The 284,174-nt window shown below is 41.5% G+C and overlaps 4 protein-coding genes and 1 long non-coding RNA gene across 7 annotated transcripts; 2 read left to right on the top strand and 3 right to left on the bottom strand.

The window, feature by feature from the left end:
• Nucleotides 1–31,524: 31,524 nt before the first annotated feature.
• On the bottom strand, nt 31,525–59,284 carry rgp1 (GP1 homolog, RAB6A GEF complex partner 1). Its single transcript, XM_072572201.1, has 8 exons — nt 59,026–59,284; nt 50,269–50,405; nt 48,989–49,072; nt 40,002–40,151; nt 39,046–39,192; nt 34,993–35,120; nt 33,725–33,902; nt 31,525–33,197 (listed from the first exon to the last, which is right to left on the bottom strand). Exons 1-8 carry the CDS (start codon nt 59,139–59,141, stop codon nt 32,974–32,976), a joined length of 1,164 nt encoding a protein of 387 aa, XP_072428302.1. The 5' UTR covers nt 59,142–59,284; the 3' UTR covers nt 31,525–32,973.
• Nucleotides 59,285–74,196: 14,912 nt separating this feature from the next.
• Nucleotides 74,197–127,151, bottom strand: LOC140479614 (uncharacterized). The gene is made up of 8 exons (XM_072573476.1): nt 127,071–127,151; nt 126,778–126,921; nt 100,955–101,084; nt 100,477–100,550; nt 100,183–100,429; nt 80,438–80,552; nt 78,434–78,540; nt 74,197–74,802 (listed from the first exon to the last, which is right to left on the bottom strand). The coding sequence occupies exons 1-8, from the start codon at nt 127,149–127,151 to the stop codon at nt 74,654–74,656; spliced, it is 1,047 nt and encodes a 348-aa protein (XP_072429577.1). The 3' UTR covers nt 74,197–74,653.
• Nucleotides 127,152–128,226: 1,075 nt separating this feature from the next.
• Nucleotides 128,227–141,868, bottom strand: LOC140482513 (uncharacterized). Its single transcript, XR_011961733.1, has 3 exons — nt 141,793–141,868; nt 130,735–130,796; nt 128,227–128,536 (listed from the first exon to the last, which is right to left on the bottom strand). It is a non-coding gene; the product is annotated as an uncharacterized lncRNA (long non-coding RNA).
• A 406-nt stretch (nt 141,869–142,274) lies between these two features.
• gba2 (glucosidase, beta (bile acid) 2) lies at nt 142,275–210,447 on the top strand. Its single transcript, XM_072572188.1, has 17 exons — nt 142,275–142,533; nt 145,994–146,085; nt 146,414–146,529; nt 149,917–150,135; nt 153,678–153,917; nt 159,837–159,939; nt 171,949–172,102; nt 174,817–174,942; nt 176,985–177,169; nt 178,145–178,249; nt 181,373–181,480; nt 185,938–186,089; nt 193,781–193,887; nt 194,592–194,734; nt 197,761–197,876; nt 201,806–201,997; nt 209,226–210,447. Exons 1-17 carry the CDS (start codon nt 142,325–142,327, stop codon nt 209,406–209,408), a joined length of 2,550 nt encoding a protein of 849 aa, XP_072428289.1. The 5' UTR covers nt 142,275–142,324; the 3' UTR covers nt 209,409–210,447.
• Nucleotides 210,448–232,895: 22,448 nt separating this feature from the next.
• On the top strand, nt 232,896–281,766 carry taf1c (TATA-box binding protein associated factor, RNA polymerase I subunit C). 3 transcript variants are annotated; one of them, XM_072572176.1, is made up of 14 exons: nt 232,896–233,067; nt 234,926–235,022; nt 243,680–243,789; nt 244,253–244,348; nt 244,796–244,866; nt 245,498–245,745; nt 254,015–254,143; nt 254,977–255,094; nt 258,227–258,298; nt 269,685–269,820; nt 273,603–273,663; nt 277,084–277,242; nt 279,804–279,941; nt 280,240–281,766. In XM_072572176.1, exons 1-14 carry the CDS (start codon nt 232,930–232,932, stop codon nt 281,523–281,525), a joined length of 2,859 nt encoding a protein of 952 aa, XP_072428277.1. In that variant the 5' UTR covers nt 232,896–232,929; the 3' UTR covers nt 281,526–281,766. The 3 variants fall into 3 exon arrangements, with proteins under 3 accessions (XP_072428277.1, XP_072428268.1, XP_072428283.1); XM_072572167.1 differs by having other exon boundaries at nt 273,603–273,731; nt 277,065–277,242; XM_072572182.1 differs by lacking the exon at nt 232,896–233,067 and having other exon boundaries at nt 234,929–235,022; nt 244,294–244,348; nt 273,603–273,731; nt 277,065–277,242.
• The last annotated feature ends 2,408 nt before the right edge of the window (nt 281,767–284,174 follow it).

The raw sequence follows: 284,174 nt of genomic DNA, 5'->3' as shown, positions 1-284,174 counted from the left end.
TTAAACACCTTGGGATGCACTACCAATTTAAAAATATTACAGAAATGCAGTTTAAATTATTTACCCACGGTCATCATTATAGAGAAATAAAATGAGTAGTTAGATGCTGCAGTCTGCACACTCACAGTAAGGCACGGAAATTAGAATATTACCACCTGAATTGTCCTGCTCCTTTACAGGTTTTGATATACTGGTAATTTGCCAAAAGATGCAGCAATAAAATACACATGAGGTAAAACTGTGGTACTTATCCATTACAAATCCAATACATACTCACAAAAAAGTAGAGTTTGTCCATTTAAGAATAAGTGAATGTTTAGCAGTGTGTTTTATCTTACTAGGAGAAAGTGAGGACTGCAGATGCTGGAGATCAGAGTTAAAAAGTGTAGTGCTAGAAAAGCACAGCCGGTCAGGCAGCATCTGAGGGGCATCACATTCCCGACGAAGAGCTTATGCCTGAAATGTCGACTCTCCTGCTCCTCAGATGATGCCTGACCAGCTGTGCTTTTCTAGCACTACACTTTCTGTCTCGGTTTTATATTACTGCCTGTCTCTGGCCCTGAAACTAACTGTTACAACATTGCGAGTAGCTGAAACAATCCTGCATCTTCTAATAGGGAAGTGCATTATGGCTGTAATGAATACTGGGACTCATTCTAAAAGTGAGTATGGCCCTGGGAAAGACTGAAGAATGGCTGACCATTTGAGAGAGCAGACACCAAAGTTTCTGAGTTGAAAGAGTGCAAAGAAGGAGAGGTTTCCTGTCCCTCAGCCTGTGTGTGTACTCAGAAGGCAATGGCAAGAGCTAGCATAGGAATCTAATGCTAGGGTGTATCTCCAAAAATGTGGACGCAATGCAGGCGATAAATCGATTATCTCACATAAGTGGCCAGAATTAGTGAATGATCAGACTCAAATGCCATTTCCTCCCTGCTGCAACATTTCCTTCAGGGTCTTCTCAATTTGCAACAACCACAACACTCACCCATCAACAATCTGTATCAATTAGGACACAACCCTACTTCAGCTTTTCCCCCTTCATTTAGTACTGTTGGAAACCTCAAACCCACAGCTCACAGGCAGCTCACATTTTTATTGACATAATTTTCTCTTTGTTTCCAGCAAAGTTATTCTTTGGGTTTAGAGGTTGTGTACTGAAATGGTTTGGGACTAGTTGGCACACAAAAAACAAAGTGTAGTAAGAAATGGGTCTTTTTCGGAGTGACAAGTCAGGTATTGCAGGGAACAGAGCTTGGATACAAGCTATTCACAATAATAATGGTTTAGATGAGGAAACAACATGTCGTATCTCCAAGTTTGCAAATGACACAGAGCTGGGTGGGAGGATATACTCTGAGGAAAATACAGGGAAGGTTCAGTGTGATTTGGACAAGTTAAGCAAATGGGTAAACACATGGCAGATGTGGATAAATGGATAAATGTGGATAAATGTGAGGTAGCATTAATAAGAATACAGATTATCACAATAGACTGGGAAAGGGGGAGGTACTAAACATAGGTGTCCTTGTACTGAAAGGAAGCGTGCAGGCACAGAGGGCAAATGGTACATTGGCTTTCATAGCAAGAGAATTTGAGTACTGGGGCTCACATAAATTAGCTATCTTGCTGCCATTGTACACAGTACTGGTAAGACCACACCTAATGAATTGTGTGCAGCTTTTGTCTCCTTATCTGAGGGAGGATGTTCTGGCTATAGAATGCAAACTAGATTTACAGACTGATTCCTGGGATGACGGAAATGACATATGGGGAAAGACTGGATTAGTTAGGGCTTTATTCACTAGAGATTAGAAGAATGAGGGGAGATCGTATAGAAACCTAGGGGATTCTAACAGGATTAAATAGAGTAGGTATGGGAAGGATGTTTTCGATGACTGTGGAGTCCAGAACCAGAGAACAGAGTCCCAGGATAAGAGGGAGGCCTTTAGGGACAGAGATGTGGCAGAATGTCTTCACTCAAAGACTGCCTGTGGAATTCACTGCCATAGGAAATTGTTGAGGCCAAAACATTGAAGACTTTAAAAAAAATGTGGATGTAGTTCTTTGAATTAAATAGATTAAAAGGATTTGGGGGAAAAGTGGGAACAGTATACTGAGTTTGATGATCAACTATGAGCAAGTTGAATGGCAAAGGAGCCTTGAAGGGCCGAGTGACCTACTCCTGCTTCTATATTCTATTTTTCACTGTTTCTTCTTGGAAGATTGAGGACAACAACTTGTCCTTGTTGTTATGGTATTTAGATGTCTTGTCCAGTTGAGTTTCTGCTCAATGGCAACCCCCAGATTGTTGATGGTGAGGGACTCAGTGTGATAATGTCTTTGAATGTCAAAAATTAGATTAGGCTGGATTGTCTCTTGTTGGAGATGGTCTTTGTCTGGTATTCACATGAATTGACATTTCTCAGTGCAAGCCTGTAAGTTGTTCCAGTCTTTCTGCATATGGACGTGACAACTCCAGTATCTAGGGAGTTATGAGTGCTAAACAGTATGCAACTATTTGAAAACATCCCTATGTGACATTAACTCTATCCTCTTCCTATCCCATCTGCCAAAATGCATGTCTGTCTTGCATTCCATCTGCCACCTCTTTATTCATTCTATTAGGCTATTTATGTGCTGTTACAGGTGATTAAATTTTCCTCACTGTTTAGCATTCCTTCAACTTTTTATCATCAACAAATGTTGAAATTTTATCCTATCTTACAAATTTCACAACATTCACAAAAAGTAAAGAAGAATGTCCCTAGAATTGAACTTTGCAGAACAACACTGTCTACCATTCTGCTGTCCATAAAAAAATCTACCGTGACTTGTTGCTGTCTGTCATTAAGCTGCTATCCCTTTATCCAATTGCATTCTCCTATTCCATGTTGGTTATTTTTATTAATGAGTCGTTTATATGCAACTTCGTCAAATGCTTTCTTAAAACATGTATACATAACATCCACTAGACTCCCTTCATCAATATTCCCTGTTACTTCATTGGAAAATTCAATTAAACTAGTGACTATTCTTGAAAGTATGTTTTTAATGATTTGGAAGGTGAGCAAAAAACATTGTGTTACTAATGGGCTGGATCACATAACTCTGGATTAGTGGTGCTGGAAGAGCACAGCAGTTCAGGCAGCATCCAAGGAGCTTCGAAATCGACGTTTAGGGCAAAAGCCCTTCATCAGGAAAGCCCTTCCTGATGAAGGGCTTTTGCCCAAAACGTCGATTTCGAAGCTCCTTGGATGCTGCCTGAACTGCTGTGCTCTTCCAGCACCACTAATCCAGAATCTGGTTTCCAGCATCTGCAGTCATTGTTTTTACCTCATTAGATCACATAACTGTATGATTTGAATGTTGTTTAATATTTAATATTGCATCATAGTAAACTTACTTACTCTGTTTTTCTTCCCTTAATTATCTTATGTTCTTCTGAAATTCAGAAACAAAATTTAAGTTATGCACTCATAATGAATGAATACTGCTGGGAATTTCTCAACTAAGATCCAAAAAAGAATGTAACAATAATTTTCTGTAATGGTTTGGCTTCACAAAGTTGTTTACACAGTTTTCATCAGTTACAATTTATGCCATTTGTTGGTCATTCACTGAATTTTTAAAAATGTATTTAATGGTTTGTTTATATTGAATGAAAAGTTAATTAGAATTGATTTCCATTCAGGGTAAATTACTCAGTTGACCTTAGTAATCACTGTGATGTTTGGTACGATCCATCGACTTGCCAACTCTCCCTTCTCTGTGGCCGCAACTTGATGAAGACACAGAAGCGCTCCATTAAATCAGATGTGCCATTCAATAACAAGCTAGATTCACACTCAGCTCATCCAATGACTTAAAATCTTGAAACAAGACATATTTTGAATAAAAAAAAGAAATGTTATATATAAACATTCTACATGAAATATGTATGCAATAAATTGTTAATTTTATTTAAATTATTTTTATTAGGCTGGAATAAGAACTTCATAATGATGTGTTTATTGTATCTGAGCGTTATAACTCCATGGAATATGACTGTAACATAAAACCATTGCGTAAGTCTTTAGGATATTGTACTTTTAAAATTAATGTTACTCAAAGAACTGGTGTTGCTGCTGGGTGAACTGCAGAAGCAGATTTGACAAATGTCCCCATTTTCCAAATTAACTTCTGTTCCTCAACTAAATTAACCATGGTATCACGAATGACTATCAATCCAGATATACTCTTACTCTGCATTCCATTTTTAAAAATCATTCAATCGTTCATTTCTTTAGAATGCAGCTCATAAATTATTACAAGTTACAAGATTGAGTATAGTCTGGGAGTATTTGTGAGTTTTGAGGGATTATTGTCTTCATCCCTTAAGGAGGTATCTTGTGAAAAGGTTTGCTCACTTGCTGTAGAATTCACCCAGTTGTCATTAAAAAGAAATTGGTGAATTGTATAGCTTGCAGAAGGGTGCTTATTCAATTCCCAGATATAGAATGCAAAAATCCACACCTCAAATCTGATCTGATATCAAGGGATCACCATGACAACATTGTCAAGAATCAATTAGTTGCTGCTGAAACTTCATTTCTTCAAATAATGCAAGCTTCACTTTAATGGCAAATGGGCATATGCTCAAGCTGTAATAGTAACAGTTCACAAATGTGAGTCTTCTGGGAATCCCACAGTTAACAACCAAGCTTCAATAATGTAACGTTATCTGTAGCATGTTTTAAAATAAACGCAGAATGACTGGCGGAAAACAAAAACTGAGAAGCTGAAGCATTTACTATAATCTCTATGGTTTAACAGCTGCAACCTTTGCTGCTCCTCTTGTAATAATTAATGGAAATGAACCAATCACTGATGAATAAGGTCAAATGGGAGGAAGTTCAAATGGAAAGAAGGTGTGAGCACCTCATAGAGCTCCTCAGCCGGCATTCCTACATTTCACAGATCCTTTGGATCAAATTGAGCAATTGCCTGAAAAATAAATTCTGTCTCTTCCTCCTGCAGCCTGAAGTATCTAGGATCAGGAAAAAGGTTCCACACATCCTCAGGTGTGCCAACATAGTCAACATCTGGATCCAAAAATGATCAAAATTCATGAAGGAATTATCAAAAGATAAGACTCATCTCAACCAAAGAAAGAATCCTATTAAACACGAATCCTATTAAACAGGATCCTATTAAACATGAATTAGGCAGCCATAAAGGTGAGCTCCTTCAGAAATCATGGGGCAGTTTTAGAACTAAATGAGGGACAGCCAGTTCTATGTTTGGGCAGCTGGGCAAAGAGCAGCTTTATGATCTGTGTGTGCTGTTAATGGACCTAACTAAAACTTTAGATAATGTGAATCATCCTGGTCTGTAATACTACTGTCCAAGCAAACATGTCCAAACAAGTTTGCCACCAATCAGTGTCTATAGCATGATGACATGTTTGGATGTATTTTTACCAGCAGCAAGATGTCGGATTTCTTTGCAGTAACTAGTGACATAAAGCAAGGATGTACCATGCCTCCCCATCTCCGCAGTGCTTAAGGAAGCCACTGCAGAAATCAGTATTAGGTTTCATTCAGGAAAGCTCTCCAGACTGTGTGCCTCCAGCAAAGTCACAGACAGTAATCAGAGAGATTCTGAATTCAACTGCCCATAAAAAGGAAGCTGTCCAAACTTAAACAAATCCTCCAAAACCTTGGCCTTCAAATCAGTGCCTCCAAAACCGCGGTTGTGTTTCAGTTGGCACAAGGTAAACACAAACGTTGGTGGTACCAGTCTCAAAGTTATAGAAAACATTATCATCTGCTCACAGGAATGCAAGTAATGAAGATATCAGTGTTGATTGTATTTCAAAGCTGCATGGCATTAAACTAAAGGTTAAAATCAAACTCTAACAGGCCACTGTCCCTAAGACCCTGTTGTATGCTGAATGATCCTGGGCTTGCTATAGACACCACATCAAAGTTCTGCAATACACTTCTACTGAAGAGATACTGTTGGAACAAAGTCAAAAATAATGAAGTCCTTCATTACATTCCATCAACAGCATGGAGAACAGCTGCCAGAAAATGTAACTTCAATGGCCAGTCCTCTCCCTCAAGGATAACTACAGAAATGCAAACAGTTCTTCAACAGGCTATTCTCTCAGGGTAAATTACATCAAGGTGATCAGTACAAACAATATAGGAATACCCTCAAAAGCTGCTTCACAAACACGAGCATTGTAGACTCCCTCTCTTCGGGAAACAGTCAACTGCTCATGTGGACAGAAGTGTTAAAATTTGGTTCAGCATATTTCAAGGATTATCCACACTACATTCACAACATGCTACATACCCAGAGGACAGCCAGAGGTGGAACAGCTGCTGAAGTTCCTTTGTAAGCTTTGAAGATGTCTATGTTCATCTTGCATTTGACTGTTTAGCCATCACCGACCTACAGAAGACAGTGAAGTTACTTATAGCTTGAACAAACTCTAAATAAGTAATTACAACTAGAGAAAAAGTGCTAGGGAAACTAATAGGGCAAAGCATCGACAAGTCCCCTGGACCTGATGAGGTGCATTCTAGAATGCTAAAAGGAGTAGCTAAAAAGACAATGGATGCATTGTTAATACTTTCCCAGGAATCCTTACAGATTCTGGAAAAGTCCCAGGAGATTGGAAAACTGCCAATATGACACGATTACTTAAAAGACAAAAAATGAATACCTATAGGCCAGTTAGCTTAATGCCATTATTTGGAAAATTTTATACAAATGATATTATAGCAGAGCATTTAGAAATATATAATAAAGTTGAGTAAGGTCAGCATGGCTTCATGAAGGGCATATCACCCTGACAAATTCACTAGAAATCTATGAGGAGGTAACAAGGAGGATAGATAAAGGGGAAGCAGTGTATGTAATAAATTTGGATTTTAAGAAGGTGTATGATAAGGTGCATATATTAGGCAATTTAATAGAATAAGAGCCCATTGGTGGCATATTAGCATGTATACAGGATTAGCCATGTCATAAAAGACAGAGAGCTGGGATAAGGGTATTATTATCAGGATGGCAACCTGTAACTAGTGAAGTGCTGCAGGGATCAGTGCTTGGGCAGCAATTGTTTACAATATATATATGACATGGATCGGAAGCATGATGTTCTATAGCCAAATTTGTGGAGGGCGCAAAGATAGACGGGAAGGCAATTGGTAAGGACAACACAATGAGTCTGCAGTGGGATATAGACAGGTTAAGTGAATGAGCAAAAGCTTGGAAGATAGAATATGATCTGGGAAAATATTAGGCTTATGCACTCTGGCAGGAAGAATAGATGGACTGAATGTTATTTAAGTAGAGAAAATGTGCAGAAAGTTACAGAGTCGATGGCTGTGAGAGTCCTTGTCCATGAATCATAAAAACTTAGCATCCAGGGGCGGCACTGTGGCTCAGTGGTTAGCACTGCTGCTTCACAGCACCAGAGTCCCAGGTTCGATTCCAGCCTCGGATGACTGTGTGGAGTTTGCATATTCTCCCCGTGTCTGCGTGGGTTTCTTCCGGGTGCTCCAGTTTCCTCTCACAGTCCAAATATGTGCAGGTCAGGTGAATTGGCCATGCTAAATTGTCCATATTGTTAGGTGCATTAGTCAGAGGGAATGGGGCTGGGTGGGTTACTCTTCGGAGGGTCGGTGTGGACTTGTTGGGCCGAAAGGCCTGTTTCCACACTGTAGGGAATCTAATCTAGTCTAAAAGTTCAGAGGTAATAGAGAAGGCAGGTGGAATGTTGGCCTTTATTTCAATTAGAATAGTGTGGGACCGGGTAGCTCTATCAGAAACTGGTACAGATGCATTGGGTTGAATGGCTTCCTTCTGCACTGTACAGTTCTATGATCCTATGATTGTATCAGTAAAATAACAGGGACAGTTTGTTAAAACTATGTAAGGCCTTAGTCAGACCACAGCTGGAATACTGTGAACTGTTTTGGCCCCCTTATATAGGGAATGGTGTACTGACATTGGAGGCAGTCCAGAGAAGGTTCACTAGGCTGATGCCAGTTATGGAGGGACTGTCTTTTGAGGAGAGGTTGAGTAGGTCAGACCTGTCCTCATTGGAATTTATAAGAATGAGATAACCTTATTGAAACATACAAGATTCTTAGGAGACTTGGCAGGGCAAATGCAGAGAGATGTCTCCCCTTGTGGGAAAGTTTAGAACCAGAGGGCATAGTCTCAGAATAAAGGGTCGCACATTTAACACAGACAAAGAGGAATTTCTTCTCTCAGAATGTAGTGAATCTATGGAATTCTTTAACACAAGAGGACGATCGAAACTATGTTGTTAATTATATTCAAGACTGAGAGACAGATTTTGCTGAAAAGAAAACAAATAAGAGATGGGGTGGGGGTGGGATGGAGTGGCTAAGTGGAAAATGAGGCACTGTTCTTCAGCTTGTGTTGAGCTTCACTGGCGAACTGCAGCAGGCCTAGGCCAACAATGTTGGTATGGGGGCAAGAAAGTCTACTGAAATGGCAAGCGACTGGAAGATCAGGGTCATTATTATGGACGGTGCATTAATGTTCTACAAACAGGTCACCGCGTCAGCATTTGACAATGAATAAACAGCCTAGACTGAAAGAAGTGCAAATAAACCACTGTTTCAACAAGAAGGTGTGTTTGGGATACTGAACAATGAGGAGGGATGAGGTAAAAGGGTGAGCATTCAAATGTATGGCAAGTGAATGGGGTTGAAGGAGTGATGGAGAGGTGGACCAGAGTGTGGTATAGGGAATGGCCACTGTGGAAAGGCTGACAGTGGAGGGGAGGGCAAGATAGGTTTGGTGGTATCCTGCTGGAAATGGAGAATGGGGTGGAAATTGAAGATGTGGGCAACCCCAATGTTGTACTGGGAGTGAGGGGAAGGGGTGAAAACAAATGTGTAGGAAATGAATTGGATATAGCTGATGACCCTGTCAACCAAGGTAGATGGGTAGTGGGATGGGCTGGGATACTGGGTTGAGGAAAAAGGAGAATGTATCAGAGACACCCCATCATTGGAACACATACAATTGATCAAAGTTTGGGAGAAGATTTGTAGCTCGGGTGCTCGTTGTTGTGGTTCTGTTCGCCGAGCTGGGAATTTATGTTGCAGACGTTTCATCCCCTGTCTAGGTGACATCCTCAGTGCTTGGGAGCCTCCTGTGAAGCGCTTCTGTGATCTTTCATCCGGCATTTATACTGGTTTGTATCTGCTGCTTCTGGTTGTCAGTTCCAGCTGTCCGCTGCAGTGGCCGGTATATTGATCCAGGTCGATGTGCTTGTTGATTGAATCTGTGGATGAGTGCCATGCCTCTAGGAATTCCCTGGCTGTTCTCTGTTTGGCTTGTCCTATAATAGTGGTGTTGTCCCAGTCGAACTTATGTTGCTTGTTATCTGAGTGTCACTTAGAGGCATGGCACTCATCCACAGATTCAATCAATAAGCACATCGACCTGGACCCAATATACCGACCACTGCAGCGGACAGCTGGAACTGACAACTGGAAGCGGCAGATACAAATCACTATAAATGCCGGAGGAAACATCACAGAAGTGCTTCACAGGAGGCTCCCAAGCACTGAGGATGTCACCGACGGGGACAAAACGTCTGCAACACAAATTCCCAGCTCGGCGAACAGAACCACAATACATACAATTGAGTCAGAGAAACAGGGAAAGCAAATGCAGTCCTTGAAGGCAGTGTGAGGAAGTGTACTCAAGGTAACTGATGTGTTTGTAGTAGATATTGGTGGTTAGCCTATATCTAGATATGGAAACAAAGAAGTCAAAAAAGGTGAAGGAAGAGCCAGAGATAAACAATATATTAGCAAGGTTTGAGAAGATTTGTAGCTCAGGTTGAGCTAAAGGTTTGCTTGCTGAGCTGGAAGGTTCATTTCCAGACATTTCGTCACCCTGCTAGGTAACATCTTCAGTGGGCCACCAGACGAAGCATTGCTGATGATTCCTGCTTTCTATTTATATGTTTGGGTCTCTTTGGGTTGGTGATGTCATTTCCTGTAGTGATAGAAACATTATATAGATGACAGAAGGATAAAAATTGGTTGGGAAAACTGATCATTTTTTCCAGTCCTGGATGAGAGCAAGGAGCAGAAGAGATTATGTCATCAATGTACTGGAGAAAAAGTTGTGGATGGTTTCCTAAGTAGGCCTGCAGTAAGGAATCTATTGCACCTTAAACTTGGTAAAATGTTTCAAGGTATTTCACAACTACCATAAAACAAGTATGACACCAAGTGACATAAGAGATATCTGATCAGATGGCTTGGTCAAAGTGTAACTTAAAAGTAATAAGAAGAAAGTGAGGAGGAGAGACAGACAGAAATGAAGAGCTTAGAACCTAGGCAACTGGTGATGTTGCGAATAGTAGAACATAGAACATAGAAGAATACAGCGCAGTACAGGCCCTTCGGCCCTCGATGTTGCGCCGATCCAAGCCCACCTAACCTACACTAACCCACTATCCTCCATATACCTATCCAATGCCCGCTTAAATACCCATAAAGAGGGAGAGTCCACTACTGCTACTGGCAGGGCATTCCATGAACTTACGACTCGCTGAGTGAAGAACCTACCCCGAACATCAGTCCTATATCTAACCCCCCTTAATTTAAAGCTATGCCCCCTTGTAATAGCTGACTCCATACGTGGAAAAAGGTTCTCACTGTCAACCTTATCTAACCCCCTAATCATCTTGTACACCTCTATCAAATCACCCCTAAACCTTCTTTTCTCCAATGAAAACAACCCCAAGTGCCTCAGCCTTTCCTCATAGGATTTTCCTACCATACCAGGCAACATCCTGGTAAACTTCCTCTGCACCCGTTCCAGTGCCTCCACATCCTTCCTATAGTATGGCGACCAAAACTGCACACAATATTCCAGATGCGGCCGCACCAGAGTCTTATACAACTGCAGCATGACCTCAGGACTCCGGAACTCAATTCCTCTACCAATAAAAGCCAGTACGCCATATGCCTTCTTCACTGCACTATTTACCTGGGTGGCAACTTTCAGAGATCTGTGTACATGGACACCAAGATCCCTCTGCTCTTCCACACTACCAAGTAGTCTACCATTAGCCCAGTAATCCATCTTTTTATTACTCTTACCAAAGTGAATCACTTCACACTTAGCTACATTGAACTCCATTTGCCACCTTTCTGCCCAGCTCTGCAGCTTCTCTATATCCCGCTGTAACCTGCCATATCCTTCCTCACTGTCTACAACTCCTCCGACTTTCGTATCATCCGCAAACTTGCTCACCCAACCTTCTAACCCTTCCTCCAGGTCATTTATAAAAATGACAAACAGCAATGGTCCCAAAACAGATCCTTGCGGAACACCGCTAGTGACGGCACTCCAAGATGAACCTTTGCCATCAACTACTACCCTCTGTCTTCTTCCAGAGAGCCAATTCCTAATCCAAACCTCCAACTCACCCTCAATGCCATATCTCTGTATTTTCTGCAGTAGCCTACCATGGGGGACCTTATCAAACGCCTTACTAAAATCCATATATACCACATCTACCGCTTTCCCCTCATCTACCTCCTTAGTCACCTTCTCAAAGAATTCAATAAGGTTTGTGAGGCACGACCTGCCCTTCACAAAACCATGCTGACTATCCTTGATCACATCATTCTTATCCAGATGTGCATAAATCCTATCCTTTACAATTCTCTCTAAGACTTTGCCCACAACAGAAGTGAGACTCACTGGCCTATAGTTACTAGGATTATCCCTACTCCCCTTCTTGAACAAGGGAACCACGTTTGCTAGCCTCCAGTCCTCTGGCACTACTCCTGTCGACAAAGAGGACACAAAAATCAAGGCCAATGGCTCTGCAATCTCCTCCCTTGCTTCCCAGAGAATCCTAGGATAAATGCCATCAGGCCCAGGGGACTTATCTATTTTCACCCTTGCCAGAATTTCCAACACCTCTTCTCTACATATCTCAAAGCTATCCATTCTACTTATTCGTGCCTCAGTCTTCATATCGACAACAATGTCCTGTTCCTGAGTGAATACTGACGAAAAGTATTCATTCAGCGCCTCCCCAATCTCTTCAGCCTCCACACGCAACTTCCCATTACTATCCTTGATTGGACCTATTCCTTCCCTAGTCATTCTTTTATTCCTAACATACCTATAGAAAGCCTTAGGGTTTTCCCTAATCCTACCAACTAAGGACCTTTCATGTCCCCTCCTTGCTGCTCTTAGCTCTCTCTTCAGGTCCTTCCGGGCTACCTTATAACTCTCAATCGCCCCTATTGAACCTTCACGCCTCATCTTTACAAAGGCCGCCCTCTTCCATTTAACAAGGGATTCCAACTCCTTATTAAACCACGGCTCCCTCACACGACCCTTTCCTCCCTGCCTGATAGGTACGTACTTATCAAGGACACTCAATAGTTGCTCCTTGAACAAGTTCCACATATCAATTACGCTCTTGCCTTGGAATCTACTTTTCCAATCCACACATCCTAAGTCATGCCTCAACGCATCATAATTTCCCTGCCCCCAGCTATAACTCTTGCCCTGTAGTACACACTTATCCCTCTCCATCACTAGAGTAAAAATCACCGAATTGTGGTCACTGTCCCCAAAGTGCTCACCTACCTCTAGTTCTAATACCTGGCCTGGTTCGTTACCCAGAACCAAATCCAGTATGGCCTCACCTCTTGTTGGCTTATCTACATATTGTGTCAGGAAACTCTCCTGCACACATTGCACAAACACTGACCCATCTAACGAACTTGAGCTATAGCTTTCCCAATCAATATCAGGAAAGTTAAAGTCTCCCATAACAATCACCCTATTACTGTCACTCTTCTCCTGAATCATCTTCGCAATCCTTTCTTCAATGATTCTAGGACTATTAGGAGGCCTGTAAAAGACTCCTAACAGGGTGACCTCACCTCTCCTATTCCTAACCTCAACCCAAACTACCTCAGATGGCAAATCTTCGTCCATCTTCCTTTCCACCGCTGTAATACTATCTTTGACAAGCAAAGCCACCCCCCCCCCCTCTTTTGCCCCCACCTCTGACCCTACTAAAACATTTAAACCCTGGAACCTGCAACAGCCAATCCTGTCCCTGATCTAGCCATGTCTCCGTAATAGCCACAACATCGAAGTCCCAGGTACCAACCCACGCTGCGAGTTCACCTACCTTATTTCGTATACTTCTGGCATTAAAGTATACACACTTCAAGCCACTCTTCTGTTTACAGGCACCCTCCTTTAAGATTGATGCCATATTCCTAACCTCCCTATACTCCAGGTCCTGCACCCTAAAGCTACAGTCTGGGTTCCCATGCCCCTGCAGAGTTAGTTTAAACCCCCCCCAAGTGCACTAGCAAACCTCCCCCCAAGGATACTGGTGCCCCTCAGGTTCAGGTGCAGACCATCCTGTTTATAGAGGTCCCACCTTCCCCAGAAAGAACCCCAGTTATCCAAGTACCGAAATCCCTCCCTCCTGCACCATCCCTGTAGCCACGCATTTAACTCTTCTCTCTCCCTATTCCTCGACTCTCTATCACGTGGCACGGGTAACAAACCAGAGACAACAACTCTGTTCGTTCTAACTCTGAGCTTCCAACCTAGCTCCCTAAAAGCCTGTCTAACATCCTCAGCACTCCTCCTACCTATGTCATTGGTGCCAATATGGACCACGACTTCAGGCTGCTCCCCCTCCCCCTTAAGGACCCGGAAAACACGATCAGAGACATCACGTACCCTTGCACCTGGGAGGCAACATACCAAACGTGAGTCTCTCTATTGAGTGTTGGGGATTCTCAAGTAGCTAAAATTAGATGAGTCCAGATGTCTCAGGAGATTGTGAATCTAGGGGAAACTACTGAGATTGAGAAGGAAAAGAGTATGGAGGGATGTGAAAACAAGGATGAGAATTTCAGAAACAAGATGTCCCTTGACACGGAGCCAGTGGAGTCAGCAAACACAGTGGTGATAAGTAAAAGGACTTGGTGCAACTAAGAACAGTTTTAATGATTTAGGGTTTGCAGAAGGTAGAATATGGCAGACCATCCAGACTGGATTTGGATAAGTCTCAAGATTAACAGGGCACCAATGAGAGTTTCAGCAGCAAATGAAGAAGGATGCATGAATTCAGAAGTGGAAATGGATGATCTTTGTGATGGGAAGAAGAGGAACATATCAACAGGAGTAGGCTATTCAGCCCCTCGAGCCTGCTTACCATTCTAAAGCATGGCTGACCATCTACCTCAACACTATATTCCCGTCTAGTCCCCACTTCCTTGATGTAATTAGTAACTAGAAAGCTATCAATTTCTGTCATTAAGTTACTTAATGACTGAGCTTCCACAGCTCTCTGGGGTAGAGAATTCCAAAGATTCTTAACTTGTGTTTGAAGGTCCTATCATCTCAGTCCTTTATGGTTTGCCTTTTATTTGGGATCTGTGTCTCCTGGTTCTACACCCCACAGCCAGGGGTGTAGTTCTGTAGTTAATACTTCCGTCCCATTGAGAATTGTCTGTATTTCTATACGACTCCCTCCCATTCTTCTAAATTTGAGAATACAGACTCAATTTTTTCAATCTCTTTCGCCATGACATCCCAGGAGTTAATCTAGCAAAGTTTTATTGCACTTGCTGTAGGTCAATATCATTTTTTCTTTCATTCACAGGATGAGGGTGTTGCTAGCTGAGCCAGCAGTTATTGCCCATCCCTGGTCTGGAGTCACATATAGACCAGACCAGGTAAAGATAGTAGTTTCCTTCTCTAAATGATGGGGTTTTTTCCTAATAATCAACTCTTAATTCCAGAATTATTATTGAATTCACAATCCATTGTGGCAAGTTTTGAATCTGGGCCCCCAGATTAACAATCCAGTGATAGTACCACTTGGCCATTACTATCCCTTCTTTCAGCAAGATGACCAGAACTGCCCACCAGGTGCAGTCTCACCAATATTCTCTACAAATGAAGCAAGACTTCGTAGCTCCTGTACTTAAATCATCTTGTGATAAAGGCCAACATACCATTTGCTTTTTGAACTGTTTGCTGCACCTGCATGCTTGCTTTTGGTGATTTAGAGTCGTAGAGTCATAGATTTATGAGCAAGGACCTCTTGTTCCTTTCTAATCTCTCACCATTTTAGAAATACTTTACATTTTCATTCCTCCTTCCGAAATGGATAACCTCACACTTATCCACATATATAACAGCTACCATACACTTGTCCACTCAGGTAGTCTATCTACATCTCTTTTAAATCTCTTTGGATTCTCTTCAAAACTGCAAATTTTGTACTGTCTACAAGCTTGGAAATATTACAGTTAGCCCCATACCCAAATCGTTGATATATGTGTGGACAGCTGGCCCAAACCCTAATTTTTATGGTATCCCCTATTCACAGCCTGCCCCAACCTGGGATTGACCATTTATTCCTATTCTCAGCTTTCCACCTGTTAATCAATCCTCAATCCATGTTAGTTATATTTACAGCACTCCCATGAGATTTAATGTTTTTTTTAACTAATCTCTTATATTTAACTTGACCAAAAGCCTTCTGAAAATCCAAATACATCACATACACTGATCCCACTTGGCGACTCTACGAGTAACACCCTCTAAAAATACTCTCAGCTTTATCAAGGGTAATTTCTCTGTCATAATTCCATGCTGACCATTTCCAACCAGGCAATGAATTTCGAAATATACAGTACTTACTTCCTTTATAATAGATTCTGGCTCTTTTCCTACCATTGACATCAGGCTAACAGGCCTATAGTTCTTTGTTTTCTCTCTGTCTTCTTTCTTAAACAATGCAGTTAACACTTCAACTATGTAATTTGCAATGATGCCTGCAGAATGAATAACAAGTTGGAAGGTAATCGCCAATGCATCCATTATCTCTATTGCCATCTCTTTCAAGCACTCTAGAGTGAAGATCGTTGACACCTGGGTATTTGTCAACACATAGTCCCATTACTTAGTCCCACCAATCCTTGCTACCCTTTGCTTGTTCTTAGCTCCACCCAAACACATTTTACATTCTTTTCTTCTGATCGACTGCGCCTTTCCCTTACTATCAGCACTATTCTTTTTCCTTCTTGACTATCTCTCAATGTCAAACACACTTTAATGTTCAGTTCACATTCATGGTCACCTGCAGCTATATCTGCATAATGGCAAATAAAACATGCTTTTTCAGTTCCGATGGCACCATCAATTCATCTGTCTTGTTATGAATACTACATGCATTCAGATAGAGTGCTTTAAAGTCTGCCTTTTAAACACCTTTCTGTAACTTGATCCTGGTTGATTCTAGATTTATTTCTGCTGCTTTTGCTTTCATTTCCAAATCTCATTAATTTGACTGGAGAGGCACCAATATCCTGGCAGGGAGGTTTGCTAGTGCCACTCAGGAGGGTTTAAATTAGTTTGGCAGGAAAGCGGGAACCAGAGCAACTAAAATGACTGAGGAGAAGTCAGAGACCAAGGCCAGTAAAACTGAGAGGGAGAACAGCCCATGGAGACGTTACTGAACATGGTGGAACTGGTGGTCTGAGACGTATTTGTTTTAATTGATGGCGTCTGACAGTTAAGGCAGATGAGCTTAGAGCTTGGATTAGTACATGTAACTGTGATGTTGCAGCTGTTACAGAGACTTGGTTGAGAACAACATGAAACTGGTAGCTTAACATTCTGGCATTTTGATGTTTCAGGTGAGATACAAGGAGATGTAAAAGCCTGATAAGGGAGAATATCACAGCTGTACTATGGAAGATACCTTGGAAGGTTCATCCAGTGAGACCCATATGGATGGGGCTCAGGAATAGGAAGAGCTTATACTTTGATGGGCTTGTACTACAGGCCTACTAATAACTAACGGTTGATAGAGGAACAGATGTCTGGACAGATTACAGAAAATGTGAGAATAACAGGGTTGTTGCGTTGGCTGATTTTCTGCTATTTTGCCAGGGACTCACCTGATGCCAGGGCCTTGGATGGTGGACTTTATTAGGTGAGTCCAGGATAACGTTTTGAAAGAAAATGTAAATAGTCCAACTAGGGAAGGGGCCATACTAAAACTAATATTAGGGAATGAGAATGACTAGGTGATCGAAGTTTCAGATGGGAGACCATTTCAGGAATAGTGATCATAATTCAGTAAGTTTTATGTTACTTGTGGGTAAGGATAAGAGTGTTTCTCAGGCGAAAGTACTAAACTGGGGTAAGGAAATAACCACAGGACTACACAGGAACTGGGGACTGTAGATTGGAATCAGCTGTTCCAGGATAAATCTACATGTAGCATGTGGGAATCTTTTAAAGAGCAGTTGTTTGAAGTTCGGGACCAGCATGCTCCTGTGAAAACGAATGATAAGAATGGCAAGATTTGTGAATGTCAGATGACAAGAGAAGTTTAGTGAAACAGAAAAAGGAGGCATATGTAAGGTTTAAGAAATGGAAGACAGACAGAGCCCTCAAAGAATACAAAATTAGCAGGAAAGGACTCAAAACAAAGAATTAAGTGCTAAAGGGGACCACGAAATGACTTTGGCAAACACGATTAAGGAAAATCTCAAGGCATTTATAAGGGACAAGAGGATAGCGAGGGAAGGCAGGTCCACTCATGGACAAAGGAGGGAATTTACACGTGGAGCCGGAGAAAGTCGGTGAGGTTGCTAATGAATACTTTGCATCAGTATTCACAAAGGAGAAGGACATGGTGGATGGAGAGTTTCAGGACGGGTCTGTTGATATTCTGGGACATGGCAATGTAAAAAAGGAGGAAGTATTGAGTGTTTTGAAAAGCATTAAGGTAGTCAAGTCCCTGGGACCTGATGCAATCTATCCCAGAATGCTGAGGGACATGGGGGAGGAAATTGCTGGGGCCATGTATAAAATCTTTGTCTCATCTTTAGTCACAGAGAGATCACAGAGAACTGGTGATTAGCCAATGTTATTCCTTTGGTTAAGAAGAGCAACAGGGATAACCTGGGAAATTACAGGCCAGTGAGACTTATGTCAGTGACAGGGAAATTAGTAGAGAAGATTCTTAGGGATAGGATTTACTCATGTTTTTAAAGATATGGACTTATTAGTGATAGTCAGCATGGTGTGCAGGAGAGTTTCTGTCTTCCAAATTTGATTGCAGTTTGTGAGGAAGTGACAAAGATGATTGATGAAGGCAAGACTGATATTGTCTATTTGGACTTTAGCAAGGCCTTTGACAAGGTCCCTCATGGCTGATACAGAAGGTGAAGTCTTGAGATCCATGGTGAGCTGGTAAGATGGATGCAAAATTGTTTTAGTCATAAAAAACTGAAAGTAGCGATAGAACAGTACTTTTCTGACTGGAGATCTGTCACATGTGGTGTTCCAGGGGATCAGTGCTGGGACCCCTGTTGTTTGTAGTATATGTAAGTGATTTGGAGGAGAATGTAGATGGATTGGTTGGTATGTTTGTGGACAACCAAAGATTGGGTGACCTGTGGATAGTGAGAAAGTTTGCTTGAGAATACAAGTTATAGATAGGCTGGAGACTTGGGTGGAGAAATGGCAGATGGAGTTTAACCTGGAAAAATACGAGGTGATGAATTTTGGAAGGTCTAATGCAGGAGGGAGCATATGGCAGAACCCTTAATAGCATAAACATGCAGAGAGATATAAACATATGGGTCCACACTTCCCTGAAAATAACAATACAAGTGGATAAGGTGATCAAAAAGTGATAAAGCATGTTTCCCTTTATTGCTTCATGGAGTATAAAAATTAGTATGTTGTAGCTATATTGAACTTTAGTTAGGCCATATTTGGAATATTATGTATACTACCAGATGAATGCGGATGTTTTGGAAAAGGTGCACAAGCCATTTACCACGATGTTGCCTGGTTTGGAGGGTGTTAGCTATGAGGAGAGATTGAACAAACTTGGTTTGTTTTCATGTGAACATTGAAGGATGAGGGATAACCTGATAGAAGTTTACAAAATGATGAGAGGCACAGATAGAATGTATAGTTGGAGTCTTTTTCCCAAAGTAGAAATATCAATTACTAGGAGGTGTAGGCTTCAGGTAAAAGGGGGCAAGTTTAAAAGAGATGTGAGAGGGAGTTTTTTTACAAGATGGGTGATGACATGCAGTGCCAGAGGAGATGGTGGAGGCAGATGCAATAGCAATGTTTAAGAGGCAGTTTGACAGGAATGGGGAATAGAGAGACTCAGACTACATAGAGGTAAAAGGATTTTACTTCAGAAAGGCATCATGTGTTGGTGCAGCCTTGGTGGGCCTAAGAACCTTAGTGGGTGGCACGGTGGCACAGTGGTTAGCACTGCTGCCTCACAGCGCCAGAGACCCGCGTTCAATTCCCGCCTCAGGCGACTGACTGTGTGGAGTTTGCACATTCTCCCCGTGTCTGCGTGGGTTTTCTCCGGGTGCTCCGGTTTCCTCCCACAGTCCAAAGATGTGCAAGTCAGGTGAATTGGCCATGCTAAGTTGCTCGTAGGGTTAGGAAAGGGGTAAATGTAGGGGTATGGGTGGGTTGCGCTTCGGCGGGTCGGTGTGGACTTTTTGGGCCAAAGGGCCTGTTTCCACACTGTAATGTAATGTAATCTAATCTAATCTAAACCTGATCCTGTGCTGTAAAGCTCTTTGTCAAGCGTGTGTTGCTGGGAAAGCACAGCAGGGCAGGCAGCGTCCGAAGAGCAGGAAAATTGACATTTCGGACATAAGCCCTTAATCAGAAAGAGTTCCTGATGAAGGGCTTATGCCCAAAACGTCGATTCTCCTGCTCCTTGGATGCTGCTCCAGCAACACACTCTCGACTCTGATCTCCAGTATCTGCAGTCCTCACTTTCTCCCTGTAATGCTTTTTGTTTTTTCTTCCTAATTTCCATAACCATACTGTGAGGTGTGAACCTGACCTCAGAATCAAATTTATGACAATGTTTGGTCACCAGTCCAAGCACTGTGACACTAGTCTTACCAATATTCAATTGGAGCAGAAAGTCATTAGGTCTCGTAGCATCTCTAAAGCGAAAGTAGTATTAACATTTCAAAATCCAGAGATCCTTCTTCAGAACTTCAGTTCTGAATGCGACTAGACCTGCTGAGTTTCTCCAGCAATTTCTGTTTTCATTTGTTTCAGATCTCCAGTATCTACAGTTCTATGTTTTATTTAATTGGAGGAACTTCTTCACCTACAGTATTGGATAATGGGTAAGTATTCTGATAAATTATAAATAGTGGAGGAGTTGAAAATGTTGGTGATGAAATAGAATTGTTGTCATGGTGCATGTGCTTTCAGATTATGCCACTGAGAAGCAGCATGTCCATAAAAACAGGACGGGGCCATGAATACATCCTTGGGGAACAGAACACTGATTGGACAGTTTGAACATGGAATTATGGGAAAGATGAACAGAGATTTTGCAGGCAACAAGATGGCCAATGACAGTGGAGAGGAAAGGGAGGTTAGGGATGTGCTGGTAATTTGCAAAAACAGTAGGGTCAAGATTGGATTATAGAGGAGAGGGGTGATAATGGCACATTTAAATAACAGGATCTATCTGAAGAGATTACAAGGCCAAGAAGGGGGATTTGATTTGATTTATTGTGATCACATGTACCGAAGTACAGTGAAAAGCTTTGTTTTGCGAGCAGTACAGGCAGTTCATAGCAAACAAGGTCTTACAGATCATAGTACCCGAAACAAAGAGAGGAATATAAAGTTACAGTTGCACAGGAGATGCACAAAACAAGATTATCATTAGCAAGATCAATATCATTTGAGTCCATTCATCAGCCTAATAACGATAGGGAAGAAGCTGTTCTTGAACCCATTAGTACGTGTGTTCAAGTTTCTGTATATTCTGCCTGACTGAAAAGGCTGTGGGAAAGCATTAACAGGGTGGGAGGGGCCTTTGATGACGTGGGCAGCCTTTCTATAGCAATGAGAAGTGTAAATAGAGTCGATGGATGGGAGGTTGGCTTCTGAGATGGCCTGGGCTATGCACACAACTTTCTGTAGTTTCTTGGGCAGAGCAGTTGCCATACCCGGCCATTATACACCTGGATAGTATGTTTTATCTGATATATCTGTAAGAGATGATGAGGATACTTATGGATATATTGAATTTCTTATGCTGCCTGAGGAAGAAGAGGCATTTTTATGCCTTCTTGACCATTGCATTGACATGTGAAGTCCAGTACAGATTGTTGGTTATCCTCACTCGTAAGAACTTGCCACTCTCATCCCTCTCCACCTCAGCACCGTTGATGTAGATGAGAGTGTGGCTCTTTCTTTCTTCCTGAAGTCAATGCTGACAGACTTGTTGTCTTTTTGATACCTGCATAAATGCACCTCACATTCCTTTGATGGAAATTTTTTTAAAATTCCATTATGGGATGTGGACATTGTTGGCTGGCCAGCATTTATTGCCCCATCCCTAGTTGCCCTTGAGAAAGTGGTTTTGAACTGCCTGTTGAATGCTACAGTCCATGCACTGTAGGGGATCCACAATGTCCTTAGTGAGGGGCTACCAGGATTTTGACCTGTGACAGTAAAGGAACAGCAATATATTTCCAAGTCAGGATGGTGAGTGGCTTGGTGGGGAAATTGCAAGTGGCAGTGTTCCAATGTACCTGCTATTCTTGTCCTTGTCGATGGTTGTGGGTTGGAAGATGCTATCTGAGAAGCCTTGGTGAATTTCTGCAGCGAATCTTGCAGATAGTTCCTAATGCTACTGCAAAGGCGAGAGTGAATGTTTCAGGATAAGTTGCTAATCAATGGGTCTCCTTTATTCTGGATAATATCTAGCTTCTTGAATGATGTTGGAACTGCAGGAAAGTGTGGACTATTCCATCACATTCCTGATTTGTGCTTTGTAAATGCTGGACCGGCTTTAAGGAGACAGCAAGCGAGTTACTCATTGTAGCATTCCGAGACTCTGAGCCAATCTTGTAGCTATTGTGTTTATATGGCTAGTCCAGTTCAATTTCTAGTCATTAGTAACCCTAAGGATGCTTATACTGGGGTATTTAGTGGTGGTAAGACTATTATGTGTCAAGAGGTGGAAGAGGTGGTGGTTAGACTATCTCTTATTGATGATGGCCATAGCCTGGTATTTATTATTTGCCATTTTTCAGCCCAAGCCTGGATATTGTTCAGATCTTCTTACATTTCAAAATGGACTACTTCAGTATTTGACGTGTCCGGATGTGTGGTGAACATTGTGCAAACATCGGCAAACTTTCCTACTTCTAATCTTTGATAAAGGGAAAAGCCATCGAAGAAGCAGCTGAAATATGTTGGGCCTAGGGCATTACACTGAGGAACTCCTGCAGGGATGTTCTGGAGCTGAGACGACTGACCTCTAATAGCTACAACCATCTTCCTATGTACCAGGTATGACTCCAACCAGCGGAGAGTTTTCTACTCCAATTCCTATTGACTCTATTTTGCTAGGGCTCCTTGATACGACTTTCAGTTTAATGTAGCCTTGATGTCAGGGTAGTCATTCTCATCTCAGCTCTGGATTTCCAAATTTGAACCAAGGCTGTAATGACGTCAGGAGCTGAATGGTCCTGGTGGAAGCCAAACTGCTGTTTGGTAGCACTGTTGATGACACCTTCCATCACCTTACTGATGATTGAACATAGACTAATGGGACGATACTTTCCTGGGTTGGATTTGTCCTGCTTTTTATGTGCAGGACATACCTGGACAATGTTGTTGCTTTACTGAAACAGTTTCGCTATGGATGCAGCAAGTTCTGGAGAACAAGTCTTTAGTAATATTGCTGGAACATTATCAGGGCCCATCAGCTTTGCTGTACCCAGTGCCTCAAACTGTTTCTTGATAATACATAGAACAAAGAACAAAGAACATGACAGCGCAGTACAGGCCCTTTGGCCCTCGATGTTGCACTGACCTGTGGAACCATTCTGAAGCCTATCAATCCCACACTACTCTATTTTCATCCATATGTTTACCCAATGACCACTTAAATGCCTTTAATGTTGGCGAGTCTACTACTGTTGCAGGCAGTGCATTCCACACCCCTACTCTTCTTTGAGTAAAGAAACTACCTTTGACATCTGTCCTATATCTATCACTCCTCAGTTTAAAACTATGTCCCCTTATACTAGTCACCATCATCTGAGGAAAAAGGCTCACACTGTCCACCCTATCAAACCCTCTGATTATCTTATACTTCTCAAATAAGTCACCTCTGAACCTTCTTCTCTTTAACGAAAACAGCCTCAAGTCCCTCAGCCTTTCCTCGTAAGATCTTGCCTCCATACCAGGCAACATCCTAGTAAGTCTCCTCTGCACCCTTTCCAAAGCTTCCACATCCTTCTTATAATGCAGTGACAACTGTAAGCAATCCTTCAAGTGCGGTCACACCAGAGTTTTGTACAGCTGCAACATGACTTTGTGGTTCCGAAACTTAATCCCTCTACCAACAAAAGTTAAGATACCATATACCTTCTTAACAATCCTTTCAACTTTCAGGGGTCTATGTACATGGACACCTAGATCTCTCTGCTCATCTACACTACCAAGAATCTTACCATTAGTCCAGTATTCTTTATTCCTGTTGCCCCTTCCAAATTGAATCACCTCACACTTTTCCACATTAAACTTCATTTGCCATCTCTCAGCCCAGCTCTGCAGCTTATCTATGTCCCTCTGTAACCTACATCATCCTTCAGCACTATCCACAACTCCGCCGACCTTAGTGTCGTCCGCAAATTTACTAACCCATCCTTCTACGCCCTCATCCAGGTCATTTATAAAAATGACAAACAGCAGTGGACCCAAAACAGATCTTTGCAATATACCATTAGTAACTGAACTCCAGGATGAACATTTCCCATCAACCACCACCCTCTGTCTTCTTTCAGCTAGCAATTTTCTGATTCAAACCACAAAATCACCCTCAATCCCATGCCTCCATGTTTTCTGCAATAGTGTACTGTGGGGAACCTTATCAAATGTCTTACTGAAATCCATATACACCACATCACTGCTTTACCCTCATCCACCTGTTTGGTCACCATCTCAAAGAACTCAATAAGGTTGTGAGGCATAACCTACCCTTCACAAAACCATGCTATCCCTAATCAATATATTCCTTTCTGGATGATTATAAATCCTATCTCTTAGAATCTTTTCCAACACTTTACCCACTATTGAAGTAAGGCTCACTGGTCTATAATTATCAGGGTTAACTCTACTCCCCTTCTTGAACAAGGGGACATTTGCTATCCTCCGGTCTTCTGGCAGTATTCCTGTAGACAATGACAATAGAAAGATCAAAGCCAAAGGTCTCTGTAATCTCCCCCCTGGCTTCCCAGAGAATCCTAGGATAAATCCCATCCTGCCCAGGGAACTTACCTATTTTCACACTTCGCAGAATTGCTAACACCACCTCCTTGTGAACCTTAATCCCGTCTAGTCTAGTAGTCGTATCTCAGTATTCTTCTTGATGACATTGTCTTTTGCCAGTATGAACACTGATGAAAAATATTCATTTAGCGCTTCTCCTAACTCCTCTGACTCCACACACAACTCCCCACTACTGTCCTTGTTTGGCCCTAACCTTACTCTTGTCATTCTTTTAGTCCTGATGTACCTATAGAAAGCTTTAGGGTTTTCCTTGATCCTATCTGCCAATGACTTCTCACGACCCCTCTTAGCTCTTCTTAGTTCCCTCTTTAGGTCTTATCTGGCTAGCTTCTAACTCTCAAGTGCCCTGAGCCTTCATACATCTCATCCTAACATAAGCCTCCTTCTTTCCCTTGCCAAGAGATTCAACTCCCTTAGTAAACCACAGCTCCCTCACTCGAACACTACCTCCATGTCTGACAGGTACATACGTATCAAGGACACACAGTAGGTGTTCCTTGAATAAACTCCACATTTCAATTGTGCCCATCCCCTGCAATTCCCTTCCCCATTCTATGCATCCTAAGTCTGGCCTAATCGCATCATAATTGCCTGTCCCCTAGTTATAATTCTTGCCCTGCGGTATATATCCATCCCTTTCCATCACTGAAGTAAACATAACCGAATTGTGGTCACTATCGCCAAAGTGCTCACCTACCTCCAAATCTAACACCTGATGAGTTAATTACTCAGTACCGAATCCAATGTGGCCTTGCCCCTTGTTGACCTTCTCCATACTTTGTCAAGAACCCATCCTTCACACATTGGTCAAAAACTGACCCATCTAAAATACTCGAATTATAGTATTTCCAGCCAATATTTGGAAAGTTAAAGACCCCATAACAACTACCCTGTTATTTTCGTTCCTGTCCAGAATTATCTTTGCTGTCCTTTCCTCTACCTCTCTGGAATTATTCGGAGGCCTTGAGAAAATTCCCAACTGGATGACCTCTCCTTTCCTGTTTCTAACCTCAGCCCATACTGCCTCAGTAGATGAGTCCTCAAATATCCTTTCTACCACCGTAATACTATCCTTGACTAACAATGCCACATCTCCCCCTCTTTTACCATCTTCTCTGTTCTTACTGAAACATCTAAATTGTGGAACCTGCAACAACCATTCATGTCCCTGCTCTATCCATGTCACTGAAATGGCCACAACATCAAAGTCCCAGGAACAAACCATGCTGCAAGTTCACCCACCTTATTCTGGATGCACCTGGTGTTGAAGTAGGGACACTTCGTGCAACCTTGAAACCTTATTTCTGACCTCACTACACTCAACCTCCTGGACACTGGAACTACAGTTTAGGTTCCCATCCCCCTGCTGAATTAGTTTAAACTCTCCTGAAGAACAATAACAAACCCCCATCCCCAGGATATTGGTACCCCTCTGGTTCAGGTGTAGACCATCCTGTTTGTTGCAGTCCCATCTACTCCAGAATGAGTCCCAATTATCCAGGTATCTGAAACCCTCCCTCCTGCACCATCCCTGTAGCCATATGTTCAATGCCTCTTTCCCTATTACTTGCCTTGCTAGCTTGTGGCATGGGCAACAAACCAGAGATAACAATTGTGTTTGTTCTAGCTCCAAGCTTCCAACCTAGCTCCCTGCATTTCTGCCTGAAATCCCCATCCCTTTTCCTACCTATGTCATTAGTGCCTATGTGGACCATGACTTGGGGCTGCTCCCCCTCGTGGATCACGAACCTGGCACCTGGGAGGCAACACATCAACTATGAGCCTCTATCGTTCCCAATGATTACTGCTCTGCTCCTCTTCCCCCTTCCTTTCTGAGCAACAGGGGCAGACTCTGTGCCAGAGATCTGTACCCCATAGTTTACTCCTAGTAAGTCATACCCCACAACAGTATCCAAAACTATACATTTGTTATTGAGGCGAATGGCCACAGGGGATCACTGCGCTCTCTGCTGATTCCCTTTCCGTCCCCTGATTGTAATCCATCTGCCTTTTTCTTGAATCTGAGGAGTGACTACCTCCCTATAATTCCTCTCAATAATCTCCTCTGCCTCACGAACGATTTGACGTTCATCCAGTTCCAGCTCCAGTTCCAATTCCCTAAAGGTGAGTGAATTGAATTTTTATTCACTCATTGGATGTGGGCATCACTGGCTGAACAGCATTTTTTGCTCATCTCTAGTTAGCCTTGCAAAACTAGTGGTGAGCTGCCTTTTTGAATTCTTGCAGTCCATGTGCTGTAGGTAGACCCACAATGCTGTTAGGGAGAGAATTCCAGGGAAATAACAGCATACTCGCTTCTGTGAAGCTGGGGACTCTGGAGAAAGCTGAGAAGAATATCTGGACAATCTGACAATAAGCTTAGCCACCTGAATTTTACATGAAGCTCTTGTTCTATTTATAACCATCTCACTTGGAATTGTTTTGTTATTAATGGGAGCATACTGTTCAACTTCAATGATAAGTTGTATGACAATAACAAAAACAGACTGTGAATGCTGGAAAGCTATCACAATGATATTAGCCTCAAGTCAGTCTGCATTTTTCCACCCTTGCTCCCCAAATTTTGAGTGCAAATTTGTGGATAGCGTCTCAAAATATGTTCACTTTTGTTTCTCCACTCTGTCTCAGAATGCTGGAGAATGTCTTGTTCAATCGAGTTGGGTAATTGTTGATTTTTATCTTGGTAGGCAATATGTCAGGTTTTTATGCTTTGAATGTGAATAATTCTAGTGTTGCACCCAAGGAGAAAGTAAGGACTGCACATGCTGGAGTGTGAGTGTGATGCTAGAAAAGCACAGCCGGTCAGACAGCATCCGAGGAGCAGGAGAATCAACATTTCGGGCATAAGCCTTTCATCAGGAATTCTAACCCTAACCTGGTTCACACCAGGGAGTGATTTGTATTATAGTCAGCCCTGTGCTAAATGTATTTGTTGAGAATACTGTTGAAGAGAGTCACACCTGGTGATTACTAGATCCCTTTGGTGTCAATGCCCAGATCTTAGATGTCTCCAACACACACTGGCAGCTTTTTTTTAAAAACGGTTTGACAAAGCTCACGAAAGCAGCAAAGCTTGAGGCATCTCTGTCCATTCTTATTTAATCATTCCAGTGTAATGTTTGAGGCAATAGGGTCACACCTCACAATCTGCATCAACTCTAAAATCCCCCAACTGGGTCTTACTTGGAAGGGTTTTGCTAGCAGTATCAAGCTTTTCACACAACTGATCTTTGTCATCACTAGTGAAGCACAGCTCTGGAATACAGATACTCAAGAGGTTAACTGGCCCTGTTTGAGTTGACAGGAAAATGGAAAGAACATATTTCTGAGGGGTTCTATCAACTAAACCTACTTACCCTGCCAGATAAACTTATAATGATTTTATTTGTGATCCATTCTAGGTGCGTTTGGTGTTTTGTCAGGACATCTTGTCAATGTTCAGCCTGACAAGTAGCATGTCAATTATAATCATCCTGCTCACATTATTGATCAGCTGAAAAATCTGAGTCTTTGAGTGCATTTAAGATAGAGATAGATAGGTTTTTGACTAGTAAGGGGGTCAAGGGTTGCAGGGAGAAAGCAGGAGAACAGGTTTGAACAATACATCACCAATGATCAAATGGTGCAGCAGACTCGATGGGATAAATTCTGCTCCTATGTCATACGGTAGATCATATGTTTGTCAATCTATTGCACATGCCCTTGACATTCAAGCTTGCCACTTGAAAAGTGGACATCTTCCATCTCACTTTTTTTTCTGGTGCAATGGATCCCATGCATTTGTTCAGTGAAGATTCTGATCGCCAGGAAGCATTTGTTGAAGATGAACCTTGCTATTCAGAAGCTGCCTGATTTGAGGTAGGTAATGACCGATGTTGAATCTTCATACCGAAGATGGCATCCATATAACATTAAAAAATTGGACAGCCAAATGTTCTGAGGAAAAGCTCAAGTTATAGAGCATATTCTGTTTAAAAAGTAAGATTAATAAAACCCTGGAAATAAATGGGAAGTAGGAAGTAGATGGAAAATAAGTAACAGCTAAACTTCAGAGTAAAAACCTCGGTCTTGTTTATACCAATATTCTGTAGACTTGGCTTTTCCAGCATACTCTTCACTGGCCTCCTAAGCTATTAAAATCCTAGTTGGAAGAAAATGTGAGATTCTAGGAGATAGCTTCAATTCTCAATCCAAGCTAACAGATAGGGATCAAGAAGTCAATTTCAGATTAAGAGGCTGTAATTAATGGAGTGCTACATTTATCAGGGGGCTCAGACCTGTTATTTTTACAGGATGCAAGTTTTACCATATTTTAGGAGTGGGTAATATTTCATGAGAAACATTTCTTGAACTTATTCTTGGGATATGGGCATTGCCTGCTGGGCCAGATTTGTTGCCCAATCTTCCTTAATAAGATGGTAGAAAGCTGCCTTTTTGAACTGCTGCAAACCATTTGGTGCAGGTAAACACCTAATGATGTTAAGGAGGGAGTTCCATGATTTTGACCAAGTGACACTGAAGGAACTGCAATATATTTCCATGTCAGGATGGTGAGTAGTTTCGAAGGGAGCTTTTAGGTAGCGTTCCCATGTATCTGCTGTGCTTCTGGATGGTAGTGGTCATGGGTTAGAAGGGGCACTCTAAGGAGAATTGGTGACTTTACAAATGGGCAATCTCCATTAGCAAAATGAAATCTTCTATGCTTTATATATTGAAATATAGTCTTATTGTCTAAAAAGACTAGAAATTGTCAGGAGTTAAATAAGCAAACGCAAGTATTCTAAATTGGAAAATAAAATTATGTCAAAAAAAAATAATGTACAAGGTCATTTCAAGTAAGAATCAACTTTTCCTTATAGCAACACCCTGACAAATCAATCCACCTGTCTGATTTAAGTTTTATCAACCAAAATTGACAGTTAACATTTCCTGTTACATCGCTATGCCAACCATGGATCAGCAGATAACACCCTCCTCCTGCTCTATAAACATTATTCCTTTCCAAGTTTGATTTCATGTATGTTAGTCTTGATGGTTGCAAGGTGAAAAGCTTCAACCTTGTGACTTTTTAAAAAAATGTTTAGGAACAAATTGTGTTTCAAATAATGTTCACTCACAAAGAAAGTGTTCATGTCACAATATAACCAAGCACGCATTTCAAAAGTGTTTTATCTTTGTTCATCCTGTTATTTTACATCTGTTGAAAGCTTGTGTCGTTGACCAATGAGGCCAAAAAAGATTAATAAGAATTGGAGTATATGTTTTCAATTGATTCAAGATAGTCAGTGTTTGAGAAGAACTGCTTTGAATGAAGAACTTGTGTTTATATAAGCATTTTTCACGTATACAATGTATCTTAAAATCCTTCACTGCTGATAGGCTATTTTTAATTTCAGTTAGTTGTACGGTCCAATGCAAGATCAGTTCACACTCTGCAAAGCCTTATCAATAGTAAATAAGGTAAATAGCTTTGTTATTATCTTAGTGCTAAGTACAGAAGAATGTTATAAATACTTGTAGATCATACAGCCCATGACAGCAGAACTGATCTATAGGAAGGATGCGATTGCACAAAAGAGGGTGCACTAATAGGGGATTCACTAGGACATGGCCTGAGCTGGAGCAATTTGGCTATAAAGAGAGACTGGACAGATTGGGATTGTTTTGCTTTGAGCAGGAAAGACTGGAGTCGGGGGGGGGGAGGGATGGGAGAATCTGACTGTAATGCAAAAAGTTATGACAGGCATATATAGGGAAAAACTTGCGCTTAGCAGAGGGATTGATAAGCAAAAGGCACAATTTTAATGTAAGGGACAGGAAGTTTAGAGGGGATTTGAGGAAAATATCAGGGGTGTGGGAATCTGGAACTCTCTGCCTAAAAGAGTGGTAGAAATAGGAATTTTTAGGATATTTAAGAAGAATTTAAATGAGCATTTGAAATACCATAGCACACAAGGCTACAGGCCAAGTGCTGGAAAATGCAATGAGAATTGATAAATAAGATGTGTGATGACCAGAATGCACACAATGGGCCAGAGGACCTTTTTCATGCTGTGGAAACTCCATGACTCAATTATCCTGCTCTGCTACTTAACTTGATCATGGCAGATCTCATGCCTTAATTCTGCTTTTACACTTAGTCCCTTTATCCCCTGAAAAATCCAAAAACATAAGAATATGAAACTCCTATCTCATCTTTGGAAAGTGCTATGCAATATTTTGCATTCATCTGAATAGACTGGATCTCTGTAAACCTACTCTGATAGTGTAACAATCCTTCAGAACTGTATAGAAATCATTGTTCAAGTCCTATAAAATGTAAGGGCTCCTGAGAGAATAGAGAAGTGATTTATGAGAATGGTTTTGGTTACAAGACTAGGTTTAAAATGCTGCAGACTATTCTCCTTGGAGAAAAGGAGGGACAATTTGATAGACAAACTCAGGATAGGCTTTGATAAAAGGTAGACAATGAAAAACTATTCCCATTGGCTGCAAGTAGCAGAAAAAGGGACACAGATTTAAGGTCTGAGGCAAGACATGTGGGCCAATATGCGGAGCCACCATTTTTGTATACTGAATGGTAATGATATGAAATTCAATGGAATATAGATGGTGGAAGCAGAAGCAATGACTGCAAAATGAAATTGGATGAGCACTTGTTGGAAATGACTGGATTGCTCTCCACAGAGCTAGCATAAACTTGATGGACTGAATGGCTTTTTTTAAAATGCTAGAAATTTCCATTTAAAAACTATATCAATGATTTAAATGAGGGGTTGGATTCCTAAAACTAGGTTTAAAAAAAAAAGAAGATACTGTGAAAGAATATATACAGTTTCAATGAATGTGCAGGGTGGTGTCAAATGAGTTAAATATGGGGAAATGGGAAACTATCCATTAACCATCAAAAGAATAGTAAAACAGAATATTCTTTCAAAAAAGTAAAAGATTAGCAAATGCAAATGGTTTTTAAATGTACAATTAAACATTGTCAAAATGAGTATGTCTTAAATTTTGAAAGATGTCAAAGCATTTGATTTACCTAAGATACAAACCAAAAATGTGGTATTTCTTTATTAGGTAACATCTGGAATACAGCAAATATTGTAGCTTTCACCATTATGATTAATGCACTTTTTCTATTTTAAAATACAATCCAAATAATCATCTGCAGCAAACTGCTTCAGTTGCCACAGTAGTTTTAATGAAATAAACAGACTACATCCCACATGGAAAGCCCAGTGTCTAGTATGTTGTCCATGCTGAGATTTTCTAACTAAGCTTCTATTTCTGCATGTTGCTAAAGAGCACTTGGCCCAGGGTAGGACAAAAAGTAAATAACTTTTAAATAAGGCCAGGTGCCTGAATGATTCAGCTATAGAGCTATGTACAAGAAAGAGTAAATAATGACCTCAACAAATGTCAAGATACAAATCTGATAACTATTAAAAGTAGTTGGTTAAATACAGGTAGCAAGATTTAAAACCTTATATTTAAAACAAAAACTTGTTAGCCTTCGGGAGATATCAGGATCTAAAGATTAACAATGCATTCCAAAATGAATGGGAATTTTCTAATCCTAATTAAGATGAAAGCTACATTATATTCCAAACACACATAGGTTTTAAAAAGTGAATTTGTTTCATTCATATAAAACAAGACACATTAAAGCAAATATTTTCTGCGAAGTTTCTCAGAATTTATCAGTTAGCTTCTCCTGGAAATTATTTGTGAAAGAAGCTGAGAAATATATAATTTGATATTTTCTTTAAAAAATAAAAGAAAAATGATCAAGATCTAGTAACAAGAGGCTTGTCAGCAGCGGCAAGGGTTTTAACTGCCAGTGTTCAACATTTCGCCCGGTGCCAACTCCAGATTCAACAACGGCTTATGCTGAGTATTTTTGCAATAGTACGTAAATATACGTATAGTACGTAAATAGTACGTAAATGTGCTTCATGGGTTTCAAACAAATTACATTAAAATCCACAACTAATCAGAAAATCCACAACAATGATTTTTCTTGCTGGCCCTTAGAGTTTACCCATTGTAGTTCAAAAACCATAAAATCACTCTGTACTTACAAAATACTTGAGAAAGAATCTTCAGATCAAGCAGTTTTCAATTCAAGTACTTCTTTGAAATTGTCAGTTTTTTAAAAAAAGAAAATATGAAAGTGCACTTGTTTTTCTCCACTGACTTCTTTCAATGTAGTTAATAGAACAAATTTGTGTCACTGGAAATCCTGCTCTTGAAATACTAGTTCCATAAAATAATACTGCTCGCTTCTGAACAATGTTCTGATGTCTCACTTTGTGATATATTCCAGTAACCCCTCATTAGCAGTACAAAAATTGATGTTACCAGTAGCAATGACAATATTATTTCTTGATTTTTTTCCATTTGTTATTGTTGTATCATTACTGCTATTAAAATTTAAACTTAAATTCAGTGGTTGAACATTTTTCAAAGAACATTCCATAACTGAAGTGAAATTAACTTGGTTCAAATAGTGATGGAGTTAGAAGATGCAAACTGTGAGACATAGGATGCAAGTACAGGATTGGTTGGAAGCACTTTAATGGGCAGATCCCAGCTGAATGTATCCACATCTATCTTCCCTGCCCCAGTCCAAGTAATTATTTCTGATTGGTTCTCAAGTACGGTAGGTGGTTCCACTGGGTCGCGAGCTGTGACAAACTCAAAATGCAAGCGCCACTTTAAGGATACTGAAATTAAAAAGTATGCATTAATCACTATATTAAAAAAAACATTGTTTACAATCTTAAAATCATTGTATAAAAAAACTTAAATATTAAGATTACTTGTTGTGGCGTATAGATTTGAATAATCCCCAGCAATTTGCATTTCAAGGCAGTGGGAACCAAATTTATTAGATCATCTAATCAGTGTATGAAGGGAGAAAATAGGCAATGTGAGCAAGTACTCTGATTAGGGCTTACTTGCAATGCTCCTGATGAACATTACCATTTGATTTATTTCCAGAACAGAAATGTGGACTTTTGAAAAAAATCTCACACAGTGCGAGTGTTGCTGGCTAGACAAGCATTTGTTGCCCACATAAGTGCCTTTGAGGTGGTAGTGGTAAGGTGCCTTCTTGAGTTGCAGTAGTCCCCATATAATTTAAGTGCACCCACAGTGCTGTTCTGGTTTCCATAAATACACAAGACAGGTTATCTCATGGCATTATCAGTCCAAATGAGTGCCACAACCACAAAAACAAAGAAATGCTTACCTACAGTGGTGATAAAGCTGGGTGTGGCACTGAGTGGAATAGGTAAACTGAAGTGAGTCTTAGCAGTATGCAAACATGACTCCTGGTGTCGAGCATGTGTGCTAAGGGAAACAGGCTGCCCTGGTTTTCTCTGGTATTCTTCCTGTACATGTTCTTCAGTTTGTAAAGATACTGAAAACTGCAAATAAGGACAGATGCAGAGTCAAATGACTGAGTCCAAAATAAATACAGATAACTTTATAAATTTTAATTTCCATAAATAGTAAATGTTCTACACTGAAACCTCATAACTGGCATCTCATGCTTTTGCACTGGTGGATTCTAAACCCTGTAGTCACATCTATCTGCAAGCTGTTACTATTTAATATTGAAAGGTAAAAGAAGGGATGAATAAAGTGTAAAAAAAAAGCATCATCCCGTAGAAGCATCATTAAAAATTACTGAAAGACATGTCTGTGCCTTGATTGCTCTCTTTGATCTGATAGTTTCAGTTTTTTCCCATGCAAAATAGTTCATCTGTGGAGGATGATAAATACATTTGGATTAACTTCTGTTCATATTCATAAGAAGCATCAGATTTATGCACTGATCCAGCAGTATCACTCCAATTAGAGAATTATAAAAAAATATCCTGAAGGTACAAATGTTTCATGAGGTACTGTGTCAGGGATATTGATAATCCATCAGTACCTTGCTCAAGTGACTGAACAATTGCTGACTAGGTTCAGTTATGGAGGCATAGGCGAGAGTGAGGACTGCAGATGCTGGAGATTAAGAGTCAAGATTAGAACGGTGCTGGAAATGCACAGCAGGTCAGGCAGCATCCGAATTACAAGAAAATCGATGTTTTGGGCAGGAGTCCTTCATCAGGAAAGTTACGGAGACATGTCAATGGATCTCAGTTTTGGCTAACATTATGGATAAATTGCAAAAAGAAACTTTGGACTGTATTGAAAAGCCATGTGGAATAGCCAATCCAAATCATTTTCTCTTCTCTCCACATTGTTTATCTTAGGGGTGCTAAAGCTCATTTTAATCATTAAATCTTGCACCAACTGTATCAGATAATTTAACTCATCTCAGGACTTAATTTGTTTTCCCTCAGTTTGCCAGCAACTAGCTCATATATATTATATATACATACACTTGAATTTGCATTAGCTGTTTTAATTTCACACTTAAAACAATATCAAAATACTTTTAAAACAATGGACCACAAATTTACAGTTGTTAAAATCCCAAGATTAGCAAGTATAAAATACACTGACCTGCAAACATGGAATATCTCCTTCAGAGAAATCAAATGTGCCCACTACATCTTCTCCAATTTTATAGATGGTTTTGAAGATGCAAAACTTCCCAACCTTCCCTCGCATATTAGTAATGTTATACAAATCTGAATAGAATACACAAAGCAATATTAATAAAAAATTTTATTTAAGTAGAAGCACAATATTACCATGGTAATAATAAATTTGAACTCTGAAGTTTGATCATTTAACAGGCAAAAAGCAAAGACTCATTACCTTCTTTTTTAAAATTCTTTAGAATGCAATAAATATTTAGAGTATTTTTAAAAATACCTATAATTTTAAAAATGTCTACCTATAATTTGATCAGTTAAAATTCTAACTCCACACACAGAGACAAACAGATAAAAAATATGAGTGTTATGGGCAGAGGAAAATTTTGGGTGGGCAGATCAAATGGTTCCTGTCAACAGGATGTGTTGGTTTTTGACTTGCTACTCCTCAAATCTTCCTTCTCCTTGCTTGCAGGAGGCACAGAGAGATAGGTTCACATTTATACAGATCTCAGACTTATTGGTTAAGATGCATAGCTTACAGTAACTGATGGGGAAAAGTAAATTGGCTTTCGTCACCATAAGGTGTTTCATTATGGCAGAATAAATTTTAGCTACTTCCTTTTCAGAGGTCCAATGGCTCACGCTAAATATTCACACCCAAAAACTGTTGAGCTACTTGGGAGCCAATCACATAGTTGTTGACAGGCAGAAGGCTTTTTCCATCAACAACAGGTCACCATTTCCCAAATCCACCAACTACTTGATGCTGGCCAAATCCCCATTCACACATGCCCCTTGGCTTTAGCTTGTCTGCAATTAGACTTTCCCCACTATTCTTCAACAAACAGCAGTATAAACAGCACTTATAGTAAGTGCAGTCATCCGTTCCACAATCCTGGTTTTTAAAAGATCCCTTTTCCCTTTACAACTATAATCAACTTAATCAAAGTTTCTCAAACAAATATAAATGCTGGAAATACTCAACGGTATCATCTGTGTAGAGAGCAGAGTTTATGTTTCAAATTGAGATTGTCTTTCTTAACAATGATTTATTGGTTATTACTGATTGTTCACTCGTTTCTCCATCAATCTAGCAAAATTACTTTTGTTGTTATATGGTGCAGTTGTTTACTGTGAGGGAGATATTGGCTACGGAAGAAAACAAAAAGATATGGTTAAAGTGCTAAAGCAGTTTAAGCGAGTAATCCTATGTTCTGGCATAATATGTTATTTCACTGAAGCAGGATCAGAATTACAAGCAAATTAAACATACTTGACTTCACCCTCACCAATAAGCCTTACCCGGTCTATGACAGTATTAGTAAAAATGGCCGTCAAAGTCCTGTCTTCACTATAAAGAATACCCTCGTGGCACCATGCTAAATGGGATAGATTTCCATCAGATCTAGCAACTCTAGTCTAGGCTTTCACGATGTGCTGTGGGTCATCAGCAGCAACCAAATTGTACCCCAACACAATCTGCAACCTCATGATTCGGGCTTGTCCATACTGATTAGGTGATGTGCTAAGAGACCAACACCAGTTCAAAGACGAGTGCAGAAGGTCACAGCAGGAGCAGCACCAAGCATTCATAAAAATGAGGTGTCAGCCTTGTGAAGCCACAGAACAGAACTCCTTACTTACCAAACAACAAAAGCAGCTAGTGATAGCTCGAGTCAAGGGATTCCACAATCAACATATCAGAACTAAGCTCTGAAGTTCTCCCACATCTAGTCATGAATGGTGTTAAACAATTAAACAATTCACTGCGGAAGGATGATAATCCTTCTGGGACTCTTTCAGATGTCTCTAGCATCACTTATCAGTCTTCAGCCAATTCGATTCACTCTACGTGATATCAAGAAATAGTTGGAGGCACTGGATACCGCAAAGGCTATGGACCTTCACAACATTTTGGCAATAGTACCAATGACTTGTGCTCCAGATCTTGTGCTCCTCAATAGCCAAGCTGTTCCAGTACAGTTACAACACTATCATCTAACCGACGATGTTGAAAATTGCACAGCATTAAAAAGCAGGACAAATCCAACCAGCCGATTACTGCCCCATTAGTGTCTTCTCGAGTATCACTAAAGTGATCAATAATGCTATCAAGCAGCACTGGCTTAGCAATAATGTTCAGCGACACTCAATTTACATTTTGCCAGGGTCACTTAGTTCCTGACCTCATTACAGACTTGGAGAAAAGAGGTAAATTCTAGGAGCACGATGAGAGTGACTTCTTGACATCAAAGCCACATTTGATAGTGTGAGGCTTCAAGCAGCCCTAATAAAACTGGAGTCAATGCAAACTGAGGGAATTTCTCCACTGGTTGGCGTCATCCCTGGTAAAAAGGAAGATGCTTGTGGTGGTTGAGGTCAGTTTCCTCAGCTCAAGGAATCTCTGCTGGAGTTCCTCACGGGAGTGCACTTTGTTTAACCACCTTCAGCTGCTTCAACAAATTATCTTTCCTCCAACATGGGGATTTAGATTAGATTAGATTCCCTACAGTGTGGAAACAGGCCCTTTGGCCCAACTAGTCCACACCGACCCTCCAACGAGTAACCCACCCAGACCCATTTCCCTCTGACTAATGCACATAGCACTATGGGCAATTTTGCTTGGCCAATTTACCTGACCTGCACACCTTTGGACTGTGGGATGAAACCAGAGCACCGGAGGAAATGCACACAGACATGGGGAGAATGTACGAACTCCACACAGACAGACAGTCGTCCAAGGCTGGAATTGACCAGGGACCCTGGTGCTGTGAGGCAGCAGTGTTAACTACTGAGCCACCGTGGGATGTTTGCTGACAACTGCAAAACATTTAGCACAATCTGGAATACTCAGATACAGAAGCAGCCCATGGCCAGACAAGGATAATATCCAGGCTTGGGCTGACAAGTGACATTCATGCCATACAACCACCAAGCAATGGCCATCTCCAACAAAAGAAAGTCTAACCATTATGCCTAGACATTCAACGGTAGCACCATCACCAAACCCTCACTAGCAACATCCTGAGGGATACTGCTGACCAAAGACTGAACAGAACTTGTCATAGATGTACTGTGGGTACAAGAGCAGGTCAGAGTCTAAGAATACTGCAGCATGTACCTCACCTCCTGACTCCTCAAAGCTTGCCCACCATCTACACGCACAGCTCAGCAGTATAACAGAATACTACCTGCTTGCCTGCAGAGTACAACTCCAACAACACTCAAGGAAGTTTATATCATTTATGACAAAACATCCCACTTGATTGGTATCACATGCACAAACATTCACTCCCTCCCCCGCTGACTCTCAGTAGCAAAAGTGTGCATCATCTACAAGATGCATTACAGGAGTTCACCAAAGTTCCTTCGACAATACCTTCCAAACCCACAAGCACTTTCAGCTAGAAGGACAAGGGCAACAGGATAATCCGAACACCACCCAACTGCAAGTTTCCCTCCAAATCACACACCATTCTAACCTAGAAATATATATAGTCATTCCTTCAGTGTCATTGGGTCAAATTCTAGAATTTCCTGCCTAATGGCATTGTGGTCTACCTACAGCAAATGAGCTGTAGCATTTCAAGAAGCCAGCTCACCACCAATTTTTCAAGAGCTACGAGGGATGGGTCAAAAATGCTGATCCAGCCAGTAATGCCCACTTCTTCTGAATAAATTTTTAAAAATCCTTTGATGCTGCATCCACATTGTGGAGTCACAAAATAATAGGGAAAGTATTGCTCAAGAAAGAATCCATTTAAAGTGGAATTGTTCAGGACAAAACTTTAATTTGAGAAGTTTAGCAGAACAAAATTACCTGAATAAGTTGCTTTCTTAACACAAAAATACCTATTATTTTAAACTATTGCAATCATCTTCTCCTTCCTTACCTTGGTGACACCATTCATCCCACTGGAGAGAAATTCAATAATTTCATTAATAGGTTGGAGAAGGTCAACATTTGAATGGTATTATACCCGGAAGAAACAGAAGCTCCAACGCCGATACTCACGCAGACTACGGCGAGATGTGCTGGTCATCAGCATTTCTGTTGCCAGGTCTACTAATCGAGTGTCTTTTTTAATGTTTTCATCTTCATCCAAAAATGGATTTGTGGGAGCAACAGCTTCATCTGGAGGAAACTGGTAATCTTCCAACCCTGATTCAGTAAAAATTACAATTCATTACAAAATAAATTCATGAATAGAAACTAGTTTTTTTCCAAATGCTCACATCCATATTGCTGCTAAATTTTCACTACCACTTCCTTGTGGAAACTGGACAGCACCAATCAAATCAGTCATCTGATTTGCACAATGTCAATAGGATTAAAAATCAGGGAACATCTAAAATGGTCCAATACCAGCCAATTTCTGCTCAATTTCGGAAATTAATACGGAGTTTTTTTTTAGAAATATAGCTTCTTTTAGATTGGTAGCTAGATTCTACAATTCTTCCATGCTTAAAATTACTAGATCCTAATGAAGCTTGAGTACACCAAATACTGGAACTCAATTTTCCTCGAAGTTCAATCTTCAGCACTGATTTCCACTTCAAGAAAAATTTTACTTCTTTGCTGTAAAGTTAATTTTTCTCTAATTTCCATTAACAAGCTAATATGTAAGCTCATAATTTCTTATCCAAAATGTACATTATCTATAAGTATGTTCAGATTATGGATGGTCATTTTTAATCGATCTAACTGGTTCAACATGTAACACCGTGACGAAAAAAAGAGTGGGGAAAATCTTGTGTCATCAGATGCCTATTCTTATAGAAGCTAGGACTAGATTCATCAACAATGCCATCGAGTAACTTAACACCAATTTAAAAGGAAAATAATTAAAAAGTCTCTTGTCCCAAATACAGCATTTTAACTTTCAATTACAGATATTACACTGACTGTGGAGTTAAACATCATTACATTTGCAGTTCCTAAAAGTTAAGCTACCGTTACCACAGACTTACCATAAACAACAAAAACACGAAAAGGAACCCGCAGGAGTTTGATTGCAGAATTGACCCTTTGACAGCCTACTGTCAATTTATAAACATACTTCACTGACTGACCACGGAATGAAGGTGGACCATCAAGTGGTACAGGTTCACAGTAAGAATCTGAAAGTTTCCAGCAAAATGAAATCATATATCAGTTCAGAAAAATCACATTGTAAAATGGAATATAAACACTGCTAATGTTAACTATTTCAAGCACTTCTATGAATTTTTGTATCTAAATTTTGATTAGCCAACAGAGTTTGGGAGAGGAAGTGGTAGTGTCACTGGACTAGCAATCCAGAACCTCAGGCTAATGTTCGGGTTCCAATCCTCACCATGGTAGATGGTGAAATCTGAATTTTAAAAAAAACTAGAATAAAAGTCTAGCCTAATGGTAATCACACAACCACGATCAACTGTCATAAAAACTAATCTGGTTCACTAATGCTTATACAGGAAAGAAAACTGCTGTTCTCCTCTGGTCTAGCGTCACTGACATTAGACCCACAGTTATGTAACTGACCATTAACAATTCTTTGAGGAATTAGAATTGAACAATAAATGCTGGTCTAGACCTTATCTCATGAAGGAATTATTAAAAATGACATATTATGTGAAATTCTTTTTAATCAGATGCTACAGACATCCATTTTAACTCTGATTTTGCAGTTGTGGAATTTGCTGTGCATTATGCTTTCACATGTCTGCTGTGTTTCTGTGGGCCTTTACACTGTGATTTGCAGTTGTCAAACAGCCAAAAGAAATATGATGCCCTCGCTCTAACAAGGAATCAATACCTACGTGAACAGTGGATATAACTACACTTCTGTTGAAGAGTCGTCGCTGGGCCATGCAGAATCTAAACCAGGATGCCTAAATTAGAATATTTAATTCAATTTAAAATGGATTTACAGAAACTAAAACAGAAGTAATGAAAAAATAGAATTGATTTGCAAGAGACTGAAAAAAAGTTTACTATTTTTAAAGAGATCTCCAGTAATTAATACTTAAGGAATGAGACTACACACCTGTAAGAGCAAGGCCCCGATCTTTAAAAATGGTCATCTCCAGCAATGGATTTGTTTGGGAGATGAGCAGATAACCAGGATGAGTTGAGGTGGTTTCTGGTTGATTAAAACATTAAAATATCCCTCCTGTTTTTACTCCATGACTGTCCATATCATACCCATGCCAACACATGCTATTTAATGTCCTTTATTCATCGTCACATTCCCTGCAATCTCCATGCCAACCAATGCTACTACAATCCTCTCTGGGCCGCTCATAGTCCTGTGCCAACCTATGCACTTAATCCACCCCATGACCCACAGTGTCAACTGCCCATGTACACAGCCTCCAAAGCCCTTAATATCCCCAATTTCAATTAAGCACAACTACCAATCCCCATTGTCCCTTGTAATTCCTATGTCACATTATACCACTTGCTAATGGCACCTTATAACAACAATTGTACAATCAGCACTTCATGGCCTCCAAGTAATATACGAACATAAAGGATATGCCTATACTTTAAACCTGTCCTGGCGATCAAATGTGTCAGTGCCTTGTATCCATTTTATCACCATAAACCTATCTGCCACTGTTAATCCGAAATCTCTACCTTAAACATATGCAAAGACTGAGCTTCCACAACCTTTTGTGGCAGAGACTTTAAAAGGTTCCCAAAATCTCTCCTCATCTCAGAACTAAATGACATCACCCCTTAGTTTAAAAAGGTGTCCCCCATTCTAGACTCCACAACCTAACCTAGATTGTATCTACCCTAATCTCCTTTTAAGTATTTTGTAAGTTTCAATTAAATCATTGTTCATTCTACAAAATTCTAGAGAATACATGCCCACTTTGCCCAATCTCTCATCATGGGACAGTTCTGCCACCCTGGGAACAAGTCTAGTGAATCTTCATTGTGCTTACTCTACGACAATAATATTTTTCATAAGATAAGGAGAACAGAACCTCACACAGTACTCCAGGTGTAGAATAAACAAGCTCCTAAATAATTGTAGCAGGATTTCACTACTTCTGAGCTCAAATTATCATGCAACAAAGGCTAACATTCCATTAGTCTGCTGTGTGTGCATGTTAGCCTTTGGTGATTTATCAACAGGGACACCCCTAAGGCTCTTTGCATACATATACTTTCCAACTTATTGTTTAAGAAATATGCTGCACATCTATTGTCCTACCAAATTGCATAACCTCACATTTATCACCTATATTTCAGCTGTCATGTTCTTAGTTATTCACTAAGTCTTCCTGAATCTTCTTGAAGCTTCATGTCATCTTCCTCACAACAAATATTCCCACTTGAATTCTACTCAGTTGGCTGAATGTAACTCTGTTTTTCTCTCTCCCCAGATGCCGTTAGACCTGCTGAGTTTCTCGAGCATTCTGTGTTTATTACACTTCCTACTTAGCTTTGCATCATCCACAAATTTGGAATTATTATCTTTGGTCTTGATCTTTGCAGTTTACACTAGCCGAAGTCAGAATGACCCATTTATTTCTATTCCATTTTCTGTCAATTAGCTAACAATCCATGCCAGTACATTACCTCCTATCCCATTGTTATGGACAACTAGGCCAGACCTCTCAAAACATTTCTTAGGCATGTAGCCCAGACCATAACTTTGCTATTTCTTTAGCTAGGTGTATAGTGGATATTCCCGGTGTAAATTAGTTGGGTCATCTGCTAGGTTTTAAACAAACAAGATTTATTTACAAAATTACAGGATGAAACACAAAGAACCGAAACCAGAATGCCGCCTAACTTATCATAGCCAAACCCGGCTTAATTATGCTGTTCTTTAAATATGTACAACAGTCCCAATTAACAAACCCCTTAAAAACAGAGTAAAAATAAAACAGAGGCTTACACGTCAAAGTTGGAAGGGCAGAAGAGGAAAGAGAAGTTCCAGTCTTGACTGTGACTGACTCCAGCAGCCTTTCCTCTCACACACAACTGCTAAACTGCCCCAAAATCCTCAGTTGCCAAGACTGGCCACTTCCCTTTCAATATACAAGCTATTTCTAAAACATGAAAGCCTTTGGCCTGAGGTGTCATCCCTTTAGGGGTAAACAACAAGGGCCCAAATAAACTATTCATCTCTGCATCAACTCAGCCGTTTCAGAGCCTGGATTGTTTTACAACCCCTCTGAAAAAAAATCAAGGGCATAGTAACCTTGTAACAGAACCAGAATTGTGACACCTCCCCCTTAAAAAAAATTAACCATCAATATCCAACGATGGCCTCATTTTTAAAACCCCTGAAAAAATTTAGTTAGTACCCTGAAGCCCACATTTACATTATACTGACTATACACATGCAAACATGTAAAACTATATTCAGATTCAGACTATGGTACTCCCACCACTGAATGGGAGTATGTCATTTGAGTCTTGAAAATTCATCGGCAATCACATTTTCTCGTCCTGCCACATGCACAATTGTCAAATTGAATGGCTGCAATAACAAGTTCCACCTAAGCAGTCTGGCATTTTTGTCCTTGGATTTCTCCACAAATTTCAATGGGTTATGATCAGCATTTACAATTGCCTCAGATGCGTTGCCGGTAATATAAACACTGAAATATTGTAGTGTCAACACCAAGCTCAAAGTCTCTTTCTCAACTGTCGAACATTTCTGATGAACATTCAACTTCCTGGGGAAATACCAGATAGGTCTTTCTATCTTCTTGTCATCTTCCTGCAGGGGCGCAGCACTGACACCCACATCGCTGTCATTGATAGCCACCTCGAAAGTGAGTTACAGTGACTGGAGCTTTGTGTAATCAGCTGTGGCTAATACCAGGGCAGTGGTTAACACAGTCTTCAGGCTGTCAAACGCCTTATGACAGTCTGCTGTCCATTGAAACTTCTTGCCTTTCTTTAGTGAGGCAGTGAGTGGAGCTGCCACACTGCTAAAATTCAGCATAAACTTTCGATAAAATCCACTCAATCCCAAGAACTCAATGCAGCTCTTTTTGTTGAGGGTGTGGGAAATTCCCCAATTACTTTCAGTTTTGCATCCTGTGGGGCCACCTGTCCACGTTGAATAACACAGCACAGAAAGGTGACTTGAGCTTTAGCAAATTCACATTTACCATCAAGCTTGCCTTCTGTAGTCAATCAAACAAGTCCGATAGATATTTTAAATGTTCCTTCCATGAGTGATTAAAAATCACCAGGTCATCAATGTACACAAAACAGTTGGGTAATCTGGCAATGACCTTATTAGTTAGTCTCTTAAATGTGACTGAAGCATTTTTCATACCAAATGGCAAGACATTAAACTGATACAGACCATTTGGCGTTATGAAAGCTGAAATTACCTTTGCTTTTTCTGACAGAAGTACCTGCCAGTAGCCTCTGATTAAGTCCAACTTAGAAATGCAAGTTGCTTGTTCCACCTTTTCAAGTCTTCCAATGCATCAGTCTTTGTAACTGCATTGACTATGCGATGGTCCACACATAACCATTGGGTACCATCTTTGGCAGCATTACTATGGGTGAACTCCAGTCACGGTAACTCACTTCGATTATACCATCTTGGAGCATGCAATCTATCTCCTGCCGAACCTGTGTTAATTTTAGAGGGTTATGCCGACAAGGATGTCACTTAATTAGAACAGCATCTCCTATACCTATACCATGCACAATTCAGTTAGTACTTCTTGGTTTATTTCTGCATATCGCCCCATGTGATAGTAATAACTCTTTCAGATCATTTTGATTTCTCTCAGAAAGGCAACCCAATAATCTATCCCAATTTTTGACAATTTAATTTGAGGAATGAACAATTCAGATTCCTCTGAATGTGGTTCTTCCTTCTGTGCTGTAATCATTAACATCATCTCTTCTTGCTTTCCTTCCCTGTCAAAATATCTTTTGAGCATATTCACATGATACACTCTTGAGATTTTTTCCTACCTGGAGTCCTTATCAAGTAGTTCACCTCATTCAATTTCCTTTTGATTTAATAAGGTCCACTAAACCTTGCTTTTGAAGGTTCACCTATTACTGGAAGTAACACTAATCCCTTACCCTCAATAGCAAAACTGCGAATTTTTGATTTCTTATCCACTTCCTGTTTTATTACATGCTGCGATACTTTTAAATGCTGTTGAGCCAACCAATTCTCCAGCTCTATTTAATAGTTCTCTAAAATTTGACACACAGTCCAAATGTTTGGTCTCTGATTTCTGACTTACTCATTTCTCCTTAATCAATTTTAATGGTCCTCTCACTTCATGCCCAAAAACTAATTCAAATGGACTGAATTTGGTGTCTCTGATCGCAAAAAGCACAAACGGAACTCCCTTATCCCAATCATCTGGATAATGCTGACCATAAGCCCTCAACATGGTCGTTAGTGTTTGATGCCATGTTTCCAGCACTCCCTGCAATTCTGGATGATACTTCAGCTTCCTTATCTGTGCCCTTTGATCTCTCCTGCTTCAGCTTGTGACTCTGTGACCTCCTAATACACAATCAGGGAAGATTCCCGGAATAACATCCTGCATTGCTTCAGTTGCCTGCTTCTCCATTGACTATTCAACTGGAGTAGGCAGCCTGCCTACTGGTTAATCAGCTATATCATCCGCATGGACAATTATATTCCTGGAGCGGAGATTTGTTCAGTACTCCTACCACAAATTCTCCAATCTTTTCTGGACACTTTAGCCTCACTTTACATAATTGAATACTTTTTGTCTCACCATGCATTCCTGCTACCAGTACCTTTTCTGGCAATAGTCCTTCAGGAGTACATAGCTCCTCATCCCTCAGCATCACAGATTGAGAGGATCCTGTGTCCCTTAACCTCTTCACTTCCTGTAACCTCTTCACTTGCTACTCCTGGCCTACGTGAATAAAGTTTACCTTTGCAGGTACATTTAAGCAGATCTGGCACTTCCTCCTTAATCAACCTCTGATCAGCTTGTACACTCTGATGCAGCTTTCTGTTATCCTGCTTTCCCATGTCTGGCTTTCCTGTGCTTTTCCTAGCCCAACAACACTGATTTCATGGGGCCTACTTTATTGCAGTGAAAACATCGGAGCTTTTTAACTTCTTTGTCCCCCTCAAAGATTTCCTTTTTACCCTGTGGTAAGTTCTCTTTATGATCTTCACTGAGATCTACCACACTCTTTCTATGTGAGGATTTCTTTTCCCCAACTTCTATCCCTCGTGGATTGAAATTGATTCTGGAGGTCAAGCCGTGGTTTATGGACCAACTCATAATTATCATCCACTTCAGCTGCTAACCATGCCATTTTAATTCTCTGCTTTTCCATACTAAACTTGCTTTCAGCCTGCATCTCCAACATTTTATGCTGACTTCCATTTTTAAGTGTCAATGTCTGAAGTTCAAACTGTCTCTATTTTTCTTTCTCTTCTGCTTTTAATTGTAACTCAAATGGTTTCATTTCTGCTGCCCTTTCCTTCTCTGTCAACTCTAACTCAAGCTGCTTCATTTGCAAATGAATTCTTGCCATCTCTACAGATCCTGATGGTGTTTCCAGCAAATTTAAATGCTGAGCCACTGCTGAAATCATCACATTTTTTCTCACATTAGGAGGCAAACTCAACCTCAACTCGTCTATTAATTCCCATAGCTTGGTCTTATTCACTTTTTGTAAAACCCTCAAAGTCACAAATTCCATCTCCAGAAACTCCCTGGTGACTGAAAGAGCCATTGCTATTTGAGCTAATGTTTAAACCAACCAGATCAACACATCGAAATAAAAGACACTAACACCCACCACTTGCTGATTAAATCCCACAAAGAGCCTCCAATATGATATGGACTAGGCCGGACCCCTCAAAACATTTTTTTAAGCAGGTAGCCCAGACCGTAACTTTGCTATTTCTTTAGCTAGGTGTATAGCAGATATTCCCGGTGTAAATTAGTTGGGTCATCTGCCAGGTTTTAAACAAACAAGATTTATTTACAAAATTACGGAATGAAACACAAAGAACCGAAAACAGAATACCGCCTAACTTATCCTACCCAAACCCGGCTTAATTATACTGTTCCGAAAAATACATGCAACAGTCCCAATAAACAAAACCCTTAAAAACAGAGTAAAAGTGAAACAGAGGCTTACAGGTCAAAGTTAGAAGGGCCGAAGGAAAGAGAGAAGTTCCAGTCTCAACTGTGACTGATTCCAGCAGCCTTTCTTCACACACACAACTGCTAAGCTGCCCAAAAAGCCTCAGCTGCCAGGACTAGCCACTCCCCTTTCAGTTTACAAGCTACTTCTAAAACATGAAAGCCTTTGGCCTGAGGTGTCATCAGTTTGAACTTCAGAAGAATGAGGGGGGAGGTTATAGAAACAAAGTTATGAAGGGAATCGATACAATAGAAGTAGATATGATGTTTCCACTAGTAGGTGAAACTAGGTCAAGAGGGCATGACCTCAAGATTAGAGGAATCTGGTTTAGAACTGAACTAAGCAGGAACATTTTTTACCCAAAGGGTTGTTAATCTATGGAATTCCTTGCCCAGGGAAGTAATTGACGCTACTTCAGTAATCACTTTTAAAGCTAAAAGTTTCTTTTCTGAAAAATAAAGGAATTAAGGGATATGGTGAAAAAGGATAAGTGGAGCTGAGTCCAGTGAAAAGACTAGTCATGATCTTATTGACTGTCAGAGCAGGTTCAAAGGGCCGGTCGGCCTACTCCTGCTCAGAGTTCTTATGTTTAGGGATAAAATAACAAGAGCAGAGTAAATTTTTTTTTAACAGAACCTGCATCGTGACACCATGCATTTATTGTTTTTTTCCTCACCAGCCTCCTGTGGGGCACAATTTGAAGGCATTCTCAAATTCCAAGAAAATTATGTCCATCTGCACTCCTTTTTGAATTGTTAGTATCACTTTCAAAAACCCCTCAAGCTTGTCAGAGGATTTCCCATTTGCAAGTCCATGCTGACTAGGTACAGCAGAAAAATCATTATCGACCTATTTATCCCTTCTTTATAACAGGTTCCAACATTTTTCCTATTACCAATATAAGGCTAAAAGGTCTGTAGTTCCCTATTTTCTCTCTCACTCCCTTCTTAAATAGTGGAATGATATCTATATGTTTCAATCTGCAGGAACAATTCCAGAACCTGTAGAATTTTGGAATAAAATCACCAATGCATCGGCTGTATTGATATCTACCACCTTCAATACCCTCAAACCACCGATTCTAGGCATTTATCAACTTTCAGCCCTGTTAATATTTCCAGCATAGTCTTCTTACTGACGTTAATTTCCTGCAACTCCTCACTCTTCTTAGCCATTTGGCTCGCTGGTTTTGGGAGATTTTCGGTATCTTTCGCAGCAAAAACAGACACAAAGTAATTATTTAGCTTCTCTGCCATTCCTCTATTTCCCATCATAAATTCTCCTGACTCTACCTGTAGTGGACTCATTTGTTTTAACCAAAAGTTTTTTTTTTACATACAGTAAAAACAGTATTTGCAGTCCATTTTTGTTTTTTACTAGAATATATTCATATTATATTGTCTCCTTATCAGTTTCTTAGCCTCCTTTGTTGTATTCTATAAAGTTCCCAATCCTCAGAATTACTGCTATTTCTGACAACTTTATAGGCCTTTTAACCTAATACAATCCTGAACTCAGCTTTATTTCCATGTCTTCCAGGTAAAGTAAACTCAGTACCAATACATCTTCCCGATTCCTCACTCTTTGGCTTCTCCATACTCACTCAGTGTTTATCACAAGTACATCCCAGGAGGTATGCTGGCAGAAAATAAAGTTATCTGTCTAATGATCACAACTCCGCTGAAAACAATACATTGAAATTTTGTCAACTAGTTAACCCCTTATGCAAACAAACTGTTCAAAGGATTGGATACTTTTGTAAAATGGTAATTATTTATTTAAGAGCTTATCTAGATCATATTACCAATATACAAGCACTTACAGGACTTTGATTCACCAGGATCAAGTTGCAAGTCACAGAAGAGTATCTTGGGTGGAGTAGCTAGAATACATTTCCCTCGCTCACCTGAAAACAAATGAATAGTTGGAATAATTGTGCCAAATATTTAAATTGATTACTAAAACAGAAGAAAGCAAATTCTTTGCTGACGAGACTACAATTCTTTAAAATGTGGCACTGAAAAAGCACAGCTGATCAGACAGCTTCCAGGGAGCAGCAGAGTTGACATTTTGTGCATAAGCTCTTCTCTAGGAATGTGGGCGGGCCCCAAGGGGTCTGAGAGGAGGGGGTGGGGCTTGTGAGGGAAGGTAGCGAGGAATGCAATAGGTAGATGAAGGTAGGAGATGATGGTAATAGGTGTGAGTGGAGGGTGGAGCGGATAGGTGGGAAGGAAGATGGACAAGTAGGACAGCTCAAGAGGGTGGTGCTGAGTTGGATCTGTGATCTGAGGTGAATGAGGAAACTGGAGAAATCAACATTGATTCCATGCGGCTGGAGAGTCCTAAGACGGAAGATGAGGTGTTCTTCCTCCAGTGTCGGAGGCTGGGGAAGAAATCATAGATAACAGGAGCTCAGAAAGGAATAACTTTTAAGGAGAGAATAGGCTAGAAACTACCAGTAGATACAGTAAAGTTCATAGTAGGGAGAATCTTAGAAATAGGAGAAAGTGAGGACTGCAGATGCTGGAGATTAGAGCTGATTTAGCTGTGGTAGCGAGTCTGTTTTTCAGCCACGTCCTCAAACAGACTCGCTACCATAGCCAAATCAGCTCTGATCTCCAGCATCTGCAGTCCTCACTTTCTCCTAGTTGATTTTAACCTACAGCAAATCCTCTTACAAGGATGCCTTCCTTGAAGAAGCTCTCTTCCTCCCTCTACAAGGATCTCAGTGAGTCCCTCTCTCACTGCACCCCCCAGGTCAGCTCCTCTGCCCTGAAGCTCTTCAGCCACATCCTCAATCAGAATCTTAGAAATAGCTTTGCATGGGGAAAAGGGAGTGATATGACAGAAGCAGCTCAATCTTAGTCTGAGGAATTTGGTCAGCATGGGCTATTTGGATCGAAGGGTCTGTTTCCATGTTGTATGATGCCATGACTCTAATGGTGAGCTCTTCAACATAAACTTTCAAATATGGAAAATTGCAAGATGGTAAACATGTCATAATACATTGCCACATTTTAAAATATTTGAAATCTGAAAAACAGAAAAAACTTAGATTTTCTTGTATCAAGAACAAAAGGAAGCTCAGAAAAATAATCCTACCTCTGTTTGGAACAAACACTGTTTCATTCTCTGCCTGCACATCATGCTTTGTATCTTCAGAGGGAGGCAATGCAACACGACTTTCACTGGTATGAAACTGGCAATGTATCTGAGCACTTGCCCATGCCAACATCTCACTGATAAAGAAAAGAAAAAAAACCTGAGGCTCAAGTTGTAAAATACTTTAGGGGGCTCTAGTTGACAAGTTGTAAAGTTCAATTAAACTTTAAGGATAATCAGAAGAATCAAAAGGCACTGACTGCTTAGAAAATAATGCTTTAGCACTACTTTGGTATATTTTACAAACTGCTTTCCAAATCCTGGTCAGTTTAATATTAGTTCAGCAGGCAAATAGTTATAAGTTTCCAAAATTAGCTCTAATACTTCTGAGTTTGAAGAATAGAGAGCTAATATTACGTTTCATAACCTAGGGATCAAGGTCATACCATTCCTGAAACCTTGAAAAAAAAGACATGAATCACGAGCAAGAATCACTGAACTTTGTACATGATTCAATTCCAATATAAATCAGACTTTCCTTTGTCTAGGCTGAGTATATTATAGATCTTATACAGATTTCACAATTAGTATTAGGTACTCCTGTGTTTAAGTATAACACGATTTCTAAGTGATACTGTAATAGCCAATAAATACACTCAACTGATGAGAGGAAATCTATCTAAGAAATGCTGTGTGATTTCTGCTTTATGTTACAAACAGCAGCAGGTATTCCAAGCTGCATCTTTGAGACAATAATGATAAGAATGTATCACAGCAACTTCACAATTAGAGGCTAACCAAAAGAAAGTTACATGTTCAATTAGTTCCAACAATGGGTAGTTAGGTAACACAGGCTCATGCCCAATGGAAATTATGTTGACAAAAATTATAAACTCAAATGATCCCCACCAACTTCTCTACATTTTCAGAAGGTATATGGTAGAGCGGGATCGGTCTTTTAGAGCATAAAGCATACATCATTACAGCGCATTACAGGCCCTTCGGCCCTCTTTGATTAAATTTTTAAAATATAAAATCATAAGTATTAAGTTAGCCTGGAGCAGTGTCCTTTTAGAGCAACAAGACTTTGCTATTTTCTGGGTCTGTAGATTGTGAAGGAGCAAAGCTGGCCTTTAGTAGAGTGATGTGCTCTTCCTGTCAGATGTGGGAGTTTAGGGAGAGTTTCCATGTTACTGATGATTATGTCTGCAGGAAGTGTCTTTGGTTGCGAATCCTATCATTTCACATGGATCAGGTGGAGCGGTATTAGAGACAATAAGGAATTTACAGGAGCAAGGGGTGTGATGGATGGCAGTTATAGGAAGGGAGAAAAGCCACAGATACGGTCATGTAGCTGGGTTAACTCCAGGAAAGGTAGGAGGGGTAAGCCAATAGTGCCGGAGTCTCCTGTGGCTATCCACATCTCAAGCAAGTATGCTGTTTTTGAAAAGGTAGAGTGTGATGGACTCTCAGGGGAATGTAGCACAAACAGTTCCTAGCACCGAGAATGGCTCTAATGTAATGAAGGGTACATCGGCTTCTAAACAATCAATTATGTTAGGGGACTGTCTAGTCAGAGACACAGACAGACGTTTCAGTGGCCAGCAGCAAAAAAATCAGATTGGTGTGTTGCCTCACTGATGCCAGGATCAAGGATATCTTGGAGAGGGTGCAGAATACTCTCAAAGGAGAGGGGAACTGCAAATGTTCGTTGTAAACATTGGAACTCACGATACAGGAAGGGAAAAGGATGGGATTCTTTGGGTAGAATATAGAAAGTTAGGCAGGAATTTAAAAAGGAGGTGCCCGAGGGTAGTAATACCTGAATTACTCCCAGTGCTATGAGCTAGTGAGGGTAGGAATAAAGAGGATAGAGCAGATAATGCATGGTTGAGGAGCTAGTGCAGGGGGAGGAGGGTTCACATTTTTGGACATCTCTTCTGGGGTAGAAGTGACTTGATTGGAAAGTTAAATCTGCTGGGCTTAAATGCCTATGTAACTGGATCTGGGACTGACCTCAGTCAGTCCTAATTTGGAACAGCATCTCCAACACCATCACGCTGAGCACAGGGGTTCCCCAGCGCTGTGTGCTCAGTCCACTCTGTTCATCCTGCTGGCACAAAACTGAGCAGCCATGCACGGGCTGAATCACATCATCAAGTTTGCTGATGATACGACTGTAGTGGGTCTCATCAGCAGGAATGACTAGTCAGCATACAGAGGAGGTGCAGCAGCTAACGGACTGGTACAGAGCCAACAACCTGTCTCTGAACATGGACAAGACAAAACAGATGGTTGTTGACTTCAGGATAGCACGGAGCGAATACTCTCCACTACACATCGATGGCTCCCCCGTGGAGAGAATGAAGAGCACCAAATTTCTTGGCATACACCTGGCAGAGAATATCACCTGGACCCTCAACACTAACTCTATAGCCAAAAAAGCCCAGCAGCTTCTCTAACTTTCTGCTCAGGCTAAGGAAAGCCCACCTCCCATGCCCCCATCCTTACCACATTCTACAGAGAGCTCACAGAGTACACTGAGTTGCTGCATCACTGCCTGGTTCAGGAATTGCACCATCTCGGATCACAAGACCCTACAATGGATAGTGAGGACAGCGGAGATCATCGGGGTCTCTCTTCCCTCCATTAAAGACATTTACTCCACACGCTGCATCCAAAAGGCTAAAAGCACTGTGGAAGACCCCACATACCCCTCACTCAAACTCTTCTCCTTCCTGTCATTTGGCAGAGGATACAGGAGCATTTGGTTTCTCACGGCCAGACTGTGCAACAGTTTCTTCTCCAAACCATCAGACTCCTTAACACAGTATAATTGGACTCCTTCCCATCTGAAATTTTTTTGTATTGCTGCTAGAAAAATGTCTATTATTCATCAATCTTCTGTTAAACTGTAACTTAAGCATTTTGCACTTCTTCTGCACTTTATGCTGTATACGATTGTGTAGCTTGTGCTGTCACGTAGCACCCTCGGTACCTCAGGAACACTGTCTCGTAAAAACTGTATCAGTTGCATATGGTAGAAATGACAAATAAAAGCTACTCTATTCTACAAGGAGGATGGATTGCACCTGAATTGGAAGGGGACTAGTATACTGGTAGGGAGACTTTAAACTAGTAAGGTGGGAGAGTAGGACCCAGGAAAATAGTGAGGAAAGAGATCAACCTGAGACTGGTACAGTTGGGTAAAGGAGTCAAACAGTCAGGACAGGCAGGAACAAAGCAGAGGATAAGGTAGGACTGATAGATTAAACCGCATTTATTTCAATGCAAGAGGCCTAACAGGGAAGGCAGAGGAACTCAGGACATGGTTAGGAACATGGGATTGGAATATTTTAGCAATTACAGAAATGTGGCTCAGGAATGGACAGGACTGGCAGCGTAATGTTCCAGAATACATATGCTACAGGAAGGATAGAAAGAGGGGTGAGAGAGGAGGGCAAGTAGCATCTCTGATAGGGCTGTACTTGGGGAGGATATTCTTGGGAATACATCCATGGAAATTACTTGGGTGGAATTAAGAAATAGAAAAGGGATGATCACCTTATTGGGATTGTATTGGGGTCAGATTTTCACAGGTGTTAAAACACGGGGTAAGACCCTCTGCTAATTTTTAAACCCGACACAGAAGCTCACCTTGCGCCATAATCTGTTAAATTTTGACAGGCAAAGAACTATCCCCAGAGGTCACTATTTAAAGTAAAAATTAACAATTTTATTCTTTAAGTCCAAAAGAGAACATTAAACAACTATTTACAACTCCTTTTTCTGAAACCTATCTTTTACTTCCCACTCTACAATACTGGTTTGATAAATTCCCTCAAATTTACGGCAAAAATCAATTTCAAACCCAGGTATAACCTTCGGATGTTGAACTTTCTCTGTAAATTTCCCCTAGATCGACGTTGGTGTCCTGCTGCACAAATTTCTTGTAGACAGTTATCTTTCAGAGAACTGTTCTGGTAGCAGTCTGTTTGTTGGTGCCTTGGCAGTTCTCCTCCTAACTGTTCAAAATATCAGGCTTTATACCCAAAAACATCAGATCATCTCATTGGTTTGATGTCATCAAAACAGTAAATTCAAATTCAATTGGATTTTGGTATCTTATGGCATAATTTAAACTGATTGGCCAAATTCCAATTTGTTGTGTACCATGGCAACTCAGTTGCACTATCGGTTTCACAGTCAAATGTTACATTTTAAATCCTTATAGCACACTCTGTGGCTCTTTAAGGCCATGCCAGCTGCCAGTCTCTCTTAAAGGTACAGTACACACCTATAACTTCGTAACACAGGTAACGGGACGGCTGGAAAATGGGGAGCCTTCAAAAATGAGATAATGAGAGTCCAGACATAGTATCTTCCTGTTAGGGTGAAAGGCAAGGCTGGTAGACGGAGGGGATGCTGGATGACTCGAGAAATTGAGGTTTTGCTTAAGAAGTAGCAGTTAGCTTATGTCAGGTATAGACAGCAGAAATCGAGTCAATCCTTAGAAAAGCATAAAGGAGTATGAGGGAAATTGGGAGGGCAAAAAGGGGACATGAAATAGCTTTGGAAAATAGGGTTAAGGAGAATCCAAAGGATTTTTACAAATACATTAAGGACAAAAAGGTAACTAGGGAGAGAATAGGGCCCCTCAAAGATCAGCAAGACAGCCTGTGTGTGGAACCACAAGAGATGGGGGAGATACTAAACGAGTATTTCGCATTAGTGTTTACGGTGCAGAAGGACATGGAAGATATAGATGGTGACATCTTGAAAAATGTCCATATTACAGAGGAGGTGGTGCTGGATGTCTTAAAGTGCATAAAAATCCTCAGGACCTGTTCCGGTGTACCGTAGAACTCTATGGGAAGCTAGGGAAATGATTGCTGGGCTCCTTGCTGAAATATTTATATCATCGTTAGTCACAGGTGTGGTGCTGGAAGTTGGCTAATGTTGTACCACTATTTAAGAAAGGAGGTAAGGAAAAGCCATGGAATTATAGACCAGTGAGCCTGACATCAGTGGTAGGCAAGTTGTTGGGGGAATCCTGAGGTACAGGATTTACATGCATTTGGAAAGACAGGACTAATTAGGGATAGTCAATATGGCTTTGTGCATGGGAAATCATGTCTCACAAACTTGATAGAGTTTTTCTGAAGAAGTAACAAAGAAGATTGATGAGGGCAGAGCAGTGGATGTGATCTATATAGACTTCAGAAAGGCGTTCGACAAGGTTCCGAATGGGTGACCGGTTAGCAAGGTTAGATCTCATGGAATACAGGGAGAATTAGCCATTTGGAAACAGAACTCGCTTGAAGGTAGAAGACAAAGGATGGTGGCGTAGGGTTGCTTTTCAGACTGGAGACCTGTGACCAGTGGTATGCCACAAGGATCAATGCTGGGTCCATTGCTTTTGTTCATTTATGTAAGTGATTTTGATGTGAATACAGGAGCTATAATTAGTAAATTTGCAAACGACACCAAAATTGGAGGTATACTGGACAGCAAAGAAGGTTATCTCAGACTACAACAGATGTTGACCAGATGGGCCAATGGGCTGAGGAGTGACAGATGGCATTTAATTTAGATAAATGTGAGTGCTGCATTTTGGAAAGGCAAATTACAGCAGGACTCATACACTTAATGGTATGGTCCTGGGGATTGTTGCAGAAAAAGAGACGTTGGAGTGCATGTGCATAGCTTCTTGAAAATGAAGTTACAGATATATAGGATAGTGAAGGAAGAGTTTGGTATGCTTTCCTTTAACGGGCAGAGCATTGAGTATAGAAGTTGTGAGGTCATGTTGCTGCTGTACAGAACATTGGTTAGGTCTCTTTTTGGAATATTGTGTGCAATTGTGGTCTCCCTCCTATCGGAGGGATGTTATGAAACTTGAAAGGGATCATAAGAGATTTACAAGGATGTTACCAGGGTTGGAGGATTTTAGCTGCAGGAAGAGGCTGAATAGATTGGGGCTGTTTTCCCTGGAGCATTGGAGGCTGAGGGGTGATCTTATAGAGGTTTATAAAAGAGGTTTATAAAATCATGACGGGCATGGATAGGGTAAATAGACAAGGTTTTTTGCCCTGGGCTGGGGGTGTCCAGAACTAGAGGGCATAGTTTTAGGGTTAGGGGAAAAATTAAAAGGGACCTATGAGACAACATTTTCATGTCGAGGGTGGTGCATGTATGGAATGAGCTGCCAGAGGAAGTGGTGGAAGCTGGTATCATTACAACACTTAAAAGGCATCTGGATGGGTATATGAATAGGAAGGTGATAAACAGTGAGGAGAGTAGTAGCAGGCACCAGATGAACATAGAATGATGGGCAACATGGACAGGCATAAGGCAGATATAATTTAAAATGCAGACACGTTTTAGAAGAGACAAATATAGATACAGAATTCTGGAGCAGGAACCGTCAGGTCCTTGAGCAGGTTGACATAAGAATTGAAGAAGTATTGGAGTGTTTTTAAAAGTGCTCAAATCCCCGGATCTGGATGTTGTGGCAAATGAAGGAGGAAATTTGGAGGTTCTGACCCAAACTTTTAATCCCTCACTGGCCACAGGGGAGGTGCCAGAGCACTAGAGGAGAACTAATATGGTTCCACTTTTCAAGAAGGCAATTGGGATAAAACAGGGAATTATAGACCAGTGAATCTCATAACAGTGGTAGGGAAACTATTGGAGAAAATTCTGAAGGTGAGAATTAATCTTAACTTGATCATGGATAACCAGTGACAATCAGAGATAATGCCTAACAAAGTTGATTGAATTTTTCAGAAGATGTGACCAAGGGTGTAGAAAAGAGTAATGTAGCTTATGTAAATTTCAGCAAAACCTCTCAATGTCCCACATAAAAGACAGATAAAGCGCATGGTATCCAGGGTAACATGGACTGATTGATCCTAAATTGGCTTAGTGATAGTAGATGGAGATTGGTGAGAGAAGACAGACACAACTTAGTGTTGGCATAATTTTTGGGTCACCTCCAGCAAGGGGAAAAGTTGAGAAGGAGATTGTTCAAGCTAATCACACCGTGTAGAACCGAACCTATGCTGTTGACATCACTCTGCATCACAAACCAGCCATCCAGACAACGGAGCTTACCAAACCCAAATAAAAGATTATTTTCTGCATGCATGGTGTTTCACAATTCAGTTTATCTTCATAAAACATTGGTCTGTTTATTTTCTCTCTAGTTATGTCTTACACATAAATACTTTATAGATCAATCTGGCACCACGTACAAATCAGTAACCTTGACCAGTGGCTTCATCAGCTGACAAGAAAACATGACAAACTTGTCGTTAAACTTTTTTTCAAAATTATTTCATAAGACAATGGACATTTGTTACTCATCCCTAACTGATCCTTGAGAACCTGCCTTTTTGAAGGATGCATTCCATCTCATATGGGAATGTCAATATAGTTCTCAAGTCAGAATGGTATGTGGTTCGCAGGGGAACTTGCAGGTGATGATGCTACCATGCATTTGCTGCCCTTCTCCTTCCAAGTAGCACAGGTTATAGGTTTGGAAAACACTATTGAGCCTTATGAGATCATGCAGTGCATGGTGTGTATCATATATACAGCTACCAGAAAGCATTGGGGATTGAGGAAATGAATGCTTAAGCAGGTGGATGGGTGCCAGTAAAGTGGCTGTTTTCTCCTGAAATGATTATTTGCCAGGAAACTTTGCTAGGGGCTGCTTCAATCAAATAATGCCTTTATGTCAACAGCAGTGACTCCCCGCTCCCTCATGTTCAGCTCTTTTGACCATATTAGAACCAAGACTGTAATAAAGTCAGGAGCCAAGTGGCCCTGGAGAAACACAAACCGTGTCAGTTACTGTTGTTCAAGTGCCAATTGACATCAGTGTGGACTCTTTCCATTACTTTGATGATTGAGAGGAGGTTAATGAGGCAGCAATTAGCTAGGTTTGATTTACTTTACCTTTTTGTGGCTAACTAATCATTTTTTTCCACATGTAGGATAGATGGCAGCATTGTAGCTGTACTGGAACAGTTTGGCTTGGGATACAGCTAGTTCTGGAAGACATGCCTTCAGCAGTATTGACAAAATGGTGATACGGTCCATAGACTTCAGCTATTTCCCAATATTATGAAGAGCGAAAGAAATTGGCTGAAAACTGGCTTTTGGGGTGCCGGGAACCTCAGGAGACACGAACACGTTAAAACTTGTCAAGGCATTTCAAGGAATATGGAGCAAGGTTTGAAATTGAGCCATGCAAAGTGATCAGGCAAATGCCTGGATAAAAGAAAAGATTTTAAGCGTTGGGGACCAAACGAAATCAGAAACAAAATCAGAAACTGCTGCAAAGACTCGGTAAGTCTTGCTACATCTGTGGAGAGAGAGCAGTTAACGTTTTGGGTTCAAGTACCCTTCTTCAGAACAATATGTTAACTCTGACCTCTCTCTGCATGAGTTGCCAGACTTGCTGAATTTTTCCTTTAAAGTAAGGTTTCAAGGTACGTGTTTAAGGAGATAGAGGCAGAAACATTTAGGGAGGAAATTCTAGTGATGCTTACAACATTACTATCGACTGGTACACGGTGATATTACCACGGTGACCAACAGCCCGGGCCACCTGGTTACCAGGGTGACCAACAGCCCGGGCCACCTGGTTACCAGGGTGACCAACAGCCCGGGCCACCTGGTTACCAGGGTGACGGGCTGGTTGCCTGGTGACGGCCAGGTGGAGGTAATGGCGCTCGCGCTGATCTTTACCTGCTGGCCGAGGTGGAGCGGGCGGTCATGGGATTGGTGAAAGTTATAACGCACTCCATTACTTCGCCGGTCAGAAACACCGGGCCCCGCAGGAGTTTTGCCACCACCTCAATCATCTTGAGATCTTCGCAATTAATTCTTTAAAATTAATTTCCGCAGCACAATCCATTTAACCTCCATCAAAATAAATCATACTGTGTAAACATCCGCTGGAGAAGCGACAACGGAAAGTCATTGACGTTGCACACGCGCATTGGCTGGATTCTGTAGAGTTGCGACAACTGGTAAAACCTGGGGTGGAGTTTCGGGGAGGCTGGAATGGGTAGACCCTGGAGTGGAGTTTCAGGGAGGCTGGAATGGGTAAACCCTGGAGTGGAGTTTCGGGGAGGCTGGAATGGGTAAACCATGGAGTGGAGTTTCAGGGAGGCTGGAATGGGTAAACCCTGGAGTGGAGTTTCGGGGAGGCTGGAATGGGTAAACCCTGGAGTGGAGTTTCAGGGAGGCTGGAATGGGTAAACCCTAGAGTGGAGTTTCGGGGAGGCTGGAATGGGTAAACCCTAGAGTGGAGTTTCGGGGAGGCTGGAATGGGTAAACCCTGGAGTGGAGTTTCGGGGAGGCTGGAATGGGTAAACCCTGGAGTGGAATTTCGGGGAGGCTGGAATGGGTAATCCCTGGAGTGGTGTTTCGGGGAGGCTGGAATGGGTAATCCCTGGAGTGGAGTTTTGGGGCAAAAAAACCACAGATGCTGAAATCCAAGTAAACTTGCAGGAGGCTGGAAGAACACAGCAAGCCAGGCAACATCAGGAGGCGCAGAAGTTGACATTTCAGGTGTAACCCTTCATGTTGGCACTCTGATTACAAAGGCACAACAACGTCTCTTCTTCCTCAGGCAGCTGATGAAATTTGGCATGACAGCGAATACCCTTGCCAATTTTTATAGGTGCGCTATCAAGAGCATTCTGTCTGGATGTATCACTACCTGGTACGGCAACTGTAACATTCAAGATCGGAGACAGTTACAGAGAATGGTGAACTTGGCTCAGACAATCACAAAGGCCAACTTCCCATCTATAGAATCCATCTACCAGGCCCACTGTCAAGGAAAGGCCACCAGCATTCTCAAAGATCTATTCTTCCTGGCAATGTTTTTCTACAACCTCTACCATCAGGGAGAAGGTACAGAAGCCTGAACACACTCACCAGCTGGTTTCAAAACAGTTGCTACCCTACTGTTGTTAGAATACTGAATGAACTCACAAACTCTTAACATTTGCCTGTACCTGTGTTTTTGTTTTTGCTGCTGTTTACCTATTATATACTATCTATGCTACTTAGCTATGTGATCTGCTTGTAATGCTCGCAAGACAAAGCTTTTCACTGTCCTTCGGTACACGTGACAATAAATTCAATTCAATGCAACCCTTCTTCAGGACTGGGAATGGTTGGGGGGGCAGGGTGCTTCAGATAAAGGAGGTGGGGGATGGGTGGTGAAATGGGGATAGATGAAGATGTGGTCTTCTCTACATCGGGGAGACCAAACATAAACTTAGGGAATGGTTCGCATTGTAGCCGGCTCCACAAGGGAACGACCTGACTTCCCAGTCACTGCCGATTTCAATTCCCCTTACCAGTCCCTTTCTGACATGATCATCCTTGGCCTCCTCCATTGCCACAAAAAACCACAGTTCCTATTGGAGGAACAACACCTTGACTTCTACGTGGGCACCCTACAGCCTGGAGGACTCAACGTTGAGTTCTCCAATTTCAAATAACCAACCTTCCCATCTCCCAACTCCCTTCCCAACACTTCCCCTCCTTCCTGCCACCAACCATATTCATTCTTCCCATTGACCAAACAGGTTATACCCTCTACCTTTCTTTACCTATCTCTACTTCACCACCCTGCTCCACCTCCCCCTTTATCTGCAGCTCCCCCACACTCACCCCAAGTCCTGAAAGAAGGGTTACACCCAAAATGTTGGCTTCTGTACCTCCTGATGCTGCCTGGTTTACTGTGGAGCTCCAGGGAGCTGGAATGGGTAACATCAGGAGTGGAGTGTCAGGGAGAGAAAAAAAAAACAGCAGATGCTGGAATCCAAGGTAGACAAGAAGGAGACTGGAAGAACAGAGGACTTGGAGGTGGAAGGTGAAAACAAGGGCAGCCATTAAGTCATACAGCATGGAATCAAATCCTTCGGTCCAACCAGTCAACGCTGACTATGTTCCCAAACTAAACTAATCCCATTTGCATGCACTTGGTCTATATCCCTCCAAACCTTTCCAAATGTCTTTTAAACATTGTAACTGTACTGCATCCACCAGTTTCTCAGGTAGTTCATTCCACACACTGCTCTCTGTTTAGTAAAAGCCTGCCAACCCTTGCTCAAACTGAGGCTGCTTAAGTCAGGCAGGTAGACTTTAAGGTTGAGGGAGAAATCAGTCGGTCACCCTTTTAGGGCAGGAATGTTTGAGAGAAGGTATTTGTTTGCTTCCCTCAAGGGTCCCACTTCCACATGAAGTGTTCAACCCCAGCACTCCCCCCAACCCCACCCCAGCCAGCTGAGGCATCAATATTCTTCCATGAAGAGACAGTTCAATGTACTCTGGGTGAGGACCTTGATGTCCATCACACAAAGAATATCTCAGCAGTACCACTACTGACTGAGCTGGTTGAATTCTAAGGGACAACCAGGTATGTGGCAAGTAGTGAGAGAACAAACTTGAGGGAAAAATCTACGTCATTTCATACTCACCAATCTGCCTGTTACAGAATCATCCATCCATGGTCATATGAGAAGGAATAATCATCACACATCTTCATATCAAGATACCCTCCAGCATTTTGTGTGGTGTACTGTGTTAAAGAGACAGATTTCAAATAGATCCACCAATTCAAAATTAGGTGCCCATGAGGTGCCTTGAGCTATCACAATCTACAGCTTCATGGCATAGCAAATCTTCAGCTCGATGTTACGACATGGGGTAAACTCTCCTGCTTAATTTAAAACTAACCGCAAAGAAAAGATTTATCCTTTGCAGTAATCTGTAAAGATTCGATGGCCAAGAATGATTTAAAGTAAAAATTAACAATTTTATTTCCTAAAGTAAAACAGAAAATAATTAGCTAACAACTATGTAAAGGTCCTTACTCTAACCTACCTTTTACCTTCCCTTCTATAATACTAGTCTGATAAAACTCACAATTAAGATTTACAAAACAACACTCATTACAAAACCAGGCAGCTGTAGGTTCTTATCTTCCGATCTTCCTGTGTCTTCTGTTCTCCTTGTTAGGAATTTCTGCGTCCCAGGTTACTGATCGAAAGGTACTTTTAAGAGAGATATTTTTTCCAAGCAGTCTGTTATATACTAGGACTTGGCAGTTCTCATCTCAACTGTTCAATTTTCCCCAGAGCATCAGATTGTGTCATTGGCTTTTAAGATTGTCAATATAATCAATTCAAACTTGATTGGAAATTAGTATTTTTTTCGGGGCTAATTTAAATTAATTGGCCAACTTCGAATTTTTGTCTCCAGGCAATGAACTAATTGAGTTGTTCGAAACAGTATTACATAGATTGTTGCCTTATTGAGAACACTTGGTGCTTTGTCCGGTAGTTCTGCTGCTTTTAACTCTCTTAAAGGTACACCCACATCTTCATAACATCTACTATTACCATTAAATGACAAATCAACTTCTATACTGAATAAATTTGACAGGCTCCTCTCCATGCAAACACCCCATTAGGACCTAAATCTTAAATTCTGTCCTAGGACACAAAACCTGAAGATATTTTCTGGCTGTAATTCTGACCGGTTTTGTGACTAGTGCTGCTGGATCTGTTGTCCTTCAGCTCTCTGAAGTAGACAGGCAGGAGGTGGAGAAGTCAATATTTCGGGTGTAACCTTTCTTCAGGACTGGGGGTGGGTATAGGGGGAGCTACAGACAAAGGGGGTGACGGGGGCAGGATGGTGAAGTGGGGATAGATGAAGACAAGTAGAAGCTCTGACCTTGTTGGTCAACAGGAGGAATGAATTCGGTTGGTGGCAGGGAGGAGTGGAAGGGAGGGGGAAGGGGTGGGAAGGGAGGTTACTTGAAAATTAGAGAACTCAATATTGAGTCTTCCGGGCTGTAGGCTGCCAAAGTGGCAGATGAGGTGTTGTTCCTTCAATTTGCAGTGTAGTTCATTGTGGCAATGGAGGAGACCAAGGATGGTCATATTGGAAAGGGAGTGGTAAGGGGAATCAAAATGGGCGGATATTCCACCTCAGTGAGGGGAGCTGAGGCGAAGGGAAGGGAGGGGAGAGGACGGGATGAATCCTGTCTCCAATCAGTTAGCATCCTTTGGAGCTGTTGGCTGTCGGGCTACAATGGTCAATGGAGATGCATTTCCAACAGACTCTGAGCGTGTATTGTTAGGCTGAAAGCACCTAATGAGTTCTTGAAGATCTGATCACAATAAATACAAGAGGACATGTGCTTTTAAACACATATCAAATTTATTAGTTTAATTGGCTTAATGTATATCCAAATAGCTATCTATTAGTTTCAAATACTTTATACATATGCAAACAAATGCGTCTTACTGTCTTCTGCACAATGGGAACAGGTACTTGGAGCACTATTTCATGGCAATGGTCACAGAGTCATAGAGATGACAGAAGGCAGAGAGTTGGGATAAAAGGTTCTTTTTTGGAACGGCAGCCGGTGACAAGCGGTGTCCCGTGGGGTTTAGTGTTGGGGCCGCAGCTGTTCGCATTATATATTAATGATCTGGATGAAGGGACTGGGGGCATTCTAGCAAAGTTTGCCGATGATACAAAGTTAGGTGGACAGGCAGGTAGTACTGAGAAAGTGGGGAGGCTGCAGAAGGATCTAGACAGTTTGGAAGAGTGGTCCAGGAAATGGCTGATGGAATTGAATGTGAGCAAATACGAGGTCTTGCACTTTGGAAAAAAGAATACAAGCATGGACTACTTTCTAAACGGTGAGAAAATTCGTAAAGCCAAAGTACAGAGGGATCTGGGAGTGCTAGTCAAGGATTCTCTAAAGGTAAACATGCAGGTTGAGTCCGTGACTAAGAAAGCGAATGCAATGTTGTCAATTATCTCAAGAGGGTTGGAATATAAAAGCACTGTTGTGCTACTGAGACTTTATAAAGCTCTGGTTAGGCTCCATTTGGAGTACTGTGTCCAGTTTTGGTCCCCACACCTCAGGAAGGACATACTGGCACTGGACCGTGTCCAGCAGAGATTCACACGGATGATCCCTGGAATGGTAGGTCTAACATATGAGGAACGGCTGAGGATCCTGGGATTGTATTCATTGGAGTTTAGAAGATTAAGGGGAGATCTAATAGAAACTACTAAGATAATACATGGCTTGGAGAGGGTGGACGCTAGGAAATTGTTTCCGTTAGGCGAGGAGACTAGGACCCGTGGACACAGCCTTAGAATTAGAGGGGGTAAATTCAGAACAGAAATGCGGAGACATTTCTTCAGCCAGAGAGTGGTGGGCCTGTGGAATTCATTGCCGCAGAGTGCAGTGGAGGCCGGGACGCTAAATGTCTTCAAGGCAGAAATTGATAAATTCTTGATGTCACAAGGAATTAAGGGCTATGGGGAGAATGCGGGTAAGTGGAGTTGAAATGCCCATCAGCCATGATTGAATGGGGGAGTGGACTCGATGGGCCGAATGGCCTTACTTCCGCTCCTAGGTCTTATGGTCTTATGGTCTTATAGATGTACAGCACGGAAATAGACCCTTCAGTCCAACTTGTTCATACCAAACAGATATCCAAACTTAATCTAGTCCCATTTGCCAGCACTTGGCCCATATCCCTCCAAACCCTACTTATTTATATACTGATCCACATGCCTTTTAAGTGCTGTAATTGTACCTCCAACACTTCCTCTGGTGGCTCATTCCATATGCGACCATCCTCTGTGTGAAAATGTTGCTCATTAGGTACCTTTTATATCTTTCCCCTCTCACCCTAAACTTATGCCCTCTAGTTCTGGATTCCCCCACCCCAGGGAATAGACCTTGCCAACTTGTCCAAGCCATGCCCTCATGATTTTATAAACCTCTATAAGGTCACCCCTCAGCCTCCGGCGGTCCAGGGAAAACAGCCCCAGCCTATTCAGCCTCTCCCTATAGCTTATATCCTCCAACCCTGACAGCATCGTTGGAAACCTTTTCCGAATCCTTTCAAGTTTCACAACATCCTTCCGATAGGAAAGAGACCAGAATTGCACGCAATATTCCAAAAGTGGCCTAACCAATGTCCTGTATGGCCATAACGTAACCTCTCAACTCCTGTACTCAATGCCCTGACCAATAATGGAAAACATACCAAACACTGCCTTCACAATCTACTTTCAAGGAATTATGAACCTTCAGTCCAAAGTCTCTTTGTTTGGCAACTCAGGATCTTACCATTAAGTATATAATTTCTGCACTGATTTGCTTTTCCAAAATGCAGCAGCTCACATTTATCTAAATTAAAATCCATCTGCCACTCCTCAGCCCATTGGCCTATCTGATCAAGATCCCATTGTACGCCGAGGTAATCTTCTTTGCTGTCCACTACATCTGCAAACTTATGAACCATACCTCCTGTATTCACATCCAAATCATTTATATAAATGACGAAAAGTAGTGGACCCTGCACACCACTGGTCACAGGTCTCCAGTCTGAAAAGCAAACCTCCATCACCACCCTCTATCTTTACCTTCGAACCAGTTTTTTATCCAAATGGCTAGTTCTTCCTGTATTACATGAGATCTAACCTTGCTAACTAGTGTCCCATGAGGAACCTTGTTGAATGCCCTACTGAAGTCCATATAGACCATATCAACTTCTCTGCCCCCATCAATCCTCTTTGTTACTTCTTCAAAAAATTTAAGTTCATGAGACATGATTTCCCATGCACAAAGCCACGTTTACTATCCTGAATTACTCCTTGCCTTTCCAAATACATATAATTTCTGTCCCTCAGAATTCCCTCCAACACTGAAGTCAGGCTCACCGGTCTATAGTTCCTTGGCTTTTCCTTACCACCTTTCTTAAATATTGGCACCACATTAGCCAAACTCCGGCATCTCACCTGTGACTATCAATGATACAAATATTAGATTAGATTACTTACAGTGTGGAAACAGGCCCTTCGGCCCAACAAGTCCACACCGCCCCGCCGAAGCGTAACCCACCCATACCCCTACATCTACATTTACCCCTTACCTAACACTATGGGCAATTTAGCATGGCCAATTCACCTGACCTGCACATCTTTGTGACTGTGGGAGGAAACCGGAGCACCCGGAGGAAACCCACGCAGACACGGGGAGAACGTGCAAACTCCACACAGTCAGTCGCCTGAGGCGGGAATTGAACCCGGGTCTCAGGCGCTGTGAGGCAGCAGTGCTAACCACTGTGCCACCGTGCCGCCCAGCAAGGGGCCCAGCAATCGCTTCCCTAGCTTCCCACAGAGTTCCAGGGTACACCTGTTCAAGTCTTCGGGATTTATCCACTTTTATGCATTTCAAGACATCCAGCACCTCCTCCTCTGTAATATGGACACTTTTCCAGATGTCACCATCTATTTCCCTACATTCTATATCTTCCATGTCCTTCTCCACAGTAAACACTGATGCATAATACTCAATTAGTATCTTCCCCATCTCCTGTGGCTCCACTCATAGGCTGCCTTGCTGATCTTTGAGGGACCCTATTTGCTTCCTTGTTACCCTTTAGTCCTTAAGTGTTTATAAAATCCCTTTGGATTCTCCTTAACCTATTTACCAAAGCCATCTCAAGTCCCATTTTTACCCTCCTGATTTCCCTATACTCCTACTGCCTTGTGCGGATACACTGCTGTGTCAGGTAGCAGTGTAGGTTTCTTTCTCTCTCTCCCTCACTGACCATGTGGTTGCTGCCTTTTTCCTGCTTTTATAAGTGCTGTTGTTTTGATCTTTTATCCCTAAAGTTCCAAAACAATGCAACAGCATATAAAACAGTAATTGCCGCTCCTGGAATTTGAGGAAATTACCTCCAACTCCTTAAATACCTCAAAAAAAGGAACAGCTCTTATAGCCACAATTTTTTTCCCATCCTCCATCTTGCATTACCCAGAATCCTTCTCACGAACCTCAGCCTAATGTTTAAAATCCAGTGAAAACTTTTCAACTTAACTGCCTATTAAAAGAAAGTAAGACCCACATTTGAGTCTTCAAATCTTTCCAGAGTAAAATATTTGGAAAGGATAACTTTCTATGTGTAGCCACTATGATAATGTTGGAAAGATGGCAATCAACTTGCACACAGTAAGGTTTCACAAACATCAATGTGATAATGACTCAAATCTATTTTTGAGGGATAAATATTGACCAGGATAACTTACCTGCTCTCCTTTGGTAAAGTCCAATAAGATATTTTACATCTCAACTCAATCTTTCTTTCATTCTCTTAACGTCCCTGAGTTTTGTTTTCTCTCTTTGCCTAATTTTATTCATTCTCTGTTTCCTTCCCAGTTGTTTCTGTTTCTTTCTTTCTTTCAATCTTAAATCTAATTAGTTAACTCGATAGACTTTTTGCTCGTATCATTTATCACTGTCCCAGATTCCCCATTGACTTTGCCAAACAGTTACCAACTTGTTGTTAGTGTTACATCAATTTATGTTATAAAATCTCGAGTGGATAGTTGAAGAAAAAGAAAATTCCAGTAAAGGGGCATGTCGAGAGATGCCCCACACTGGCAAATTCTAGACCAAGTTGATACAAAAGCAACAGTGAACCAAACATTTGTGCATTATCACATGCAATTATAGTGGTGTCGGTTAGCCTAGTTGGCTGGCTTGTGATGTTAATAGTACAGGTTTAATTCCTGCTCTGGCTCAGGTTATCATGAAGTTCTGTCTTCTCAACCTCATACCCTACCTCAGGTTAACTTCATTACCTGTTATCTCTCTCTCTAACAAGACATTGGGTCTGTGACAATTTTACCTTTATCTCAATCAACTGTACTTGTGATAATTAGGTTATAATTAGCGCTAATAGATTGTGAAAAGGTTTGTGGGCAGTAAACTCAATGCTTTTAATAAGATTCTTTGAAAAATGGGATTATCTCTGTTAATTCTTCAGTGTCAATAACACAATTTAACTCTGATAGTGGTCAAATTGGCAGCAGGGAGAGCATAAAAGCTGAAAATGATCATACAAATGAACTATTATATCTAGTTACATCACACTATAAATTTGCTATAAATTCTGTGTGTTAGGATTGAGCCCTCCACTACCACCTGATGAAGGAGCGACGCTCTGAAAGCTAGTGTGCTTCCAATTAAACCTGTTGGACTATAACCTGGTTTTGTGTGATTTTTAACTTTGTACACCCCAGTCCAATACCGGCATCTCCAAATCATGACTATTATATCTAAGCATTGATTCAATCTCTAAATAGAATTATAAAGTACTTTCATGATTTATTCCATCTGAACTTCTATGAGGTTATTGCTAGGTAGTCAATTTCACCGTCAATTTGCTAACATTTAATCAATAAATCTATTACTGAAAGTTTTATGAATTTAACAGTAGCGAGCTCATGATGCCACCTGTTTAAATTGAAAGTGACCTACAATTAACTGCTGCATTGGTGGATATATAATAGTGGATCAATTGTTCAACACTTGGGAATTTAGAAATAATTCGTCAGTTTTCAAGAATTTATGCATAATATTTACTGGTTTATCTCAACATGTTGATTAAATTAGCTAATTCTGTGCTAATTTCATTTGACAGTCATCTGCTGTTCTCAAGAACATTTTATCCAACCATTGAGAATAGGATCTGCAAACATCAGCTCAACATCAAAAGACAAATGGTAGTAATAATGTTCACCATTTATTTGTTTAAGGACAATAAGGTCTGTGACACACACCAGTTCACTGGTGGTCATTTTATTTATTTTAAAGATACATTTGAGTAGATTATAGGTCAGACAGACTATCACATGCTGTTAACAGATACAGTCAGATATTAAGCATTGTCAATTATTTGTATCAAGCTATAAGTAGAATAGGCACATATCCATAATATAATTTAAATTAACCAACTGCAATAGTACCTCAGTTAAAATTAGGTGATTCAATCATTTAATGCTTCTATTTATTATAAAAATGTTTGCAAATAGCTTAATGAGGACCAAACCAAAATATCTTCACATATTTTTGGATACTGTCCACAATAAGGCAGGTTGGAATTTAAAATTAACACATATAGTCAGTAACAATTTCAAATTTTGTTGTGTACAACCAACTCTTTACTCAGCAAATGAAAGGACAGTTGTGATCTTCACAAATACACCAAAATCTTGAAATAAAATAACAACGGAGGAAGTCAATCTTGAATCATTGTGTCTGTGATAGTTCTCTGAAAGAGTTAATTGATTATTCCTACTTTACTGCTATTTCCCCATTGCCCGGAAATGTGTACTTCTCGAGTACCTATCTAATTCCTTTATAAAAATAATGAATCAACCTGCTTTTGCCAATCAATAAAAACTGAAAGAACTGCAGTTGCTGTAAATCAGACACAAAAATAGAAGTTGCCCAAATAGCTCACCAGGCCTGGTAGCATCCGTGAAGAGAAATCGAAGTTAGTATTTGGGTCCAGTGACCCTTCATCAGAACTGATGGTCGCTAGGAAAATGTCAGTGTGTATGCAAAGATAGGGTGAGGGAGGGGGGTTAAGGAGTAAACGATAAGCAGGGTTAGAGCCTAAAACAAGAGAAGAACAGTCGACAAACAAAGGAGTCGATAATGATCTGGCTGTAATGAGGTAGATAGTGGCTAACAATAGGTAGCATGTAATAGCAGACTATGTTCTGGTGTGTGTGGTAGGGGATTAGGACATGGGGGAGTTCAGGCCCTAAAATTATTGAACTCGATATTGAATCCGGAGGACTGCAAGTTCCCAAAGTGGAAAATGAGGTGCTGTTCTTTCAGCTTGTTCCCTGACCAACATCTCTGTCTCGGGCTTGCTGCAGTGCTCCAGTGAAGCTTAGTGTAAGCTGGAAGAGCAACGGCTCACTTTCCACTTGGAGGACCCTACAGCCATCTAGCCAACTGGAAGACCTGGGTGTATATGTGCACAGACCATTAAAAGTAATGGGCCAGATGAAGACAACTGTTAATAAAGTATTTCATTTGATTTTGATTTGATTTATTATTGTCATGTACTGAGATATAGTAAAAAGCATTGTTTTGCATACTACCCGGACAAATCATACCTTACATGAGTACATCAGGGTAATAGTACAAAGTGCAGAATATAGTGTTACGGCTACAGAGAAGGTGCAGAGAAAGATCAACTCCAATATATGAGAGATCTGTTCATAACAGTGGGGAAGAAGCTGTTCTTAAATCTGTTGGTAAGTATTTTCAAACCTTTGAATCTGCTGCCAGATGGAAGAGGGTGGAAGAGAGTAGAACTGGGATGGGAGATATCTTTGATTATATTGGCTGCTTTCCCAAAGCTGCAGGAAATGTAGACAGAATCTATGTGATGAAGGCTGGTTTTCATGATGGACTGGGCTGTGTTCACAACTCGCTGTAATTTCTTGCAGCCTTGGGCACAGTAGTTGCCATACTAAGCTGTGATGCATCTGGATAGGATGCTTTCTAAATTGGCAAAACTTATTGTTGACATGCCAAATTTCTTTAGCCTTCTGAGGAAGTAATGGCATTGGTGTGCTTTCTTGACTGTGGTGTCAATGTGGATGGACTAGGATAGATTGCTGGTGATATTTACTTCAAGGAAATTGAAGCTCTCGATCTCCTCCACCTCAGCACCATTGATAGAGGCACGAGTGTGTCCTCCACTCTGCTTCCTGAAGTCAATAACCAGCCCTTTCATTTTGCTGACATTGAGGGAGAATGGTCTTTACACCATTCAACTAAGCTGTATATCTCTTTCCTGTAATTTGTCTTGTTGCTGTATTCACAGTAGATATTTGATAGGTTTGATGCCTGTATGGACAAGTAGCCTTGGTTCATAATAGAAGAGTGGGCACTAGGCAGCAGAGGACTGATAACATTTATGAACTATACCTGCCCATCAACTCCCTTATATGTCAGCAATTTCAGATGAAGAAGAGAAGGTGAAAAGCTGCCTGAAAGAATACAATATTTGTAATTGCTGGAATATGGGAGTCCATCCACCAGAGTAGGAAGATGCAGCAGTATAGAAATCTTCCGGGAATGTGGTAATTTCAAGCTGGTTTCCAGTGCAAGTAATAACACCACAGGTACTGTAGTCCAGATCAAATCCATGGTACTGTGGACAAATGATAGAACTACAGAAGCAGCAAAGTGGAAAAGTGCTTTTTTTTTATTCTTTAAGGGGATGTGGTCTTCACTGGCTGGGCCAGCATTATTGCCCATTCCTAGTTGCCCTTGAGAAAATGGTGATGAGCTGCCTTCTTGAACTGCTGCAGTCCATTTGGTTTAGGTACACTCACGATGCAACTAGGGAGGGAGTGCCAGGATTTTGACCTGACGACAGGTCAGGGATAGTGATATATTTTCAAGTCAAGATTGTCTTGGACAGGAACTTGCCAGTAGTAGGGTTCCCAGGTGCTGATGCCCATGTCCTTCAAGCTGGTAATGATCATGAGTTTCGAACATGCTGTCAAAGGAGCCATGGTGAATTTCCCTGGTACCTTGTATATGGTACACGTTGCTCCTCCTGTGTATCAGTTGTGATGGGGGTTTTGTGGATGTGGTGTCAATTTCAAGCATCTGCTTTGTTTTGGATGGTGTCGAGATTCTGGAGTGTTATTGAAGCTGCACCCTGACTTGTGCATTGCAGAGGATGAGCAGGTGAGTCAGATGGTGAGTTATTTGCATAGTCCTCTTTCACATTGAGGATATCCTCCATCATGTAATATGTTATTATTACAATGCTGCACAGATTAGATTTCAAAAAGATCTAGCAACTTTCCACTTTGCTGCTCCTGGAGTCCTGTCATTTTCCCACAGTGCTGTGGATTTGATTTAGACTACAGTACCTGAAGTGTTATTACCTGCACTGGAAACCAGTTTGAAAGTACTACATTCCTGGAAATTTTCTATACTGCTGCACCTATCCACCCTGCTGGATGGACTCCCAATTACCATTGTTTTGGTCTCTAGCTGCAAAGTATTTAACCACAATCTGCAACCTCATGGCTCACCATATCCCCAACTTTACCATTATCATCAAGCCAGGGTGTCAATCCTAGTTCAATGAAAAATGTGGGAGGGCATTCCAAGAGTGGTGTCATACCTACATAAAAATGAAGTATCATTTTATTCTCTAGAATGGGAGGATAAAATGATGACCAAAGTCTTCACCAACACAGAAGGTTTTATGATTAAGATTTTGAAAATATTTGAAAATAGCACAAGGCCTAGATTTGCTAATGTTAGACTTTATTATCTCTCACTAGAGCATATAGCATCTCTACATGACAATTCTAGGAAATTGGGTAATGAGTGCGGAAGGTGCATATAGTCACTGGTCGACTGGGGAAGGCAGAGTAGTCCTTTTGGAGTAATGAAATAATGGTAAACCTCACTGCTTTGATTTTCTCAGATTTTTCCATGTGACTCGGTCTGCTTTTGGTCAAGGAGAATTATGTTGAAGCTGTACAGGACATTGGTGAGGCCTCTTCTGGTGTATTGTGTCCAGTTCTGGTCACCCTATTATAGGAAGAATATTATTAAGCTGGAGATGACATTTACCAGAGATTTACCATCAGCCCTTCTTCTTTCCTGAAGAAGGGCTCATGCCCAAAACGTCGATTCTCCTGCTCCTTGGATGCTGCCTGACCTGCTGCGCTTTTCCAGCAACACATTTTCAGCTTTTACCAGAATGTTGCCAGGAATGGAGGGGTTTGAGTTATGGGGAGAGGCTGGATATGCTGGAACATTTTCACTGGAGCAAAGGAGGTTGAGGGGTGATATTATAGAGGTTTATAAAGTTACAAGTATGAGCATCATAGAGCTGTACAGCTTGGAAACAGCTGTCCCACCCAGCCATGCCAACCAGATATCCTAACCTAATCTAGTCCCATTTGCCAACATTTCATAGAGTCATAGAGATGTACAGCACGGAAACACACCCTTCGGTCCAACTTGTTCATGCCGACCAGATATCCCAACCCAATCTAGTCCCACCTGCCAGCACCCGGCCCATATCCCTCCAAACCCTTCCTATTCATATATCCATCTAGATGCCTTTTAAATGTTGCAATTGTACTAGCCTCCACCACTTCCTCTGGCAGCTCATTCCATACATGTACCACCCTCTGAGTGAAAAAGTTGCCCCTTAAGTCTCTTTTATATCTTTCCCCTCTCACCCTAAACCTATGCCCTCTAGTTCTAGGTTCCCCCATCCTAGGGAAAATACCTTGTCTATTTATTCTATCCATGCCACTCATGATTTTATAAACTTCTTTGAGGTCACCCCTCAGTCTCCGATTCTCCAGGGAAAACAGCCCCAGCCTGTTCAGCCTCTCCCTACAGCTCAGATCCTCCAACTCTGGCAACATCTTTGTAAACCTTTTCTGAACCCTTTCAAGTTTCACAACATCCTTCCTATAGGAGGGAGAACAGAATTGAACACAGTATTCCAATAGCGATGAATGGCAGGTGTCATTTCCAGAGGGTGGAAGATTTCAAGATTAAGGGATATACTTTTAAGATGAGAGGAGAAAGATATAAAAAGACATGGGGACATTTTTTTTTACAGAGAGAGTGGCTCATGTGTGGAATAAACCACAGGCAGGTAATACTAATTTAATTTAAGATTATGGTTGGCATGGCTGGTTGGACAAAAGGGTCCGTTTCCGTGCTCAATGACTATCTAAATAATTATAGATGTTAACAATGCCAGCTTTTTATAATAACAGTTAGACAAATGATTCCATTGACTTATATGGGAAGTGAGTGGTTGATTTCTGCTTCTACAAAATCCAATGTCCATCTCAATAGAAGCATTATACTCAGAGCAACAAAACATCAAGACCAATCATAAACTGACATAAATAAATTTATTAATATATTATAGAATAGCATCATACTTACAGCAGGAATATTTACATTAAATAACACTTTAAAAACCCATTGTTGATAGATAGGTTCCAACACAATAATTTCTTGAACAGTAAAACAAGAAAGAAATGATATCATAGCACCATTTTGTTGACCATGGCTACTCTGAACAATTCCCTATGTGCAATACTGCATGAATATATTATTGCAACACTCCCTTATTGCCCAGCCTTCTAGCTGATGCAAGAAAATAAAAGCATGATAACCATTTCACACCAATCAACCCACCTACTATGATCGGACTTATGTGCCTCACAAAAAAGGTGCACTAAAAAAAACTTACCACAGGCAGAGCCACTACCCTCTCATATATTCCTATTTAATAATAAAAGAATTGTAGTGTATTGGGAGATAGTGATAGCATTCCACTGGAAGATAAACCACAATAGATTCTGCACATTAACTCAGTCATTGGCAAGAATAATATCCCTGTATTTCCCAAGACAGTACCAAACACATTCATGTGTTTCCAGTTTATGAATATACATTGTTAGGTAACAGTCCAAATAATACCATGTTGAAGAATATCACTGGCAGCAGCAGGTATCCCAATGTTAGCAGCTGAGAGCCATCTGAGAGTAATTGGTAATATTTGTGATCTTCCTTTAAGTCTCTTCTAATATCTGATGTAGAAAGGAAAGGAAATGAAATGTTAAGCACACAGAACTCAATCTTCAAGCCTGAACATCAAATTGAAGAAATCCTGATGTGTAACATTCTGGCTTGTCTTACTTCAGTGCACCTTTGCACTTACATATTGAAGCCTTAGGTGAAAGGACTTCTAACCTGCAAATGTTATGCATTACTCTTGACAATTTATGGTTGCTTTCTGTCAACACTTCACCTGAGAGTCCAACAGAGGGTAAAGGCTTGGTTGTTTGATCAAAGGTCTGGATTATATTTTTAATTAATTTGTAATTAGGGGAGAATAAGGCCACCTACACGACCTACAAAATGTACACTGATTTTCTAGGGTTCTTATTATTCTTTAAAAAAAACCTTCTGATCCTATTTTCCAGGCAATGATGATGAATGTTAATTAAACTACCTTCTCCGACCAACATATGAATCAGTAACAAAGGTAGGCCACCTGGCCTCTCAAGCCTGCTCTACCTTCAGTAAGATCATGGCTGATCTAATTATTCCACATTCCTGCCTTTCACTGATAACCTCTCATCTCTTGCTTATCAAGCATCTTCCTACTTCTGCCTTAAAAACAGTGATGGACTCTGCTTACACCACTTTGAGGATGGGAGTTTCAAAGACTCATGATCTCCTGAGAGAATGTTCCCTGCCTTAAACGCGTCACCTTTTGTGGTGTTACCTGGTATGGTGATGTAACGTCTGAAAATGAACCTTCCAGCTCAGCGAGCAAACCTACATCCAGAACCTCAACCTGAGCTACAAATCTTCTCAAAACTCGCTGTGGCTTCTTATTTTTAAACAGTGACCCTGATTCTAAATTCTTCCACAAAAGGAAATATTCCCTCCACACCTATCCTATTAAGAACTCTCATGAGCTCATATGTTTCAATGAAGTCACCTTACTCTTTTGAGCTCCCATAAATACAAGCCTAATCTGTCCAAGCAGTCCTCATTAGGCAACTTGCCCATTGTGCAACCATCAATTACTCCAAATTGTCTCAGATCCATTCTGTCTTTATCCAAATCCATGAACTTTACTGTGAATTGTAATTTAACTGAATTGTAATCTTGACAGAAACAAAACATTGGTCAAATGTTTCCTCCTCAGTTTCAGAGATGCTGAAAACAATGTAGAACATTCACTTATACAGGAAGTAGCATATACCAAAAGGTATAATTTCCTCTTCAACAAAGGCCATGCTTTTAAAATCAGATTGAGTTATGTTCTTAAAATATGAACAAAAGATGTCAGAAATCTAAAGTTAAAAATAGAAAAATGTAAAGTACCTCAAAATGAAGTCTTCATATTAATGAAATATTACATTCTTTGTCTTTAATAAGAATTTGAAATTGCTTTCTTATTCTGCAGGTATAGAACTAACAAGAACACTTGTTTACTTCACCTTGTTCTTTTGAGATGTAGGCATCACTGATAAAGCCAATCTTTGCTGCCCCTCTCTAATTGCCTTTGATCTGAGTAGCTTGCTAAGGTACTTTAAAAGGACAGTTAGGACCCAACCATATTGTTGTGGGTCTGGAGTCATATGTAGGTTAGACCAGGTAAGGATGGCAGATTTCATATGAACAAGCAGCAGGAATATGCCATTCAGTGCCTCAAACTCTTTCTGTCATCAATAAAGTCATGACTGACCTGATTGTAACCTCAAATACACATTCTCATTTACCTTGATAAACTTTCACCCCTTACTTAACAAGAATCTACATGCCTCTGACTTAAAATATTCAAGGACCACTTTGTGAGGAAAAGAGTTCTGAAGACACATGACCCTACATACAAGCAGTGGTAGAAGTTTGGAGCACTCTGCAACAAATGGTGACAGATTGTCATAAATTGTAAATTGCCTTCAACAGATTCTTATTATCCCAAGTTATTATCAACATATGAATTAGGAGCAGGAGTAGATCACTCAGTCCCTTGAGTCTCCTCCTCTATTCAGTAAGATCATGCTGATCTGATTATTCCACATACTCTCAATAACTTTTCACTTCCTCCACTATTAAGCAATCAAAGGCAAGGATAAGTATATGGGGTTAGGTTATATATCAGCCATGATCTAATTGAAGAACAGCTGAGAGAACCTGAGAGGACAGGTCTACTCCTGTCCTTATGTTCCTACCCCAAAAATAAATTTCATGTCAGCTGTCAAACACAAAAACAGCACTGGGTTTATATTATGGGGGTCACAGCTTGAAATTGGTTTCCAGCACATTCTGTGCTTCTGTGGGACACGGGTACACAGAATCCATAAGGTAAGTCAAGGATTATAAATCAGCAATGACATTAACTTTTGTCTGATCAAGTAAGTGATAGCAGTGAGCAGTGTATTCTGTATTACCTACCTTTTGGATGCATTCGATCTTTCCACCTTAGATCTACTTTAATATTCCATGTCTTTATGTTTTCCAGCAGTGATTTTCTGAGCTGATACTTGGTGAGATTCCACACCATTGATACTTATGTGAAAGTTTCGGCCTTTGTTCTTTGTTCTAAATCCTTACTAGTGGAAGAATCATTCGGTCTCCATCATATGAAGCCCTTTCATTATGTTAAACAGTTCAATCGGTGAACATTTTAATCCTCCTTTCAACTCTTGTGCATAAAACCTGTTTACATGATTACTTGTTATGGGAAATTTCCATCATCTAAGGCATCTCCCTGATGAAAATTCAATGAACTTCCTCCAAGATCAATAATTTAAGGGTGCTTAAAGGTAATAACTCCTCTAGAATCAAACTGGAAGCTATGCTTTCTATTATTAACAGCTCTTTCACTTGTTCACTAGTGCCAAGCGACTTTGTAATTATATTAACCACCATATATACTCAAGTAATAGTCAATCTCATGTAAACGTAGACCCCCTATGTTTAGCCAAATAACCTGGAATTTTCCATATATCTCGTGTAATGTCACATTCCGCTCCAGCTTTCCAGTCTGCTGGTTGTTGTGCTCTGCTCCCGATCTTCCAGTCCGCTAGCTGTCGTGTTCCACTCCGGGTTTTCAAAATTACCAAAATTCATCTATTTTTCCCTTTATTCATTTAGACAATTGGACTTCTGCTAATGATATGGTATGAATTTTGACAGGCATGAATTTCAGCCCATCAAAAAGAGTATTCATGTAATAGTGGATGCCATAAATTTAAAAAGTAGTCAAAAAATGTCACTATTACTCAAGTATATATGGCATTTATTTTTATGCATGTGAGAAAAGGCTCAAAATTGCTGATCCAGGAAATTCCTTTCTAATAGCACTGTAGGTGTTCCTACACCCCAAGGACAATATGAAGATGGTTCACTACCATCTTCTCCTATTGAAGAGTCTATGCTCGAAACATCAATTCTCCTACTCCTCGGATGCTGCCTGACCTGCTGTGCTTTTCCAGCGCTGCATGTTTTGACCTCACCATCTTCTCAAGAACAACTAAAGATGGGTAACAAATATTGGTTTGCGAAGCAATGCCCACATCTCATAAATGACTAATAAAAAAAAATCAGGAAAATGATGCTTGTTTATTATTGCCATTACAACAGGATTTTATACTGCAATTTCTACAAGGCCCCTGTTACAAGACATTACATATTTCTTACCACAGTTATCTTGTGATCCTTGAATGCAGTGCAAGATTCCAAAGCTACATCTACACCAAGTACAGTTTTTGGGCACCCATGCTCCTTCAGGAATACTGCCACAATTCCTGTCAGAGATAAAAATGGAAACCATTCAGGAAACTATAACCACATACACATAATTATTAGATACAAGGTAAAGGCTACTTCTCAAGAAATAAAACTTTAACTTGCTACCACATCACCACCCCCAACTCCCAGAAGCCTGATACATCCTGAACTGTGAAGTGATTCACACTTGGTATGAACTTGGATAGTCCTCACCCATATTGCATTATTAATATATGAATCTAATCAGCAATTGTCAGCAAAAATCCTAGAAAATCTAATCCTGGAACTCCCATTCTAACAGCACGATAAGTGTTTGTACACACAAGGATTTAGTGGTTCATGAAGGTAGCTCACCACCAATCTCTCAACAGCAATTAGAGATGGAGAAAGTGAGGACTGCAGATGCTGGAAATCAGAGTCAAAAGGTGTGGCATTGGAAAAGCTCAGGCAGCATCCAAGGAGCAGAAAAGTCAATGTTTTGGGCATTTCATCAGCAATTGGAGATGGGCAACAAATATTGTGCAGGGTTTTCCTTAGGTAAAGACAAATAGTAGCAAATTAAATGTTGATCAGATAATTCAGCTCAAACCTGGACTTTGAAGTCTGTTCCCTTTATTCACTGAGCCAAAATCAAATTGATAGAATCTCATATGATCTCATTAAATTTATTGAGATTAACCTTTAATGGTATAATCAATATGTTTTACAAGAGATTTTTTAAAAATGTATTAATAATAGCAAATGTTATGTTGCATTTACATGGAGAATGAATGGAATAACATCAGATAGCGAGGATCCCAGGACTAAGGGTCCCTAACTTAGTATAAAACCAGGCATCCTTCAAATTTGAATGGTTCAGTATAATTTTGAAATGCTTTCTCCTGGAATATGTAACATGTGTGGTTGTTAATCATTTAAGATTTACCCAACTGACCAAACTTCAGACTTTACATTGACAATAAATATTGACAAGTTGGTCCATTGTGGAAGAAACTCTAACTATGTCTGATACTCTGTGTGAGGTACCAGTGTGTGTTTTGCTCCTGAACTTGCGGGGTCATCCAAATAGACACATTCCAATGTTACTCACATATCATACAAACTTGAGGGGGTGGAAGGGAGTAGTCACTGAATAAGCAGCATGGATCAGAACTGTATTTTTTCCATTCATTTAACTTTTTAAAATTTATTGACGTATTTTATTTCATAAACTGGAGCTCTGCAACCAATTGTAGTGCTTCTTAATCATTACACCAGCAGAAATCAGCTAAGTCTGGATATTGAGGGAGTGCAGCGTATTCTGGCTATTGAGGGAGTGTAGCGTAGGTTCACGAGGTCAATTCCTGGAAAGGCAGGACTACCTTACGCTGAAAGACTGGAGTGACTGGGCTTGTATACCGTTGAGTTTAGAAGACTGAGAGGGGTTCTGATTGAGACATATAAGATTATTAAAGGATTGGACACTCTGGAAGCAGGAAACATGTTTCAGCTGATTGGTGAGTGCCAAACCAGAGGACACAGCTTAAAAATACGGGGTAGACCATTTAAGACAGAGATGAGGAGAAACTTCTTCACCCAGAGAGTGGTGGCTGTGTGGAATGCTCTGCCCCAGAGGGCAGTGGAGGCCCAGTCTCTGGATTCATTTAAGAAAGAGTTGGATAGAGCTCTCAAGGATAGTGGAATCAAGGGTTATGGAGATAAGCCAGGAACAGGATACTAATTGAGGATGATCAGCCATGATCATATTGAATGGTGGTGCAGGCTCGAAGGACAGGATGGCCTACACCTGCACCTATTGTCTATTGTCTAAATCAGTACAGTCTGGGATCTGCCACGTTCCTGGTCCGTGTAATTCACTCAAACTTCATCTATGAGCAATTGGGATAAATGCGGTTCTTAAAATCTGAATCTTACCTAATACGTTCATCATATTCACAGTTTCTCCCCAGGAAGTGTTTTGGGCAAACGCAGAAACTCCCCAGTACACACGTACCTCCATTCTGACAACAATTCCTGTTCAATTTGCTACCTGGGGAAAGAAAAATATATCATAAAATAAAATTTTATGAAATGTTGAGTCCTATATCTCAATATTTGAAACTGATATCTTAGTGTTTGATAAAAATCACAACAGACATAAGATTTCTATTAGAAATTTTAGTGACAGTTGTGTATTTATGTGCATTCTAATCTATACATATTTCTGCAAACACTTATAGAGCTAAGTTTGAACCCAATAGCTGTATTGCTACATGCAATATAGAACTGGGTCATACAGGTTATAGATGTTATCACATTGACCATTTGCTTTCTTCAGATGACAGGATGTTATCATGAATCCATCGGACTGTCAGTGCTTTCAGTTCAGTCAAGTGACTACTTTTAGAAGCAAAATAAATCAGCATAAAAACTGTGCCATGATTAGTATTGGTGAATTAGACAATTTATTTTAGGCAAACCCAAGCTATCTACGGTCAAGCCTCTTGAAAATATGGGTCTACATGTCTGCTGCTATAAACCCCAACAACTGACCTTACCTGGCATGGCTACAATTTGGATTAGGGAGATGGCAAAAAGAGATGAGGTGGGGGTGACTGTCCCTGGCAGGGCAGCATTTGATCAAATGCGGCATCAAGGAGCCCATTAAACTGGTGTCAATGGTAATCAGGTGAAAGGTCTCCACTAGCTGGAGACATGCCTGACGTAAAAGAAGATGGTTGTGGTTGTTGGGAGAAAGTTGTGTCAGTTTCAGAACATCTCTGCAGAAGTTCCTCAGGATAATGTCCTAGATGCAACCATTTTCAGCTGCTTCATCAATGACTTTCATTCCATCATGGAGTCAGAAGTAAGAATGTTTGCTGAAATTGTACAATGTTCAGTACCATTCACAAATCCTCAAAACTGAAGCAGACTGTGTCCATATACAGCTAAACTTGTACAATATCTAAGCTTGGGCTGAGATGTGACAAGGAATGTTTATGCCCCATAAATTCCAGGAAATGATTATCTTTAACAGGAGAGAACCTAATCATCAACTCTTGACATTCAATGGCATTACCATCACTGAAGCCCCCATTATATAAATTGTAAGGATTTCTATTGACTAGAAACTGACCTGAACAGCCATATAAATAGTATGGCTACACAAATATGACAGAGGCTGGGAATTCTGTGACAGGTTACCCTCCTCCTGTCTCCTGAGTGCTTGTCAACCATACCGCGACATGTACAGCTCCAACAACACGCAAGTAGTTGACAACACTCAGAACAAAACAGCTCTCTTGATTGACATCCTTTCCAACATCTTTTACATCAGTCCCTTCCCCACTGATGCACACTGGCAGCAGTATATACCATCTATTTCAGCCTTGAATATTCTTAACACAGCACTGACAGTCCTCTGCGGTAAAGAAATCCACAAATCCACAGAATCCACCTTCTGAGAGAGAAATTCCTTCATTTCTTTGTTACTCTGAGAGTATGCCCTCTGGTCCTGGACTCCTGGCATGTGGACCAAAATGTAAAATTGAAATTGGGTAAATGAATATCTTTTTAAAATTAATGTAAGTGTGTTTTGAATATTTACTGTTGATGAACTAGACAACAATTTAGTTCAAGCAAATCCAAACTGTGGCCTAAGGAACATGCAGTCTACAGCCCTAGTGATTTACTCTACAAAGCAGAAGTAACTTAGTCCTATATATACTATTTTTTTCTTAGTTGCTGTTCTAATATTATGGACCTGAAGATTTTATAAAAAATGTTTTAGTGCTATCCCTGGGTCAATGGTAGCACACTTGCCTCTCAGTTAAACTGTTGTGGAACTATGGTCCATCCAGATGCCTGAAAGCTTAATCCAAATATCTCAGTGCACTACTGAAGGAGATGACAAAAAATGTCACCTTTCATGTGAAATGTTAAGTTGAAGTTCTATCCACACTTTCTGGTGGGTATAAAAGACCCCAAAGGCATTATTTGAAGAAAAGCAAGAAAATTCTCCCTGCTACACTGGTTGAAATCCATTCTTGAACAACATCACGAAGCATTTTGGAGTTCCCCCTTGGACATTGGTAAAATAGACAGAGCTTTTTGGATTCAATGTCAAGTTCAACCAAGGAATCCTCTTGCAATCTTGTTAATATATACCTGACCTTAAAATTATCATTAATCTTTATAAACAATCACAGCATAGTAAAATGCCAACCCACACAAATACATTTCTTCTCTTTATCTTAAGAGTTTATAACACATCATTAATCTGAACATTAACACATTTCTGTCTGTACACAGGATAAAGAGATGGTTCAGCACTTTCTGATTTTAGTACAGTTGGATTGAAAAGTTGGAATTATGATCAGTCTGGTCAGTGGTTCCTTTGAACTAATAGTTTGATGGTTAAGATGTCATCAGGAGTACTGTAGTTAAGTATAACTCAGTTACAGCTAAAACTATCAAAATGGTCTATTCAGGCAATAATTCAGTTATATCTAGATTACACATATATTTTAGATGCAAATGAAGACCAGGCCACAATCTGACCATTCATGTTTGTCGCAGCTTGCTATATGCTAAAATGGCCTGCATTTCCCCTACATTACAACAATGATTACACTTCAGACCTACTTCATTGGCTGGACAATGTTTTGGAATGTCTTTAGGCCATGAATGGTGCCATACAAATGAAAAATGTTTCTTCCATCATGGGTGAAAAATTTCTGAATCAGGTCTGCAACTGGATTCATCCTGAGACATGAGTGTTGAAATTAATCTTTATAAGTGCTCAACAAAATTCTACAGCCAGGTGAGGCATGCAAACTAAAAGCATGGATACACCAGATGCAACAAATTTTCAAAAAGTAGATTAAATTGAATTTGTGGGCAGCACGGTGGCACCGTGGTTAGCACTGCTGCCTCACAGCGCCAGAGACCCAGGTTCAATTCCCGCCTCAGGCAACTGACTGTGTGGAGTTTGCACATTCTCCCCGTGTCTGCGTGGGTTTCCTCCGGGTGCTCCGGTTTCCTCCCACAGTCCAAAAATGTGCAGGTTAGGTGAATTGGCCACGCTAAATTGTCCGTAGTGTTAGATGTAGGGGAATGGGTATGGTGGGTGCGCTTCGGCGGGTCGGTGTGGACTTGTTGGGCCGAAGGGCCTGTTTCCACACTGTAAGTAATCTAATCTAATCTGAAGCAGATTGGGGAGAATGTCCATGCAGTCAGTGTCATTGTGAAGCAGTCTGGGAAGAGTATCAGAGTCATAAAGGTGTGCAGCACAGAAAAGGACACTTCAGTCCAACTCTCCATGCCAGATATCCTAAATTAATCTAGTCCTATTGGAAGCATTTGGTCCATATCCATCCAAACCCTTCCTACTCACATACCCATTCAGATGCCTTTTCAACATTGTAATTATACCTGCCTCCACCACTTTCTCTGGTAATTCATTCAATACACTCACTACTCTCTGCTTGAAAAAGTTGCCCCTTAAGTCATTTTTAAATCTTTCTCCTCTCATCTTAAACCTATGCCCTCTAGTTTTGGACTCCTCGACCCTGGGAAAAGACCTTGACTATTCATCCTATCCATGCCCCTCATGATTTTATAAACTTCTAAAAGGTCACCCCTCATTCTCCGACACTCGAGAGAAAATAGCCCCAGCATATTCAGCCTCTCCCTATAGTTAAAGCCCTCCAAAACTGGCAACACGCTTGTAATTTTTTTCTGAACCCTTACAAGCTTAACAACATCTTGCCTATAGCAAGGGGACCAGAAATGAACGCAGTATTCCAAAAGTGGCCTCATCAATGTCCTTTACCGCTGCAACATGACCTCCCAACTCCTGTATTCAATGCATTGACCAATAAAGGCAAGCAAATCAAATGCCTTCTTCACTACCCTGTCTACCTACGACTCCACTTTCAATGAACTGTGAACCTGCATCCCAAGGTCTCTTTATTTGGCAACACTCCCCAGGACCTTATCATTAAGTGTATAATTCCTGCCCTGATTTGCCTTTCCAAAAAGCAGCCCTTCACATATATCTAGATTCCTTGCAGTCAGTGTCACTGTGAAGCAGTCAGGGATGGGTGTCCTTGCAGTGGGTGTGTGTTGTATAGAGCCTTTTGCTGAGTCCAATGGAAGGATACGAGTCCAAGAGGGATGGTTATCCCAGGCAGCAGAGACCTGCAGGTTGGAGCCTCCCTGTACACGAACAATGTCGTCATTTTCTGCTCAGATCTGATGTCAGTGCGCAGACTCATGAATATCTATTACCAGGTTGAACTGGTCCCAGGAGCCAAGGTAAATCAAGGCAAGAGCAAGGCCATGTTCTATAGGAACTGAGCCGACCGATCTTTTATCCCCTTCACCATCAGGACAGATTATCTATGATGAGCATTTGATTCAGAGGGGTCAGGAACATGTGCAAAATCTTGGAGAAGCACAAGGTGAAGCAGGAACTGGTCTTTTGGGAACAGCACTCCCTCTCCATTGTGGATAAAAACCTGGTCATCAGGTGTGAGGCACTCTGTTGTTGCACAGGTCTGGCCCATTCCCTGAAAATTGCGCTGTCACAGTCACCTGAGTCATCTTCCAGTTCATCTGAAGGCCTAAGATGGACCATGTTTGCAGGGACCCCATGTACAAAATTCTACACAAGTGGGTGTAGGAATGAAAGATGCTCTTTGGTCTGCCCAAAACTTGTTGGTCTTCCAGAACAAGGAGTTCACCTTAACCACTGTTGCAGACTGGCACATTCTAAGGTCCTGAAGGATGCACTAAAGCTTGGGCAGCTTATGCAAAGGCACACACAGCAAGGAAAGACCACTGACTGAGGTCTTCTTCTGAACTTAAATGGGGTTCCGTTCAGTTATTGCAACCTCCTGGTGCCTCAAATCCATGTAAAGTAGGATGCTGGAAGAACACAGCAAGCCAGGCAACATCACGAGGTGGAGAAGTCGGCGTTTCCGGTGTAACCCTTCTTTAGAACCGGGAGCAGGTGTGCGGGAAGCTGCAGATAAAGGGGGTGGCAGGGCCAGGCAGGGCCAGGGGGGTGAAGTGGGGATAGGTGAGGACAGTGTTACGGACTAGGCCAAATCACTCAAAACATTCATAAGCAGGCAGCCCAGACCGTAACTTTGCTATTTGTTTTGATAAATGTACAGTGAAAATTACCCAGAGTAAGTTAGCTAGGTTGACTGCCAGGTTTTAAAACAGACAAAACTTTATTCACAAAATTATTGAATGAAACACAGAACAGAATACCCCTAGAACTCAGTCTAATCAAACTAGACTTCATTATGCTGTTCTGAAAATACACAACAGTCCCAATAAACAAACCCCTTAAACACAGAGTAAAACTGAAGCAGAGATTTACAGGTTGAAGTTAGAAAGAACTAACTAACAACAAGAATTCAGTTTCCAGGACTGACCATTCCCCTTTCATTATATAGGTGACATCTGCATGAAAGCTGTGACTTAAAGTCTCATCTGTTTATGTATAACCATTAAGGTCTCCCAATACCCTTTTCATCTCTGTACCAACCCAGCTGATTCAGAGTCCAGACTGTTTTATAACCCCTCTAAAAAAATCAAGGACACAGTATCTTTGGAGAACTCAGTGTGGAGCCCTCCAGGCTATAGACTGCCCAGGCAGAAGATATGGCATTATTCCTCCAATTTCTGGTGTGGTTTGTAGTGGCAATGGAGGAGGCCAAGGATGGTCATGTTGGAAAGGGAGTGGTTAGGGAAATTGAAATGTGCATTGACTGGGAGGTCCAGTTGGTCACTGCAGGCCCAGCTGCGATGCTCAGTGAACCGTTCCATAAGCTTGCATTCAGTGTACCTGATGTAGGGAAAACCACATTGGGAGCACCTGATGCAGTAAACTATTTTAGAAGCGAGGGAAGTGTCTCACCTGGAAGGACTGTTTGGGGCCCTGGTTGGAGGTGAGGGGAGTGGCGTGCTGGCAGGTTTTGCATCTTTTGCAGGGGAAGGTACCTGGAGGTTTTGGGTGGGGGGGGCATGTTTGGTGGGGAGAGTGGCACAAACCAAGGATTGTCGAAGACAGTGGTCCTTGTGGAAGGCAGAGAGTGGTGGGGAAGGGAAGAGGTTCTTGGTGGTGGGGTCTAGTTGGAGTTGGCGGAAGTGTTTAAGGATGATGCGTTGGATGCAGAGACTGATGGGGTGGTAGGTGAGGAAAAGGGGGACTCTGTCGTTACTGTGTTGCAGGGAGGTTTTAGAGCAGTGGAACGGGGAATGGAGGTCGTGTGGAGGAGGGCTGTCTGGATGACAGAGGGAGGATGGAAATGCAGCCTTGTATGTGAAAGAGATCCCTTTGGTTTGTTTGGAGAGAGTCAAACTCCAATGTTTATTTGTTTCCTTGATAGTGCACTGTACAGAACTGAACTGCGTTTGTGACTATATATTCATAAAAAAATCCATATTTATATATAAAGGTATATTTTTGAAATAAAAACATCTGGGAAAAGTGTCCTCACAATCAGCATCACTGTGAAGCAGCACTTGGAAGAGTACGTGTCAAGGTTACCACGCCTTTGAGTTCTTTTCCCCCCAGAGAGGGGGTAATTGGCCAGGCTCCAACTCGGTTGAGTTTGAAAGGTTTGTTGGGACCCTTTTTGTTTACCCCAACAGAAATGCATCCGGCCTAAGGCTTGTATGTCTTAAAAAAAACTGGTATAATCAAAGGGCAGTGGCCATCTAGCTGTGGAGCTCACCTTTGTTTAGATGAGAGTTCAGCAGCAGTGTGTGTGAGAAGAAAGGCTGCTAGGGCAAGTCCAGCCGGGTACTCTTTCTCTCTCGAACTTCAAGCCTGTAAGCCTTAGTTTGCTTCATTTTTGCTCTTTGTGCAAAGTGATGTGTTTACTGGGACTGTTGCAAGTATTTTTGGAACACCGTGATTAAGTTGGGATAGTCTTTCAGGGCTTTGGATAGGATAAGTTATCCGGTATTCCATTTTCTGTTCCTTGTGTTTCATTCCATAATTTTGTAAATAAATTGGTTGTTTAAAACTTGGCAGTTGAACCAGCTAATTCACTTCAGGAATATCCACTATACACTTACCTAAAACAATAGTAAAGTTACGGTCTGGGTTACCTGCTTACAAATGTTTTGAGAGGTTGGGCTTGGTCCATATAAGATTGGGGGCTCTTTGTGGGATTTAAACAGCAAGTGGTAGATATTAAAGTCTTTTATTTTGGGTGTTGGTTTGGTTGGTTTAAACAGCACTTGGTTATCAATGGCTCTTTCAGTCACCAAGGCGGTTCTGGAGGTGGAAGAAGTGACCTTGTGGGTTTTACAAAAGGATAAGACCAAGCTGTGGGAATTAGTAGACAAGCTAGAGTTGAAGTTACCTCCTAATGTGAGGAAAGGTATGTTTATTGCAGTAGCTCAGCATTTAAATTTGCTGGAAACCCCATCAGGATCTGTGGAAATAGCTAAACTTCAATTGCAAATGAAGAAGCTTCAGTTAGAATCAGAAATGAAACTCTTTGAGTTACAATTAAAATTGGAAGAGAAAGAAAATGAGAAAAGGGCTTTAGCAGAAGGGAAAAAAAAAAGAGTTTGAACTTCAGAAAATGACACTTAGAAAGGAAAGTCAGCTTAAAAGGATGGAGATGAAAGCTGAAGTAAAGCTTAGTGAGGAAGAGCAGAGAGTTGAAACAGCGAGGTTAGTAGCTGAAATGGCTGATGATTATGAGCTGGTCCATAAAGCATGGTTTGGCTTCCAGAATCAATTTCAGTCCATGAGGGATTGAAATTGGGGCAAAGAGAAATTGTCACATGGAAAGGGAGAGGAAGATCTCAGTAAAGATCAGAAGGATAACTTACCACAGGGTAAAAAGGAAACGCTTGAAAGGGATAGAGAAGGTAAAAAGCTCCAGTGTTCTCATTGCAATAAAGTAGGCCACATGAAATCACAGTGTTGGTGCACTAGGAAAAGCCAGATGTAGGAAAATAGGACAAGTCTGGGAGTTTTGTTGGAATAGTGAAAGAAAGCACAGTGGAAGCTAGAAAGTTGCATCAGCATGTACAAGCAGATCGGAGGTTGGTTGAAGAGGAAACGATGGAGCTGCTTAAAAAATATACCTGCAAAGGTAAAATTTATTCACATAAGCCAGCAGTAGCAGGTAAAGAGGTTACAATATGAAGAGACACAGAATCCTCTCAGTCTGTGATGCTGAAGGATGAGTAGATATGTACTCCTGAAGAACTATTGCCAGAAAAGGTACTGGTAGCAGGAATTCATGGTGAGACAAAAAGTGCTCAGTTATGTAAAGTGAGGCTAGAGTGTCCAGAAAAAGAGTGGAGAATTTGTGGTAGGAGTACTGGACAAACTCTCAGCACCAGAATACAATTTGTCCTTTCAAATGATATAGCTGATTCACCGATAGATGTGCTTCCTACTGTGGTTGAAAGGCCAATGGCAACTCAGATAACTGAAGCAATGCTGGATTTTTATTCAGGAATCTTCCCTGATTGTGTAGTAACTAGGTCACAGGGTCACCAGTTGAAAGAGGAGAGATCAAAGGGCATTGGTAAGGAAGCTGAAGTGACATTAGCAGAGACTGTGTTCGATCAGATAATTGAGACACAACAGGAAATGGAGATCATCACATATTCAAGCAGATGAGAAATGGGCAGAAATTCATCAAATCGTATTGCCAGTGGTGTATAGAAAGGACGTGTTGCAAGTGGCACATGAGCTGCCACTTCGAAGTCATTTAGGAGGGAGGAAAACACAAGATAAAATATAAAGACATTTTTACTGCCCTGGACTGCACATGCATGCAGTTGAATTTTGCCAGACATGTCATACACATCAGATAATTGTAAAACCACAGGTGGTAATAAAACCTGCAGCTTTAATAACTATCCCAATATTTGAGGGTCTTTTTACAAGAGTCTTAAGTTATTGCATAGGTCCCCTACCTAAACAAAAACTGTGAATCAGTATTTGTTAACAATAATGGATGTATCAACTAGATTTCCAGTAGCTGTCCAATTACACAATATCACAGCTAAAAGGATTGACGAGGGGTTACTCAGATTTTTTACTAGATACAGACTGCCAATAGAGATACAGTCAGATCAAGGGTCAAACTTCATATCGAAACTATTCAAAGAAGTTACGGACAGCTTAGGCATAAAATAATTCAAATCTACTGCGTACCATCCAGAATCGCAGAAAGGTGGCATCAAACACTAAAGACCATGTTGAGGGCTTATAGTCAGGATTATCTGGATGATTGAGATAAGGGAATTCTGTTTGTACTTTTTGCTATCAGAGGTACACAAAATGAATCGACCAAATTCAGTCCATTTGAATTAGTTTTTGGGCATGAAGTGAGAGGATCATTAAAATTGATTAAGGAGAAGTTAGTAAGTCATAATTCAGAGACCATGCATTTGGATGGTGTGTCAAATTTTAGAGAATGATTAAATAGAGCCGGAGAGTTGGCTAGGCAGCATTTTTAAAATATCATGGCATGCAATGAAACAGGAAGTAGACAAGAAATTAAAAATTTGCAATTTTGCTGTCTGAAATATCAGATATCAGTAATAGTGTTTTACTTCCAGTAATAGGTGAACCCTTAAAAAGCAAGGTTTGGTGGACCTTATCAAATCTAAAGGAAATGGAGTGAAGTGAACTACTTGATGGGGACTCCAGACAGGAAGAAATCTCACAGTGTGTCATGTGAGTATGCTCAAGAGATATTTTGACAGGGAAGGAAAGCAGGAGGAGAAGGTGTTAATGATTACAACACAGAGGGAAGAACCAAATTCAGAGGATTCTGAATTGGACATTCCTCAAATTAAATGAGGAAGTTGTCAAAAATGGGGATTATTGAATTACTTTCTTGACAAAAATCAAAATGACCTGAAAGAGTTATTCCTATCACATGGGGAGATATGCAGAAATAAACTAGGATGTACTAACTTAATTGTGCACGATGTAGATTTAAGACATGCTGTTTTGATTAAGCAACATCCTTATAGGCATAACCCTCTAAAGTTGACACAGGTTCAGAAGGAGATTGAATGCATGCTCCAAGATGATATAATTGAAGTGGCTTAAAGTGGCTGGAGCTCACCTAGTGTAATGGTGCCAAAGCCAGATGGTACCCAACAGTTATGTGTGGACTATCACAAAATCATTGCAGTTACAAAGACTGATGCATATCTGATTCCATGATTGGAAGACTGCGTTGAAAAGGTGGGACAAGCAACTTAAATTTCTAAATTGGATTTGCTCAGATTGGATTGTCAGAAAGAGCAAAGGCAATTTCTGCTTTCATAACACCAAATGGTCTGTATCAGTTTAATGTCTCATCATTTGGTATGAAAAACAGTCCAGCCACATTTCAGAGACTAACTAATAAGGTCATTGCCAGTTGACCCAATTGTGTTGACTACATCGATGACCTGGTGATTTTTAGTCACTCATTGAAAGAACATTTGCAACATTTATTTGACTTATTCAATTGACTTCGGAAGGCAGGCTTGGTGATGAACCTAGCTAAAAGTGAATTTGTCAAAAGTCCAAGTCACCTTCCTGGGCCATGTTATTAGACACTGACAAATGGCCCCACGGATACGAAAACAAAAGTAATTGGGGAATTTCCCACACCCTCGACAAAAACAGCAATACTATGGTTTCTGGGATTGAGTGGATTTTATTGAAAGGTTGTGCTGAATTTTAGCAGTGTGGCAGCTCCTTTCAATGAATTACTAAAGAAAGGCAAGAAGTTTCAATGGACAGCAGACTGTCAGAGGGCGTTGGACAGCCTGAAGACTGTGTTAACCACTGCCCTGGTATTAGCCACATCTGATTACACAAAGCCTTTCAAGGTGGCTATTGAGGTCAGTGATGTGGTTGTCGGTGCTGTGCTCCTGCAGGAAGATAACAAGAAGATAGAAAGACCTATTGGGTATCTCTGAACGAAGTTGAAAGTTCATCAGCAGACATATTCAATAGTGGAGAAAGGGACTTTGAGCTTGGTATTGGCACTACAACATTTCAGTGTTTATATTACCAGCAACACATATGAAACAATCGTATACACTGATCATAACCCATTGAAATCTATGGAGAAATGGAAGGACAAAAATGCCAGACTGTTTAGATGGAGCCTGTTGTTACAGCCATTTGATTTGAAAATTGTGCAGGTGGCAGGTCGAGAAAACGTGATTGTCGATGCATTAGCAAGATTCAAATGAGAGATGAAGGCGTTCAGTGGTGGGAGTACCACAGACTAAATCCAAATGTAGTTATGCGTGTTTGTATGTTTACAGTCAATGAGAGTGTTTTAGGGTATTAACCACTATTTTTGGGGGTTTTGAAAAATGAAGTTATCTTTGAATATTGATTGTTTTTTTTTAAAGGGGGGAGGTGTCACAATGCTGTTTCTTTTAACAAGGTTAAAATGCCTTTGAGCTCTTTGTGCAGAGAGTGGGTAATTGGCCAGGCTCCCACTAGGCTGGATTTGAAAAGTATATTCGGGCCCTTTTTGTTTGTCCCTAACAGATTATGACTCAAGCCTAAAGTCTTAAAAAATGGTATAATCCAAGGGGAATGGCCAGCTAGCTGTGTTGCTAGACTTCGTTTAGATTAGAGTTTTTGATTCAGTTCAGCAGCAGTGTGTGTGAAGGTAAATTGTTGGGGCAAGTCTCGAAGTGGGAATTGAGAGCAAATGCAGACGCTGCCTGGAGCCACCAGAATGCCAACACAATGCACTCACAACCTAGTTGATTAGTTTAAGGCAGGTGGGGGAGAGAATACACATAAGTAGCATATACTGCCCGCTGAAAGTGTCTGGGTCCAGCCAACAACTTTGATAGAAATGTAAATAGCTTGATGCAGACTCAATACAAAGTGCTAATAAGGTAAAAACAATACTGCAGATGCTGAAAATCAAATACTGGATTAGTGGTGCTGGAAGAGCACAGCAGTTCAGGCAGCATCCAATAGCCAGGGCTGCAGTAACCGTCCTTCACAGAAAGAGTCATTAGCGCCAATTATCACACTAATGGACTTCCGCGCAGATGCTGAAACTGACAATGTCTGCACTGAAACTGACAATGACCACACTGAAGTTAACAAAGGCTGTGCTGGAACTGACAATGACTGCACCAAAGCTATCAATGATTCTATAATGTTTACAATAAACAAACTACATTACAGAGACAATAACCTCATCACTAACCTATTATATTACAAACATATAAAAATATCTTGACATGTGCTCCAGGTTGAGAGAGGACTCGCAGCTGACCACTGTACTGTTAGTGTCTTTCTCTCCCCGGAGCTCTGGTATTTCCTTGTACAATACACTCTTCTCGTTGAACCCTGGCTGATTCTGAGCCTGGTGATTTTTCCCATAACAAACAATTGGTGCTGTGAGCAGGGTTCCTTTCACTGGTGCCCTGGTCGAAGGCCACGATCGGGGAGCTGGGGTAAGAATCAATTTGTACCTGCATACGGGAAGAGTCAGACCGGGCCAGTTTAAAATTGTAATGTCTAACTTGCTACAGTATTGTGTTTAAGAAATGTAAGTACATGCCTGTGGAGAATGAGTGTTAACTGTGTCAACTGTTGTAAGAACCTGCCACTTGTGATGAAACAGCCAGAGGGCAAGGTCGTGCCTGTCTCAAAAACCCTGCCCTAAACTGGTTGTTAAGAGGGGTAGCCCCCCCATGTGAAGGTTGGGATTTGAAGGAAGAATTGAGGCGCCAAGGGCACGAGGAGTTGTGAAGCACAAGTGGCAAAGTCAGGTAACATTGGACTCTGTAGGGACGAACAACACAGAGTCCAGTTAGAGTTTTAGTTAAAAGTCAGGTGCCATTTGTACTTGTAATTTCCAATGTGGTGAGGAAGAGGAGCTGATCACTCTAATCAAGAGCCAAACCTCAATGGAGTGCATGTTACCAAAGTGTGAAGTGTGGACACTGTGAGTAACCGTGTTACCCTGTCAGTCCATAGTAGAAAATCAGAGCTTGAATAGTGGCGGTTGCCGGGAGGGCAAAGAGTCCCACCGATAGAGAGCACACTGGGCTAGAGGTAGGTTTCTGGGCCTATCGGGAGGGGTTGGGTCAGTAGAGGTGGCCGGGCAGGTAGAGGAGTCCCACCGGTAGAGAGCACACCCTATTGAGCCAGCGTTCCCAGCTGACCAGTAGGCACCGACTAGTAGTGGTGGCTGGGAGGGTAAAGAAGTCCCACCGCTAGAAAGTACACCTTGCTAGGAGGCTGCTATGGCCATACAGATGATGCTTGGACAGTATTATTGGCCAGGGGTAGAGATGTCCCCACTGGTTAGGAACACTTTACTGTTGGTGGTATCCAGGGGTACACAATCTGCTAAATGGCGGATCAAAGTTTTAAGGGGGGACACTGCAGGTTCCCTTATTGGGAAATACAAGGCAGACAGACAAGGGTTGACAGAGCAAAGAAGAAAATTGGTTGGGATCCATCCCAGATAGTAGCATAACAGAGAGAGTGGATGGGTAAACAAACGGAATAAAACCAAACAGATAGGGGTAATGTTACTGCATCAATTAGCAGGCCCAATTGAACAAGTAAGTGCCTCCACGAGTAGGTGGAGAAAGGGCCAGGAACAAGTTAAAGAGCTGGAGGACAGAATACAAGAGTTGGAGCAGGATCCAAGAAGGGTGCACAAAAATTCAGACATGGATTCGCTTCCTCCTTACGAGACCATCCAGCAGGGACCAACTGCTCCATCTGTCGGACGAACCATGCACAAGTGTAACTTAGCGCCAGTTACTAGAGGAGGAGCAGACTTACCATCCAAACCAAATTATAAACCCTTCACCCCAGGGGAGAGGCAGCAAATTATGGCATCTCTGGGCAAATTACAGCCCTGGAGCACAAACACCAGGTTCTGGGAAAGCTAGACAGTGTATGGGTAGGGCACCAACTACACCTGAGAGACATACACCAGCTGGTCTGGGCAGCTGGCCCAGCGGACAAATGGTGATAGGTAGCTGGCTGACCCGATCCCACAGCAGCCTGAGACTTGAGGGGAGGGCAGTGGACACATGCCATTGCCCTTACAACCGAGATCGATGCCCAGCAGGCCCCCTTCACTGACTTTAAAGAGGGTGCTGGGAAATGCTCCCATGAACTGGAGCAAGATCACGACCACTAAGCAAATTAAAGGGGAAGGAGCCTTTGAGTATGGGGAACGATTATTTAGGGTCTATCAGGAATGCTTAGGCGAGCGAACCCAGATCAGGGGGACCAGGCATTCATCCAAGCTTTTAGGGATGGGCTCTCTAGCGCCCACCAAGCCATCCTGAAAATGGGAGTAATAATGTCCCAGGATTATGATGATCTCGTTGAGTGAGCTAGCAGGGTGCAGGAGGCAGAAGCTCCAGCAATAAGGCAAGACCTGACAAAGCAGCCGACTGGAACGGAGGGGAGAGTAGAATGAAACAATCCTGCCACAACTGTGGCTGGCAGGAAGGCTTTGCTAGAGAGAATGTAGGGCCCCATGAGCAGGGAATACAGCAGGGAACAATGTAAAATACTGCAGCTACTGCAACAGAATAGGACACATTGAAGCACTCCCAAACACCACCCGGAACACCACGGGAGTCCTGAGGTCAGCAGAGCTGACAACCAGCTGTCCACACTCGGGAGGGTAAGGGAGAGAGGCGAATTTACATACCCGCAGTAATCGGAGGGAGAAAATGTGAAACTCGAGTAGACACAGGAATGGCCGTAACTATCACAAACTTACCCTTACCCCACACAAATAAAATGATTCACTTTACTGGGATAGCAGAATTGACTGGCATGAGGGGTCATAGTTTTAAGATATTAGGAGGAAGGTATAGAGGGGACATCAGAGGAAGGTTCTTTAAACAGAGAGTTGTGAATGCATGGAATGTGTTGCCAGCAGTGGTGGTGGAAGCAGAGTCATTAGGGGCATTTAAGTGACTGCTGGACATACACATGGATAGCAATGAATTGAGGGGTGCAGAGGTTGTTATTTTATTTTTCATTAGGATTAATGCTTGGCACAACATCATGGGCCAAAAGGCCTGTTCTGTGCTGTATTTTTCTATGTTCTATGTTCTATAAGGTCACCACCAAATTGAACCCATTTGTGGCAGACCCCTCCACCATCTTAAATGGCTTGGCTCTCCCAAACACAAGACCTTTACTGTTTTAGACATAGCCAATGGGTCCTGGTCTATCCTCTTACATCCTGAGTCCCAGAATAAATTCACTTTTATAGTAAGGGACAGGCAGTACATGTGGACTCGCCTGCCACAGGGTTCCACAACAGCCCCACTATTTTTCGCAGGGTGATGAGTGACATTCTGAAGAGAATAGATTTACCAGAGGGTAGCACTGTCCTCCTATATGTAGATGATATCCTAACTGTCAGAGTATGGGTCAGGATACCAGGAAATTTTACGTCTAGTATTACAGGAATTGGCAACCACAGGATTAAAAGTTAGCCCCACAAAGGCACAGATTGGCAAAACACAAGTCTTATACCGGGGACACCTTATATCCCAGGGACTCAAAGAAATGCCCAACAACCATAAGAAGGCAATCCAACAGATGGCATGAGCTGCCACTGTCAGGGGGTCAGAAAAGTCATGGGGCTATTCAACTACAGTCGGAGCTCTATTCCAGAGTTCGCAAAATTGGCTGAACCAATCAAGAGATTAACTAAAGGAGGCAAGCTCTCCTTGGAATCTGTAACCTGGGGGCCAGAATAGGAGGAGGCATACAGTCAACTTAAAACTCGACTCATATCAGGTAAGGCTGACAGATCCCAGCAAGGATTTTCACATCCGCTGTAATAATGAGGGAAGGTTTTACTCCGCAGTGGTCACCCAGCAGGGGAAGGCCCGTAGGATACTACTCAACTACAGAAGGGCCAGTAGTCAACGGGTTGGCAGGTGCATAGCAGCCTTAGACTGTGCTGCTTGGGCCGTTAGGGTTAGCGAGCCCATAGTAATGACAGGGAATGTCATCCTCCACATTAAACACACCCTAGTAGAGATGCTAAACACAGGGAAAGTGAGGGCTGTCTCCAATATGAGAAGGGCAAAGTGGGAGGCAGTTCTTTTACCCCCAAGTCAGTCCGTGGTAATAATTAGGGATACAGGAGAAAACCCAGCTGAGGGAATTCTAAACACAGGGGAACCGCACAGCTGTGGGGATATGGATGGGGATGAGGATAGGGGGCGAGTAAAAGGTACCGCCCTAGACACAGCCCAGGAAACCATCTTTGTGGACAGGTCACAAAAATATGTAGCAGGGTCGCCCTGAACAGGATGGGCTGTGGTGAATGATAAGTTAAAAACTTATCTGGAAGGATTGGTGGAAGTCAGTCTGCACAGGTAGTAGAACTGGTAGCACTCACCAAAGCACTGGAACTAGTAAAAGGAAAAACGTGAATATATAAACAGACAGTCAATATGCCTTCAGTGTAGTCCATGACTACATGGTGGCATGAGGCAGAAAAGGGTTCACCACTGCAGGGGGATCCCCAATTAAACACCAATTAAGAATTCAGACACTATTGCATGCCAGTGAACAGCCAAGAGAGGCTGCAGTAATAAAAAGAAAAGCCCATCAAAGGGAGCCAGCAAAAGAGAGCCAAAGTTAGCTAAAGTTCAAAGGAAATCAGGTAGCAGACCGAGCAGCTTAGAAAGCCTTAGAACAAGAAGTCATTGACGAAGCTGCAATAGCCACCATTGAATTAGCAAAACACGCTAACCAAATTCAGCAGCGACTGGAGGACACTGTACAGGAAGAGAGAGAGAAATGGGAACTGCAGAGGGCATTCAAAGGGGAGAATGGTGTCTGGGGGTGAGCAGACAAGGTGATAGCATCAGTGTGTATACAGAACACATTGCTGGAACTGCATCACGGGCTCTCCCATACAGATAGAGAGGCCGTGATAGCAAACCTAAGGAGAGAGTGTTGGTGGAAGGGAATGGAAAGAACGTGACCAAGTACTGCCACAGATGCATGGTTTGTGCACAACGTAACCCAGGGAGACCCATAAAAGTTAGGATGGGACACCAGCCCAGACCTAGGGGACCCTGGGAACATCTTCAGGTGAATTTTACAAGGCCACTACCACCATTCCGTGGGAAAACGTACTGCCTGGTCACCATAGACCAATTCACCTGGGGGGTAGAGGTATTACCAACCAAATGCTGAACTGCGACCACTGGAGCCTGAATATTAGAGGATTAGGGGTACCCCTCCAGATCAGCTACGACCAAGGGACGCATTTTACAGGCAAAGTCACAAAGACTGTCTGCCAATTACTCGGCATTAGACAAAAATTTCACATCCCCTATCACCCCCAGAGCTCAGGGATGGTAGAGAGAGAATGAATAGAATGCTCAAAAATACTTTAGCTAAGGCTACACAAACCTCAGACAGAATAGGGGCTGAAGTGCTACTAGCCATACGAATGAAATTAAGAGCCACCACGAATCACAAACCGGGCTAACACCATATGAATTAATGACCGCGCAAGCAATGCAATTAGCAGAGACAATAATCACAGGTGGCACCGATGTGGTCCATGAAAAGACAAAATTCAGCAGTATGTAACAGAATTAAGCGCCCAAGTGAAAGGGATGTGGAAATCTGTAATTGACAAACAAGACAAAAAGGACAAGGCAGGGGAACTCGAAATCTTCCCCGAGGTCCCAGAGTTGGGGTGATTTGGTGGTTAGCACTGCTGCCTCACAGCACCAGGGTTGCAGGTTTGATTCCAGCCTTGGGTGACTGCCTGTGTGGAGTCTGCACATTCTCCCTGTATCTGCGTGGGTTTCCTCCGGGTGCTCCGGTTTCCTCCCACAGTCCAAAGATGTGCAGGTTAGGTGAATTGGCCATGCTAAATTGCCAGTAGTGTTAGGTGCGTGGGTAATATGTAGGGGAATGGTCTGGGTGGGTTGCTCTTTGAAGGGTCGATGTGGACTTGTTGGGCAGAAGGGCCGTTCCCACACTGTAGGGAATCTAATCTAATCTAATCTAAACTAAACTAGGATTTCTGAAGCCTTTCCTGGCCTCCGCTCTTCCTACCACAGTGCATTATCTCATACTTTCCCACATTGTATTCTATCTGCCACTTCTTTGTCTACTCTCCTTGGGATTCTCTTAGGTTAAAATGCAGGTATAGTTGGCAGTTAGGAAAGCAAATGTGATGGTAGCATTTATTTCAAGAGAGCTAGAATAAAAGAACAGGGATTGACATGGCATGGTGGCTCAGTGGTTAGCACTGCTACCTCACAATGCCAGGGACCCGGGCAGGTTCCAGCCTCGGGCAACTCTCTGTGTGGAGTTTGCACATTCCACCCCCTGTGTCTGTGTGGGTTTCCACTGGGCACACTGGTTTCCTCTCACAGTGCAAAGACATGCAGGTTAGGTGAATAATTGGCCATGGTAAATTGCCAATAGTATTCAAGGATGCAGAGGTTAGGTGTGTTAGCCTCGGGAAATGCAGGGTTACAGGGATAGAGTAGGGGGATGGGTGTGGGTGGGATGTTCTTTGGAGGAATGGTGTCGACTTATTGGGTCAAATGGCCTGTTTCCAACTGTGGGATTTTATTTTATAAAATTGTACTGCTGAGGCTGTATAAGTGTCTGATCAGACCCCATTTGGAATATTGTGAGCAATTTTGAGCCCTTTTATAAGGGCTTGGGGGAGATTCTACAGGAATGATCTCAGGGATGAAAGACTTGTCATACGAAGAGCAGTTGAGATCTCTGGGTCTGTATTCGATGGAGTTTAGAAGGAGAAGGGGAGGATTTGATTGAAATATTGTTACATTGCCCTATAGTTTCCAAGGATGTACAGGGCAGGTGGGTTAGGCATTGGATATATAGGGTTACCGGGACAGGGTCGATGTCCGGGGCGGGGGGTGGGTACGGATGGAGTTGCTCTTCAGAGGATCAGTATGGACTGGATGGGCCTAATGGCTACTTTCCGCACTTTCAGGATTATATGATCACAGAGCAGAGCATACTCGATAGGCCGAATGGTCTAATTCTCCTTCTATCTGTTATGGTCTTGATTAGTTTCAATATCCCTGTGCTTCCCTGAGCTTGAAAGTCAAAATCACACACAATCTTAATTCTTCTAATAGGCTCAAACTAAATTTATATATTTTATCCTGTTCGCGAACTTAGCGATTCAAATAAAATAAACCTGATTTACCCAGAACAGAACAGGACGTGATGGAAATTGAACTGCCAGTTATGATTCAGAGTCGATGGTTTCTCCTGAACTTCCCTCACAGCGGGTTGCCGCTGTTTAGATAGCAATAAACCCCAATGAGGGCCGTGTGTGTACTCAGTAAAGACTGATTTGTTTGGATAAGGATTAAAAAACTAAAGAGAGATTATTGAAGATTGAATTCATTGCGGGAGAGAGACTGAAACCAAACTCGGGTCAAGTTTACAATTTTAGTCTCTGTATTGCCTCCAATGGTTCATTTTGTTCCGTTCATTATAAACCATTCTAATGCAGATAATAGGAAGTGGGAGGCATCTAAACATTAGGCGTGTTAGTAGCTAACAACTTCAAGATGCCAGTAGAGAAATTCAGAATGGCCTGGTGTGTGCAATGGCTCTTACTCACTATCGGTGAGTCCAACGAAAGGTATCATCCCTTCCCCACGCCGCGCCTTCCGGTCTGCAGCCTGTTTGGTGAATTGATTGAAATGCTTTAAGGCGAATCCATGCCTCTTCTCCACAGCTTTCTGAGCCACTGACTCTGAGGCATCTTCACAATTTTGACCTTCACAGCCTGAAACTGACCAAACAACATCCAAAGGATGTTCCTGAACGTCAGCAACAACAAAATAGCAATCCACGGCTCTTGATAACTGTTTGAACAGAGTTCGAGCCACGGAGTATCATTTTCGCTACTCACCACCACCACCACCTGCAGTCCTGACCGCCTGCAAAGTGAACAGCACGGCAGTGAGGAATCTGAATCTACATACACTAAAACAAAACAGAAAAAACCACATTAATTCCTAACATTTCCATTCAGCAACTTTGCAGATCGCATCCCGTCCAAATACTTTCAGCAAATTTACCGTGGAGTCTTCCCAAAAGGCATTATTCCCAGATATTCTTAATTCTTCCCTACTTTTTGGAACTAAAAAAAACGCTTCAATTTCGCCAGCTCAGGTTCACAGAGAAATCGGGGGGAGCTGATGATTTCCTAACTCGGCTCCTTCTGACCATTCTCCAACTGGAACCCAAACGCTGGGCAATTAACACTTCGGGAGTTCTCACCTCCTGCCGCTCGCCGCTTCCAATAAACCAATACTGTCCTCAATGCCCGCCTCCTCGTTCAGACCAGGATTTCCAGCATTTGATTTGAGACTTTTCACCACGTATACATTTCATTTCCTTTTTTAATTTCAATGTTCCGAACAAACGTAAACTGTAACCGTCATATAAAAGCAGAATACTGCGGACACTGCAGATCTGAAAGTGCAGAAGAAACTCAGCAGATCCAGCAGAATCTGTCTAGAGAAAGAAACAGAGTTAATATTTAGGATCAAACGAGTTTTCTTTGGGGACCACTCTACATTGTGTAAAGAAACAGCCCCTGTATGAACTTTCCAGCTCCTACTACAGGGATTGGACCTATCACTCTGGGCAACTGAACTAACCAACTTCACATGACAAAATTAATTTTGGATTACAAATCAACTCTAATTTCCGTCAGTCCTAATATATCTCTGGGGACACTAATTTCTTCACATTAAAACACCAAATAATGATAGTGAATACAATGGGGTTTCTTAATGAGTGAAGTATGGCAAAAAACATACTGTTACTGTTTCCCAGTGATATCAAATCATTAACTCTTCCCAGTGATTATCTTTCCCTCACTCAACACAGTTGGGGAGAGAATGTGTTCTGGCAGGAGGTTTGCATTCCATTGAATACTATCTCTCTTGTTAGTTTATCTAAGTGCATGAGGTGAATGCCATTTCAACTCTCAGCCATATTAAGCTTATTAAGTATCTAGTATGACATGTTTCATCCTAATTTTCCTGTCAATTTAGGTGAGTGGGCAAGAATATGTTAGGTAGAATGTACTATCTGGAATGTGAAGTTATTCACCTTATTAGGAAAAATAGAAAAGCTGAACATATTTTAATAGACGAGAGACTGAGAAACATTCGCATTAAGAGTGACAGGATGGCTCAGTGGTTAGCACTACTGCTCAGGGACCTGGGTTAGATTCCACCCTCAGGTGACTGTGTGGAGTTTGCACATTCTCTTTGTGTTTGTGTGCTTTGCTCCAGTTTCCTCTCACAGTCCAAATATATACAGGTTAGGTGCATTGACAATGCTAAACTGCCCATAGTGTCCAGAGATGTGCAGGCTAGTTGGCTAGATATGGGAAATGAAGGGTTACAGGGTTACATGGTGGCACAGTGGTGAGCACTGCTGCCTCACAGCGTCAGAGACCGGGTTCAATTCCCGCCTCAGGCGACTGACTATGTGGAGTTTGCACATTCTCCCTGTGTCTGTGTGGGTTTTCCCCTGGGTGCTCTGGTTTCCTCCCACAGTCCAAAAATGCGCAGATTAGGTGAATTGGCCATGCTAAATTGCCCGTAGAGTTAGGTGTAGAGGAATGGGAATGGGTCTGGGTGGGTTGCGCTTCGGCGGGTCAGTGTGGACTTGTCGGACCGAAGGGCCTGTTTCCACACTGTAAGTAATATAATCTGTAATTGCCAGGGGGGAGGGTCTGGGTGGGATGCTCTTTGGAGGACTGGTATAGGCTGAATGGCCTCCTTCCATATTGTAGGGATCCTATAATGATTCTGAGTGAAGGAGATACTGGGTATCCTTGTATATCATTTGATAAAGGTCAACATGGAGGAACAGTAAGCAATTAAAAAAAAAGCATGCAAACAAAAACAGAAATTGCTGGAGAAATTCAGTAGGCCTATGGAGAGAAAGTGAGGACTGCAGATGCTGGAGATCAGAGCTGAAAATGTGTTGCCGGTCAGGCAGCATCCAAGGAGCAGGAGAATCGACGTTTTGGGCATGAGCCCTTCTTCAGGAATGAGGAAAGTGTGCCAAGCAGGCTAAGATAAAAGGTGGGGAGGAGGGACTTGGGGGAGGGGTGTTGGAAATGCGATAGTTAGGGTGAGGGTGATAGGCCGGAGTGGGGGTGGGGGCTGAGAGGTCAGGAAGAAGATTGCAGGTTAGGAAGGTGATGCTGAGTTCAAGGGTTGGGACTGAGACAAGGGGGGGGGAGGGGAAATGAGGAAACTGGAGAAATCTGAGTTCATCCCTTGTGGTTGGAGGGTTCCTAGGCGGAAGATGAGGCGCTCTTCCTCCAGCCGTCGTGTTGCTATGATCTGGCGATGGAGGAGTCCAAGGACCTGCATGTCCTTGGTGGAGTGGGAGGGGGAGTTGAAGTGTTGAGCCACAGGGTGGTTGGGTTGGTTGGTCCGGGTGTCCCAGAGGTGTTCTCTGAAACGTTCTGCAAGTAGGCGGCCTGCGTCCCCAATATAGAGGAGGCCACATCGGGTGCAGCGGATGCAGTAAATGATGTGTGTGGAGGTGCAGGTGAATTTGTGGCGGATTTGGAAGGATCCCTTGCGGCCTTGGAGGGAAGTAAGGGGGAAGGTGTGGGCGCAAGTTTTGCATTTCGTGCGGTTGCAGGGGAAGGTGCCGGGAGTGGAGGTTGGGTTGGTGGGGGGTGTGGACCTGACGAGGGAGTCACGGAGGGAGTGGTCTTTTTGGAACGCTGATAGGAGAGAGGATGGAAATATATCCCTGGTGGTGGGGTCCATTTGGAGGTGGCGGAAATGATGACGGATGATACGATGTACATGGAGGTTGGTGGGGTGGTAGGTGAGGACCAGTGGGGTTCTGTTCTGGTGGCGATTGGAGGGGCAGGGCTCAAGGGCGGAGGAGCAGGAAGTGGAGGAGATGCGGTGGAGAGCATCGTCGACCACGTCTGGGGGGAAATTGCGGTCTTTGAAGAAGGAGGCCATCTGGGTTGTTCGGTATTGGAACTAGTCCTCCTGGGAGGTAAAAACAATGACTGCAGATGCTGGAAACCAGATTCTGGATTAGTGGTGCTGGAAGAGCACAGCAGTTCAGGCAGCATCCAAGGAGCTTTGAAATCGATGTTCCGGGCAAAAGCCCTTCATCAGGAATAAAGGCAGTGAGCCTGAAGCGTGGAGAGATAAGCTAGAGGAGGGTGGGGGTGGGGAGAAAGTAGCATAGAGTACAATGGGTGAGTGGGGGAGGGGATGAAGGTGGTAGGTCAGGGAGGAGAGGGTGGAGTGGATAGATGGAAAAGGAGATAGGCAGGTAGGACAAGTCCGGACAAGTCATGGGGACAGTGCTGAGCTGGAAGTTTAGAACTAGGGTGAGGTGGGGGAAGGGGAAATGAGGAAACTGTTGAAGTCCACATTGATGCCCTGGGGTTGAAGTGTTCCAAAGGCGGAAGATGAGGCGTTCTTCCTCCAGGCGTCTTGTGGTGAGGGAGCGGCGGTGAAGGAGGCCCAGGACCTCCATGTCCTCGGCAGAGTGGGAGGGGTAGTTGAAATGTTGGGCCACGGGGCGGTTTGGTTGATTGGTGCAGGTGTCCTGGATATGTTCCCTAAAGCGCTCTGCTAGGAGGTGCACAGTCTCCCCAATGTTGAGGAGACCGCATCGGGAGCAACAGATACAATAAATGATATTAGTGGATGTGCAAGTAAAACTTTGATGGATGTGGAAGGCTCCTTTAGGGCCTTGGATAGAGGTGAGGGAGGAGGTGTGGGCGCAGGTTTTGCAGTTCCTGCAGTGACAGGGGAAAGTGCCAGGATGGGAGGGTGGGTTGTAGGGGGGCGTGGACCTAACCAGGTAGTCACGGAGGGAACGGTCTTTGCGGAAGGCGGAAAGTGGTGGGGAGGGAAATATATCCCTGGTGGTGGGGTCTGTTTGGAGGTGGCGGAAATGTCGGCGGATGATTTGGTTTATGCGAAGGTTGGTAGGGTGGAAGGTGAGCACCAGGGGCGTTCTGTCCTTGTTACAGTTGGAGGGGTGGGGTCTGAGGGCGGAGGTGCGGCATGTGGACGAGATGCGTTGGAGGGCATCTTTAACCACGTGGGAAGGGAAATTGCGGTCTCTAAAGAAGGAGGCCATCTGGTGTGTTCTGTGGTGGAACTGGTCCTCCTGGGAGCAGATCCGGCGGAGGCGTTCTCAAGAAGGAGGACATCTGGTGTGTTCTGTGGTGGAATTCCCACAGCTACCTGGATTACACCTCTTCCCACCCTACCTCTTGCAAAAATGTCATCCCGTATTCCCAATTCCTCCACCTCCGCCGGATCTGCTCCCAGGAGAACCGAACAACCCAGATGGCCTCCTTCTTCAAAGACTGCAATTTCCCCCCAGACGTGGTCGACAATGCTCTCCACCGCATCTCCTCCACTTCCCGCTCCTCTGCCCTTGAGCCCTGCCCCTCCAATCGCCACCAGGACAGAACCCCACTGGTCCTTACCTACCACCCCACCAACCTCCATATACATCGTATCATCCGTTGTCATTTCCGCCACCTCCAAACGGACCCTACCACCAGGGATATATCTCCCTCCCCTCCCCTATCAGCATTCTGAAAAGACCACTCACTCCGTGACTCCCTTGTCAGGTCCACACCCCCCACCAACCCAACCTCCACTCCTGGCACCTTCCCCTGCAACCGCACGAAATGCAAAACCTGCGCCCACACCTCCCCCCTTACTTCCCTCCAAGGCCCCAAGGGATCCTTCCAAATCCGCCACAAATTCACCTGCACCTCCACACACATCATTTACTGCATCCGCTGAACCCGATGTGGCCTCCTCTACATTGGGGAGGCAGGCCGCCTACTTGCGGAACATTTCAGAGAACACCTCTGGGACACCTGGACCAACCAACCCAACCACCCCGTGGCTCAACACTTCAACTCCCCCTCCCACTCCACTATGGACATACAGGTCCTTGGACTCCTCCATCACCAGACCATAGCAACACGACGGCTGGAGGAAGAGCACCTCATCTTCCGCCTAGGAACCCTCCAACCACAAGGGATGAACTCAGATTTCTCCAGTTTCCTCATTTCCCTTCCCCCCCCCCCTTGTCTCAGTCCCAACCCTCGAACTCAGCATCACCTTCCTAACCTGCAATCTTCTTCCTGACCTCTCCGTACCCACCCCCACTCTGGCCTATTACCCTCAGCTTATCACCCTCACCTTAACCTCCTTCCACCTACTGTATTTCCAACGCCCTTCCCCCAAGTCCCTCCTCCCCACCTTTTACCTTAGCCTGCTTGGCACACTTTCCTCATTTCTGAAGAAGGGCTCATGCCTGAAACGTCGATTCACCTGCTCCTTGGATGCTGCCTGACCTGCTGCGCTATGGAGAGAAAGCAGAGTTAACGTTCTGAGTTCTACAGAAGTGTCATTGGACCCAATAAGTTCATTCTACCTTCCCTCCACAGATGCTGCCGGCCCTGCTAAATTTCTCTAGCAATTTGTTTTGTTTCAGATTTGCAGCATCTATAGTTCTTTGTTATATTATATAAGAAAGCAAGTGGTAAGTTAGCCTTTATTACATGGCTGCATTTGTGGCCAACACTACTACTCAGCGGACTACCATATGTGCAAAATCAGAATATTGCTTTTAAACTCTGATCCAGCAGTAATGTGCCATACATTATAACCAGAATCACAGAATCCTTATAGTGTGGAAACAGGCCTTTCGACCCTCTGAATAGTAACCCACTCAGAGCCATTCCCCTATATTTACCCCTGACTAATGTACCCAACCTACACACAGTCTGAACACAATGGGCAATCCAGCTTGGCCAATTCACCTAACCTGCACATCTTTGGACTGTGGGAGGAAACCAAAACACCTGGACAAAACCCATGCAGATCCCGGGACAATGTGCATTATCGCTGAAGGTGAGCATCTCGCCAAGACCTTCCCTATGCCTCCACTTCTCACCTTTAAATAACCACCAAACCTTAAACAGGTTCGCAGCAAATTGCCCAGCCTTAAGGTCAACATTGACCACAACACCATACAATCCTGTCATGGCTACCACTGCAAGGTGAGTCAAAATGTGGGGACACCACTTACCATGTACGCAGCAGGTACTCATGTGACACGGCCAACATTGTCTATCTCATGCGCTACAGGCAAGGATGCCCTGAGGCATGGTACATTGGCGTGACCGAGCAGATGCTACAACAATGGATGAATGGACACCATGCACCAATTGCCAGACTGGGGTGCTCCCCCCCAGTCAGGGAACACTTCAGTGATCGGGGACATTTGGCCTCAGACCTTCGAGTGACCATCCTCCAAGATGGACTTCTGGATACGTAACAACGCAGAGTGGCCGAGCAGAGGCTAATAGCCACGTTTGGTACTGGGATCTTGGGTCCATGTCACACTACAGGTGAGCCCACTACACTATACATGCTCACACATAAGCACACACATACACTTACATATGCACACAGACCCTGTCTCATACATGTTCTCTCAGACACACACAAACACATCCCACACTCTCACCCACGTGCACACCTTCTCACAGGTATATACTCTGTCACATTCACGCACACATACAGACTCTCTCACTCTTTACCACACACATAGACACACTCTTTAATTCTTCTCACATGTACGCACGCACCCATTTAAGTCTATGGGGTGAATTTGCAGTTGCAGAATTGTATTTTCAGATACATTTTATTTTGTTCAAAAAGCACACAATCTGTAGGCAGATAATCCATGCGATATTTTATAAATTCCTACTTTAGAAATAGAACCAGTTTGACTCTAACCTCACACCTTTAATGCATTGTCTGAGCTGAGATGTTAAGATTTTTATAAAAAAAGGTGTCTTTGGGAATGTAACTTAAAAGAAGTTCTGGGATTTACATATTAATGAATCAAAACCTGCAACCTATTCGAAGTGATTAAAGACTTAACAGCAATCTAGGTTTGTTCAATACATCACATTAGCTGTATGACACCTTGAACTTTTACTATAAATTCTGTGTCCTATGATCCTGTCCCACATGCTATCTGAAGAAGGAGCAGCACTCAGAAAGCTAGTACTTCCAAATAAACCTGTTGGACTATTATCTGCTGTTGTGTGATTTGGGGGATGTACTTGTATCTGGAAATTTGTGTTGCAGACGTTTCGTCCCTTGTCTAGGTGACATCCTCAGTGCTTGGGAGCCTCCTGTGAAGCGCTTCTGTGATCTTTCCTCCGGCACAGAAGCGCTTCACAGGAGGCTCCCATGCACTGAGGATGTCACTTAGACAGGGGACGAAACGTCTGCAACACAAATTCCCAGCTCGGCGAATAGAACAACAACCATGAGCACCCAAGCTACAAATCTTCTCACAAACTATGTATTGGGAAAGGCAAGGACTGATTAGGGATAGTCAACATGGCTTTCTGTGTGGGAAATCATGTCTCACAAACTTGATTGAGTGTTTTGAAGAAGTAACAAAGAGGATTGATGAGGGCAGAGTGGTAGATGTGATCTATATGGAATTCAGTAAGGCATTCAACAAGGTTCCTCATGAGAGACTGGTGAGCAAGGTTAGATCTCATGGAATACAGGGAGAACTCGCCATGTGGACACGGAACTGGCCCAAAGATAGAACACAGAGGGTGGTGGTGGAGGGTTGTTTTTCAGACTGGAGACCTGTGACCAATTGAATGCCACAAGGATTAGTGCTGGGTCCACTACTTTTCATCATTTATATAAATGATTTGGATGTGAGCATAATAGGTATAGTTAGTAAGTTTGCAGATGACACCAAAATTGGAGGTGTAGTGGACAGCAAAAAAGGCTACCTCAGATTACAATGGGATCTTGATCAGATGGGGCAATGGACTGAGGAGTGGCAGATGGAGTTTAATTTAGATAAATGTGGGGTGCTGCATTTTGGGAAAGCAAATCTTAGTAGGACTTATGGTAAGGTCCTTGGGAGTGTTGCTGAACAAAGAGACCTTGGAGTGCAGATTCATAGCTCCTTGAAAGTGGAGTCACAGATAGATAGGATAGTGAAGAAGGCGTATGGTATGCTTTCCTTTATTGGTTAGAGTATTGAGTACAGGAGTTGGGAGGTCAGGTTGCGGCTATACAGGACATTGGTTAGGCCACTGTTGGAATATTGCATACAATTCTGGTCTCCTTCCTATCGGAAGGATGTTGTGAAACTTGAAAGGGTTCAGGAAATGTTTACAAGGATGTTGCCAAGGTTGGAGGATCTGAACTGCAGGGAGAGGTTGAATAGGCCAGGGCTGTTTTCCCTGCAGTGTCGGAGGGTGAGGGGTGACCTATTATAGGTTTATAAAATCATGAGGGGCATGGATAGGATAAATAGACAAAGTCTTTTTCCTAGGGTGGGTGAGTCCAGAGCTGGAGGGCATAGGTTGAGGGTGAGAGGGGAAAGGTATAAAAGAGACCTAAGGGGCAACTTTTTCACTCAGGGGGTGGTACGTATATAGAATGAGCTGCCAGAAGAACTGGTGGAGGCTGGTAAATTGCAACATTTAAAAGGCATCTGGATGGGTATATGAATAAGAAGGGTTTAGAGGGATATGGGACAGGTGCTGGCAGTTGGGACAAGGGTTGGGATATCTGGTCGGCATGGACAGGTTGGCTACCGAAGGGTTTGTTTCCATGCTGTACATCTCTATGACTCTATGAACTTTGTTTACCCCAGTCCAACACAAGCACCTCCACATCATGTCAACTATTACTGACTCGCTGAATATATCCTAACTTGACCAACTTCACTCATATTCTTCAGGTAAATAATGTTGCTATGGGAATCTCCAAGGATCTCATCAATGCCTCTGTTTTCAAGGTAGTCCCTCAAGTAGAGGAAAGGAGGAAATGAGAAAATGTGTGAAAAAGTGAGAATAAGATCATTTCTTATTCTCGTTCTTTCAAAACAAAATATTCCAAAATTCATTCCTGTAAATTGATATTCATGTTCATGTTGATATTCTTAATGTGAAGGGTGAACATATTCATTCTGGGAGAAAAGACAAGAGAATGTCCTCCATTTCAGGAATGGGTGTGAACAGCTTTGTTTGGACTGGACAAATACTCTCTTCTTTCAGTCCTCTGTTTGTCCAATATCCACTTGAAAGTACTGTCTCTGTGGGCTCACATCTGTGCACTTTGTCCTTTCGCAAGTAACACTGAGCAAACTCTAACCGTCATTTGTTTCTATTCTGTTGTAACCAAACAGTTGCTCTTATAGGCTCTTTGATCCCTTTTCCTAACACTAACACAGCAGTTTGATTTTTCCATCTTTACCTTGAAAGCCAGTCTGCTGTCTAATGTATGTGTCGATTGTAGGACTGTGGAGATACGTTAAATAACACAATTAGGGGCACTTCAGGTTTTATTTCTAGCATGCGCCAAATTAACTGATTCCAGCTGTGCCACCAATAACTACTTTTAGGAGGGGGAAAAGATCAGTCATTCCTGATTGTCATTGAGAGAGACTCTTGTCAGCAATGCTCCTATATGAATGTTGGGAAAGGTTAGGATCAGGCTCTGCTGTTTTGCCTTTTGAAGTTTATTCACTGGAAGTGCTCAGGTTTATGCTTATATTTGAAAAATCACCAGTGAAGTGATTAATGTCCTTAGAACAGCAGCAAGTCAGCATTTTCAGCAGGGGGAGGAAAAAGGTGAGCAAAGTGACAAATGAAAAAAAAACAATTTTAAAAATGGTTGTCAATGCTCGTGTAGAGTAATTCCTGATCAATAATTTCAGCAATTTTGACCTATAAGCAGTTAGCTTGTTTTCCTTGCTCCCAGAGAGATTTCTCCAATTCATGAACTAGGGATTACCATTCTGTAAACTAGATAATCAAGTTGAATGACTGAATATGTTTATTTAATGAAGGCTGAGCTTGTTTAGTTAAGGATTAAAAATGACATGAAGAGATTAAAAAGTAACAACTTGGCTGATTGACAAAAACTGAAGCCAAAACTAAAAACAAAGGTGAAGGGTTCTGAAGAAGCTAATGTTCTGGGGCCATGGGTTTGAATTCCACTGTGGTGAATGGTAAAATTTGAATTCAGTTAACACAGTCTGGAATTAAAACATAGTCTAATAGTGACTCATTTACTACTGCTGATTGTCACTTAAAAGCCATCTGGTTCACTAATGCTCATTAGCAAAGATAATCTGCTATCCTTTCCTGGTCTGATCTACATATAAATCCAGATCTATACCAAAGCAGTTTACTCTTGACTACCATATGGACAAATAGGCGTGTGCAATAAGTGCTGGCCTAGCCAGGAAGACCGTCATCCCACAAATAAATTAAAATAAACATGGAACACTGTATAGATAAGTGAAAAACGGAGACTTTGTAATAGGAGAAATTTATTCCCTTGACATGTTGGTTTGTTTTTGCTGCTTCATATAGTTTCTATTTCCTTTTAATTTTTTTCCCTTAAGGACATTACCAGTCCTTTACAGATGAGATAGAAGATGTGAAATCTGGTAATTTGACAGCAGACAAATTGGGAGGGAAGCCTGATGTGTTCCCACTGCCATGAGATATTATCTCAGCAATAATGACAGTGGCTCAACCATTTATTATCCAGAGGAAGATGGTCAATTACTCTAATCCATTGACCTTTTAATGGTCATTTTGCCAGATCACTGGGATTTTACACACATTAAAAGAGCTCCTGCCTACATGGAGAAATGTCCACCTACACAGTGGTGGCCTCCCAGCAGCTTCCCATGTGCAGACATTCCTTTCTGGATGCTTCATTATCCAAAATTATCCAATGGCTGCCCTGGGGGCTCCAGCATCACCACAGGAAGGAACATCTCTCTGATCAACAGAACTGCCTGTCTGACATCAGCACTATCCTTTGTGGGTGCTTCAACATGGAGATCCTTCTTTCTTACAAGAATCTCCCAGAACTAGACATCCAAGTGGCTAGGGAGAATAGGACATTGAAGGAAATTGCACTCGGCAAATTAATGGGGCTGAGAGTTGATAACGTCCCAGGACCAGACAGTGTACATCCTAAAGTGTTGAAAGAGGTTTTTGTAGAGATAGTCAATGCATTGGTGATGATCTTCCAAATTTTTATAGATTTTGGAATGACTTCTGGAAGGTAGTATATGTCACTGCACTATTTGAGAAGGGAGAGAGAAAGGAAAAGCAGGGAACTACAGACCTGTCAGCATTGCATTGATGGTAGATAAATGCCAGCATCTATTATAAAGGATGTAAAAAGTGGATTGCTAAAGATATAATTGGGCATAGCATGGATTTGCAAGTAAGAAATTGTTTTTGATGAACTTGTTGGACATTTTTGAAGATGTTATAAACAAAATTGATAAAGAGAAGTTCATGGACATAGCATAATCAGATTTTTAGGCAGCCTTTGATAAGGTACCCCACGGGAGGCTGGTTAGAAGGATTAAAGCACATGGGATACAAGATAGTGTACTAGTATGGATTAATAATTGGTTAACAGACAGAAAACAGGGTGCAAGGATAAAGGGATCATTTGCGCATTGGCAGACTGTGTGTATTGGGGTACCTGATCAGTACCTGAGCCTCAGCTGTTTACAATATAGAAAAATAATTTGGATGTGGGGACCAAATATTTCTTATTTTTCAGATGATAAAGAGCTAAGCAGGAATATATTAAGAGGTTGATGTAAAGCAACTTCAGGAAGATTTGGACAGGCTTCGAGAATGGGAAAGAATAAGGAAGATAGAATACAACATGGAAAAATGTAAGGTTTTGTTAGGAGAATGGATGTACTGATTCAATATCGCATGTGATTCAAGTCTACCCATTCCAATAGAGGGATCATCCCATGAGCTGACAAGGCTGCATGAACAAATACCTTCTGGTATTAAAGAGATGAAGAAGATGAGTGCAGACAGTCTGATTGCCCAAGGGGGATTTGATTAATTGATTTTTTTCAGAAGATCACAATAACATTACAAACAAAACCTCCCACAGGTTCCTCAATTCTTTAAGCTCTTTATCCCAAAGCTAGAAACATCTTTTGTTTTATTTAAAAGAACACAAGACCTCTTTTAACAAGGATGAGGATGACCCATGTTGTGTGTTGCCTGACTTAAAAAGCACTTTGTATCTCAAACATGATTGAAAGGCAAATTTCCTGCTGTTTTTAATAATTAGAATAAGACCAGCCACAAGATTGTGAAGTTCTTCTGAGGTACTCGAGCATAGAAGTGAAAGTGAGGTTTTTCAAAGGATGAGGGTAATCCCCTCAGAAGTGTGTACAAGTGATTAAAAAGTCAGAGTGAGAAAAAAATAATGGTTAACAAAAGGATTTCCCAAAGCTTTACAGCTCATGCTTAAACTGTTGGGAGACTTACTGATTGAATCTCTAATTTACCAGAAAGATTTCAAACAATTTACAGCCAAACCATGTCAGCAAGGATTCAGAGAGAGAGAGTGGTCATCTAAGAGGGCCATTAATGTATATCTATATTTATATTTCATTATGCTTCATTAAAGATAAACACATTTTAGAAAATGATCTGTTAGCTAATAACAACTTAATGTTACATCTTTTTACTTCAGCTGCGAAGAGTTCCTGATTCTAAACAACAAAGTGAACTTTTCTGTTGGGGTGTGGAAGGGCCAGAGTGAGAAATCACTTGTCCTGTTTCTAGACTCCTTAAGCTTCACATAACTACACCCACCCCCACCCCACCACTCCCACCACCAACAGTCCCACTAAATCAGAAAATTAGTTTAAGACAGGGTAAACAGGATTCTGGCATTAACTGAGATGCTGGTAAGTGAGTGTATGAAGCACTATGAGACTTGGTGTGTAATAGTTTGGTAGGGGAGTGATAATGACAACAGAGCACCTGTTAGAGAGGACACTCCAAACGCCCATCCTCATGAGTGTGGGAGAGTTCAATGTCAGCCTTATTCACCTGGGGGTCTCATTGAAAGCACAGGCATGTGATGGAAGTGGATTTCCCATTGTTTAAACTTGCAGTGAGACATTCTGAGAACAGTGTCCCAAGTTTCCACATAGTTTTCCATAAGGCCAGGTTGAGAAATTTTCTCTTCCCACGCAACTCCACAGAGGAAATCCAAGGTGAATTGGAACAAATTGCAATGTATTTCTTTCATGACAATCCAGTGATTCCTGCTGTCCCTTTCCTGTGCATACACAGACAAGGGAGTGCAGAAAGCCCTCGTCTGACAGCTAATAATGAATTAGGAGACAGTGAGGTCTGCAGATGCTGGAGATCAGAGTTGAGAGTGTGTTGCAGGAAAAGCACAGCAGGTCAAGCAGCATCTGAGGAGGAGGAAAATTGACGTTTTGGGCCGGAGCCCTTCCTCCATGAAGCATGAAGGGGTCTGGCCCAAAAAGTTGATTTTCTTGTTCATCGGATGCTGCCTGACCTGCTGTGCTTTTCCAGCAACACACTCTCAAAGCTAATAATGAATACCTGACATAATGTGATAGTGGACAGGGACAGGAAGCCGGAATATTTAGTTGGGAAACTTTGAGGAAGGATGTGTCAGTGTGCGGCTTTTTGAAAGGCATGGTTTGTAACTTCCTGAATTAGACATTAGTTAAAGCAGTCAATTTCTCTGGCCAGTAATAATAACTTAACACAGAGGTAGGCACTGAAACTTGTTTCAAGATTAGAGTGGTGCTAGAAAAGCACAGCAAGTCAGACAGCATCCGAGAAGCGGGAAAATCAACAGTTCGGGCAAAAGCCCTTCATCAGGAAGGGCTTGTTTAGCTCACATTCCAGATCTGAAGACAGTGTATTCCATCAAATGCTCCACCTTTATAACATCAAAACATACTACTGATGTTCATTCAACAGAACTCTCTTGCTCACAAGACAGAGGCAAGAAAAGAGGGACTGAGAATCTTGTGAGTATTCCTCAACCAACCACTGCTGTTGTTCTGGTGCTATATGTTCAAACCAAGGCTCTGAGGGAACAGGCACTGGTGTTTTGCATCTTTACAACCCACTTTCCCAGGGACTGAATGATGGCTGGACATTATTGCTATCACTTTCTGTAAATTTAGTTTTCCTGCTGACAACATTTTCAAAACTGATTTACCGTATGACCTTATAGAGTCATACAGCATAAAACAGATCCTTCAGCCCAACTCGTCCAGCTGACCAGGTTCCCTACTAGTCCCATTTACCTAAATGTAGCCCTTCTAAATCCTTCCTATCCATGTACCTGTTCAAATGTCTTTTAGATGTCATAACTATATCTGCATGTACCATCTTCTCTGGCAGTTCATTCCACATACGGACTGACCTCTGAGTGAAAAAGTTATCCCTCAGGTCCTCACCTTAAATCCTCTAGTTTTGAACTCCACCACCCTGGGGAAAAGGTCTTGGCTATTCACCTTATCCATGTCCCTCATGACTTTTTAAAAGTCTATAAGGCCACCCCTCAGCCTCCTATGTTCCAGAGAAAAAAGTCCCGGCCTATCCAGCCTTTTCTTATAACTCAACCCCTCCAGTCTTGATAACATCCTTGTAAATACTTTTTGCACTCTTTCCAGTTTTACAATATCCCTCCTAAAGTCGGACAGCCAGAATAATATGCCATACTCCAAATGTGGCGTTATCAATGTCTTGTACAGCTATAACATGACGTCCCAGCTCCTGTACTCAATGCTCTGACTGATGAATGCAAGTGTGCCTTCTTCACCACCCTATCTATCTGTGATGCCACTTTCAAGAAACTATGTACTTACACCCCTCGATGTATCTGTTCAACAATTTTCCCCAAGGCCCTACCATTAATTGTGTAAATCCTGGTTTGTCTTACCAAAATGCAACACCTCACATTAATCTAAATTAAATTCAATATGCCATTGCTTTGCCCACTGGCCCAGGCGATCAAGATCCCATTGTACTCTTAGATAACCTTCTTCACTTTTCGCTATACCACTAATTTTGGTGTCATCCACAAACTTATTAACCAAAGCTTCTATATTCTCATCCAAATCATTTATATGAATGACAAATCACAGCGGACCGACCCAGCACTGATCCTTGTGGTATACTGCTGGTCACAGGCCTCCAATCTAAACCGCCACCTTCTGTCTCCTACGTCAAGCCAATTTTGTATCCACTTGACTAGCTCTCCCTATATCCCATGTGAATTAACCTTACTAAGCAGTCTACCATGTGGAACCTTGCCAAAGCCCTGCTAAAGTCCATACAGACAATGTTTACTGCTCTGTCTTCATCTACCTTCTTGGTCACCTCTTCAAAAAACTCAAATCAAGTTTGTAACACATGATTTCCTATGCAAAAAGCCATACTGACTATCCCTAATCAGTCCTTGCCTTTTCAAATGCAAGTAGATCCTGTCTGTCAGAATGTTTCAGATTTATTACAGTAATGTACCGTAGCTGGAGTTCAGGAATTGTCTTTTGCGCTTTCTTACTCCTTTATACACTCGTCCACATCCCACAACATGTCCCCTCTCACCATCTTAGCACAACCCTAGCTTCACATGAAGTTCAATAGGCTATTTGACAATTGAGAACCAAAAGGACTGCTGATGCAGACAGAATCCCTGTGAAATATTGAAACATTATGGCATGAATACATGTCTTTCTCTCACTCATCTGGAAGAGGGAGTACCTGTCAGTGGATCTCCAAGACACCGCAATTGTATCCACCTTCATGAAAGAAGACAAGACTGATCGTGGGAATTACAGAAGGGTTTCACTGTGGTCTCCCAGGGAGGAACATTGCAAGAATTCGCCTCCATTTCCTTCTCTCAGTGGGTGAAGTGGTCATTTTGGAGATGATGTGGATTCTGTCCTTCAAGAGACACATTGGACAAGATCTCTACAATAGGACAAAACCATGATAAATGCAAAGAGCAGCAGCCTCTAAACCTGCTTTTCTTTGAGCTCACAAAACTCTTCGACTCTGTTAGAAGGAAAGACTATGGAGCACCCTCCTCGAATCTGCTGCACGATACATGATAGCTATCATCCTCACCAATGGGCCAGTACAAGTGTAAGCTGGGGTTAATCAAGGATGGTCAAATACCAACACTCTTCTCCATCTTCCTTACTGTAACATTTTACGTCAGATCCATGAACTCGCCTCTGGAGTGGAGCTTCTCTACAGTATCAGCAAGAAATTATAAAACCTACATTATCTTTGATGAAAACAAAGATCACCTCAAGCTATGCAATCATCGAACTGCTAAACACAGATGACACATGCATGTGCACACGCTCAGAGGCTGAGTTCCAGACCACTGTTGATACATTTATAGAGACATATGAGAGAAGGAATCTTAGGCTCCTTCACATCTGCAATGATCCTCTACTAGCCTGCTTCCATAGAATCCTTGCAGTGCACGCTTCCATCATGTAATACAGTCCCCCAACTATCAAGACAAATAACGAACCACTCAACGGTTTGGATCATTTCTCAAGCCTTGGGCCAGCCTTTGGCAGTAGCAGCAAAAAGATGATATCTGCTCTCCCTCATGCTTTGGAAACATTCAATGTACAGCATTGAATAAACATTACCAGCAATGCCTGTTGAAAATCCTCACAATTCAGTGGCAGGATATTACTAGTTCATTCTGAGGCCAACTTCCCCAGTATCCTGGTTATAGTCAATCAGCGGCACTAGATTGTAATATCATCCACCGCCCTGTCACTAATGTCTCAAAACAAGCTCCCTACTGAGTTTTATCATGGTAAGTGGTTACCAGGGGGGCAGAGAAAATGCTTCAAGGATGTCCTCAAAATCTCCTGAAAACAATGTAATATCCCCACTGAGTCATGGGAATCTCTGGGCCAGGAGCATTCCAACTGGACAAGATACATCTGCGAAGGTGCCCACCACCTTGAGCTTCCCTGACCGGCCCAGGTGGAGGTGAGGCATAAACAGCAGAAGGAGTGTTCGAGACTCTGAGCATCCCACCCACCTGCTTTGCCGAAAACCACAACTTGGTCCTGATAGACTGCCAAAGGAGAGATTTCACATATACTTTGAAATGCATAAATGTCTTGAATCAATATGTGCCAAATAAGGAAAATGCTAGATCACTAACATTAGGTTCTGTGCTAACTATGTAATAGGACTGAAAATATTTGGGACAGTGATTAAATATTTACCGTCTGTTGGAGCTGCCCCTACATTTTTTAGAGACACAAAATGGCCATGATTTTTAAAAAAGACTGTTTCAGCATTTAGACACAAGATGGTTGATCAACTGTTGTTTACAAACTGATTAAAATAGAATTAAAAAGCCTGCTTCACCATTTCAGTGTAACAACAGTACATTTGAGAAAGGGTTTTTTTGAGGCGAAAAAATGTCACGCTAGAAAAAGCACAGCAGGTGAAGCAGCATCTGAGGAGCAGGAGAGTCAACGTTTCAAGCATAACACTTCATCAGGACTGAGGAGGGGGAAGCAGGCTGAGAAATAAATCTGGGGGGTGGGAGGGGGGAAATGTAGGTGTGATGGTGATAGGTGGATGCAGGTTGGAGGTGATGGTGATAGGTCAGTGGGAAAGGTGGAGCGAAAGGTGGGAAGGAAGATGGACAGATCAAGAGGGTGGTGTTGAGTTGGAGGATTGGATCTGGGATGATGGGTGGGGAGATTTGGAAACTGGTGAGTTCAATGTTGAGGCCGTGTGGTTGTAGGCTCTAAGGTGGAAGGTGAGGTGTTCCTCCTTCAGTTTAAGGGTGCCTTGTTTAGGCAGTGGAGGAGGCCCAGAATGGACATGTCATGGGGGCAGTGGGAGGGGGAGTTGAAATGGTTGGCCACTGGTTTGGTTGATGCGTACAGACCAGAGGTGTTCCCTGAACCAGTTCCTGAGTTTGCGCTAGGTCTCTCTGATGTAGAGGAGACCACATCGATAGCAACAGATGCAGTAAATGAATGCTAAGAGTAGAAATAATTATAAAACTTTATAAATAGAATTAATATTCTGATGAACTTTATGCATAGGAAAAGTGATATAATTTGATAAAGATAGCAAATGGAATACAATAAATAATAGAATTCAAGCACTACATAGAGATAAGCAACTCAAGAACATGTGCAAAGGAGAATAGCCAGTAACTCTGGAATGCGAATTAATAAATTAGACAGAAAGATACCAAGGCTGAGAGATTAAAATGATTGTTAGACATCATGAAAACCAAGGGAAGCCAGGGCTATCCTTAGGAGTGTCCATCATTGATCAGGTGTTTCACAGGATTGGTTGTCTAGAGAAAGGGAGAGGGACAGTAACCATGTTGTATGTGAGAATTGTAACACAAAGTATACAAAAATAATGTTTTTCAACGTAGAAACAAAATGCGTTATTGATCTCTCTGTCAATCTGAGCTGTAGATTACGGGAACGTTTGTGTTCTCACATTGAGGCTAGAGGCTAGATTTGGGGAACATCTCTGGCCCTCTCCCTGCATGAACTGGTTGTTTTATTGAATAAAACTCTGCCACATGCCTGAATCCTGTCTACCTCCTGAGTCTTTGACTCCAGTTGGGGGTTACGCTCCTGCACTATCATTGTGAAAAAGTGATCAATACATTCTTACCTTTTTTTGGGGAGTGAGAAGAATATGAGAATTTTTCGTAATTTTGTGCCAAAAAAATCGCACACAAATGACACAATGTTGAGTTTCAAAGTGTGATTAATCATTCTACATGCTTGCTTGAATACTTTCTTTTTTAGTTTTCTCCAAATTGCCCTGAGATTTTCACCCTTTACCACTATTGAACAGAAGGCTTTCTGAAAACTAAATTATTTATTGGATTCATTCCTTCACCACACACATAGGTTTTAAATGTTTCATCAAATTAGAGAATATACATTAAAATAATGGCTTTTAAGATGTTGCCATTTGGTGCAGACCTGAGGAACATTAATTGTTTGTCTGATTTGATAATACACATTCCAGAAAGAATATTTCCCAATATTGAATTTGATGGGCATCAAAAAATACATCAAAAATGTCTGTAAAGAGTTCCCCGGTGGACAATACCAAGTGAAATACTAAGCTACTTGAACCAAAGAACCACAGTTCTCTCAAAGATATCAGAATCTTGGACACCATAGAGCAGGAACTTGGAGTACTGCAGATGTCTGTGCAAATATAACATCCACGTCCCTCTAAGACCAGTAAGAAAGATGGTCCAATAGAAAAATCCTTTTCCAAATGAACAAGCCTAGCATCAAGGTACTATTCACACAAAAGCAGCTCTGCTGGGCAGGTTGTGTCATTCTAATGGCTGACACTAGTCTTCTGAAGCAAATGTTTTATTTGTAACTAGTCATAGCAGGAGACTCCCCGGAAGACAGCAGGAATACTTCAAGGATGCCCTCTGAGCATCCCTGAAGAGATGAAACATCCTCACTGATCCAAGAGATCTCCTGGCTTGTCAGCAATCAAAATGAAGGGTGGCACAGTAGCTCACAGTGCCATGGACCTGGATTTGATTCCACCCTTGGGCGAATGTCTGTGTGGAGTTTGCACATTCTCCCGGTGTCTGCATGAGTTTCCTCCAGGTGCTTTGGTTTCCTCCCAGAATCCAAAGATGTGCAGATTGGACAATTTAGCATGGCTAATCCACCCAAAGTGTCCAAGGATATGAAGGTTAGGTTGGTTAACCATGGTAAAAGTCCCATGCTGGGTTATGGGGATGGGTGGGTCTGTGTTGGATGCTCTTTGGAGGGTTGGTGCAGGCTCAGTTGGCTGAATAGTCTTTAGAAGTGGCATGGTGGCTCAGTGATTAGCAGTGCTGACTCCCAGGGCCAGGGACCAAGGTTCAATTCCAGCCTTGGGTGACAATGTGGAGTTTGCTCATTATCCACATGTCTGTGTGGGTTTCCGTTGGTTGCTCCAGTTTTCTCCCACTGTCCAAAGATGTACAGGTTAGGTAGATTGGTTGTGCTAAATCATCAATATTGACCAGGGATATGTAAACTAGGTAGATTAGCCGGGGAAATGCAGGATTACAGGGATAGGGTGGGGGTGGGTCTGGATGGGATGTTCTTCGGAGTTTCAGTGTGACTTGATGGGCCGACTAGCCTGCGTATACATAGTAGGGATTCTATGATTTTAAGATGATTAATTTAGGGAGGCACTGAACACATTGAGAGACTTCATTCAGCTAATTGAGACTTCATTGGGAATATGAAGATAAAAAGTGAAGGAATTTGAAACTGCGCAGAAACCTCCAGCAACCTCCATGGTGGCACAGTGGTTAGGACTGCTGCCTCACTGTGCCAGGGACCCAGGTCTGATTCCAACATGGGGCAAATCTCTTTATGGAGTTTGCACATTTTTGCCTGGGTTTCCTCTGGGTGTTCTGGTTTTCTCCCACAGTCCAAAGATGTTTGGGTTAGGTAGATTGGCCATGCTAAATCACCCATAGTGCCCAGTGATACGCAGGATGGGTAAATTAGCCATGGGAAAATGCAGGGTTACAAGGATAGGATTGGGGTGGGTAGGGTGAGTCTGGGTGGGACGCTCTTCGGAGGGTAAATGTGGTCTCAATGGGCCAAATTGCCTCTTTCCACACTGTAGGGATCCTTTGATTCAACTTTTGCACCCCACCTCCAAGCACCACCTGTCTTGTATGTTGTAGTCTGAAGATTGCCAATTGCATTTATTCTGACCCATCAATCAGAATGGAAGCAAGTGACCCCTCATGCTGAAGTACTGATAAAGAAGAAGGAACTCTAAACTTAAATACAATAATTAGACTCAGTATTCCTGAGATGGGACAGGGAATAATCAACCATGAATCCTGACTGTTTGCAGTAACCCTCTCTAGAAACTCCATGTGTAGGTATTGGTGAGATCAAGATTGGACTATTTGTGATCCCTCCACAGTTTAGCTGCTAATATTTACTGTATAGTCACACATGCAAAATATGTTGTCAGGGCTCCACTGTACCTCGACAAGGTTGACAACTTTAGGAGAAGAAACAATTCACAAAAACATGTGAAAAAATGATGCAGACTTGCTTGGTACAATACATTCCCTTAAGTAATTAGAATTTATGCATAAACAATTAGCTGTCACTAAAGGATAATTAGCTCAACAACCTCACATGAAGAACCAACATTCTTAAAACTAGTGAGATAACATTAAAATCAACTCCATCTGTTCTTAAATTGGTCTGAGTGTAAACGTTGGGGGTGGTGCTGGAGAATAGGAGGTCGAGGGAAATCTTTGCTTTTATCTGAACAAAACAGCTGGAAACTAGATAGAGCTGGAGCCACTAATATTTGCACCTAAAACAAAATCAACCCCACTCTCCTCTGGGCTGTGTTTCTTTTGGATTAAACATTACTTAATTTTTTTCTGCGTCTTTCACATTATTATTGATCACATTAATGTTTTCCTGCTTCTGTGACATTTTAAATTGATCCAGCACTGAAAATCCCGCAACAGTAAGCACAATATCTTGAAACTGATAAATTCCTCACAGTAATAAAACACAGGTCTTGTCTCTAACTTCCCTGTTAGGAGTCTCCACGTCTGGCTCTTTGGCTAGATTCTGTTTGTACTATCTGCATACGTCACCTTTTTCACATTCATACACAAATGACATGCTATAAATATGATATGCAGTATGTTAAACCTGAATAAAACACTGTTTGGCCTCAACTTGAATGCTGCATCCAAATCCAGGTAATGCATTTTGGAAGATTGTGAACACTTTGGAGTGGGTCAGAAAAAATTCCCACAATTAGTTTCAAATTTGAGGAACTTCAATCACATACTTAGATCGGAGAAGTTGGAACATTTCTCCTTGGAGAAGAGAAAGTTGAGAGGGGATTGAGAGAGAATTAAATTATTAAAAATAATGAGGGGCTTAGCCAGAGTAGGTAAGGAAAAACTGTTCACATTGGTGGTAGATTTGAGACCCAGAAGTATACTTGTAACATCGTTAGCAAAAGAAGCAATGACCATAAGATATAAGAGCTGAATTAGGCCATTCAGCCCATCAGGTCGCTCTGCCATTTGATCAAGGCTGATGTGCTTCTCAAGCTCATTCCCTTGCCTTCACCCTGTAACAACCCTTGATCTCCTTACTCATCAAATGACACAGTGAGAAAAAACATTTCCACATAGTATGTGGTTAGGACGTGGATAGGCACTGCCTGAAACTGTGGTGGGTATAGATTCAATTGAAGTTTTCAAGAGAGAATTGGGTCATTATCTGAAAATGAGCAATTTTCAGGGCTTCAGAAAAAAAGGAGAGAAGGAGCACTAGGTCATTTGCTCCTTCAGAGGCTAGCTAAGAAACGATAGATCAAATGGTCTTCTCTGTGCTGTAACCATTTTACGATTCAGTATTTTATGAGAATTTGTTCTTCTTCTAATCCCATTGGAAGATCCTTCATGAAGATATTTGTATTTTTACTGTAAAGTCTTTGTTGTAAACTGTTAATGGGTTAGAACATTTTTATACACAAGTCCTATTTTGGTGTCATCTGCAAACTTACTAACCATACCTTCTATATTCACATCCATTTACATAAATTATGAAAAGCAGTGAACCCGGCACTGATCCTTGTGACACACCACTGGTTACAGGCCTCCAGTCCAAAATCAACCCTTCACCACCACCTCATGTCTCTTATCCTTAAACAATTTTGTATCCAATTGGCTAGCTCTTTCTTGGATCTCATGGGATCTAACCAGTCTATCGTGCAGAATCGTATCAAAAGCTTTGCTGAGGTTATTATAGAGTCAAGAGTGTGGTGCTGGAAAAGCACAGCAGGTCAGTCAGCATCCAAAGAGCAGGAGAATCGATGTTTTGGGCATAAGTCCTTCATTAGGGCTTATTTTCAAAACATTGATTTTCCTGCAACTTGGATGCAGCCTGACCTGCTGTGCTTTTCCAGAACCACACTCTCGACTCTGATCTCTAGCATTTGCAGTCCCTACTTTCTCCTCCCTGAAGTCCGTATAGACAATGTCTACTGCTCTGCTTTCATCGATCTTCTTTGTTACCTCATTAAACAAAACTCAATCAACTTAGTGAGACACGATTTCCCATGTACAAAGCCATTCTGATTATCCCTAATCAGTCCTTGCCTTTCCAAATACAACTAAATTCTGTTTCTCAGAATCCCCTCCAACAACTTATTCACTACTGACTTAAGGCTCGCTGGTCTATAGTTCCCTGGCTTTTCCTTACAGCCTTTCTTAAATAATGGAACCACATTAGCCAACCTCCAGCACTGCACATGTGGCTATCGATAAGACAAATATCTCAACAATGGACCCAGCAATCTCTTCCTTAGCTTTCCAAAATAGTTCTGGAAAATACCTGATCAGGCCCGGGGATTTATCTATCTTTATGCATTTCAAGACCTCCAGCACCTAGAGATACCAACGCAAGATATTTATTTTATATCTCACTCATCTCCTGTGGTTCCACACATAGATAGCCACATTGATCTTTAAGGGACCCAAGTTTCTCTCTAATTATTCTTTTGCTCTTAATGTATTTGAAGAATCTCTTTGGGTTCTCCTTAACTCTGTTTGCCAAAGCTATCCTATATCTCCTTTTTGGCCTTCTAATTTCCCTTTTAAATATATTCCTAATGCCATTTTCTCAGGATTCACTTGATCCCAGCTGTCTATACCTGATATATGATTAGATTACTTACAGTGTGGAAACAGGCCCTTCAGCCCAACAAGTCCACACTGACCCTCCGAAGAGAAACCCACCCAGACCCATTCCCCTACATTTACCCCTTCACCTAACACTAACGGGAAATTTAGCATGGCCAATTCACCTAACCTGCACATTTTTAGACTGTGGGAGGAAACCGGAGCACCCAGAGGAAACCCATGCAGACACTGGGAGAATGTGCAAACTCCACACAAACAGTTGCCCGAGGCGGGATTTGAACTCTGGCCTCTGGCGCTGTGAGGCAGCAGTGCTAACCACTGTGCCACCGTACCTCTTTCTTTTTCTTGGCCAGAGCCTCAATTTCTCTATTGTCCAGCATTCCCTACATCTACCAGCCTTGGGCCTTACTTCAATTTAGAATTTAACTTTTTGACCAGTTCTATCCTTTCCCATAACTATTTTAAAACTAATAGCATTATGATCACTTGACCCAAAGTGCTCTGTACTCACATCTGTCACTTGCCCTATCTTATTTTCTAACAGGAGGCCACATTTTACTCCTTCTCCATGTATTGAATAAGAAAGTTTTCTTGTACACACTTAACACATTTCTCCCCAGCCAAGCCCTTATCATTACGATAGCCCAGTCTACTTGGAAAGTTAAAATCACCTCCCATTACAATCCTATTTTTCTTATAGATATCGGAGGTCTCCTTAAATATTTACTTCACAATTTCCTGCTTACCTTTTTTTATTCATGGGATTTGGGCATCACTGGCTAGGCCAGCATTTATTGTCCATCCCTAATTGCCCAGGGAGCAGTTAGGAGTCAACCACATTGCTGTGGATCTGGAGTCACATGTAGGCCAGTCCATGTAAGGACAGCAGTTTCCTCCCCTTAGGGACATTAGTGAACCAGGTGGGTGTTTCCAACAATCGATAGATTCATGGTCATCATCGTTAGACTCTTAATTCTAATTCTTTTCATTGAATTCAAGTTCTGACATCAACCGTGGCAAGATTTGAACCCAGTTCCTAAGAATGCTGGGTCATTGGATTAACAGTTCACTGGTAATATCACTAGACCATCACCTGTCCAATAATGCAATCCCAACAAAGTTCCACCCATATTTCTAAGTTCCACCCATATAATTTGACAGTCTCCCAGGAATATTCTTTCTAATTATAGCTGTAATGTTGTCCCTAACCAAAACCAGCACTCTTGCCTCCTTTTCTATCCCTCCTATAGCATCCATATCTCGGAACATTAAACTGCCAGTCCTGAACATCCCTGAGTCACATTTCTGTGATAGCCATGATAACTGCTTGAAGGAAATGCAGTGTTTGCCCAGTGACGGCAAACGGCATGGTGGCTGAGTGGCTAGCACTGCTGCCTCACAGCACCAGGGACCCTGGTTTGATTCCAGCCTTTGGTGACTGTCTGTGTGGAGTTTGCACATTCTCCCCATGTCTGTGTGGGTTTCCTCCGGGTGCCTCTCACAATCCAAAAAATGTGCAGGTTAGGTGGATTGGCCATGTTAAATTGCCCGTAGTGCTCAGGAATATGTGGGCTAGGTGCATTAGTCAGGGGTAAATGTAGGGGAGTAGGTTTGGGTGGGATACTCTTTGGAGGGTCTGTGTGGACTTGTTAGGCCAAAGGGGCTGTTTCCATACTGTAAGGATTCTAAATTGCTGGCACATGCTTCAGAGGTAACATTTACATAGCATGATACCATACAATGATATGTCCATCCCCTTGAATGCTCCCCAATGTGACACATTATTCATCTCCCTTGCTATGCTATTCTAAACCGCAAAGGTTAGCAATTCAGAACTGAGCACTGAAGACCCCACACATGAAGAAAGCAAAGTGAGCCATATAGAGGCTGGCAGTCTGTACGTTTGTGCTAAACTGTGAATTAATGAGTACAGTGAAAAGTTCACAAGTCGCCACCTATGGTGCCATCTAAGGTACAAAGGTGCCAAGATTCAGAATCTTAGGTACAAAGCAGAAAAATAAGGAAAACCAAAGTTAAACATCACAGTGCTTTACCAAATAAAGATTAGAACAAACAAATACAGTTAACAGTTCAACACCACAGTCCATAAGCACCTAGCCATGCTGGACTCACAATCCTCACGAGGGCTCGATCACCACCAGTTGCCCCATGCTGCCTGCTCCCGCTCCGGGCTCCCCATGCTGCCTGCTCCCGCTCTGACCTCTGGCGTCCCCACACTGCCTGCTCCTGCTCCAGCCTCAGATCTCCCCACGCTGCCTGCTCCCGCTCCAGCCTCCCCACACTGCCTGCTCCTGCTCCAGCCTCAGATCTCCCCAAGCTGCCTGCTCCCGCTCCAGCCTCCCCAGGCTGCCTGCTCCTGCTCCAGCCTCTGGCTGCCCCAGGGTGCCTACTCCTGCTGTTGCTACCAGCCTTTTCCAAGTTGCCTGTCCCCACACTCCTGCTGGAGGCCCACTCTAGTACCACTCAGGGTCTCCAGCCGTTTCCACGGTCCAGACCTCAAAGAATCCATGACGCCGCTGATTGCCAGAGCTCTGCTCAGACACACCATGTGACTGACTGCCTAAAGCCCCAACCGCTGCCGTTGTTGCTGCTTCGACCATGACTGAGCTCTCTCCAGAAGGCAAGTAGAGAAAAGAAAACTGGAAAAATTAAAACCAAAGAAAGAAAAAAGTGAGAAAAAAAGAGTTTGTGCTAAGAAAGTAATGTAAGGACTGCAGAGGCTGGCAGCCCCTAAGGAAGCGCAAAATGAATGAGCTCAAGGAAGTAAGTTTAGAACCACAAGATGTACCTTATGTGTGATCCTCTGCAAAGTATTAAAGTATTGAGGCTGGTGGTTTGGCTGATGTCGACTTGCATGAATGAAAGCCATAGAGAACACAAAGACATGTTTGTGAAGAAGCCGTTATATGTTGGCCAACAGTAATTTGTGGTGTCCAGTTTCTCAGGGAAGGAGAAGACAATTGGAGATGGCTTATCGATAAGAGGAGCTGGAGCTTCAATGTGATGCAAATCCATGGAAATAACATAACCATCACACAAGGAGAGACCTGAAGTCACTATTTAAGATTTGATGGAAAAATTTGCAAAACTTTTGTCAATGGCAAGTTTCAGATATTTTCATTCTCTGTATTTCTCTCCCTTTCTCACTTTGCTCACACATCAACAGATAATTCTGCCCACTGTATATGTAGGAACTTGTAGTGCACAAAATGGCTGTTACATTTTCGCAATGTTGATTAAGGAATAAGCATTGGCCATTCTGCAGGGGATAACAGCTCTACTCTTCTTCGAGATAGTGTTCAGGAATTTTTGACATTCAGTTGACAGACTATATAGGGCCTTGATTAAACTGATCCAAATGTCACCGGCTCCAACCATGCAACACTCCCTCTGCACTGGAGCATAAACTCTTTTTTTTAACACATCACCCTTTGAAAATTCACAAAGTTGTGAATCAGAGACAAGCGAACTCTGGTGGACATACTAAAACAGCAAAATTAATGATACACCGTTTCCAGTAGGCTCTCTGCCAAGTTGTACATCATCCTGACTTAAACGTTTCAGTGTCACGGGAACAGGATCTGTGAATTGCATACATAAACCGTTCTGGAAGCACCATCACTGTAAAAGATTACAATAGTTCAAGAAGTCTCACTATTTCTTCAGAGCAATAGGGATGCGTACTTTTGTAGAATTAGCTGCCCTCTGAAGTGGCCTAGCAAGCCAATCAAGACAACTAAGGAATGGGCAATAAATCATGTTCTTGCCAGGGATGCTCACACCCGAAGAACAAATGACCAAATGCTGCTTTGCCAAAATTGGCTGCATCATGAATTTTTATTTTCATATTCAGTAATTTTTAATCTACTGTACAATCCACTGAATAGTTCTGTAATCTCACCAAGATCATAGCTTGGCACTTCTCTTTTTTGTAAGTATGGGATGACAATACTTTCTATTTCTCATTCTTAAGTTTGTTTCTTCTCCTTTCTTCTTTCTTTCCAATGCTCTGTTACTGCTTCCACTTTATAAGTTGTGCATATGGTGTCAGCACATTTATTAGGTTAATAGATTTGTTGTTCTACATTCCAATTCCAACAGCTGTAAGTGTCAACGTACGTTTTTACTCTCATGTTGGTTTAATTCAATATGAGGACTTTTGGTCTTAGTCATATTTATACATCGAACTTGCAAGCTGAGAAATAATGCAGTTATTCTTTCAAGTTCAAGCCTCTGTTCCACATGTGTGGGTCACTGGGGGGTGAAATAGAAGGTGCAAAGTTATTTGTGTGAACGTTTCCAATGATTTTACAGCTCCTTGGGGAGCTACTTCTCACACCTACTGAAGCAACTTCAGAAAAATACAAATGCCAAATGTGTGTGCTTTATCACAGTTTTATAACATTTTCCTGTCAATAAAACAGCAACCCTAAAAAACAACTTTCTAGAATGGTCCAGTCGGTGTGTTGTACAGCTTTCATTGGTTATTTAAAATATTTTGGAACAAGTATCTACTGGATTCTTGTGAAATGTTTGCAAATCCTTTGTTTATTTTGCAGTGTTTGGATTTTCTGGCTCCCCACTGGCAGAATTAATTCCAAAAGCAGTTTTCTTGTTTACTTCCCACTGCTTTACTGACTGTTGCAATCAAAATAAAATCACAATGTAAGCCCCTTCTTGAAACAGTGAAAATCCCATTGCTGTTATACACAGCATGTGTTGGTAATTTATTTCATTATTCCTTTTGTAAAGTAGCTAGCACTTTCAACCAACTATATTGAGTATATTTGATCCAAAGCTTTCGTAAGTGTTTTTTGTTAAATTCTGAAATCAGGGTGAAAGCTTACTGAATTTAGAATTTCTTAAATTTAGAATATACAGCAAATACTGTAGCTCACGAGGGCTTAACATGTTCATAGGGAATGTTTAACTGGGAAAAAGTTCTCTGCATTGTAACAATTCTGGGATTCTGAGTTAAAATATTATATGAATGGTTAAAGGTTTGCTATCCTACAATATTAATAAAAGATGACTAGTAATTTAATAAAGGTTGACATAACTCCAAAAATGCTGGCAACTCAAACACAGAATTGATTTTAAACCCAAGGCAGTGATATCCAGTCGTTAAATGGGTTTTGTATGTTAAGCTGCATGATAGATCAGCATTGCTTCACTTGGAGGAGAGGGTTGTTGGGGGAGGTGATATAAATGTGATTACATGAAAGCCTAGAGAGTTAATTTAAAAAAACTGACAGCAGGGAGTTTATCTAGATTTATCTAGGAAATACCTCACAGGATTATTTTACAATTTCAGTTTTATTCAATGTATTTTCTAATACTTTAGCATCTACTGCAATCATGAAGATTATTTGAGAAAAAATTGGGAGTTCGATTATCATCTTTTGTGTGTGTGATGCTGGAAAAGCACAGCAAGTCAGGCAGCATCCGAGGAGCAGCAGAATTGACGTTTCGGGCGTAAGGCCTTCATCAGGAATGAGACTTGCGGGCTGGGGGCTGACAGATAAATGGAGATGGGTAAGGCTGGGAGAAAGGTAGCTGGGAGTGTGATAGATAGATGAAGGTGGGGGGGGGGGAGGGTGATAGGTCAGAGAGGAGGGTGAAATGGATAGTGGGAAGAAAGATGACAGGTCAAGAGGGCAGTGCTGAGTTGGAGGCTTGGGACTGGGATAAGGTGGAGGGAGAGGAAATGAGGAAACTGATGAATTGATCCTGTGTTGGAGGGTCCCAAGGCAGAAGATGAGGTGTTCTTGGTGGCGTGGGAGGGGGAGTTAAAGTGTTCAGCCATGGGGTGGTGGGTTTTCTTGGTGTGTGTGTTCCAGAGATGTTCTCTGAAACGATCTGCAAGTTGGCGTCTGTCTCCCTGATGTAGAGGAGATCACATTGGGTGCAATGGATACAGTCAATGACGTGTGTGGAAGTACAGGCAAATTTGTGTTGGCCTTGGACAGAGGTGAGGGCGGAGACGTACGCTCAGGTTTTGCACTTCTTACATTGGCAGGGGAAGGTGCCGGGAGTTGGGTGTGGGCTGGTGGGGGACGTGGATCTGACAAGGGAGTTGCGGAGGGAATGGTCTCTCCAAAATGCAGATAGGAATGGGGAGGGATATATATCCATAGTGGTGGGGTCTGTGAATAATTAACTTTCTCTTAGTTATTATTGTTTTCATATCTTAAAACATGTTTCCCCCAGGAACAGCAGATATTCCATTATTTTGAGAGACAGGATTACTTGAGGCTGGAGATACCAATTCCAAATTAAGTCTCACTTTCCCCTCAAAGAATATATGTGCCTACAACATTACATTTTCTGACTGGTTTGGGAACCTACTGTTTGAAATACATTGAAATTTTACTGTAAAGTGCCTAATCTGAAACAAGGCCATGCTCAATGATTGGTAGGTTTTAATCGTATGAAAAGAAGAAAAGACTTACATTTATGTAGCACCTTTCATGTTCTCAGGACATCACAAGGCACCAATAAAGTGTCGTAATGGCTATGATGACAAAAATAAAAATGAAATTAGGGCTTTTATCAGCCAACAAACAATCAGACAACACTTCCCCATAAGCTACTTCACTTGTCATTCTCCCACATACAAAACCAATATAACCCAAAATGGCCCATTACCTTCTCCAGCACCTCCAGCAAAACTCTACAAGGCTGTAACTTCAACTAGTTCAGTTTAATCAGGCATTCACTCACTCCTCCCCTTTCAATTTGGCATTTTTCTCTCACTCTATATTAGTAACCTTGTTCGAACCAGTAATTTTCTCTTTCCAGTTGGAGCAGGTCCAGACTTCATTCTGATGCTACTTTTGATCAAGTACCCGCTGACATTTACTCAGCTCAATTAAGAAGAATAATCATTTGTTCAAACTATCATTCCTCAAGCCAACGCCTGAGGAAACGAGCCCAGCACAGACTTATGGCTGCAGAAGGAAGGGAAAAAGAACAAAACTTGAAATAAAGCAGAAAATGGTCAGTGTTCCTGTATGGCTTTTATCTGGGTCTTGAAACAAGCTGAGGCCACACTTTAACAGTTACACTGATGCTACAAAACAATACCATCCGAGCTTAAAACACAGCCCCCTGTGAAGTATTTAGAAGAAGGGAAAGAAACAAGAATTAGAGGAGCACATAGATTACATGGTTGGATCAGATTGCAAATATTAGGAAGGGCAGGGATGGGGGTTGTTGATGGTAATTTGAAAATAAAGATGAGTGTATTAAAATTAAGACATTTCTTGACTGTGAGTGAACGTAGCTCAGCGAGCATAGTGCTTTCAGGGGAATGGAACACACACACAGATACACACTCTCTCTCTCTCTCTCTCTCTCTGTCTCACTCACTCTCTCCCCCTTACGTGCACACACACACACACACACATATAAATCTATGGGGTGAAATTGCATTTGCAGAATTGTATTTGCAGATACATTCTATTTTGTTCAAAAAGCACACAATCTGTAGGCAGTCAATATTTTTTATAATCCATGCAATATTTTATAATTTCCTACTTTGCAGCGTGAGGAGGTTGTACCTCTGCTTTCCTGTCACTATCATAGATGTTAGCTATCAATTATTCTGCTGAACAATTCTGTCATATATCTTCAAATAAATAGGACTAACATATTGTTTACAAGTACTTGTTTGAGGATGGTAAGTTTGTGTCAGGCAAATACAGAAACACATCAAAAAGGACTAAATGGTGATAAGAAAGCATTGCATCTGCGTACGCAGCTGATTGGTGGCAAAGTATATGTGTACAATCAGTTCTGGTCAGCTTTGTTGCACAAACAGCCTCCATTAATCTATGCTCCATAATCACACTAATTGGAAAGGGAACAAATCACTTGTTGGTAATTTTAATCTTTAAAAAAGTGAGGAGTTTGAACAGGTGGTGAGGGATTGGGTGAGGGTTAAGTGAGAAAAATCTGTTTCCCAATTCAAACTTGCCTTCAGCTTTAGCTGAGGCCAGGTGGTGTGTGTATGGGGGTGACCAATCTGTTTTAAGGAAGATGTTTGCAACATTAAACATAATAATGACACTGCAAGTCTTAACGTCAGCTGAAGTTTCACCTTTAACTCTGGTCAGGAATTTGGGGTGGGAAGGCCCATGCTTGATTTTCCTGCCCTAATGCCAACTCAGATGTTTATGTGTCCACTTCATAGCCTCTTCATGCAATCACCAAAATAAACACCATTGCTGCAGGTGGGAACAGTGGCAGCCTTCCCAACTGGTACAATGTAACAGCTAGTTTGCTGGTTATAGAGAGTAGGCATTGATTTGCCCTGATTTGAGGATGATACAGGGAGGGGGCAGTCAGACAGGAGGCCTCTGAAAGTTACCTCTGAACCTCCTGACCTCTCTGTGCTCCATGCGATCTCCCTTCAAAAGTCACCTATTGCCTGCAGTTGGCTGTAGTTGTGCTACGAAGTCTTGCTGTCTGAGACAACATGGTTATATATAGTGGTTGCTAGTGTCTGATTGATTGTCACCTTTGGATGGATGGAAGATTGCTGTCACAGGATGTGATGTGCTGCAAAGCCCACTGACTGACAACGAAACAGCCTGATAGGTATAGGATCTGGTGGAATTTCTAGTTTGTGGCAGTGTGGAGGGACAAGGATGGTGGTGTCCTGTGTGATAAGTGCCCAGCAAAACTCTTCAAAAAAAAATTGGGATCCCAGCTTTAAGGGTATGCAGGTCTTGGTACATTAAGGTGCGCTGTCTCTCACTTTCTATCAAACTGTTAGACCTTGCATCGAGTTTGAATAGGTTTCCATTGAGTTTCTTTCTCCAAATTAAGATGATGATATAGGTTTGCTTCCAGGGAAACTTTGCATGAGGTAATATGACTTTCTCCAAACTATTCCATTTTACTCGAATTGAAGGCAGCAGTGTAAAACATAATATCGCCTGTAAGAAAAAATGCTTGTCTAAACAGCTACTAAGATTAGATACCCTACTTCCAACCAATCACCATTAGACCTCTAATCCCATCGTGATCCATTTGACCTCCTCAGCCTCCAAACCACCCCTCCCTCCACAGATCAGTAGCTTACCTATTAACAGTCCCCTTCCCCAAGTGAGCACTTTATATCCTGATAACACCCCCTTCCCCCAACTAATCCATTCATATAATGATAACAGCCCTTTCCTCTAATTGAGCCAGCCTATATCCTGATAACGGCCCCTTCCCCCAACTGAGCCCTTTCTCGGTGAAACAGTACATGACCCTGTGGTTTTCTGCAACCAGTATTGTGCTCTGTCTTTTCCCTGCATGCGCTTGTCATTCTCCCTTACTAGTGTTTCCCCACTTTTCTTAGATAACTTTTGGGGGAAATACTGTATGACTGATTTGCGTCTCTGCAATAGGCATTGCAAATCCTCGGTGAGGAGAGCTGCACACCACAACATTTGATTCTTTGCCGTGCAAGCAATCAAACTCTAGTTGGTGAATGAGTTAGCTGATGAAATGGAGGTTGGTTAGTTCATTTGGCTGAACGGCTGAGTTTGTAATGCAGAGTAACATCCACAGTGTGCATTCATTTCCTGCACTGGCTGAGGTTACCATGAAGGACTCTGCTTCTCAACCTCTCCACTTGTCTCGGGTTAAACCAGTCATCTGTCTCTAATCAAGAGAACATCCCTGCAGTCCAGAAGGACTATGGCAACCTTAACTTTGTAGACGATTTGTTACCAGATGTTATAAACTTTGTTTTAACATCATGAAGGAAAATGTGTTGCTGTGGTTACTGTAAGGGAGCTTGAGTTGGCCAGACTATGTTAAAATCCAATTGTTCACTACTGGAAAAGGAAAAGCAGAGAGTGGAAAGAGATAAGTGTGAAAACTGAAATTAAATTAATTCATCAAATTAAACACAGACTAAAAATTGGAACAGGGACTTTTCCCAGCTTGTGTCATTCAATTCACATGATCCTTCCTTATTTTCTTCATGGGATGTAGATATTGTTGGCAGGACCTGCATTTGTTGCCTATCCCTACTAGCTAACCAGTGGTTAGCATTGCTGCATTATAGCGCTAAGGACCTGAGTTCGATTCCTGCCTCGGGTGACTGACTGTGTGGTGTTTGTACATTCTCCCCATGTCTGCCTGGGTTTCCTCCCACAGTCCAAACATGTACAGGTTAGGTAGATTGGCCATGCTAAATTTTCCTATAGTGTCCAGGCATATACAGATTAGTTGGATTAGCTATGGGAATAGTGGGGTTATGGGGATAGGGTGGAGGGCTGGTTCTGGGTGGGATGCGCTTTCCAGGGTCAGTGCACATTCAATGGTCTGAATGGCTCTGTCTGAAAGGTAGGGATTCTATGATTCTATTGTTGCCCTTGAACTAAGTGGCTTGTTTGGCTATTTCAGTGGGCAGTTAAGAGTCAACCATACTGGGAACAAACCTACTGGGAACAAACCTGAGGAAATGACTTCTCCATGGTTTTTGGGGTTCAAAACAATTTCAAAGAAACCCAAACATATAAATAGAAAGCAGGAATCATCAGAAATGCTTCGTCTGGAGACTCACTGAAGATGTTAACTAGTATGGAGACGAAATGTCTGAAAATGAACCTTCCAGCTCAGCGAGCAAACCTACATCCAGAACCTCAACCTGAGCTACAAATCTTCTCAAAACTCGCTAATAGATAAATACTGTTAGGTAATAACCCTAGCCTGTCCCATTTGTCAGGAAAGCTGGCAGTTAACCCAGTTAAGTGAAAGAACCGTGTTAAAAACCACTCCCTTTTACTTTCCATAGGTCCTCCCTGCTCCAAGCAGATCCAAAAGTTAAAATTCTACCTGTGGTTTAAGCAGAAGTATTTGTGAAATAGAATTTTTCCATTTCCAATATTTTTTACATTTTATAAATAGAAGTCATATAGTAATAAAGCCTTTACTGCATGAAAGAAGACCCTTCAGTCCACCATGTCCATGCCAGTCATGAAACATCCCATTTTCCAGCACTTTGCCCATAGTCTTGGATGGTATGTTAATTCAAGTGGTCATCTTATTGGTTCTTAAATGTCTTAAAGGCTCTGACCTCGACCACCATTATAAACAGTAAGTTCCAGATACTCACAACCCTAAGGGTAAAGAAGTCTCAAAGCCCCTCTAAATCTCCTGCTCCTCACTCTAAGACTGTGCCACCTGGTTATTGACCCACTACTAAGGGGAAAGGATTCTCCTTATTTAGCCTACCTATGTCCCTCAGAATTCTGTACACCTGAGGATCCCATTAGCCTTCACTGCTGTAAACAAGCCCAGCCTATCCAAGTGAACTGCATGCTAGATCTGATCAACGAGCATTCAATAGAAAATGCAGCTTTAAGGAGCTGCACCATGTAATTTATAGTTCTGCTCAGCAAATTCATCTGCCAACATTTGTGCTGTCAGCAAAAAGCGCAAACTGCACCAGAAATATGCCATCCATATTTATAAGGACGTCAGAAATCTCAAACACTGTCATTCAACACTGTACACTGGAAATATGAAGTATGACAGCTCAAATCCACTATGTGAACTGTTCAACTGCAAGTATTCAAATCCTGCCCAAGCAAACTGCTTATTTCACAAGAATATAAAGTGGATCCAAGTGTTTCTGGATAGTTTTCTCATTCAGCATAATTATGGAGGAGAGGGGAATATCCCAGGTCTAGTCTGTAAGCTCATCTTGGCTATAGGCAGTAGTTTGGATAGTTTAATAAATATCAGAGAGAGGAGAAATTCAGTATTGGGGAGAGGAAATGTTTTAACTCCCAGCTGTTTTCCCAACCACACAGGCTTGTGATTTTGGAATGATATTCGTTATGATTTTCCCTTTTGTTACTGAATTTTCTGCAAATGAAGTGTCTAAATTCACACAGGAAGAATGACCCCAGCAGCCGTAGAACAATATCCCCAATGTGAAAAGTGGAAAATATGAGCAATATTGCAGCACCACCTGGTGTTACTGGATGTTATTGTCATGCATTATCAACTGGCTTCTGTGAGTGAATGTGCATATCGCAAGGCCAGGTTGTTGCAAGTGCAGCTTATCGACAAGAGTCCATGAGATCATTCTTCTGTCCACTCAGCAAAATAATCAACTCAAAGGGTCACGGATCTGTGGAATTCACTACCCGAGTGCGGTGGATGCTGGGACATTGAGTTTGACATTAAGAAGGGGGAATAGGTAGATTTTTAATTAGATATGGGTTGAAGGGATTTGGAGAGCGGTCAGTAAAGTGGAGTTGAGGCTGAGATGAGATCAGCTATGATTGTATCAAATGGCGGAACAGGCTTGAGGGGCTGAATTTCCTACACCAGTTCCCAGTTCTTATGTTTTTAACTCAGACAGAATAATTTAAACAGCAACTCCCAGATATTTACTAATTGTAAAACTAAGGATATAAGACATTTCTAGCGCTCTTGTGGCAATGTAGTGTCTCTGCCTCTGGGCCAGACAGTCCAGTTTCAAGTCCTACCTCTGCCAGGAGTGTCTTGCAATAAGTCTGAATAGGTTCATTCCAAATATTAATCAGATATCTCTTTGCTTCCTGTCGTGTCACAAGCAAGCTTTGCATCAGGAATATATAAACTACTGGCAAGAAATGTGGAAGTCTACAGCAAGATTGTGAATATCTGAAAAGAGAAAAGTAGTCTCAGGGTTTCAGTAGAAACATTAACTAATGATGTTGGATATTTGCAAAAGAAATGGATGAGTGATTAATTAGCATTGTAATTTATTTTATTAAATAGTTGAAAAATGATTCGCACTCAACTGGTTAAAATCATATAACAACAGAGTTATAGTCCAATAGGTTTATTTGGAAGTACAAGCTTTCGGAGTGCTGCTCCTTCGTCAGGTTGATGGGTTGATGAATCGAAACTTGCAACTCATTCTAAGTGATTAAAGACTTAACAGCAATCTCGGTTTGTTCAGTACATCGTATGACACTTTAATCTTTCACTATAAATTCTGTGTCCTCTCATCCTGCCTCACTAGCTACCTGATGAAACGGCAATGCTTTGAAAGCTTGCACTTCCAAATAAACTTGTTGGACTATAAACTGGAGTTGTGTGATTTTTAACTTTGTCTACCCCAGCACCTCAACATCAGTCCCTATGGCAATAGTGCTCCCAAATATTCTTTAGTAACATGATACAGACCAAAAGACAATGAAAAACAAAGTTTATATAAAACAGAATGGCACATGACCTGGAAGGGATGGTGTTCCTATGATAATGTTGTTTCTGTTCTTATTGGCAGCAGAGTTTGCAAGAGAGGGAGGAATATTCTTTACAGCACAAATTCTGCAGCCAACTTTGGTGATGGAGAGCGTTGATATTAAACCTGCTGACAGGTGTCTGTCAAGTTAACAATTATACCTTGAGTAATATTGAACTTCTGGAGTGTTACTGCAGTTACATTCACCAGCTTGTCAACTCCAACTCGAATGCTATCCAAATCCAACTTCAGGCTAGTATGGGTTGCTTCATTATTGCAGAATATAGTGAAACTTCCAACGAATAAACCCACTTCTTTCCTTATAATGTAAGAAAGGTCAATAAGATGGTTGGGCTGAGGACTTTACTTGAAGAACTCCTGCAGTGACGTCCTGAAGCTACAATAACTGACTTCCTATCACAACTATCTTCCTTTGACTCCAGTCACTGGAGAGTTTCCACATTTACATCAGTTTGTTAGTGATGCTTAACACTGTATTCATTTAAGTGTTCTCTTTCTGTTTACTCTTCTTTGGCAGCCTCCGACTATCTGGGGGAAAGAGAACTTTCTTTCCAGCATTCACTTGCTCTATCAATAATTCCAATGATTTCATCTAAAGGTTTCTGGGGTGTGTTGGACCTTAAGGTATTTTGGAGACTATCACCATATTCTATTTTGTTTACGTTTAGAACTGGGAGTTGAATTTAAAAGTTGAATTTTGAATGGCAGCTTGTTTTAAAAGTGAAAAGACCAAAGACAAATGTTTGCTGTTGGGAACTGACCTGAAAACTAACGCAACTTTATTACTGTTTGAATAAAAAAAAGTCATCACACTCTCTCTCATGAGAGAGAGATGACTAGTGGTGACTTAACCTGATGGTCCCCATGCCTCAGTGAGGGGAGAGGTTGCGAAGGAGAATTCTTCATGATAACCCCTGGTGTGGGAATTAAACCCACACTACTAGCATCTCTTTACATGGCAAGCCATCCATCCAGCCATCTGAGCTCAGCAACCCCCAAATGAACTGCAGGACACTTAAATTCAAAGTTCACCATCTGCCATGGTCAGATTCAAACCCATGACTCCAGAACATTGGCCTGGGGTTCTGGATTACAAACTCAGTGACATTGCCGCTATGCCACTGCCCTCCCCTTTATGTAAGGACATTGTAGATGTATAGGCACTGACTGTTGCTATACTCAGGGATGACAGCTGCTTGGAGATTGAATTGGTCAACAAAGGGACGACTGGTACTAACCAGCGAACCACAGAGAATGTTGATTGGAAAGAGGAAAATCAGTTCTGTCTGGGTTTTGGAGGCTGTAATTTTTGGAAGCTTCCAGACTACAGGCTACTGCTGTGTTTTGTTATCTCTTTAGTTTGTCTCTCGAGTTATCAAATTTTTGAGTGCATTCAGAAAAAAATCCCAGTCTGTAAGAAATAAGTAAATATTTCTAGAAATTGGATGGGACTGTTTGCATTAACTGGTGACTTCAGAATTCAAGCAAGATATACAATTCAAAGTATCTGGCAGGTTGTGGCCATGGACACATAGCAGCAATTGTTTTTTTTCCAATATACTTTTTTTCTGAAAAAGGTGCAATATATTTTTGTATTTTGTATAATTGCCTCAGGCTAGCCAGGTCTGAGCATTAAGATTGACAATTAACTGTTCTTGTTACATTTTCATGGCCCAACTAGGGCCCTCTATTCATGCTGTATAAATGTTGTCTTTTTCTTGTATCTTAGTACTGATGTGTACAGGACAAAAAGCTTCAACCTCATTTTCTTTTAGCAATGTTTAAATTCCATATTTCTCTTTTGAACTAGTGTTGGCACTTATGAACCTGCGCCAGGGCCCAATTCCTGCCTCCTAGTCAGGAAGCTGCCAATATGCAGACTGAATTCCTTCCCCTTTCCTCATGACATTCATAAAGTCATGATGTATTGCCTTCTTAATCTAGGGTAGTTTGTCTGAGCTTTTAAGACCATAAGAAATAGGAAGGGATCATGGCTGATCCGACTTTCTTCACATCCACTTTTAAGAAGGGATTTCACCCAGCAACAGTGAAGAGCAGTGATATGGTTCCAACTCAAGACGGTGTGTCACTGCCTTTCAGATGCAATGTTAGATTAGATTTGATTCCCTACAGTGCGGAAACAGGCCATTAGGCCCAACCAGTCCACACCAACTCTCCAAAGAGTAACCCACCCCATTTCCCTCTGACTAATACACCTAGCACTATGGGCAATTTAGCATGGCCAATTAACCTGACTTGCACATCTTTGGACTGTGGGAGGAAACCCACGCAGACACAGGGAGAATGTGCAGACTCCACACAGACAGTTGCCCAAGGCTGGAATCAAACCTAGGACCCTGGTGCTGTGAGGCAGCAGTGCTAACCACTGACCTGTAGATCCTTTCTGATCGATCAGGTGGATATAACAGACCACACAGTGGTAAGAGCAGGGAATTCTCAACTTGCCTTCAATAACATTTATTCCACAACCATGCCCATCAAAACAGACACCCTGAACATCTATCCCATTGCTGTTTGTTGAATTTTACAATGCACATATTGGTTTCGTGCATTTCTCTACACAATACCAATGACTATACTTCAAAAATCACTTGACTGTGGATTAATTTGCCATTTCATGAGGTAATAAAATGCATGACATAAATATAGTGTTTCTGTTAAAATAAATGAGTGGTTGAAAAAGGTGCAATGAAATGTTTGGTCAGTAAGATGGGTTTCAGGAAGATTTTTAATGGCATTTGAAGATATTGAGCTTTAGGTAGAGAAATTTAAATCACAAGATCTAGACACAGCTACAATTAAGTGAGGACAGGGGCAAAAGGCACAAAAAGCTAGAGTCAGAAGGATGAAGAGTTTGAGGGTGTTTTGGTGCTAGAAGATGTTTCATAGATATGGAGAAAAGCGGATGTGAACTGGTATATACACAACACTTGAATTTTAAATTGGAGACTTTAGAGCACTGGAAATCAAAAGTCAATGCGAACCTAGATGATGGATATGCAAGACTTGGTATGGTTTGGAATATATGCACCTTGGTACATTCTTCCACATTAAAAATATTAAATAAATGCACATTGTTGATGATGGTATTTTGTATATAAGTCAGCGATGAATCACAACATTTAGTACTGCTGGATACTGGCATTATAGTACAGGTAAACATGTATTTGTATTGCTTTCCAATTCACACACTTCAGATTAGGTATTCTAACATCATTCCATAATCCTGAAAATTCCAAAATCCAGAGATGATCCCAAGAATTCCGGACTGGATGTTTTAACTTTATCTCAAAGCAAAACACCAGGTCAGCCTCCAGGCTTTCTTATGCTACGTTAATCATATATTAAAGCACAGGAGTCTGTCTCACACCCAGCTCCTTCAAAGAATAATCCAATTTTACTCAGTTCTCAGCTCTTTCCAAAACTCCTTACATTTGTTTCAGGTTTCTGTCCCATTTCCTAGTGAAAGCTACTGTTGAATCTGTTTTCACCTGTCTATCAGGCAGTGCATTCCAATCTGAGTCAAGTGTGTGGTGCTGGAGAAGCATAGCAGGTCAGGGCAGCATCCGAGAAGCAGAAGCTTATGCCCAAAATGTTGATTCTCCTGTTCCTCAGATGCTGCCTGACCTGCTGTGCTTTTCCAGCACCACACGCTCAATTCTGATCTCCAGCATCTGCTGTTCTCACTTTCTCCCCATTCCAATCTGAATGGCATACTGCATGAAAAATTACAGATGTAAACTACTTATATTTGATGCACATCACATTTCACTTTTCTATCATCGAGTTCCACTCTGCCATATTCCAATCAGAGGGCACTGCAAGACAGTTGTACCTGATTCATGAAAACAATATCTTCAATTGGTATTGTTTTAAGCTTCATTCAGTTTCACCGGATCTAAGATTAAGACTATGTTATTACTTGAACCTTCTTTATATTGAGGGAGGAACTGATTATGCTGATTTCTGCCCTGTGACATTGCTCAGTTTTCTCCCAATAGTGGGGGAATAAACAGGTTCCAATCTCTTCACAGGAGATACCCAGTTCTTAGATAAACTCATCCCTGAAATGTAAACTTTATTTTCTATTTCTGTGAGAATCAGTTGCTGAGTGTATTCCAACATTTTCTGGTTCAAATTCGTATGAAGTTTGTTTCAGTTTCCATTAAATTAATAGACAATTACAGCAGAGGAGGTAATTCAGCCCATCTTGTCTTCCTACCTCAGGGGTTTTTCTGATTGAACTATCTGCCTGAGCTCTCATTGTAATTTCAGAGCAGTCCCTTTGATTACCAGCGGTGCGCATGCGTACCCGTCATAAAGCTCCGTCACGCTCAAGGTGCATGCGCGAACTTTTGCCCGACCTAAACAGAGTTGCGAGAGGGTGGCAGAAGTTGAAAGGGGTGGGGGGGATCTGAACAAAGTGAGGGACAGTGCGGGGCGGGAGGCTGAAGAAGGTGAAGGACAGTGCGGGGCGGAAGGTGAAGGACGGGGGGGGCTGAAGAAGGTGAGGGACAGTGCGGGGCGGAAGGTGAAGGACGGGGGGGGCTGAAGAAGGTGAGGGACAGTGCGGGGCGGAAGGTGAAGGACGGGGGGGCTGAAGAAGGTGAGGGACAGTGCGGGGCGGAAAGTGAGCAGAGTGCTGAAAGAGGTGAGGAGCAGAGTGGGGCGGAAGGAGGAGCCGGAACAGGATGGGGCGAAGTACAAGGTCAGCATCAGCCAGTCAGATCGAGTGCGGCAGTTGGGTCCAGTGTATGAGGAGCGGGAGGAAGATGGGCACCGCGGAGACCCCGAGTACCGAGTTGATGGAGGAATACGCGGGCGGCAGTTCGGACGGAGTCGGTGTGCCGCGGTTTGGTTGGAGGATCTGCCTGGCCCATCAGTTCAGGGAGCAGAGAAAACCGTTCGAGGCCAGCGACGTCTCCATGTCACATATGATTGACCACCTGGGCCTGGGAATCCGGTGAGTGAGGGCCCGGAAAAGGGGTTTTAAAGGCCGGGTGTTTGCTTTGGAGCTTTTTTGAGTGCTGATGGAATTGGTGTTTGACTCTGAGCTGATATGTCCTGCCTGGGATTTGATGCTGTTGTGGATTTAGGCAATTTCCCTTCCCTTGCTCCCTGGTGATTTGAAATAACCTCTGTGCAGATAACACCTGCCACTCACCGGGAAGGTGCTGATTTCGCCAGTGAAGTCTCTGTACAAATCTGGGGGGAAATGCTTAGTGTCAACAGCTCGTTATTACCCTGAAAGATTTTAAATTGTCTCCATTCCCATTTGGATTATAATGCACTAACTGTGAACTGCAGTCGTGGTAGATTGCTGCCGCACAGAAGGAGGATGTTTGCCAGTCTGTGCTGAGTCTCCGGAAGAGCACCTTGCCCCATTCTCCCAGTAACACTGCGTAAGAACTTAACCAAGAACTTATGTTTAAAATAAAAGAGAAAGTTTTGCATGTTGTTCGCTAACTGCAAGGCAGCGACTGTCTTCAGATAAGAATCTAACCACCTTCCGGTGCTTTTTGATGGCATTACCATCACTGAATTGCCACAGTATCAATATCCTATGGGTTACAATTGACCAGAAATTACTTTAAGGTAAATACAATGATAGCAGATACTGGAAACCAGATTCTGGATTAGTGGTGCTAGAAGACACAGCAGTTCAGGCAGCATCCAAGTAGCTTCGAAATCGACATTTCGGGCAAAAGCCCTTCCTGATGAAGGGCTTTTGCCTGAAACGTCGATTTCGAAGCTACTTGGATGCTGCCTGAACTGCTGTGCTCTTCCAGCACCACTAATCCAGAAATTACTATAGACTAGTCATATACATATAGTGGTAAAAACAATAACTGCCCATCTCCATTAGTGACGACCGACTTGACACTGACATTTTTTACAAATCCACCGACTCCCACAGCTACCTGGATTACACCTCTTCCCACCCTATCTCTTGCAAAAATGCCATCCCGTATTCCCAATTTCTCCGCCTCTGCCGTATCTGCTCCCAGGAGGACAGTTCCACCATAGAACACACCAGATGGTCTCCTTCTTTAGAGACCGCAATTTCCCTTCCCACTTGGTTAAATATGCCCTCCAATGCATCTCGTCCACATCCCGCATCTCTGCCCTCAGACCCCACCCCTCCAACCGTAACAAGGACAGAACACCCCTGGTGCTCACCTTCCACCCTACAAACCTTCGCATAAACCAAATCATCCACCGACATTTGCGCCACCTCCAAAAAGACCCCACCACCAGGGATATATTTCCCTCCCCACCCCTTTCCGCCTTCCGCAAAGACCGTTCCCTCCGTGACTACCTGGTCAGGTCCACACCCCCCTATGACCCACCCTCCCATTCTGGCACTTTCCCCTGCCACCGCAGGAACTGTAAAACCTGTGCCCACACCTCCTCCCTCACCTCTATCCAAGGCCATAAAGGAGCCTTCCACATCCATCAAAGTTTTACTTGCACATCCACCAATATCATTTATTGTATCCATTGCTCCCGATGTGGTCTCCTCTACATTGGGGAGACTGTGCACCTCCTAGCAGAGCGCTTTAGGGAACATCTCCGAGACACCCGCACCAATCAACCAAACCGCCCCGTGGCCCAACATTTCAACTCCCCCTCCCACTCTGCCGAGGACATGGAGGTCCTGGGCCTCCTTCACCGCCGCTCCCTCACCACTAGACGCCTGGAGGAAGAACGCCTCATCTTCTGCCTCGGAACACTTCAACCCCAGGGCATCAATGTGGACTTCAACAGCTTCCTCATTTCCCCTTCCCCCACCTCATCCTAGTTTCAAACTTCCAGCTCAGCACTGTCTCCTTGACTTGTCTGGACTTGTCCGACCTGCCTAGCTCCTTTTCCACCTATCCACTCCACCCTCCTCTCCCTGACCTATCACCTTCATCTCCTCCCCCACTCACCCATTGTACTCTATGCTACTCTATCTCCACCCCCACCCTCCTCTAGCTTATCTCTCCACACCTCAGGCTCACTGCCTTTATTCCCGATGAAGGGCTTTTGCCCGAAACGTCAATTTCGCTGCTCGTTGGATGCTGCCTGAACTGCTGTGCTCTTCCAGCACCACTAATCCATGCCTATAATTAATCTAGTCCTGCTTGTAAGTTTGCTTGCTGAGCTGGCAAGTTTGTTTTGAACACAAACCTGCCAGATCAGCGAGTAAACGTACAACCTGAACCTCAACCTGAGCTACAAATCTTCTCAAAAATTTAGTCCACTTTGCCAGCATTTAGCCCATATGGGTGGCATGGTGGCTCAGTGGTTAGCACTGTTGCCTCACAATGCCAGGGACCCGGGTTAAATTCCCGCCTCGGGCAACTGTCTGTGTGGAGTTTGCACGTTCTCCCCATGTCTGTGTGGGTTTCCTCTGGGTGCTCCGGTTTCCTCCCACAGTCCAAAGATGTGCAGGTTAGGTGAATTGGCCATGCTAAATTGCCTGTAGCATTAGGTGCATTAGTCAGGGGTAAATGTAGGGAAATGGGTCTGGGTGGGTTGCTCTTTGGAGGGTTGGTATAGACTTGTTGGGCCGAATGGCCTGTTTCCACAATGTAGGGAATCTATCTATCTATCATCACTTAACCCTTTCTATTCACATACCCATTTTAAACATTGTAATTGAACCAGCCTTCAACACTTCCTCTGGTACTTCATTCCATACACGCACCGCTCTCTGAAAAAGTTGCCCCTTAGGTGCCTTTTATACCTTTCCCCCCCCCCCCCCCACCTTAAATCTAACCCTCTAGTTTTGGACTCCCTTACCCTGGGGAAAAGACCTTGACTATTCACCGTATTCATGCCCCTCATGATTTTATAAACCTCTACAAAGTCGCCCCTCAGCCTCTGATGCTTCAGAGAAAGTAGCCCCAGCCCATTCAGTCTCTCCCTAAAGTTCAAACCCTCCAACTTGGACAACATCCTTGTTAATCTTTTCTAAACCCTTTGAAGTTTCACAACATCCTTCCAATAGGAAGGAGAGTAGAATTGAACATGGTATTCCAAAAGTACAGCCAGAACATGACTTCCCAACACAATGCACTGTTCAATAAAAGCAAGCGTGCCAAATGCCTTCATTTGTTTGAAACTCCATTTACCTCCTCAATTGCAGCAGTGTGTACTGTATAGAAGCTGCACCATCCTGACATGGCCATTCGTTTCCTGTCATTGGATGAAAGTCCTGGAACTTCTTTCCTAACAGCTCACCTCTGGTGAAAGAATAATTTTAAAATGATCAGATCAAGCTTTTTGAATTTGTGTTTCAAGTGAAGATTGGAGTTGACTTAGTATCCTGTATGGTCAGATGAGGGTTACGCTGTATTATAAACTGAATTCTGTAAACAATTCATGCTTTTGTTTAGTTGTCAGTCATTATGTACCACAATTCTATTTCTGAACAGTTATTTGAAATGGTGGTACAGAAAAACTCGAATAGAAAAGAAGACACCTTTTATTGACACTTTTAATTCTATTCCATTGCGTCAGATTTATGGTAAGTGCAAATGAGTAAATTTATAAATGTGGTTCAATAATTTGAAGGGTTTTTGAGACTACTGTATAGTTAGAATTTCCAGTGTTTTGCCATTTGAATAATAGTGATTATTTTAATCCTGTAAATGCCAATAGAAGAATGGTTGCTTATCCACTGTATAGCTGGTGTATGTGCAAGGAATTAAGACAAATATATAGGTATTGTTAGTTTTAACTAAGTAATTAGACTACCAACCATATTTTTTGATGTGCAAAGATTAGGAAGAATTTTGATCTCAAAGTATGGTGAATAAGTGGAGTCAAAATATCAACCTGATTTTTCTTCTCAGGCGCTCCACTAGGTGGGTTTGGAGGGGGTTCCATTACAAGGGGATGGCGAGGGGAGTTCTGCAGATGGCAGCTAAACCCAGGAATGTACACTTATGACACTGTGATTGAGAACCAGGTATGTATTTGATTGTGGAAATAAGGCTGCTGTGAAACTTAGTAGAGGTATTGCCCTTGAATACCCTTGTAAAATTGAGCTGTTGCCAAAAGAAATTCTCAATGTGCTGTTTTTGAAATGTGCTTTTCTTACTAGTTGTGTAAATAAAAATGTAAGAAAAATAAATTGGTGATTAGGCTTCTGTTTTTCAGTAATGATAACCCAGCTGGTCTTTCTTTCCTAAAACTTGAGTTAATTAGAAAAACATTTAGTTGGGTATCATTTTAATCTATAAGAGAATGTTCTATTTAATGCTAAATTAATTTTAGCTTTACTGGAGCCTGCAGGTCATTGAGTGAGTGATCTCCCTTAGGCATAGTCATGTTGATGCTTATTCAGTTGAGGTTCCACACTGCTTGTTAACTGCTTCATAAACATGCTGTGGAGTAATTCATTTTTGCACAAGTCTTGAGAAATATGTGTTTTAAGTATGTGGACTTGTGTCAAAACAATTTTTTTCCAATTATTTCTCATCAGCAATCAGTCATTGATATTGAAATCAACAAATAGGTTCAATATAATAACTGTAGCTTTTTGATGTGGGTAAGAGTGTGGAGCAACAGCATCCCAACTGAGTCTGCTAACCATGTGTTCATAGCATACTGCTGTGCCCTGGTAAGATCTGGAGGTCATTTGCAGGGCAGGACCAAAGACTGAAGAGTTTCTATCTTTGCATTCTCAGATGTATCTTTGGTGTCTTTTGGTAGCTTAAGGTCATTAACATGAGCTTAGCCGTACTTACTGGGTGAATTACAGTTGTATACCAATTACATTCTGTGCAGTGGATTGGCCACTGGCTCTCAACTGCTGCAAGAACACCACAAATGAGATATAAAGATGACTGACACTGATAGCCTTGACTGTCTGAAAGTTAGCTTGAAGGACGTGGCAAGCAGAAACTGGGAAACTTGAAACAACAATAAATCCAGCATGTCTGGCAGCAGCATTGGGAAGAAGGCAGAGTTAATATATCAAGTCTGATGATTTGTCATTAGAACTGAAAGAGAGATTATTATGGATCAGGCCAGGACAGAAGAGAAGCCAATCGTGAGAGCCGAGGGTAGCAGGGTAGTGTATGCCGAAGGCGAAGTAATGTGAAAATGGTTGGCTATGCTGAAAGAAACCCATGTGGTAATGGGATTGGGTGTGGGCTCAGCAAAAAAAGTGAATTGTGCTCTAAAGTTATTGCATTCGATGTGGAGTCCCAGAGGCTGCAGGGTCCTGTAAGCTGAATACAAGATGCTGATCTTTTGAGCTTGGCGAAGTTCACTAGAACACTGCTGCAAGCCCGAGACAGAAATGTTGGCCAGGGAACACGGTGTTGAAGTGGCAGGCAACTGGAAGTCTCTGGGTTATTTTCAGGGACAGAATATAGGTGTTCCGTAAAGCATTTCATCTCCTCCGTGTAAAAGAGACCACACTGAATGGCAAATACAGTAGACTAGATAGAATAAAGTATGGGTAAATCACTGCTTAACCCGGAAGATGTATTTGGCCTTGGGTGGTGAGGAGGGAGGAGGTAAGTGGGCAGATGTTACACCTGTGATTGCATGGGAAGGCACCAAAGGAGTGTGCAGAGGTGCTGAGAATGGAGTGGGATGGACCCATTTACAACAGAGCAGAAGGCCCTGGGGATTTGGAAGCTAGTAAGCCATGCAACTCAGTCCATTGTCTTCCTCTGCGGAAAAAACAGTTATGCCAAAGCGGAGTTCCTCAGCTACATCGGGTGATGTATACACTTGACCATCACAGCACACGTTATTATCGCAGGGAATTAAAGGCTATCACAAATATTCGCACCTGAGCAATGATTTTTGGCTTCTGCAGAATTTGAAAGATTTGGTGATTGAGCAAAGCAATGGAGTATTTTAACAAGCCATGACCTAATTTAGTGGGGGAGCAGGCAAAGAGATTGTTTGGCTAACTACTGTTTCTTATGTTCCCATTTTTGACCATATTTTTAAAATCTTGGGGCTAGTTCCTGCTTATTGGCTTCACCTTGCTCAAAGGTGGTCATTGAGCTAGTCTTTTTTGAGGAAGGAACTTTTTGTATAATGTATTGTTGAGTAAAAATTGTGCATGTGGCCCTGTGAGGCGATGAAAATTTTATATCATTGCCTTATGTTAAAGCTGCGAGCATTGATTTACTCTGCTGTAGAGTCCTTTCAGAATTTCAAATTTCAAAGGTTTTTTTTTGAAATTTGGATTATTTTATGGTGTAATGTTAATTTTTCTATTAACTGCAGCTGTGTAAATAAGATTGAAACTCTGAATAATCTTGTATTCTCTGAAGGGACCTTGTTAGAAATGTGGTGCTGAGATGCAGAAAGAGCCCAGGTTAATGTAATTTCTAAATGAAATGTACCACATTTATCTTAGTTTGTTAGCCCTTTTGCCAACTTTGCTTGTGTTCATGCCACTCTGAGCTGAGTTATGGACCAGACCAAACCCCCTCAAAACAAATATGAAGAGGCAGCCTGGACCCTAACTTTGAGGGCTTATGCCTGAAACATCGATTCTCCTGCCCTTCGGATGCTGCCTGACCAGCTGTACTTTTACAGCACCACAATGTTCGACTCTGATCTCCAGCATCTGCAGTCCTCACTTCTCCTAGACCTTAGCATTTATCTCACTTGAAGGCAAGTGTAAGAGACTGAATTCCAGATGTGATTCAATTGATCAAACTACTAGTATTAAAGCGCACTTTACTCTTACACCACAGTTAAAATCCAAAAACAAAATTGGCATAGCTTTAACTCTAATGAAATTATTAACAAAATAATATATTATTTTTAACTACTACTTGTCAAATTTTCCAATATAGCAGCATCCCATAGATAGCCTTGGAAAATGAAAATTTGGGAAAATGGATTCACTCACATGCTATGTCCAGTCCAAGAGAAAGGAAAAACTGAAAAAGAATGAATCTAGCACCAGGGTGTGAGAGAGCTGTATCTTACTGTTTCAACTCTAAAACCCCAATTTCAGCAACTAAAAGCAAAACTAAAACCCCTTGGTCTGTGTGTGCCTGACTCCACCCACTATGCATTTTTTGTATAATTTTAAAACAAAACCCAATGGAGCAAACATCTCTGCTTCAGGTTTACAATACCTCTCCAAGAGAATCAGGATGGTAAAATCCTCCTTAACGGCATAATTTGTCACAGCTGGGATGGTAAGATTTTTGTATTTTTCCCATAGTAACCAAAACAGATACCTGAAAAACAAAGTAACCAATTGCTACATGAGTGTCTGAAGCAAGTTTTAAAACCTTATAATTATTAAATTTTCGACACTATGTACCAATATGATGTATGATGACACTAACTGGATTTCTGTTGTTCCCAGTTTACTGTCTGCTTAAGAAAGAATGGACAGACTATTTATCAACAAGTACTTTCTATTGAGAGACCTCACAAGCTGCAGAGTTGGAATTGGGGATACTGTGGAGAATATGCTTTTTATCACGCCCTTTATCCACGCGCATGGACGGTTTATAAACTTCCTGGACAAAATGTAACTTTGACATGTCGGCAAATATCTCCAATTATTCCGCATAATTATATGGTTGGTATTATTGTTAGCAGTGTGTTACTACGCTATATGATCTGGAAAATTTTTTGGAAAGATGAGTTATGACTATAACATTTGAATTTATTTACAATTTATGACATATAATTTATCAGAAATCAATGGCCTCTGCGTCAAGTTGTGCAGATATAGGTTTTTCTCAAATCATCTAGGAATTGAAGCTGGTTTTATAACTTGCCAAAATGGTCCCTTTTTGTTTTGTCGCTGTTAGGAAACATTTATCTTCTTAGTGAATGCAGGTCATTAAATCAGAGAATATTGTTATGGTGAAGAAGGTAATTTGGCAAATTGAATCTGCACCTTGCCCAGTGTTTCTATTTAAATAGTTATCTAATGCCCCTTGAATGCCTGGATTGGACTTACTGCTGCCACATTTCTAGGTGGTGCATTCTAGACCTGAATCACCTGGGATGTGAGAAAAAACTTCCATCACAAAGGAATTGCTTCTTTTGCAAAACACTTGAAATCTGAGCTTTCAAATCTCCTCTTGATCTTTTCTCAAAGGAAGAAGTTCTTTTGAGTTATGAAGATAGTCTAGAACGTCCTCATTTTCTGGCCACTCTTCTAAAACCACTCCTTCACGCTCTCGAGTGTTTACTCATCCAGCGTGACACCCAGATTGTGCGGCTCTCGGCTGAGGACAACTAGTGTCCTACGAAGATTGAGCATAACCTTTCTCCTCTTATACCATATTCCCTGTTAAAGGATCGGAGAGTGTATGCCTTATCATTACTGTGTCCAACTGCCCTGCCACCTTTTTAATTACTTGTGTACATATATATCAAAGTCTCTCTGCTCCTGCACACCTCTTAGAGATATGCTCTTTAGTTTGTACTGTCTGTTCATGTTTTTTTGCATCCAAGTCTATATAGTTTTTCAGTTTTCCAAATTGAACTTCATCTGCCACTGTTCTGCACACCCCTGCAGTTTGTCATTGTCTTTTTGAAGTTGTATGTTGTCATGCTCACCTAGTTTATAAGTCTTCCCAGTGCACTGCCATCAACAAGTTTTGAAATTGGTCTCTGCACGCCAAGATTTAAATCACAGATGTAAATTGTGTAAAACCAGGATTCCAATTCTGGTCCCTGGAGAATTCCATCACAATGTTTTTCTCCAAATATAAAATATTTCTGTCAGTCAGTCAATTTTATACTCTCATTGCTGCTATTCCTTTTATAACTCATGGAATAAACTGTCCTTCAGATCTGTGTGACGCTGAATTAAATTTTGTTTGAAAATCAACTTTGTGCTGTACAAGATATCCTCATTAACCGTATGTTAACTCTTCAAACAACTGTTATTTTCCCTTAGGAACAGCCAACATCTATTTCTTAATTAATCCACATGTAACTAAATCTTTCCCGCCACTAAAACTAATTGGCTGATCTGTAATTGTTGTGCTTATCATTACAAACACTGTTCAAAAATGGTTATAATTACTTCCTCTGGCACTATCATCTGTGTACAAGGAAGAGTGAAAGAGCATGGCCAGTGCAATTTCCATTCTCTATTCCTTCGGTATCCCTGAATGCATCCTCAATTGTTGTGATCTTGGTAACATCTTTTCCTTCGACATATGACATATTCATTTTAATATCTCTACTTTGACTCCACCTTAATGCATAAGCCACCCTTTTATTATTTACATGCATATAGAAGACCTTGGGATTCTCTTAGGTTAGCTGCCCTTTTTTTTTTCATAATTTTTCTTTAATTCTCTTATCTGCTATTAAAACCCCTTTTGAACATCTTGCTGTTATTGGTGAAATACAAACACACTGTCAAATGCAGTGGTGTGGAACTAGGCACAACTATTTCAAAGTATTATCAACTTTTACTATTTTAAAAGTAACAGATCTTTTGGTCTTGATTTAATACAGCATCTTTCTGTTTTATTATTATAAAGAAAATTATTTATAAATCATGCCTGTTGAATTCCCTATAACAATTTTTTTCCGTTATTTTCCCCCACTTTCCTTGGTGGTAGTGAGTTTAGAACATAAGAGCTAGGAGCAGGAGTAGGCTGTCCGGCCCTTTTGAGCCTGCTCTGCTGTTCAGTGAGATCATGGCTGATCTTTTGGTGCACTCAGCTCCACTTACCCATACTCTCACTGTGTCCCTTAATTCCTTTATTGTTCAAAAAAATCTATCTTTAGCTTTAAAAATGTTTACTGAAGCTTCTGCAATTTTGTCTGTATTAATATTCCTGTGTAATGTTGGTATCCGATGCACAAAATTCTCTTGGTACTATTTCTACTGTTTTCATTACTTGGATTCTTCTTTTGTGCTGTCTAATGCCATTCAGTTTTTTTTCTCCTGATTACTGATTTTTGTCTTGCTGCCATGTGATTAAATCTTCCTTTATTTGAATGCAATTTATATTATTTAAGTCAGCAATCTGTGGAAATTTGAACATTCAGTGAACAGAAATTTTGCTATATTTGTTCCACAATGTTAGCTATATTCAGTACTGCCTAGGAACAAGAGCTAGACTAGTTACGTGGATTTTCATAGATCACTTAGAACAAGAGTTACCACCCTGTCAGTTTAATCAATTGGGTCAAGACAGTTCGAGAAGAAGGTTGCTACCTTTCAACTGCTAATTGCTAAGGTATTTGGGACCAGAGATGTGGCACCAGAAAAGATGCTATGCAACATTTGAACAGTTGGGACTCCAGGAAGGTCTAGGCAGATGTATTGGGGTAGTTGGGGCTCATGACTTGGCGTCATAGAGATGTACAGCATGGAAACAGACCCTTCGTCCACTCATCCACGCCATCTAGTTGGCAAAGCAATGCGGTATTAATAGTTCAGAGCAGCTGTGGGGGCAGGGTGAACAATGCCAATGAGCAGTTTTTCTGTTATGCAGCTAAGTACGATTTAGAGTTCCAAGAGATGAAAGGACAGTGCAGTTTTGTGAACCTGGCCATCTGTGGGCCAGCAGAAGTTGTGGCTGTGAGTAGATAGAGTGCAGTTTCCAGATTCCAGGGGAGCAGAGTCCCAATTGGGAGAGTGAGGCCATCTGTGATGTCGCTGCTTTTGAATTTAGATCTTCAAATGTGAAATATTCAATATTCTTTTAAATTTTAATGAAATTTCATGATACACAAATGTTACTAATGTTTTGAGGGGGTTGCTGAAATGGCCATGGGATTTGTCTTGACCATGTTTGCTATTTGAAGTCATTTCTGTTCATACTTACCTCTGGTTAATTTTGAAAATTAGAATATAAATGATTGTTGTGGGAGGTCTTACTGTTCTAATTTTGTATAATTTTATTATTTGTTCAAAATTGTGGAATTCTGTGGTTTTATTCTTTTAAGTATTTAGAATCTCATGTTTTGTCAACTTTCTTTAAAAATAATAGCTGGTGTCTGGTCAGAGTACAACACAAATTTAATAGTCTGAATGGGGATCAAAGATGAAACTGGATTTTTAATTGCAAGCTGTGAAAGGTTCAGTTGAATAGACAAAAGAAATGTGGAATGGATTTAATGAGCATTTCACTTGCCTTGTAGGACACTAGTCTGCCAGTTGGAGTCTTTATATGGGAAATTGAAAACCAAAATGAAGAGGACCTGGAGGTTGCGCTTATGTTTACTCTGAGGAATGGTACTGGAACCAAGGATGATCTGAAAGGCGGGCACTGGAATGAGCCATTCCATTTCAATAAAGAAGAGGAGCACATTTCAGGAGTGTTGTTGCATCATGCTGCCCCTGTAAATAATTATACAATGGCAATTTCAGCCAGACATAAGGTTAGTGATTTATGTTGTTACTGTTCCAGAGTTTAGTATAACTTGGTGGAAGTAGGGCATCAATTTTAAAATGGTCATTGGGAATGGAGAAAAATTTAATGAAATTCATTTTATGAAAGGGATTTCGGAGCATAAATGCGTTGCCTCAGAATGTGTAGAGTCGATAGAAGAAGGATATTCCCAATAGCAAAGGTCGCAGTCTAAGGAACTGAGGTAAACATTTATATCTGAGATTTCTTCATGTAGGCAGTGATGAGCTTGTGGAATTCAAAGTTTCATCTTTGATCCCCACTACCACAGAAAACAGTTAAGGCCAAAACAATATGATTTCAAAGAAGAAAAAGATCTCGCCTTGGGGTTTAAGGAATCAAAAGACATTTGGGGGTGGAGGGGGAGAGGTGGGGAGCAGGCAGCAAGAACAGACCTGAGTTAAATGTTCAGATGTAATAATAATGATTGGTGGATCATGCTCAACAAGCCAAATGGCCTACTATAGCTCCAAACATATCTTTCTATGTTTGAGGCATAGACCAAATAAATAAGGTATAAGTGTAGACCACTCAGCCCTTTTTGAGCCTGCCCACCATTCAATAAGGTCATGGCTGATCTGATTTTTAACCTCAACTCTACATTCCTTCATACCCTTAGTAATGTTTCACCTCCATGACAATCAATTATCTTTAAAAATATTTAAAGATTCTTCAATTGCTCCTATTTAAAGAATGGAATTCCAAAGAGTCAATCCTGTTATACGAAAAATGTTTCTTTATTTTTCTTAAATGGGTGACCCTTTATTTTTAAACTATGACCCCTAGTTCTAGGTTTTCCCACAAGAGGAAATGTCTTTTCAGCATCCACCCAATCAAGTCCCTTCAGGATCTTTTTATATTTCAGTTAAGTAAACTCTGACTCTTAAACTCCAGTATTAGTCTAGGAAAGCTACTGCTTCCAATGTATTCACATGCTCCTGTAAGGACAGTGACCAGTACTGTACATAGTGCTCCTGGTGTAGTCTCATCAATGCCATGTATAACTGAAACATAAGCTTCTGATTCTTGCACTGAATTTCCCTTGCAATAAACTATAACATTCTACTAGCCTTCCTGATTATTTGCTGGACTGCATCCTAAACTTCTGTGATTCATGCGTTAGCATCCAGATCTTTACATTCCAGAGCTCTTCAATCTCTCACCATTTAGATTAGATTAGATTACAGTGTGGAAATAGGCCCTTCAGCCCAACAAGTCCACACCGACCTGCCGAAGTGCAATCCATTCCCCTACATTTACCCCTTCACCTAACACTACAGGCAATTTAGCATGGCCAATTCACCTAACCTGCACATTTTTGGGCTGTGGGAGGAAACCGGAGCACCCGGAGGAAACCCACGCAGACACTGGGAGAATGTGCAAACTCCACACAGTCAGTCACCTGAGGCAGGAATTGAACCTGAGTCTCTGGCGCTGTGAGGCAGCAGTGCTAACCACTGTGCCACCGTGCCGCCCAATTTAGATACATTACTTTTTAAAAATTTCTGCCATGATGGACAGTTTCTTTTTTTTTTCCCCCACTTCTTTTACAGATATTTGCATTAAATAAGGGGGTAACTTTCTGGAAAAAAATTTAGCTTCCATACCTTCAGTCCCTTCATCCAAATAATTTATACAAATTGTAAAGAGTTGAAGCTCCAATGCCAACCCCTGTGGCACCACTTGTGATGTCCTTCCAGCCTGAAGAAGATCCATTTATTCAGGGTCTTTTTTTTGTCTTAGCCAGCCAACCTTCTGCTCATGTAAACGCGTTACCTCAATACTGCAAGATTTTATTTTCTGCAGTAAATTTGATGCACTTTATCAAATGTCTTAACTGAAAACCTAAGTACAATATACCTACAGGTTCCCCTTTATCTACAGTATATTTATTTAACAAGCTCCAATAAGTTCGTTATACAGGATTTCCCTTTGGCAAGCATTATATTGGCTTTGCCTGATTACCTTGAGCTTATCTCATTCCTCATTTTACAATACCTTTTAATAGTTCCTAATATTTTTCTTCTCATGGAAGTTAAATTAATTGGCTTGTAATTTCCTGCTTTCTGCCTCCCCTTTTTTGAATACTGGAATTACATTGGAAAATGGCTAATCTTAAGGGAAAATTCTGACCTACTGCTAGTGCATGCACAGTTCCTTTACTTGCTGTCATTAAGTGATGGGAACTCATCTGAAGTGTATTGCATGTCCAGTTGCAGCATGTAGATTGACTGACTCTGAACTGAATGTAAGTTGAGGTGACATATTTATTCTGCAGACTATTTCAGGAGCAGGTGACCAAAAAAAATCAGCTTTCATCAGTATTTCTAGATTCTAATTTATCTTTCTCAGCAAAAGTTTTTTAACTTGTGCTTTTGTTTTTGTTTCCAAACCCTGAAGATGAGATCATAATACTATTTTTATCTTTTGGTTTCTGCTTAGGGAAATTGACGTTTCGGCCATGAGGAATGAGGAAAGTATGCCTAGCAAGCTAAGATAAAAGGTAGGGAGGAGGGACTTGGGGGAGGGGCATTGGAAATGCGATAGGTGGAAGGAGGTCAAGGTAAGGGTGATAGGCCGGAGTCGGGGTGGGGGTGGGGGCGGAGAGGTCAGGAAGAAGATTGCAGGTTAGGAAGGTGGTGCTGAGTTCAAGGGTTGGGACTGAGACAAGGTGGGGGAGGGGAAATGAGGAAACTGGAGAAATCTGAGTTCATCCCTAGTGCCTAGGAACTCTCCAACCACAAGGGATGAACTCCGATTTCTCCAGTTTCCTCATTTCCCCTCCCCCCACCTTGTCTCAGTCCCAACCCTCGAACTCAGCACCACCTTCCTAACCTGCAATCTTCTTCCTGACCTCTCCGCCCCCATCCCCACTCCGGCCTATCACCCTCCCCTTAACCTCCTTCCACCTATCGCATTTCCAATGCCCCCCCTCCAAGTCCCTCCTCCCTACCTTTTTATCTTGGCTTGCTTGGCACACTTTCCTCATTCCTGAAGACATGATGACATTACACATTGTACTGTGAGGAACAAAACAATAATCAGTACCATTATATTATTTAGAACATAGAACATAGAAGAATACAGCGCAGTACAGGCCCTTCAGCCCTCGATGTTGCGCCGATCAAAGCCCACCTAACCTACACTAACCCACTATCCTCCATATACCTATCCAATGCCCGCTTAAATACCCATAAAGAGGGAGAGTCCACTACTGCTACTGGCAGGGCATTCCATGAACTTACGACTCGCTGAGTGAAGAACCTACCCCTAACATCAGTCCTATATCTACCCCCCCCTTAATTTAAAGCTATGCCCCCTTGTAATAGCTGACTCCATGCGTGGAAAAAGGTTCTCACTGTCAACCCTATCTAAACCCCTAATCATCTTGTACACCTCTATCAAATCACCCCTAAACCTTCTTTTCTCCAATGAAAACAACCCCAAGTGCCTCAGCCTTTCCTCATAGGATTTTCCTACCATACCAGGCAACATCCTGGTAAACTTCCTCTGCACCCGTTCCAGTGCCTCCACATCCTTCCTATAGTATGGCGACCAAAACTGCACACAATATTCCAGATGCGGCCGCACCAGAGTCTTATACAACTGCAGCATGACCTCAGGACTCCGGAACTCAATTCCTCTACCAATAAAAGCCAGTACGCCATATGCCTTCTTCACTGCACTATTTACCTGGGTCACTGCACTATTTAGTCCAAGAATGACAGTGTAATATTATTAAAGAATAATTTATCAAAGATTTGTTTTAATTAGTATGATTCCACAACAGCAATAACCTATTCAGCCTTCACAAAATATTCCCTATACTTTGGGTTCATTTTTCCCTCTCCCGAATCGCCCGAAACGTCGATTCTCCTGCTGCTTGGATGCTGCCTTACCTGCTGCGCTTTTCCAGCAACACATTTTCAGCTCTGATCTCCAGCATCTGCAGTCCCCACTATCTCCTTTCTGCTTAGGGAGCCTTGTACTCCTTTATGGCATGAAGCAGATGATAAGGAAATTTTCAGACTAATGTTTGCTTGGAAGTTTATCTTGTGTTTGTAAAGGGAATAATCTAACAAATCAAATGACAAAGAATTAGCAATCTTTCCTTTGATGATTAAAAGAAGCAACATCTGACATCTTAAGTGGTTTGAATTTAAAACCTTGTCTGACTTCTATTCTGGAAAAGGAGTAAATTATAGAATTGCTTTGAAATATCAGCTTGAGTTGTATGGTTCACGTGGTTGCCAATTATGCCATAGTGTTACAAACCTTGTGTTCGTAAGACAAGCAGTTCGTTCTTTCTTGGCCCTGCAGCTATGAAACTGGTCTATGCTTCACTTTATTACAATTTTTACCAGCTGCTGTTGGCTGTTTCTCTTAATTTTTTTTGTACCTAGTATACATCTTGTCTTTTAACAGAAATGAATCATTACTGTTAACCGCTGCTGTTTTGACCTCCAACTCGAAGAACAGGAGTAAGCTATTTGAGGTTGTTTTGTCATTCAGTTTGATCATGGATTAGTATATTAATTGCATTCACATTCATGTGTTCTGAAGTCCTTAATACATTTAACTATAAACTTTTGGTCTCCATTTAAAGTTTTAATTCAACCTAGCCTGAACAGATGTTTGGAAAGGGAATGGTCAAATTTACTCTTTTTTTTTTTGAGTGAAGAAGTTCCTTATGACATCTCTCCTAAACAGCCTCATTCTAAATTTTTAGTTTAAATGCCTGCTTTTTCTGAACTACACCACAAGGAAAATTATTTCCCTCACTACTTTGATCATTATGCAGATCCCAGTTAAATAACATGATTTTCGAGATTCATGGGATATAAAACCTGTATTTCAAGCTTATCTTTCTTAATCCTGGTGATCTAGTGAATCTAAATGGTACCCTTTCCAAAACCTGTACAACCCTCTTGTTACTTCATCTAATTTTTTTTGCCTGCTACATATGGAAAATTATGCTTGATGGTTGGCTACTTTACAATGCTTGGTTGCACGTGTTTTTTTTTAAAAAGGAAAAGGTCAGCATTTATTTTCCCTGCCCTGAGATGGTGATGGGCTGCTGCAGCTGTTTAATACAATAGGGCGGCTTGCTAGGAGTGCATTGGAGTGCAGTAAACAGCCAATTATTCTGTGGGATCTTAGTTACATGTAAATGGAACTGGATAAGGGCACCTGAGGCCTGATTTATTTACAGACAAATTTAAAAATAACTCTTTGAATTAGAATCAGGCCCCAAGTTTCCATCTGGAAGGACATTATTGAATCAATTTGAGTCATGTTGATATTTGGGCAACTTCCTTATTAAGGAAGTATTTTACTAATGCCAACATTTTAAAATTTCCAATTCCTAGGTTTGAATTAAATTTCTCAAACTGCATTGATCTTATTGTATATTGGTCAGGACTCCTTACTAGTCGTTTCATATGCTGCTGTAGCTGTATTCACGTGCACTGTCATCTTTCAATCAAACACTTTATAATGTGTATTTGCACTGTTAAAGCAGTCAGTTTTACACTGGATAATGAATCTGAGAAACGTCTTTGACTTCAATGGAAATTAGCACAAATGCAGACTCTGTATGTAATTGTTCAGCAATGTTTAAATGATGTCTTCTCTTTGCTAGCTGTAAAATATTGACTAGTTTGGTGTAACTAGATGGCAAAATATAAGTTTTTTAAAAAATATATTCTGGCAGCCATATTTCTTAAGGTTGGAAGAGATGTCCTGCTTTATATAGATTTGCAACAGTGCTAGTTTATGCCTTCTCTTAGACTCTTGATCTGTATAGACACCTCTGTAAATATATTTTCAATACATTTAGTATAAAGGTAGTTTTGAATCTAATTTGAATTCAATTTGGTTTCTTAAACAGCAAGGTTTATTAATCAGTCACCAGACTGAATTTAACCCGAATGGCATGGGACAAGAAATCTGGAAAGATCTGCTTCAGGATGGGAAATTAGATTCTCTACCAGGTATTTGTATGTTAACTACTTTTAATGTGACTTTCCTTGTGTTTTTATAAATGCATTTCCTTCTGAAAATGGGCACGCAGACTTTATTTCTGTATCATCATAAATTATTTTAGGTTTGAATAAGAGTTGTTGAATATGCTAAAATTAAAATTACATGGCATTTGCCTTAATAGACACAAGCACAAAAACTCTCCTTCAGAGTTATATGCTTACATTGAATTTCTTACCTAGTATGCAAGGCCTAAGTGTGTGGTGAAGGCAGAAACAATTGTGGCTTTCATAGGAAATTGACAAATTATCTGAAAAGGAAAGAAAAATACAGGGCTGCAAGGAACATGGAATAGGCGTTTCCACCTTTCCAAGCTTGCTGTTATTCAATAAGATCATTGCTGATCTGTAACCAAATCTGCATTCCTGCTTACCCCAGTTAAATTTAAATCCCCTGCTTGACCAGAAACTCTGTACCCCTACCTTAAACATAATCATGGACTCTGTTTCCACCACCCTTTCAAGAAGACCCTTTCAGAGAGAAAATAAAACATTTCCTCATCTTTTTTAAATTGATTACCCTTTTGTTTTAATATAGTGACTCCTAGTGGATACAGGCCTAGCCGGCCCAACTTTTGCTTATTTTAGCTATTAATCTGAACTATTAATCTGATAAATCTGTGAACTACTACCAATGCATCTATGTATCTTCCTTAAATCAGGTGACTGATACTACGCACAGTACTCTATACATAGTGTCACCAACACCCTATATGGTTGAAGCAGTCTTCTCAATTTTATATTCATATCCCTCTTGGTGAATTATAAAATTATATTAGATTTTCAGTTATTTGCCGTACAAGCACAATAATCTTCTATGATTCATGAACTTGGGTGTCAAATTACAGTTCTAACAGACTGTGTATGCAGTCTAACCAGTCAAAACGTCATTTCCACCCTGGACAGCATCAAGATCAGCTGCAAGCAAGTTTGCTTGCAAGCTTAGCTTCTAACCCCAATAGTTAGTAAAAGCTTTTATAATGTTGTGGAGTGGTTGGAATGCAGTTTACAATAAAATTTTTACAGTGTACCTAATTGATTTCAGAACAAGTTTGTTGCTTTTTCCAGCAATCTCTATGGTCTGGCGCCCACAGTAATTTCACCTAGTCTATACTCATGTAAAGCAGAAGGGTTGTTCACTGTGACATTGACCAAACAACTGAAATTGTTCTGGCAGGGAAATCATGTGTATGAGCTTATCTGTGTTAAACTAAGGTGAAAGCCATTATTTTTAATGCTGTAAAATGCTTTTAAACATGTTCAAAAGCTCTTGTAATGACCCTGGCAGAACTTCATGGTCTTTCAAATTCTCTAGTTTGGCAAAGACCAGGTCCTGAGGCTGCGGTGTTAGAGCTATAACCTGTACAATATTGTCCAGTGCTGGGGAGAAGAGGAAACCGCACACTCCACTCTTGGGTGACATATGAAAAAAAATGAGCCAAATGCTATGCATATAGGTGAGACTGTAACTTGCATAAAACTAATCCTTGGTTTTTGTCTCTAGGTAAACAAGGCAATAATGTTTAATGGCAATACTTAGGCTGCATGTATTCTTTACATTTTTTTTTTGTGCAGGACAGTAATTTTTGAAGAACTGCCATGTCATCAATTTCAAATTTAGAGCTGTATTTACAGTTAAATGCGTCAACTGATGCTTTAGTAACTGATAGCACTAAGTTCTTAATCAGCCTTTTCTGACAAACTCTGATGTCAGCATCTGGTTTTTTTCATATTGAACAATGTTACTCATTTTCCAGCAGAATCGCCCTTTTTAGGTAAGAACATTCATTCATCAAGCTCATCTATTTTGTACCATCTGCTTCAATATGAATATGCTTTTTTTTTTGCTTGCTTTCCACTCTTTCAAGACATTTACATTACTCTGCTATACTATTTCAATAACATTTTCTCCAGTTGGTTCCTCTCACTAACAGGCTTTCAGCTAGCTCAAAGCCTTAATTTTTTTTCACAAGGAGGGGCTTCTCATTTTGGCGCACTCACTTGATGGAGCTTATAATATGCATTCCAAATATCAGTAGAGAAAGTTTTAACGACTATTGTATTATAAGGCTTAGGATAACTGCTGTTATCCTATCTGGAGGCAGTGAAGAAGCAAACAAAAGGAAGCAGATAAAGAGAATCCCTTTCATGCTAGCTGGCAATCCCTAAGTCTTCTACAGACATAAATGGGGGGGGGGGCGGGGGAGCAGGGATGATGAGTCAGAAAGGAATTTATGTATGGAAATGGGAGAACTCAACTGAATTTTTTTTTGTTCCTGCGATATGGGCACAGCTAGCTTGGCTAGTGTTTATCCCCCATTCCTAATTACCCTGATATGGAGAGTGAAGAGCTGCCTTCTTGGAACTGTTGCAGCCCTTGCTGCGCATGGACACCCAGAGTACTCTTAGGAGGGGAGTATTTTTATTATTAATTTGTAGGATGTGAGCAATATTATTACCTCTCCCTAGTTGTCCTTGAGAAGATGGTTGTGAGCTGCTGCCTTGAACTGTTGCAACCCATATCGTATAGCTAATGCCATAAGGCAGCAAGTTCCAGGATTTTGACCCAGTGACACTGGAGGAAGGGAATATATTTCCAAGTCAGGCTGGTGAGTGACTTGGCATATGGGGTTGTACCTATCTATCTGCTGCCCATGATCATCTTGATCGTAATGGTTGTGGGTTGGGAAGATGTTCCTGGTGAATTTTCCAGTGCACACTGCTACTACTGAGTTTGTGTTGGAGAGAATGGATGTTTGTGAATGTTGTGCCAGTCAAGAAAGCTTCTAGAGTGTTGTTGGAGCTGCACTCATTCAGGCATTTGGAAAGTATTCCATTACACTTCTGAGTTGTGCCTTGCATAGGGTAGACAGGTTTTGTGGAGTCCAGCGATGAGTTACTCACTGGAGTATTCCTAGCTCTGACCTGTTGTTCTACTCACTATATTTATATGGCAAATTCACTTCTGGCAAGTGGTAACCCTAGGATATTGATAGTGGGGCATTCAGTGCTGGTGATGCCTTTGAATGTGAAAGGATAATGCTTAGATTTTTCCCTTGTTGGAAATGGTTATTGTCTGTCAGTTGTCACTTGTAAACCTAAGTCGAGAGTGGGGTGCTGGAAAAGCGCAGCAGGTCAGCCAGCATCCAAGGAACAGGACAATCGATGTATCAGGAATGATGAAGGGCTTATGCTCAAAACTTCGATTGTCCTGCTCCTTGGATGCTGTCTGACCTGTTGTGCTTTTCCAGCAACCCATTCTCGACTCTGATCTCCAGCATCTGCAGTCCTCACTTTCTCCTATTTGTAAGTCTAAACCTGATATTGTCCAAGTCTTGCTGCATTTTTGACACTGACTCCTTCAGAATCTGAGGAGTTGTGAATTGAGCTGAACATTATGCCATTATCAGTGAACATCCCCATTCCTGACTTGGTTGGATGGTTATTGATGAAGCAAGTGAAGATAATTGTACATTGTCAACTGAGGTGGACATTGTCAAACCTCAGAAAGACACAGACAAGTTGGTAAATGGGTAAGCAAATGACAAATGAATTTCAATGGGGAGAAATAATGTGATGTATTTTAGTAGGAAGAACATGGAGACACAACAGAAAAGATAGGGGTAAGTCCAACAGAGCTGCAGGAGCAGTGGGATGAGGGTATATATCTGCATGGGTAATTGAAAGTGGCAGGAAAGATTGAAGGAGTTGTTTAGAGAGCATAAAATATATAGTCTCACTGGCTTTATTAAAAGGTATATAGAGTGTAAAAACAAGGAGATAAAGTTGAATATAAAGCAGTATTTTGGCCTGAAGTAGAGTATTTCACCTGGTTCTGGGCATCAAACTTCAAGAAGAATATGAAGGCATTGAATAGGCACAAAAGATTCTCAGAAATTGTTCTAGGGATGAGGGTTTACAGTTAGGAAGATGCTTGAGCAGACTTTAAGTTGGGACTGTTTTCCTTGGAGAAAAGAAGGCAGAGAGGAGAATTTGACATAGTGCTGAAGGTCTTGGGGACAAACTGTTTGTGCTTATGCAGTGTGCCCTCTAAGATACATGGCCACGTGACCGCTCAGGGTTTGCACATGCCTTGTTGTATGTGGTCACACTTACTTCTGCTTCAGGAAGTCACTGCTGTGTACGCACCTCAGAGTTTCATACAGCAGAAGGAAAAATTAGAGAGATGAGCTTGCGAAAACGCCAGAAACTGAAGGGTACAGATATAAGGTAATTAGTAAAAGAAGCTGAAGTTATGTATCGGGAAAATTGTTTGGACACCTTTGCTACATTGCTGCATATAGAAATACTTTGTGATTAGCTTTGTATCTGAGTCCAACATGTTGCTGCAGAAGGAAGTAGATCAGCACTCATTAAAAATGTTTGGATATTGGAAGAGAGCAATATGTGATATGGGAATGAAGTGAATAGTTTCATTATGAAGCAGTTGAAGTGCAGGTACAGTGGCACAGATTTGTTTTGTGCTGTGATTTTCCTGTCCTGCATTTATTTTGCCATAAGTCACTGTGGTATTTAATATTTTCCCTATCAGTATGAATGCAAACTATTTGAGATCTTTACATTGATCTCCTAATTAGCCTTATAAGTATCACCTATGATCATTTGAAAAATATTTTTCTGAAAGACCAGGTAAATGCTGAATTTTCTTTTCCTTTGTCTGAAATTTAAGCTCATCTATTACTCCTTTATTCCACCTCCGCTATGATTTTTCTGTCAAAGAAATGTAGGAGGCTGAATGTTGTACCCAGTGTTTTCTCTCCCTTTGGTTAAGATAACCTCTGGAAAGGAATCTGCATTGTCCACACTCTCTGGACTGTCTTCTTTATCCAACAGGTAAGCCAGTTCTATGAAAGATGATGCCTAGTAATCGAGGTTTCCATTTTCCACTTTTTTGATTCTGCAGTTTTGATTTGACCCTCTTGTATTTCTGTCTCCAGCAAGTTAGAATTGATCCTTTTAGCCGTCTGCCTCAATTTTTATCCAATATTCCCATAAATGCTGAAATGCTCTCTGCCTCAACTACAAATAGGTGATAAGGCATTCAATGCTCTGACAACCAACTGTTTCTCCTAACACATCTTCCCATGCTGTTTGTCTTAGTATCTGCCTCGTTCTGACCATGGTTTGTTTTATCATCCATTCTTCGTTGCTGCGAACCACAAAGGAATTTATGAATGTTAAGATTATAGTTTTCTCACTTGCTGGAATTGTAAACTAATTTATGCTTCAAGTTTCCCTTTGAATTTCTCCATTTAAGTAGCAAGGTTGACCAAGGACATTACAACATGGCTTTTTTGTATTTAAACTTCTCACACTTAATTTTTAAACTTCTTAATCTTTAAGGAAAAAAGACTTGGAGTGGCAGCCACCTCAGAAGTTCAGAGGAAGGGTCACTGGACCCAAAAGATTAACTCTGATTTTTCTTTGCAGATGCTGTCAGACCTGCTGAGCTTTTCCAGCATCTTCTGCTTTGTTTCTGATTTACAGCATCCACAGTTCTTTTTGGTTTTTATTAAGCTATTTGTTGGTTTCCGATTAGTTGATATTGTGTCTGTTGAATTCCAGCTGACCTTTTGTGCAGTTGTTGATCTCTTCGGGCCAGTTTGATGTCATGTGACAGTTGTTGTAGCCCTTCTATGAAACTCATGCAAGACGACTGTGAGTTAAATCTGTCTGGCTAGCACAGATGTTCTTTACAAGTCTGCATCTGAATGACAGATTTTACCCCACAGTGTCAATATTGTCCTGTCAATATTAAAAATTATAGTTTCTTCTTTGATTTCTGAGCAAATACCTGAAATTGCTCTAGAGGGGAAAATCTTTCTTTTTGCTCTTAAGACCAAAGGAACAGCTTCAATTTTCCTAAATTATACTCCATCTCCCACCTTGTTGCTCTTTCACTAAAACTATCTTTTTGCGGCCCGTATGTATCCTATGGTTTGTCTTTTCTAGTTTTGTATTGTCAGCTAACTTGGATATGTTATTCTGTGTCCCTTCAAAGTCACTAATATAGTACATAAATAGCTGAGGCTTTTTCACTGATCTTTGTAATATTCTGCTTGGCACAACCTGCTCATATGAAAATGTCCCATTAACCAATCCTCTGACCATGCTAATATGTTCTCTTGCTTCCTCCTTTTCTAACCACCTCTTTCCCCCCCAAAAAAAAGCACCATGTGCCCTTAGCTTATGAACTTTGTGTATGGCATCTAACCATGCCTTTTGGAAATCTAGGAATGCTACATCTATTGGTTTCCCTATGAATTAAATCATCCTAAAATTCTAAGTTTATCAGACAACATTTCCCTCCTATAAAATCATGTTGACTTACTCAAATTGTACTGTACTTTCTTGCATATATTCATCGATATTGGGCTATCTGGTCTATAATAGTTACCTTTCTCCCTGTCTGTCTTGAATAACTGTGTTGCATCTTGCCAAATTCCAGCTGAAATATTTCTGAATCCAAGGAAAAGCAAAATATAGAGCATGCTGGAAATTTGAAATGAAAGCAAATTGCTGGAGAAACTCAGGTCTGGCAGCATCTATGGAAACACAAATAAAGTTTACATTTTGAGGACATTATGACTGTTCTTTGGAATTCCAATGTTCCAAAGAGGAGTAATTCTATCCTCGAAATGTGAACTTTGTGTCGCTCTCCACAGATGCTTCCAGAACTGCTGAGACTCTCTAGACCTTTCTGCTTTTATTCCTGAATCTAAGGAGTTTGGGAAATCATAGCTATATTATTTCTGCAGATGGCTGTTTTGGAATCCTAGGCTCTGCATTCCACAGGTGAAATGAGAGTGACTGTCCTTTACATTCAAGGCCACACTCAACTGAGCCCTAGACATAGCTAGTACAAAGGAAAATAGTTGGGGGTCACATCCATGCAGGAGTTTTTCTGTCCAGTCTCCATTCTCTTCAGCTGCTTCATAAATGACCCTTCCTTTACCATAAAGTCAGAAGTGGAGATGTTCACTGATGATTGCCAAGTGTTTAGCATCATTTGCTACAATTCACATATTGAAGCACTCATTGTTCAAATGAACCATGATCTGGAAAACTGTTCTGGTTTGGCCACATAGGTGGCAGGTGATGTTTGCCTGCCGATGGCCATCTCCAGCAAGACAGAAGTCTGGCCAATACTGTTTGACATTGAATGGCATTACCATTGCTGAATCCTCCCACATCAACATCATAGGAATGGATATTGACCAGAAACTGAACAGGACTAGCCACATATAAATAGCTATAAGAGCAGGTCAAAAGCTATGAACTCTGCAGTGAGTAATTCCCCCTTCACGTACAGCCAGCATCCCAAAGTCTATCCACCATCTACAAGGCAAAAATCAATGTGACAAAATGTTCCTTGGCTGGATGGGTACAGCTGCAACAACACTCCAGGTTCTTGATACCATCCAGGATAAAGCAACCCACCTGATTGCCAGAACATACACAAACATCTTCCTGCACTGGCATTCAACAGCAGCAGTGTGTACCATCTATGAGATGCAATTCAGTGATTCATCGAGGCTGTTAGACAGCATTTTCCTGTGACAAATTAGAAGATTAAGCGCAGCAGATACATGGAAACAGTTCCCCTCCAAGCCACACTGTCCTGATGTGGGAACAAATCACAATTCCTTCAGTGTTGCAGGGTAAAAATGTTGCAAACCCCTCCCTGATATCATTGTGGACTTCAGCAGTTCAAGTTTTTTGGATCAGAGTGGTGCTGGAAAAGCACAGCAGGTCAGGCAGCTTTCGAGGAGCAGGAAAATCGACGTTTTGGGCAAAAGCCCTTCATCAGGAACTGCCTTCAGCAGTTCAAGGAAGCACCTGTACACTACCTTTTCCTGGGCAATTAGGGATAGGCAACAAAAGCTGCTCCAAGCAATGCCACCCATGTTAGAGGCATGTGGATGACTGCTGGTAAATGGAGTGAGGTTAGTTTGGGATGTCTGGTCTGTGCAGACAAGTTAGACCAAAGGGTCTGTTTCCATGCTGTGTGTCAACTGAGTCTACAGCAGCTAAAATGGGAACCAATTACCTCAACTATCTGTGTGCTACAGATGCACTTGTTTGACTGTATCGGTCAGAGTAACCACTGTAGATTCCTTGTAAAGATAAAAATTCCATCTTCATAATGAAGAATACCCTCCATTGTCTTAACTAGCACTACCACCATGCTCACTGAGAAGTTTCGAATGGATCTAGTAACTCGACTGTGCGTCCGTAAAGAGCAGAATTGCATTCTCTCAATTGTCAACCCCATAAGCCAGCATCTCCTCATTCTGCCATTACTCATCAATGACAGGCATTTGACTCTGGCTCAGTGAAGAGTGCAGGAATGCATGCGAGGGGCAGCACCAAACATATCTGATGATGTGCAAGTGCTCTTCTGAAACATTAGTAGTGTCCCTACCCCTGAGCTAGAAGGCCTTGATTCAAGTCTCACTGATGGAGTGTAACAACATCTCTGAACAGGTTGATTTTATTTTTTAAAACTACCAACTGTTGAGGTGTCAACCTTGTAAAGCTATAGCACAAATGTGCCAAACAGCGTAAACAGTAAGTGATAAACCCAGTTTCTGCAACCAGTGGATCAAAGCTACGCCCTTTAGTCCTACTAAATCAAGTTGTGAATGGCAGACACTTAAATAACTCCACAGGAGAAACTGATGATTGCAGTATTCAGCACCATTTGTGGCTCCACAAATATCCTCAATGCTCAATTCTCAGTGCAAGATATAAGGATGAAACATTTGCAGCAATTTTCAGCCAGAATTGCAGAGTGGACAATCCAACTCTGCCTTGTGTGAAGGTTCCCAGGTACTAATCTTCAGCTCGTTCCTCAGGGTATTCTCTTAGGTTTGGCCATCTTCAGCTTCTTAACTGTAAGGTCAGAAATGAGGATGTTTGCTGATGATTGCAGTGTTCAGCACCATTTGTGGTGACTCAGATGCAGTGCATGTTCAAATATAGCTGGACAAAATCTAGGTTTGGGCTGACAAATGACAAGTAACATTTGAGGCACTCAAGTGCTAGGCAATAACCATCTCCAACTAGAGAACCTAACCACCACCTCTTAACATTTAATAGCATTACTACCACTGAATCTCCCACTGTCAGCATCCAAGGGGGTTACCATTGACCTGTCCTATGTGGCTAAAATGGCCACTCAAAGGCTAGGAATCATGCAACAAGCAACTTCCCAATGATAAAAAGCACTGCAGATATTCACCAATACTCCTTAGACTGCACCTTCCAAATCCAAGACCACTACAGTTTACAATGACAAGGGCAGCAGATACATGGGATTGTTGTTTTCAGAGCCGCTGGATCAAAACTGTGAAACTCCCTCGCTAATAGCATTGCTGATTGAACCAAATGAATTGCAATGATTTAAGAAAGCAACTCACCATCATCTTCTCGAGCAGTTACGAAAGGCAATCAATGCTGGCCTAGTCAGCTAAGGCCACATCCTCTGAGTGAAATAAAAATTTGAAGAGACTGAAAGCAAATTAGTTGCAGCATACTGGTGTGATTCCAAGATTCTGATTTTTTTTTTTGACATTTTATTGTCCACCTTGCTCTCTTGCTGATCTCCCTATCCTTAACCTCCCAACAGTGTTCCACTGAAAATCAATGCAAGCTTAAAGAACAGCATCTCAGCATGTTGCTTCCTACCAGCCTTAATATTGAGTTTAACTATTTTCCAACCATAAAATCCAAACAGAAGTCATTTCCTTTTTCTTTGCAAGTTTTGCTTTATTTTCCTGTTTTTCTCTCTCCTTTTGAACAGCAACTGTGAAACTTGAAAGGGTTCAGAAAAGATTTACAAGGATGTTGGAGGATTTGAGCTATAGGGAGAGGCTGAACAGGCTGGGGCTGTTTTCCCTGGAGTGTCGGAGGCTGAGGAGTGACTTTATAGCGGTTTACAAAATGATAGGGTAAATAGGCAAAGTCTTTTCCCTGGTGTCAGGGAGTCCAGAACTAGAGGTCATAGGTTTAGGGTGAGAGGGCAAAGATATAAAAGAGACCTAAGGGGCAACTTTTTCACGTAGAGGATGGTGCGTGTATGGAATGAACTGCCAGAGGAAGTGGTGGAGGTTGGTACAATTGCAGCATTTAAGAGGCATTTGGATGGGTAGATTAGATTAGATTCCCTACAGTGTGGAAACAGGCCCTTCGGCCCAACAAGTCCTCACCAACCCACCGAAGTGTAACCCACCCAAACCCATTCTCCTACATTTACCCCTTCACCTAACACTGCGGGCAATTTAGTGTGGCCAATTCACCTGACCTGCACATTTTTGGATTGTGGCAGGAAACTGGAGCACCCGGAGGAAACTCATGCAGACACTGGGAGAATGTACAAACTCCACACAGAGTCACCTGAGGCAGGAATTGAACCCAGGTCTCTGGCGCTGTGAGGCAACAGTGCTAACCACTGTGCCACCGTGCTGCCCATTAGCTTTCATTAGCAGAGGGATTGAATTCAAGAGTCGTGAAGTGATGTTGCAGCTGTACAGGACCTTGGTTAGGCCACATTTGGAGAACTGTGTGCAGTTCTGGTCACCTCACTTTAGGAAAGATGTGGAAGCTTTGGAGAGGGTGCAGAGAAGATTTACCAGGATGTTGCCTGGAATGGAGAATAGGTCGTACGAGGATAGGTCGAGAGTGCTAGGCCTTTTCTCATTGGAACGGCAAAGGATGAGGGGTGACTTGATAGAGGTTTATAAGATGATCAGAGGAATAGATAGAGTAGACAGTCAGAAACTTTTTTCCCAGGTACAACAGAGTGTTACAAGGGGACATAAATTTAAGGTGAAGGGTGGGAGGTATAGGGGGGGATGTCAGGGGTAGGTTCTTTACCCAGAGAGTGGTGGGGGCATGGAATGTGCTGCCTGTGGGAGTGGCAGAGTCAGAATCATTGGTGGTCTTTAAGCGGCAATTGGACAGGTATATGGATGGGTGCTTAAGCTTGGACAAATGTTCGGCACAACATCGTGGGCCGAAGGGCCTGTTCTGTGCTGTATTGTTCTATGGGTATATGAATAAGAAGGGTTTGGAGGGATATGGGCCAGGTGCTGGCAGGTGGGACTAGATTGGGTTGGGATATCTGGTCGGCATGAACGGGTTGGGCAGAAGGGTCTGTTTCCATGCTGTACATCTCTGACACTATTGACATCCCCAGATACCCCTTTTAATCCTTCTCACGTTTCTACTCCCTTTGGCCTTACACCACAAACTCTTCTGTTATTTAATCTAATGTGCTCTACCTTATTACATATAATTCATTTTCTTATTTTACCAAATTATACACCCTTTCACTTGCATACCTAACATTTCCTGGCTCCAGGGGAAGGTTAGCAACCTGCAACGTTATCTCTTTCTGTAGCTCCATAGATGCTGCCTGAATGCTGTATATTTCTAGCATTTTCAGTTTTCAATTTTGATTTTTAATATCTTTGCTTTTGTAAATCTTAGATATTTTTGTCTGTTGTTATGCAAAATGTATATTTTAACGGAAGCTTCTTGTTTTGCTTATCAATATGTGCTTTTCATATAACCATAATCCTATCACAATGCAACTGTCCTTATTGTCTGCAGAATGGCATTCTTCCGATAGGTTGACTTTCTAACTTTTATTAGGGAGGATGTGTAAGCTAATGTTGGAAACTGCATTAATTTCCCCACAGTATATCAAAACGGTCTTCAGTGAGGAAAATCAGAAATGTCATTTATTTCCCTCTGGTCTAAGTAAAAAATATTTAAGTTATATACCTATTTGCTATCATGCAAACAAAACTATATCTTGTTAAGTCAAAAAAAAGGAATGGTTGGCAGTATCTTTCACCCGCCAAGTACCACAAAAGTTTCTTGGTTTGATACACATAACAATGAACTGAGCATGCCACTTTTTTATGTGCCTAGGAAAAGGTAAACCGACAGACAAACGGCAAGTCATTGCAGCAGCTATTGCAACTACCTGCATTGTGCCAGCGAGAAAGCAAAATGTCGTTGAGTTCTGTCTTGCGTGGGACATGCCCAAGATCCATTTTGGATCAAGGGAAAAAGAGCATGCAAGGTAAGAGAAGTAGAACAGGAAGAAAAATCACTTCCATTTTTCCATGCAGACGAGACCTTTTCTTTAAAAAAAATTAGTCTAGCATAAAGGCAATTTTGACCCAGTTGGCTACATTATTTGGTCTGCACAAATTTCAATCTCCTGAGGGAAAATTCTACAAGATATGTTTATACATTTATTTCCCCCCCACCCACAAAAACTTTCTTAAGGAACAGTATGTACATTTCTGAAGTTTTATGACAGAGGAGTTTATTTGGCCCATTGTCTGCGCCAGCTCTCCAAGTCAACTATACATTGTGTCATTTCCTTGTCTTTTCCCTAAAACCCTACATTTTTTCTTCCTTTTTTCAATCATCCAATTCCCTCTTTAATGCCTCATGTGAACTTGACTCTGCCACCCTCAATATATTCCAGATCCTAATCGCCCACATAAAAGTTTCTCTTCATGGCTCTGTTACTACTTTTGCAAAATATTTTAAATCTGTGCCTTTTTATTCTAATCATTTCTCCAGTGGCACCATCTTTCCCTATCAACTGCCAGAACCCTCTTTCTCGCTACTTGACGAGAAACAGTCCCAACCTTTCCAATCAATCTACATAACTGATGGTTCCAGAGATAAGTAACTTTCACACAAATCTTCTTTGCACGTCTTCCCTTAAAGTGTGCTGCCCAGAGCTTCACACAGTTGACTCCAGTTGTGGCTGAACTAGTGTTTTATACATTAAATGTAACCTTCTTGCTCTTTTATTCTATGCTATTTTAAATAAAACTAAAATTGCTACATTTTCTATAATAGCTCCCCCTCTCAACCTATCCTGCCACCTTCAATGACCTGTCTGTGTCTGTACTCTGGTCCTGCTGCTCCTGTACCTCCATTTGGATTGGACTATTTTTGTTATCTAATTTCTGTCCATATTCTCCTGACCAAAATGAATCGCTTTATATTTTTCCATATTGAACTTCATCTGCTGTGTGACTGTTCATCTGACCAACTTGTCCTTTTTGAAATTTTAGATTATCTTCTTCACCATTCACAATGCTGCAGAATTTCACATCATCAAATTTTGAGGTTGTGCATTTTCACTAAAGTCTAGGACACTAGTATCCAAAAAACAAATGTCCCAACACAATCCGGTAATCTCCACTCCAAACCTACCTTCAGCCCAAAGAAAGTGTCCATTTATCAGGGCTCTATTTCCTGTTACTCAGCTAATTTTGTATCCATGTTGCCACTGTCCCTTTTATCTCATGAAGAGAGAAGTTTGTGTTCAATTTGGTTACGTGACACTGGTGTATGTCTTTTGGGAAGTCCATGTACACTACATCAAGATGACTATCATTAATCCATTACCTCAAAGCAAAACCTCTAGCTGATTAGTTAAAAATGATTTGCCCTTAAGAAAATACATTTATTAAGTATTCCATTTGCACAAATGACTTATTAATTTTATTCAAATTACTATTTCTCCACTTCCCCAGTACTGAAGTTAAACTCAACAGCTTATAGTTACTGGGATTCTCTTGACACCCTATTTGGAACAAGCATATCATTTGTAGTTCTCAAGATTTCTCTCACCACGGCGATGTTTTAAAAATTATGGCCTGTGCTTCCACAGTTTCCTCTTATCCCTCCGTATTCTTGAATGTATCTAATCTGGTACTGTAGATTTATCCATTATAAGTTCTCACATCCTATCAATTACCATTTCAATTTCAACTGTCTGCCATTCGTGAAAATGCTATTGTGAGGATGTTGATGGTCCCTAATTGTCCATGTCTTTGTAGCCCACATGTCTCATAGTAAATTGATATTTCTGCATTTTTTGATTTAAAGTTATTAATTCATGTTGTACTAATTCCTTCACTTTTTCTTTTTGCTCAGTTGGAGCAGCCAAGCTTCATTACATTGTCATTACTGTTTTAAAACTTGTATGTCTTCGTTGTTTCCCATTGAAAGCTGATTGCTCTCCTCTGTAAATTCCTTGTACATATCCTTTTGACGGTAGGGTGTCCAGAATTATACCCACTACTGCACGTTTCCATGGTAGGGTGAGTAATGAATGACTCGTTCGAACTCCAGAGTCAAAAACCCTTGGAAACACTTCAATTCATACTTTTATTTTGGCCAAAGGCTTTTACTGAATAGTCAGTACTTGTAGCAATTTTTTGTTTTAATGGTCACTTTATTGTGCATACCTAATAAACTTTTTTATCTCTTGATCAGCTACAGCCTTATATTTTTTCATTTTATATTACTTTGGGCTAGTTTTTAATAAGTCATTCAGCACAAACCAGAAGGTTTGATGTTTGGTTTGTTGCCTGTGACAGGACCCATGATGGAAAAACCTGGTAATACCAGTGCAGACAGAACAAAACTGCCTTAAATTAACCAAGATATTATTTCTTTGTGTATGTCTGACCTGCATGTTCTGCAACCTTTGTACTTTTCCAAATATATCATATAAGTTCATACCTTATTTATCTTATTAGGATTGTTGTAATAAAATGTTAATGTATGGCACAATAATTTGAAGAGGAATATAAATTGGTAACTATCATCACAGATTTGAGATATTTGGGCTTCAACTGTTTCATCAGCATTTAAGAGTGGAGTTCAAATGTATATTGGGATTGTTTATTATACTGCTAAGAGAATATTAAAGCCTTCTGGCAATGATGTATGCTGCTAACTTTAGTTAAATTTTGTTTCTAGGTGGTACACACGTTTTTTTGGGGCAAGTGGAGATGCTGCTCCTGCTTTGAGTCACTACTCCTTAACGCATTACAAGCAGTGGGAACAACAGATTGATGATTGGCAACATCCAATTTTAGAAAATGGGTAAATAGTGCAAAGTTAAGCATAAGGCAAATTTGCATTTTCCATATAAACTTGCCCTTTGCTACGTTTTTTTAAAAATAGGATCATTTATTTTATCCACTTCCTAATGTTTAAACTACCTATAATCAGTTGTTTAGAAGACGGTGAAACAATATGCAATGTATAATTTTGTCCCCTACATGTTACACAGTGCAAGCATTTTATGCATCTTCAATCAAATATTTGTTTGTGCAGCCTAAAGTGCAGGTTGAATGTTGACCTCATCAGAACTTACAATTGTAATTGATTTTATCATTATTTAGTGGAACTAAATTGGTGAATGTACAATTAAAATGGTATGTTCTTGATTATGTATTTATTCTCCTGACTGTTCATTATGCACTAAATAACAAATGAGGTCTCACTTAAACTTTATATGAAAAAGATTATTGAACCATTGTTGTTTGGAAAAATAGAGTTGGAACAAAAGTAACGGAAGTGCTGGAGAAACCCTGCAGATCTGGCAGCCTTCTATTTCGAGTGTGGTGCTAGAAAAGCACAGCAGGTCAGGCAGCATCTGAGGAGCAGGAGAACTAATGTTTTGGGCATAAGCCCTTCATCAGCATCTTCTATATACCTTGCAGCCTTTGGGACTCAACATTGGCTTTAACAATTTCAGATTTTGAACAGACTCCTCCAGGTTTGTTGCCTATGCCCACATCCCTAAATCCTGTTCGATGTGGGTTCCTCGGACACCAATAACCCATTTACACTTCTCATTAGCACCCTACTCAGTATTAATCTCTTGATTTAGCAGAAATCCGTCTGTCCTCGCCCTCTGTCCTTCATTGGTACTGACCAAACATTTTGACTGTTGTTACTCCACAGATGCTGCCAGATCTGCTGAGTTTCTCCAAGACTTTGATTTCGTCTGATTTTGAGCATCAGCAGTTCTTTGTTTCATTGAAAAAGAAATTGAGGCTGCCAAAAACAGGTTGAAAAATCAAAGTTTGTCAGATCCTAATGCAATACATAAACTTTATTTTCTCAGTTGTCCTATGCTAAATACATATTTTCCCCCTTTAATTTCTATTCTTCCGATCTTGAGAGAATACTATTTCTTTCCTTAAGTTATAGGAACAGCAGTTTTCTTATGTTACCTTGGCCAAATAAACTAAATGTTTCAGCCTAGAAACTGAATTTTGGAGTCTGTCCTTGCCTGATATAACTGTTAAACTGCCCAGTTTTGGACAATAGACTATATTACAAACAGCAGTCCTTTGTTTTCAGTTTTGCTGAGTCTAATTAGGATTAGCTAATTCAACACTGCAACTATCTATTAAATCATTAGCGAAGGTTTTTTGTAATTTCATTTCAAGTTTGAGTAATTTACATGCATTGCCCAACAATTACCAAATACATTTGGCAAAGTAGAAATAGTATGAGTGAGGACAGATGTGTAGGTCAAAAGTTAAAGCATTTTGTCTGGTGGAGGAGGTAGTGAGCAAATACTGGAAATAAACCAACTTGGAATGTTGCTGATGAGTGCATCCGTCAATGAGGAACTATAACAAAAATATTTTAAATATTCCATATTAATACACCTTTAACTGAACCAGTCCAGTCCATTCTATACCAAATGAAATTTTGCAGGGCAAAATCGTAATGTTAGAATTTTATTAGCTTTTATTATTTGCTTCCATGAAGTTTTATAAATTTGAATATCTTGATGTTCACAAATTGATAATTTGTGAATGCCATCATTGTTTCTTAAGACAAATCTTGAAGTGCTCCTGAAGTGAACACCATCTCCATCCCCAAATTAATTACAAAACAAGACAGAATGCCCACTTTATTTATAGAGAATTGCCCTACTTATGATGATCTTCTGGTTAACTGACTTTAGCAAGTTTTTATGGAAATGACCAGACCTGCATTTATACACTTTTGCACACATGTTTTGCACATATTTATCACAGAAATCAAATCCTTTTTTTTAATCTGAAACTTTTTAAATTTGGAGTGTCTGTGTTCACATTTTTCTGTTCCCATTAATTCAACAGCCAATTACCTGACTGGTACAAGTCAGCCTTATTTAATGAACTATACTTCATATCTGATGGAGGAACAATTTGGCTTCAAGTGACTGATGATTTAAATATAACAAATGGCTTGACTGTTCAGAGGAATCAGCTTCCGCCTCTACCCAAAGTGATGAAGGAATATGGACGGTTTGCATATTTAGAAGGTAGATATACTGTTGATGTACAGTACAATGTTGTTACACTCAGAATAACAATCAGTTTTCCCTATGGCCATCATCAGTGTGAGTGGTTCTATCATCTCTTGGAGACTAATCCAGACTTTTGTTTTGCATAATTTCAGTATTAAATTTGACTAGAGGTTTGATAATGTTTTGTTTTCCAAACAGTTTACATTGAAATTGCCACATATAAGAGGGCAGCACGGTAGCACAGTGGTTAGCACTGCTGCCTCACAGTGCCAGAGATCCGGGTTCCATTTCCGCCCCAGGCGACTGACTGACTGTGTGGAGTTTGCACGTTCTCCCCGTGTCTGCGTGGGTTTCCTCCAGATGCTCTGCTTTCCTCCCACAGTCCCAAAAAATGTGCAGGTTAGGTGAATTGGCCATGCTAAATTGTGTGTCGTGTTAGGTGAAGGGGTAAATTTAGGGGAATGGGTGTGGGTGGGTTGCTCTTCAGAGGGTCGGTATGGACTTGTTGGGCCGAAGGGCTTGTTTCCAAACTGTAAGTAATTTAATCTAATTTAGTCTAATTAAAATTAGACAATTGACCAAATGAATATTTTGAAAAATACTTGGTCAACAAGTAAATCATTCTGCTATTCCCTCAGTTTTTGATTTTACTCTAAAATCTAGTGGAGTACTTCCCAAACATTTTCCTGACATAAATTTTAATGCTTCTCATATCTTGTCCAGCAATCATAATTCTGGAATTACAAGAGATTATTTCCATTGGGTGGATGGCTCCGAGGTAGTTTTGTGTTTTATATTGAAGGGTCCTTTTCCCTTAAACTCATTAGCATTGTGAGTCATAATTTTGGAAACTCTGATTCAATAAATAGACCAATTTGTAGGAAGCATCTAATAAACATGGAACTGTTCTTTGCTACTGAAATGACTACCTGGTTGTGCATAAAGAATCAAGTGTTTTAAAGTATCAATTATTTTTCTCATACACTGTAGGACAGGAGTATCGAATGTACAATACATACGATGTTCATTTTTATGCGTCATTTGCACTAATTATGCTATGGCCCAAACTGGAACTTAGTCTACAGTATGATATTGGTAAGTTATATCTACTCCATTTGGTGCATTTTACAAGAATAATACTGTTCTGAATTTTTTATGGGGCTAAAGTAATTGCCTGGTCTTGAGAGTTCTTTTCTTTTCTGGGATGTGATCATTTCTGGCTAGGCCAATACATATTGTCCATCCCTAATTATCCTGAAAGGTGGTGGAGCCAGAACTGTTTTATAGATATACGACAAAGGAAAGAGTAGGGTCCATTAGGGACCAAAATGGCAATATGCGAATGGAGCCAGAGAAATAGAGGTCATCTGTATTTACAATCTGTTTTATAAGGATGATGTAGATCTAGAAACTAAGGAGGGGAGTGTGATATGATTGAACAAGTCAGCATTGATGGGGAGGATGTGTTTGCGTTTTTCGCAGGCTTGAAAATAGCTAAGTCCCCAGGCCCAGATGATATCTATTTCAGGCTTCTGTGATAGGCAAGGGAGGAGATTGTTCAGTCTCTAACTTTAATTTTCTAATCCTCTCTGATCACAGGATGCTGGAGGACAGTTAATGTAGCGGTATTATTCAAAAAAGGTAGTAGGGATAATCTAGCAAACTACAGGCCAGTGAATCTAATGTCTACCAGCTATGGAAAGCAAACTATTGGGTGAAGGAAATTGAGCGACAGAATTAATCTCCATTCTCCAGAGGCATGAATTAATCACATGGTCAGCGTGGCTATTCAGGAGGATATGTCTGAACAAATTTGAGATATACCAGAACTTCAAGAGGTGAGTGTAGTGGCCATCATTGAGGAAGAGGTGCTGGGGAAGCTGAAAGGGGATACATCACTCAGACAAGATTGGCTACACTGCAGGGTTCTGAAGAAGATAGCTGAAGAGATTTATAGAGGCATTGTGGTGATCTTTCAGGACTCACTGGAGTCAGGGAGGGTCATAGAGGACTGGAAAATGTAAAACCGTGTTTAAGAAGGGAGAGAGGCAGCAGATGGGAATCTATAGGTTGGTTTACCTGACTTTAGTCATTGGTAAGATTTAAGAGTCCATTGTTAAGGATGAAATTGCGGGCTGGGTGCTGGCAGGTGGGACTAGATTGGGTTGGGATATCTGGTCGGCATGGACAGGTTGGACCGAAGGGTCTGTTTCCATGCTGTACATCTCTATGACTCTACTTGGAAGTGCATGGTAAAATAAGGCTGAGTTATCAAGGCTTTGTCAAGAGGAGATCATGTCTGACAAACCTGTTAAATTATTTGAGGAGGTAATGAGTAAATTAAGGAGAATGTGATATGTTTGGATTTCCAGAAAGCCTTTGGCAAGTACTGCACAAGAGGCTGCTAACTAAGATAAAAGTCCATGTTGAGGGCAAAATACTGTCATGGATAGAGGATTGGATGATTGGCAGAAAGTGAGGATAACAGGATCGTTTTCAGGATAGCAGCTGATGCATACAGGGTAGTGGATTTTTCAGAGGTCAGTATTGGTACTGCAACTATTCATGTCATACATTAATGATCTGGAAAAAGGAACTTAGGGCATTGTTGCTAAGTTTGCAAATGACAAATATAGTTGGAGAGACAGGTGGTGTAGAGGAAGTGGTAAGGCTGCAGAAGGTCTTGTACGTGCTAGGCAAGCGGGCAAAGAATTAACAGATGCAATATAATGTAGGAAAGTGAGGTTATAAATTTTGGTATGAAGAATAGCGATGCACAATATTTTCTAAATAGGGGAAGGCTTTAGAAATCTGAAGCATAAAGGGACTTTGGAGTTGTAATTCATTAATTACTTAAGGTTAACATACAGGTTCATTTGGCACTTAAGAAGGCAACTGCAATGTTAGCATTCATTTCAAGAAGTCTAGAATACAAGAGCAAAGCAGTACTGGTGAGGCTGTATAAGGCTGTGATCAGATGACATTTGGAATATTTTGTGAGCAGTTTTGGGTCCTGAATCTAAGGAAAGGCAGGTTTACAAGAATGATACCAGGGTTGATGGGCTTGTCATATGAGGAGCAATTTAAGCCTCGTGTTCATACTGAATGAAGTTTAGAAGGATGAGGAGGAGTTCTAATTGAAACTTTCAGAATACTTATAGGCCTGGATACAATGGACATGGAGAAGGTGTAGGGGAGACTAGTACCTGAGGTCACAGCCTCAGAATGAAGGGATGACCGTTTAGAATTGAGATGAGGAATTTCTTCAGCCATAGGGTGGTTAGTCAATGGAACTCATTGCCGCAGAGTGCTGTGGAGGTCAAGTCATTGAATGTATTTAAGAGAGAGTGGTTCTTGATTAATGAGGGAATCAAGGGTTATTGGAAGAATGAAGGAGAATAGGGGTTGAGGCACATATCAACTGTGATCAAAAGGTAGAGCAGACTTGATTGGCTGAATGGCCTAAATCTGCTCCTATATCCTATGGTCTAAGGAGGTTATGGAGGGGTTGTATATAATGGTAGTTGGGGCACAGCTGGAGAACTTTGTACAGTCTGGCGGCTATACTGTAGGAACAATGTCATTGCACTAGAAATTCACTTAATTTTCAGCGATTAAGAGAGACTAGATAGGCTAGGATAGTTTTATTTTGAATGAGAAGGCCAATGTTAGACCTGTTTGAGGCATACAAAACTACAAGGGGCATAAGTAGGGAGAAAAATTTTGTCCCTTGGAATATTCAATAACTAGGGGCACAATTTTTAAGATAAGTAGTAGGAGTTTAAGAAGGGATTTGAGGGAAAATTATTTTGTCTTGGCAATTGTGGGTATCTGGAACTTGGTGCCGGAAAGGGTACAGAGGTAGGAACTATCAAGTAAGTAATTAGATGACCACTGTGTTCTGTATGATTACTTACAAAGTAAATAAATTGGTGGGTTTACAGCGGATTTTGCCTAACTTGCATTGCTCCAAGAAGCCAGGACAAATGTATGAGGGCACATGTGGTCAAATCATCACAACAAGCCTGTGATTAGCACTGCATCTCAGTTGTAAGGCATGTGGTTTTCACTAGTGGAAGAGATTTGCTTGGAACCTGAGAATATTGTGCAAATCCAAAATTTGGCATAGATTCAGAATTTTAGTGATTTGTATATAGGTAAGTCATTGAGAGTTGCTTACATATTGAAAATTCAAAGCAAATTCCTTTTTTCTTAAAGCTGCTGCTGTACTGAAGGAGGATAATACACAGCGAATACACTTGATGAATGGTAGATTGGCAAAAGTGAATACATCAAATGTAGTTCCACATGATATCGGAGATCCGGGTGAGATTGGTGCATTGCTTCGGTGATAAAATTAAACTTGTAATTTGTCAAAGCTCAACAGGAGCAAATTAATTTTTGCTTTCTTTTTCCATATAATAATTTACTTTCAAGAATGCTTGTCCTTTTAAAGGATTTCAATTTCTCTTTGCTGTTTAATTTGGCATAATTTTATTACTTTTTGCTTAGCTGGAATTCCGCTATTGTTTTTCTATAGTTTATTTAACGCATTGGTATCTATAGGGAAAATGTTATGCAGGCATGTACATTTAAATTAAAGCTTTCCACTACTTTAAACAGGCTCTCAGAAATGTTTATATATGTAATTGTGCCAACACTGGTCACTTGTGATTATTCTCAATTCCAGTTTCCTATTCTTTCCAGTGCCATCTAATATTTTTTCAAATACTTATTTCATATTCCTATCGCTGTGTTGCTTGTCCATAGTCTACTAATTTGAATGAAGAAATACTTTCTTTCTATATATTTTGCTCATTTGACCTAATTTTGTGGTCAGTGTTGAAGACATAGTGCTCTCCTTTCATGCTGCTTTAAGCTGCCTACAGACTTTCCAAGCTTTTGAAGAGCATTTGCTGTCATGTCTGAACATATGCACTGTCTGACTCTGACATGTGAGTGTTTCTTAAGCAATCTGAAAAACTGAGATACATAGTCTAAACTAGGAAGTATTGGTTATAATATTTAATTTGTGTAAAAACATAAATGGAAAGGGAAGGAAAGATGATATTTAGAGACAATTGGAGTTTTCCAGTGGTCTTTTTATCCTCTGCTTCTGTTCATGTAGCCAGGACTGTGTACATTTTTCTCTTTATTTGGCATCAACATGTCCTGTCCTGTACATAGCTTGCTGTTAATTATACTTCAGTGTGTTTTCATGATGACATAACCTGCCATTTTGGGCAGCTGTTTTGTACATGATATTGCAATGTACTCTGGTACAGAATATTGGAGCCACAAGTATTGATCAACATAAGTCTTAGTTCCCATTTTTAGCAAGCCAGGGAACTGTAGACCAGTGTGCCTAATGTCGGTGGTGGGCAAGTTGTTGGAGGTAATCCTGAGGGACAGGATGTACATGTATTTGGAAAGGCAAGGACTGATTAGGGATAGTCAACATGGCTTTGTGCATGGGAAATCATATTTCACAAACTTGTTTGAATTTTTTGAGGAAGTTACAGAGGATTGATGAGGGCAGAGCAGTAGATGTGATCTATATGGACTTCAGTAAGGCGTTTGACAAGGTTCCCCATTGGAGACTGATTAGCAAGGTTAGATCTCACAGAATACAGGAATAACTAGCCATTTGGATACAGAACTGGCTCAAAGGTAGAAGACAGAGGGTGGTGGTGGAGGGTTTTTTCAGACTGGAGGCCTGTGAACAGTGGAGTGCCACAAGGATCTGGGTCCTCTACTTTGTCATTTAAATAAATGATTTGGATGCAAGCATAAGAGGTACAGTTAGTAAGTTTGCAGATGACACCAAAATTGGAGGTGTAGTGGACAGCGAAGAGGGTTACCTCCAGTCACAACAAGATCTTGACCAGATGGGCCAATGGGCAGAGAAGTGGCAGATGGAGTTTAATTCAGATAAATGCAAGGTGCTGCATTTTGGGAAAGCAAATCTTAGCAGGACATATACACTTAATGGTAAGGTCCTAGGAAGTGTTCCTGAACAAAGAGACCTTGGAGTGCAGGTTCATAGCTCCTTGAAAGTGGAGTCACAGGTAGATAGGATAGTGAAGAAGGCGTATGGAATGCTTTCTTTTATTGGTCAGAGTGTTGAGTACAGGAGTTGGGAGGTCATGTTGCGGCTGTGCAGGACATTGGTTAGGCCACTGTTGGAATATTGCGTGCAATTCTGGTCTCCTTCAATATCGGCAAGATGTTGTGAAACTTGAAGAGGTTCAGAAAAGATTTACAAGGATATTGCCAGGGTTGGAGGATTTGAGCTACAGAGAGAGGCTGAACAGACTGGGGCTGTTTTCCCTGGAGTGTCAGAGGCTGAGGGGTGACCTTTATAGAGGTTTACAAAATTGAAGGGCATGGATAGGATAAATAGACAAAATCTTTTCCCTGTGGTCGTGGAGTCCAGAACTGGAGGGCATAGGTTTAGGGTGAGAGGGGAAAGATATAAGAGATCTACGGGGCAACGTTTTCACTCAGAGGATGGTACAAGTATGGAATGAGCTGCTAGAAGTGGTGGAGGCTGGTACAATTGCAACATTTAAGAGGCATTTGGATGGATATGTGAATAGGAAGGGTTTGGAGGGATATGAGCTGGGTACTAGCAGGTGGGGCTAGATTGGGTTGGGATATCTGGTTGGCATGGACGATTTGGACCGATGGGTCTGTTTCAATGCTGTACATCTCTATGACTCTATGACTTTATTTAAGATAGATACACTGGAGAATTGGTGATGAAAGTTTGAAACCTACAATCTGTTGAGTGTGGCTAATTCAGGTAGAAAGTGCAAAAAAGGTTGGCTTTGCGCACAAGCTTTGAACTAGTTATGGCTCCATATTCTGCCTACCATGCAGTAGGAAACTGGAGTTCCTCACTTCCTCAAACACCATAATGCACCTTAGGCACTCCTTTTTAGGTGGTATCTCCCTGGAGTACCATAAATTATATACATTACACAACCTGTCAAAACCTGTTGAGGTTAACTCACAATGTGGTCTCCTCTACGTTGGGGAGTAGAGATGCAGGTTGAGTAACAACTTTGCAGAACATTTGCATTTTGTCCGCAGAAATGACCCTGAGCTTCCAGTTGCCTATCACTTCAATAAATCACTGTTCTCTGGCCAACATCTTTGTTCTAGTGTTGTGTCTCCGACTTGCTTAGTGCTCCAGCAAAGCTCATCACAAGTTGGAAGAACAGCACCTCATTTCCTACTTGGAAACTCTACAACCTTCTGTACTTTATTGAGTTCAAAACTTTTGGGGCTTGAGCACCCTCTCCATATCCTTGCCTCATGCCCCACATGCCAGGCCTTGTCATTACATGAGCTGCTATCACTAACAACCCACTGTCAGTCATTAATGGTTCCTTCTAGCAATTATTCATTCTCCTAAGCTGACCTTTTACCTAGCTCTTTGTCTATCCAACATTTTCTCTCTCTCTCTCTCTCTCTCTCTCTCTCTCTCTTTTTAGGCTCCATCTCCACCTGTTCGTTACACCACCTCCTCCTCCTCCCTTCACCCCACCTTCAGCATATATACCAATCTCTTCATCGCTACAATCAATTCTGAAGAAGGATCACTGGATCTGAAATGTTTAATTCTGCATTCTCTCCACAGATACTGCCAGACCTGCAGAGCTTTTCTGGCAACTTCTGTTTTTGTTAAAGACTACTTTTGTTCACCACAGATCTAATTGAGATGATCTCCATACCTCAAATCAAATAAGACTATGGAAAATTATTTTGTCAACAAAGCAAATTACAAATATATGAATCTTAATGCCTGTGAACTTTATGAAAACTAAAACACAAGATCCAAGTTAGGGTCGTGTGCTTTAAAAAATCCTACTTCATTCTGGGCTCAGCCTTCATGCACCAGAGAGCTATAATCTCCATGGATTTGTTTAGTTCAAAGAAGGCACAATTCCTAGACAAATGTCTTTATCTACCAAGAATAGGTCTCTTACATGAATATATGTAGCTTCTAAACTGTTTTTGTTAAGAATTGCACTAGTACAAACTTTCACATTGTCAATTGGCTTGCAATTAGCTCATTATGTTTACTAGGTATAGTCATTCTATTGACTAGGCATGCTGTTTTTTTTTTGAATTGTGAAACCATGAGGTAAAAACTTTGGTGCATTCTCTGTGGAAATTTCTCAACCTTACACCCTTTTCTTATACAGTGTAAAATATTGCTTCTTTTGAAAATTGGCATCCTTGCATCTCTCATGATGAGTTAAGCTGAAATGACTTGTCAGCATATCTCCTTTCTCAGCAGTATTGAAGTTCTGTGCCACAAAGCAACAGTCTGTAGCTTTCATAAAATTGACGGTCAGATTTTCTAATCAAAGTCAAAAAGCTCAATTTAAGAATTAAATAAATGCAAAATGTCTAAATGCTGGAAGCTCAGACTTTCATGCCTGTAGAATGGGTATACAAATTAACATTTTTGTTTTGGATTTCATTTTCAATCAGTAGATTTTCTATTGACTCCGGAAAATAGACGAGTGGAATACCAGTTGACCAACATTTTCAATTCAAAGTGACAGCAAATTATTTAACTATGGAAGATGTTATTTAGTGGCTGTGCTCTTGGAACAAAGTACAAGGAGAGCAGTGCCCTGCTGGGGAAGGCTGCTGCCTGGATGTACTACTCAGTTTTTCTTTGTAGAAACTAAAATAACTTAATCAAAAAAATTGTTTAAGTCATTCCAGTTAAAAATGTCCTTCTTTATAATTTTTTTTTTTGCTAGATGATGAACCATGGGAAAGAGTCAATGCTTATTTGATTCATGATACAGCCGACTGGAAGGATCTCAACCTGAAATTTATTCTACAAGTTTATAGAGACTACTATTTAACTGACGATGTTACATTCCTTAAAGACATGTGGTCTATCTGCCAGGTAGAGATGGTTCAATAAGTCTTTTTTTAAATTGTTTTCAGTTGTTCTGTATAAAATAACTCTTTAAATATCCTGTCTAGGCAGTCTAAAAGTTTAAACCATGGGTTAAGTCAGCTATTCAAATAGCTCACAACCTATAATATGAATTGCAAATGTGGAATTTGGGTAATACATAATGTTAACATGATAAATGAGGAAGAAAAATATTATACTTGGAAGGTCTTGGATTCCAAGCGTAGCAACTGATGTTCTGTTAATAAAGACTTTTGAAAAGCAGATCTATAATTTTATAAATACATCACGCTGTGTATGTATTTGGAGATTTTTGGCTTTGTGGGAATTTTATAATTAATATTACAATGTTGCTATTAAATTCCATTAAACTCAGTAGTGACCATACTGACAGCATAAAGTTCTTGGGAAAACAGCTTGGAATTAAAAACATGCCCAGAATGGTGTTTGCTACAAACCATACTTGCTGCACATCCTGATTCTTCAAGATGTTCCATTAAACATTCAAACATCATGGAATAGCTTCAGTCATGAGAGTCTGTGCAATTACTTAATCATATTTAGGAAGGTGATGGAGTATAATGTGGGAAAGTGTGAAATTATGCACTTTTACAGAGAGACTAGAGGAGCTGGATATTATTTAATAAAGAGACTTGCAGAAAGCAACAGGACAGAGATTTGGGAGTCCTTGTGCATAAGTCAAAAAAAGCTAGCAGACAAGATCAGCAGATCATACAGAAGGCAAAGACCTTGGAGTATGAAAAGTAGGGAGGTCTTGCTAAAGCTGCACAAGGAGTAGCCACACAATAGCTGGAATACTGTGAACAGTTTGGCCCCCTTTATCTGAGCAACAGTATACTTGTATTGGAGGCAGTTGAGAGAAGGTTGACTAGATTGACTCTGGGAACAAAAGGATTTTCTTGCAAGAAGAGATTGAGTAGTTTGGCCCTGTACTCATTGGTGTTTAGAAGAATGAGAGGGGATCATATTGAAGTCTAAGATTTTTAAGCAACTTGATAGGTTAGATGGGAAAAAGTTGGGAGAGTGTGGGCATAATCAGAATAAGTGGGATTAGCCATTTTAGACAGATGAGGAGAAATCTCTCTCCTCCGGGAAGATATTGAATCTAAGTCTTTTGAGGACTGTTCCAGGCTGAGATAGACAGACTGTTTAATCTGTAAGGATTTCCAGAGTTGTAAGGGCAAGGCAAGAAAATGGATTTGAAGATTATTGATCAGCTATGATCTCATTGAATGGGGGATCAGAATCAGTGGGCTGAATGACCTACTTTTGCTACTGTGTTTTATCATCCTATGGTGATGTTAATAGAGCTACCTATTAAACCCAATTACAAAGCATGAAGACTTCATGGTGATTCTGGAGCGAAGCCTTTGACTTTGCTTAACTAAGAAAGTGATTTAGTTTTTCCAGAAATCTGGTAAAGAAATTAGAATTACAGCTCAGCTTCGTGCCAGTTGGTTTGAGAAATTTCAAATCTGTAGAGACCTTTTAATCTGCTAATGGATTTTTTTCTCTTTCCTATGTTACAAATAATCTGACAGATTAGAGGAAATTCCATTTTTAACACTACTGTGCCCGTTGCCTTAGAAGTGGCCTATTCTGAGGTGTCAATTATTTAGTCTCCTGGAAGATTAGAGAAACACATTGGGACATGTTATTGTAATGTATCTCTATTCCTAGGTCATGCTATAATATAACTAAATATTAGGTAATAAGTTGCTGAATGTGAGCAATGTCATATCTTATTTCCAAGTGAGTCTAGTGATGCTGAGCTTAAGAAAATATCAAGTGCTTCTAATGCACTTAGATTCTCCTTTAAGCAACGAGAGCGAAACTGTACACCGAACGTGGGTGGCACAATGGTTAGCACTGCTGCCTCACAGCGCCAGAGACCAGGGTTCTATTCCCGCCTCAGGCGACTGACTGACTGTGTGGAGTTTGCACATTCTCCCCGTGTCTCTGTGGGTTTCCCCCGGGTGCTCCGGTTTCCTCCCACAGTCCAAAAATGTGCAGGTTAGGTGAATTGGCCATGCTAAATTGCCCGTAGTGTTAGGTGCAGGGGTAAAATGTAGGGGAATGGTCTGGGTGGGTTGCTCTTTGAAGGGTCGATGTGGACTTGTTGGGCTGAAGGGCCTGTTTCCACACTGTAAGTAATCTAATCTAATCTCAGAACTCCAGATTCAGTATAACTAAAACATCTACATTATATCCTGTCATTTAAAAAGCTGATCCTACTTGTTGAACCTCCTGCTCACTCATATATCCTGCACTCTGTCTTGGTCTTTGCAGACTTTCCAACTTGCTGCTTCTCCTACCCTCTAACACACTCTCTTGCTGCTGACCATCTAATTTTTGGCCTCTGCTACCAGACTCTTCTCTTGCTATTTTTAATGCCAAACCTCCTGCTCCTAACTGTTGCTTATCCATTTTTCTCTCCTTAACATATTGGCACCAATGATATAGCCAGGAAAGGGATTGAGGATCTGAAAAGTGACTACAGAGAGCTAGGTTGGAGGCTGAAGAGCAGGACGAGTAGGATAGTGATCTCAGATTTGCTACCGGTCCCAAGAGACCATGAGGTGAGGAACATTCAGCGAGTGCAGCTTAACATGTGGCTGCGAGGCTAGTGCAGGAGGGAGGGTTTCAGAAACTTAGACCATTGGGATGCCTTCTGGGGAAGGTGGGACCTGAACTGGAGGGGCACAAATGTCCTGTGTGGGAGATTTGTTAGTGTGGCATGGGAAAGTTTAAACTAGTTGGCAAGGGGGTGGGAACCAGAGCTACATATCTGAGAGGGGGGTAGTTGTGGATGGGGCAGCGACAGGATACAGTGAATCTATCGGGTGATGAATCAAAGGATCGGTTAAAGTGTGTTTGCTTTAATGCAAGGACTGTCATAAATAAGACTGATGAACTTCGAGCATGGTTCAGTACTTGGGACTATGATGTTGTGGCCATGACGGAGACATGGGTTTCACAGGGGCAGGAATGGTTGCTAGATGTTCCAGGATTTAAAACGTTTAAAAAGAACAGGGAGGGTGGAAAAGGAGAAGGGAAATGGTGATCATTGGTAATCACAGCTACAGAAACAAAGGTGATTGAGGAAGGTTTATCTACTGAGTCAGTATGGATGGAAGCTAGGAACAGCAAGGGAGCAGCCACGTCAATAGGGGGTTTTCTACAGAGCCCCTAATAGCAGTTGGGAGATTGAAGAACTCATAGGCTGGCAAATTTTGGAAAATTGCAGAGGTAGCAGGGTTGTTGTTATGGGTGACTTCAACTTTCCCAAAATTGATTGGGACCTCCTTCGTACAGATGATTTGGATGGAGCTGTTTTTGTCGGGTGTGTTCAGGAGGGTTTCCTTACTTAGTATGTAGACAGACCAACAAGGGGAGAGGCCATTTTGGATTTGGTGCTCGCCAATGAGCCAGGACAGGTGCCAGATCTTGTGGTGGGAGAACACTTTTGGTAACAGTGACCACAACTGCCTGTCATTCACCATAGCCTTGGAGTGGGAAAGGAGCAATTGCCAAGGGAAGGTATTTAATTGCGGAAAAGGTAATTATGACACTGTCAGACAGGAGTTGGGAGCAATTGTTCCACAGAAAGGGCACAACAGACATATGGAGACTGTTTGTTTAAGGAGCAGTTGTTGCGTGATACACAAGTTTGTTCCTCTGAGACAGGCAAGAAGGGGTAAGATTCAGGAGCCTTGGATGATGAGAACAGAGGAGATTCTTGTCCAAAGGAAGAAGGCAGCTTATGTAAGGTGGAGGTAGCAAGGATCTAGCACAGCTTTAGAGGATTACAGGCTTGCTAGAAAGGAGCTCAGAAATGGATTGAGGAGAGCCAGGAGGGGGCACAAAAGACTTGGCAATTAAGGATTAGGGAGAACCCAAAGGCATTTTACTCATACGTGAGGAATAAGAGAATGATCAGGGAGAAGGTAGGGCCGGTCAGGGATAGCGTAGGGAACTTGTGCATGGATTTTGAGCAGATGGGGAAGCCCTAAATGAGTTTTTTGCTTCAGTTTTAATGAAGGAAAGGGACCTTGTTGAGAATGAGAACTTTGAGGAGCTGGGATACAAGCGTGACCAGATCAAGATTGATGAAGTTGATGTGCTGGAAACTTTGGCAAACATTAAGATTGATAAGTCCCCAGAGCCAGAGCAGATTTATCCTAGGTTGTTCCGGGAAGCAAGAAAGGAGGTTGCTAAGCCGCTGGCGAATATCTTTGCTTCCTCACTCTCCACAGGAGTTGTACTGGAGAATTGGAAGGAGGCGAATGTTGTTCCACTTTTCAAGAAGGGTAATGGGGAAAACTCTGACAATTACAGACCAGTCAGTCTTTCATCTGTGGCCAGCAAGGTTTTGGATACAATTCTGAGGGATAGGATTTAACACTATTTGAAATAGCATGATTAAAGGCAGTCAGCATGGCTTTGAGAAGGGCAGGTCATGCCCACAAATCTTACTGAGTTCTTTGAGGAGGTGCCGAGACAGGTCAACAAAGGTCAAGAAGTGGATGTGGTGTATATGGACTTCTGCAAGGCATTTGATAAAGTTTCCCATGGTAGGCTCATTCATAAAGTCAGGAGGAGGGATACAGGGAGATTTGGCTGTCTGGATTCAGAATTGGTTGGCTGACAGAAGGCAGAGAGTGGTTGTAGGTGGAAAGTATTCTGCCTGGAGGTCAGTGTTGAGTGGGGTCCCGCAGGGCTCTGTTCTTGGGCCTCTGCTCTCTGTAGTTTTTAGAAATGGCTTGGATGAGGAGGTTGAGGGGTGGGTTAGTAAATTTGCTGATGACACAAAGGTTGGAGGTGCACTTGATAGTATAGAGGGCGATTGCAGACTGCAGCGCGACATAGACAGGATGCAGAGCTGGGCTGAGAACTGGCAAATGGAGTTCAACCTGGATAAATGCGAAGTGATGCATTTTGGAAGGTCAAACTGGAATGCTGAATATAGGATTATAGACAGGATTCTTGGCAGTGTGGAGGAACAGAGGGATCTTGGTGTGCAAGTGCATAGATCCCTCAAAGTTGCCACCCAAGTGGATATGGTTGTTAAGAAAGCATATAGTGTTTTGGCTTTCATTATCAGGGGGATAGAGTTTAAGAGCTGCGAGGTTTTGCTACAGCTGTACAAGTCCCCTGGTGTGACCACATTTGGAATACTGTGCCCAGTTCTGGTTGCCCTACTATAGGAAAGATATGGAGGCTTTGGAGAGGGTGTAAAAAAAGGTTTACCAGGATGCTGCCTGGACTGGAAGGCTTGTTTTACGAAGAGAGGTTTTTTAAGCTTGGACTTTCCTGTTTGGAGAGGAGGAGGAAGAGAGGTGACCTGATCAAGGTATACAAGGTAATGAGAGGCATAGATAGGGTCAACAGCCAGAGACTTATCTCCAGGGCAGGATTGACTGGCATGAGGGGTTATAGTTTTAAGATATTAGGGAGAAGGTATAGAGGAGACGTCAGAGGTAGGTTCTTTCTGCATAGAGTTATGAATGCATGGAATGTGTTGCCAGCAGTGGTGGTGGAAACAGTCATTAGGGACATTTAAGCAACTGCTGGACACATGGACAGCAGTGAATTGAGGGATGTGTAGGTTAGGTAATCTTATTTTAGATTAGGAATAATCTTCGGCACAACATCATGGGCCGAAGGGCCTGTTCTGTGCTGTACTTTGTTCTTTGTTCTAACCCTTGCTGTCAGTAAAGCAAGCTTTGACAGCTGTAGGACCTTGGGGATCTGACGACAATGACATCAATTTATAACAACCCCACTTCTGGGACCTGCATTTTCACAACACCTGAGCTTGGCTTCAGATCAGATCAAATTCGATCTGGACCTCCTTGAACAGGAATTTATGTTTCAAAGTTGCAGCTTGTGAAACATGAAAGTGCACCTTGAAATGTTGAGCTATTATAATCGTTGTGCAGTCACATCATGTCCTAACACCGCACAGTTCCTTCACTTGCAATGAGGGAATGGGAGACGGGAGCAGATATTCTAAAATGAGAGGTGAGTGGGAGTGGCAGAGACTGCAGGTTGGAGGTTTTACAGTAAGGGGATGGGTTAGGGAGCAGCAAAATGTTCTCCATTGGGTCATCATATCTGTGAAACAACTTCAAAACTGAATCTTAGAATTGTAAATGAAATTACCCTGTTGACTAACATTGGAAAATAGCAAAAAGAAATTGAACAAAGTTGGAGTGAGGATGTAATTGTACTTTAATTATTGCAATAAAAGCCAATGTTCATTTGTCTTCTGAACCAACTGCTGCATTTTTCTACTTTTTTGAGTTGTATACACCAGAACATCCAGATGCCTCTCGGTGGTACAGTTTTGTAGTCTTTATTCTTTCTAAAAGTATGCTGCTTTATTCTTACCAAAGTGGACAAATTCACATTTTCCTGCATTGTATTCCATCTGCCAAAATTTGCTGACTAACTTGATTTTTCCATTTCCCTTTGCAAGCTATGACCTTTTTCCAATTTACACTCCTGCCTATTTTTATATCACTAGTAAATTTAGCAACCATACATTTGATCTGTTCATCCAAGTTAATAATATAGTTGGGACCCAGTATTGACCCCTGTGACACTGTTGAAAAGACCAGAGTTATGCCAGTTTTGTCCTTCCTCTTAGCTAATTGTGTCTTCAAGCTCCACTCTTCCCTAACCCTCGAAAGAAAAACAACCATGAGCTCTTACTTTGTGTAGTAACTATTGTGGCACCTTATCAAATAATCCAATCCAAGTATGTCACTTGTGCAGGTTTCCTTTTATCCAATTTGCTTGTTATTTCCTCCAAGAATTCTAATAAATTAGTTAAATATGGATTTGCTTTCATAAAACCTGTCACAAGTATTATAATATACTTTACGTCCTGATTTTTACCTGTTATTAATGGATTCTAAAGTTTCCCTGTACAGGTCTTAACTAACTGGCAAATAGTTTCATGCTTTTTGTCTCCTCTCCTTTCTTAAATAGAATGTTACATTAGCAATTTTTATGATCCACTAGGAACATTTCTGAATTTAGAGAATTTTGGAATTTCACATGTGCAATCTCTGCAACCTCCTTTTTGAGACCCAAGGGTCAGGCCAGGGGGAGTTTCAACCTTTAGTTCTAATAAAAAGCAGTTTGGTAAGATTGTATCATTGGCAAAATTTCTTTCCAACTCTTTTTTTTTTGAGAGAACATTACAGATCAAGAATACTGAAATTGCTTATTGCAGGTTATTGTATAATTCATGTTTCTCAAATATTGAAGTACTGAAGTTTCAATAGATGTTTAACAAAATTAGGATTCCACTTGTGTTTCAGCATTTGGGAATAAGTAAGTATTCCTTAAATAGAATTGATAGATGATTTAGAAGGAAAAACTATAGTAAAATAATATGTAAATTTTGGGAAGCTTAATGAGCTGAATGAAGTTTGTTCACTGCTTTTCGCACTGTATTCAAATAATTACCTTTTGTAAAGCTGGTAGATCATCTTGTTTCACCATATTTTTAAGGAGTGAGGAAACCCCAACATCAAAAGAGGTGAACTTTAACAATCTGACTTTGGTTGTTTGAACGTTTGTATGGAATTTAAAGCAAGATTAATAACTGATGAAAACGGAGTTTGTAACTTCAATACTGTTTTTAGGCTGTCATGGATTCTGAACTGAAGTTTGATACTGATGGAGATGGACTTATTGAAAACTCTGGTTATGCTGACCAGACCTATGATGGTTGGGCTGTAACGGGACCTAGGTAAGAAATCCACCCCTCTCTTTTTTTTATTTAAAGGTACAAGCCAATTTTATTGAGAGCAATTCAAATCTGCTCTTTTTACTTTCAACTTGACTTGTATCTTTCATCTTCATTGTGCTATGCATTATTCTTCAAAGAACATATACAGGAAATCTTCTATTCTGTAACTGCTCTTAATTTTAATATATCGAAATATCCTAATCTACTTCAAAGGAGCATAATCAAACAGTATTTGACGTTAAGATGCTTAAAATGGCTACTGGGGCTGACATTTCTGTTGATACCCTCTTGTCCGTTTAGTCAAAATCTGACCTGTGTTCCAAGTCCCTCAGATCATGAATGGAACATTAGTATTTACAATATGTTCATTAGTGTACTTCAGTTACTGTCCTGTTTTTTGTATTGTATGCCACAGTGTATCACCAGGAACAGTGAAAGTGTGACTCAAAATGTTGAACTATTATAATCGTTGTGCAGTCTCATCACATCCTAACATCACATAGCTCCTTCACTTGCAATGAGGGAATGGGAGAGGAGAGAAGATGGTTCTAAAGTAAACAACTTTGTTTAAAGTCTGCCTTTTGGTAGTTTCACAAGTAACATTCATTTTGACTCAAACTATGAGGAGTGTTGTTGGTTAGTTCTGCAAAGCTGATGTGTATCGACTGTTCAAAATAATTCTGTTTTCTTTGTATAAATTGCAGTGCCTACTGTGGCGGGCTATGGTTAGCATCTGTGTGTATTATGTGCAAGATGGCTGAGATACTTAAAGAAGAAGAAGAATACAAAAAATACAGAGACATACTAGAAAAAGGAAAAGAAGCTTTTGAGAGGATCTTGTGGAATGGTAAGCCTTATTCCTGAATTTAGCTATAACATATAATAGCACTTTGATTAAAAATATTACTGGAAAAAAAAACAACACTTGAACTAGAATAATTCTTTCCTAGCCTGTTAACTAGAATAGATAAAACTCCACATCTTGTGGAGAAGAAGGGATTTCCCTTAAGACCATACGAAATGGAAACATGGCTAGGCCATTCAGCCCCTCGAGTCTGCTGTGCCATCCAACACTTCTCACGTGTATTTCCCTGTATAACTTGATTCCCCTTCTGATCAAGAATTTATCTCTCTCAACCTTAAATATCCACAAGGACTCTGTCCCCACAGCTGTTAGTGGCAGGGTGTTCTAAAGGCACACAACCCTTTGAGAGAAGAGATTCCTCCTCATCTCAATCTTAAATTGATGTCCCTTTTATTCTGAGATGATGCCTTCTGATCCTGGAGCCTCCCATGAGGGGAAACATTTACCCTGTCAAGTTCCTCAAGAATCGTAACTGTTGCAATGAGAGATCCTGTCATTTTTCTAAACTCCAGCAAGTGGAGCTCCACCTTCCTTAGCCTTTGATCGTCAGACAATCCCTCTATACTGGAGATATCCAGCAGAGCTTCCTTGAACTGCCTGCAATGAAAGCCCCTTCCTTAACTAAACTGCTCTCAGTTCTAGTTGTCATCTCACCAACACCTTGTACAGTTGCAGCAAGACTTCTCTATTCTTGTATCCCAACTCCCTTGAAATAAGGGTTAACATTCCATTAGCCTTCCTAATTACTGTGTATTTGCGTACTAGTTTTGCTTCATGCACAAGTACCCCAAGCCCCTTTTGGTGTTGCAGTTTTCTGCAGTTTTTTTTCTCCGTTGAAATATACTTTTTTTGTTCTCTCTTAAAATGAGCAACTTCACATGTTTCCAATTCCCATTTTTCTGTCAATTAACTTTTAAGAAAATGATTGCTAAACATAAAATGTTTAATCACCTAAGCTTCAATGAAGATGTGCTGTGTTGGGAATCCTCATTCTTTGTGTTACCAGTTTTTGATTTGCTGCTTTAAAAGTACTGATTAATCAGGTTCTCCTTTCTCAACAACACACCCTTCTAACTTTTTAACCCTGAGATGGATAGATTCTTGGAATACAAAGGAGTGAAAAGTTATTAGCATCAGCAGGAATCTGGACTGGAGATGAGCCATTATCTTAATAAATGGTGGAGAGGATCAGCAAGCCAAATGGCCTATTTCTGCTCTTTGTCTATATGTACTTCAGTTACTGTCCTGTTTTTGTATTGTATGCCACAGTGTCTCACCAGGAACTGTGAAAGTGTGACTCAAAATGTTGAACTCTTATAATCGTTGTGCAGTCTCATCACATCCTAACATCACATAGGGAACCATTTATTTAATATGTGCATTTTGTGTTAATCTCTTTTTGGATACTAACTATTGTGAAGAGTTTTCAGTAGTTTGAGGTGTGATGTAAGTAGGTCATACATCCCAATGACTAGTGGACTGTACAAAAACAGCACATCCAGTTGATCATTTGCAGCAGGCAGAAGGCCAATTAGATTCATGAGGTTAGATTCCCTGCGGTGTGGAAACAGGCCCTTCAGCCCAACAAGTCCACACCGGCCCTCCGAAGAGCAACTCACCCAGACCCATTTCCCTCTGTCTAATGCACCCTGCGCCATGGGCAATTTAGCCTGGCCAATTCACCCAACCTGCTCATCTTTGGATATGGGAGGAAACTGGAGCACCCAGAGCAAACCCACACAGACACGGGGAGAATGTGCAAACTCAACACAGACAGTCACCCAAGGCAGGAATCGAACCCAGGTTCCTGGTGCTGTTAGGCAATAGTGCTAACCACTGAGCCACCATGCTGCCCTATTTGTGCTGAATCAGCCTGTGCTTGTAAGCCACAAAGCGCATTCACTATTGGATGCAATTCTGATATCGGAAATAGTTTATTAAATATCTGAAGTCTGTTACAAAGTTACACTAGAAATCAATTTAAGATAATCAGTAGGCTCTCTCTGCGTATTCGTGTGTATTAGAAGCTATTGCACACAAGACCTTGTTTTGATTATGTTCCTTTGAAGTGTGCTGGGATGTTTTGCAGTTTTAAAATTAAGGGCAACACAGAATAGAAAATTTCCAGTGTGTGTTCTGTGAAGAATAATACATAGTACAATGACGAGGAAAGCAAAAGAGCCCAGATTTGAATTATTCTCAATGTTGGCTTTGTAGCTTTAAATTACAAAAAAAAGATAAATTGTTTCTTACCCCCATCCCGTTACAGCCCAACCGTCATTGGTCTTGTCAGCATAACCAGAGTTTTCAATAGTCCGTCTACATCAGTATCAAATTTCAGTTCAGAATTCATAACAGCAACATTGAAGTTAAAACCTCAGTTTTCAAAAGCTATTAATCTTGCCTTACATTGCATGCAAAATCCTGATTTGTTAAAGTTCACTGCTTTTGAATAGGGCTTTCCTCATTCCTTAATATTGTGAAGCCAGCTTATGCAAAAGGATACATATGCACATTGCCCACTTATGAAAAAAGTGCAACGAGACTGCCATTTCCTACTGCAACACCCTGACCAATCCAAATCTGCTGTCAGTTCTCAGACATAAGATTGGCAGTTAACTGTTCTAGCTACAACTCCATGCCAGTAATTTGCTCAACAAATCAGCACTCTTCCATCTGTTTTCCAAGTCTGTTTCTTGCATTCTCGTTCTGATGATTGATTACAGGATGAAAAGCGTCACATTTTTGTCTATTTTTTTGCAATGTTTAAGTTTTTTTTCCCTCTGTTGTGGTTACAACCACTTGGTCGATCCACTTAAATGGATGGGTGATGCACATGAACATTACATTGTGTATGGGGAAAAATACATGTGACTTCGTGAAGCTTGTTGTTCTAGTCCTGAGGGGCTTTATTAATATCATGAAAATGCATGTTCTGACTTGTCTGCCACTAGCAATGTTTTGAATTTTAGCAACCTATTGAATATGCCATTCTGCTAATTTTGCAGGGAAGTACTACAATTATGACAGTAGTAAGAAATGCTATGCAAATAGTGTGATGTCAGACCAGTGTGCTGGGCAGTGGTTTGTGAGAGCATGTGGCCTTGGAGAAGATGAATACGAGGTAATTCTATTAAATGTTTTTGATAATTGTATATATTTGAAGGATTGAATGGTGTGGCCAAAATTCTTAAAACATTTTGAGTAGACTTTTGATTGTTGGGGAAGTAGGGAGTTACAGGGGCAGACAGGAAAGTGAAGCTAAGATCACAACTAGATCGGCTATGACATTATTGAATGATGTAGTAGACTCAAAGGCTTAAGACTTAAAGTACTTGTGCTTTTCCTTCTTGTAACCCTTCACATTCTTGTCCCACAAATATCTACCTCTTGTCTGAAATTTTCATGCAGTCTTTTGGGATACATTCTAGAATCCCACTTTTTTTTTGTGTGAAATGCTTATTGCTGTCATGCCTGAGCAGCCTTACAATAATTTTACAAATGTTCCCCTTGTGGGCTTCTCTACCAGCTGTGAAGTTTTCTTTTTCTCTTTCTAGCCTAACAATTTTAATATCTCATTTATCTATTGTATAGAGTTGTTTTCTCTTCCAGGTGAAACATGAAACCTGGGAGTTTGGCTTGGGACATATGTGCTTAGGAAGAATTGGAAAGAGGCACTGAAATGAGCCCTTAGCCATCACTTCTAGCCAAACCAGAGGGGATTGAGTTATGAAGCCTCTAGTATATGCTACAAACTCCTTTTTAAATTAGAAAATTCTGTCCAACCCACGTATGTTAATTCTGGTGGATTTATCGCCATTAGGAATCGGGCCACATATATTCTGGTCTTGCCCAAAATCTACTTGCTTACTGTTCAGCCCATCTGAACAGTCTGTCAATATTGTCCTGGAATCTAAGGCTTTCCTTCTCACTATTAACCACATAGTCAGTGTGTCATCTGCAAACTTGCTGATCATACCTCTGACATTCATGTCTACATCATTAATGGACACAACAAATATAGGGGTATTCAGCACCAAATCCTGTGGACGTAGGTTTCCAGTTGCAAATATACCTCCAAACATTAACCCTCTGCTTCCTGTTACTAAGCAAATTTTGGATTCAGTTTGCCAATTTGCCCTGGATCCCTTGGGCTCTTCACTTCTCAACCAGCATGCCATGCATGATCGTGTCAAAAGCCATACTGAAGTCCATGTAGACGACATCAACTGCACTGTACACCTTATTACCGCCATAAACTTCAATCAAATCTATTAGGGGAGGTGAAGGCCTAATGGTTTTATCACTGGACTGTTAATTCAAAGAGCATGATAACATTCTGGGGACTCTGGTTCAAATTCCAGCTTGGCAGGTGGTGGAATTTGAGTTCAATAAAATATGTGGATTTAAGAATCGAATGATGACCATGAATTGTTGATTGCCAGAAAGCTAACTGGTTCACTGCCCCCAGGTTAAGAAGGCATACGGTATGTTAGGTTTCATTGGTAGAGGATTGAGTTCCAGAACCGCAATATCATGCTGTAACTATACAAAATGCTGGTGTGGCCACACTTGGAATATTGTGTACAGTTCTGGTCGCCCCATTACAGAAAGGATGTGGAAGCATTGGGAAAGGTGCAGAGGATGTTGCCTGGTCTGGAGGGAAGGCCTTATGAGGAAAGGCTGAGAGACTTGGGTCTGTTCTCATTGGAAAGAAGAAGGCTAAGGGGGGATTTGATTGAGACATACAAGATGGTCAGAGGATTATTTAGGGTAGACAGAGAAAGACTTTTTCCTAGGATAATGACATCCGCTTGTTTGAGAGGGCATAACTACAAATTGAGGGGTGATAGATTTAAGACAGATTTCAGAAGCAAGTTCTTTACGCAGGGAGTGGTAAGGGCGTGGAATGCCGTATGTGCTAATGTAGTCAACTCAGCCACATTAGGGAGATTTAAACAATCCTTAAATAAGCACATGGATGATTTTGGGATAGTATAGGGGGACCAGCTGAGAATAGTTCACAGGTCGGCGCAGCATAGAGGGCCAAAGGGCCTGTTCTGCTCTGTATTTTTCTATGTTCTATGTTCTAAAATGCCATCCTTACCTGGTCCTAACCTTTATGTGATTCCTGACCCACAGCAATGTGATTAACTCTTAACTGGCCTCTAGGCAATTAGAGATGGGTAATAAATGCTGCCTAACCAGCAACACCGTCATCCTGTGAATGAATAAAGAAAAGTTAGAAAAGATCTGCCTGCTACAAAGCCTAGGTGACTATCCTTGATTAATCCTTCTCTCATAAAGGAGATTAACTCTGTCCCTCAGATTGTTTGTCCCCCAATAATTTCCCTACTACAAATGTTAGACTTGATGGCCTGTAGTTTCCTGGTTTTTCCCATTACTCGTTTTTGAATAGTGGTTTCACATGAGCTGTCTTCTAATCCTCTAGCACCCATCCCGTGCCCAAAGAGGATCTAAAAATTAATATTGGACCCCCTGGTCTGCCACAGCTGCTACAAGATGCACTGCAGAAACTCACTTGAGGCTCCCTCATCAGCACTTTCTAAACTTGTGATCCATACAACCTAGAATGGTAAGGGCAGCAGATGCATGGGTATACCATGACTTGTCAGTTCCGAGCCATACACCATCCTGATTTGGAAGTTTGGTTTCATTTCCTTTGGTATCACTGGGGCTAAATCATGGAATTACTTCCCTAACAGCAATGTGGATGTATGTTCTACAGCAGTTTAATAAGGTAGCTAATCTCTATCTTCTCAAGGGCAATTGTTGATTGACCATAAATGTTGGCCTTTTCAGCATGGATATTCCATGAAAGTATATTTTTAGTAAAAATTCTACAATATTATGGACCACATACACAGTGATAATGAAGCCATTTAGAAAAGGTAATGTGCAGGATTTACACAATGCTGGTGGAATACCAGAATCTGTGCATCTTGCTGTCAAGCTCTTAGGAAATGGTCCTGGACCATAGGAAGAAAGGAAGGCTAGTAGGAATATTTCTACTCTTTATCCTAATTTTTATTTTTCAAAAGTCTGCGAAGTCTGGACATAATTTCAAGTAGATTACTTGAATGTTGCATCATCCTTGCAAGATGCCTGTTGAAGAAACAATTACAACATCAATGGCAATCATTGCCGATAAAACTTAATTTTGCACTTTCTGATAAATAATGGCCCTAGCTTGATTACAACCTATAATGTGAAAATATAGCTCATCCTGCCCCTCTGCTTCATTTACCTGCAACTTGTAAAAATTGTTAAATACTGTTATCAATGTTTGTAAAGCTCAAAATTATTTCGAGTCTTTTTTTTTTGTCCCCCTCCACTGCAATTTGATTTCTGGAAACGCCTTTGGGTGCCAGCAGACATCTAATCTAAATAATTCTTGAAGTATAAGCCATGATTAGAAATTATTTAAGGGAAGACACTCAATTAAGCCTGATCCTTTTCATGTCCTGTCCTAAGATTCATGTATTTTCTAAATTGGATCTCTATTCAGTATCAGGAGCAGGAGCTTTGGCTATATTATTGTTCCATTTTCTAATCCTTTTCTAGTTTAAGGGGACCACATTTTAAATTGCCTATGTGTGGCTAAAATCAAGAAATTTAGATCAAACAGATTAACCCTAAAAAGTGTCTGTTCTGTATAGCATAGTAGTATTGTGAAATTAATGCATTTACTCAAGATTATTGTGTGCCTTCAGTCTGTTTCCCTAAATAATTGGACAGTGGGACTGTATCGACACAGTAAACTTACACCTGAAATTTGCTGGATGGTTTAGTTTTAGGCTATGGTTTGTTTATCTGGTGAGGTGAGATGAAGCATTTTCTTGCTTGAAAAATAATTGATAAACAAGATTGTTTCACATCAATTTGGAAAATCGTGGAAGAGGTTTCAGAGGCATAAGGCTGAATTTCTTGTCTGCCCTGTGTTGGTGAATAGTTGAAAATTGATAAATATGTAATGTGTATGTGTATATCACATTATGCTGCTAAAATAAAAATGTTATTTAATATTTACAGGTATTTCCAAAAGCTCATGTATTATCAGCACTAAAGACAATCTTCGACTTGAATGTAATGAGTTTTGCCAATGGGACTATGGGTGCAGTAAATGGAATGAGACCCAATGGTACAATAGACACATCCAGTGTCCAATCAGATGAGGTTTGGATTGGGGTAGTCTATGGTCTGGCTGCCACCATGATACAAGAGGTGAGTTATTAAGAAAGATGTTATAACTCAATAGTGGGATGTTTTTCCACTGGAACATAAGTTGAGGGGTGACCTTATACAGGTCTATAAAATTGATGGTTGACTATCATAAAAACCCATCTGGTTCACTAGTATATTTTTAGAGTATTAAATATGCCATCCTCGCCTTGTCTGGCCAACATGTGACTCCAGATCCACAGCAACGTGGTTGACTGTCTTTGAAATCGGCGAAAGTAAGGACTGCAGATTCTGGAGATCAGAGTCAAGAGTATGGTGCTGGAAAAGCACAGCAGATCAGGTAGCATTCGAGAACCAGGAAAATCGAAGTTTCGGGTAAAAGCCCTTCATCCTAGCAAACCATCCAGTTGTACTGATTGCTACAAAGTCTCAAAGAAATGAAACCAGACTGATCACCTGATGTTGACCTAGACACTAGAAAAAACACTGACAGAAACAGCCCTGTCGACCCTGCAAAGTCGTCCTTACTAACATCTGGGGGCTCTCACAAAACCAGGAGAGCTGTCTCGGACTAGTTAAGCAACAGCCATACTCGTGGAATCATACCTTATAGGCAATGTCCCAGATACCACCATCACTGTCCCCAATGGATATGTCTTGTCCCAAGACAAGATGGATATGCAGGACAGACCCAGCAGAAGTGGCAGCAAAGTGATGTACAGTTGGGAGGGAGTTGCCCTGGGAGTCCTCAACATTGATTCTGGACCCCATGAAGACTCTTGCTTTCAAGTTAAACATGGGCAAGGAAACCTCCTTCTGATTATCACGTACCATCCTCTCTCAGCTAATGAATTCGTACTGCTCCATGTTGAGCAACACTTAGTGCTCCACCCTCAGTGCTTCCTCTAAGGGCGCAAAGTTGTACTCTTGGGTGGGACATTTTGACATCCACCACCAAGAGTGGTTTAGCAGCAGCACTACAGATTAAGCCGGTGAGGTCCTAAAGGATATTGCTGCTAATTGGCTCCGCAGCAGATGATGAGAGAACTGATAAAAAGAAAAAACAATAAGCTAACTGTGGATGCATTTGTTCATGTCAGTATCGGTAAGAGTGACTACCACATAGTCCTTGTGGCGACAAAGTCTGATCTTCATACTGAGAATAACTTCCACCGTGTTCTGTTCCGCAATCACCATTCTAAATTGGACAAACTTAGAACAAATCTAGCAACTCAGGACTGGGTATCCATGAGGTGCTGTAGACCATCAACAACAACAGAATTGTACTCCAACACAATCTAACCTCATTGGCCAGAAAACGCCTATTCAACCATTACCATCAAGCCAGGGGATCAATCTTGGTTCAATGGAGAGTGCAGGAGGGCATGCCAGGGGTGGCACCAGGCATACCTGAAAATGATGTGTATACCTGGTGAAGCTACCAAACGTGAGTACTTGCATACAAAACAGCATAAGCAGCGAGTAATTGAAAAAGCTAACCGATCCCATAACCAACAGATCAGATCTAAGCCCTGCAAGCCTGTCACATCCAGTTGTGAATGGTGGTGGATAATTAAACACCTCCACTGAAGGAGGAGGAGGCTAGGCAAATAACCCCATCCTCAATGATGTAAGAGCACAGCACAACAAAAGGTTGAAGCATTCGCAGCCGTCTTAAGCTAGAACTGCCCATTGGAATATTCATCTCAGCTGCTGCCAGTGGTCCCCAGCATTACAGATACCAGTCTTCAGCCAATTCAATTCACTCCACGTGACACCAGGGAAACAGTTGGAGACACCTGGATACTACAAAAAGCTACTGGTCCTGTCAACATTCTTGCAATAGTACTGAAGACTTGTTCTCCGGAACTTGCAGCTCCCCTAGCCAAGTTGTTCCCGTGCAGTTGAAACACTGGCATTTATCTGGCAATGTGGAAAATTGCCCAGGTATGACCTGTACATAAAAAGCAAGTCAAATCCAACCCAGCCAATTACTGCCCCTATCAATCTACTCTTGATCATCAGTAAAGTGATGGAACATATCGTCAACAGTGCTATCAAACAGCACCTGCTTGGTGATGCCCAATTTGGGTTTCATCAAAGCCACTCTGCTCCTAACCTTATTATAGCCTTGGTTCAATCATAGAGAAAAGAGCTGAATTCCAGAGGTAAGAGTGACAGCCCTTGACATCAAGGAGTCCTAAGAAAACTAAAATCAATGGGTATCGGGGAGCAGACTCTCCACTGATTAGAGTCATACCTGGCATGGCTATGGTTGTTGGACGTCAGTCATCTCCGCTTCAAGACATCTCTGCAGGAGTTCCTCAGTGCAGTGTCCTAGGCCATCAGCTGCTTCCCTCCATCATTAAGGTCAGAAGTAGGATGTTTGACTGCACGATGCTCAGCACCTTTTGTGACTCCTCAGATACTGAAGCAGTCCATGTCCAAATGCAACGAGAACTGTACAGTATTCGGGCTTGGGCTAACAAGTGGCAAGTAACATTCACACCACAAACGCCGAGCTATGACTATCACCAATAAGAGACCATTTAACCACTGCCCCTTGAAATTCAGTGGTGTTACCATCACTGAATTCCCTCACTATTAACATCTTTGGAGGTGGGGGGGGGGGGGGGGTACCATTGATGAGAAACTCAGTCTTATCTGCCACGTAAACACAGTGGCTACAAGAGCAGGTTCGAGGCTAGGAATACTGTGGCGATCAACACCTGACTCCCCAAAGCCTGTCGATCATCTACAAAGCACAAAGTCAGGATGTGATTGAGTACTCCCCACTTGCTTGGATGAGTGCATTTCCAACAACATTCAAGTTTGGCATCATCCTGGACAAAGTAACCTGCATGATTTGGCACCACACGCATACACTCCCTCCTCCACCAATGCTCCGTTGCAGCTTGACCTACAAGATGCACTGCAGAAATTCACCAAAGATCCTCAGAATATGACTCCCATAGTACAGGTATATTCTGACCTACCAGCATCACTGTAGTATACAGTCAGCAAGGAGTTGCCCTGAGATTCTTCAGCATTTGACTCTGGATTCTCTGAAGTCTCATAACATCAAGTCAAACATAGGGGAAGGAAACCTTCTGATTACCATATGCAAGGGTGCAGAAAGTATCTTGGGTGGGAGAGTTTAGTGTTTCAGTGGCAAAGTTAATGACCAGGCTGGCTGAGTTCTAAAGGACATAGCTGTTGGACTTGATTCATGGCAAGTGATAAGGGGATCAACAAGAGCGAAAAATCTACTTTATCTTTCCATCATCAGCCCATCATAAAATCAGTGGGAGTGATTTGCATGCATTCCTTATGGAGACAAAGTTCCGTCTTCACATTAAGGAAACCGATTATTGTTGTGTGACACTACCATTGTGTGAAATGGGGTAGATTTCAAACAGATCTAGCAACTCAAATCTGGGCATCCATTTAAGCTCAGTGCTATCAACCATACTGGTAGTGTACAAAACCAGTCTGTAACCTCGTTGCACATCTCCCTTTACCTTTTGCCATGAAATCTGGAGATCAACACTGGTTCTATGAGGCATGTCGGAGAGCATGCTAACCTGAGATGTCAACCTGGTGAAGTTTCGACACAGGACTGCTTGCATGCCAAACAACAGCAACACCCAATAGACCAGGGTAAGTGATCAGATTTGCAGTCCTGAGACATCTGTTTATAAATTGTGATGAACAACTAAACCACTATCAGGAATTGGAGGCTCCAAAATATCACCATCCTTGATTTTAATGGGGTAGTTCACCACATCCCTGCAAAAGACACAGCTGAAACGTTTGCATCTATCTTTAGCCAGGACTACCTAGTGCTGTTTTATCTCGATCACCTCCTCAGGTCCCAGCAACACAGGTGCAAACTTCAACCACCTTGATTTGTTAATGATATTGAGGAATATTGAGAAATTTCTGTAAACACTGGATACTGCAAAGGCTATTAGACCTCACAACTTTACAGCAATAACATTGATGACTTGTGCTCCAGAATAAGCTCAGCCTCTCGCCAAGTATTTCCAGCACTGCTAAAACTCCAACGTCTGTTTGAAAATGTGGAAAATTGTCCAGGTGTATCCTGTGCAAAGAAAACAGGATCAATCCAAGCCAGTCAATTGCTCTTCTATGAGGTTACCTCTCTCTATTAGCAAAGTGATGGAAGACATAACTGCTTAACAATAATCTGCTTACTAATGCTTAGTTTCAGTTCTGACAGAGCCACTCAGCTCCTGACCGCATGACAACCTTGGTGCAAATATAGACCAAAGAGCTGAACTCTAGAGGTGGTGTGAAATTGAGGGCACATTAACAAAGTATGACACTACGGAGCCAAAGCAAAACCGAAGGAAATGGAAATTAAAGGGAAAGTTTTCTGCTGTTGAAGTAGATAGTTGGTGTTGGTCAAGCATCTCAACTCCAGGAATCACTGTCTGAGCTCCTTGAGAATAGTGACATATGCTCAACATTTCCAGCTGCTTCATCAATGATCTTTCCTCCATCTTAAGGGCACAAGTGGGAATGTTTACTTATGATTGCACAACATTTAACACCTTGGACACTGAAGCAGTCATGACTAATGCAGTAACTGGGGGGGACGGGGGGTTCCCATTGACCAGAATTTAAACTGAACCAGTCAACGTATAGATACTGTGGCTACAAGAGAAGGTCAGAGGCTGGGAATTTTGCAGCGAGTAACTTGCCTGCTATTTCCCAATGCTTGCCAGGCAGCATCAGGAGGTAACCCTTCAGGATGCGGGATGGGTGTAAGGGAAAGTGCATGTAAAGAGCTGCGGGGTGGGTTTGGGTCGGGGGCGCAGGGTGGTGAGGTAGATATAAATGAACACTGAGGGTACAACCTGGTTGGTCGATGAGAAGAATGGATGCAGTTGGTAGCTGGAAGGAAGGGTTGATCAGAGGAATGGAAGGAAGTAGGAAGGGCTGGGAAGGGAATTGGAGGATGGAAAGGAAGGTTATTTCAAATTGGAGAACCCCATGTTGAGTCTTCTGGGCTGTAGGTATGACTGTATGCAGTGTTGAACCTCCAATTTGCAGTCTGATTCGCTGTGGCAATGGAGGAGGCAGAGGATGGTCATGTGGGAAGGGGAATTTCAAATAACCTCATTTCCCAGCCCCTTCCCCTCTCTTCCATTCCTCAGATCAACCCTTCCTTCCAGCCACCAATTGGATTCATTCTTCCCATTCCTCCCATTCACTTCACCTCACCTCACCCCACTGCCCACCTCCCCACCAAAAGCCATCCCACACTCCCCATTTATCTGCAGCTTCATTACATGTACCCCCAGTCATGAAGATGGGTTACACCCGAAACATTGACTTCTCCACCTCCTGATGCTGCCTGGCTTGCTGTGTTCTTCCAGCCTCCTGCTTATCCAACTCTGATTCCAACATCTGCAGTTTTTTTGTCTCCCTGAGAAATACAAGGTTAATAGATGCATGGGAACACCACTACCTGCACGTTCCTCTAGCTCTAAGCTTTGAAATATATCACTGCCCCTCCACTGCTGAGAGGTCAAAAGCCTGAATGTCCCTACACTCAAAGGAGTGAAGCAGTTTAAGAAAGCAGCTCACCACCACTTTCTCCAAAAGATTTTGGATACGAATAGGCAATAAGTGCTGGTCTAGTCAGCAATGCCCACTTCCCATGAATGAAAGAATTAAATGCTGTTTGTTGACCTCTTTCTTAACTTTTGGAAAAAACAAATTACTATGATTCTGAAGTAAGCGTGGGTGGCACGGTGGCACAGTGGTTAGCACTGCTGCCTCACAGCGCCAGAGACCCAGGTTCAATGCCTGCCTCAGGTGACTGACTGTGTGGAGTTTGCACATTCTCCCCGTGTCTGCGTGGGTTTCCTCCGAGTGCTCCGGTTTCCTCCCACAGTCCAAAAATGTGCAGGTTAGGTGAATTGGCCATGCTAAATTGCCTGTGGTGTTAGGTGAAGGGGTAAATGTAGGGGATTGGGTCTAGGTGGGTTGTGCTTCGGCGGGTCGGTGTAGACTTGTTGGGCCGAAGGGCCTGGTTCCACACTAAGTAATCTAATCTAAGGGGAATATGCTAAAAATACTTAAGCATGGCAGCATCTGTAGAGAGAGAGAGAGAGATACCAATTCAGTATTTCAGATTGACTTGAGATATCAACTGTTTCTCTGTCATTAAATGTTTTCTGGCTTGTATGTCTACTTGGAATAGCAAACCAAGGACAAAAGTGTGTGTGTGTGTGTGTGTGTGTGTGTGTGTGTGTACAAATGTAAATGCACATACATACAAACAAATCAAAAATTTTGTGGTTTCCAGACTTCTATAGCCAGGGGGTGTGGATAATCCTGGGAGAAAGTGAGGACTGCAGATGCTGGAGATCAGAGCTGAAAAATGTATTGCTGGAAAAATGCTGCAGGTCAGGCAGCATCCAAGGAACAAGAGAATCGACGTTTCCGGCATAAGCCCTTCAGATTTCAGAAGAACGGCTTATGCCCGAAATGTCGATTCTCCTGTTCCTTGGATGCTGCCTGACCTGCTGTGCTTTTCCAGCAACACATTTTTCAGTGTGGATAATCCTGCCAACTATGCTTGAACAATACTCATTATTTTCCAGCAATTGCCCATTAAACTAAATGTTAGGTTTTGTCTAATTAGTGCTGGTGCCTCAATCATCTGTTGTTATCAAAGCACCTACAAATCACTGTGAAAACTCAAACCTCCACTTCAAAGCTCTACAGAACTGACTTCCAAACTGCACGTCACCTACCACAACTTTATTTGCTTTAAAAGTAAGGAATTAATGATTGATCTCATCTGGGAAGATCTATACCGGAATGAAGAATTATTGGGGTGGCATGTGCAATGATAAATTAGTGGATGAATGTGCAGAGAACACGATCAAAGGTGGTGAAAAGGGAGAGGATAATTATCAAAAAAACTAGATCTGTAGGGTTGGAATCACATCTATCATAGTTGCTATACATCAGCGCTACCTAATGACTGTAGTAGGGACCTATACTTTTAAATTCAGGCTATCGACTTGCAAAAATTCTGCCTGACCTCTTTCTCAATTTTACACCCACCCTTACATGTGCTCCCCAAAATCTATCTTCCTCCTCCTCTGCCTGCATGCTTATTCCTATGCAGTGGTTATGAGTCGTTAGTTTGCATTATAACATATTTTTGAAATATAGTTTAACTTAAGATTCATTTAAAAATTAATTGTTTTCCTCTGGGGATTCACAGGGACTTGTCACTGAAGGTTTCAAGACTGCAGAAGGTACATACAGGACAGTATGGGAACAACTTGGCATGGCTTTTCAGACACCTGAAGCCTATTGCAAAAAGAACATTTATCGTTCATTGGCATATATGAGACCTCTGAGCATTTGGAGTATGCAGCTAGCACTGGACAAAATGCATGAGTAACTTGACTTGTCTGACATTCATATTTGTAAATGATGAGTGAGCTTCAGATTTGTCATTTACTTTCTTTAGTCAGTAATGCACCTCCAAACCCTAGCATCAATTAGAGCTTTGACTATTTTCCAAATATACCACTACTTCATTATATTACAGTAATATGCAAAGTGTGCAAAATAATTATAAAAATATTCCTCATTAAAGAGAAGATGCAAGATCAATTGTTTTTCATTCATGTCAAATGATGTCCTAAAAAATTTAATCAAGCACACTTCGTTATAACTTTAATTTATATTAAAGCCCTGAAAAATGTGCACTGGATTGAAACAGTTCAACAGCAAATTAATAGTAATAACAAAAATTGATATATTACGTTTTCAGATCTACGTGAGCATCTTAAATTTATGATATTCATTATGCAATACAAGGCTGAACCTAAACCTTTCAAGCAGCCTTGCCATTTTTTTTTTTTTGAAGACAAAAAGAGCACATTCCTGTTTTTGAAAGTTGACAGCAAAACATTGAAACCTTTTTTAGGCATATGGTCACTGGTGCTGTAGAATGTCAAGATAATACTTCACTTGGATTTATTTCAAACTATGAAGTACTCATGATTTCTGGCTCAGATAGTTCAATCATTAAACAACTTTCCAAATATCTTCATTCCAGATGTTATATTTTAGTTCCTGAAGGATTTGCTTTATGAAGTCAAAGGCATAGTCTAAATTGAAATGTTTGTGATGAATATGAATGATCACTAAGTTGTATATTTGCACTTTGTATATACAATCAGTAACAATCATTTAGAAAATCAATGCAATTTTACAAAACAGTTGTGAAAATGTTGATTTGAAATGTTTCTCAGACATTTCAATTTTTTTTGGTTAAACTTACTTTTGAACTGAAGAGTTTTAAACAAGGCAGTACTGTGTGTTAATCTTTTGTTTTTAAACTACCCTCATTTGGGTATGTAACAGATTTTTGACACCAAACGTGGTCGGGTTACTATGCATGAAATAATAAATTGTACATTTTTGTGTGTGTATATATGAATTTATTTTAGTCACTTTTTTCTATTTATTTGAGTACACTACAAATATATCATTTTGAATGAGTGCCCAACTGTGTATTACAATTGTTTGCAACTTTATTTTCAGTGTGAATTAAGCTAAATTACAGATGTAACTAATCACTTTTTTAGTGCAAAGTAATGGCCATTTTGAGGAGAAAGGAAATGTAGAATGTGGGGTAAAAATGCTGTAGGCTAACTATCTAACATCAACCCTGCAGTAAAATATATATCTTCAAAGGTCTATATTGTATACGGAAAACCAAATTCTGAAGATTAGAAGTAAAGAAATATTGAAAGTATACAGCCAACCAATAGAAAGAATGTTCGGTTAATGCCCTGAATTTTCAATGTTAGTTTTAGCATTATCTCTGAAAACCAAGTTCGTAATACATTGATATTTAAAGCCATCGAGGTTTCACTAAAACTTGCTCTGTTTTACAAACATTTATTTTTGTTTTGATCATTTCTTGGACTTGTTTTCTAAATCTAGTACACAAAACAAACTCAAACCTATCCAAATGTTGATTCACTTTTATTATTCTGAACATATTCTAAATGGCAATTTTCTATGTTCCCCTTTCTAACTTATCTACACTTCTTGTTGGATTTCTTGTCAGTGTTTGATGTTGTGCTGTTGGCTTTTTTTTAATATAACCTCCACCAACAAGAACCAAGTGTAGGTGGTTCACAAGAAAGAAAATCATTAATGTTGTAATCACCTTGAGGTATGCCTCACAGTAATGAACAAGCTTGGTAGCACAGTCGAATTCTTATATGCAGCAAGTTGAAAGACCAAATTGAAGACTGCTTTGAAGATCTAGAGTTTAAGTTCCACTTCAGGGTGGGAAGGGGGGTTGTTAGTATACTGTATACTATCTATTTCAATTTTTTGCTGAAGTTAAGTTTTATCTCCCATACTCTAATGTGTGGATCATTTGGTCTCTGCTGATATGACTGACTTGAAGATTTGAGAATTAAAAACAGAGTGAAAGTAAGACAGTCTATTGTGCTCATACTTCAATTGTAGAACCTAGTGCATTTTAAAAATAATTAAGTCGAGAGCAACTTATTTTAAAAGTTCCTAATTTCAATGATAAACATTTTGACCAGTGTTATTTTTGGAGAACAAAATATACAACTGTACAGAATAATGCAAAACAACATGGCAATGAGTTGTCATTCAGTTCTCCTGTCTGCTTGACAATTCAGTTCAATGAGGCTTGATCTGTAATTCCATTTATAGTCCTTGTACAGTTCCATTTATTTTCATACTCTTTCCCAATATAAATTTATCAATTAGCATTTTGAATTTTTTAAACGTCTTGGCCTTGACAGGTTTTGGGGACAGTTCTAGATTTCAAAGAACCTTTTGGAGGGGATAGCAAGCCAGAAAAAAAATTAAAAATAAAACTTTAATGTCTGTGAATCTGGATCACCTTCTATACACTGGGAATTTGCTTCTTTCTGATGTGAAGATGTCAATGTGGGATTGGGTAGGACATTCAGAAGTCACACAACACCAGGTTATAATCCAACAGGTTTATTTGAAATCACAAGCTTTTGAAGTGCGCTCCTTCAGGTAAAGTCGTCAATATCTTCACCTTATTAAGGAGCAGCACTCCGAAAGATTATGATCCCAAATAAGCCTGTTCGGCTATAACCGGGTATCATGTGACTTCTAACATAGTTTCTTTATGACTTGGACTTCTCATTGCTTCACAAACTTAGAACTATGTTACAGGTCAGTTTGCAGCAAAAACAATTCTAATTAGTATACTTTATAAAAAAAAACTTGACAATTTTTTTCCCCAAAAGCTGTACAGTAAAATGAAGCAGAGGCCAGATTAAGTTGTTCCTCTGTGATTTAATTAAGACTATTTAATAGACATCGGAAGTGGATGAGGTAATTATACTAATAGCTGTCTGAAATGAGTTCACTCTAGAAACAGCTCGTGGATGTAATGTTTCTCCTTATTTATCTTTTTGCCTTTTACCCCATCCTTCACAAAGCAGTGCTGCTGTCAGCCTAATGAATGCTTCTACGATTGCTGTTCATCTGATGGTTCAGAAGTATAGTTTAAATTGTGCCTGGATTAAACCTGAACCTTTGATAGGTTAATGTGATTCTTCTTTTAACTTTAGATTTTTATGCTCAAATATTTATTTTTAATTATTCAACTATTACATAGAATGGTGGCAATCAGCATCTAGGGCATGTATATTGTTTATTACTATCCACAGTGCTTTATTGGGGGTAACAAAATGCATGTTTTGTTGAATATCATTACATACAGATGTTAATTGCAATGGTCTGCATGTTTTATAGTCTCGTAGTTATTACGTAATGAATTCCGATTGCATGCTAAATATAACAATCAGTAAAACAGTGATTCATGCTTTAGGAGAACATTAATTGATATTTGTAAATGTAAGTTTGCACCTTTTTTGCTTAAATTGTAAATAATTTTTAATATACATATGCTACAAAGAAATCAAGTAAAATATTCTGAGAATCTCTTTTATTTTTGTATTTTTAACAGAAATGCAGCCGTCATTTGATCTATTTTCCTGGTTTTACTTTGTTGATATATAGAATCTTGAATAAAAGTGGCTCCACAGCATTTACTATTGTTCCCAAAAGTCAGTAGCAAATCAGTTTCATACACGCCTTATTATTGGGGTGCATTTGTTTACCCTACTTTGTATCACTGCTGAAACTTTGCTATGAGAACATTATTCTTTGATTATTATTTTTAGAAAACTGCCATTTAATAACAAAGTGGGCCAAATAACCTTAAGTGACTAACCCTGGTAAGCAAGACTATGGCTGATGATGAAACTAAATTAAAAGGTAACAGGATAAATTAATCTACCAGAAGGGATTGGCAGGAGAGCATGCCAGCAAAAAGACTCTGACACCTCCACCTAGAATTCTTCGTGTGGAAGCAGGCCATCAGGTTTCCACAGATCCTTTGAACTGCATCCTGTAACCTTGCATTTCCCATGGCTAACCCACCTAACCTGCACATCCCTAGACACTATCGGCAATTTAGCATAGCCAATCCACCTAACCTGCACATCTTTGGATTATGGGAGAAAACCAGAGCACCTGGAGGAAACCAGGATATACTGGAATTTGCAAACTCCACACCATCTCCCAAGGTTGGAATTGAATCCGGACCCCTGCTACTGTGAGGCAGCAGTGCTAACCACTCAGCCACTGCTATAAGTTTTATCACAGTCAAAATTCCTTTTTTTGAGATTGATCTTGGAGCAGTTTAGAAATATTGATTCTGGACTGAATTCTGGAAGATGTGAGAAATGTAGCAACAGCAGTAATAATTGGAGAATCGATGGTCGGGTGCATAGGTGATTCTGTGGCTGCAGAGAGACTCCACGATGGTATGTTGCTTCCCTAATGCCAGAATCATGGATGTGTGAGTGAGCACAGGGCATCTGGAAATGGGAGGGTAAACAGACAGACGTCATTGTCCATATTGGCACAAATGACATAGATAGGAAGAGTGACACGACCTGCAATAGCAATTCAGGGAATTGGGTAGTAAACTAAGAAGTAGGACCTCTGAGGTAGTAATCGCAGGATTACTCCCCATGCTATGTGCTTCTCAGGGTAGGAACAGAGACAGAGTACAATTGAATATGTGACTGGTGTAACAGGGAGGCTTCCAAGGAAGGTGAGACTGGTACATGAAGGACAGATTGGCCCTAAACTAGAACATCACCGATATCCTGGCAGGGAGGTTTGATAAAGCCACCTGGAAGGGTTTAAACTAGTCCAGACGGGGTCTGAACCAGAACAGCAAGTCAGTAAATAGAGAGATTGGAGAAGACCTTGAGTTTAAGGCAAATGTAGCTAAGAGGAAGAGCAGTCAGTGAGAGGTTGCTGAGTTCAGCAGAACTTGAGGCTTGGACTGTATTTGCTTCAACGCAAGAAATAGGTAAAACAGATGAACTTAAGAGTCTGGATTAATGCATGCAGTTATGATGTTGCTTTCACAGAGACATCGTTGAAAGAGGGACAGGATTGGTAGCTTAACTAACAAGTAGCTGAGACAGAAGGAAATAAGAGGTGGAGTTGCGTTACTGGTTAGGAAGAGATCAGAGGTGAAAACTGGCACTGGAAAAGCACAGCAGGTTAGGCAGCATCTGAGGAATAGGAGAATCTACCAGATTCATGGGGATGGGGAAAGGGGACTGAGTCTTGCATCCCTGGTGCCATTCTAGTAAATTTCCACTGCACAATCTCCAAATTGTTGACATTTCTTAAGTGTAGGAAAATTTAGGTGCCATATTCCAGGTTGAATCAACACCTTCATAAACGTCAATTATTTCAACAGTAAGTATTACAGATGCTGAGGGTACACTGGTCAGGCTGCAGGTATGGAAAACAAATAGTTAAGAATTTCAGGCCATTGGTTTTGATGAAAAGGCTTTGGTCTGAAGTTTATTTTTCCATAGATTGTACTCAACCTGAGTATGTCCACTGTTTATTATAATTTACTTTTGCCTTTTTTGTCACGGATATTTATTCATTTTGGAGGAAAGTTTAAAAAGTGACATTCCATGAGGATCAATGATGGGATCATTGTTATTTATTACTTACATTAAGTATTCACACTTGTGAATAAGAAGCTCAATTTTTCTAGATATCAGAATCTGGGTTATAGCTAATATGAGTGAAAAGATAAAATAAAAACCCAGAAAATTGCTGATTGGACAGTCAACAAGCAAATCAACTTTTACATAAATGTGTTGCATTTTGGCAGAAGTATTGGAAAAATCTATGATTTTGAAATGAAAGACTGAAGTAGAAGTACAACAGAATCTAAAGATATGTAAAGAAATGTTTGCAAGCATTTTTGTTATATTGCTTTTACAATATTGGTTTATCTCATGTAAGAGTAGTGAAGGCATATTAAACTTTTCTAGAACCTTGACCAGGCACCATTTAGTGGCATGTTTCCAGTTTCCATATAATGCAGGAGCAATAGCATACATGATTGATAAGGAATGGTCCTAAGTAGCTTAGAGTTATTGGAGACGATTGAACAAATTGAGAATTTCTTTTCGTTTAAACATAATCCAAGAGAATTTTTGGTAAAACTGATGAATGGCTTGAACTGGGTAGATGTGGAGAGAATCCAAAATTAGGGCTGTTACACTAAAATACAAGAAGGGTAGTAGGGATATTCCAGGTAACTACCGACCAGTGGGCCTGACGTCGGTGGTGGAAAAGTTGCCGGAGAATGTATTGAGGGATAGGACCTATTTATATTTAGAAAAGAATGGGCTTATCAGTGATAGGCAACATGGTTTTGTGTGGGGGAGATCGTGCCTTACCAACTTAATAGAGGTCTTCGAGGTAGTGACCAAGTTGATAGATGAAGGAAGGGCTGTTGATGTCATATACATGGACTTTAGTAAGGCGTTTGATCAGGTTTTCCATGGTAGGCTAATGGAGAAAGTGAAGTCATATGGCGTGTGGGGTGTTCTAGCTAGGTGGATAAAGAACTGGTTGAGCAACAGGAGACAGAGTAGTAGTTGAAGGGAGTTTCTCGAAATGGAGAAAGGTGACCAGTGGTGTTCCACAGGGGTCAGTGTTGGGGCCACTGTTGTTTGTAATATACATAAATGATCTGGAAGAGGGCACTGTTGGTATGATCAGCAAGTTTGCAGATGAACACGAAGATTAGCAGAGTAGCAGAAAGCATAAGGGACTGTCAGAATACAGGAGGATATAGATAGACTGGAGAGTTGGGCGGAAAAGTAGCAAATGATTTCAGTCCAGACAAATGTGAGGTGATGCATTTAGGTAAGACTAATTCTAGGCGGAATTATACAATGAACGGAAGAGCCTTGGGAAAAATTGATGGGCAGAGAGATCTGGGAGTGCAGGTCCATTGTACCCTAAAGGTCGATAGAGTGGTCAAGAAGGCATATAGAATGCTTGCCTTCATTGGATGGGATATTGAGTATAAGAGCTGGCAAGTCATGTTAACATTGTACAAGACATTGGTTCGGCTGCATTTAGAATACTGTGTACAGTTTTGGTCGCCACATTACTAAAAAGATGTGGACGCTTTGGACAGGGTGCAGAGAAGGTTTACGAGGATGTTGCCTGGTATGGAAGGTGCTAGCTATGAAGAAAGGTTGAGTAGGTTCGGTTTATTTTCATTAGAAAAAAGGAGCTTGAGAGGGGAATTCACGGTGAGACAAGAAGCAGTCAATTATGTAGAGTGTGTTTAGAGTATCCAGTGAAAAGTGGAAAAATCATGGTAGGAGTACTGGACAGACTCTCAGCTCTGGGAATACAATGTTTCCTTGCTAACAATATAGCTTGATCACCGGTAGGAATGCTGCCTACTGGAGTTAAAAAGCCAATGGAAACTCAGGCAACTGAACTATTGCAGGACACATGCTGGGATTTTTCCGGAATGTGTGGTAATGAGGTCACAAAGTCACCAGTTGAAACAGGGGAGATCAAGGAGTAGATAAGAAGGCTGAAGTGGAATTAGCAGAGACACTGTTTGATCAAATGGTTGAGATGAGCCATGAGCAGATAGATGGCACAGCAGACATCTTTAGCTAAGATAAATTGACTGAGTTACAGCAGAAAGATGGACATGTAAAGCAGTTGTATCATAAGGTATACACAAAAAAAAACTCCCAATGTGTCCCTGAATACTATTATCTTAAAAATGATGTCTTAATGAGGAAATAGAGACCATCACATATTCAGGCAGATGAGAAATGGGCAGAAATTCATAAAATCTTATTGCCAGTAGGTTAGAGAAAGGGGATGTTATGGGTAGTGCACAAATTACCACTAGGAGGTCATTTGGGAGTGAGAAAAACATAAGCTAAAATTCAGAAACAGTTTTACTGGCCTGGAAAGTATAAGGATATAGTTGAATTTTGCCAGACATGTCATATATGCCAGATAATTGGAAAACCACAGGCAGTAATAAAACCCGCACCATTAATACCTATTCCTGCATTTGAAGAATCTTTTACAAGAGTCTTAATTGATTGGGTAGGATCCCTATCTAAAACAAAAAGTGGGAATCAGTATTTGTTAACAACAATGAATGTGTTCACTAGATTTCTAGAGGCCATTCCATTATGCAATAGCACAGCCAAAAGAATTGTAGAGGATTACTCACATTTTTCACTAGATATGGACTACACACAGAAATACAATCAGATCAAGGGTCAAACCTCATATCAAAATTATTCCAGGAAGTTACGGACAGTTTAGGAATAAAATAATTCAAATCTACTGCATATCATTCAGAATCGCAGGGAGCACTAGAAAGGTGCCATCAGACATTAAAGACCATGTTGAGGACTTATAGTCAAGACTTTCTAGATAAGGAGATTCTGTTTTCACTTTTTACCATTAGAGATGCACCAAATGAATTGACCAAATTCAGTCCATTTGAATGAAACAGGAACTCACAAGAAATCACAAACTTGCAATTTTGTTATTGGGAATAAGGTATTAGTGTTACTTCCAATGATGGTTGAACCTTTAAAAGCACTATTTAGTGGGCTCATCAAGTTGAAAGGAAATTGAGTGAGATGAACTATCTGATAAAGACTCCAGACAGAAAGAAGTCTCACAGTGTGTCATGTGAATATACCCAAAAGGTAAATTTCTCTCTAAAAGACATACCTCATGAATCAATGGTCTCCATTTGCAGCAGCGGGAGTGGTGAGAGCACAAACCAGGGGGCTGCTGGGAAGGTAAATTTCCCTCTTAAAAACTTACCTCATGAATAGATGGAGCGAAGGCTCAACACGAGTGAACGCGGACACGGAGTATGCTGGGCACATGAACTGAATTATTCCCTCCTCCTCCTCTAACTAAAAAAACAGACCTGTCCAGCAGTATCAGTAAGAGCTTCTTAAACAACCTCCACATGTGTGGACAGTTGGTAAGGTAAGGCTTTTGTTTTCATTTATTCAATCTTTCTTGGCAATTTAGAGCAGAGGGGATGGAAGCTAGGGCAGTTGCATGCGCCGCTTGCTGGATGTGGGAGGTAAGGGTTGCCACTGGTGATTCTCCTGACTTCGCCTGCGAGAAGTGCACCCAACTCCAGCTCCTCACAGACCGCATTAGGGAACTGGAGCTGGACTAACTTCAGATCATTTGGGATGCTGAGGGGGTGAAAGAAAGGAGTTATAGGGAGGTAGTCACATGTAAGTTACAGGATAAAGATAGCTGGGTGATCAACAAGAGAGGGAAAGGGAACAGGCAGACAATACATGGACCCCCTGTGGCCGTTCCACTCAATAATAAGTATACCGTTTTGGATATTACTGGGGGAGATGACCTACCAGGGGAAAGCCACAGCAGCCAGGCTTCTGGCACTGAACCTGGCTCTGTGGTTCAAACGGGAAGGGGGAGAAATAGGACAACAATAGTGATAGGAGATTCAGTCATGAGAGGAACAGACAGGAAATTCTGTGGTTGCAAAGAGACTCCTGAATGGATGTTGCCTCCCCGGTGCCTGGGTGAGGTATGTCTCTGATCGAGTCTACAGGATTCTTATAGGGAGGGAGAGCAGCCAAAAGTTGTGGACCACATCGATACCATCACATATGTAGGGAAAGGGAAGAGGACTGGAAAAGAGAATATAGGGAGATAAGAAGGAAGCTAGAAGGCAGGAGTAGTAATCTCAGGATTGCCACTGGTGCCACATGCTAATGAGGCCAGGAATAGAGATTGAGTGCAAATGAACATATGGCTGCAGGACTGGTGTAAGAGGGAGAGCTTCAGATATGTGGATCAATGGGATACCTTCTGGGAAAGGTGGGACCTGTACAAGAAGAATGGGTTGCACCTTAACTGGACAGGTACCAATATCCTGGGCAGGCGGTTTGCTAGAACTCTTTGGGAGGGTTTAAACTGGATTGGCAGAGGGATGGGAACTAGAACTACGGATCAAATGATGGAGTAGGTACTGAACAGCCAGATACAGTATGCAGAGAGTCAGTGAGGAGGGATAGACACTTGATAGGGCAAAGGTGCAGTCAGTATGATGGGTTGAAGTGTGTCTATTTTAATGCAAGAAGCATCAGGAATAAGGGTGACAGAAATAGAGGATGGATCAGTACTTGGAACTATGATGTTGTGGCCATTTTGGAGACTTGGATATCACACAAGGGTAAGAATGGTTTTTGGATGTTCCAGGGTGTAAATGTTTCAAAAGGAATAGTGGGGCAGGTAAAAGAGGTATTGGAGTGCATTGCTAATCAGGGATAGTATCACAGCTACAGAAAAGGAGGTTGTCAAGGAGGGTTTGTCTGCAGAGTCATTATGAGAGAAGTCAGAAACAGGAAAGGTACAGTCACTTTATTGGGAGTTTTCTACAGAACCCCACCCAATAGCAACAGAGACATGGAGGAGCAGATTGGAAGGCAGATTCTGGAAAGATGCAGAAGTAACAGGGTTGTTGTCATGGGTGACTTTAACTTCCCTAATAGTGATTGGGAGCTCTTTAGTTCAAATAGTTTGGTTGGAGCAGTTTTTGTCAGGTGTGTCCAAGAAGGGTCCCTGACAGGCTGACGAGAGAGGAGGCCATTTTGGATTTGATGTTTGGCAATGAATGGGAGAGGGGAAATTACAATGCTATTGGCAGGAACTTGGTTGCCTAAATTGGGAATAGATATTCTCAGGGAAATGCATGACAGAAATGTGGAGGTCATTTCAGAAGCACTTGCTGATAGTGCTGGACAGGTTTGTCCGACTGACTTGAGAAAGGGATAGTAGGTTGAGAGAACCTTGGGTGACAAGGAATGCAGAACATCTAGTCAAGAAGAAGAAGGGAGCTTACAATTTTTGAGGAAGCAAGTGTCAGATAGGTTATGAGGTAGCCAGAAAGGAACTGAAGAATGGACTATGGAGAGCTAGAAGTGAACATGACAAAGCTTTCACAGGTAGGATTAAGGAAAACTCTAACGCATTGTACACTTATGTGAGGAACAAGAGGATGGCCAGAGTGAGGGTAGGGTTCATCAGGAATAGTGGAGGGAACTTGCGCCTGGAGTCGGAGAAGTTAGGGGAGGTCCTTAATAAATACTTTGCTTCAGTATTCACTACTGAGAGGGAGCCAGATGTTTCTCAGGACAGCTTGAAACAGAAATGTTTGAATAGATTGATGTTAAGAAAGAGGATGTGGAGAGTTCCAAGATGGCGGCGGTCTGCTGTGCTGGGCTCTGTGCCATACCCCTGAGCAAGGTGCACTTTTACCACTCCCCTTACCAACCACTCCCTGGACAAAAAAGTATTAATTTAAACTTACCTATCATCTGGAGCTGTTGAAATTATGTGTGACAGCTTTAAAGCCAGGATGATATCGAATTAAGGAAAGGGGCCTAAAGGAGCACAACAGACAAAGCACTCCCCCACTGCATCCGGGGGTGCCTGCAGCCAGTGCTCAAACTCCTGTCGTGGCCCCTTTGGGTTTAACAGGACAGCAGCATTTATTGGTTGAGGCAGCAGTAGAACCACTGTCTGCCATACGAAATAAACACGAGCAGGAAATCAAACTACTGGACCGAAGAATGGAGTCAATGGAAGAGAGGACTGCGGCATCAGAGACCATGGCAGAAGTCTTGGGAGGAAGGATCCGAACACTGGAAGACCAGTCGACGACCTAGAGAACAAAAATAGGAGAAAACACTTAGAGGGTCATGGGTCTTCCGGAACGCGAGGAAGGCGAGGACCTGGTCAGCTTTCTGGAGAGGTGACTTCCGAAATTCCTGGGGCTGGAGTCGGTGTCAGGCCTGGTGAGCGTGGAGTGGGCCCACCGGATCGCAATGCGCAGGTCCGGTTCAGACCTGCACCTATGCATGATCCTAGTGCAGCTCCTGTATTATAAAGAAAAACAGTTAATAGTTGAAATAGCAAGAAGACTGGGAAGACATTCACAGGATTTAATGTACAAAGGCTCAAAGATAATGTTTTTTTCAGGATTTTTCAGGAGCCCTAATTAAGAAGAGAAGGGCATTTGATGAAGTCAAGAAAGAAGTAATGGACCTGAACATTCAATATTCCTTGAGGTACCCGGCCATGCTGCGGTTCGCCTATGGGGGAGCGGTATATAACTCTGACTCCACAGAAAAGGCGAAGGACTTTGTGAATTATTTTGTGAATTGAAGGACTTGGTGTCGGGGTGGGAGGGGAGGGGACATCGTTGCAGACAGTGGTATGTTTTTTTTTTATTGCCCCTTTTCTCACCTCTCTCCCCCCCCCCCCCCCCCCTTTTTTTCTTTGTGGTTATTGGCTTTATACGTAGAGCCTTGTTGTAAAACTGGCATTATTTTATATCTCGGTCGGTTAGAATTATCTCGGGCTTTTTAAAAATACTGCTGTCCTTTTGATTTTGTATTGGGGATGGCTATATCTGTGGATAAGGGCAGGGGGTGGAATGGGTATCCATTGTTAACTCTCAGAATGTAAGTAACAGATTTTCCTCATTTGTGAACTGCGTGGGGCTAGGGCACGGCCTCAGCTAGAGGGAGGTAGGATGATAGCAAGGATTCGGAGGAATGTGTCCTATGGGCAAGGGGAAAGGTCTCTAATGAATTGGGGGTTATTTGCGTGTTTTTTTCAGTTAAAAGCAGTGATTAGTTTTTTAGTTGTAGCAGTTTTTAGACTTCATAGAGTTAATGTCTTTTTAGCTCATCAAACTTCAGATAACCTTCCTCCTTTTGGGAAACCACGGGCTGCCCTGGATGACCATGGCTAGTGATTTGTTCAGATGGTGCACCTGGAATATAAAAGGGAGGAAAGGGTGGACATTGCCCTACTGCAAGAGACGCATCTAACTGATAAGGAGGCAGGGGGATATGACAGGGTATTCTTCTCCTTCTTCAGCTCTAAGAGTAGAGGAGTGGCTATATTGGTAAGAAGGAACCTTCCTTTTCAGGTGACAGAGCAGATTAAGGACAAACGTGGACGGATAATTATTCTTAAAGCCCTCATACATGGGGAAGAGTATGGCATCTTGAATGTGTATTGTCCCCCAGCACACCCTCTTAAATTTCTAATTGAAGCAGTGGCTAAATTAATGAATCTTGGGTGCACTGCATGATCATAGCAGGGGATTTTAATTGCTTGATAGATTCTGAAGTTGACAGGGTGCCAAGGGGCCCAGCAGGTAGCCCGTGCAATCTAAGCAGTTGGTGGACATGTGTGAAGAGTTGGGACTAGTGGATGTGTGGAGGCATCTCCACCCTAATGGAAGAGACTTTATGTTCTACTCCAATCCACACAAGTGCCATGCGCGAATTGACATGTTGTTTATGCCAACTGATGGTTTGGACAGAACATTGGCATGCAAAATTGGGAATACAGCTGTCTCGGATCATGCGCCAGTGTATTTAGATATAAAATCAAGGGTAGTGGAATGGATGTGCGGCACTGGTGCAGGACCATTTCTGTTAAGGGATAGCAAATTTATTGACTATATCAGAAGAGAGTTCAGGGCCTTCTGGGATATCAACTCCGGTATGGCCAGTAATCCGGCAATACTGTGGGAGGCCACCAAGGCATATTTACGAGGCCTGATCACTTCATATTTTGCAACTAGAAGGAGGCAGAGGGAGGAGCAACAACGGATGCCAGAGGCCCGGCTGCAGATAGCTGAGGAAACATATTATAATAGGCCGTCTCTGGTCAAGTTGCAGCGGGTCACAGCCCTCTGGGTGGCTTTCAACTCATTGCACACACAAGTGGCTAAAAAAAAGGTCTCCTTTGCTAAACAAAGACTGTTTGAATTTGGAGACAAGCCAGGTTGATATCTGGCATATTTGGCTAGGAGGAAAAAAGCTTCACAGTCTATTACGTCTGTTAGGGAGAAGACTGGTATGATTACCTGTGAGTTGAAGAAGATTAATGTTAGATTTAGGGAATACTTTGAAGCGATATGTTGATCAGAGGGAGGCAAACACGATGCAGAGAGAATGCAGTCCTTTTTTGAGAATCTGGACCTCCCCAGTATAAACACGGAATAGGCTTCCCTATTGAATGCACCTATAACCGTACAGGAAATGCAGGAAGCAATAAGGCACCTCCAGGGTGGCAAAGCACAAGAGCCAGATTGATTCCCAAGTGAATTCTATAAGGAATTTATAAATGTGTTGGTGGAGCCACTTCTCTGGTGAGTAAAGTATTGGAGAGGATTCTGACTGACAGGATTTATGATTACTTGGGAAACCATAATTTGATTAGAGATAGTCAGCATAGCTTTGTGAAGGGCAGGTCATGCCCCACAAGCCTGATTGAATTCTTTGAGGATGTGACAAAACACATTGGTAAAGGTAGAGCAGTGGATGTAGTGTACATGGATTCTAGCAAGGCATTTGATATAGTTCCCCATGGTAAAGTCATTCAGAAAGATAGGAAGCCTGGGATACAGGGAAATTTGGCTGTCTGCTTACAGAATTGGCTGACCCATGGAAGACAGAGGGTGGTGGTAAATGGAAAATATTCAGCCTGGAGCTTGGTGACACCTGGTGTTCCACAGGGATCTGTTCTGAGTCCTCTGTTCTTTGTGATTTTTATAAATGATTTGAATGAGGAAGTGAAAGGGTGGGTTAGTAAGTTGGCAATGACGCAAAGATTGGTAGTGTGGTGGATAGTGTGAAGGGCTGTTGTAGGTTGCAATGGATGCAGACCTGGACTGATACGTGACAGATGGAGTTCAACCTGCAAAAGAATGAATTTGGAAGGTCGAATTTGAATGCAGAATACAGAATTCTTGGCAGTGTGGAGGAACAGAGAGATCTTAGGGTCCATATCCATAGATCCCTCAACGTTGCCATCAAAGTTGATTGGTTTGTTAAGAAGGCGTATGGTGTGTTGGGTTCATTAGGAGGGGGATTGAGACTAAGACCTGCAAGGTTATGCTGCAGCTATATAGAGCCCTGTTTAGACCACACTTGGAATATTGTGTTCAGTTCTGGTCACTTCATTATAGGAAGGATATGGAAGTTTTAGAGAGGGTGCAGAGGGGTTTAACCAGGATTCTGCTTGGACTGGAGTGCATGTCTTAGAGAAAGGTTGAGGAAGCTAGGGCTTTTCTTATTGGAGTGAAGTATGCTGAGAGGTGATTTGACGGAGGCGTACAAGATAATGAGAGGCATAGATAGAGTGGATAGCCAGTGACCTTTTCCCAGGGCAAAAATGGCTATCATGAGGAGGCATAACTTTAAGGTGATTGGAGGAAAGTTCAGGGGTGATATCAGATGCCAGAGAGTGGTGGGTGCGTGGAATGTACTGCCAGTGTGGTAATAGAGCTAGGGACATTTAACCAACTTTTTGATAGGCACATGGAAGATAGTACAATGAAGGATATGTACAGCTGTTCGCATTATATATTAATGATTTGGATGAGGGAACCGGGGGCATTCTAGCGAAGTTTGCCGATGATACGAAGTTAGGTGGACAGGCAGGTAGTACTGAGGAAGTGGGGAGGCTACAGAAGGATCTAGACAGGTTGGGAGAGTGGTCCAGGAAATGGCTGATGGAATTTAACGTGAGCAAGTGCGAGGTCTTGCACTTTGGCAAAAAGAATAAAAGCAGGGACTACTTTCTAAATGGTGAGAAACTTAATAAAGCCAAAGCACAAAGGGATCTGGGAGTGCTAGTCGAGGATTCTCGAAAGGTAAACATGCAGGTTGAGTCTGTGATTAAGAAAGCGAATGCAATGTTGTCTCTTATCTCAAGAGGGTTGGAATATAAAAGCAGAGATGTACTACTAAGACTTTATAAAGCTCTGGTTAGGCCCCATTTGGAGTACTGTGTCCAGTTTTGGTCCCCACACCTCAGGAAGGACATACTGGCACTGGAACGTGTCCAGCGGAGATTCACACGGATGATCCCTGGAATGACAGGTCTAGCATATGAGGAACGGCTGAGGATACTGGGATTGTATTCGTTGGAGTTTAGAAGATTAAGGGGAGATCTAATAGAGACGTACAAAATAATACATGGCTTTGAAAAGGTGGATGCTAGAAAATTGTTTCTGTTAGGCGAGGAGACTAGGACCCGTGGACACAGCCTTAGAATTAGAGGAGGTCATTTCAGAACGGAAATGTGGAGACATTTCTTCAGCCAGAGAGTGGTGGGCCTGTGGAATTCATTGCCACGGAGTGCAGTAGAAGCCGGGACGCTAAATGTCTTCAAGGCCGAGATTGATAGGTTCTTGTTGTCTAGAGGAATTAAGGGCTACGGGGAGAACGCTGGCAAGTGGAGCTGAAATGCGCATCAGCCATGATTGAATGGCGGAGTGGACTCGATGGGCCGAATGGCCTTACTTCCACTCCTATGTCTTATGGTCTTATGGTCTTATGGTAGGTTAGTCTGATATCAGATTAGGATAAAAAGTTGGCACAACATTGAGGGTCAAAGGGCCTGTACGGTGTTATATTTTAAAAGTATTTTCATAGGGAAAGAAAGCCAAATGAGACTGTGTTATTGATTACAACACAGAGGGAAAAACCAAGTTCACAAGATTCTGAGTTGGATATTCCTCAAACTAAATTGGACAATGAACAAGTTATCAAAAATAGGGATAAATTATTGAGTTACCTTCCAGAGGAAAATCAAAATGACCTGAAAGAAGTATTACAATCACATGGGGAGATATGTGGAAATAAGGTGGAAAGTACTAACCTAATTATGCATGATGTAGATATAGGAGATACTGTTCTGATCAAGCAACATGCTTATAGGCATAACCCTCTAAAAGAGATTGAACACATGCTCCAATATGCTATTATCAAAGTGAGTTACAATGACTGGAGCTCCCCCATAGTAATGATGCCAAAACCAGATGGCACCCAACAATTATGTGTGGATCAACACAAAGTCAATGCAGTTACAAAAACTGATGTATATCTAGTTCCATATTTGGAAGATTGTGTTGAAATGGTGGGACAAGCAACTTATATTTATAAGTTGGACTTGCTCTAAAGTCATGCCATTTGGTATGAAAAACGCGCCAGCCACATTTCAGAGATGAGCCAATAAAGTCATTTCTGGATTATCAAATTTTGTCATTTATATAGATGATCTGGTGATTTTTAGGCACACATGGAAGGAACATTTGCAACATTTATAAAAATTGTTTGATTGATTTTGGGAAATAGGCTTGGAGATAAACCTAGCTAAAAGTGAATTTGTCAAAGCCCACGACACCTTCCTGGGCCAGGTTATTGGACATGGACAAATGTCCCCACGGAATGCAAAACAAAAGGAATTGGGGAGTTTTCCATTCCATCAACAAAAAGAGCAGTACTACGATTCCTGGGATTGAGTGGATTTTATTGAAAATTCGTACTAAATTTTAGCAGTGTGGCTGCTCTGCTCACTGAATTGCTAAAGACAAAGCAAAAGGTTGCAGTGGACAGTGGACTGTCAAAGGCATTTGATAACCTGAAAGCTGTGTTAACCACTGCCCCAATATTAGCCAAAGTTAATTACGAAAAGGCATTCAAGGTGGCTACCGATGCAAGTGATGTGGGTGTTGATGCTGTGTTCTTGCAGGAAGACAACAAGAAGATAGAAAGATATTTCTCCAGGAATTTGAACATTCATCAGCAGGGATATTCAACAGTTGGGAAGGAGACTTTGAGCTTAGTATTGGTGTAACAACATTTCAATATTTATGTTACCAGTGATGTATCTGAGACACTGACCATAGCCCACTGAAGTTTGTGTAAACATTTAAGGACAAAACTTCCAGACTGGTTAGATGGAGCTTGTTGTTACAGCCACTCAGTTTGAAAATTGTGCAGGTGGCAGGACGAGAAAACATGATTGCTGATCCATTGTCGAGACTTGGATGAGAAACGGAGGCATTCGGTGGCAGGAGTAAAACAGACTGAAAGACAATGAAGTAGTGCATGTTTACAGGATTATTGTCAATATAATGTATATGTCTGTTGTAGAGTATTAACAGTGTAAGATTAAGAAGTTTTAAAATTAAGTCATCTTTGAATATTGATGGTTCATTTTTTTAAGATGGAGGTGTGACAATGCTCATCCTTTAACAAGGCTATGCTGTTTTTGGCTTTTTTTCAGAGAAGTCTTAAAGGCAATGATTCTGAAAGGTCTAGGTTTGAAGGGCTTTAGGGCCAATTTGATTATAGGTAACAGATACTGCCTCAGAAAAAGGTTTTCAAGTTTTAAAACAAATTGTACAATGAAAGGGAAGTGACCAGTTCTCCCGGCTCAGCTTTTAGTACATAGAACAGTATAGCATAGTACAGGCGCTTCAGCCTTTGATGTTGTGTTGACCTTTTATTCTACTCCAAGATCAAACTAACCTACAAACCCTTTATTTTACTATCATCCATGTGGCTATCCAAGAGTTGCCAAAATGTCTCTAATGGATCTGACTCTGTTTACCACCGCTTGCAGTGCATTCCACTCTCACACCACTCTCTGTGTAAGGAAGTTACCTCTGACATCTCCCCTAAGCTTTCCTCCAAACACCATAAAATTATGCCCCCTTGTGACAGCCATTTCTGCCCTAGGAAAAAGTCTGTGACTATTCACTCTATCTATGCCTCTCATCATCTTGCACACCACTATCAAGTCACCTCTCACCCTTGTTCGCTCTAATGAGAAAAGCCTTAGCTCCCTCAATCTTTCTTCATAATACATGCCCTCCAGTCCAGACAGTATCCAGGTAAATCTCCTCTGCACTCTCTATAAAGCTTCCACATACTTCCTACAATGAGGTGAGCAGAACTGAACTCACTATTCCAAGTGTGGTCTAACCAAGGCTCTACATAGCTGCAGTATAACCTTGCAGGTCTTAAACTCAATCCCCTCCTAATGAAAGCCAACACACAATATGCCTTCTTAACAACCCGATCTACTTGGATGGCAACTTTGAGGGATCTATAGATGTGTGTTAAAGTACTGATTTGAGACGGCTCAAGGAATCCCTTGTGGACTCAGACCTGTAAGCCTCTCTCATAGTTCGTCCCGGAGATTGTACTCTTTGGTTGTCTGGAATAGAACAACTCTTGCAGACTGTTTAGTTTAATTTTAACCACTCCCTTCATTTACTAATAGCATCACTGTTGCAACATAACACTGATATCTATAAGCCAGGCTAACTGGATTCTAATAATCCAGGAGAGTAGAACATCAGCTCTTCAAGAGCCCTGGCAGGCTACTTTGTCATACTATCAAAAACAGACTATTTTTATACACAGGTTTACAAAGGCGTTACTATCACAAACACAAAAGTTAATGAAAGCACTGCATTTTCTGAACTAGATAGATAATAGCAAAGGACAATAATTCGGGAGAGAAGTTAATTTGACATCGAGTTTCATTCCGAAGTCAGAATTAAACATTGTTTATTAATTTTACAAAGGAACAGCCATGAAGGTTATCACTCGGTGTCTTGTTCATACAGATTCACAGATGTTCTTAATTATCTTATCCTCCCTGCCATACCATTTTCTAATATGCAGCAAATGTGTTATATAATTCAACATTACATTTTAGTCTAAATATTGAAGGACAACATTTAAGGCTATAAACTTTCTCACATGAACCTGAAGATCCCTCTGTTCCTCCACACTGCAAAGAATCCTGCATTTAAGCCTGTATTCTGCATTCAAATTTGACCTTCAAAACTGAATCACTTTACACTTTTCCAGGTTGAACTCCATCTGCCACCTATCAGCCCAGTTCTGCATCCTGACAAGTCCCGTTGCAACCAACAACAGCCCTCCACGCTATCCCCCACTCCATCAATATTCATGTCATTGCCAACTTACAAACCATCCCTCCACTTCCTCATCCAAATCATTTAGAAAAATCATAAAGAGCAGAGGTCCCAGAATAGATCCGTGTGGAACACCACTAATCACCGAGCTCCAGGCTGAATACTTGCCATCTACCACTACCCACTGTCTTCTATGGGCTAGCTAATTCCGTATCCAGACAGCCAAATTTCCCTGTATTCCAGGCCTCTTTATTTTCTGAATGAGCCTACCATGAGGAATCTTATCAAACATCTTGCTAAACTCCACGCACATCTACTGCTCCACAAGGTCCCTCTCAGTAGGGAATACTGAAGCAAAGTATTCATTAAGGACCTCACTTGCCTCCTCTGACTCCAAGCACAAGTTCCCTCCACTATCCCTGATCGGCTCTACCCTGACTCTGGCCATCCTCTTTTTCCTCACAAAAGTGTAGAATGCCTTAGGGCTTTCCTTAATCCTACCTACGAAAGCTTTGTCATGCCCCCTTCAAGATCTCCTAAGACCTTTCTTCAGTTCCTTCTTGGCTACCTTGTAACCCTCTGAAGCCCTGTTTGATCCCTGCTTCCTCTACACTCTTTTAGAAGGTTATGCCTTTTCAAAATGAAGCACCTCATATTTATCTAAATTAAACTCCAAAGCACCTCCTCAGTCCATTGGCCCATCTGATCAAGATTCTTGAAACACTTTAGTAGCTGGTGCCTCAGGAAATGTTAAGCTCCTAAAAAAATGAAAAAGCTAGGGGTCCACTAGCTATCAGGAGAATCACTCATTGCTTTTTATCGGTCCCAATGCCATTTGCCCAGAAAAAAAGAGCATTATTTCTCCATACTGGGCCAAGTCTTTGAACACAAGATCGAGCAAGTCAAGCTTCCCAAATAACAGCATGATGCTTATCCCAACTTAATGACGACTGTTGTGAGTGAATTTCTTCAGCATATTCCTTTCTTTCATCACCACTGAAATATCTCCACAGGGGCTGGTATCCCATCACCCTGTCACCCTGTATTCATATTGGTCCAGCTTCTTCTAAGCCAGCTGTCAGAATGAACAGAACTTCTGATACTCCTGTTTAGATCTGCCAGCCAGGGCTCCTTGATTGGACCAGGTTAACAAGCTCAGTCAGTGAATTTATATATTTTTTCTTCCCACAGTACCGCCTAACTGCGGTAGTGCTTATTTTTTTCCCCAGCACCCATGGTGTGTGTGTGCAGGTGTGAGACACAGTGAGAGACACAAAGTGCAAGAATCTTTATTCAATTTCCACCACCAGGAAGATAGGAAAACACCCGAGTGGCCAGTGACAAGCAAAGCCCTTCAAACCACAGGGCAATGCTGTGTGATCAAAACAGTGAAGGGGAGGGTAGGGACTAAATCAAAATAGAGTTGGAGGGGGAAATAATGCACTCCACTCCCTGTGGCGCCCACCTCTTCCTGAACAACTCTAGGGTGTTGGTGGGACACCGCGTGCTCCTTCTCCAAGGACACCCGGGCCCTAACGTAACCTCGGAAGAGGGGCAGGCAGTCAGCCCTAATGACCCCCTCCACGGCCCGCTGTCTCGACCTGTTGATGGCCAGTTTGGCCAGGCCCAGGAGCAGACCCACGAGGAGGTCTTCAGACCTGCCCTCCCTCCTCTGTACCGGGTGCCCAAAGATCAGGAGCGTGGGATTGAAGTGCAACCAAAAGCAGAAGAGGAGGTTTTTGAGAAAATAAAAAAGGGAATGCAAACGCCCACACCCAATATATACATGGTCCACGGACTCCACAGTGCCACAGAACAAGCAGTTGGGCTGGGAGTCCATGAACCACCACACTGCGTGCAGCACCCTCCACCCTAGATCCCTGAGGGAAAGGGGGAGGACTCCTGCGTAGAGAGCCCTCCACTGGGGATCCCCACCGCTCGGTGGCAAATGGGCACACCAAGGCGTGTCCGGACAGTGATGAGGGAGAAGAGGTGGACAGTGTGCAGCAGCAGTCTATACAGGGCCTGCCTTTTTACATCCTTGAAAGGGACAAAATTAAAATTCCGGAGGCAGCTCAGGTTGTGGGGCACAGGCTCCCGCGGGAAGTACGGGACCTTGGGGCCAATGTGAAATTCCGTCAGGGCTGGGGTGAGCGTGGACGGGATCCCACCGCACACCTGAGCGTCCTCCAACTGGTGCACTACGTCGGGTCTCAGCACCGCCGTTTTAAGGCGTCGGATGGCAGTGGCCACGTACTGGACGTCTACCGCTGCCCTGCTCACTATGTCCTGCGTCAGCGTCCAGCCCAGGCCCCCAGCACGTCCCCGACCCTGGTCACCCTTGCCGCCATGGCCCTCCCCTCCGACAGCCACTCGAACCCGCGAGTACGGAGATGCGGATTCCTGAGCAATGGTTCCCTGACGACAGCCGCTACTCCTGCCAGAGGGTAGGCGTGACGCGATTTGACCATGTTCCAAACAGTGATCAGGTCCTGGTAAAAGACAGGCAGCGTCTTGAGGGCGACCTCCAAACCGTCACGGTCGACGAACAGGAGCTGCGTGTCGTAGTTGAGGCTACGCACCTGGCGGAAAAAATACGTCGCCAGGGCTCAGTGAATTTATATTCTGTGAGATCCATCTGACTGACCTTGTTACAATCACTACACCTTCCTTATTATCTGCTATACCTGCATCCAAATTTTCAATGATTCATACAGAACACCCAGATCCCTTCACACTGAAGCACTCCGACGTTTTTCTCCATTTAGATAAAGTTAGAAATCACACATTAGAACGGGTTCTAAAAGATGAAAGACTTAACAGCAATCTAGGTTTGTTCAATTTATCCTATCAGTTGCATGACATCTATGTCTTATGATCCCGGTCCACCAACTACCTGATAAAGCAGCAGTGCTCCGAAAGCTAGTGCTTCCAAGTAAACCCGATTGTTGTGCGATTTTTAACTTCGTCCACCTCAGTCCAAGACAGGCACCTCCTGATCACGGCTTCCATTTGGATGAGTTACCTTTCTATTCTTCCAAACCTGCTGGATAACCTCTCCCTTACCTTCGTTCAATTTTCGTTGGTAATATCTGTGCTACAGAAGGAGCATTAAAGTTTTCCATTTTATTTTTCGTTTACTCTTTATTCCATTTGACTGATATTGTCGGTGCAACTTTGTCTGTGGTATTATTGATTTATTGGCAATTGTAACCACACGAATTTCAGTAAAGTCAATGTATGAGTATGGATGAGTAAGTCAAAGTTGGTCGAACACACTTTGCCTGTATCAAATCCATGATGGTTTTCAAACTAACAATTAATTTAGTCCCGGATTAGACCATCATACTTTCAAGTCTCCTAGATCGCCTCTTGGCAGAGTGGGCACGCCCTGGTGCTCTCGGAACAAGCACAGATCCGCTCTCGAGCGGCTTCAGCCAGAGAGCGTCTGGTTGCCCTGGGTAACGCAGGGGCCGTTTGCTCGCCCTCACCAACATGGCGTACTCGAGCAGCCACAGGAGGTCGCGAGCTGCCGGGATCCCTGGCGGTTGGCGCACAGGCTCCGGCCCTCATTCGTGTCAGACCGGAAGTCAGTTGGAAGGCGGTCCTCACTCCAGGGAGCGCGCGTGCGGGGGTTTCCGGAGGGACGCCACGTGGGGTCAGTGATGGTCGGATGGAGAGCGCTTTCCCCTACTCCCTGTATCCCAGTTTCTACAATCCCGGCCCCTCCGTCAGGAATCCTCGGGAGCTGGGTGGCTGGGGGCAGTATGAACATGTCCAGCCGTTCTGTGCGGAGAGCGGGGACCAACAGGTGAGGGTTGAACTGCGGGAGCGGGATGATCCTTCTCGATGGTTAAGCGGGAAACGCCGCTGCTCCTCCCTTTGAGGAGGGACAGGGGCAGCATCAGCTCTTAGCACCTACAACACGCTTAATCAGCAAAACACCGGGGAGGTGAGACCTCACCGTGAATACTGAAGACTACTTGCTAGGTTAGAGCAACAGCAATTGTCATCTCATGTGGCAGGAGTGTTTTGTAAATCTTAAATGTTCGTGTGGGAGGCTGAAGGGACAGAACTCATCTGCACCTACATGGGATGTCAGGAAAGGATTTATTTTTGGGTATAGTTGACAAGGGAGGTGAAGCTGCTTGATGGATTAAGCATATTAGAGATGACGAGTGAAGGGTCATTTGATTAAAGTTTATAAGATTCTGAATGGTCTTAGCAAGGTGGACTTGAATCCAGAAATAGGGGACACTTTTTTTAAAGACAGATGTTAAGGTTTTATTTTAGTAGGGTTGTGAGGCTCTCTGCCTCAGAAGGTGGTGGAAGTGGGGTTATTGAATGTCTTTAAAATGGATGCATTCTTGTTAGGAAAGGAAATTGAACATTGTTCTAGATCTTGTTAAATGGCAGAACAGATTGAGTCCAGAAAGGCATAATCTGATCCTATTTTCATATGTTCATAGATGTTGGAAGATGAGTCAAATGCCCATGTAGTAGAAAGTGAAAATAAGGAGAGAGCCCAATTATATTTCTGAGAAGAGGTAGATGCAGAGAAGGTAGTACAAATCTATCAATTATTTGTTTTGAGTTAAAAAAAATCTCATAAAATTAGATTCCGCTCAGGCGGTTCAGATACAATGTAGAGGTAATCAGGTGAAACTTTACTGTATCAGCAATAGTGCTCAAGGGTGTAGTATTAGTTCAGTTTGTCTTTTATATCCTGGGAATGAAGGGCTTGTCATGTGAGGAGTGGTTGAGGACTCTGGGTCAGTACTTGCTGGAGTTTAGAAAGATGAGAGGGTATCTCATTGAAACTTAGAGAATGCTGAGAGACCTGAATGGTGTGGACATAGAGAACATGTTTATAGAAAATAGGGAATGGTCACAGAGTGAAGGGATGACCCTTTAGAATTGAGATGAGGAATTTCTTCAGTGAGAGGATGATGAATCTGTGGGACGCATTGCTACAGAACGTCGTGGAAGCTAGGTCATTTGAGTATATTTAAGATAGAGAAGATAGGCTCTTAATTAGTAAGGGGATCAAGGGTTACCAGGAGAAGGCAGAAGAGTGGGGTTAAGAAATGTATCAGCAATATTTGAATAGTGGAGCAGCCTTGATGGGTCAAATGGCCTAATTCTGCACCTATACCTAAAGACTGTATTGTTGAAAAGAGACAATTTTAAAAATCATTTGGTCGTACAAGTTGATTTTCCAACCAGTCAGCACTGTTATCTCCTGTAGAATAAATTATTGTACCCATTTGAAATTTGCATTCTTGCATTTGTCCTGATGACTGCAGGATGAACATCTTCAGCAACATGAGTCTGGATTAGTGTGGTGCTGAAAAAGCACTGCAGGTCAGGCAGCATCCGAGGAGCAGGGAAATCGACATTTCGGGCAAAAGCCCTTCATCAGGAATCAGGGCTCCTCAGCTGCTTTCTGCTGCCTGACCTGCTGTGCTTTTCCAGCATCACTCTAATCTAGACTCTGGTTTCCAGCATCTGCAGTCCTCACTTTTGCCTATCTTCATCCACATGTCATTTGTCCACAAAATTCAAGTTCTGCACTAGAAAGCAACTATTTAAATCTTTTAAAATCACATTTTCTTTAAATCAAGCCATTTGAATGTTTCCTTTATATATGCACACAACTGTTGTTGCAGGAAACTGAACTAAAATGGTCAGCTCTGAAAAGTCTGAAGCAAGAGAGTTGGGAGCCATTGGAACCCATTGCACTTCCACTTCTTCCAGCCAAAACAGGTAATGCAAAGTTGGTTTCATTAATCAGCTACCTTGTCAGTAGCTTTATGTATGAGTAAAAAACTTATGAGAGCTCATGGATGAAAGCATTATCATGAAAACAGTTTATTTAGCTTATCTTTTCATCGCCACCATTTTACTTTAGGCATTTGCTATGCAGTTTCTCACCATGTGAGAAGATGGTTATAGTGGGAACAGAAGCAAGATGCAACAGATACTGAATATTTGGGAATAAAGCAAGGTTTATTTGGGAGTAAATCTTCAGCTGCCATTTGGATACAAACTGGCTCAAAGGTAGAAGACAGAGGGTAGTGATGGAAGGTTGTTTTTCAGACTGGAGGCCTTTGACCAGAGGAGTGCCACAAGGATCGGTGCTGGGTCCTCTACTTTTTGTCATTTACATAAATGATTTGGATGTGAGCATAAGAGGTACAGTTAGTAAGTTTGCAGAAGACACCAGGTGTAGTGGACAGCGAAGAGGGCTCCCTCAGATTACAACAGGATCTTGACCAGATGGGTCAATAGGCTGAGAAGTGGCAGATGGAGTTTAATTCAGATAAATGTGAGGTGCTGTAGTTTGGGAAAGCAAATCTTAGCAGGACTTATACACTTAATGGTAAGGTCCTAGGAAGTGTTGCTGAACAAAGAGACCTTGGAGTGCAGGTTCATAGCTCCTTGAAAGTGGAGTCACAGTTAGATAGGATAGTGAAGAAGGTGTTTGGTATGCTTTCTTTTATTGGTCAGACTATTGAGTACAGGAATTGGGAGGTCATGTTGCGGCTGTACAGGACATTGGTTAGGCCACTGTTGGAATATTGTGTGCAATTCTGGTCTCCTTCCTATCGGAAAGATGTTGTGAAACTTGAAAGGGTTCAGAAAAGATTTATAAGGATGTTGCCAGGATTGGAGGATTTGAGCTATCGGGAGAGGCTGAACAGGCTTGGGTTGTTTTCTCTGGAGCGCCGGAGGCTGAAGGGTGACCTTATAGAGGTTTACAAAATTATGAGGGGCATGGATAGGATAAATAGGCAAAGTATTTTTCCTTAAGTCGGGGAGTCCAGAACTAGAGAGCATAGGTTTAGGGTGAGAGGGGAAAGATGTAAAAGAGACCTAAGGGGCAATATTTTCACACAGAGGGTGGTACGTGTGTGGAATGAGCTGCCAGAGGAAGTGGTGGAGGCTGGTACAATTGCAACATTTAAGAGGCATTCGGATGGGTATATGAATAGGAAGGGTTTGGAGGGATATGGGCCAGGTGCTGGCAGGTGGGACTAGATTGGGTTGGGATATATGGACGGGTTGGACCGAAGGGTCTGTTTCCATGCTGTACATCTCTATGACTCTATGGTCAGGTACCTGGATCAAAAGGTTGAGTTGATTTCAGACTGACAGCCTTTCATCATAATGAGAAACAAAAAGGTCAGTGATCTGCAATGCAAACCTTAACTTGGGTATTATGTTCTAAAAATACAAATTGCTGGAGAAACTGATTAGGACTTGCAGCATATATGGAGAGAAAGCAGAGTTAACGTTTCAAGTCCAGTGTCTGTTCTTCAGTATCAATAATAGCAAGGAAGTAGTGGCAAATACACTGAAGATAGGGAGATGGAATAAAGAAATGAGCTCGAAGAGACAGGATGACAATTGGGCAGACAAAGGAATGGATGATAATATGCTAGGAATAAAGAAAACGTGATCACAGGGATCATAATTAGGTGGAAATGGGTTGGCTGTACTGAAAGCAGCCCATGTGATGACTGGATTGGGGGGGTGGATAAAGTTAATGGAGGAAAGTGATCAGGCTCTCAAATTATTGAACTCTATATTGAGCCCTGAAGACCACAGAGTTATCAAGCCGGAAATGAGATGTTCCTCCAGCCTGCGCTGACCCTTGCTGAAACACTGCAGCAAGCCCAAGACAGAAATGTTGGCTAGGGAACATAGTGGTGTATTGAAGAGGCAGGCAATTGCAACCTTGGGGTCATTTTTGTGGATAGAGTGTAGGTATTCTGCAAAGGACCTACCCAGTATGCGTTTTGACACCCCAATGTATATCTCCCCCATTTATTACCAACCACGTGGTGGGGAATTCTTGGCTGAGGCAAAAGGTGGACGTTTCTGAGGCCCTCCCCCCACTCTGCAGAAGGTAGCATCATCAAAAGAGATGTGAGAGACAGAGAAATTGGGACAATGGAATAGAGTCTTTAGAAGAAGCACGGTGTGAGGTTTTATAGTCCAGGTAACTGTAGAAGCCAGTGGGTTTGTAGTGGATATCAGTGGTCAACCGATCCTAGGAAATGGAAACAGATGTCAAGAAAGGGAAAGGAGGAGTCAGATGGACCAGTTGAATGTGAGAGCATGTGGAAATTAAAAGCAAAATTGTTAACATTTTACAATTCTGCATGAGAAACAGAAGCAGTTGTGGGGAGTAACCTGAGTAGGAATGGAATAAGGAATGTTGCATGTATACCATAACAGGTGTAACAGAGGTTCATGTGTGTATCCATGGCTACCCCTTTGATCTGAAGTAAAAGGAGAAGTTGCTGAAAATGAGGATGAGCTCAGCCAGGCAGAGGACGGTGTTGTGAATGTTGACTCTTCAGGCCTTTTTTCTTTGAGGAGCATGGTGTGTTGTCAATTCAGAGGCAGAAAGCTTTGAATAGGTGAGTGGGTAGAGAAATTAAGATGCCACGTCACATGAACAGTTCTCAATGAACAGGTTGAGTGCATGTAGAGGCCAGAGGGTAGGATCTAGGTGGACAGTATTGGAGGTAGGTTAAAGGAAAAGACTCTTGCACAAACAAATGGATACAGAGGCAAATGTAATGGAAGGCGAGTTTAACGTTATTGTCCCCGAAATTCATTGACAGTGGAATTGCAAATGGAATGCTGCTGCACCCCCTTTAGAATTGTACCTGTGCTCAGTTTATTTTCTTTTTGTCGTGTAAACCTCCAAGGTTTGTGCACGGCAGCAACTTCAGAATCCAACGGAACAACAGTGTAGCAGCAAAGATTAGATGGAACAATGGTTGTACACTCTAATTGATGTTGTTTTTCAATGATCTTCTGACCAAATGTTTGCAATTAGTCAGCTGTGAAAGTGCACTGCTACTTCTGTTTGGTTTAGATTCCCTACAGTATGGAAACAGGCCCTTCGGCCCAACAAGTCCACACCGACCCTCTGAAGAGTAATGCACCCAGATCCATTCCCCTACCCTATATTTACCCCGACTAATGCACCTAACATTATGGGCAATTTAACATGGCCAATTCACCTGACCTGCACATCTTTGGATCGTGGGAGGAAACCCATGCAGACACGGGGAGAATGTGCAAACTCCACACGGGTGGTTGTGGTGGGAATTGAACCCACGTACCTGGTGTTGTGAGGCAGCAGTGCTAACTACTGAGCCACCGTACTGCCTCAGCCCTTCACCCTCTCCACGTGGTCGCTATCCTGAAAGTTCGTCTCCGACTCTCTCTCTATTTCCTCCCATTTAAGGTATCATTGTTTTTGGTTTTCTTCTTAAAAGTTTCAAAAAATGCAAACTTTATAAAAACAGTAATTATTGCTCCAAGAAAGTAAGGAAATTACTTCCAGCATTGGAAAAAAAGCCCTCAAAAAAAGGAGCAGCAATTACTACCACGATTCTCTCCCATCCACCATTTTTGCAAGGTAGGGGAGACCCAAACTTGAAGGCATAGTTTTAAGTTGTGAGGGGAAAGATTTAAAAGAGACCTGAGGGACAACATTTTCACGTGGAGGGTGGTGCGTGTACAAAATGAGCAGCCTGAGGAAGTGTTGGAGGTGGATATAATTAAAGTATTTAAAAGATATCTAGGTGGGTACATGAATAGTCGAGAGTGTGGTGCTGAAAAAGCACAGCAGGTCAGGCAGCATCTGAGGAGCAGGAGAATCAACGTTTCCAGCATAAGTCCTCTGAACTACAATCCCTCAAGCCCCATATAATTGCAGCAATACTTTATTGCAGAGCCTTCCATATAAAACTAAGGATCTTATTTCTTTTTAATTCCTTACTGTACTTCTGTTAATTTTCAACAATTCATATGCAAAGGCACACAAATCTATCTTTTTCCAAAAATATTCACAGCATTTTAAATGTATATTCAAAACACTTCAAGTTGAGCAAAGCGCAGTAAAATTAAAAATTTTTCCCTACAATATGTTGCAAACAGATGCCTCAATACAGTTGCAGCACTATAGATATTTACAATATATTTTCCATGTGATGCATCTAACCTGACTGGTTCTACACATTATACTATAACTGAAAGGCCTTGAACTGTGTTATTTCCTCAATGCACCTGTATGGCAGCTGCCCCAAGTTCTACTGGGTCCCTTAGCATGTGAATGTTGGAATGTGCCAGTCTGCAACACTTGGAGGACTGCTCCTTGCACTGGAAGGCTAGCAAGTTTTAAACTGACCAAAGAGCATCTTTCACTGAGTTGATGACTCTATGGCTGTACATACTGTTTGTCTCCGTGCACATTCTGGGAACAACATCATTGTCCTGCTTGTGATGAAGCTTCATCAAATCACTGCCTCCCTGCAGGAGACCTTCTTTATAGAGGCATTTTCCATCCAATAGGATCTTCCCCATTTCAGCCACCCTGAAGGTGGTATGTGAAGTGGGAGGGCCTTTCTCACCACCAACCAGCTATTTCTTGCTGATTGTTTGAAAAATCTGGAGATGAGGCATTTTGCCAAAAGTTTTTGAGTCATCTCGAGGAACCATCAAACAGAATTTACTATCTCCTTTTCCTGCAGGGCCTCAGATGTTATATGCAGACCACTCCATGAGGAACTTGTGGTTAGAAGTACATTTCTTTGAAAAGAGCAGATAGCTATATGGTGAAACAAAAACTAGATGTGAGCAGTGCTCCCTGTCCATTTGGGGTAAGATCCTGGTCATCGGGTGCAAGTTGTTCTTTGTGTTGCCGTACACGGCGGATATCTTCGTCATACCTGCTGCTGTGCTGTGACGATTGCTTGAGTAGTAATCTTCATTGTCCATACATTGAAAATGGACTCTATTCACAGAAACGCGATATACAATTCTAATAAGAGTTGAAAAAATGTACCCAACACTGCTTTTATCCTGACAGTCACCTTTGTATGTGGCTGCTTCAATCTGTGCAGAGACCCATAATATGGAATGAATAAGCTTCAATACTTACCAAGACTCAGCTGTTTCTGGTGTTGCAAAGATGGATGTGATCATGTTGCTGTGAATTGGATCAAGTCAGCAATGTATGACCAATGTAGATAGAATGTGGCACTGGGAAAAACACAGCAAGCCAGGCAGCATCTGAGAAGCAGGAGAGTTGACATTTCAGGCAGTACCCTTCATCAGGGCTCCTGCTTGAAATGACAACTCCTGCTCCTTAGATTCCCCCTGACGTGGTTTTTCCAGTGCCACACTCATCTACTCTCTGCAGTCCTCACTATATCTCAATGTACCAACCAGTGCCTCATGGAAAAGCTAGTGTAGTAAACCACACAAATCAAATATTTGCCAGTGCCTTACCCACCAAAAAATTATCTTTTTGATTTCTCTTGTTCCTATCAAAGTGGGTGACAAAACACAGCCATGTTATACTCCATTTGCCACCATCTTGATCTTTATATCTTCTTCAGAGCTTACTTTCCCAGCAATCTTAGATAAATTACACTTGGACTGCTCATGTAAGTCATTGGCATAGATTGTAAAAAGAAGAGAGAGTTCCATTGATGTAGCATTTTCGATAACCGCTGAATATTCCAATGTCCTTTGCAGTCAATTAAGTACTTTTTGAAGTGCAGATGTTGTTGTAATATAGAAACATGGCAGCTAATTTGTGCTCAGCTAATCCCAGTGACAGCAATTTAGGAATAAGACCATACAAAATGGGAACAGGAGTAGGAGTAGGCTATTTGACCCCTCGAACCTGCTCTGCCACTCAGTAGGATCATGGCTGCTTTGACACTCCTCATGTCCACTTTCCTGTCCACTTTCCCGTAATCCTTGATTCACCTACTGATCAAGAATCTAAATCAGCTTCAAATATACACAAGAACTCTTCTCCCACAGGTCTCTGGGGCAAGGAATTCCAAAGACTCTGCCTCATTGCAGTCTTAAATTAGTGCTCTTTAATTCTGCGACTTTGCCTTTTGGGGGAGTCTAGAATTAGAATGCAATCACCTCTGATTCTTCTCAACTCCAGTGAGTAGAGTGCCAACCTGTTGAACTTTTGCTTGTAATCCCTTTATACCGGAAATCATAATGACCTGATTCTGTTTTGTGATGTCGATAGAGGGATCAATATTGGCCAGAACACTGGGGATAACTCCCTCATTCTTATGAAAATGTTCCATGACATTATTTCAAATATGTACCTGAGAGGGTACACAGAACCTTGGCATCATTCCTTTCTTAAAAATTGCACCTCCAAAGGTGCAATGTTGCCTCTGTACTGCGCTGAAGTGACACCTTTCCTCTGTTCAGGGAACACGAATTAAACCCACAGCTGCCAACTGAGTCATGGTTAACACCCAATAATTTAGACCGAAGTACCAATCCTTGAAGCATTCCACTAATTACTGTCTGTATTCTGTAAGCAGCTCATTTGTTCCTATGTTGTTTTCTGTCTATTGACCAGTCTTCGAAGAATGCAAGTATATTGCCCCAAATCCCAGAAACCCTAACTTTGCATAATAACCTATTGTTGGTAAATGACTTTTGAAAATCCAAATATACAACATCCACTGATTCTCCATTATCTACCCACTTTATACACTTTAAAAAACTTCAAATTTTCTTTCATAAAAGTGTGTTCACTCTACATGATCCAAGTTCACCAGATAATAGGGAAGGCAAATAGATGGCCTTTATTTGAAAGAGATTGGAGTATAAAATAGGGAGATGTTGCTAAAGCTCTAGGCAGAGAGACCTGGATTACCATGAATAATTTTAGTCCCTTTATCTAAGGAAAGATTGGAGGCAGTCCAGAGAAACTTCACCAGGTTGATTCTAGGTTAGGAGGGATTGACTTACGAGGAGAGATGAGTAGGTTGGACTTGTAGTCATTAGAATTTTGAATAATGGAAGTGACCTCGAAACATACATGGTAGATGCAAAAAGATTGTATCCCCTGTGGAAGAGTCTAGAACCAGAGTGCATAATTTCAGAGTAAGCGGTCAACCATGAAAGTAGAGATGGAACATAGAACAGTCCAGGACTGGAACAGGCCATTTGGCCTGACCATGATGCCATTTTAAACTAATCCCATCTGTACACATTTTCTGCATCCCTCTATTCTCTGCCTGATCATGTGTCTGTCTAAATGCCTCAACGTTGCTATCATACTTGCTTCAACCACTTTCTCTGGATGCATGTTTTAGGCAGGTACAGCTTCTGTTTAAAAAGAAAGCTTTCTCTTTTTCACCCAAAGCCTAGTATTTGACATTACCACCCTGGGAAAAGACACCGACTATCCACCCTATCCATTCCTCTCATAATTTTATATATTTCTATCAGGTCATCCCTCAACCTCTGATCCTGTCAGATCTTGGGATCGAGCCCATCAGGCCCTGGGGGCTTATCTACTTTAATATTTTTCGAGACATCTAACACCACTACTTCCTTAATATTGACATGCCCTAGAATATCAACCTACCTCTCCCTAATCTTACCAAGATGAGAAATTTTCTTCTCTCAGAGGATAGTCAATCTGGAATTCTCTACCACAGAGCACAGTCAGAGCTGGGTCAGTAGCAATCTGTCTGTCTCAACCTTGAATATACTTAATCTGTAAGGGAATTGAGTGAAATTGGGGATAAGATGGTAAAATGGAGCTGAGGATTGATAGATGAGCCATGATCTCATGAGTGGCAGAACAGATTCAATGGCTAAAAGGCCTGTTTCTGGTCCGACATCATAATGTCCCTTTCCTGTCTCAGTCGAAGCAAAACGCTCAGAGACACAGTATAGTTTTACCTCCTTCATTTTTATACTGGGCCCTGAAGGGAGAGAGAACGATCGCCCACGTGCACAGAGAACATGTCTTCTCTCGAGCAGCAGTTTCTTAATGAGTAATATAGTCACTTGCAGGGAGGAGCATCCAGGTAAGGCAATATATATATTCATTGGGTGGCCACTACAATCAGCGAGTGTCAATAGTAAAGATTAAGCCATCTGTTGTTACACAATGAATAGATCGCTTCACGTAATGAATACTTTTCATCTTGTTAAATGACTTTACATGCCAAATGCTTCTTGATCTTGTTAAATAGTTTTACATAATGAATGCTTTTCCACCTTGTCAGCCCACTACCTGTCCCTCCAGCACCTCATTGTTTATTATGAGTTCTTATCTGATCTGACCTTTTGTTTCACAAAACTCAAAACTTAACTCTTTCCCTACCTGCTCATACCCTATACACATTCTCAATATGGTCTTATTATCATTTTGCTATCCATGAAATAAGCACTTAGTTAAACAAAAAGTAGTTTAAATGCTCTATTACTTTTTAAATTTCAATTTCCTTTTAAAGATATTTTGTTCATGTAGTGACCTCTGATGGAAAGTCAAATTTCTTTATGTATTTTTTCCTGTTGTTTATTCCGAAACTCGGTATTTTCTCTTTCCACTTAAGTTTGCAAGTTTCAGCCAACAAGCCTGGAAGATCTAACTTATACTGGGAGGCTAATGACAACTGGAGGAAGAGATGATATGGCAATGGGTGCACTTAATTTCACGGAACAGGTATGTTGCATGAAACGTTTTATTTTACGTTGAGATATAGTTCAGAAATTGAAGAACATTTTTCTATAATTCATTATAAAAACCATGATTCTCTATGACCCTTCAATCTCATGATAATTAACCAGTGATGGTCTGTGTTAAATCTGCACCTGTTTCAATTTCTATTAATAAAGGCTATATGGATCTTTTTGTGATAAATGGCTTTATTATTTGGTTTGAGTTATGATGCATTCATATCACAAAATTTGATATTCCATTCTATTAAAATATTTTAGCGCAGGCACATGAGTTAGTTTGTTTATTTACTGGAATGTGGTGTGATAGTTGCAACATGCTAAAGGAATGGCATAATGTAAAACAATCTATAAACTAGTTGATGAGCAGGAGAGGTATAACAATTTGGGTTGCTTCTGTTATGCAAATTTGTTTATCCTCTATCAACTTGCTTTTCATAATTTTGAAGATGGCTAATTTCTTTCTTGATCACCGTAATGATGCCTTCAGTTCAATGGGCAAACTTCTGGAGGAGCACTTCTATTTTGGAGAATATCCCCTCAGGGTAAGGATTGGTTTTGCTTTTTGTAAAGTGATTACAAGAATTTAATAAAATTATAACAATTTCATGGTGAACAAAATGAATTGTATGATTTATTTTTGTTCCTGCTGTACTTACACAAGGTTGTAAGTCTGAAAGTATGTATTTGGCTATTAGGCAAGAACAGATTGGTCAGGATTGGGAAGCCCATTGATCTGACCAAACCTTGAACCTACATCAGTTACATACTGTAGGCTTTAATACTATGACCAGTCTGGCTCTGTGGTTTGACTAGTTTTGGCATTTCAGCCTCTGTAGCCTACATCTCCTGTTATTCTTCAGCTATCTTGGTGTTATGGACCACACCAAATTTGAACAGCTTTAGTCTGTTAGACCTTATATGCTTAATATAGTAAGTACAGAGAGCTTGGAAATTAAAAACTTTTGTCATCACAATGTCCTTCTTTCAAGGGAAAAGCAAGACAGACCACAATAAGTGTAAGACATCTGAGGGCGTTCACAGAGCAAGTAAAGCAAAACGAGTAAGTGGCACTAGAATTTATATCCTGTTCAGAATACATGTTGTGAAAAAAATTAAAATTTTCCCATCCCCCAATCTTCAGGATATATACCACATTTTAGTAGTTCTGGAGAAGGGTCACAAGACCTGAAATATTAACTTTTCTCTGCACAGATACTACCAGACCTGAGTTTCTTCAGGAATTTCTGTTTTTGATACATATTGTAATGTTGGTTTCTAGAAAAAGAGATCTCTTGCCAGATATGCTGAATGATTTGCCCGGGTTACATTTTACTGATATCATCAAATTCATTTTAACAAAATTCAGAGTAATGTAAAAAGTAAACATGCAGTATACATTAGCTCTAAATGATAGCCTTTGAGTATTGAATTTTTTAGGTATGTATGAACATTTAAATTGCATTTGCTGAGTTAGAGGATTAGATTTTCTAAATATGAAAATCAATATTCAGAATGGGCTTTGATCTAGGTTCTTTTAAGAATTGACCAAAGTTGTTTGAAAAGTAATATATGGCTAAGTATAATTGTAACATTGTATTGCATGTCCTACTGCATGTAAATATTAGGACCTGCAAAAATGTATAGTTGATTATTTCACATTCTTCTGTTTATGCACTTCATAATTTTTATAGGTGCCCACTTTCTTGTCGAAGTATGCAAGCAAGACTTTTAAATACGTTGTTGCGGGAGTGTATTTTTGATATTCCACCAAGCTTGTTGGCAGAAAACATTCATGAAGAAATGAAGATTCAAAGAAATAAACTTCTGTTTGATCAGTCTGCCACTGGTGGTGCTTTGGTATACTGTCCTTTCTCCAAAGAAGCCAGTTTAGAAGAAGGATGCCTGATCTATCCTGGCAACGAGTCCATGAGTATACTCAGTATCCTTTGGGTAAACTTCATTTGTTTTTGATAGTTTGTTGGGGATTGCATTTTACACATTTCATAACACAAATCCATACCACATTTGAGGCATCCTGGTTATCTTTCACCACTTCACCCAATGCTTCCACAGTTATAAGTAGTGAAATATATTTAAATATTTTCTTAATGAGAGCAATATACTCAACTCCAATGACTTGCTACCTAAAGGAATAAAAGTAGAATGTGCGTGGGAATGAGCTCCTCTCCAAGCTACGGGCCATTCTGACCTGCACCTATACCACTGTTGTTCTCTTGCTGCTAGTCAAAGTCCTGACTCCCTTCTCACAGGCACTGTGGGTATAACTACAGCACCTGGATTGCAGAGGTTTAAGAAGGTGGCTTACCGTCTCCTTTTCAAGTTGGGATGTACAATAAATGCTGCCCTCGCAAGGAAGACTCCCATCCTGTGAATAATTTCTTTTTGTAAAATGACCTTTCCTCACATGGGTGAAGCTTATTTTTTTTTTGAGGCTGTACACATAAATAGAAACTGTCCACATAGCATTTCAAAGCAAACACTGAAAATTCTGTTAAAGTTGGAATCTGAGTTTTCTTTGTTCCATGCCAGCAGGACTCTAGCATTTAATATTAGGAACACAAGCTGACACTTCTATTCCTGTTCTTTTTGAGCTTGTTTTACCAATACTGGAATCATGACTGATCCTTTTTACAACTACACTTCTTTATTAAAAGAGAGCTCGCTTTTATTGTTTGCTATCACATGATAGATATTTTTGTGCTATTCTGGAGAAATGTTTGATAATGAGGATTTTTATAAATGTTGAATAATCTTTGTTTTAGTTCCCAAATTTTTAGATACTGGAATGACCCTTGATTAAAATGTGAAGAAAATTAATGTTAATGATCCACCATAAATAAAGTACTAAGCAATCTATTAATCTATCTCTTAAGCTTCTGCCCATCATGTTTAGCAAGTCTCTTGTTCCTCCTTGTGTGTACAAGTGATAAAGAGATCCAGGTTCTGATCTACAAAGATACTAAAATAACAGTAACAACATGTGTTTTTATAGTGCCTTTAACAAAGTAAAGCCCCAAGTTCCTTCAGAGGAATGTTATCAAACAAAATTTGACACCAAGCCACACCGTGGCATGTAAGATTAGATGGTCAGAAGCTTTGTCTAGAAGTTAAATTTTAAAAGTGGCTTAAGGTATGAAAGCAAGGTATACAGAAAGAGAACTTTATTGATTTTATTGTTGTCACATGTACCGTGATAGTGAAATACGATGTTTTGCATGCTGTACAGGTGGATTGTACCTTTATAAAATGTATCAGGGCAGCAGAATACAGAATACAGGTTGTTCTTTTATAACACGAATTTGAGGGAATGCGATTGTCAAATGGGGATTGTTGTTTCTAAGGTGCAAACTTTTAAAGTGTGTGTTGGCTGTAGCATAGCCAACTTTAAATGTGATTTGTATAATGCGATTTTTGTATAGCACGGAGCTGCACAGGAATGCAGCTACTGCGTAATAGCAGAACTACCTGTACAGTGCTACAGCTGGAAGAAGGTGGAGAGAGAGAAAGCAATCAGAATTAACATTTGAGACGTCAAAAGTAATAACAGTGGGGAAGAAGCTATTCTTGAATCTATTCATACATGTATTCAATCTTTTATATCATCTGCCAGATGCAAGAGGGTGCGAGAGAGTACAAGTGGGGTGCGAGGGGGTCTTTGATTATGTTGGTTGCTTTCCCGAGGCAGTGGGAAGTATTGATGGAGTCAATGGATGGGCAGCTGGTTTACGTGATGGACTGGACTCTATGTAGTTTCTTGTAGTCCTGGGAAGAGCACATGCCATGTCACACTGTTACATCCAGATAGGATACTTTCTATGGTGCATCTATAAAAATTTGTAAGAGTCCTTGGCGACATGCTGAGTTTCCTTAGCCTCCTGAGGAAGTAGAGACTTTGTGTTTTCTTGATCATCACATCGATGTTGGTGGACCAGGACAGATTGTTAGTGATCATCATTCCTAGGAACTTGAAGTTTGTGACCATCTCTACCTTGGCACCGTTCATGCAGACAGGGACATGTTCTCAACACCGCTTCCTGAAGTGAGTGGTTTTGCTGCTGATGATGAAGAGATTGCTGTCCTTATACTATGCTGCTGAGCACTCATTCTCTTTCCTGTATTCTGTCTTGTCATTGTTTGAGATCCAACCTACAACGGTAGTGTCATCAGCAAACTTGTAAATGGAGTTGGTGCAGAATTTGGCCATATAGTCATGTATGTATAAGGTGTATAATAGGGGGATGAGTATGCAGTCTTGCAAGACATGGTGTTGGGTATTACGTGCTGTCACCTGTTCTTACTGATTGCGGCCTATAGGTCAGGAAGTCAACGATCCAGTTACAGAGTGGGGAGCCAAGACCTAAGTCTTGGGAGTTTAGAGATGATAGCAAGTTTTGAGAAGGTTTGTAGCTCAGGTTGAGATTCTGGATGTAAGTTTGCTTGCTGAGCTGGAAGGTTTATTTTCAGATGTTTCGTCACCATACTAGGTAACGTCATCAGTGAGCCTCCGGTGAAGCACTGGTGGTATGGCCCGCTTTTTATTTACGTGTTTAGGTTTCCTTGGGTTGGTGATGTCATTTCCCATGGTGATGATATTTCCTGTTCTTTTTCTCAGGAGTGGTAAATGGGATCCATGTCAATGTGTTTCAATGCAGATCAAACACATTGATTTGGATCCCATTTACCACTCTGAGAAAACTAATAGGAGCTGACATCACCACAGGAAATGACATCACCAACCCAAGGAAACCTAAACACAGAAGTAAAAGGTGGGTTATAACACCAGTGCTCCTCTGGAAGCTCACTGATGATGTTACCTAGTATGATGATGAAACATCTGAAAACAAACCTTCCAGCTCAGTGAGCAAATTTGCACACAGTTTAGAGATGGGTTTGTTTGGGATCATGATGTTTAAGGTGGAGCAGTGAGGTTTTTCCAGAGCTTGGCCCTGTCAGCAACTGAAGATACAGTTTTAGAGATTAAAACTGGTGATGCTAAAGAAGCCAAAATTGGAAAAATGCAGAGATTCTGCAAGTGTGGGCCTGGAGGAGTTTAAGCAGGTAATGAAGAGGGTAGTCCTGATGAAGAGCTTATGCTTGAAATGTCAACTCTGCTGCTTCTCAGATGCTGCCTGATGAGCTGTGCTTTTCAGAGCCACACTTTTTGACTCTGATCTTCAGCATCTGCAGTCCTCACTTTCTTCTCGCCCTGGAAGGTTTGTAGTGCAAATTTTAAAATCAGTACATTGCTTAACTGGGTGACTATGTACATCACTGAACAGAGTTGTAATAAGTGACTTAGTATGCATTACCAGTCAGGCAGCAGAGTTTTTAATTATCTTAAATTTATGTCAGTTAAAACATTTGAGAATGTCAAGGTGAGCGATGGGATAGTCATGTCTGGGGGAAGTAGCAAAACGATTTGAAGCAAATGAGCTGAGGTTGGGGTGAGTCAGGTGATGTTATAGAAATGACACTTAGCAATGGGTCCCAGTTTTATTTTTGGTTCACCTCCAGACAGTTGTCAGGGAGAGGGCTCAAGTCTGTAAGGAATGGAATTGGCGATGTGACTCAAAGACGATGATTTCTGTTTCAGTGTGTATAGTTCTGGTCACCGCATTATAGGAAGAATGTGGAAGCTTTGGAAAAGGTGCAGAGGAGATTTACTAGGATGTTGCCTGGTATGGAAGGAATGTATTACGAGGAAAGGCTGAGGGCCTTGAGGCTGTTCTCACTAGAGAGAAGAAGATTGAGAGGTAACTTACTAGAGATATACAAGATAATCAGAGGGTTAGATAGGGTGGACAGGGAGAGCCTTTTTCCAAGTATGGGGACGGCAAACATGAGGGGACACAACTTTAAAGTGAGGGGAAATAGGTATAAGACAGATGTCAGAGGTAGTTTCTTTACTCAGAGAGTAGTAAGGGTATGGAATGCTTTGCCTGCATTTGTAGATTCGCCAAGTTTAAGTGCATTTAAGTCGTCATTGGACAGGCAAATGGATGTACATGGAATAGTGCAGATGGGATGGGCTTCAGATTAGTATGACAGGGCGGCGCAACATCGAGGGCCGAAGGGCCTGTACTGCGCTGTAATGTTCTATGTTTCCAATACATAGTTCATACGCACTGTGGCTATATTGAGCAGATCTCCATCTGGAAGGGGCACATGTTTATGGGGACCCTCTTGGGTTTAATGCCTGTCAAGCTCCTTCCCTGTTGCTGAATCTGCACAAAGTTTGAGAAGTGAAGAGTGTTGTATTTCTGGCTTAGAAACATATGCTAGGCGGCACGGTGGCACAGTGGTTAGTACTGCTGCCTCACAGTGCCAGAGACCCGGGTTCAATTCCCACCTCAGGCGACTGATTGTGTGGAGTTTGCACATTCTCTCCATGTCTGCACGGGTTTCCTCTGGGTGCTCTGGTTTCCTCCCACTCAGAGCTAAATTGCCTGTAGTGTTAGGTGAAGGGGTAAATGTAGGAGAATGGGGTCTGGGTAGGTTGCGCTTCGGTGGGTCGGTGTGGACTTGTTGGGCTGAAGGGCCAGTTTCCACACTGTAAGTAACCTAATCTAATCTGCTGGATTTAAAATTTTCCAGTGGGGTGACAGAGGCAAAATTAAGAGTGAGAGACCAGTTCACTCCCATGCCTGCTGTCTCAGCATGGCAAATTGAGCACCAGATGGCCAAGTATTGGTGCAAATGAGTTCTGGACCATTTGAGTGCTAAAGTCAAATGTCATGAAGGAGACATTGTGCTGTGAGCAACAGCTCAGTAATGACCTTAAATTTAAAGGCCCCTGCTCTTCATCTCATCTCTCCTCTCCTGTCAGTGTCAAGATAATAAATGAGTAATGTAAAAAAACCATATTACCATTGTCACTTTCACCAGCAAACACAAAGTCTTCTACGTATAGCCATTGCCCCATAGCAAGGCCTTTGTGCCCTCATACTGGCATAAATCTCTCTGAAGCATTTCTCATTTGGTTGCAAAATAATGGAGGGAGTAGTAAAAAGTGAAATGCAGTTGGGTCATTAATATGTTCAATAGATTGTTGTTTCAAAATAGCAGATGGACCTCTGATTTTCACACCTGCTTGTCTTGTAATTTAAAGAGACTGGTGCAGTGACATTGTATTAATGATTCGATGCCATCATATTATTGCATGTGGGCCAATTCATAAAAGATATCACAAACAAGGCTTTCAGTCCATACAAACATTTAAAACAACAAGGGATGTGGAGAGAGTGCAGGAAATTGGTTTTGAAGTAGAAGACTAGCCATTATCAAATTAAATGGTGGAGCAGGCTCAATGGCAGTGTTCCTTCTAGTTGCATGGGCTTCTAAGGCCTGGGTGCGGTAGTGACTTCCAGAATCTGAAGCCAGTGTTGTGATCGATGTGCTGATGTTGACCGCCATTGATTGGGACCAGGCCAGACCCCCTCAAAACATTTCAAGAAGGTAGCCCAGACCCTAACTTTTCCAGCTGTTTTGAGCAGGTATACAATGGATACTGCAGGAGTAATGCAGCTGGTCAAAACCCTTCGGTTTTAAACAAAACAGAATTCATTTACAGAGTACGGAATGAAACACTAACAAAATAGAACAGAATACAGAATAACATAACCTCTCTGAAAACCCAACAGACTACCCCAACTTGCTGTTCTAAATTTCTGCAGCAATTCCCATAAACACCCCTTGGCAAAAAAGGTAACATCAAGCACAGGTTCTTACAGGAGAGAGAAATGGCAGATAGATTCAGCATGGAACAGCTTCTTCCATGTAGCTGTTTCTTTTGGATTCTCAGCTAACAACTGACCAGCAGCTTTGAACAGCCAGATTGCTAAAAACCAAAAACAAATGTCAGGTGATGCATTTAGGCAAGACTAATTCTAGAGCGAATTATACAATGAATGGAAGAGCCTTGGGAAAAGTTGATGAGCAGAGAGATCTGGAAGTGCAGGTCCACTCTACCCTGAAGGTTGCTGCACAGGTGGATAGAGTGGTCAAGAAGGCATATAGTATGCTTGCCTTCATTGGACGGGGTATTGACTATAAGAGCTGGCAAGTAATGTTAAAATTGTACAAGACATTGGTTCGGCTGCATTTAGAATACTGTGTACAGTTCTGGTCACCACATTACTAAAAGAAGGTGGACGCTTTGGAGAGGGTGCAGAGAAGGTTTACGAGGATGTTGCCTGGTATGGAAGGTGCTGGCTATGAAGAAAGGTTGAATAGATTAGGTTTATTTTCATTAGCAAAAAGGAGATTGAGGGGGGACCTGACTGAGGTTTACAAAATCATGAAGGGTGGTAAACAGGGTGGATAGAGACAAGCTCTTTCCCAGGGTGAAGGATTCAATAAGGAGAGGTGGAAAGTTTAAGGGGGATACACGCAGCAAGAACTTCACCCAGAGGGTGGTGGGCGTTTGGGATGCTTTGCCAGCAGAGGTGGTAGAGGCAAGCACGGTAGATTCATTTAAGATGCGTCTGAACAGACGCATGAGTAGGTGGGGAGAAGAGGGATACGGATGCTGAGGAATTGACCGACATTTTGATCGGCTCAGGCTTGGAGGGCTAAACGGCCTGTTCCTGGGCTGTAAATTTTCTTTGTTGTTCTTTGTTCTAAACTAAACCAGACCAGAGAAAAGCTAAGTTGGGAGAACGGACCACTCCTTTTTCATTGTAGAATTACAACCTAGTCTGTTGGTGACCTTGTCACTTATTGTAAATATTCATCAATTTCACGAATGTCCTTTAGACCATGGTGAAAAAAGATATACAGGAGGCTGTTTGGCCCCTCGAGCCTGCTCTGCCTTTTAATAGAGCAGTAAATCTGTTATCCTTAATTGGTATGGCCTACATTTGCCTCCAGACCCACTACAATGTGTTGAACCGTTAATTACCCTCTGAAATAACCTGACAAGCTGTTTAAGTCAAGGGCAATTGGGATGTCCAGTAAATCTCCGCCTAGCTAGTAACGCCATTTTCCATGAATGAATTAATAAAAATTTAGATTATGATAACTTCAGAGTCCTTCCAAGTTTTTAATTTAAATGCAATGAGCATTCTTCACCAACTTATGGATCAACTAGTTCCAGGTACCCTGTACTGACTGGGTGAGAAAAATTCTGTTCAATTTCCTTCTGTTTATTGTCAGTCTCTCTGCTAACAGATGGAGGGAAAAGAGTGTTACATTGACCCAAACTGGTGATCCTTTCACTTCATGATGAGTCAAATTGCAGGAGATCTGCCAACAAATGCATATTAAATTGAGCTTTAAGATAGACAAGAATGCCCCTGTGTAACTCAGATTGCCTACACATGTGCTGTATGTCAGAACAAAATCCTAAATGGAAACAGTAAATATATGAAAAATCTGTTTGTTTTTGGTTTTTTTTTTCTGCACATCTTAGTGCTTTGACCTTGTATCAGTCCAAACATCCACTGCTGCAGGTGAATTCTTTGTAGACCGGCATCTGTGCCAGGGTGATTGCCCTTCCCAGCAGGATTAGCTTCCTCTGAGCTTCATGATTTCACTCTTGTGTGACCTACCTCCATTACAACTGGTTGGATTGGTCATATGACCATCTTGCACAAGTTTGGCTAATCCGGATTTACCGGTAGAGAACTTTGACTTATCATTGACAGAATTCTGTTGCATTTGATTTTCTACTGGCTGGCATCTTCGAGACAACCAGAAAGTTGTGCTGTATGAATTTAACTCACCATAATGTCACTATGTTGAGCTTTGTTTGTTTTAAGCAAAAATATCCTTTAATTCAGAGGTTCTTGCTTCTTCACTTTGAAACCTTGACAGCTAAGATTTGGGAGAGATTTGTAACTAGTTTTTAATATGTCAGTACAACAAGTGAGTTGCTTGTATTATTTCTATTTAATTAGTAGTTTTTGTTTACTTGAAATTAGGTACATTTTTCTGAACTTTCTGAAGTTCTGTTCAGAACTGAGACATTAAGTCTGTTAGTATGAGGTGAACAGAAAGTTGCAGAGTTACTGTTGTAAATTTTGAACAAGTATCACACAAAACAAAAATAGAATGTACTTAAGTTTTACCTTTATTTTTCTAAGACTCTGTGGCTTTAGGCAACCAATGATGCATGAACAGAAAGTATGGAATTTGCGAAAGAGCTATAATTTCTCAATATGTTAAGTTCCTTAATATGCCTCTATCAGACTTTCGCAAAATCAAGTTGGGTCTTGATGAATATAAAATGCCCAAATTGAATGTGAAATTTAAACCAATTAAATTTAAACTAAATGGTAGAATCCATCAAATAGATTCCAGTGCTGTTGAAGAAGAAGGTAACTGTTGATGCAAGCTACTGAGATCTGCAACATTGCTTATCACATCAAATGTAAATAGAAACAACTCGTATTTGTATAGCAGCTCATGATGCCCTTAAACATTTCACATTAAGGGAGTCATTGTTCTAATCCAGGGCTTTGGTTTTAGGCAGCCAATTAAAGCACAACTAAATTAAAGAATAATGCAATTAATATTTTTGATATATTGTTCCAGTGCTGGCTGAGGAGTAAGTGTTGGCAAAGATATTAGAAACCCTCCTGCTTTTCTTTCAATAGTGCAATAGTGTCGTTGTAGTTCATCTGAGAGTCTCCAGAAATATCTCATCTGAAAAGCACTATCCATGCAGTATAGCACTCCTTTCGTACCGCATTGAAGTATCGGCCTTTGTTATCACTTTAGAATGGGTTTTGTCATAGCGAGTAAATGATAAGGACTAATTCAGCAGGAGTGTACTTTTATTGACTTATTTCCACCTTTTGGGAGTTCTGGGCCAATGCCACAGGAAAAAAACGCCAATGTCTGTTCACATTTGTATTTAATTTTTATTCAAATGCATATTTTCAAAATACTCCACCTAGCTACTTCCTTTAGTTGCCCATACACTTATAACAGGGCAAAACCATTTCCTCCCATTCAGCTTGTGCTCTAGACTAAGGTGATTGACAGGAACAGAGGTATGTTACTGTTGAATGCCAGTAAATCTACTGGATAATGAAAGATAATTGTCTGCATCAGTCAGAGTTTATTTTTCAGTTTTAAAACTTTGTGCTTTAATTTGCTTAGTCTGTTAATACCTCATTTTTATTCTCCAATCTTTTCTGAATGACAGTTTTTATAGGGGTTCGGTCTGACTATCATTGTGGAGCATGGAAACTTTCCCAGGATGTGAATCCATCTATTCTACAGGTAGTTCAGGTGGATAATATTGCTACTTGCATCAATGTCAGGTAAAAGATTATGTTCTGAATGCTTTATTTAGTAAAATCATTCTGCTGCTAAAAATGTCAATATTTTGATTCAGGCACTCAAATGCAAAATATGCTATGTAGAGCTATCATGTCAAGAAAATTAGTTTTCTATTGTTAGGTGACACTGTAGTACATGAGATTAGAACTATTTTCTAGTCTACAAGATGAACGCCACTACAAAGTGATGAGAGATGGAGCTAGTTGGACCTGTACATTCTGAAGTTTTGAAGAATGAGCGTGTTCCTGTGGTTGAAGAATCTAAAACATGTGCACAGCCTCAGGATAAGGAGTTAGTTAATCAGGACTAAATTTCGAAAGATATTTGATGTCTGATTTAAGGACTAAAGGCCTGTGCTTTTATTTTTCAGATTTAAAAAGGGGAAAGTAAGTGGCATTATAGAAGAAAATCAATCTAAAATATTTGGCCTGAGCTTTCACCATGACAAAACTTCTGGGCTTGATCACCCCTGATGTTTTAATGTAGGCAATTCTGACTTGTTGTCAGCCTGACCACCCATGGATTAAAAATCTGATGTCCAGACAACCAATTTTTAAAGGTTGGTTTGCAGTATCAGAATTCTTTCACCTCTGGGCGCCCAATCTGGGAGAAAATAACCAAGCTATTATTTCTTCTTAGCTGATAGACCGTAATAGATTCAAACTAGTAAAAGACGACGACGTGAAATTGTTTTCCAAGAATAATACGGCAGTTATGGTTAGATTAGATTGCTTACAGTGTGGAAACAGGCCCTTCGGCCCAACACCGACCCTCCAAATGGTAGGGGATTTTAACTTTCCAAATGTGGACTGGGACTGCCGTAGTGTTAAGGGTTTAGATGGAGAGGAAGTTGTTAAGTGTGTTCAAGAAAATTTTCTGATTCAGTATGTGGATGTACCGACTACAGAAGGTGCAAAATTTGACCTACTCTTGGGAAATACGGCAGGGCAGGTGACTGTGGTGTCAGTGGGGGAGCACTTTGGAGCCAGCGTTAGTTTTAAAATTCTGTTAGTTTAAAAATAGTGATGGAGAAGGATAGACGATTGAAAAGTTGAATTTTTAAATTGGAGGAAGGCTTATTTTGACAGTGTTAGGCAAAAATTTTCAAAAACTGACTGGGGACAGATGTTCGCAGGTAAAGGGACAGCTAGAAAATGGGAAGCTATCAGAAGTGAAATAACGATAGCCCCGAGACAGTATATTCCTGTTGGGGTGAAAAGAAGAACTGGTAGGAGTAGGGAATGCTGGATGACTAGAGAAATTGAGCGTTTGGTTAAGAAAAAGAAGAAAGCATATGTCAGGTATCGACAGGAGAGATCGAGTGAATCCTTAAGTATCAAGGCAGTAGGAGTATACTTAAGAGGGAAATCAGGAGGGCAAAAAGGGGACATGAGATAGCTTTGGCAAATAGGATTAAGGAGAATACAAAGGGTTTTTAGAAATACATTAAGGACAAAAGGATAACTAGGGAGAGAATAAGGCCCCTCAGAGATCAACAAGGCGGCCTTTGTGTGGAGCTGCAGGAGATGGGGGATACACTAACCGAGTATTTTGTGTCAGTGTTTACTGTGGAGAAGGACATGGAAGATATAGAATGTAGGGAAATAGATGGTGACATTTTGAAAACTGTCCATATTACAGAGGAGGAACCCTGGAACTCTGTGGGAGTCTAGGGAAGTGACTGCTGGGCCTATTGCTGAGATATTTGTATCATCGATAGTCACGGGTGAGGTGCCAGAAGACTAGAGGTTGGCTGACGTGGTACCACTATATAAGAAAGGTGGTAAGCACAAGCCAGGGAACTATAGACCAGTGAGCCTGACGTCAGTGGTGGGCATGTTGTTGGGGAGAATCCTGAGGGACAGGAGTTACATGTATTTGGAAAGGCACGGACTGATTAGGGATAGTCAACATGGCTTTATGAGTGGGAAATCATGTCTCACAAACTTGATTGAGTTTTTTGAGGAAGTAACAAAGAGTATTGATGAGGGCAGAGTGGTGAGTTCTGAAAAGTAGTGGACCTTGTGGCACTCTACTTGTCACAGGCCTCCAGTTTGAAAAACAACCCTCCACCATTACCCTCTATCTTCTATCTTGGACCCAGTTCTGTATCCCTGTATTCCATGAGATCTAATCTTGCTGAAGTCCATATAGATCACATCTATTACTCTGCCCTCATCAATCGTCTTTGTAACTTCTTCAAAAAACTCAATAAAGTTTGTGAGACATGATTTCCCACACACAAAACCACGTTGATTATCCCTAATCAGTCCTTGCCTTTCCCAATACATGTACATCCTGTCCCTCAGGATTCCCTCCAACAACTTGCCCACCACCGACGTCAGGCTCACTGGTCTATAGTTGCCTGGCTTGTCTTTACCACCTTTCTTAAACAGTGGCACCACGTTAACCAACCTCTAGTCTTCTGGCACCTCACCTGTGACTACCGATGATACAAATATCTCAGTAAGCGGCCCGGCAATCACTTCCCTCGCTTCCTACAGAGTTCTAGGGTATACCTGATAAGGTCCTGGCGATTTATCCACTTTTATTCGTTTCAAGACATTCAGCCTGTTGTATGACTAAAATAAAGAACTGTTTATATGTAATGCATGATAACTTGTCTAGTCCAGAATTTCCAAATCTGGCATTTTATTGAAAGGACCCCATACTCTTCACTTAATTGTTCTGACTGTGGTATAGCTCAGGAACATATGGTCTCACATGACCTTCAGAATGAGGGTAGAAGATGGCAGTGGATGGAGTGGATATTCTTGATGTCATAAGGAATTAAGGGCTACGGGGAGAATGCGGGTAAGTGGAGTTGAAATGCCCATCAGCCATGATTGAATGGCGGAGTGGACTCGATGGGCCAAATGGCCTTACTTGCAGTCCTATGTCTTATGGTCTTATGTTGACTGTTAATATGAAAAAACTCAAAACATGGTTACCAAGCCATTCCACTTCTCTCTCCAACCCTGGTAGTCTGTTTCTCCATCTCTCACTTTTTTAGTTCCAAATATTGTGAATTGGAAAGGTTGTAGTGTAAAAGTTTTTTCTTTAAAAACCACGCACTGAAATAGTTTTGCTGTAATCTGTCCTTTTTATCTCAGTCCTCATGTTCCTGGAGAGCTGGTGATTGCCAGTGAGTGTGGAACTGCATACCTCTGGACTTTAGACAAAGGGTAAGATGCAACTGTGCTTTCAAAATTCTTTCACAGGTGAAGATGAATTTGTATAAAGATTCTTATGTGGGATGTGTTTGTTACTGGTGAGGCTGGCATTTGTTGCCCATCCCTGTTTGCTCTCTAGATCATTTCAGAGGACAGTGAAGAGTCAGCCATATTTTTGTGGTTCTGGAGTTACATGTTTGCCAGCCTGGGTAAGGGTGGCAGATTTGCTTCCCTAAAGAACATTGGTGAACTACATGGGTTTTTACAACAATTGACAATTCTAAATTCCTCATGTTATTGAATTCAGATTTCACTATTTGCTGTGATTGGACTTGAACCCATGTCTCCAGAGCATGAGCCTGGGCTCTTGATTCCTAGTCTAGTAACATTACCAGATGGCACTGCCTCCCTTCGGAATGTTGATGTGGTGTGGAGGAGCTGGTGTTTGACTGGGTTGGACAAACTTTAAAAATTCACATAACATCTGGTTATAGTCAAACAGGTTTATTTGGAAGCACTAGCATTTGAGCGCTGCTCCTTCTTCCAGCTAAACCTGTTTGACTATAACCTGGTGTTGTGTGATTTTTAACTTTGTCCCTTCTGAATAATAGTCTTGATCAAAATGCTAAACACAGCAAAACTTTCTTTGAGTTGCAGTTACAGTATATTTTCTTACTGTACTTATCTACTTAGTGGTGATATATCAAGCTAAATGTTTACCAATCAAAAGCATTTTTGCAGTAAATACCAAGCAGTTAGTTAATCCTAGAGTTTGACTATCTTGGTCTCATTTAAGTACCTATAGTGGGTAGGAGTGAAACACACTGTTGGCTACTGAGAAGTTGTACAGAAAGGGTTATTGGAAAGCAAGATTTAATTCTCTATTTGGGTTATGATCTAACAATATCACTTCTTTAAAGCATCTGTTTTAATTTGCCAGACGTTCTGTATTTTGAGCAACAATGATCTGATCTTAACAATATTTGCATAAATTAAAAATCAGAATTCAGTTTCTCTTTGCATCATATGTTTCCTTTTCTTAATTGTCCTATCTAATGCTCCTATTATAAAGATGGTGAACGTGCTCTTCTTTTATAAGAGGGATTTAAGAAGGATATTTCTGCATGCCCTTATAAAAGGGTATATGTCTTTGTTTTGTCATTTTTGTTAAAGAAAGTTGTACCAGCAGCTACCTATTGAATCTTTAAAAAATATTTAATCTAACCTGACGCTGATGGATGGGAGGTCTCATGGCTCAGTGGTAATGCACCTGCCTCTGAGGCAGATACTCCTAGTTCAAGTCCTGATCCAAGACTTGCTGACCATGGAAAGGGTATTCACAACGCAGTCAAGCAAGTTGATAATTAATCTGCTAAACATCCAACATGCCCATACTGGCATTAAAGCTGGAGAGGTTCTGATCAGTAATGCTTGATATGGAGTGGTACCCATTCAAGTTATAACAACTGTTCTATAAAACAGAGAGAGAGAGATGCCTACCAAAACCTAAACTATGGAACAAATCTTGAAGGAGAATGCAATAATTTTGCCTAACCCTCAATGTTTGTGCCACATCTTCTGGCATCGTCCCTAGTTGATCTTGAGATGGTGATGATAAACTGGATTCTTGAACTACTGCGGTCCATGTGCTGTAGATAGACCCACAATGCCCATGGAGAGGGAATTCCAGGTTTTGGACCCACTGAAAGTGAAGAAACAGCTATGTATTTCTAAGTCATGATAGTAATTGGCTTAGAACATTACAGCGCAGTACAGGCCCTTCAGCCCTCGATGTTGTGCCAAACTGTGGAACCAATCTGAAGCCCATCTATTCTACATGATTCCATTTTCATCCATATGTCTAGAACATAGAACAGTACAGCACAGAACAGGCCCTTCAGCCCACGATGTTGTGCTGACCATTGATCCTCATGTACGCACCCTCAAATTTCTGTGACCATATGCATGTCCAGCAGTCTCTTAAATGTCCCCACTGACCTTGCTTCCACAACTGCTGGCAACGTATTCCAAGCTCTCACAACTCTGTGTAAAGAACCCGCCTCTGACATCCCCTCTATACTTTCCTCCAACCAGCTCAAAACTATGACCCCTCGTGTTAGCCATTTCTGCCTTGGGAAATTTGTCTCTGGCTATCGACTCTACCTGTGCCTCTCATTATCTTGTATACCTCAGTTAGGTCCCCTCTCCTCCTCCTTTTCTCCAATGAAAAAGTCCGAGCTCAGTCAACATCTCTTCATAAGATAAGCCCTCCAGTCCAGGCAGCATCCTGGTAAACCTTCTCTGAACCCTCTCCAAAGCATCCACATCTTTCCTATAATAGGGCGACCAGAACTGGACGCAGTATTCCAAGTGCGGTCTAACCAAAGTTTTATAGAGCTGCAACAAGATCTCACGACTCTTAAACTCAATCCCCCTGTTAATGAAAGCCAAAATACCATATGTTTTCTTAACAACTCTGTCCACTTGGGTGGCCATTTTAAGGGATCTATGTACCTGCACACCAAGATCCCTCTGTTCCTCCACACTGCCAAGAATCCTGTCCTTAATCCTGTACTCAGCTTTCAAATTCAACCTTCCAAAATGCATCACCTCGCATTTATCCAGGTTGAACTCCATCTGCCACCTCTCAGCCCATCTCTGCATCCTGTCATTGTCCCGCTGCAGCCTACAACAGCCCTCTATACTGTCAACGACACCTCCAACCTTTGTGTCATCTGCAAACTTGCTGACCCATCCTTCAATCCCCTCATCCAAATCATTAATAAAAATTACAAACAGTAGAGGCCCAAGGACAGAGCCCTGTGGAACACCACTCGCCACTGACTTCCAGGCAGAATATTTTCCTTCTACTACCACTCGCTGTCTTCTGTTGCCCAGCCAATTCTGTATCCAGACAGCTAGGTTCCCCTGTATCCCATTCCTCCTTGACCTTCTGAATGAGCCTATCATGGGGAACCTTTATCAAATGCCTTGCTGAAGTCTATATACACCACATCCATAGCTCGATCCTCATCAACTTTTCTAGTCACATCCTCAAAGAACTCGATAAGGTTTGTGAGGCATGACCTGCCCCTCACAAAGCCGTGTTGAATGCATTTAATCAAGCTGTGCTCTTCCAGATGGTTATAAATCCTATCCCTCAGAATCCTTTCTAACAGCTTGCAGATGACAGACTTGAGACTTACTGGTCTGTAATTGCCGGGGATTTCCTTATTACCTTTCTTGAAGAGAGGAATTACATTTGCCTCTCTCCAGTCCTCAGGTATGATTCCAGTGGAGAGCGAGGATGCAAAGATCTTCGCAAGTGGCGAAGCAATTGCATTTCTCGTTTCCCAAAGCAGCCAAGGACAAATCTGGTCTGGTCCTGGCGACTTGTCAATCTTAATGTTTGACAAAATTTTCAGCACATCAGCTTCCTCTATCTCTATCCATTCCAGCATGCACACCTGCTCTTCAAAGGTTTCATTCACCACAAAGTTCATTTCTTTCATAAAGACAAAAGCAAAAAAACTCATTTAGGGCTTCCCCTACCACCTCAGACTCCACACACAAGTTCCCTATGTTATCCCTGATTGGCCCTACTCTTTCTTTGACCATTCTCTTATTCCTCACATAAGTGTAAAATGCCTTTGTGTTCTTCCTAATCTGTTCTGCCAAGCCTTTCTCATGCCCCCTCCTGGCTCTCCTCAGACCATATTTGAGCTCCTTCCTCGCCTGCCTGTAATCCTCTAGAGCTGAGCTTGACCCTAGCTTTCTCCATCTTATGTAAGCTACCTTCTTCCTTTTGACGAGAAGCTCTACCGCTCTCGTCATCCAAGGTTCCTTTATCTTACCCCTTCTTGCCTGTCTCAGAGGGACATATTTATTCATCACTCGCTGTTCATCAACAACTGTTTCTTAAGCAGTCTCCACATGTCTATAGTGCCTTTACCATGGAACAATTGCTCCCAGCCCATGCTTCTTAACTCATGTCTAATTGCATCATAGTTTCCTCTTCCCCAATTAAATATCCCCCCATTTTGCCTAATCCTCTCCTTCTCCATAGCTATGTAGAATGTGAGGCATTTGTGGTCACTATCACCAAAATGCCCACCACAAGATCTGATACCTGCCCCGGCTCGTTTCCGAGCACCAAGTCTAGAATGGCCTCTCCCCTCGTCGGCCTGTCAACGTACTGAGTTAGGAAACCCTCCTGAACACACCTTACAAAAACAGCTCCAGTGATCATTTAAATGCCCTTAAAATTGGCAAGTCTACTACTGTTGCAGGCAGTGCGTTCCACATCTCTACTACTCTCTGAGTAAAGAAACTACCTCTGACATCTGTCCTGTATCTATCATCACTCAATTTAAAGCTATGTCCTGTTGTGCTAGCCATCACCATCAGAGGAAAAAGACTCTCACTGTCCACTTTATCTAACTCTCTGATTATCTTGTATGCCTCAATTAAGTCATCTCTCAACCTTCTTCTCTCTAACACAAACAACCTCAATTCCCTCAGCTTTTCCTCATAAGACCTTCCCTCCATACCAGACAATGTCCTAGTAAGTTGCCTCTGAACCCTTTCCAGAGCTACCACATCCTTCCTGTAATGCGGTGACCAGAACTGTCCTCAATACTCCAAGTGTGGCCGCACTAGAGTTTTGTACAGCAGCGGTGGACCTCGTGGCTCCAAAACTCAATCCCTTTACCAAAAAAAGCTAACACACCCATATGCCTTCTTAACAACCCTAACAACCTGTGTGCAACTTTCAGCGATCTATATACATGGACACAGAGATCTCTCTGCTCATCTACACTACCATTAGCCCAGTACTCTTTATTCCTGTTGCACCTTCCAAAGTGAATCACCTCGCACTTTTCCATATTAAGTTCCATTTGCCAACTCTCAGCCCAGCTCTGCAGTTTATCTATGTCCTTCTGTAACCTGCAACATCCTTCAGTACTATCCATAACTCCACCGATCTTAGTGTCATCTGCAAAGTTTACAAACCCATCCTTCTCCACTCTCATCTAGGTCATTTAGAAAAATGACAAACCGCAGTGGCACCAAAACAGATTCTTTCAGTACACCACTAGTAACGGAACTCCAAGATAAACATTTCCCATCAACCACCACCCTATCTTCTTTCAGCTATCCAACTTCTGATCGAAACCGCTAAATCCCATGTCTCTGTATTTTGTGGCAATAGCCTACCATGGGGAATCTTATTGAAAGTCTTACTGAAAACCATATACACCACATCAGCCGCTTTACCTTCATCCACCTGTTTGGTCATCATTTCAAAGAACTCAGTAAGGTTTGTGAGGCACAACCTACCCTTACAAAACCATGTTGACTATCTCTAATCAAGTTATTCCTTTCGAGATGATTACAAATCCTATCTCTTATAACCTTTTCCAACACTTTACCCACAACCAAAGTAAGGCTCACTGGTCTATAATTACCAGGGTTGTCTGTACTCCCCTTCTTGAACAAGGGGACAGCATTTGCTATCCTCCAGTCTTCTGGGACTATTCCTGGAGACAATGGCACCGCTCCCCACCTCTTTCCCCTTCTACATTAATGACTGCATTGGCGCCACCTCGTGCTCCCGCAAGGAGGTTGAGCAATTCATCAACTTCACCGACACATTCCGCCCCAACCTTAAGTTCACCTGGACCATCTCTGACACCTCCCTCCCCTTCCTGGACTTCTCCATCTCCATTAATGACAACCGACTTGACACTGACATTTTTTTACAAAACCACCTGGATTACACCTCTTCCCACCCTACCTCCTGCAAAAATGCCATCCTGTATTCCCAATTCCTCCGCCTCTGTCGTATCTGCTCCCAGGAGGACCAGTTCCACCACAGAACACACCAGATGGCCTCCTTCTTTAGAGACTGCAATTTCCTATCTCACGTGGTTAAAGATGCCTTCCAACGCATCTCGTCCACATCCCGCCCTATCGCCCTCAAACCCCACCCTTCTAACCATAACAAGGACGGAACCCCCACCACCACCGGTGCTCACCTTCCACCCTGTCAACCTTTGCATAAGCCACATCATCCGACAACATTTCCGCCACCTCCAAACGGACCCCACCACCAGGGATATATTTCCGTCCCCACCCATTTCCGCCTTCCGCAAAGACTGTATCCTCCGTGACTACCTGGTCAGGTCCACGTCCCCCAACAGCCCACCCTCCCTTCCTGGCACCCTCCCCTGCCACCGTAGGAATTGCAAAACCTGCGCTCACACCTCCTCCCTCACCTCCATCTGAGGTCCTAAAGGAGCCTTCCACATCCATTAAAGTTTTACCTGCACATCCACCAATATTATTTATTGTATCCGTTGCTCCCAATGCAGTCTCCTCTACACTGGGGAGACTGGGCTCATTTAGCAGAGTGCTTTAGGGAACATCTCCGCACCAATCAACCCCACCGCCCTGTGGTCCAACATTTCTACTCCCCCTCCCACTCTGCCGAGGACATGCAGGGCCTCCTCCACTGCCACTCCCTCACCACCCGACGCCTGGAGAAAGGGCGCCTCATCTTCCACCTCGGAACACTTCAACCCCAGGGCATCAATGTGATTTCACCAGTTTCCTCATTTCCCCTTCCCCCAGCTCACCCCAGCTCCAACCTTCCAGCTCAGCACCATCTCCATGACCTGTACTACCTGCCCATCTTCCTTTCCGCCCATTTACTCCACCTCCTCTCCAACCTATCATCTCCATCCCCACCCCCATTCACCTATTGTACTCTATGCTATGTTCTCCACACCCCGTCTCATTTATCTCTCCATTCTGCAGGTACCCTGCCTCTATTCCTGATGAAGGGCTTTTGCCCGAAAAGTTGATTTTCCTGCTCTCGGATGCTGCCTGACCTGCTGTGCTTTTCCAGCACCACTCTAATCTAGACTCTGGTTTCCAGCATCTGCAGTCCTTGTTTTTACCTACTATCCTTGATTGGCTCTAGTCGTTCTTTTATTCCTGATATACCTATGGAAAGTTTTAGGGTTTTCCTTGATCCTACCTGCCAACGACTTCTCATGTCCCCTCCTGGCTCTTAACTCTCTCTTTAGGTCTTTCCTGGCTAACTTGTAACTCTCAAGCGCCCTGACTGAGCCTTCACGCCTCATTCTAACATAAGCCTCTTCTTCCTCTTGACAAGAGATTAAATTTATTTCGTAGACCACGGCTCCCTCACTTGATCCCTTCCTCCTAGCCTGGCTTGGAGGGGAGTTCCCATCTATCTGCTGCTGTTGTTCTTCAAGATGGAAGTGGTCGTGATTTTGGAAGGTGCTCAGGATATTTGGTGAACTTGTGCAGGGTATCTTATAGATTGGTGATGGAGGGAATGCATACTTATAGAGATGGTGCCAGTCAAGCGAGCTGCTTTGTCCTAGATTCTGTCCAGCTTCTTGAGTGTTGTTGGACCTGCACCCATTCAGGCAAGTAGGGAATATTCCATCATACTCCTGACATGTGCTTTATAAATGGTGGACAGGCTTTGGGGAGTCAGAAGGTGAACTGCCCTTGTAGCCACTTCATTTACATGGTGAGTCCAGTTGAGTTTCTGGTAATTCCCAGGATGTTAATTAGTGGAAAATTCAATGATAGAAATATAATTGAATATCAAGGGGCAGACGTTAGATTGTCCATTATTAGAGATGGTCATTGACTGGCACTTGAGTGGAGCAAATGTTACTAGCCGCTTGTCAGCTCAAGCCTGGACATTGTGCGGATCTTGTTGCATTTGAGCATTGTTTCAGAATCTGAGGAGTTGTGAATGGTGATGAGCATTGTGTGATCATCAGCGAACATCCCACTTCTGACTTTATGGTGGAGGGACGATCATTAATGGGGCAGCTGAAGACAGTTGGGCCTGAGACACTACCCTGAGGAACTCCTGCAGAAATGTCCTGAAGCTGCGATGACTAACTCCTAACAACCACAACCATCTTCCTATGTGCTAGGTATGGCTCCAACCAGTGGAGAGTTTTCCCCGATTCTCATTGTTTCCAGTCTCATTGTCTCCTTGATGCCACACTCTTGTCAAATATAGCCTTGATGTCGAGAGCTGTCACTCTTGTCTAACCTCTGGAATCCAGCAAATTTGTCCATGTTTGAACGAAGGCTGTAATGACATCAGGAGTGGTTTGTCACCAAACTGGGCATCACTGAGCAGATAATTGCTGAGCAGATGCTCCTTGACAGCACAGTTGATGACACCTTCTATTGACAGTAGACTGATGTGGTGATAATTGGTTGTGTTGGTTTTATCCTGCTTTTTGTGTACAGGACACAGCTGGGCAATTTTCTATGTTGTAGGTAGACGTCAGCATTGTAAGGGAGAAAGTGAGGACTGCAGATGCTGGAGATCAGAGCTGAAAATGTGTTACTGGAAAAGCGCAGCAGGTCAGGCAGCATCCAAGGAGCAGGAAAATCGACGTTTTGGGCATGAGCCCTTCCTGAAGAAGGGCTCATGCCCGAAACGTCGATTCTCCTGTTCCTTGGATGCTGCTTGACCTGCTGCGCTTTTCCAGCAACACATTTTCAGTCAGTATTGTAAGGCTTGGCTAAGGGAGCAGTAAGTTCTGGAGCACAAATCTTCAGTGCTATTGCCAGAATGGTGTCAGGGCTTACTGCTTTGCAGAATCCATGCCTACAAATATTTATTGTTAGCACATGGAGTGAATCAAATTCAATGACCATAATTCTATAGTTTTAAAATAGTGATGGAAAAGGATAGACCAGATATAAAAGTTGAAATTCTAAATTAGAGGAAGGCTAATTTTGATGGCAAGAACTTGGGGGTAGATGTTCACAGGTTAAGGGACAGCTGGAAAATGGGAAGTATTCAAAAATGAGATAACGAGAGTCCAGAGACAGAATATTCCTGTTAGGGTGAAAGAAAAGGCTGGTAGATGTAAGGAATGCTGGATGACTCGAGAAATTGAGGCTTTGGTTAAGAAAAAGATGGAAGCATATGTCAGGTATAGACAGGAGAGATCAAATGTATCCTTATAAGAGTATAAAGGCAGTAGGAGTATACTTAAGAGGGAAATCAGGAGGGCAAAAGGGGACATGAGATAGCTTTGGCAAATAGGGTTAAGGAGAATCCAAAAGGTTTTTATAAATACGTTAAGGACAAAAGGGTAACTAGGGAGAGAATAGGACCCCTCAAAAATCGGTAAGGCGGCCTTTGTGTGGAGCCGCAGGAGATACTAAACAAGTATTTTGCATCAGTATTTACTGTGGAGGAGGACGTGGAAGATATAGAATGTGGTGATATTTTGAAAAATGTCCATATTACAGAGGAGGATGTGCTGGATGTCTTAACGCATAAAGTGGATAAATCCCCAGGACTTGATTAGGTGTAACCTACAACTCTATGGGAAGCTAGGGAAGTGATTGCTGGGCCCCTTGCTGAGATATTTGTATCGTTGATAGTCACAGGTGTGGTGCTGAAAGACTGGAGGTTAGCTAATGTGGTGCCACTATTTAAGAAAGTGGTAATGAAAAGCTAGGGAACTGTAGACTGGTGAGCCTGACAGGAGTGGTGGGCAAATTGTTGGAGGGAATCCTGAAGGACAGGATTTACATATATTGGGAAAGGCAAGGACTGATTAGGGATAGTCAGCATGGTTTGTTACGTGGGAAATCACGTCTCACCAACAGTTTTTTTGAAGTAACCAAGAGGATTTATGAGAGCAGAGCAGTGCATGTCACCTATATGGACTTCAGTAAGGTGTTTGACAAAGTTTCTCATGGGAGACTGGTTAGCAAGGTTAGATCACATGCAATACAGTGAGAACTAGCCAGTTCCGTATCCAAATGGCTCAAAGGTAGAAGACAGAAGGTGTTGGTGAAGAGTTGCTTTTCAGACTTGGAGGCCTGTGACCACAAACTTCGAGGCCAAGTCCACTATTTTTCGTCATTTTATATAAATGATTTGAAAGTGAGCAAAAGAGGTATAGTTAATAAACTTGCAGATGACACCAAAATTGGAGACATAGTGGACAGCAAGGAAGTACAATGGGATCTTGATCAGATGGGACAATTGGCTGAGGAGTGGCAGATAGGAGTTTAATTTAGATAAATGCGTGGTGCTGCATTTTGGAAATGTACATCAGTGAGGACTTATACACTTAATGATAATGTCTGAGGGAGTGTTGCTGAGTAAAGAGACCTTGGACTGCAGGTTCATAGTTCCTTGAAAGTAGAGTCACAGGTAGATAGGATAGTGAAGAAGACCTTTGGTATGCTTTCCTTTATTGGTCAGAGTATTGAGTACAGGAGTTGGGAGGTCATGTTCTGGCTGTACAGGACATTGGTTAGGCCACTTGGAATATTGCGTGCAATTCTGGTCTCCTTCCTATCCAAAAGATGTTGTGAAAGGGTTCAGAAGAGACTTACAAGGATGTTGCCAGGGTTGGAGGATTTGAGCTATAAGGAGAGACGGAATAAACTGGGGCTGTTGTCCCTGGATCGTCAGAGGCTGAGGGGTGACCTTATAGATGTTTATAAAATCATGAGAGGCATGGATAGGGTAAATAGACAAAGTCTTTTCCCTGGGATGGGGGAGTCCAGGACCAGAGGGCATAGGTTTAGGGTGAGAGGGGAAAGATATAAAAGGGACCTAAGGGGCAACTTTTTCACGCAGAGAATAGTGTGTATGGAATGTGCTGCCAGAGGAAGTAGTGGAGGCTGGTACAATACAGAATTTTAGTCATCTGGATGAGTTTTTTTAATTAGAAGGGTTTGGAGGTATTATAGGCCATGTGCTGACAAATGGAGCTAGATTAGATTAGGATATCTAGTTGGCATGGACGAGTTGGACCGAAGGGTCTGTTTCTGTGCTGTACATCTCTGACTCGATGGCTGAAGGAAGACTGGTATCTGTGATGCTGAGACCCTTGGAGGAGGCCGAAATGGAACATTCGACTTGGCACTTCTGACTGAAGATTACTGCGAATGTTTCACTCTTATTCTTTTGCACTGATGTGTTGGTCTCTTCCATCATTGACAGTGGGGCTATTTGTGGAGGCGCCACCTCCAGTTAATTGTTTAAATTTCCATTATCATTCACGACTGGATGTGGCAAGACTTCAGAGCTTAGATCTGATCTTGTGGTTGTCAGATAGTTTAACTCTTTCTATCACTTGCTGATGGACAGCTTTAAAAAGTGCTCTGTTTGTTTGAGGGACAGGCTGTTGTTCGGCATACTGTTTCCTTCCCTCCCCTTTCAGTCATGTCTTGTAAAATATGGTATGATCTATGTGAAGATGGTGCTAAATGTACTTGCTTAGTAATTAATATACGTGTGTCAGCTGGGGCATCTTCTATCATTCATTTTTATTATCTTTCTTTGTTAAAATGTCATCAGCCTTCAGAAAATTCGAAAGGAAGCGGATAACCTCTACTTTAATGCCCAGTTGCCTTGGAGATGGTGCGATTTCACAGCTCACCCACGAGTTTATATGTATGCTGACAGAACCGGCCTTGACTTAACTGATGTGAGGGTAGGTACGTTTTTTTTAAACAGATTTAGAACTCTTGGGACTTAAGTTGACGAATATTCTGTATTTTCAGAAATTGATTATTGATTGCTCTTTCCCTATCTCTCTCACCTCCAATAACGATGTTGAGAAGTATATCTCTTGGTGTTATGATGTGTCTATAACGGGAGTTTTTTATTGCATGTGCAGTTATCATCCCTTGCTTCAGTACTGCATCTCTGGGCTTTTACAGAAAGGTTTGTGCAGAAGTAATTCAAACATCCAAAAATAAGAACCTCAGCCATTGCAGATGGCCATATGTGTGTAGTAGTAGATGTTGGCAGCTGGCAGCACCAACTGAAATATTCTACAAAAAACAGTAAACCTGTTGTAAACAGTTATTGGACATTTGCCTTGGATGCTTCATGAAGGCAGTATTTGACTGAATATGGAATCAAGGAGGCTTAGCCTAGGCAGAGTTAGTGCGAGCTGGAACAATCATCTCATCCCCAGGATGTCTCTGCAGGAGGTCCTCAGGGTAGTGTCCTATCCGGATTCATCTGCAGTTTCGTTAATGATCTTCCTTCTCTCATAAATTCAGAGGTGGGGATTTGTTACTTTCCAGATACTGAAGCAGACAGTGTCCTAGTGCAGCAAGATCTGGATAGTGTCCAGGCTTGGGCTGTTAAGGGGCAAGTACCATTCTTTTTACTGATGTGCTAGGTAATGGCCATTCCCAACAAGAGTAAATCCAGCAATTGGCCTTGACATTCAATGGCTATGCCATTGCTGATTCCCCTCGGAATTCCTGGGATTCTGAGAGCAAGTCCGAGACTGGGAATTCTTTAGCGGATAGCTCATCATTTGACTGTCCAAAATCTGGCCACCATCTACAAGGTACAAATCCAGGACTATGATGCAATACTCTACTTACCTGAATGAGGGCAGCTCCAGCAATACTCATGAAGTTTGATACCATCCAGGGCAAAGCAGTCTACTTAAGCAGTCTACTTAATTGTTAGCACAACTTGTGAAGTGTGTATTATCCCAGGTTTCCCTGATATGTCAGGTTGTTCACTGAGATAAGGGAGGGGCACTAGCAAAAATGTTCATTTCCTTTCTGACCAAAGGGGAGGTATCCAAGGACTGGAGGACAGCAAATGTGGTACCTTTATTCAAAAAGGGATAAACCAGAAAACTACAGGCCAATCTCGATGTGGGGAAGTTCTTGGAAACAATTCTGAGGAACAGAATTAATCTGCATTTGGAGAAGCATACATTAACCAAAAGCAGCCAGCATCTTTTTGTTAAGGGGAGATCTGGTCTGACCAGCTTGATTTAATTTTTTTTGAGGTGGTGACCAGATAAGTAGATAATGGCAATGCTTTTGATATAGTCTACTTGACTTCAGCAAAAGTTTTGATAAGACTGATAGCATAGTTAAGTCCCCATGGGATCCAAAGAAATTTTGGCAACTTTGATCCACAGTTGGCTGAGTGGCAGGATGCAAAGGGTGATGGCTGAGGGTGTTTCATGACTGGAAATTTGTGTCTAGTGGGGTCGTGCAGGGGTCAGAGTTGGGGGGGGGGCCTTGCTGTTTGTGATTTATATAAACAATTTAGACTTGAATTTAGGGGGGTTGATCAGTAAGTTTGCAGATGCTACAAAAATTGGTGAGGTGATACATAGTGAGAAAGATCGCCTTCAATTAAAGAGGATATAGATGGGCTAGTCAGGTAGCCTGATCAGTGGCAAATGGAGTTCAATCCATATAAATGTAAGGTGATGGATTGGGGCAGGGCAACCAAGGCAAAGGTGTATATGTGAACAGTAGGACCTTGGGAAGCACCAAGGATCACTTGCCCCTTAGCGTGAGTGTTCTCTGGTCCCTTAAGCTGTCAGGAATGGATAAAATGGTTAAGAAGGCATACGGGATACTTGCTTTTATTAGTCAAGGGATCAAATTTAAGAGCAGGGAAGTTATGCTGGAACTGTATAAAATGTTGGTTTGGCCACGGTTAGAGCTTTATGTGCAGTTCTGGAATCCACATTATAGGAGAGATGTGATAGAACTGGAGAAGGTACAGAGGTGATCAACCAGGAGGATGGAGTGTTTCAGTTCAGATGGGGTTGTTCTCCTTGGAGCAGTGGAGATGGAGAGGAACATGATTGAGATGTATAAAGCTATGAGGGGAATAATAGGTAGACAGGAAGAAACTTTTCCACGAAGTGATCAAAGACCAGGAACTTAAAAAAAAAGGTTTAGAGGAGATGTGAGGAAAATCACTTTCACCTGAAGGCGATGTGAATCTGTAGCTCACCCTCATAATGTTTAACAAGTATTTAGATCAACATTTACAATGTCAAGGCATATAAGTCTATGGGTTGATTGCTGGAAAATTAAAATAATTAGGTGATTGTTTTTGACGGACATGGATGTGATGGGCTGAAGAGTCTTTTTCTGTGCTGTGGAACTTTTGTCTCTATGACAACTGACAAACAGTGGCAGCAGGTTGTACAATCCACAAGATATGCTACAGCAACTCTCTGGGGCTTCTTAGACAGTGTCTCCCTCCTAGAATGGCAAGGACAGCAACTTCATGAGAAAACAACCATCTGCAAATTCCCATTAAAGTCACATACCATCTAGCGATACAAAGATTAATGGAGTTGTGGATAGTGAAGTGGGTTGTCAGAGGATACAGCAGATATAGATCAGTTGGAGGCATGGATAGAAAAATGGCAATTTAATGCGGCCAAATGTGAGCTGATGCATTTTGAAAGGTCAAGTACAGATTAAAGTTATACAATGAATGGCGGAACCCTTAGGAGTATTGATATGCAGAGGGATCTGTGTATGCAGGTCCACAGATAAATGAAGGTGGCAGCTCAGGTAGTAAAAAAAGGCCTGTGGCATGCTTGCCTTCATTGGAAGGGGCATTGGGTATTAGACAAGCTATACTGCAGCTTGATAGAACTTTAGTTAGGCCACACTATTGCATGCAGTTCTGGTCATCACACTACCAGAAGGATGTGAATGCTTTGAAGAGGGTACTGAAAAGGTTTACCAGGATGTTGCCCAGTGTGGTGGATTTTAACTATAAGAAGAGGTTGGATAGATTGGGTTTATTTTCACTGGAACACATGTGGTTGAGGGACAACCTGATAGAAGTTTGTTGGATTGTGAATGGCGTGGATAGAGTGGAAAGTGTGAGGCTTTTTTCTCAGGTGAAGGGGTCAATTACTAGGGGGCAGGGGTTCAAGGTGAGGAGAGGAGTTTAAAAGAGATGTGCGGGGCAAGTTTTTCACACAGAGTGTTGACTGCCTGGAACGTGCTGGCAGAGATGGTGGAAGCAGACACAGTAGTAGTATTCTGAAAGCAGTTGGACAAATATGAATTGGAAAGGAAAAGAGGGGCACAGATCCTGTAAGTGATGGCAGTTTTATTATGCAAGGGCAAAATGTTTTGGTGCAGGCTTCGTGGGCTGAAGGACCTGGTCCTGTGATTATTGTTCTTTGTTCTAACATGTAACTAAATTGCCATTCCTTCACGTCCCTTTAAGCACATCCATGGAGCTGTTATAGCCTTCATGGACTGCAATAGTTCAAGGAGGTGGCTCATTACCACTTTCCTGAGAGCAATTAGAGAAAGGCAATAAATGCTAGCCTGGCCAATGATGTCCACATCCAAGAATGAATACTAAAACTAAAGCCTCAAGACTGTATTTTGTTCAAGCATATTGCACATCATATCTATCTGAGCATCATTGTCTAATTGTAAACTGCTTTTGAATATGCACTTTTAGGCTGGCGAGACCTGTGACCAAACCTTGTTTAAGATAGGAGCGACTGCCAGCTGTCAAAAAGGTGAACGTGTAATTCTTCCCAAACATCTGCAAGATGTAAATCCATATCATTATCTTGTTACCACTCAGGTTTGTGCTCTTGAATCTTTTTTGTTTTTGATTATCTGATTTTGTTTGCTTCTTTGACAATTGATTAGTGAAAAGGAAATGAACACCTTAGCTTCAAGTCATGAGAGCCACTGTTTTCTGCAAGAGACTTTAAACCAAACTTCTGTGTACCTATTCATAGAGTCATAGAGCTGAACAGCATCGAAACTGACACTTTGACTCAATGCATCCACGCTGACCAGAAATTCTAAATTAATCTAGTCCCATTTGCCAGCATTTGGCCCATATCCCTCTCAACCCTTCCTATTCATATACCCATCCTTTTAATGTTGTAATTGTACCAGCATCCACCACTTCCTCTGGCAGCTTATTCCATATATGAACCACCCTATGTGTGAAAAAGTTGTCCCTTACGTTCCTTTTTAAATCTTTGCCCTCTCAAGTTAAATCAATGCCTTCTAGTTTTAGACGCCCCCAACCTGGGGAAAAGACCTTGGCTATTCACCCTATCCATGCTTCTCATGATCTTATAAACCTCTGTAAGGTCACCCCTCAACCTCATGCTCCAGGGAATATAGCCCCAAACTGTGCAGCCTCTTCCTATAACTCAAATCTTGTAAATCTTTTCTGAACCCTTTCAAGTTTCACAAAATGCTTCCATAGCAGGGAGATCAGGGTTGAAAGCAGGATTCCAAAGTGGCCTAACGAATATCCTATACAGCCGCTACGTGACCTCCCAACTCCTATATCCAAATTCATTGACCAAGCATACCAAATGCCACCTTCACTATCCTGTCTACCTGGAACTCCACTTTCAAGAAACTAAGAACCTGCACTCCAGGGTCTATTTGTTCAGCAAACCTCCCAGGATCTTACCATTAAGTGTGTAAGTCCTGTCCTGATTTGCCTTTCCAAAACGCAGCACCTCACATTTATCTAAACACCTTTTGCCACTCCTTGACCCAACTGATCAAAATTCCGTTGTACTCTGAGGTAACCTTCACTATACCTCCAATTTTGGTGTCATCTGCAGATTTAGTAACCATACCTCCTATGTTCACATCCAAATTATTTATATAAATGATAAAAAGCAGCGGACTGAGCACCGATCCTTGAGGCACACTGTTGGCCACAGGCCTCAGTTTAAAAAACAATGCTCCCCCACCACCTTCTGTCTTCTATCTTCGAACCAGTTCTCTATTCAAATAGCTAGTTCTTCTTGTGTTACATGTGATCTAACCTTGTTAACCAGTCTACTGTGAGGAAACTTGTAGACACCATACTGCCACCCATATAATTCATGTCCAGCACTCTGCCCTTAACAATCCTCTTCACTACTTCAAAAATTCAGTTAAGTTAGTGAGACACGATTTCCCAAGTGCAAAGCTATGTTGACTATCCCTAATCAGTTCTTGCCTCTCAGTTCAGGTCCAATCTGTCCTTGTACAGATCACTTCTTCCCCAGAAGTGATCCCAGTGATCTAAAAATCTGAATCCAGCTCCCTGCACCAGTTCCTCAGTCAGGAATTCACCTGCCGTCTTCTCCTATTTAGTAGTGTATGGTGTCAGGAGTAATCCAGAGATTATATCTGTTGAGGTTTTGCTTTTTAGGTGAGTGGTTAACTTCTTATGTTTTTCCAATTATGTCATCGCTACCAATATTTACAACGAATTCTGGCTGTTCATACTCCCCTTTCAGCGGTTGCAGCAAATTCTTAGAGATGTCCTTGACCCTGGTACTAGGGAGACAGCACACTACCCAGGAATCTCAGGTGTGGCTGTAGACACGCCTGTCTGTGCCTCTGATGAGACAGTTAGGAGTTAGGTCATGTTGTGGCTGTACAGGACATTGGTTCGGCTACTTTTGGAATATTGCGTGCAATTCTGGTCTCTTTCCTATTGGAAGGAAATTATGAAACTTGAAAGGGTTCAGAAAAGATTTATTATAAGGATGTTGCCAGGTTAGGAGGGTTTGATCTATAGGGAGATGCTGAATAGGCTGAGGCTGTTTTCCCTGCAGCATTAGAAGCTGAAGGGTGACCTTATAGAGGTTTTTAAAATCATGAGGGGCATGGATAGGATAAATAGACAAAGCCTCTTCCCTGGGTTGGGGGAGTCCAGAAATAGAGGGAATAGGTTCAGGGTGAGAAGGGAAAGATACAAAAGGGACCAAAGGGACAGCGTTTTCATGCAGAGAATGGTGCATGTATGGAAAGAGCTACCAGAGAAAGTGGTGGAGGCTGGTACAATTATAGCATTTAAAAGGCATATGGGCCAGGTTCTGGCAAATGGGACTAGATTAGGTTTGGATCTCTGGTCGGCATGGATGAGTTGGACCGAAGGGTCTGTTCTGTGCTGTACATCTCTATGACTCTGAGAGTCCCCCATCAAAATTGCTCACTTGGATTTTGCCATACCCAGCTTTACATTATAGCCAGTCATGGTGTCAAAGACCTGGCAGCTACTGCTGCTATTTTCCCCTGAGAGACTATCCCCCCAACAGTATCCAGAATGGTATACTTGTTTGAGAGGGAGATAATCACAGGAGACTCTGCACTCCTTGCCTATCTCTCCTGGTTGTACCCCATCTACGTGACTGTACCTGCAGAGTGACTATCTCCCTGAAACTGCTATCTATCACACTCTTTGCCTCCTCTGTGCTCCTGATTGCTTCCAACTGCTGCTCCAACCGATCCATGGTGTCTAAGAGGAGCTGCAGATAGATACACTTCCTGTAGATGTATTCGCCATGGACAGTCAACTGCTCCCTGATCTTCCACATCTGACTGGAGGAACATACCATTCCATTGACTGCCATCTCTGCCTCTTTAACAACTAGCAGACTTAGGGTAAAAATGAGTCTCGTCCTCACCTTGTTGCTGCTTGTCGTCTTCAACAAAGTCTGGTATTCACCTAGGGCTGCTCTTCAATCTAACCTGCAGCACCTTGTCCACAAAGCAGCTCCTTGTAAAAATGGCTGGAGAAAGGCACAACAATACCTCCTTCCAGCACTTTTGTCTGAACTCCCACACTTAGCTCAACTCCAAGCGTTTGCACACTCTTGCTGCACACTCCGACATTTGTATTGAGGCATACCCATGAAAAATAGTCACTTTGCAGTCTGGTTGACGTCAATAGACTTTATACCAAAATGTATCAGTTTGGCTTTAGCGGTTGGAAGAAAATGGTGGTCCAAAAAAGATTATTTTGTGTCAATGTTGAGGTCATGATCTAAGCATTTTAAAACATAATATCTAATTATGAAACCTTTGAGAGATTTTAAATAATATTCAGTAATTGATACTTGTAGTGCTAGAATACTAAATCAATCAATATTTTACTTTTCAAATATAGTATTCTGCCTACATTGTAGATGAACGATTTCCAACTGTACCTGTCCTAAAATGGGCTCACATGCTGAAGTCACCACCGATGTTTGCACAAGTTGCATGTGGGGCAGCCAAAAAAAGAGCAAACAAGATTGTCCTGGGGACTCAGCGTACCCAGGAAGTCTTACTTCTGCAGTATTCAGGTGATTAGTAAATTCTGACTTTTATTATTAGTGCGATTTTGTTTGTCTGCTCTATAGCAACAAGATGATTAATGATTCAAAGAAAAATAGCGTACTTTGGGAGATTTTAGGATGTTCAAGGTGGGCTGATGGGGAGAAAGGAAATCTATGACTAGTCAAAGATATTTAATGGCAGCTATAAACAATTTTCTGCAAGATAACAATGTTTGGTAGCTTATCTGGGATTTGGGGAACATTTTAAATTCTATTATAAATGCTGCAAATGAATTGGATATGAACTCAGAAGGTATAGTTAGTAAGTTTGCAGATGACATCAAAGTTGGAGGTGTAGTGGACAGCGAAGAGGGTTACCTCAGATTAAAACGGGATCTTGATCAGATAGGAAAATAGGCTGAGAACTGGCAGATGGAGTTTAATTCAAATAAATGTGAGGTGCTGCATTTTGGGAAAGCAAATCTTAGCAGGGCTTATACAGTTAATGGTAAGGTCCTATGGAGTGTTGCTGAACAAAGAGACCTTGGAGTGCAGGTTCATAGCTCCTTGAATGTAGAGTCACAGGTGGATAGGATAGTGAAGAAGGCGTTTGGTATACTTTCCTTTATTGGTCAGAGTATTGAGTACAACAGTTGGGAGGTCATGTTGCAGCAGTACAGGACATTGATTAGGCCACTATTGGAATATTGAGCGCAATTGTGGTCTCCTTCCTATTGGAACGATGTTGTGAAACTTGAAAGGGTTCAGAAAAGATTCACAAGGATGTTTCCAGGGTTGGAGGATCTGAGGTGTAGGGAGAGGCTGAACAGGCTGGGGCTGTTTTCCCTGGAGCATCGAAGGCTGAGGGGTGACCTTATAGAGGTTTATAAAATCATGAGGGGCATAGATAGGGTAAATTGACAAAGTCTTTTCCTTGGGCTGTGGGAGCCCAGAACTAGAGGGCATAGGTTTAGGGTGAGAGGGGAAAGATATAAAAGAGACCTAAGGGACAACTTTTTCACACAGGTTGGTACGTGTATGGAACCAACTGCCAGAGGAAGTGGTGGAGGTTGGTGCAGTTGCAACATTTAAAGGCATCTGGATGGGTATATGAATAGAAAGGGTTTGGAGGGATATGTGCCAAATGCTGGCAGGTGGGACTAGAATAAGTTGGGATGTCTGGTTGGCGTGGACATGTTGGAACGAAGGGTCTGTTTCCTTGCTGTACGTCTCTATGACTCTGACTAAGTGTGTTAAACCAGTGTCCTTTGTTGGAGAAGTTGTGTTGAACTGATTTTAGGGATAGTATTAAGGGAGAAGAGGGATTGAGAGTTGGTGAAATGATGGAGCAGAATATGTCATCACAAGTGTAGAAGCTGATCCAGGGTTACCAAGGTGCTGTGGATAATGTGGTTAATCAAGAGTGGGGGACTAAAGATTGGTGGTCCCTAAAAGTACAGTAAAGGGTCAGAAGAGAAGTCATTGCTGGTGGTGCCTTGGCTCAATGGCCTGGAATTTGCAGTTAACAGTAAAGACATTTACTACTGACCCCTCAGAAAATGGTCAGATCCAGAAATTTCTGTGGAGAGAACTTTAACTTAGCTATACTGCATTTCAATGGGGATTACGGGTGCCTCACTCCAGTAATGTCATCAAACCCTCAAAGCACTAATCAGATTAAAGTATCCTCAGCCTACCAGGAAACAAAAAGCACTAATACTGAAATCATTTTAATTTAACAATTTCATTGAGTAAATTAAAGATTGGAACATAGACTTGGATTAAACAGACTTCTTTATAAAAAAAAAATTTAAAATTATTTAATAGTCTAAGTCACTGGAGATATTTAACATAATTACCACAAAAATAAAATTAATATTGGTTGTACAGTAAGGCTGAATTTGTTGCTGCTGTAACTACAGAGCACTCTGACCTCAGTGCTTCTGACATCATTACCAACATTTTCATAGGTAGCTGCTGGCATTAAAGGATAAGACCATCAACGATTGAGCAACTCAAAGATATTTTAACAAGTGTATCACCAATAAAATATACTTTTCAAATGTTTCTCCAATATGCAGAGTCATAAATGTTGTGTTGTCGCATCAGGCAAACTTAAACCGTATTGCAGTTGCAGTTTTCAAAGGGTGTTGAATCACAAAGCACCAGATAAAAATCCTGGGGTCACAATTTAATCTCTGCCCCACTTGTAACCATTGGCTGTCTAACCTACTACATTATCACTGGTTATCTAACACCAAACCCTTCACTGTCTCCGTACTCTCCTGAGGAGTGAGGTAAGTGAGCTGGACGGCTAACATGGCCAGTAAGGTAGTGAGCCAGATGAGCAATAGTAGGGTGGCAAGCATTCAATGGGTGCACAAAAATATCTTCTTCAGCACCAACCTCCTCCTAGTGTGAGAGCAGTAAGTGCAGTGATTAGTACTGAAATCACAATAAAGCCCACACATCTCATTGACGATTTGTTGTTGTAAACTGCACAAGTTTCAGGCCAATTAAGTGATAATGCAGGAATGTAATTATTATACAAATATTCAATTTCATCAAAATATTTACAAATTCATTAGGTGGATCTCAGCTTCCTTGCAAGTCACTTGGCCCACCACTGAAGCTTTCTAGTATTTACGATATGATGCAGCATTTACCGGTCAAGTTACCTCGGCAACATGAAGCAGTTGTTGAGAGACTTCACTCCCCTGGAGCAGGTCAGATGTGCATTTTTCAAAAGGTTGTATTAAAATAGTCTGATAACCAGTGTAGTTGTTTGTAAATTTGTTTACCATTTCACAATGACTGATTTATATATGGGAAATATAATTTTTATGAAATCTTACAAGATCTTCGCTTTATAATCATTAAGGTAGCATGAAGGTATGTTGCAGTTTTTATGTACCCGTAGGTTTGGAACAAGATGAGAAATAGATGCAATTTAAATTTACAACTTGGTTTTTGAAGTCCTGAGTGAATTTGATAGGAAGAAAAACCCTTGTTCTTATTTTACAGGACTCGCAACACTTTACCATTGTTGTGGCAAAAAGTCCCTGTCAGTGATTCAGCTCTCTGCAATGGGAGACCTGTTTTACCAAATGCTAATTCATAAGAATTCATCAACAAGTAGAAAAACCTCTAGAGTGAGGGTTGGATGTGATCATGAACCAAATAACTCAATTTTGACTGAAAGGGTACAATCATCAAATCATTCTACAGAAGGTAGGGATGAAGGAGCAGAAGATTTGGTACAAGGTGAAACGGAAAGACCAGAAGGAAATTCTTCACGAAGTGGAGTAGATGAACAAAGTTTCCAATGTACTAATAAACCTTTAAAACCCAGTTGCACTGCTCTTGCCACATGTTCAAGATGGGTAAACTCATTTTTAAAGAAGCAAAAAAACTTTCAAAGTGCCTCCAATATGCTCCACAAACTTACTGGTATCAGTTCAAAACGTTTGTTTCCATGTAAAACATTTAAGAAGGGTGAAGAATCAACTGACACATGCAGGGAAATGTGGGATAAAATGAGTGCAGTTATGGAGAAGCAACAAGTCCTTTGTCACAGTACATTTCCAATACTGGATCCTGTTAGTGTCCCAGATGTTGTGGATGCCTCAAATTGGAGAGATGAACTAAGTGAAAGGCTGACAGCTGCGTGGGAAGGAAAGTGGAGTCAGTGGTGGGAAGAAAAGCTAGGTATGAACCGGGACAAGAAGGTTCAAGCACTACGTGCGAAAAGACGACGTGAAAAATTAGCCCGGACAAGGCAACGGAAAGAGCTGTCGGGCAGTTTCACTTCCTCCGTGTCTGGCTTGTCTGATTTCAGTGATTTTTCAAGTTGGAGTACTTTCTCTGGAATAAATTCAGAGCACAGTGATTATTTGTCTAGTACAGAAAGTAATGTTACATCCAATAAATCAGCTGAGGCAAATCAATCAATTAGGACAGTTGCTGAAGAGTCTTGTAGAGAAATGGAAGCTGAGTCCAGTGTGGCTGTAGTGGAACAAAGCCAGGCACCAATACCAATTTTTTCACAAGAAATGCAGTTAGTCAGTATTCCCAAGGAACGGAAAAGGATTCTTCAAAGTTACTTAGCCGCCCTGGAAGACCATTCATTCCAACCTTCTCAAGAGGGTGATGAACCAAGTATGCCATTATCATTAACTTCATCCATTCAGATGTCTTTTCCTGACCCATCACAAGTTGCATCTTCTTATGAAGTACCCTGGCGACCATCCTCTCAGAGTCAACTTGGATCATCTCAGCCAAAGAAGAAAAGAGCCAAGATGGGATTTTAAGAATTTAAATCCAAAACTATTGAGTCTTCATTTTGGAGAGAATTACCTTGCACACATCCCATTTAAATGTAGACTTTGACTACCTGGACAGTACTTGTATTTGCAAGATAATTGTTAGTTCCTGTTTGGAAATTTTCAGTCCAAAATTGATATAGTTTTCACCTGGATGATTTGTTTTATTATTTGTTAAATTTATACTTGAAAAAAATATATAACATAAATAAATAAATATTTAAAGTTATGTTTCTTCAGATTTTTGTTAGCCAAATATTGGAATACATCTGCTCACAAACTGGTCAATTTATAATGAGGCATGTGATTAGCAGAGTAGACTTTTTCTTCCAAGCTCCAGTATGTAAATGTCTTCCATTAATGAGGTGCTTCATATCTAAACCATTTCAGTGCACAGATGCTAACATTGTAACAAGTGAAGCTTCTTCATGTCAACCAGTCAATGAGAAGTCTCAGTTATGTTCAGTCTTCCTAGTTTTAGTTCTTTAACACTGAACATGTAAGGAGTGTATACCTCCTAATTTTTATTTTCATCTGTAGGGATCTCCAAGGCCTGTGAGTAGCAGTAACTTCTGGAACCGAAGTCAGTGCCACAATTGAGATGCTGATCTCTGTGTGCGGAATGTTAAGAATAGCTGTGTATGCACACACACCCTCATGCTAACACAACTAACCAGGGAACGCCATTGAAAACGTTCACTGATACGGAGTGAAACTTAAAGGGTGTTGTTGACCTATGCTCAAGGCATTCCACGGTATAGACACAGCAAACTGGGATGCATATGAGCAAAGGGTCAGGAAGGATAGGAGTGATGAACACAATGGGGGAAATTGTGTACTCTTGTGAGGGCAAATGAGCAGGTAAACTAAGCAAGGAGTGGTAAAAGCCTAAGGCATAAGGATCTTTGTGGGAATGGGGACAGTGGGAAGGTGGTGGAAAATTGAGGGTGATGGTGAAAGGGCTGATAGTCACAAGGTGCTGAAGAAGGACAAAGGGACACCAGAGGAAAGAAGACTATTTACAGTTCTAGGAGAAAAGAAGTAGAGGACAAGGAGTTCATGACTTGAAGGAAAAGTTTGCCATCATTGTTTTTCTCCAATTCAGTTTTCAAAATACATTTTCTCCAAAAATGTGCAGTCTAAATGGGAGGGACCCCCAGATTTGTTTGCATTTCTTCCTACACAGTGCGAATACCAAACTGAGGGAAGCAAAGCAGAAATTGGGGGAAAAAAACTGTTCTGTAGGCACTCTTAATATCTTTGCATTAATGGAAGCAATTGCTACAGAATTAAATCAAAGAATCTTTATTTAGGGTGGCACGGTGGTTAGCACTGGGGCTAGCGCCAGGGACCTGGGTTCGATTCCAGCTTTGAGCGACTGTGTGGAGTTTGCACATTCTCACCATGTCTGCGTGGGTTTCCTCCAGTTGCTCCAGTTTCCTCCCACGTCCAAAGATGTGGTGGTTAGATGAATTAGCCATGCTAAATTGCCCATTGTGTTTAGGGATGTGTAGGTTAGGTGCATTGGCTTGGGTAAATATAGGATAATAGAGTAGGGGAACAGGTCTGGGTGGGTTATTCTTCAGAGGGTCAGTGTGGACTTGTTGGGCCAAAGGGTCTGTTTCCACACTGTAGGGATTTTGATTTTAATCTCTTAGAACTCCAAACACTAATGTCCCAACAATGTCCCTTCAAGAAAGGCATCTAAGATTCACCAGCTGCGGGAATTGTGCTGGGGACATTATTCCACATTCAGACATGCAGGAGTGTACACAGGGCAGAGTACCTGAAAGTTAACAACATGACAATGAAATGGTAATGCAAAGGGTCAAGTACAAGATTATTGGGCTATTGTGAAGGTCACCAAGAGTCACATTGCTTTCTATGTGGCAGCACAATGTAAAGATCGAGGCTGCAAATATCTTGCATGTGGCCACTTAAAGAAGGGAAAACTTGTGCACTTTATCATGTATATATGGCAATGGGACAGGCTTTCAAGACATGATCTGCCTGATAATGGCTCAAAGGTTAGATTGATTATCTCAACTGGAAAACATGCATCTCGTTCCTGATATTTCATCTTGGATCAATACATCTGTGCTAAATGTTTGACTGCCTTAACCCAGTAGCTGACTTGACTTTATTAAGGTTAACACTCTCATCCTGGGGGTTACCATTGACCAGAAGTTGAACAGTGCTTTTAAGGAAGGAGAGCAATGATTTTGATCCAATGACCGTGAAGAAACAGCAGTTTAGTTCCAGTCAAGATGGTTTGTGGCTTGGAGGGGAACTTTAATGCGATGATGCTCTGAACAGACTGAATGCCCCCTTTCAGCAATTTCTCATGGGTCTGTCCATTTGGTAGAACACAACATACCCAAAGATGGTGTTGCTAGTGTCTAGGACTATAATGCAAGCAGTGCAACATCTGTGGTTGCTATGAAGAGACAGACATTAATGAGGCAAATGATGGAAGAGATACTTGCCAATCAGTGATATCCAGACAATGTAAGGAGCTTGAAGCATTGAGCACAACAGTGGTGCATACATCATGGAACAAAGCTAGTCATTCATTCTTTTGTGGCACTGGACCCAGCTTCTGTTGGAATGATCAGGATGATCTTGCATTGCTAGCCC

Source organism: Chiloscyllium punctatum, chromosome 1 (genome assembly GCF_047496795.1).
Source record: "Chiloscyllium punctatum isolate Juve2018m chromosome 1, sChiPun1.3, whole genome shotgun sequence".
Lineage (NCBI taxonomy): Eukaryota > Metazoa > Chordata > Chondrichthyes > Orectolobiformes > Hemiscylliidae > Chiloscyllium > Chiloscyllium punctatum.
The sequence above is the reverse complement of the archived record's forward strand: the minus strand, read 5'-3'. Positions and strand labels throughout refer to the sequence as shown.

Bases quoted from the DNA above. Each gene is read 5' to 3' on its own strand.
- taf1c (XM_072572167.1), top strand. From the start codon at position 232,930: ATGGAGAGCGCTTTCCCCTACTCCCTGTATCCCAGTTTCTACAATCCC. The intron at 244,349-244,795 runs GTAAGGATTGGT...CCTTCTTTCAAG, and splicing joins TTGGAGAATATCCCCTCAGG to GGAAAAGCAAGACAGACCAC. The intron at 255,095-258,226 runs GTAAAAGATTAT...TTTTTATCTCAG, and splicing joins GCTACTTGCATCAATGTCAG to TCCTCATGTTCCTGGAGAGC.
- gba2 (XM_072572188.1), top strand. From the start codon at position 142,325: ATGAGGAGCGGGAGGAAGATGGGCACCGCGGAGACCCCGAGTACCGAG. The intron at 150,136-153,677 runs GTTGGTATTATT...CTTGCCTTGTAG, and splicing joins TTATTCCGCATAATTATATG to GACACTAGTCTGCCAGTTGG. The intron at 153,918-159,836 runs GTTAGTGATTTA...TTTCTTAAACAG, and splicing joins CAATTTCAGCCAGACATAAG to CAAGGTTTATTAATCAGTCA.
- LOC140479614 (XM_072573476.1), bottom strand. From the start codon at position 127,151: ATGGCTTTCATTCATGCAAGTCGACATCAGCCAAACCACCAGCCTCAA. The intron at 126,922-127,070 runs GTACATCTTGTG...TAATTTTTCCAG, and splicing joins TGCAGAGGATCACACATAAG to TTTTCTTTTCTCTACTTGCC. The intron at 101,085-126,777 runs GTCTGGACCGTG...TTCTTTCTCTAG, and splicing joins GGCGTCATGGATTCTTTGAG to ACAGATTCTGCTGGATCTGC.
- rgp1 (XM_072572201.1), bottom strand. From the start codon at position 59,141: ATGATTGAGGTGGTGGCAAAACTCCTGCGGGGCCCGGTGTTTCTGACC. The intron at 39,193-40,001 runs GTAAGTCTGTGG...TTACTGAATCAG, and splicing joins TCGTGTTTTTGTTGTTTATG to GGTTGGAAGATTACCAGTTT. The intron at 33,198-33,724 runs GTAAGCATTTCT...TTTTAATTTCAG, and splicing joins CAGCTTTATCACCACTGTAG to TATCCTTAAAGTGGCGCTTG.